Raw genomic sequence first — 244,703 nt, forward strand, 5'->3', positions numbered from 1 at the left:
ATGTTCCAGCAAAATGAACCTAGAAAATGATCCCAGGGTGCTCCTTGGGGGAGCACAAGATTCATGAGCTTTCTCCGTGGCTTATACATTGGTTTCAGGTTGAGTGCTACCGCTCCTCCCTGTTAATTCTTCCAATGGGACGTGCCTTTGTGATGGCACAGGGGATCTTGAGGGACAGAAGAAAGTTTCCAATGAGGCTAGGAGATTAGCGACAGATTCAAAAGGTGGTCATGTTTACGGCTGCAGCCCTACTGCATCTGGCAGCCTGAACTGGGCAGCAGTTCCTGCAAATGAGAAGCCACTGCTTTTGTTAGGTAGGTCATTGTCCCGTAAGCCCCGCTTGGAGCACTGTCATAAAAGAAGTGGCAAATTCCTGTGGCTTGGTCTTTCTCCAGAGTGTCTGTGGCTCCAATTGACACCTGTAGTAGGAAAAGAAAGAGAGAAGGCTCAAAGGCTACCTTAGACGAATAAGAGAGTCCATCTCCTAGCTGTCCCACAGGATTCTGCATGATGGAGGCGGTCCACATGGGCTGGGGCTGGTTGCCAGAGGTCCAAGGCCAGGTACCACAGCAGAAAATCAGTGCTGCTTGGGGTGAGGGACAGCTGCTCCTGCCCTGGCCACTATGCTGTGTTCTCACCCCAGTATGCAGCTTCTCTGCCTAACTTGATTTTAGATATAAGTGGGTCACCCACAGCCACGTCCATAGTAAGTGGTGGTGCCTGGACTAAAAGTGCCACCAACACAGTCCTGTCCAAAGGTCTTTAGATTTCCCAAGTGGAGATTGTGCCATTTCCTAACCAAATGGCTGACATTTTTTTGCCATCTATGATGACATTTTCTTTGTTTCAGTATACGCCTTCCTATTGGACATAGAATCTCTAGCCTCAACAGAGATAAATGCCAGCCAACCTAGTTACTCTGCCTTGGATATGGGCTGAGTAGGTGGCCTGGGCACACCCACCTGGTCCTGCACGAACAGCTGATTGGCCATCTGCACGATCTGGTCCACGTGGATGATGCCCCCGATACTGTCCATCTCTGTGTCTGAGAGCAGCGTCAGCACCATTATGGCTTCCACCAGCAGCTGCCGGTACTCAGGCTGGGGCACGCGGTTTAGCACTGACTCCACGTGGACAGCAAACTTGATCTCATATGGGGTCATCTGCCGAATGGGTTGCAGGTGGCCAGTGGTGAGACCGGAGAGACACCGCCCTGTAGCCAACGCTTCCCATAGCATAGTCAGAACTCGGCTCAAATGCTACCTCAGTTCTGGCTGCGGTCCTGATCCTGCAGCAGGGACCCTCTGGAGTGGGAGGCTGAGTGCTCTGCCCTGGGAATGGCCTCCTCTTAGCCTTGTCTACCTATTGGCCTTGACTTCCTGGGGATAGAATCCATCTCTTTCTTTTTTCTTTTGTTTATGGTACTGGGGATCAAACCCAGGCACATTCTAACTCTAAGCTCTACCCCCAGTCCTTTTTATGTTCTTTATTGAAATAGGGTCTCAATAAATTACCATGGGATGATCTCAAACCCATAATCTTCTTGTTTTAGCCTCCCTAGTACTGGGACTATAGGTGTGTCCCACCACACCTGGCTCAGGGACCATTTTTTTCCTCTTTCTTCTCATCATTCTCTGTAGTCTAAAATATGGTGCCTTGGGCAGGGTAAAAAGTGAAAAGATTTATTTCTAAGAGAATGTAGGGAAGATGATTTATTGCAGCAGGAAAAAAGGGGTCTGGGGAGGCTCTGTATAGGTCTAATGAGTATGGGATGGAGCTTGGCTGGGGTTTTAAGGGATCGTGGGAAAAATCTAAACAGTTCAATAGTCCAGAAGTGGCATTTCTTAGGAAATAAAGAAATGGTGACAGGGGAGAAATGCTGCACAATTTTGGGGCAAAGTGACTGAAAAGACATGATCTACAAATGGCTCATCTATACAATAGAACATGCTTGAGAAGTGTGGAATTCCGAGACCAGGAAATGATTCCTGGGATGGGCTGGTGTTGGACTTTTCTCATCATACCTCTCGGGTTGTTGAGGATGGGAGGACATAACCATCGATGGAGAGACCGTGGCACTGGAGGAAGAACAGACGCTTCAGTCAGATTCCAGAACGTGATACCAGTGCACGAGTACTCGCACACTCGTTCACACGCACTTGCGAGCATAGCTCTCCCGGCCCTGGAAATCTGCACGAGGGCTGGAACACGCCAGACTGTCAGTTATTTTTAGAGCGCTGTTCTCACTGCCCACAGGCTGTGTTTTCGATGGAACAATTCTAGGGAAACCAGCAGGCATCTTTCAGATCGCGCAGGAACAATGCCCTTGGGAGCCGTGGCGTCCTCCTCCCTGGTGGCTCCGAGTTTCACTTGGCAACCAGGCCCTGGCGCCTGCCAGGCCCCCTTTGGTGCCATAATGAAGGGAGATTTTTTCATGGCTCCTACTGGCAAAGTGATGCTTCTGTGCCTTTGCAGGCATCTATTTTCGAGATTTCTATAATAAGCGCCAATCACAAAAGACTTGAGCACATGCACAGACACGCACACGCACGACATGTATATAAATATCAAGCAGGCTCCATACAAAATGCTGCTCTTTCATAATAAAAGCATCTTGGTTTAGTGCCAGCAGAGGTTGGGAGAGAAGCATGTGATACCCCAGGAAGAGCAGGGAGATTTTCTAGGAATAGTTTGTCCTAGTCTTATTGGTCACCTTCTAACTCTCAGTGCCCTGATCAGCAGCAGTAGCAGCTGCCCTGCCTTCACCAGAGCCCAAGGGTTCCTGAAAAGAGGCCGGGAACCATGGCCAGGGCCTCTATGGGCTCCACTGGCTCTGTTCCATTGGGGTTCGGGTACCAACATGCAGCTACTTGCAGGAGGCCTCCCACTCGGCTTTGCAGCTGTCCTAAGGAAGATATCGGACCTCTAAAGTGCAGAGGCCAAAGCTCTGTGACTGGCCTGGGGCACCTGCTGCAGAAGGAACACAGACCAAATGGTGCTGTGGCTTTGCAAAGTGGGCTGGAGTGTGTTCTTACTTGGGATCACTACATTTTTCGTTCCTCTCCTGCTGTGAACTGAGCTAGAAAAAAAGCGTTTAGAGGAAAAAAATCTGGCTTGGTTTGCACAGATGCTTTTAACTGAAGCATACTGTCCCTCTGTGGCGAGGCAGGACAAGCTCTGCCGGGCCCTGGAAGCTGCTGCATGAATGTCCTGAGGCTGAAATGGGAGGAGATAAAAGTGGGGTGTAGAGAACAAAGGGGCCGTCTGCCCACACTGCCCCCTCCTTGGTGACAGGCATTCGGACAGGCTTTCCTATGTCCAGCTGCGGGCACTGCAGCCTGGCTGTGTCACCTCTCCTTGGCTTCCAACCACAGTCTCTGGAGAGATTTTAACAGATGGGAAACACAAGCCTTTCTGACAGCCAGAGGGGCAGTGCGCAGCTAGGCTAAGGGGAAGAAATTTCAGGGTCTTTGTCTCCAGGCATGGAAGCAGGGGTGGAAGTGGGGGTAGAACTATGCCTCTGGGACACACAGGATTTGGGGCCACACTGGATGCTCCTTTCTGAACACCCTTAGGACCTTACAGGGTGGTCTGCAGCCAGCCGGGCTTCTTTCCGTCACTGAAGGATGCGGACACTGTGCCTGCCTAAATGTACCGTCCACTGGGCGCTGCCCCAAGCAGACCCCTCCTGAGTGCTCATCCTGGGCCCAGGGCTGTCCAGTGGCTAAGGGTCACCTGGATTACGTTTCTGTCCACAGCCTCCGGCCCCTCTACTTCTTGTCTATCTTCTGACTTTGCCATGTTCCTAAAATACGTCCAAGTTGCTCCCACACAACTGGGCTGCTGCTTTGTCCCACTCACTGTGATTCCAACCAGTAGTTCTCATCCAGAGGAAATTTGCCTCACGTGACATTTGGTAATGTCTGGAAATACTTTTAGTGCCATTCCTGAGGAGTGATGGGGAAGGAGATGCTACTGGTGACATACAGCTATCTGCCAGAGCCGGTGCTAACACCTCATGGTACCGGGACCAGTCTCCTTCAGCAGGGGATTACTCAGTCCCAAGTGGCAAAGTGCCAAGGCAAAGGCCCCTGCTCTAGGCTCTGAGCTACCTGAGACCGGGGCGGGGGTTGGCTGGTTTCTTAGCCATCCACCCTGACACCTGGTGGTGCCACCACACTTTGCAAAGGCACAGGGGCGCTGGCGTGTTTCCCCAAGCTCACCTTCTGAAGTATCTTCCACACCTTCTGGTAGAATCCCACGGGGACCCTGTTGATGGCCCCATCCAGCCTTCTCCTGCGTAGCCACTGGCCCTGCTGCTCCCCCCAGCCAAGGTGATATCCTCCTGAGTCTGACGATGACGTGCCTGTGGGTGAGGAAGGGGTGCTGGAAATCTGCAAGACAGAAAGCATGTGGCCTTCAGAAGCCTGGAGGGCCACCCAGCAGACACTCCAGGGGAAAGCCTGCCTCCACGAAAGCTGGCTTGCTGACTAAATCAAAGTCACCAGATGCCATTCACCCATGGAGGCACATAGCTTCTTGGTGCTACTTTGTCTGCTCTTTGATACTAAATTGATCTTTTATTATGTGGTCTGGATTTTTAACTCCTCCCAGCCCTTAGGAGACAGGGCAACACCCAGAGGACCCAAACTCACAGGGCAGAAGCTTGGCGGGTCTAAGTGTGGCTTCCGCGATCAGGCTGCTGCCACAGTGCCAACAAGAGCTGAGGCAGCCACCCAACTGAGGCGGCCTGGGCCCTGGGCTAGCACTGGCTGCTGCCCCTGGTCACATCCGCACAAAGGGAACACAGCTGGCCTCCCGCAGGAGCCATCTGAGTATTTGCTAAGTGAAGAATGTGAGTGGCTCCTGCTGAAAGCTCCTGAGGGTGGCTGTCTGTACAAAGCTGCTCCCCCGAGGCTGCAAGAGACTTTGAGGAGGACCCTGGCCTTTGGGGCAGGTGAATCTCTCAGCTCCTACAGCCTGCCTGGGGAGGGGACAAATGCCAAATTGCTTACTTCCATAGCGCTATGGAGATGTGACAATCACCTCTCCTTGGGGTGAGTACCACAGAGAATGTCATACTTACTACAGGGGGAAGGACTTGGAGGCAAAGACAGAAAGTCAAGGATAGAAATCTCCACTTGTGGCGGGATCTCAGAGATTTCAGTATTTCCATGTATGCTTTTCTTTCTTTTTTTTTCTTCTTCTTTTTTATTTTTTTTTTCAGGTCTGGGGATGAAACCCAGGGGCATTTGACCTCCAAGTTACACCCCCTGCCCTGTTTTTTATTTTTTATTTTGAAACAGGGTCTCACTAAGTTGTGGAGGGTCACTAAGTAGCTGAGGCTGGCTTTGAACCATGATCCTATGGTCTGAGCCTCCCAAATGCTGGGATTACAAGCGTGTGCCACCACGCCCGGCTTTCCATGTATGCATGCTTTTCAGTCCTGCTTGTTGCTTCCCTGTTCTTAGCCCTGAGATTCGTCCATGGCAGATCTGAGCTATTTGGGGTAGGAGGGCATCACCACCTTCTTATGTCATCAGCTGAGACTGTACTCCCTCTGACCTCCACGAAGGAAGTGTTGCTACAGGGCTGCCATGACCTAGTGGCCTGGACACCAGTCCTGGACGTGGGGCTTGTCCAGCATGAGAAAAACTCAGCTTCCTGTCTTACCCCAGTGGATTCTATCCACTTGGCCTCCAAGTCTGGCATCTTCACCCGAGCCTTTTTTCTGGACAATATGGCATTTTAATTTCTCATTGCGCAATACTGAATTTAAAGCTTTAAATATCAAATCCAGATATTAAACCCGCTAGCAAAATAGGAGGCGGGGTTCTTCTTTGTGTGCTCCTTTTGACTTCAACGGATCTTATTTTGAAAAAGATGGTTAGGCTGGGTTATTCCATTGGGCTCATTACTGCCATTTAAATAAGGCAACAATTAGCTACAAATAAAAGTAATTACAGCCTCACTTATCAGTGACTCAGCTGATTTTTTCCTTCTGGTTTTGGGCAGCATATTCAGACTCGCCTCTGTGATTAGAACATTTCTTAGGCCTCCACTTGAGCTGGGGACCCACCCGGATCTGGGCCATGGTGAATTTAAAGTGCTGGTCAGCATGTGCTTCTCTGCTAAGGCTCAACACTCAGTAAAATGGTGTAGAACCAGCCAGGCGCAGTGGTGCAGGCCTGTAATCCCAGTACTTGGGAGGCTGAGAAAGGAGGATTGTAAGATAAAGGCCAGTCTTAGCAACTCAGTGAGACTCTCTGAAACTTAGTGAATATCTGTTTAAAAATAAAAAAAAAATAAAACTGCTGGGCATGGTGGCACAGGCTTTTAATCCCTGCGCTTGGGAGGCGGAGACAGGAGGATCGCGCAGGTTCGAATCCAGCCTCGCTAGCTTAAGAGACCCTGTTTCCAAATAAAAAAATATAAAATAGATCTGGGAGTGTAGCCTGGAGGTAGAAGGGCTTCCAGGAACCCCAGTACCACCAATAAATAAATAAATAAATAAATAAATAAATAAATAAATAAAATAAAAAATAAAACTAGGGCTGGGGGTGTAGTTCAGAGGTAAAATACTCCTCGGTCCATTACACACACACACACACACACACACACACACACACACCCCTAGTGCCTGGAAGATTCCAGAAGCTCCTGAGAACTGGTGAGCATGTTCCTCAACCACACTGTGCCAAGGAACATGAACAGTGAAGTGAGAGCGCAAGATGGAAAATGAAGCCCACTTCAAGAACTTCTTGGCCTTTCTAGAAACTCCCCAAGTTACAGCTGGAGTGGATAGCCAACATTAGCTGAAAACACTAGAACCTGGCTCAAGTCTTCAGAAGGCAGGGTGCAGTCTGGGGCTGTAGCTTAGTGCCCAGTGTGCATGAGGCCCTGTGTACCACTGTCAGCACCACATACACAAAAACCAAAACAGAAGTCAGTGATGAGGCAGGAGCATGAGTGAGGACATAGAAGGAAGCAGATAGTAGGAACATGGGGGAGGTAGGGATGGGTATGATGCCGACGCAGGTTTACCGCAGACTTGGAGAAATGCATGCTGCTGGATGTGGTCTGGCCCACAGAGAAGAACTACAAGACAAAAAGGATCAACTCAGTCATGTGCAATGATACCAAGAGACACTAGCAGTGAGCAGGCGGAGAGAACAGCAAGAAAAGTGCCCCTAAGCAAGGCATGGAGTGGGCAGGCTACAGCCGTTCTCGCTTGGTGACATGGGTGACCTCGTCTCAGTCTCAGGGTGCACCTGTGGCACATCGCTGGGCCCTGGCTCCAGGGGATATTCTACAGGGTTTTAAGTACTGAATGTTATCTGGTCTGGTTATATGTGCAGGGGGCCTAATCAAGTTAGGATACATTTTTTTTTTCAAACCCACAGCCATGAAATGTTAATGTTTTATGCTGCATTGTGAAAATCTACAGGGATCAACAAAATACCCATAACCACTACTATCATCTGGCACCTAACAGGCACCCATAGATAATTTGGCCACACAAGTATTTCCTCATCTAAAATGTAGTATAACCTTAATTGGCATGGGTATGGTCTGTATACTTAGTTTTCTTGCAAAAGTAGAATAGAAATTTAAAATGTTATAGCATTTATTAAATTTTGACTAGAGAATAATATATTTCCTTGATATAAACCTGGACACTCTCTATTGGGGGGGGGCGGGAAGCGGAGGGGGAAGGGCATGAAGCACAATGTAAATGTACACCACTCTCAATATGTTCCACTTATAAAAAATAAAAATTAAATTAAAAAAAACTTGTACTGGCTAGTTGAATACAAACCCATCCAAGAAAAAAGGGGTATCATTTCATCCCTGTAACACGCAAGGATAGCATTAATGGAGTGGAAGGAACCATCCATATTCACCTATGCTCAGGCAGGCAGGATATGGGTAACCAGAGGGACGGTGCCACCGAGTGGCAGATGAAGGAAGATGTTTAAAAAGTCCATTCCTTACTTGGAAGGAGCATAAATTAGAATGAGAGCTTGAGTATATTTTACCCTTTGAAGACATGTGTAAGCAGTATTCACATATCAATATATGTTTTCTTCTATGCTCACCTCAGCATAGAGACATCACATCACTAGAAATGTGACTCCTAAAGTCAGGTTTAGTGGCACATGCCCATAGTCCCAGCTGCTTCGGAGACTGAGGCAAAAGGATCACTTGAATCCAGAAGTCCCAGCCAGCCTAGGCAATATAGTAAGACTCCATTCTTAAAAGTAATTCCAATTTTCTAGTGGAAGGAGGATGTCACAAAGTAATATACAACATTTTCATTTTTTCCCTTGTGTGGAATAGCTCTATCCTTTCTATTGAGATTTTGCAATACCTCTATTTAGTACCCTCTTTTTGAGTAGAAATCTCACTGAGGCAGAGCCCAAGCCATTTCTCTTTACCAAGACTCCTACAAAGCCCAATTTTATAAGTTGAAATTTAAAAATTTTTTATTAAGCATTTATTGAGCATAGCCAGGCTTTGTGCCCAACACTAGAGATACAGAGATGAACTATTGTCAGAACTTCTGATACAAATCGTGATTCAAAAGCTATGGGCATTTAGAGTTTTTGTGCATCTCTGCATGTATTTTTATTTTTTAGACAGATAAATACCGATATATACATAGCTGGATAGATGCAGATATGAACATGTACATACATATGCAAAATAGTAACAATATTGTTCAAAATACAAGTCATTTACCAAAATATATATTCAACAAAGAATATAATTAAGATGAATTATGAATATTTAAACATCTAACATTAACCAAGCAAAAATTGGTATTAAAGGGTTCATTAAAATTATTAATATTTTGAAATTGTGATGTTATAGAATGTTACAGAAACATCATTTAAGCAAATTTTTGTTGAATGCTTTATGTTGCATAAATTGAATTAATTTTGTTTATTTTTTTATTTTTTATTTTTTGGTGGTACTGGGGTTCCTGGAAGCCCTTCTACCTCCGGGATACACTCCCACGGGCTACACTCCCAGACCTATTTTTTTTTTTTTTGGTGGTACTGGGGTTCCTGGAAGCCCTTCTACCCCCGGGCTACACTCCCAGACCTATTTTTACATTTTTTTTTAAAATTGGAAACAGGGTCTCCTAAGCCAGCGCGCGCGGCTAGCTTCGAACCTGCGCGATCCTCCTGTCTCCGCCTCCCAAGCGCGGGGATTACAAGCGTGCACCACCACGCCCGGCCCAGACCTATTTTTTAACATTTTTATGTGGAAACAGAGTCTTAAGCCAGTGAGGCTGGCTTCGAACCAGCGCGATCCTCCTGTCTCCGCCTCCCAAGCACGGGGATTACAAGTGTGTGCCACCACGCCCGGCCTTAATTTTGTTTATTTTGATGCTAGGTTTTCAACAAATTTATTTTTAAGGCATGGGGTAAGGTCCTTTTTCTCCTGCCTTTACATCCTGCTCTCTTGTGTCCCTGAAGGTCGCCTGCCTGAGCCACTGTGATGGGCAGAATGGCTCCTCCATGCATTCATACTGTGTATTTACAGCCTCACTTTCCACATTCAGCCAGAAAGAACATGAAGCACACACTGTAAAGGACAAAATAAGGCAAAGGTATTTCACCTGTTCATCAGCACTAAATCGTCTAGTCATCTGAAAGTAAAAACATCAGGAAATAAAAACCAGCTTTGAGTCAGAGATATCCAGCTGCTTCCCTCCCCTCTGCAAATACAGGCCAGGGATGCTCATGCCTCTGATAGTGGTCCAGCTAGTGGTCATGACCAGCATTTGAGATAAAGTAGGAAATTCGAGTGTATTTCTCACTGCAGGTCACAGTCAGAAGAAAATGCTATTTCATACTGTGGATCATGGTCAAGTCCTAGCATAGTACCTGGCATACCAGGACTGAAAAGACGTTGAGTTGCAGTTCTGTGGGGCTCAATTTGAGGTGCTTTTTACTGTGAATACAATAAAGATGAAAGGAGACCATATGGAAGGTTGGAAATAAAGGTCATCCCAGTCTTTTTCCAGATCCTTTTCACTATTTCAATGGAAGCATATTTGATAGAAAAACGACTGCTCCTTTTGGATGACTATGCTTGTTAAATGGCACAGACATGGCAAACGTGGACAAGGTGTGTTTTGGAATATACAAATAACATCACATCAACGTTATGGGTGGGCAGGCAGGGTGCATTGTGAACAGCTCTAGAGTGTCCCTCTGGGTGTGGGGCTCAGATCACAGAACAGAGGGATCTCTCGTCCTCTATAAGTGGGCCCAAGCCTCAGGCCCTGGGTTTCTATGGCTTTCTGAGGTGAGCCAAGGTAGGGAAACCACTTGACTCCCCACTTCCTGCAGCTGCCACAACCACTGTGTTCTTACCTGTTTCATCTCACTCCTCAGTCTGGTAATGCCGCTCCTCTCAGTTTTGGTGACTCCAGTGTGTCCCACCTCATGGATGGAGATGGCAGGGCTGGATGTGGAGGACTGGATAGGGCGCACTGGAGGGGAAACACACACACGTGATCCTTAGGGACTACACAGCATCACTCTGAAGGAGGAGATGTGGAGATGTGTTTATCTGTGTTTGTGCCTACCCCTCACCCTACATGATCAACTCATCAAGAACCTTGCTTCCACCCCGGCCTGTGCTGGGCTTCCAGGTAGTACAGGGTTCTTGCAGGAGCTTGAAGGGCTACATCAAAGTGCCAGCACTGTTTAATTGGTGTGCAAAAAAGGGAGGCAGGAAGCCCTTTGCTGACTGAATATGTTTTTTTGTGGTATTGGGGGTTGAAGTCAGGGGTGCTCTACCTCTGAGCTGTACCCCCGGCCCTTTCTGTTTTGAAACAACATCTGGCTAAATTGCTGAGGCTGACCTTGAACCTTCAATCTTTCTGTCTCCGCCTCCCAACTGCTGGGATTATAAGCATGTTCCACCACACTCAGCTGGAATATATTTTTCAAAATAACTTTTATCCAAAAGCATGCCTTCCTTATGGAAAACTAAGGCCATCTAACTAATCAAGCCTTATCTAACATCTGTGGACATTTTAGTCATTATCCTGCCAGTTCCTCCCCACCCCACACGATTGTGCATACCTTTTTAATCTCATAAAACAGAATCATCACTTCTGTATATATATGTACACATCAGACATATTGTATGTATGTGATATGTATGTACATTTCTGTGATCTTTTTGCAGTTAATAGATCATGAATGGCTTTCCATGGCATTAAATGTTCTATCATTGTTCACAATTGTATGACATTTGATTTCATGAGTGGGTAAGAGGTCATTAACATACCTAATCTCTAGGATCCATACTGAACTTGCCAGACTTTATCCCCAAGTCATGTGACCCTCAGAATGCCAACTGTCACTGGAAAATAAAAACCTGCTTTCTATTTACTGAGGAGCTTGTGACTTGAGTCTCTGTGGTCACAAGATGGTCATAGGGAATGCCCCCATGCCACGCCCTGCGTGGGCACTAGATGCAAGTGTGATTTCATGGCCTCCCTAGGTGACAGAGCTCAGGGGGAGAATTTAATGCTACATGGCTAAAAGTAGGATAACCTACACCAGGCCTTGGGGCAAGCAGATGGCAGAGGGGGACTGAGCCTGCTAGAGGGCCTTAAGCTGGGGAGGGAAGTGGAAGAGCCAGGTGCATTGTGGTGCTGTGGTCCCAGGGGTCAGGGAGGTTCTCTTCATTGTGCCAGCCCCCCCCCCACACACATTTCCAACCTACTGTAGTAGCCTCAGGACTCACACCTGCCCCCAATCCTACACTCATGGGTCTGGCCTCTGGGCTATTGTCACAAAGGATTCTTCTAAAATGAAAATATAATCAGGTCACCAGCCATTCAAAATCCCTCCAGGAGAAATTCTTTTTCCTGGATCTGTCCTCAGGAGAAAGTTCAAACAATCCTCTTGGTGCCACTAGAGGCCCTACCAACCGGAGCCTCCATGTCCCCAATTCCTGGTCCAGATGCACTGCCCCAGGCATTTGCATACAGTACTTCCATCTTGCTGCTCCTCTCTGTAGGCCCAGCTCAAAGGTCACTTCCCACCCGATCACACTGAATTCAGGGAAGTGGAGGGTAGTAGAGAGGGAAGAATTAACCAAAGAGACACAATGATCAGCCTAAGGGAGGTAGGTCATCAGGGAATGGACAAAGAAGCCAAAATGGGCATGGGAAGCCCCAGGAGGGCCTGTAGGGTGATGTTCACTGGAAATAGTTATCTCAGATACTCAGGATGTAATCTGACTTCTAATTCTATTTGAGCTTCCTAATTTATAAAAGTCAAATAATTATAAAGGACAATTAAGAACTGATGCTACACATTTGAAAAAGACAGCTTGTCTTCTGTCCTTACTTGCAATTAGACATATTTGTTGCGTTCAAATGACATTACTCAGTTCCTAGTTTCCTAAGCATCTATAGCTCTGTATCTAATGACAATTATTTGTGTCAAATCATGTACAAGAACACATTAAATATTTATCTTGTGCATTTAGATTTCAAGGACTGTGCATTGGAAAGAATTGGAAATTACTTTTAGACAAGGGTCTTGAGTACTCCTCCCTCAGGAAAAGGAGAAAAGTCACCAATATGCATCTGATTGCTCCCATGCAGTCTTTGTGGCTGGCACACACTCAGGAAAAACACAAAGTACCCAATGTCCCTCTTATTAAATAAAAGGAATGACATCCCACAGTGTATTTCTTTGGCTTGATGAAATAAATTCACCAATGTTTCTGCAAATCATTTGGCTTTTTTATGAGAAAGAGAAATTATAATTGCTTCAATTATAATTAGGGAGCATTTGAGAACAAGAAATCACACCAGGACTTGGGTGATTATATTTCCTAGCACTGCAGCAGAATTCTGCATAAACTGAGCAAGTAAGACTGGGACAAAGCAAACAAACTGGCTACAGATCTAGGTCACAGAGAGGTCTTCTCCCAGTCATATGAAGGGTGACTTGGGGCCTGGCTAAGAACACTTTTACCCAAACCAAAGGCCAGGCCACTCAGATGATTTGAAAGGACAGCTTTTTCATGCTGACAGTTGACATCACCCCCACAATACTTGTGTACAACTGATGGTACCCAGTGTTATGGCCACAGGAGATGTAGGTTGCAGAGGCACCTGCCCAAGCCTATGTGCTTTGGAAGAAATGTTACCCCTAGCAAACACCTGATGGTGTTCCAAAGCTCTGAAAGCAGGCATCATGAGCCTAGGCCTCTGCCCATTGGTTAAAACAGGCTGAGTACAGTCATATTCCTCTTTTCTGCATCTTTAGTACTGAAGATCTGTACTTCAATGAGATGGGTTCCCCCAGAGGGGCTGCAGCACTAACTCACCGCTTCTTTCCACACCAAATTCTTTTCCACTTAGAATATGATGTAGGAGATTCTTCATATCAAAAGGGCTAAGGTTCATCAAACTCTCAGAAGCTTCTTCCCCTACAAAAAAATCATGTAAGTGTTCTAGACACAAGGCTGCTGATGAGTAAAGGCACAGTGGGGTGAACCTGGGTGGAAGAGAATGACAGAGGACGCAGTGGCAAGTCTCTCTGCTCAGGACGACCACACCTGTTGATGCAGTGCTGAAAGGCACTGGTCCCTGGAAATTCTAAATGCTGTTGTTTATTTTTGTAGTACTGGGTATTGAACCCAGAAGCAAGCACTTTACCAGTAAGCTACACCCCTAACCCTTTTTATTTTCTGATTTTTGAAACAGGGTCTCATTTATTTGCAGAGACTGGCCTCGAAACTGTGATCCTCCTATCTACCAAATACTGGGATTGCAGTTGTGCACTGATGTGCTCAGCTTTAAATGCTGCTATTTAAATCAGTATATTATTTGCTTAACTCCTAGACACACAGTTTTCTACATTGTACTGATCCCTGATGTTGGGATGCATCATGCAATTGCTATATATATTTCAATTGGTAGGACTCCTCCCAGTGAAGTGTTACTAAATGGGGGATGACATCTCACAAGGACATCAGTAAGGAGCTTAGCTGTCAGATGCAGAACAGGTGTCATAGTAAACGTTGCTAGGCTTCATTTTCCCTGACTTAGAAGCTTCAGCAGCCTGTGCTGTGTGGCCTGATAGGCCTGGAGATTGGAAGTTGGCTCAGGAATACTTGAGCAGGGCTTCCACTTACAGCAGAATCTCTAGACCAGGTGCCGGGGCTGGGTGGGCAGGAACTGTGGAAGATGCAGCTTCTCACCTGAGCAGTTCAGGCTTCTTGCCAGCTCTGTGGCCATCACTTGAATGATCAGTCCAATCCGGAGTCTGAGCATCTCCACAAAGAGGCGGGGCTGGGCCCTGACATACATGGCAAGGTAAACCACAATCTCCTGATGCAGACACACACAGGGACAGGGCCTCAGTGACCAGGTTGGCAGTGAGAGGCCCCCTACCACTCTGAGGGCCCTTGTCTCTCCCATGCCAACCCCTGACCTGTGTGAGGACTGCAATGCTGATGTCCTGCCCACTGGCCTCATAGATGAGTTCTGTGAGCTCCTCCGGGGGAAGAGGCCTAGCAAGGAGCAGGTCAAAAATATAATGAGATACCTGGGAACAGGGTTCCTTACCCGTCTTGGAAGTTCCCTATTTTCAATGTTGGAAGTGCCCATTTGAGTAGCTTTAAAAAGCCCCTACTCCTGAACAGCACAGAGCACTGATGCTTCTCCATTCTTCCACCAAAACCAGAGTCCCTTAACCAAGGACTTACGCAGAGATGGTCTTCTCCCGGGGCTCAGGTGGCAGGCCCACTGTGAGCTGCTTCTGATGGGACAGGAGGTCCGCACATGCCTACATATTTGGGAAATTTGCCTTTACAAACTATGATTCACACTGCCCTTTATCTGAAAAATCCATATTCAGGCCCCAGGTTGTGCAACCTAGGCAGGGCTGGGTCCCCATGATCTTTGTGTCTTCCAGGTATGGCTCCAGGCCTGGATCTGTATGGTCCCTTAGTAGCCACTATAGCAAACACCTTGGACTCCTCAATATTCACGAAGGTGGGGATGAGTCCTCAGGGAGCCATGTTAACACCCACATATATTCTTTCTTTCATTTTTTGGTACTGGGGGTTGAACCCAGTTACATTATATCTCTGAGCTACTACTCAGCCCTTTACATTTTTTTTAAATTGAAGCAGAGTCTCAATAAGTTGCTGAGGCTGTCCTTGAACCTGTAATCCCCCTGTCTCAGCCTCCCAAGTACTGGGATTATATGTGTGTACCACCACATCCAGCAAATGTGTTATATTTTTAACTTCCTCATTACCCATATATAATAAACACCATCACCTTATCAGAACACCTAACTTTAATGTTGTAGAAAGTGGTTTTGGATTTTGCAGGGCCTTGGAGTTATAAATATTAATGATCAATGTACTGTGGGTGGGTGTGCAGAAACAAGAGAGCTCTGCTTTCAAAGATGCCAGGTCCCAGAGCATTTTCATTTGATTTTCTGGCAAGCCTTTTTTCTGTGGCTAACAATGAACCACACTAATCAACTTGAATTTCCTTTCTTCTGCTTGCCTTCCCAGAGCAATGGGAGGTCAGGACAGGAAAATCTGCCCTGGCACTGTCCCCACTTTCCTTCACAGATAAAAGGCATTTTCCTTGAGTTTCCATATCTCTGAGATTGGAAAAGGAAGAGGCATGGGGTTAGACAGGGTGAGCAGGCAAGTCCACAGGTATGGTTACTCTGACCTCAGCAAGGACCTCCACCTTCTTCCTGAGCAAGCCTGAGATGTAGCGGATCAAACTCCACTCCTGGTTCAGGCCGGCTTTCCCATAGAGCTCACTGAGAAGATTGTGAACGGTGACCCCATGCTGTCCTGAGAGATTGGTATCCCAGTTGGGACCCCTGTCAAGAAAGAGAAAAACCGGAGATATGTCCCAGGATGTTAAGGCTGGGAGAACAATGAAGGAATGCAAATCTGCCAAGTGCTTGGGCATTCTCAATGCCTCTAAGCCTGGCAAAGAGAGTTCCATCCTACCAAGGCATTCCATCCCTTTGTCATTTGAAATACGAGGTTAACATCAGAACATGTAGGATTCTGGCCTCGTCTGGCCTTCTTGTTTGGGGAGGTATCAGTAGGCAGAGAAGATGAAAGTCTCATTCATGGTGATCCTGGTAATATGGATCATGATCCACGGCTGGGTATGGTGGTGCACATCTGTAAACTCAGTACTTGGGAAGCTGAGACAGGAGGATTGCAGGTTCAAGGCCAGACTCAGCAACTTGATGAGACCCTGTTTCCAAATAAATAAAATAGGACTGGGAGTATAGCTCAGAGGTAGAATGACTCTGGGTTCAATCCCCAGCATCATAAAACCACTCAATCAATCAATCAATCATGCCTTGGGCTGCTGAAAGGCCAAAGGAACAGAAAATGAATAAGGGAGAACTAAGAAAGCTCAACTTAGTTGAGATCTTTAACTTACTGCTATAGCCTGAGTGCTTGTGTCTCCCAAATTCCTATGCTAAAACCCTAACCCCTGGGGTGATGATATTAGGAGACAGGGCCTTTGGGAGATCCCCAGGACATGGGGGATGAGTCCTTGTAACTGAGATTAGTGCCCTTCTATAAGAGGTCCCAGAGAGATAGCTCATTCCTTCTACCATGTGAGGAGACAGAGAGAAGGTGGCATCCATGAGAAAGTTGATCCTCACCAGAAACTAGATCTGCTAGCAGCACTGTAATGAATCCATTTCAGTCGTTTATGATACAAGTATACAGTATATTGTTATGGCAGCCCAAATGGACTAAGACACTTACTTTATTACATAAAGAATGTACAGAATGTCTGCTTGGTCCTGTAGGTTGGAACAGTCTTTCAGCTGTTCAACCAGCTTCTCACAGTCCATGTCACCGTGGTCATCTCTGGGCCACTGAAAGTCATCTTCAGGAGCCTGAATACAGGAGAAGCCAGGATGTTAAGGCTGAGAGAACAATGAAGGAATGCAAATAATAATACAGAAGCCATAAAACAGGAGAGGGTGGGGCTGAGTATGGGAACTTTCAGATGGTCAAGAAGTGAAACACCAACTTCTTGGAACTCTGGCACTGTGCTAGACTCTAAGTTTTCAGTGAATATATTATACTTGTTTATTTATAGGTTCTTAATATTTTGGTCAGTGAATCGCAGTGTTAGTCAACATTTTCAAGAGACCGGAACAGGTTAAATATGTGTCAGTTTTATTTTTTCAAAGTTCAGAAACAGGCAAAACTAATCTCAGCTGTTAGCATTCATGATTACAATTATCTTTGGATAACATGGGGAGGAAGTGACTGGGAGAAAGCACAGAGGTAGCCACTTACATGCGTATATAGGCTCAGTGACAATTCAGAGTAGTCTATACTTGAACTTTATCTTCAGGAAAATAGACTTTTGAGCCTAGTGCAGTGGTACATGCTTGTAATTCTAGTACTTGGGAGACTGAGACAGGAGGATTGCAGGTTCAAGGCCAGCCCCAGAAATTTAGTGAGAGATTGTTTCAAAATAAAAATAAAAAGGTTTAGGGGTATAGCTTGTGGGTAGAAATGTCCTTGGGTTCAATCAATAGTACAAAGAAAGGGATTTTGAAAGCAAAATACAAAATGTATGCTTTAAATAATGTAAAATTGAAATTAGGTTGAAATATTCCCAATAGGAACTGGATATTTTACTCATGAGAGATAAAAGCAGGACAGAATTCAGAATTATGGGATCCAATGAAACACCCTGGTATTTTAAACTCCTAAGGAATATCTTAACAGTTAATTACACTAAGGATGTGTGTAGGACTTGGGAGACTGAGACAAGAAGATCGCAGGTTTGAGGCTAACCTCAGCAACTTAGCAAGACCTTGTTTTAAAAATAAAAAGGGACTGAAGTGAAGCTTGAAGGTAGAGTGGCCCTGAATTCAATCTCAATATACTCCTCACAACAAAAGGGATAAGAGTAGGGGTGAGGGTACAGCTTCATGATAGAGCATTTGCATTGCATCTAAGAGGGCTTGAGTTTGATCCCAACACCACTAAAACAAAACAAAACAAAACAAAACAAAAAAACAGCCCCTTAGCCTGTTCTGCACATCACCCACCTTGACTGGCTGACTCAGATAGGATGGGGTAAGGCAGGTGGCTAGTTTATTTCTTGCAGTGCTACCTGAGTTATGATGATGCAAATCAAATTCCATACAATGAAGTGACTAGATTCACAACAAAATGCAAAACTTCTAAAACGGAAAAGTCCTAGATATCAAAAAGTATGTTTTTTCTTTTGAGTTCTTGCATTTAAAAGAATCTTTGGTAATAACTCAGCATTATACATTTTTTGAACTGTTCCAAATGCTTTACCTTTTTTAGGAGTGGCTGAGGAGAATCAACAAGATTGAGTGATTTACGGTGAGTACTTAGAACTTTTGTTGGCAAAGTCATGGAAACGACTGGAAAACAAAACAATAAAAAGATCCGAGGAAGAACAGTGAATTGTTTCTTTTGAAAGGTGCAGTGGCTACTCTCCATTATGATAATGCAAACCAACTGGAGAAATAATTACTTATTTAATTCAACTGGTTTCAATGAGAATTTATCATGTAGCCACATCATGTGCTACAAAATGGGAGTGAGAAATAAATGCTTGAGAAGATGTAGAGAAGTGGGAACAATAATACATTGTTGGTGGGATTGAAAACTAGTGCAACCACTTTGGAAAATAGTATAGAGAATCTTGAAAAGAATGAGAATTAAAGTACCATATGATCCAGCACTACCTCTTCTGGGTATCTACCCCCCAAAAAGGAAAACAAACTACCAAACTAATGCATGTGTATCTATGTTCATAGCTGCACAATTCACCATTGCCAAACTATGGAACCAGCCAAGATGTGGGATGGGATATGTACACAATGGAATTTTACTCAGCCATAAAGAAAAACACAATTATGCTATTTACAGGGAAATGGATGGAACTGGAGGACATTATGCTAAGTGAGATTAGTCAGTCACAAAAAATAAGAAATCAGATGCTCTCCCTAATGTGTGGAAGCTAGGGAGAAATGGGTCATAGGAGGAACTCTAGATGAAGAAGGAGATTCTGCAGATGAGCAAATAAGGCGACCTATCTGAGGGGATGGGAAGGGGAAGAGGAAAATTCTCTAATGCACATGATGTACTTTAACAAACACATCAAACAATCACTAAGCCAAACATGAGAAGGAAGGAGGGAGAGGGAATGGGGTGGAAACTGGGTAAGGGCTAATTGAGTGATGTGTGCATGTATGTCTCCACCATCTTGTATCCCATTAAGATGTATGACTACAATGCACCAATAAAAAAATTAAAAAAAAAGAAATAAGCAGAACATGGATTTTTGAGATCATTTCACTCTTCCCTTCTAGAGTTCAGGAGAAATTAGTATCTTAGGACTAGAAAGAGAATAGACTGAGCCAAACTTCTTTTTTGCCTTCCAGTTAAATAAACAGACCCACAGAGGATAGATGACTTATTTTTCCAAGGTCATAAAGGTTTCATAATCTAGGTCTCTGAACTTCCCATCCAGTATCTGTTTTACCTGCTAGTGCCAGGGGTGGTTATTTTATAACCATCTTTGGATGTTATTACTTATATTCATTCATTAGGCTATCTCTGTCTTCCAGATGACATCACATTGTCTCAGGAGAGTAGAATGTTTCAAGGTAAAGTTGATGCACATTTAAATGTTATTTATAAATCTCCAGGTTACATTAGTGAATGGAATATACACTGTAATTGCATGTTGTTCCCCAAACTACTAACACTAAAGAAACAAGTTTCTTTTAAAAATACACACCCTCTAGCCAGGTGTGCTGGTGCACACTTGTAATCATAGCATTTGGGAGGCAGAGACTGGAGGATCGCAGTTTGCGGACAGCTTTAGCTACTTAGAGAAGCACTTCACAAATCACTGAGACCCTATTTCAAAAATAAAAGGACTAAAAATTAGGGTTGGGGGTGTAGCTCAGAGGTAAAATGCTCCTGTGGTTCCATCCCTAGGACTGCAAAAAAAAAAAATACACACCCTGAAGAATAAGGGGGGAAAAGGAGATAATAACAAGATTTCAGAAGAGATAAAGGCAATGGATTAAAGATAACTTATCTAGAAGACACAACGCAACCAAACCTTGTTTTATATAAAGTTGAAAAATCTAAGAACCAGGCATATTTATAATCAGAGGATCCTGAGAAAGCTCATGAACTAGCTGTACTGTATGTCTTTGGAACTGGGGTCTAAAGGGGGTAAACAAAATAAGGAAGACTGGGGAGAAGCAGTGAGCTCCCTGGATGTCCTCAAGTATGCAAAGCATGGCACTGTGACAGAAGCCTAGAGGGCCTCTTTGAAGAGGGAAAAAAAGAGGGAGGGTCTGTAGGCAAGGGCTCACCAGCACAACTGAAGGCCTGAGTGCATTCCTTAGCGAGATCATGTCACTATGAAAATCCAGGCAAGCAGGCCCCTACTATTCAAGTAGGAGAGAGAATTAGGTAACTGTGGAATATCTCTGAGGAATTTTTTTTTGGTGGTACTGGGGTTCCTGGAAGCCCTTCAAATTCCAGGCTACACTCCCAGACCTATTTTATATAATTTTTTAATTTGGAAACAGGGTCTCCTAAGCCAGCGTAACTGGCTTCGAACCTGCGTGATCCTCCTGTCTCTGCCTCCCAAGCGCGGGGATTACAAGCGTGCACCACCATGCCCGGCCTCTCTGAGGAATTTGACCAAACTATAACCTGGAACCTCGAGGCCACATGTGCTTAGAGATTCTCCTGCATGAGTGGATAACCACAGGGCACCAGGAACAGGAGAGAAAGATCTAATGTGGCACACAGAAAGTCAAACAAGGGGCTGGGATGTAGCTCAGTGTCAAAGCACCTGCTTTGCAGGTGTGGCGCTCTGGGTTCGATTCCCGGTTCCAAAAAGACAAAAAAAAAAAAAATCCCTTAAAAAAAAGAAATCCAAACAAGGAGGAAAAAGCAACTTGGGAGAATGGAAACCATTCAGGGAGAAGAAAATATAATCCCAAACAAACAAAACTCCAAATCCATACCATTAATATTCTCAAAATAATAAGTAATTTTACTTTACACTTGAAACAAGAACAGATTGAAAGGTAGAAAATTTGGGGACAAAGATTTCAAACATGACAGCAAGAGTGAAAGAACTCAATTGAGGGGGTAGAATGAAAAGTTGAGGCAAGTGCACTCAAAACAGACAGAAATATGAAAAACAGAAGAACACGAATAAAGGCTTCTCCAGGAAGTCGACACTGAAATCACAGAAATGATAGAGAGGAGAGCAGAGAGAGAGGAGAGAGGAGAGAGAGAGAGAACACAAGGAAAATCAGGAAGCAAATGAGTCATGAAAGTTTTCAGAATGAGAGAGAGAGGGAGGGAGGGGAGAGAGGGGGAGAAAGAGAAAGAGAAAAAAGAGAAAGAACAAGAACAAGGAAAATGTCCACTTCCGGGAAGATGGCGACCGAGAAAAGCGGGGCTTAAGAGCCCCGCTAACAACAAATCTCCATTACCACAAAATCGGCGCCTTTCATAGCCAGAAAACACCATCACCAGAGAAACAAAAAAATCACCAGGCTCCAGAGAGAAAGCGGACTGAGAACAGAGCTCAGAGCCACAGAGGAGATACACCAGCCTCACCCCCGAGGACGCTGCAGCAGCGCCATACTGCCGGCGGCAGTGGCGATTTCACCGGACGGCTACAGCAGAGCTGAGGTGAGCCGCTGCGGAACAGCCAGGCGGGATTTCTCGGCGAAGGAACATCTAAAGCTCCCAGTGGCTAGGCTAAGCACACGCTGCAGGGATTCAGAGTGAAAATCAAAACCAAGAAGAAATACGCCAGCCTCACGGCCGAGGGCGTAGCAGCAGCGCCATATTGCCACCGGCGGCAGCAGCAGAGAATTCACCAAGTTCAGTACGGCTACATCTGCGTACTCAAGAACAATGAGTCAAATTGCGGGCCACAGAGGAGAAATCCCAGTACTGTACTCCCTGGGACTTGACCCAGTGGGGGAGTGGCGGTGGCAGAGATATCACACCATAAGAGAATGTGCAACCTGGCACCCCCCCACAGTCTAAAGCAGCCTCTATCGACTCTCTGGGTCGGAGACTCTGTGATACAACCCAGTAAAGGAGTAGTGGGGTCTGAGATACTACTGACTCGAGATCCAGAACACCTTAAGTGAAGTCATAGTGACCCAAGGGAAGAACCCAGAGAAGGTACAAACTTCCGAAATCATGGGAAAGAGGAATAATAATAGAGCAATGAATGCCCACAACCCCACCACATCAGAACCCGATAAAACAGAAAACCAGAGATTTCTAGAAGATCAAATCAGGAAAATAACTGTAGAAATAATAGAGGTGCTTCGAAAAGAAATCAGAGAGAGTAAAAAAGAGATAAAGGATGCAATTAATGAAGTAAAGGCCTCAATTCAAAGCACAAACAACCGATTAGAACACATGGAGAACAGAATCTCGCTCTTAGAAGATAATCGATCCAAAAATGAACGCATAGTTTCTAATCTAGGAAAAAATATCCGACAGCAGGAATCTGATATTGAAGAAATATGGGCCCATTTTAAGAGAGCTAACCTAAGAATAATTGGAATAGAGGAGGGAAAAGAAAGTGAAACCAAAGGGATCAACAATCTCTTCAAGGAAGTAATAGCAGAAAATTTTCCAAACATAGAGCAAGAGGTTGATACACAGGTCCAGGAAACTTATAGAACTCCCTTTAGACAGGATAGGAGAAGAGGATCCCCACGCCACATAATTGTCAAAATGACCAATGTGAAAGCCAAGCAGAGAATCTTAAAGGCAACAAAAAACAAAGGGCCAAGTGACATTCAGAGGCAAACCAATTAGAATCACTCCAGACTTCCCAAACCAAGTCATGAGAGCCAGAAGGGCTTGGAGTAACATATTCCAACCTCTGAAAGAAAACAACTTCCAGCCAAAAATTTCCTACCCAGCAAAACTTTCTATCAAATTAGATGGAGAAATAAGAAGCTTCCATGACAAACAAAAACTGAAGGAATTTATGTCTTCAAAACCAGCACTAGAGAAAATACTCAAAGAGATTAACTACAAAGAAGAAATAGGTAACACACACCAGAACCAGAGAAATAAGATTTTCCATCCAACAGTCAACTAAGATTGGTTATCTGTGGAGATTCATTACTTATGTTAGTCTTTTACCTATCTCTAAATGGTATTGTTTGCCTTTATTGTTAATTTTTAGGATTTCTAGTTGGAATATTAATATACCTTCAGATAAAGCATTTGGAAATATTTTATCCCATTCTATTAGTAATTTTTAACTCTGTTTACATTGTCTTTGGATATACAATATATTTTTTTTTATTTTTTAGGGAGTTTGTATACTCTTCTGTTGCCTGTGCCATTGAAATCATATCCAAGAAATCACTGCCAATTTCAATGTTGTGAGGTTTTATGACCCAGATTTTCTCCTAAAAGTTTATAGTCTTAAGATTTATATTTAGGTCTTTTATCTATTTTGAGTTAATATTTGTATATGGGATTAGGTAAGGGTCCAACTTTATTCTTTTCCATGTAATTATTATGTTTCAACAATATTTAGTTAAAAGATTATTATTTCCACCACCAAATGTTCGTGGAAACCTTGTCAAAAATAACTTGACAATATAGGGAAGAGTTTAGCTCTAGGCTTGTATTTAACTCCAATGGTTTATATATCTGCCTTTAGAACAGTACTACACTGTTTCAATTATTGTAGCTTTATATGGTTTGAAATCAAAATATATATCTTCTAGCTTTGTTCTTTTTCAAGATCGTTGTGGGTATCTAGAGTCCATATTCCATATTAGGATAGATTTTTTTTCTGAAAAATAAATATATAAATATATGATAGTTTCACCTAAAAAATAGAAAAAAATATTCTCTGGTAAGAAAGAAAGTAAAAAGAAATATTGAAATGTTATCTTTAAGTCATCAAAAGCTTGGTATCAGACAAATGAAACTGTTATGTGAGATTATCATTTTTAATTTTGGATAAATTGCTATAATACTAGATGTCAACCACTAAGCCAAGCATGGGAGGGAGGGATGGGGAGAGAATGGGGTGGGGATCGGGTGGGGGCTGACTGGGCGATGTGTGCATGTATGTCTACAAAAGTTTGTATCCCACTATGATGTATGAATACAGTGCACCAATAAAAAATAAAAAAAAGAAATGTTCCCTGTGACCACAGACACATAACTTGGCTTCTTTGGTCTACAGCCCTTCCTTTTGGGTGTGTTGCACACTGTAGCATTTTCAGAGGCAGACTTCTCGGAGAGGGGCTTTGGGTAGTTTTTTGGGTATGTTTTACGCTGGGGAAGGCACCTTGCGGATTCCTTGTTGGGTTTCAGGGCCTCATGTTAGCATTATGATGTGGTGATTAAAGGCAGGGCATGAGATCATACAATCCTGTGTTCAAATCTGAGCCTTCCCTCTTAGCACCTTTGTGTGGGCAAAATTGCTAAGCCTCACAAAGCCTCTGTGTCCTTGCTTATAGGATATGGAAAAGAACAGCTACCTCATATATATTACAGGGAGATTAATTGTTAATAGTGCATTGCAAAAGAGATTAAGCAGAGAACTGGAATTCAGCAAATGTTTAGAAAACACAGCAAGAGGTCAAGATAATCTGAAGAGATTGGATCATTTCTTCCCCGTGGCCATTCCTTCAGTACAACTTTCTGACTTCATGTAATGAGTTTAGTGAGTTTAATAAAAATAGACCTGATTAACAAGAAAAAAAAAAGAACAAGGAAAATGTCAGGAAGAAAATGAGTCAAAAAGTATTCAGAACATTAGAGGACTAAAATCCATAAGTTTCCAGATTGTAAAGCCCACCAAGTACCCAACACAACACATAAAAACAAATTGAGGCACATAACTAAAATTTCAGAACTGGGAAGCAGAAAAGATACTAAATTATTTCAAAGAGCAGAGCATTTTGTACCAGAAGGGTTAAACATCAGAAAGGTTTTAGATTTCTCAACAGCAACACTGGTTTGAAAAATAATTGACGATACATGCATGTATTCTTCTACCATCTTATATTCCATTAATATGTATGACTATAATGCACCAATAAAAAACTTAAAAATTCTGAAGTAAAATGTATTTTCAACCTACAATTCCATATCCGACCAAACTCTCAACTGGGTACAGAATATTTGTAGATATTTTCAGACATGTAGGGTCTCAACAGTGTTAGCCACCATGTGCTATTTCTTAGGTGCCCTCGATATCCTCCACCAGAATAAGGGAGTGAACTAGGAAAGAGGAAGAGCTGTGATACGGAAAACTGGCAAGCGAATATAGGAGACAAGTCAAGAAAGATCTCAGAATGTAGATCCCAAACATAGAGTGCTATAATTAGCATGCCCTCTTCCATTGCACTATTCCTCAAATGTATTGAAGCTATTCTAGAATATGCTCCACAAAAAATGGAATAAATCAAGAAAGAGGAACACAGTAGATTCAGGAAACAGGGAATACAATTAAAAAGATGAGCCACGGAAAGCTCCAGGATGACAGGTAGGTAACGAGCTTAGAGTGCAGTCTGTCCCCAAAGGAGCTCATGAATTGTAATAAAAGTAGTGGAATCAAGAGATTCACTGATATGATTGATCCTGTAGAAATGTATATATATTATGAGGCCATTGGAAGACATGGAAAGAAATCAAAGCAAATAAAGACTTTAGAAAACCAAAAAGCAAAGATGGTAATACTCATAATGCTCAGTTGGGAATAATATTTGCATATATACAATATAAATTATTAATATTGATGTAACTAATTTTCAATACAACTCCTTTGATAGGTTAAGGGAAGTGAACTAGAGGAGGAGCAATTTAAGATAGCTAAATCTTTACCCACATAACAGAAAGCCATTAGGCACCAAATCAAAATGACACATCAAAGGACAGTAGTATACATATATTATTTTAGAAATATGGATATAAATAAATGCAAGAAACAGCTAAAAGAGCTAAAAATGGTCACTTCTAAGTAAATGGATAAGGGAGGTTCATTTTGTTGTCTTTTAAGATTCTTTTGTTTTTAAATTATGTACATAAATTACTTTGATAAAAGAAGGTATTTTAACAGGCAGAAAAGAGTTTAAAAACATACATGGAATTTCAAAACCCTTTGCTTTTGCCATCACGGAAAGTATGTCCCGAGTGGAGTGGATGGCACTGAAAACATGGAGGTCTTCTTCTGTCTTTTTAGAAAGAGGGGGCAGATAGCACCTCATGGATGTACTTTGCAGAAGGTGGTTCATATACTGGTCAAGTTCATCTTGGCTTTCTATAATTAGACAAGCAAGAAAAAGAATTAGTGAAAAGAAGCTGTAGAAATATCCTAAATGCATAACAACAATGGTGTATAGGAGACAGCCCTGAGCAGATTCAGTGAAAGGCAGTATTTATTTATTCATTCATTCATTCATTTATTTATTTTACTGGGGCTTGAACCCAGGGGAATTCTACCTCTGAAATATGTATCCCAGCCCTATTTTGTTTTTAATTTTGAAACAGGGTCTCACTAAGTGTAGTAGGGCCTCGCTATAAGTTACTGAGGCTGGCAATGAACCTGTGATCCTCCTTTCTCAGCTTTCCAAGTACTCGGATATAAGTGTATGCCACCATACCTGGTAATAATGCAAAACAAAAAATTTAGATGTAGACCCTGAAGGATATAGATATCATGTTAGAGTGTATAAATTTACTGTTTGGAAAAACTTCTTCCCAGGAAAAGAAGACACGGGTCAAAATAATGTTTATGTAACACCATCCCAAGATGAGCTTTATAATATGTAAGACAACCAGAGGGACAGCAGCTAAGGTCTGGTTTTATTTTTAATTTTTCAATTCAAAAGCAAGTTAAGCCTTATGGAACTCTCAGCCCCTATTCCAATTATCATTTTAAAGTAAAAACAGGTCACTTTGACCCAAATCCTTTTCCAAATTGAGAAATGTTATATACATGGGGTTTCATCACTCAGTTCTAATCAAACCTAGATCCTCTACCATTCCTTTGAAAATTCAAACAATGTGTTTCTGTCTTCAGGATATATTCTGTGAGGGCCAGGGGTGTAGCTCAGTGGTAGAGTCCTTGTCTACCATGCTTAAAGGCCTAGGTTCTTCCCAGATTGTATTTTAGTTGAAATTGGTATGATAAATTATTCAAGGAGGAAATTAGAGCTGGCAATGCAAATGAATTCACAGGTGCCTTAGGTTCAATGGGCAAATGGTATGTATATGGGAGGGGTAGTGTGTGTATATTCCTCATGCCTGGATCCCTCTGGGTTTAAGAAAGCTCCACCTTTATCTGGAAACAGTGATGAATATCTGTAATCCCAGTATTTACAAGGCTGAAAAGGGAGGATCTTAGGCTCAAGGCCAGCCTCAGAAACTTTGCAAAACTCTCAGAAACTTAGTGAGACTCTTCTTCAAAATAAAATAAAAGGGCTGGGGGTATAGCTTAGAGGTAGAAAGCCTCAGGGTTCAATCTCTGGACACACACATACACATACACACACACACAGCACCCCACCTTTAGAGGTATCATTTGTAGTTTAGATTTCTAAGCTGGTATTTCATTCACTTTATGATATGAGCATTTAGAAGTCTTTTTGTTGTTGTTTCCTTTTGCCTTAATTACCAACTATTTTCTCTATTTGAGATTAAAGGCAATTTTTCATGGTGCCAAGGCTTAAATTATTTCAATGAACTACATTCCACTTCGTACCTTGATTACAGGAGTCTTCCATATATCCTCCCAGGTCTGAGTCACTGTCAGGACTGAAGCTCCCTTCGCTGGCATTATCGAACAGCTTCTCATCACAGTCTGGATCCAGGAAGGTCAGATACGTGTAGAATGACGTGGTAAGAAATTCTGACAGGTTCCCTAATTTTACTCTGCCAAGAAGATACTATGTTAGAGATATGGGTGGTGTGAGGACAAACTTCCACTGTGAATCATCTTGGGACTTTCCAACAACCAGGTGATGCTTCTGTCAGAAGCAATACATTTATTACTCAGCAGATCACCCCATATAATTAGTAAGCCAAGAAATTAAAACATTAATAGAAAGTAGAAAGTGAAAGCAGCTAGCATATTAAAAGCCAAAATAGGTCAATTTTTTACTCTAAACTCAACACAAATACAAATGTATTTTTTTTATTGAACCAACCAAACATTTTACAAAGTAAATTGAGCAAATCACTTTTAATCAGAATCAACCTGTGGTTGTCCCCCTAAAACAAATGGACCAGAAGCAATGATTCTCCTGGTCATACAGGCTAGGGAGTAGCAATGAAAAAGGAACAGCTCAGAGCTAAACTTCTCTCTCAAAGGAATCTGATGTCCCCCTCATCCCCAGACTAGAGTAGGTGGCCTGAGTGGCCCTATTCCATTAGGCTGGGAAAATTTCCACTGAAAACCAAGAGCTGGGTTTGACTACAAAGGCAGCAGCCCCCAAGTTCTGTGGGCCAGTCCCCAGATGCTGGGGGTATAGGGAATTTCTACTCTACTGGAGCATTTTTACAATGTCACACCCAGAAGCAGAGAATGTGAGCCCACCCTCCAAGTCACCCGCATCAAATTAGGACTCAAATAATTGTCAGAAAGTGAGAACCCATGTAAAGAGTTTTTGTAAATTTGAATTAAACTTCCTTCATGAAATTTAGTACTAATATTGCTATTGGGTACACATATGTATGTAAATGTATTGAAATTACATACACATATGTATGTAAATGAAATGAATTGGATGGAGGGCTACAGACCAAACTTGAATAGTAGCCTGTAAAGAGTGGAGAAGGAAAGGGAATTAGTATGGGAGATGAGGTGAAGAGGGAAGGACTTCAGCTTTTTATATGGACATCTACTTCTCTATCCACTTCTTGTAAAGACTATAAATACATATATAAAGATATTGGATAATGCTGGATTGTGGCATACTAATATCTTATTTTTTGCACTTTTCTGTATTTTTAAATTTTCTCAAAATTAACAAGAGCCTGAATAAAGAGGGGAACTCTGTACCTGTAGAAATCAGTATAAATGAATAAATTCCCAATCAAATACTTAAACCTTTTTATAGAAAATCTTTCTAAAATTTTATAGAGTAGACGAATTTGCTTTCTACATAATATGAAATGATCTAACTTATTAAAAATTAAAATGGCAGTATAGGAAAGGAGTAAATAGGAGTAGGGAATAGAACTGGATTAACAGGTACTTGAGTATTCCTGGGTAAATGGGCTACAGATAGCCTCGAAATGAAAGGCCTGCCCTTGACTGAAAAAAAAACCTTTTCCTTGGAGGGCCAAGGGGTCAGCTCTATGGAATATTTTGTTTTCCCAGGGCTTGGGGAAGGGTAGGAGGTAGTCTAGAGCAAAGAGTAGAGTGGCAAGTTTTTCTCTGAGGAAGATTAAGAGTCAGATTTACTAGGATAAAGAGAGCTTAAAGGTGAAAAGGCAGTCACTTTAAAAGCTGTTGGGCTTGGATGAGGTAGAATATGTCTATAATCCCAGTACTTAGGAGGCTGAGACAGAACTGCAGGTTCAAAAACAGCCTCCATAATTTAGCAAGACTCTCAGAAACCTAGTGAGACCCTATTTCAAAACAATAAATAAAAAGGGCTGGACATATAGCTCTGAGATAGAATGCGTGTGTGTGTGTGTGTGTGTGTGTGTGTGTGTGTGTGTGTGTCTGGATTGAACCCAGGAGCATTCTACATTGATCTATAACCCAGACCTTTTTTATTTGAAACAGGCTTTTTTTGCTAGGTTGCTGAGAGTCTTGCTACGTTGTTAATCCTGGCCTTGAACCTGCTATCCTACTGTCTCAGCCTCCCATGTACATATTATTTTCACTAGAGACATGAAACTATTAGAATTCTACTTCAAGGAAGTTCTAAGAATAAATTGGAAACAGTTTATGTGGATTGGTTTCACTGACCCAGTCAGCTGTGTAGGTTCAAGGCTATTCTCAGTGATTTCATAAGACCCTCAGAAATTGAGCAAGACCCTGTTTCAAAGTAAAAACTAAAAGTTCTGTGAGTATAGCTCAAAGGTAGACTGCCCCTAGGTTCAATCTCTAGTACAAAAAAAATGTTGTTGGTAGCAAGTGACCCCAGGTAGTACAGGATTTGGAGTCCAGCTGAAAGGTGAGTTTACCTTTTAAAAATCCTCAGACCTAGAGGGAAAGCTAGAATGGGATTCAATTATCATGAGTTGATAAGGGGGCTGGGGATATAGCTCAGTACATGCATTGAATTCTAGCATGCAGTGGACGCTGATTCTAGCCCTAGCAGTACAAAACAAAACTTAGTAGGAAAGGTAACTGAGGGGGCTAGGCATTCTAGTTTCTTCTACAGTTCTCTTCACAGAGCTCTATGAACAGGAGACTGGCCCAGGGCTGAGAGCCTTGTTCAGTATTCACAGGGCTGCTACACCTATTCGTCTTGTGCCTGGGGTCTCTCAGTTCTTTGTCCACCAAATGAGAATCGGCCCACACCATAAAGATTAAATGAAACAACACAGAGAACACACTGCATGTGCTCAATTAACTTCAAACAATATTCTTTGTAAAACGATCAGATTTCAATAAAATAATTTACGTAGCCAAACGGTTCATTATAGGCCTATGTTTTTTCCTCTTGGCCATCGTGACACATACCAGGTGGAAACTTATCCAAAGTGGAGGCGAAATGTTCAGAACTGGGTGCAGATTGTAGTTGTGGCAGTAGCCCTGGAAATGTAAACAAGCAAAACACCAGGAGCAATTTTACTGACACTCCTGAGAGGGGCCAGAAGAAGCCTGCATGGAAAGCCACTTCCCATCTACAGCAAGACTCACAGCAAGCTCTGTGGGCACAGATGCCAACCTCAGGTGCTGCTGCAATGCCTGAGGCCAGCATTAGAAGTATAGCAATTGACCTTGAGGGCATCTTTCTAGATAAAAAGAGTCAGTCATATATAAAATACTGCACTATTCCACTCACATGATCTACCTACTTAAACTCAGAGGTACGCAAAATAGAAGCGTGGTTGCCAAGGGCCAGGGAGAGAAGAAATTGGCAGAGAGTTTCATTTTTGCAAGGTAAAAATGGTTCTGGGACTCTTACTACAATCTGAATGTACTTCATGCTACTGAACTGTACATGTAGAAATGTTTAGAATGGGAGTACTTTATATATTTTACCACAATTTTAAGAATGCAGCACAATTCACATAGCTAAATTATGGAATCAATGTAGTGTCAGTTAGCAGTTGAATGGATACGGATAATGTGGCACAAACACACAATGGAATTTTACTGTCATAAAGAAAAGAAAAACAAAATTATGTAATTTGCAGGAAAATGGATGAACTAGAGGATATTATGCAAAGTGAGATCAGGCATTCTCAGGAAGTCAAGGGTCATATGTTTCCTCTCATATGTGAAAGCTGAAGAGAAAATAGGAAACAAAAGGGACTTCAGATAAATAAAGAGACCAGTAGAAGGGGCTTGGGGGAGGGAGGTGGGGAGGGAAAAAGAGGATTTAAAAAAGGCAATAGTTCAAATAATGTTATGTTTTTATATGAAGGTATCACAATCTCACTAATATATATGGGGAGGGTGGAGTAGGGAGCAGGGTAGAATGCAGTGGGAAAACATACAATATTGTGTACATGTATGTTTATATCACTTTGAACCTCACTATGATAACTAGTTACTAAAGTATAAAGAAAATAACTGTGACTTTCCTGTGGTAACAGGAAACCTCTGGTTGGAAGATGCCAGAGAAGGGGCAATTTCAACTCCCAAATGCTCTGAGCAACTAAAATTCCATCAAGGACCCAGTGGAAATTCACCTACCCCCAAGCTGGGGAAAGCCTGCACAGTGACAATCTCGTGGGGGCTTTCTGGTCTTTCTCCAGGGATTTAGGGAGATGAGGGCATAGACACTAGAAAGAAACACTTTGCCTTGTTACCTCAGAGGTACAAAACAGGTAGGGGCTTCTATGGAGTGCCAGCTCCCTGTCAGTCAAGATGCTTGAGTGTAACACCTGGCTGGGTGTGGTGGCACACACCTATACTCTCCATATTTAGGAGGCTGAGACAGGAGGATCAAAAGTTCCAGTTCAGTGCTGTTAATTTAGCAAGATTTTTTCTAAATAAAAAAATTAAAAAATAGGAATGGAGGTATAGAGCAAAGGTCGAATGCCCCTCAGTTCAAGCCCCAGTACTACAAAAAATGAGTGACACCTGAAGTGTCATATTCCAGGCTTGCACACCCAAACAGTTCTCAGCCACTGAACCTAGGGTGGGAAGGCAGTGACCTACGCAGACCCAATCAGGTGCTCTGCTCCAGGGTCCCCAAGGAATTTGTCAAGTTCTATGAATTCCTGTTTTTGTTGTTGTTTTGTGGTACTGGGGATTGAACACAAGAGTGCCTGTTGTTTTATTTTGCAACTGGGTCTCACTAAGTTGCCCAAGCTGACCCTCAACTTGCAATCCTCCTTCCTCAGGCTCCTGAGTTGCTGGAATTACAGGGATTACAGGGGTGTACGACTGCAGCAGGCTCTGTGAATTATTCTTAAGGTGACAGCACGCTCCATTCAAGCATCCATTCAGCACCTGCTGAGCCTAGGCACTGGGTGTTTTCTTCCATGTCTTTTATTTATTTATTTATTTATTTATTTATTTATTTATTTATTTAATGGTGGTACAGGAGTTCCTGGAAACTCTTCTACCTCTGGGCTACACTTCCAGACCTATTTTTTATACTTTTTTATTTGGAAACAGGGTCTCTTAAGCCACTGCGGCTGGCTTCGAACTTGCACGATCCTCCTGTCTCCGCCTCCCAAGCGCGGGGATTACAAGCGCGCGCCACCACGCCCAGCTTCCATGTCTTTTAATACACATACACATAGAATGCCTTCAGAGAGATTGACATGTCCACCTCTCTATGTCTAAAGTTGCCTGGTGCATTGAAAAAGCTTAACAGACACCGACTAAATGCTGTTTAGTACTGATTCAAGTTTCACATGGAAGATGGGATTAGTAAATTTTAATTTTCTTCTTACTTTAAAGTGCCATGCTTCTGGGTTCAACAGTTGGTAAGACTGTATCAGAGCAGTAAAGACTCTAAGGAAGGCCAATGTTTCTCATATTAAAAATAATAAATTACCTAGCTCCTCCGAAATATCCATCCTCTAGTTTTCTAATTGTAGAAAGAACTGCAGAATGAATGTCTGAACCATCATTTGCTAAGGGAAAAAAAGTGATGAATGAGTTTATTTAATCTGGGAATATTTTTTTTAGCTATGCACTGAAATGTTTTCATCAGTACAATCTAATTAAAATCCTTATGGCACAGAAGACTCCCAAGATAAGAAAACATACTGCTATGAACCCCTTCAGGACTCAGCTCTGTCCTTGGGAGCTGTTCTAAACATTTGGAAAAGGGCCCAAACCACCCTGGGATATAACCCAGCCAGATGGCACTCAGGAAGTTACTGAGCATGGTGTGTGTGACGGGGAAGGTGAGCGTGGGTCTGCCCGTCATCCGCCAGCAGGTGCACAAGTAGGCCAGCTCGATTCTCAGCATCTCCACCATCATCTCGTTGTCCAGGGCCAGGTAGAAATGATGCTGGTCAGTGAACTGAAAGTCAGGACAGCCAGGTAAAGAGCCACCCTTCATTTGTCATCACAAACTACTAGTTGTCACCTGGGACAGCACTAATCCTAGAGTTTTGTTGCCAGGGAAGATGCTCAGTGCTTGTATTAATTGCCTGATCATGGGGTCATTCTCCTTGAGATAGGAGCCATGACTACATCATTGGAAAGGCAAACGTGTGCTGCTGGGTGTATGTTTTCAGCTTCTCAAATATGGTTTTTAAGTGCCTTGCCCAACACCACTGTGTCTGAGACAAATTGAGAGCCCCTTAATTCCTATTCCTTCAGAGATAACTAGCTTCGGAGATATTTTCCAAGTGAAGGCCCTGAGAGTAACTGAGAAGTGTATGTCAGGTTAGTGTCAACTAAAGGCACTGTAGCCTGGTGTCACTGAAAATCAAATTGTTCTTCTGGCCTCTGGACTAGTGCATACTCAGCTCTGGACTTCCATTTAGTATTAATGGAAAAACTCTACCAGACTGCAGTGAACAGTATGGACTAGGATAAAAAAGAACAGTGTGGGGCTACTGACTTAAGACCTCACAGCCAAGTCATGTACCCAGGTAGGCGGTGGCCATGCTATGACCCACACTGACAAAATGACACCACTGGTCTTTCTAGTAGTACAAAAGTTGAAAAAACTTTTTTCAGTGCTTGTATTAATTGCCTGATCATGGGGTCATTCTCCTTGAGATAGGAGCCATGACTACATCATTGGAAAGGCAAACGTGTGCTGCTGGATGTATGTTTTCAGCTTCTCAAATATGGTTGAAAAAAGTTGAAAAAAGTCTGGTAAGTGTTTACATGGGCTAGCTTTTTATTTTTGTTGTTGATATTTGTGAAGGGTACTGGGGCTTGATCCCAGGGATACTCTACCTCTTAGTTATACCCCCATCCCTTTTAATACTTATTTTGAAACAGGGTCTCACTAAGTTACTCAGGCTAGTTTCAAACCTAAAATCCTCCTTTCTCAGCTTCCCAAGTATTAGGATTATAAATGTGAGCCAAAATGTCTGGCTTGAGTTAGTTTCCTTTGGAAACAAAAGCACTGAAGATAAGTTCCAAAATCAGTACATTCAGTGGCCAAAAAAGAAGTTGATACCCATAAGTCAGACTGGCTGTGTATCACACAGAGGGTCTGAAGACAACTTCCACAAGGGTTAGGGACTATTAAGATGAGGAGCACAAAGGCTGAGAGTGAGCTGATTGGTCACTAACAAATTTGTAAAGCAGTGTGAATTTCACTAATATTCTTGATGGAAAATTATAGCACACTATGTCTGATTTAACCCACATGTATTGAGTTCCTACTATGCACAAGGAGTTGTACAATACTTTATGTCATTTCCTTTGTCTCCATATGAACTTATGCATGCAGAACTCTTCCGTATTCAAAGTACACAAGCTTATCAGACAGAAAAGAAAATTTAGTAAAATGATACTGCTTGGTTTGCCACTGGCCTGCTCTTCTCACCTGAGGTGTAAAAGTAAAGATTTGGTTTCTAATCACATAAAGTTTGGAGGTTCCAAGGACACCAATGTGACGATATGGTCGCCCACTCAACTTCATATTCTTATTCCGTCCTATTTGAAAAAAATGACACTAGAGTTAGAGGACACACAGTAAACAACTAATTCCAGTGATTTAAGGTAAGGTTGAGCTGATTTTTATGTTAGATAACCCACTGTGTGTATGTGTGTGCATGCACATGTGCGTGCACACAATGCTGGGGATCAAACCCAGGACCTCACACAAACTGGGCAAACACTCTACCACTGAGCTACATGTGCAATCTTAGGAGTTTTTTTTCCTGATACTACTGTCTCTCTTTAAAATTGAATGTATAAACAAATCCCACTCCCCTTTATGTATGTATGTATGTATGTATGTATGTATGTATATATACACACAGCACTGGTTTGATGAGGATGGACTAAAAGTATTAAAAGGACTATATTTGCTGTTTCTTTTCTTCTCATCTTCACTTTCCTCCCCTTCAACTATTCTAGTGATCTTCTATTCATATGTGAAGGTCTTGGTACCTATTTTACTAACATGTATGAGGAAGAATGAAGGGGGTAATGGGGAGGGATATAGAGGGAAACACACTGAGTGATATGTGCATACATTAATCTATCACTTTGAATCTCATTGTGATGTATAATTACAATGTACCAACAAAATTATAAAAATAAAATGTTATTAATGTTGACTTTATTTAGTATTCAGCCATAAAAGTAAAGTCAGATTCTAGAAATGTAAAGAGAACCTCATTTCATTTGAGTCAGTAAATGAGCATTTTCTGATACCACAGATAAAATTAAGACATTAATGTCCCTTAACTGACTTTTCAAAAGGGGCTGCTTATTTTATGACAGATCTGCCAAATGGTCCTATGGTGGTACTGGCCAACTGGGCTGAGGAGAACCTGCTTGTTTGTCCATTCTTCTTCATATTGAAGCAGTGGCACTACCTGCTCAGTGCTTTGCCCAGTTCTTCAGAATTCACATATATCATAGCTTCCCTCAGACCCTCAACCTAGAAGTGAGAATCTCCCTCACCAATGTGCCATATCTCCCCCAACGTACCAAGTTTGGCATACACATGACTAAGAATTCGGCCTGGCTGGACTCGAATTGGATGGATGTCAGCAATGCTCTGGACGTTTATCCCATGTTTCCTCAACAGTTCCTTAATGTAACTGTTTTCTGCCAGAACAGTGACTGTGAACAAGAACACAGAATGGCCATCAGGTTGTGCCTTGGGTCTCTGCACACTGCCGTGTAGTTAGTTTATTGCCCTCGCCTCTTCTGCCCCATGATAAGTACATTACCAAAGCTTTCCACAGCCCAATTGGTTTGAGAAATGGTGGTGCTGGTTCTGCTGCCCTTCCTGATTCTCTCTGTCCTTACCATCCCTCTACACCCATTATACATATTTATCAAGTGCCCTTAATGTGCTAGAGTCAAAGAGACTTCTAAAAAATGTCTTCTATAGGTCCCATACCAAATTACCCTTTTAAAAATGTCTTGCATCTCCTGGGTCTACATTTATTCTAAACCTGTCTTGTATCCTTTCCATATTGGATCAGGAGTGGAAACAGCTTCATTAGGAGATGCCAGGATAAACTTGTGCCCCGGATCCCAAAGGGCAGAGAAAATAAGAGCAACACGGCAGAGTCTGCCCACAGGATACACTAAGAGGGAGAGAGGAAAGAGGGAGGGGACACCTTTCCCTCCAGGAAAAGGAAAGTGGGCCTGCTAATTAGGATGCTAGTAGAAGTAGGGCATTCTGGCTCACCTAGAACTACAGGATAGAACACCAAGTATGGGAAAGAGCCCTTCAGAGCTAGTAGGTGGGTAAGGCTGGGCACCAGGCTCTTCTGTATTTAGGGAGCTCCAAGTACCTGGGACCTCAGGGCTATGGGTAAACAGACCTTCACTTGGGGCCACACCAGGGATCAGCTGTACTACACTTGCTGTATTACTAGGACTGCTGGCCTGTATGAAAAGCAGCAGTGCTTTGACAAAGGGAAGGAGTCTGGGGAAAGGACTGAAAAAAGGCATTACAGACATAGAGAGGGTGGCTGATGCTCTGTCCAGCTGCAGCAGAGCTTTCTGGGAACTGAGTGGGTGCTCAGGCAGAAAAAGAACAGCTTGGCTAATATTAAAGTGCCCTCCGAGTCTGACCATTGTATCTGTGGGTTGGAGGGGGCTGTATAGTCAGTCTGTCTGTGTGTCTATCTATGTATCTATGTCTGAAAATTGAATGGCACCTCCTCACATTTACATAGTCCTTGATACTTTTTAAAGTATTTTTTGTAGTATTTGGGGATTGAACCCAGGGGTGTTCTATCTCTGGTCTATACTCCCAGACCCTTATTATTTTTTTATTTAAAAATAGCATCTAAGTATCTTAAAAGTATAAAAATACTTTCAAAAGTATTTTAATATCCACAATTCATCTGATCTCCACAATAGGCCACTGAGAGAAGCTTGGCATGATTATGTGGCCAGTTATAGCTGAATTCTAATCCCTCAGGTCCCAGCAAATGGGGATATTAGCCATGCAGGGCTAACTAGGGGCTTCTCTAACATCCATCCCTTCTAAGGCTTCCGATAACATGTAGAAAATTTAACAGTGCACTTGCAGGGGTCCAGCTTGCAACTGGCACTAGTAATAACTCATAAATTATTAGTTACCATTCTTTTTACTCATACAAGATGGGATATAAGCCAGGTATCCACATTTTTCAAAGACACACAGAGGCCACTCTGCAGGAGTGACTCCTTCAAAAGCAGTGGCTTCTGACTGAGACCTGCAAGCCTCATGATCTCATACCGCCGAATGTGGGTAAGTTTCTGAAACTGCATTTTTCTTAATCCATGCCAGAGCCTCTGATAATTTTCTACTCTGTTCTGTTCTATTACATTTTAAAAATGCTGGTCAGTACCCATCAACCTGTCCCAGCCTGCAGTTGGGAAAGTAGTCTTGCAGATTTAAGGGACTAATCAGCAGGACAAGCTCTGGGTAAGCACAGGGACCATGCTGAGCAGCTGGGTCAGTCCACCTGGAAGTCACACCTCCAGCTTCAGTTGCAGGCCCTTGTTAACTCCTAAGCCTCAACTTTAAGATGGGGATAACACTGCACTACCGGCCTCTTTGCCCAGGGGCATCTCTGTGGTTCTGAAAACTACCTGGAGAGGGTGCAGGAGTCCTAACAAACTAGAGAATCAGCAGTGGATTAGGTAGAATCCCAGGGTGGCCTCCCACCTTTCTGGATAATGAGTGGGCTAGAGAGGAGGGATGGAATAGTGGGAGCAGGTAGAAGGGGGAAAGAAGTCAGAACTCCAAGGGAGGAACAAATGATCCTCACTTAGGTTCTGTGTTTTCACAAGAGGCTCTCCTTTTCAAAGTTACAGTTATGAAAAATTATCCTCAATGAAATCACATGTGCCTCAGTTGCAATCAAGGTTTATATCCAAGAAAACCATTGTTTGGTAGAAAGTAAATTTGTGGTTGGGAAGAATACTGTCACCTTTAGGAAGGACTGAGTTACTTAAGCTATCTCATAGAACTGCTATACTCTAAAGCATGTACATACACACACACCCTTTTTAAATTAAACCAGGGAATAATTTGAATAAAAAACAACATTTGTTTTACAAGTAGAGATGAATAGTAAACATACTCACAAACCTTGTACTACAACATCAGGTTTGACTGAAGTGGAAAATCTTCTATTTAAGGGATCAATTTCACCAGTGGCAAGGAATCCCTATGAAGAGAAGAGCAGTAACACTATGAAATATTTATTAACTAAAGTTTCACTTGACATGTAGGTTTCAAAGTGACATATTCTAGGATTTAAAACACTCACTGTTTTTTCTTTATGTTTTTTCAGGTCAATCACACTTCCTCTGAAACAGTATGCTGTTCAAACTGCCACCAACAAATATACTGCAAGTGTGCTATCTGGCTCTATAGGGCTAGTCAAATATATCCCTCCTTTGTTTTTTCCAGTACTGGGAATTCGACCCAGGGGTGCTATACCACCGAGCTATACCCTACCTCTTTTTGAGACAGGTCTCACTAAGTTACCCAAAACCCTACCTCTTTTTGAGACAGGTCTCACTAAGTTACCCAAACTAGCCTTGAACCTGTAATCCTTCTGGATCTGCCTCCCAATTTTCTGGAATTAAAGAAACATGCCAGTGTGACTGGATTATACCCCCATCTTGTTTTTGTGTGCAGCACTGGAAATTGAACCCAGTGGAATTCTAATTTGAAAAGGCATTCTCTGAGCTACAGCTTCAGCCCTTTTATTTTTATTTTGAAACAGGGTCTCACTAGGTTTCTGAGAGTTTCTCTAAATTGCTGAGACTAGTTTCGAACCTGTGATCCTCCTGTCTCAGTCTCCCGAGTACTGGGATTACAGGTGTATGACAAGATAGCTGGCTTATATCCCATCTTGTATGAGTAAAAAGAATGGTAACTAATAATTTATGAGTTATTACTAGTGCCAGTTGCAAGCTGGAGCCCTGCAAGTGCACTGTTAAATTTAGGTCTCCTAACAGGTAGGCTCTACCTTCATCACCATTTTATAAGTAGGGAAACTGCGGTAAAGGTGCCTGAGGGAAGTGACAGAGAGGCCTTGGCCCAGAGCTCACTATTTTGAACCTCAAAGGTTCTCCTAATCTCACCAAGAATGCTTGTAAAATATGCATTGCATCAAACTTTCTAGAATGAATCAGAGCTCCAAAAGAGGTCATCAAGGTGTGTTGGGAGCTCTGTAGAGGAAGCTGACCTAATGCTGGGCCTAAAGGAAGGCCGTTTACAGTGGAGAGATGAAAGCAGGAAGAAGAGTCAGTTATTTTCCATCTCACTGATAAATTAATTAGAACCAGAAGGTACAGATGAGGAAACTGAGGCCCAAGAGGTTAAGATGCCAGCCATAAACTACAGAGCTAGTCAGAGACAGGGCTGGCTTTCCCATAAAGATATACACATTTTTCCTACCAATGAAGATGGAAATGTACAACACAGGCCCTATTTTCAAGGACATGGCCATGAAACTGGGGAGACTAGACATATCCATGCTCCACCTCTGGCAACTAAAGCTCCCGAGGGTTTTTGCCACTGTGCTCTCTCTTTTAGTCTTTCACATACCAGGAAGCCAGTGACAATCTGAATCACTGCTGCCTCCCCCATTTCTAAAGCTGGTAGAACATGTGGCCGGGTCAGCCTCAGAGGCTCCCAGCCCCTCATCTTCCCCTGGCCCAAAGGCCCAGAACACTCAGCTAAAGTCACACTTAGGACTGGGGGATTCATTTTGAAGCTTTCAAAAGCATTTGCATTTTATAATAGAAACCTAGGAACAGATAAATATTTAATAACCTTTAGTAGCCTTTCTGCAGAGGTGGGGGATACTGGGGGTTGTCTGAGGGACCACCTGGGCCTGCTACCTCTGCCAGCAGAGAAATCAGAAGAGCGCTTCTGTTTCCTGTGCCTGGGCAGCTTCAACCATTTAGTAGTTTCCCAAATCCTCTATCTTCCAGGATTGATGTACTAATCCAGACTGAGAAGCCACCTGCTCCTACTGACCATCAAGTCAACCATAAGATCTACTAGCTACACCACTCCTAGGATCTTTCCAAAAGATTTAAACTTAGAATACTTTAGTGACACACACAAACCCATATTTTTCACAGCACAATTTATAATAGGCAAATTACGGAAGCCACTTAGGTGTCCATCAGCAGATGAATAGATGAAGAAAATGTGGCATATAAACACAAAGGAAGTTTTACTGAGCCATAAAGAACAAAATTATGTCATTTGCAGGAAAATGGATATAATTACATAATACTATGCTAAGTGAAATCAGCCAGACTCAAAAGGCCAAGGTTCATATGTTTTCTCTCATGTGTGGAAGCTAGAGAGAAAATAGACAACAAAAGGGACTTCAGATAAATGAGGAGAGAGACCAATAGAATTGTGGAAGGGGACTGGGAGAGGGTGGTGGAGAGGAGTAAATGAAGCTTGAGAAAGAAAACATTTCAAATAATGTTATATGTTTATATAAGGTTTCACTACCAATCTCACTAATATGCATGGGAAGAAATAAGCAGGGAGCAGGGTAGGAATAAGGAACAAAATATACCGAGTGCTGTATGCATGTATGAATGTATCACTTTGAATAGATACACACACACATGTGCGCTCACGCACGCGCGCGCGCACACACACACACACACACAGGTTCTAGTCATAGATGAGGAATGGTGTTTGCATGTGGCTGACTTGAATTGGCTTAATGTAAATATAGACACACAAGGCCAGAACTCAAGCCTGAGAACCAACACAGTGCAGCTGACCTTAAAGGCATGGTGCTGCATGAGACATTGACAGTCACTCTGTACAGGGATCCTTGTACCTCTACTCATATGGGTCTTCAGCCTGTGAAGCCACCAAATCCCCTTACCTCTGCCAACAGTGAGCTGAGGATGTACAAGGACTGACCCCAGAGATGGGGCAACTTCCCCAGAGGAACTCGATCCACCGTATGAGGGTTTTTGTACTCTTCATCTACCTGACAGACAGAGCAAAACCCAAAGTCAGAACAGCAGAAGATAAAAAGGCCAGTGACACCTTACACTGGAGAGGGTGTTAAAGACTTGAGAAATGGTCTTCATCCTCAAGAACAATTCTGTACAAATACCAAGATGCACAGAAAGGAAGGTGAAAAGACCCTCTCTCAGGGCTGCATGGTCATTACCAGCAGAGAGGGACCTGAATCTAGGCCAGGTCTCAGGCCACTGCTCGTCCTACAAGCACACTTGGGGGCTAGGTGCTGGAAGCCTGACCCGTCTTCTTCACACACAACTCTGGGTATAAAGAAATCCCACAATTCATGCTTATGTTTGGCTGAATTATGGGCAAGAGTGTGGAAACCAGCAGCATATAGCTGCAGCAGTACATGGCCAGATATCCAATCTAGTAGGGTTTCTTCTCTCTTGCCATTCCCACAGGTTTTTAAACTATGCCTATGTAAGAAAATTACCAGAAGGTGGCACTATTTATTGTTAGAAAGACAATTGTGCGGCTAGACTATGAACCCTCTATCAGAGCCTCAGAAAGTGGACTCCATTGGGAGCTTCTGTCTTCTCAAAATAAGTTCCGGTGCTCTTTTATATGAATGGTTCTGGCTACACATTATCAGTTAGTGTTTTTCTCTTTAAAACTCCACACTGCCCTTTGAGATCTTAGTTATTGCAACATTGGTTGTGTCTTTTTTCTCCAACAAGCATAGGTCAAAGGAAGTAGGAAACATTTCTCTTCGAAGGGAAAATCATGAAGGGAGTTATTCTCTGTGTGCGGATTAATCAATGATATTAATATGTCCAGTACAATTTAAAATATTTTCAGTGATAAAACAATTTGAAAAGTCTTAAGATTGAATACAATTAATATGTATCCTCAGCATTCTAAGTAGCTGAGATTACAGGTGCATGCCACCACACCCAGCTTACATGTTATTGATGTGATTGAGGAATCTTTGTCCTTGTCATCTGCAACTAATCAAATAGTGTAGAAAGAGATTCTCCAAAATGTCATAGTAGTTATTTCTGGTATATACATTAAGACTATCTGAAATATAAGCAATATTAAGAAAGACCACAACGATTTAGAATGAGAAATATCCAATGCGAAGAATAGAAAGCAAAGTATCTGGATCAAAAGAAAAGCTCCCTCTGCCTACTCATGGCCAGCTCCTGCCTCCACACGGTGTTCCTCTTCTCCTCTCCATTCTGGCCATTCTGAACTGTTTGCAGGACCATAAACACTTCACACCTTTGCTGCCACCACACCCGCACAGTCTCCATCTCAGGGCCTCGTTTTCCTGGTACCCACTAGCCTGCACTATTTTTGAGCCCGAGTCTCCAACCTTGTACCTAGCATGAACAGCTGCTCTCTACATATTTTTTGGAGATACTTTCATTAGTTCCCAGGTGTTCCAGGAGGGTCCCATGGCTAGTGGTGTCCTGTACAACCACAATACCTGAGGAAGTAAGTGAGGCTGATATCCAAGTTGCATGCCACCTTAGTAAGGGGCTTTTTCTAATTTGCACAAAGGTGCCATATGGGCGGGCCTGTGGTGAGCCTGTCTTCAGAAATCCTTCCCAGTGGTCTCTACAGGTAATTGATGTGGTATTAGAGATTGAACAAAGGGGTGCTCTACCACTGAGCTACAGCCCCAGCCCTTCTTGTGTTTTTTTGTTGTTGTTGTTTGTTTTTTTTATGCCAATTTTATATTTTATTTTATTTTTTAATTTTTATTGGTGCATTATATTCATACATCATATTGGGGTAAAAAACTTGTGTGTACAGACATGCACACATCACTGATTTAACCCCTACCCAATTCCCACCCCATTCCCTCTGCTTCCCTCCCTCCCTTGCTCGGCTTAGTGGTTGACTTTGATATGTTTAAGTACATTGTGTGTTTTAGATATTTTCCTTCCCCCCCCTCCTTTCTCCTCCTTTAGGTTGTCTTGTTTGCTCCTCCATAGGATTTTCTTTTTCATCTAGAGTTCCTCCTATGACCCAACTCTCCCTAACCCTCACATATTAGGGAAAGCATCTGATTTCTTATTTTGAGAAAGGTTCTCACTAAGTTGCTCAGACTGGCCTGGAACTTCCAATCCTCCTGCCTCAGCCTCCTGAGTAGCTAGAATTATAGGTATACATGCACCACCACAACTAGCTTACATATTATTGATGTAATTGAGAAACCTTTCCGACTGTCATCTGCAAGCAGCCCACACAAAATGCAGTCAAGGTAAAACAGTGTCCAAGATGGGGCCTAGCACACATACATAATTATGCTGAGTAAAGGAGGATGCTGTGATGACCAGTAAAAGTCAAAGGTCATTGGATATGAGAAGAGAGAGCTGCAGAGTAACCTTTTACAATGTGCAATAACCACTGTCCATTAGAAAGCAAAGTGTTGCTAGACAGGCTCAGTGGTGCACACCTGTTATCCAAGTACTTGGGAGACTCGGACAGGAGGAGGCTCACAGGTTTGAGGCCAGGCTCAGCAACTTAGCAAGATTCTCAGCAACTTGGTGAAATTCTATTTCAAAATAAAAAAAATAGAAAGGGCTGGGGGTAAAGTTCAGAGGCAAAATGCCTCTGTGTTTAAAACCTAGTACCACAAAGAAAAAGAAAGCAAAGTGTAGCCTAGATTCACTATGGCCACTACAATGTGCCTTTTGGTAGAACAGGGATGGTTATTCTCTACCATAAAATGGGTAATATATACCTGAGGAAGTTTATTTTACCTTTCTATGCTTCTAGACTCCAAATTATCTCCCATTACTAATTTGGTTTTTGCCAAATGCTTAGTACCTGAAAAGGAGCAACCTAAGCAGAGGATATAAACATGTCACTGCTAAAAATTGATCCAGTCTCCACCAGCCCTGCTCTCAACTACATCCAAAGCACAAATGTAAAATTAATATATTTACAGGAAATCTAGGTTTATATACTTAAGAGACAAATAGCCCCGGCAGGCTCCATAGCCTGACCTGTATAATGAGGGAAGACCAGTTCTTGTCTAAATTCTTGTTCATAACACTGGAACAAAATCAGTACTGAGAGAGCTTGGATGATGTGAGCTAGTCTGTTCATGCTGGGAAGGGGAGAACATCAAGATTCCAGAGCTCAGGGCCAAGGGTTGATGCTGATGAGGCTGAGTGAGACCATTGGAAGAACAAGCCACCTCAAAGGATCACCTAGTGAATGCAGTACGGGCCTAGCTATCTGGATGAGCTGTTAACAACATATAAAAATTTAAATGCACTTAGCAGTGAATATTCAACTTCTCACAGAAACTCAACTCCTTTCTGTGATTTTCTTCTTGGTTTAATTGGTTCAATTTTGTAGCATATAATAGTTGCTTTCAGATTAAATAAGGCCAACCAACAGCTGTGTGGATGCATGTTTGTATCCCATTGAGCCTCACTATGATGTATAATTGCAATGCACTAATAAAAGTATAAAAAAGAAAAAAGTTTAAAAATAAGGCTAAAACTCATACATGATGGTGCTTTTTTGCATTAAGGATTAAATCTTAGATTCCTTTAAAATGTATTTTCTATGTAAAAGTAAATGGAAGTCTACTATGCCATTGTTTTGGGAAGCCCAGTGAGGACATCCACTATGTAGGTATTTCTATTAGCAAAATATCTCAGCTATTAAAAGGCAGTATGGGCTTATGGGGAGTCCTAGACATGGAGTCTGTTCCCAGGGTGGAGTCCAGTGTTGTCTGAGCTCTGACAGGTTTTACAGCTTCTTTAAAAGCAAAATCCTTTAAATTCTTTACAGCAAATTCTTTAAAAGGCTGCTACCATGGCCATGGAATGTCAGTGGGGGAGCTGATTCAACCATATAACACCTAAACCCAAGTTTCTGCATGGAAGGCTTCTGTTGGTTGTAATCTCCTCAGGGTCATGTGGGGGAGATGTGGTTCCCTGAAGGCCTTTTATCCTGAAAACACAATTAATGAAGATTTGAAGGAACAGAAGAATCTGGGGGACAAATTGCCTTGAATGGAGAGTTTTTTCTTATAAACACAAGATTTTTACAGAAAACTCCTCCCGCTAAGATATACAGAGGTCCAACATGATCCAATATAGGAAGATGGATAGAAAAAACATCTTTGGACATCTGCTTTGAACTGGACAGTTTCTCCTGATGTAAAAATGACTTTTAACTAATGATTACTCAAATTTTAGCATGGGAGCCACTTGAAACAAAAGAGGAAATCCAAGCCGGGCGTGGTGGCGCACACTTGTAATTGCAGCCCTTGGGAGGCTGAGACAGGAGGATCACACAGGCTTGAAGCCAGCCTCAACTGCTTAGTGAGACTCTCAGCAACTTAGTAAGACCCTGTTTCCAAACAAGATATAAAAAATAGGTCTGGGAGTACAGCCCAGAGGTAGAAAGCCCCTGAGTTCCACCCCCAAGACCACACACGCACACACAAAAAGAGGAAATCCTAACTGGGTGTGGTGGCACATACTTGTAATAACAGCATTCGGGAGACTGAGACTGGAGGTTCCTGGTTCATGAACAGTCTCAGCTACTTAGTGAGGCCCTCCACAACATAGTGAGAAGCCTTTTTCAAAATAAAGAATAAATAAAAAATAGGGCTGGGGGTGTAACTCAGAGGTAGAATGCCCCTGGGTTCCATCCTCAGTACTGCCAGTAAAAAAAGAATAAAGAATAAAAAAATAGGGCAGGGGGTATAGCTTGGAGATAGAATGCCCCTGGGTTCCATCCCCAGACCAACATATATTAGTTTCTTCTACAGCAATATATAAGAACGTGGCACACAACAAACAGTTCTGTAGCATTTCTTCTTCTTGGGTTTGGGGAAGGGTAGGTATGCTCTAAAGGTCCTTAACTGCCACCTAGGAACACTTGTGGTCAAGTATGTTCCACATGTTTTCCCAAAGCCATAACTCCTTTTGATGGATGGGAATACTACTGACGGCTTTAGAAACCACATCTCCTGAAGAATGTGATTATCAGACCTAGAAGGGAGATGAAGGACACCCAAAGGCCAAGGACCAACTCACTCAGTTTTAGATGAGACGTGCAAAGGGCTTTGTGCCATCTAGTTACCTTGTCAGGCGGAACGGCATAGAGTTCAGGCATCAAACGGATTCCATTCTTGCCTCGGATTAATATTCCCTCCAGGGCTTCTCGGTACTCTTGGACCTGGAAAAGAGCCCCATCACCCTCAGTATAAAAGAGGTCTAGTGGTTAATGCTGTGTCAGCAGTGCAACTTAGAAAAACAGCTCACTTGGCAACAGAAAGATTAAAGTCAGACACAGGGCAAAGAAATGCAAAGATATGTTGGGCTGGAGGAGCACAGGAGGGACTCCTGCTGACAGTAAATATTCAGAGTCCCCAAACAACATTGCTTGTCTTCCCTTGACTGTCTCAGCTCAGCCACACTTGTCAAGTTTCTGGGGAAAGAGACAGAGCCACTTAACGCACAGTAGCTGTTTTTTCCTCAGAATTCCCATGGTACTCACATCATATACAAGACATCTTTCCCAGGCTGCCTTGACTCATTTAAATATTTGACTCTTCTCACATATTTAAATTTTGTCCCATCCACAAGATTATAAACTTCTTGGGGTGAAAGCCAAATCTCAGGCAATGCATTTCACTTCTGCCTAAAGGTAGTTTTCCACTTAAAACATTTATCATTAAAGAAATATTTACTACACAAATCTTATGTGAGAAAAAGAGAATATATATTTACTATAGTCCATAGGTACCAATTCTTAGGATGCACTGCTAAATAAAATAAAAGCTGGTGAAGCCAACATTTGCACTAATTTAAAAAGGCAGTGATAAAACCAATGCATTAAAAAATAAAAGGATCAAGCCATCTAATTATTTGTGTGTGTGTGGTACTGGGGTTGGAACCCAGGGGCTTTTGTACCTCCGGGCTATACTCTCAGACCTATTTTATACTTTATTTGGAAACAGGGTCTCACTAAGTTGTTGAGAGCCTCACTAAGTAGCTGAGGCTGGCTTTGAACCTGTGTGATCCTCCTGTCTCAGCCTCCCAAGTGCTGGGATTACAACTGTGCGTCACCACGTCCAGCTGCCACCTGATTATTGAACACATTTATTCTTTGAAAAGCTCAAATACCTTCCATGTCTCTTTTTTCTTTTAATTATAACTTTATAGATGGCAAAACAAAAATCACAATTGTGTCATTTTAAAATGTCAACAAGTAGAAGAGACAGTATGTTTCTTCCAACAAGTGAAATAGACATTTTAAAAAACAAGTAGAAGATTGAGTAAATTCTGTGAGGCTAACAAAACCAGATACCAAGTATAGTCTTTTTTGTCTCGTTAGCTTCTATTGTTTCCCTTGATAGTTATTAAGTCTATTCATAATTGAAATTCAAAGTCAATACTTTTGAGATCACTCAATACTAGGATAAAATGACAGAGGGCATAAAACCCAAGATAATCACTAGAGCTAAGAATAAGAATTAACAATGAGGGAACATTAACATTTCAAATTTACTGCCTTGAATTCCTGAGCTTTCAAAAGCTAAAATGCATCTGAGATTGCTCACCTTCCCACCCTCCAAACTCAACATGAAAAGAAAGTGTCTGAGTGGGCAGTCCTTCAGATAAGGGTCACAAGCACATATCTGTTCAGCTCAACACAGTGCCCAGTATCAAGCAGAAGCGAAGGAAATATGTCTTGAATAAATGAGTATTGCATTAACCAATACTTACTGAGCACTTACTATATACCAGGTATAGGGAATATATCAGTGAACTGAATTAAGACCACCCTGCCAGGCTCTTTTGACAAGAAAGTAAGAGATTACATCCAGTGCAACCCATACTGCTGGGGTGCTATAGGGTGTGTAAAAGGGACCCTTGACATTTCCTTTAGAGTCAGAGCAGGATTTTTGAAAGATGATAATGAGGCAAGTAAGGGAGAAAATCATTAGGGGGTAGAAAGAATGTCCTAGACATTTGAGAGGGGAAGTGAGAGCAAAGCCTGCTCCAAGGAGAGGGAGGTTTTCACTGTGTTGGTCACAGAATTCAAGGAAGGTAGTAAGCAACAAGAAGTCAGACAACAGTGGTGGAAACAGGGTCAAAGTGTATGGGATCTTACAGAACATATGAAGACCTTGCACTGCATTTTAAAACAGAGAACCACCTGAAGCTTTTATGCAAGGCAGTAACATATTCTAATTTGTGTTTTTTGTGTGTGTTCGTGTGTGGTACTGGGGTTCCTGGAAGCCCTTCTATCTCCGGGCTACCCTCTCAGACCCATTTTATATTTTTATTTGGAAACAGGGTCTCTTAAGCCAGCGCGGCTTCGAACCTGTGCGATCCTCCTGTCTCTGCCTCCCAAGCACGGGGATTACAAGTGATCGCCACCACACCCGGCCTAATTTGTTTTAATGAGATCACTCTGGCTTGAGTGTAAAGAATGGAAACAATGTGCACGCTTGTAATCCTAGCATTTGGGAGGCTGACACCTGAGGATTGCAGTTTGAGGACAGCCTCAGCTACTTAGCAAGGCCCTTTGCTACTCAGTGAGACCCTGTTTCAAGAAATAAAAAAGACTAAAAAATAGGGCTGGGGGTGTAGCTCAGAGGTAGAATGCCCCTGGGTTCCATCCCCAGTACCACACACACTCACACAAAAGAATGGAAACAATGGGGAAGAAGGGTGGAGGTTGAGAGACCAGTTAGGAGGCTGGTACATTAAGTAAATTGTTATTTGAGAGCACCTCTAAAGTAGATCCAACAATAGCAAAAACACTGGCTGATTTGGAAAGAAAAACAAAACCAGTATGGGACAGAGTGTAACCATGTCTCCTAGTTCCTATGGCCTTGTCTATGTCTACGCCCCTCACCTTGAATATGGGATGGCTCTTTAACCAACAGAAAGTGACACTTGGCCAGTTCTGGATCTAAGGCTTAAGAAAACTTGGCAGCCTATACTTTTACATTCTGGGAGGAAGACAATCATTAGTAAAAAGCCTACTGGCCCAGAGACTCCAGTGCTGTGAGAAGCCCAAGCTAGCCATTTTGAGAAAAACCAAGGCCTCCACCAACCTACCAGATGAGCTCAGAATATCAGTTGATGGCCAGCATCAACTCACCAGGCATGTGAGTGAGGCCATCTTGGAAGTGGATTCTTCAGCCCCAAAGAACCATTCTAGCTGATACCAGGAGAAGCAGAGCCAATCTGTCCCTCGTGGACCCTGCCCAAGTTGCAGAATCATGAGGAAATAATTAAGAGTTGCTGCTCAATTAAGTAAGTTTGGGGAAAGTTTGTTAAGATAACTGATAATCGAAACAATGACCTAAATTCTTGCATAACCCTAATTCCTACTAATGATCAGCATTCCAGGGGGATGAAAGGGATTATCATCAGAGCAACACCTGGCATTCTCTCACCTGAACAGCATCACCAGTGAAGATCCCATCTATGATAAAATAAGTCCAGAACACAGGCCACTCACATTCAATGTTTTCAAAAAGCTTAAGTTCAGCAGGGTCATAATGCAATCGGCTTGGATCCTAGAATCAAATATGTAAAACATCTTACAGATGATGCCAGATTACATACACAATACCATTGTGCCTTACTGGTTGCCTAGCTTGCCTGATTCAGTGACGTTTTCAAGGTGATATGATTAGGAATCTACTATAATGAGGAGATGCTATTTTGGATAGTTTTCCATGGTAAAATTTTAGAAAGTAAATTAGAAACACATAGGACTACTCTTTGATGGTTTGTTAAACTAAAGCATTCTATCTCTCTAACAAATAAATAGCAATGTGCCTATCACAATGGTTGGCAGACAATGTTTTGTTTATATCATATTACCCACGGTGGCAAAGAAACCCAAGTCGAAGGCCTTGGATGACCATTAAAATAAACTATGCAAGCCACAGAACTTTCGTCCTTGTCTACAAGCTGGCTTGAAACTACTTTGCTGTCCTCCTGATGATTTTACTATTCTACCATCTAACTCCAGCCTTGCTGACTCCAAAATTAATACTTTCCTTTCCTATATTCCAACATATAATTATAATCAATAGAGAGAGAAAAGCACACTGGCAACTTAGATATGAAGCAGTTAAGGAACCATAAGAAACAATATTTAAATACAACCTCTCTCGGGGTTTTGTAACCATCTCGAAGGAAGCGACAGCATCCGTAACGCCCCTAGTAAGGCAAAGAAATAAGGCACATTTGATGAAATCAGAATAATCTCTTTGCTTTTTTATTTCATTTCAAGTCAGACCTTCATCCTCTCACCCACAAATCTTTTCATAATGAAACCTGAACCAAGTACTCTTCGGTATTAAGTGTGTGTGTTGGGGGGTGTCAGGAATGAACCCAGGTGAATTCTACAACTAAGTTGCACACCCAGCCCTTTTTATTTTTTTTATTTTGAAGCAGGGTCTCACTAAATTGCTAAGGGTCTTACTAAATTGCTGAGGCTGGCCTTGAGCTTGCAATCCTCCTGTCTCAGCCTACCAAGTGGAATCATAGGCGTGCTCCACTGCGCCTGGCTTAAAAGTTATTTTCTAAATAATAAGGTAAATTTGGGCTTGCTCAGTACTTAAAAAGGAATGCCAAAACATTCCATTGGTGCATCTGGGCTGTGATAGTAACTATGAATTCAGTTAATGACCACTCTTTCATTGTGATTTACTGTATTACACAAAGAGGCAAAGGGACTCTCCCTACTTTGGAGACCCCATCAAGACAGATCCTGAGACTTGCTGGCTTTCTGCTTGAAAGACTAGAAAGCTAAGAGGACATTCCCCCAACTCCTTGCAGTCAGGCTTTGCATGCAGAGGATGCTCTACCATCAAGGAAGGGAGGGAGAAGCCTGCTGCACTCAGAACCAGCTGCTGATTCTCCTGTTGCAGTCTCCAACGTTCCTCTCCAGCTTTCTGTGTGCCAAGAAAGGAGGGCAGGTACAACACACTTCCTATGACTCCCTAATCTCTAGATGACATATCTAGGTGCCCATTCTCTTTTCTTCAGTGTGGGGCCGTCATGGCAGACCTACTCTAACATTAGCTTTGCAGTTCTGGGAGTCATCCCACCAGGCTCAGTCTAGAACCCACCTCTCCTTGTAAGCACTTCATTCCTTTACTCAACCCCCTAAAAGAGATTTCTTTCCTCCACTAAACCTGCCACTACAGTTGCCATCTTCTAGGAATTTGACTGGAGACTTTAATTCTTTTATTTTATTTTATTTTATTTTATTTTGCAGGTCTGCGGATGAAACCCAGGAACATTCAACCTCCGAGCTACACCCCTGCCCTGGTTTTTATTCTTTATTTTGAAACAGGGTTTCACTAAGTTACAGGGTGCCTCACTATGTAGCTGAGGTTGTCTATGAACTGCAATCCTCTGGTCTCGGCTTCCCAAATGCTGGGATTACAAGTGTGCGCCACCAAGCCCGGCTTAACTATTTTTATAACAATTTTTTATTGAACATAAATAGTATACATTTAAACTATATTTGGTGCCCTCTCCCCCCCGCCCCCGTTTTCCCTTCCCCCCTCCCACCAATGGTTGTCCAGGTTAAACATGTCTTATTCATAATTTTACACATGTTCAGGTGTAGACAATCATTAATCAAGATCGGCCTTCCTCCTCTCCTATCTTACCATTCAAACTTAGCTAGTATTTCCCCTCCAATACCTGGAGTCCCACTGGTATCCTTTGTGTTTCCTAGTTTGGGGATATTAGAGGAAACATATGTATCTTCTCCTTCTGTGCTTGGCTGATCTCACTTAACATAATGTTCTCCAGGGCTTTCCAACTATTTTTTTAATAAAGGACTAAAGCATCTTCTTTCATTGACCTTAAGGACATCAATCAACATGTGGATCTCAGCTTAGGAAATTTATATTCTTTGCTAATTTTAGTTATAATTTTAGTTGGTTGGAATAATATTTAACAGCAATCACAGTCTAGTACAATGTGTAACAGTTATTGCATTTCTCTGCATAACAGGAATTTTTAACCTTAATTTAACTTTGGGTTTGCAAAGTCCCTGAAATTGTGTAAAATTGGGAAATGTACATTTTTTTCTGGCAGGGACTCTAGGGCTTTCAAAAGATTTTCAAAGGAGCCTGTCTGTGATCTCTGAAGGGTTAAGTAGCCCTACCTTTGTAGTAAGGTAGTAGTAGAAACTAGGGTTCAAAGCTGCCTGCTTAAGAACAAGTCCTACTGCTTAGAAGAAAACCAAGTTCCTTAATTATTCTGAGGGTTTTTTTTCTTTTTGGGGGTCTGGGATGGAACCCAGAGGCATTTGATCTCCGAGCTACAACCTCTGCCAAATTTTTTATTCTTTTATTTTGAAACCAGGTCTCACTGAGTTGCAAAGGGCCTCACTATGTAGATGAGGCTATCCATCAACCGTGATCCTCTGGTCTCAGCCTCCCAAATGCTGGGATTACAAGCATGCGCCACCACGGCCGGCTCTGAGGCATTGTTTTCTTACCTGTAGACTCAGCTTTGGGTACTTCATGAGTCCACTTAGATAACCCAAGCAATTAACCTCGCCAGTGAGCCATTCCACGTCAATGTGTGCCATTTAACACAGGGCAAAAGGGCACACAATGTGACTATGACCAGTGCTTACCTGTAGTTTAGAAATAATTTCACTTTTGGTCACATTCACAAGGTTCACATCTTCCACTGCAAAAGCCGGGAAAGAAATAATGGAAAGAAGGCCAGCGTCAATCTCTTTAGAAGTTGATGCTCTTGGCAGCATGGAGAACAGAATAGACTGAATGAAAAACAAAATGGTGGTTTAACCTGGAAAATCACTGAGTTAGATGCAGTATCTAGAGACTATGACCTTATCCCCAAGGGAACATTCAAATGAGTCTGCCAATTTGGAGTAGAGCTCTGACCTACTAACATGGCACCCGCTTAACAAACTTGTATACCCAGAAAACACTTCCTTTCCCCTGGAGAACAAGTAGGGGTTAAGGAAAACAAGTAGGGGTTAGGGAGAACATGGTATAGCCTGGAGTCTGTGCTGAGAACTGCCAGACTTCCTTTCTTCCAGGTCCTTGGTTGACTTGGTTGGACTTTTAGGACATGCTATGTCAGCCCTGGTTATAAAGATAAGAGACCAGAAAAGAATGCACATGCGGGACCAGCAAAGAGAAGTGACTTGCTTCTGTGAAATGGAACCAGTTGGATTGGATGATCCAGAAAGTGCTTAAAGGAAGCATCAAACACAGAAAGTCTCACAAATGCTCAGGCAAATGGTAAACAACAAAATCACTTTGGTCGTAGAATCTTCCCAGGATTACTTAGAACATTATAATATTACTCAACTTTAGGATGGCTAGATGAAGCACTGTAAACGTGTAAGGCAGTTGAAATGATAAGGAACCATTTGGGCAGGAAAAGGAGTTAATGCTGACATCTAACATTTACAGTCACAAGGCTACAGCTCGACAAATATAAGCTTATCAAATCTTCCATATGAGAAAGGAACTAAGGTGTTATGTCCAATTCATATTTGAGGAATCTGAGAATCTGAGACATAGAGACTCATGTCCAAAAGAATTCAGCCAGCAAATGACTGAACTAGGAATCTAAACCAAGCTCCTCTGGCTGCAAAGCTCATGCCTTCCCACTAGAATCCTCATCTATTAAAACATATACCAGTGGACCTACATTAAATTATATACGCAAGAAATACCTGAGTCCCCATTAAGGACTACTTAAATGGGGAAAATGAGTGAACTACAATGTGAGGTAAAGATGGGAGAGACCCTTCAGCTGCAGAAATAAAGCTTTATATTCACTTTTTCTCAGTGCTAGGAGTTGAACCTAGGGTCTCATATGTGCTAGGCAAGTGTTCTACTATTGAGCTATACCCCCCAGCCCCAAAGCTTTATTTTTATAGCAAATTAACCTCTGGATATAGTTATTTAATTATAGTCATGAGCTGCTTAATGAGAGATATATTCTGAGAAATACAACATTAAGTGATTCTGTCATTATTTGAATATCATAGACTATACATACACAAACCTGCTATACACATAGGCTGTAAGGTGTAGCCACTGTAGTACCCTTTCATCTTTTGTTGACTAAAATGTCATTATGCTGTGCATGACTGTAGTCAATTCTCCCTAGGCTTTCTTTGCCCCAAGTACAAATTCCCACCAGAGGTTCTTCATTTATAAATCCTTATGTATCTGATTCACTTTAATCCTAGCACACAGTGGGCCCTCATGAAGAGCTGGCTGACTGACTCAGCAACTGATGACTTACTATCTGCTTAATGGAGTCTCCCATCTATATTAATCACTCCTTTCTTTGATCTACATTTCACATAAGTTCTATTATTTTCCATGTCTCTTACCTCATTTGTTTTCCACTACCCATTCTGTCTTCTCCAAGTGAAACAGTCCTTGCTAGTCACTGGATTTGGGGGTGTTGTGAAATAAATCTGAGAGAAAACTACTAATGTGCTTCCAAAACAGATTTGCCTCCAGCAAAATAAGGCTGCTTTGATTGCTGACTCCATGTACGCAGCATCATCTCGTCTTTTTTTTTTTTTAATATTGGGGATTGAACCCAGGGGCCCCTTATCTTTAAGCTACACTCCCAGCTCTATTTTAAATAGGGTTGTATTAAGTTGCTGAGGGTCTTGTTAAATTTCTGAGAATGGGTTTGAACCTAAGATCTTCCTGTTTTAGCCTCTCAAGTACTAGGATTACAGGCATATTCCACTACACTGAGCTTCATCTTGTATTATGATGTCTACATAGGACTGTCTGCCTATAAAGTGCCCAGACAAACAAAGTAGATTTACTCTGATCCTTATAATTATCGTGTGAGGTAGGAGGGGAACGTGCTAAAAAGCCCCTTTTCTGTATAAGTAAACTAAAGCCCCAAAAAGCAAAGTACCGGAAAACTTGCAAGGTGAGGAGTTGGAACAGAGACTCAGACCTTCACGTCTATAATTTTCTTTCCCCACTCTCTGAAATGAAGGAGCCTGAGCTGTTACCTGGCAGTGCTGGACCTCATCAGGTAGAACGTGGATCACTGATCTGCGTCCTCCATGTGCTCCAAAAAGGTCCAGTTCATCAATTGCCTCAAGTGCTGCCTATAAACAGGTATAAATTACTCTATGAGTTGCTATGAATCATTTTCCCAAAGTGAAATTAGTATTCAACCCAAAACTAAAATATTAACAAGTTAAAAATATTCTGTGCGTTTGTGTGTCCCTGTAAATTCATGATTGGTTTTTCTTTCACTTATTTTAGCAGCTGACTTATACTATTGGTGCATCTAGTACTTCAGAATGTTAATTTTCACAATAAGTAAGTTTTCTTATCAGTTTACTCTAACAGAACATATTTATTGTTGCTTTTAAAATTCTGACTATGTCAGAGAGGTGATCTAAGGGAAGGGGAGGGGAAAGACTGAGGTTCATTCATGGAAATATTACTATCGACTATGTGTACATATGTGAATATACCAATGGCAACCTCAGTATTCTGTACTAGGAAGGGGGGAAATGGGAAGGTGGGAGGGGGCACCAAGTGCTGTGTGCATGTATGTCATTGTCATCATGATTTACATTATGTTGTGGAACTATAATGTACTAATAAAAGCATATTTAAAAAGTAGGTACATGTCACCAGGCATGGTGGTGCACGCTTGTAATTCCCACACTTGGGAGGCGGAGACAGGAAGATTGCGCAGGTTTAAAGCGAGCCTCGCTGGCTTAAGAAACCCTGTTTCCAAATAAAATATAAAATAGGTCTGGGAATGTAGCCCGGAGGTAGAAAGGTTCCATCCCCAATATCAAAAAAAAAAAAAGTGGGTACATGTACATTTGAGTATTAAAAATAAATAAAAAATAAAATTCTGGCTCTGGTGTCTTCACTCTGTCCCAAAACTCTACTTTGATCTTGAAAAGAAGGGAGAGGAGGAGGTACACTAATGTCTACAGGAAGAAATGAAAACTGATAGCTAGTAGACTGAATCTGCCCCACTGGTGGGATTTATCTGGCTTCAAGAATATTTTCTAAATGACTTTAAATGTCTATGGCTTTACCACCCTAAACCACCCAATTTCCTCTAATTGATTTTAAATTATAATACAGTTAGGAAATGTCCCTGAGATCCCCAATACTCCTTCGCCTCCCAATAACTTTCTATATGAATAGTTTTACTAACATTGTTATTGTTACTTGACTGAACTTTGTAAGCTCAAACTCGTGAACTCAACCTAGAAAGTGCTCATATTCAACCTTCTTTATGACCCAGAAAGGAGAACTAGGTGGACATCCTGCTTGGAGCTTTTTAAACAACAGCAAGAGCTTTGACCCAAGGGTGATCACAACAGATAATAGGGACAGAACACACTTATTTTTGGCCACATACAGATTTCCGCAGAGGAAACCTACTTTCTTGACCTCTAATTTCAATTGGCTGGGGATACATATGACTCTTGAATTTCACATACTTGATGTTGATTTTTGAAAAATGTGCTACTCAGATTAAGTCCAAACTCCTAATGAAGAACCCTAGCAAAGCAGTAAAAACGCAGAGAAGGAAGAGCAAACAAGATGACTGTTACCTTGGCCATTCCCACAGAACTTGCATTTAATTCTGGAATACCCTGATTAGTCTTATCTCCACGCTCCCACATCCCATAATCCTGGGGGAGAAAAATGGGGTTGTCAGAGGGTAGAGAGAGAGGTCTACAAGAAGTGCTATGGAAAATGTCTCTCTTACGTTACTACAGGAATAATGAAAAAATGAGTATATTTTCTAAAAAGCTCCCAACTTCATATTTTTTATAGACTCACATTCCAGTCCTCCTGAGTTTTCAGTTCATGTCACCTCTGTGCAGAATTTTAGAAGAAAATACTCAAGTGGAACAAAAGTGCATGCAAAGACACTCTCAAATCTCTTATTTCTAAAAGATATTAACTTGTAAGGGACTACTGATTTGTAAAGAAAAAATACTGTATTTATCTTAATATCAAATAAAGTGCAGCCCCTCTATTTAGCCAATGCCTTTGAACTTATATTAAATTGTAAGCTGGAATAAGAAAACCTTAAAATATGGGCTATGACTAGTTGAAAGCCAACAAATTCATTTAAAATAATATAAAACTTATTTTAGTATTACCTCTTGGGCACAAAAATGCTAAGCAACTGTATCCAAAGTCAAGTGAGGCACAGAACAGTGAACATACATGGCATTTAAAGACCAATTAATAGCTGGGCCTGGAGCCACACACATATAATATGAGTACTTGGGAGGCTATAACAAGAAGATCACAAGTGGTAAATTAGTGAGGCCATGTTTCAAAACAAAAAATAAAATAAAAAATAAAAAAGGGCAGAAGATATGGCTCAGAAGTAGAATACCCTGGGTTCAATCCCAGTACCACACAAAAAAGTAATATGAATGTATAAGAATACTCTTGTCACGTATAGGATTCAATACATGTGTACCTAACTTTGGTGATTCAGATTCATATTTCATTTAAAAACCCAAGTACTGGATGCTATTTTGAAATATTGCCCACACTATTGAAAGATCCTGCAAGAACAGGATCAATGTTAATCTTTATTTTTTAATTTCCAGAGAGGAACATTGCAAAATGTGAACACTGAAATGTAGACAAAGTAGAGCAACTTTCAACCCTGTCCAGACAGCAGGCCTTCTAGCTGGGTCTGTACATCCTTCCTTCACTACTCTTCATGTCATCTGCTCCAACCCATCTCTACTCCACCCACACAACCATGAGAGTCATCCCCTAAAACTGTTTTAATCAGTTCACCCCCTATTTCAAAGTCTAAAAGGACCAACGTAGTGAGTCACATCCACCTCCCCCTCCTCTCTCCATGGACATTTCCTGGCCTCTACTTCCTGCATGTTCATAAGTTGACCTCATGTTTTACTCTTTTCCAATGCCAATTTTCACCCTAAATCTGTTCCTTCACTCTGCACCCTCTTCTCCAATCACTCACTGCCCCACATTCTCTCCCCAATCACCCACCCATCCCCAACCACTCAGAGCCTGTTCCTACCTCTTTGGCTGCTAACTGCTTTTGCTATTCCCATACCCAAACATACTTTCTCTTTGTTTCTGCTCATCTAAACCCTATTCATTCCCTAAGGTCTAATTACAGTTCTACCCTTTCCACAAAGGCTTCTCAAGATTTTTTTTAATACCAGGTTTGTCAACTTTGTTATTACTAATATTTTTGCAGGACTAGGGATTGAACCCAGTGGCATTCTATAACTGAGCTACACCCCAGCCTTATTTTATTTTTTATTTTACAACAGGGTCTTGTTAAATTGTTGAGGGTCTATCTGCCATTCTCATATCTCAACTTACTAAGTACTGGGATTACAGTCATTCACTACTATACTTGGTGCCAGTACTAATATTTTGAGCAAATTAATACTGTGTTGTGTAGGGGGGGGCGATCACCCTGCACATTGTAGAATATTTAGCAGTATTTCTGGCCTTCTCTGTTACATGCCAGTTGCACCCCCTATCCTAGTTTTGACTATCACAATTGTCTCCAGGCACTGCCAAATGTCCCCTGGAAGAGAAAGCTTGACACTTGATTCAAGTGGCTGCTTTCAACCTAAGATCAGTGAACTATGGCCCTTGGACCAAATCCTGCTACCTATTTGTGTAAAGTTTATTTGGAACACAGCCACGCTCATTTGTGTACCTATGTCTATGATGATTTCATGCTATGAATGCAGTTGAGTAGCCACAACAGAGGCCAGAGGGCCAGCAAGGCTGAAAATATTCTCAGGCCCTCTGTGGAAAGGGTGTGCTGACCTTTCCTTAGGCTATAAAGGCTTAAAAACAAAAAACAAAAAACCTCTGCCCTTTTCATATTGCCCTGATAGTCAATTCTGCATAGTTCAGTTGATATCTAGAGGTACATCAGGCTCCACCTTCAAAACCATACAGAAGTGAGCTTTATGCCTGTTTATTCCCATGGCTCAGGCCCTTTTCCCTATGACTGGTTAGTGTGAACCCTAGGGGACTCCATTTTCCACCAAGGCCCCAATCCTGCCACCTCTTCAGCTTGACTCAGGCTGACATGTACACAACCAAAGGGTCATTTTAGGGCCTTATTTAAGATAAGAATAATGTATTTAGAGAATATGGAGCATTCGAAAAACATAAAGACTACCATTGTTTCTCAGGACACATGCAGGTAGAGGAAACACAATCTTTATAATTCTAGTCTCAACTTTCTGCTTAGCCCCAAATAGCCTAGGTATCAAAAATGATAGAATTTTTTTTATTCTTTTTGACATCTGACACACCTGAAAAAGACTACCAGAATTGATACTTACAGCAACTTTATATGCAGCTTCAATGTAGAAAACAAGATTCTGTATGAAGGCCACTTCATCGAGGGTGAAAATAATACGTAAGCCTAGTAAAGAAAAGCAATGATGTCATAAGGTTATGCTGTGAAGAGAGCGGCCAATTACAAATGTCACACTAGGAAATAAATAATTTTCCCTTTATATTCATTTCTTATACTAGGGCACCAAAAATTTAGTCTGATCCAGGCCTGTTAGCACATGCCTATACTCCCAGTACTTGGGAAGCTCCAAGGCCATCTTTAGCAACTTAGTGAGACCCTGTTTCAAATCCCAGTGCCAAAAAACCCTCTGGAATAAGTCATAGAGTTAATGTATAATCCCAGAAAGAGGAAGGGAAGGAGGAAGGAAGGAAGGAAGGAAGGAAATAAGGGAGGGAGGGAGGAAGGGATGTGTGTGTGTGTTGAGCAGAAAGTGTTGGAAGAGAAGATATGGGTCTCTGGTATGTTGGAATAGTTCAGTGAAGGCCGCAACAAAGCAAGGATCGTAGCCCAGACCAATAAAAATTGCCTATGTTAGAGTGAGTCAAAGAGAGGGTGGTACTTTTCCCCACTGGCTGATGGAGAAAGCAAAAGACCTTCCCCCTTAGGAAGAAGCCTTTCCTGCTCTAGGAAGTCCATGTCTTGGGACCTGCCATGAGGTTGTGTCAGCCACTGAAAAAAAGCAGTAATCTTTGAGCATTTTTTTTGTTTTTTTGCTCAGCCCTTGAAAATGCAGTCAGTTATAGTAAATACACATATTTTTGAAGTGTGAATTCTTGAAGTGGCTATGGATCCTATAAGGTATTCACTCTTTAATGAGGGATATTTAACTAGCAAAGCTAGATTAGAAGTTTAACTGGAATCAACTTTAGTGACTGAACATGATATAGTAATGCATATGCATAGTTTTTCAATAACATCAATAGAGATGGTATCAAAGTTGGTATTACAACATTAGTTATACTAGTAGAAATAGTAGTAGTTAATTTGGGTACAGGGGTGCATGCCTATAACCCCTGTATTCAGGAGACTGATAGAGAGGGATTGCAAGTTTGAGGCCAGCTTTGGCAACTTAGTAGGTCTCTGTTTCAAAGTAACAAATAAAAAGGGCTGGGAGTATAGCTCAGTTGTAGATTATCTCTGGGTTCAATACCTAGCATTGCACACACACAAAAAAAGAGAAACAGTTAAATTAATTATGGTATATCCATTGATAAACTTACTAAAATGTTTATAAAGTACTTGTAAGATTATGGAGAAATTCTTTATAAAGTTATATTGTTACAAACGGGGCATCAAACTATATGTCTTTTTATAGACTAAAAAGACTATGTTTATGCTGGGCATGGTGGCGCACGCTTGTAATCCCCATGCTTGGGAGACAGAGACAGGAGGATTGCGCAGGTTCGAAGCCTGCCGCACTGGCTTAAGAGACCCTGTTTCCAAATAAAAAGTATAAAATAGGTCTGGGAGTGTAGCCCGGAGGTAGAAGGGCTTCCAGGAACCCCAGTATCACAAAAAAAGACTATGTTTATGTATACAATATCACCATTAATATGTAAAAATGGACAGAAAAAAAGACATGGAGACATATCCAAATGAAAATTGGCAGTATAATTTTTATTTATATTTTGCTATATTTTCCAAAACACAGTAAGCTTGTATTGTTTCATAACCAAGAAGTATTGCTTTATAAACAGGTACCTTATTCAGAAAGGCATAATGATGTTGCTTGCTATTTCTAGGATTTTTCAAGTTTTACACTTGCTGTCTGAAATAAATGGGAGCCTCAGGTTGTATCTGTCTACTGGACTGATGATGAGAGCTCTGAGACACAGCAGCTGAGTGCTCCAACCTGGAAGGCATCCTTAGCAGATATCCCTGTGACAGAAAGACCATGTGGAATGAGCAGACTGGCTGCAGCCTGGAGCTTAGAAGCTTGGTATCCTACTGTCATAGAACCAGCAGCTCCAGCTGCCCTAGGAATGATGCCCACTGTCCACAAGTTGCGAGCCTCCTTAGCATGTTGCTATGAGATAATCAGCCCAATCTGGGCATACCACAGAGTGACAGGAATGCTATCTGAATATAACTTGGATACACAAGGGTGTGTCTAGAAGAGGGTGAGCAAACTGGTGAGAGGGAGAACTGAGGGGACATGGAGCTTATCATGGAAGAAAAAAAGGCTAAGTGCAGGTGTGAAACTGGAGATATCTGGACTATCCTGGTCTGTTCCAGGAATGAGGTGAGAGGACAAGATGGAAACTGAGGGCTCCACATCAAGAAACTAGCAGAGCTGACTCTATAGCCCTCATCCTGCATGTGTTCAGGTGGAGGCTGACTGTCATGTGTGTATTTCCCAAATAGGGTCCCTGTGTTTCCTGCTCAATTACAGACAGAACTGCATGTCATGTAGAGAAGTGTACCTTTCCTTTTCATGAACAGCTTTTTTATTTTCGGTACTGGGGATGGAACTCAGGGGCATTCTGAGCAAGCTACATCCCCAGCCCTATTTTGTATTCTTTATTTTGAAACTGGATTTCACTGAGTTACAAAGGGCCTCACTAAGTAGCTGAGGCTGGCCTTGAACAGCAATCCTCAAGTCTCAGCCTCCCAAATGCTGGGATTAAAGCGTGTGCCACCACACCCGGCTTGAACTGCTTGTTTTAATATGTCCCCTCCAAAATTCAGTGTTCCAAATATGTTGGTATGCAAAGGTGGGGCCTATATCAGGCCTCAAGGACTCCTCATGAATAGGATTAGACCCTTATAAAAGAAGCTTCATGAATGAAATTATGTCATTTGCAAGAAAATGGATGGAACTAGAGAACATCAGGCCAAATGAAATAAGCCAGACTCCGAAAGTTGAGGGTCATGTTTTCTCTAATGTGGAAACTAGAGAAAAAAAAAATAGAAAGAAGGATCTCATGAATACAGAAAAGAGACCAGTAGAGTAGAGTAGAATAGACCAGAGGGAGGGAGAAGGAGAAAAAGGGGGAGGTACTGGGAATTAAGTAGATCAAATTATGCTATGTGCAAGTATGAATATATCACAATGGCACTATTATGTAAATTATAATGCACCAATAATTTTTTAAATAAAAATAAATGAAAAGAAGCTTCACACAAAGTTCAACTTTCTTGTCCTCCTTCCTTCTGTAGTGTGAAGACATGGCATTCCTTCCCTTCAAAGGATATAGCCCTCACCAGACAACTGACCCTGTTGGAGGCTTGATCTCAGATTAATTTCTGTTCTCTTAAAATTTCCCAGTCTCAGGTCTTTTAATCATAGCACAAACAGTCTAAGACATTATCCCCATCCCCATTCCCTTTCTCAGTTGTCACTCCCTGTATATTGGGCTCCAATGGTCCCGACTCACCAGAGGCAGTCATCTGGGCCAGAAATAGGATGAAGAGGGAGGTAGCATCCACCTGGAGGTGGCCCCACTGGTCGTCACCCACCACGGTGCTACAGTTGGCTGTATTATACTTGGCGTGCAGGCTATCTTTGGTACTCTGAGTGTGCTTGAACTTCTCCACTTTGTCCACCTGGAGAGAAAGCAAGATGGTTGCACACAGCTAAACAGGTTCATGACTGGCAGAGGTCACATCCGGGGCAATCACCTGGATCTAGAATCTGTTATCTCTGGAAACCAAAGGGATGGGAGGCAGCTGCTAGTGAGCACTACACATAGGTGGTGTGCTGGGGATTCCTTCTACCCAGTTATTGGCAATGTCTCAGTCCAGGTGCGTTTTAACAAGTTCTAAAGGGGTGAGGGTTCTGCCAGAGGTTGTCCTTGTCTACAGATCCCTGGCCATGGCACATGGTAAGTGCTCAAAGAGGCAGGGAAGGAAGGAAGAGACCTGTTCAAATTTCAATTTCTCATTTCATAATGCTGAAAAAAAGAGTAACTGCAGTTTTGAACATATTGACTAAGAATGGCACTGTATTGCATTTGTTGAAATTTGTGCAGATTCTAGTATAATGTTTTCTATATAGTATATGCTCAATGAATTGTTTTATTTACCCATCTCTAAAAATACCATAGATGGTAATGTAAACTTTGAAGAATTCAAATAAAAATATTACCTCTTATAAACTTATCAGAATAAACAATAGCACATGGCTTTCTAAGAGGGGCTATTTATTATTATTATTATTATTATTATTATTATTATTACTTTTATTTTTTACAGTACTGGGGATGGAACCCAGGAGCACTGTACCTCTGACCTACACCCCCAGCACTATATTTTAGTCTTTTTTTTTCAATTAATTTTATTTTTATTTTTTTTTATTGGTGCACTGTATTCATACATCATAGTGGGATACAAACTTTTGTAGACATACATGCACACATCGCCCAGTCAGCCCCCACCCGATTCCCACCCCATTCTCTCCCCATCCCTCCCTCCCATGCTTGGCTTAGTGGTTGACATCTAGTATTATAGCAATTTATCCAAAATTAAAAATGATAATCTCACATAACAGTTTCATTTTTCTGATACCAAGCTTTTGATGACTTAAAGATAACATTTCAATATTTCTTTTTAACTTTCTTTCTTACCAGAGAATATTTTTTTCTATTTTTTTAGGTGAAACTATCATATATTTATATATTTATTTTTCAGAAAAAAAATCTATCCTAATATGGAATATGGACTCTAGATACCCAAAACGATCTTGAAATAGAACAAAGCTAGAAGATATATATTTTCTGATTTCAAACCATATAAAGCTACAATAATTGAAACAGTGTAGTACTATTCTAAAGGCAGATATATAAACCATTGGAGGTAAGTAAAAGCCTAGAGCTAAATTCTTCCCTATATTGTCAAGTTATTTTTGACAAGGTTTCCACGAACATTTGGTGGTAGAAATAATAATATTTTAACTAAATATTGTTGAAACATAATAATTACATGGAAAAGAATAAAGTTGGACCCTTACCTAATCCCATATACAAATATTAACTCAAAATAGATAAAAGACCTAAATATAAATCTTAAGACTATAAACTTTTAGGAGAAAATCTGGGTCATAAAACCTCACAACACTGAAATTGGCAGTGATTTCTTGGATATGATTTCAATGGCACAGGCAACAGAAGAGTATACAAACTCCCTAAAAAATAAAAAAATATATTGTATATCCAAAGACAATGTAAACAGAGTTAACAGTTACTAATAGAATGGGATAAAATATTTCCAAATGCTATATCAGAAGGTATATTAATATTCCAACTAGAAATCCTAAAAATTAACAACAATAAAGGCAAACAATACAATTTAGAGATAGGTAAAAGACTAACATAAGTAATGAATCTCCACAGATAACCAATCTTAGTTGACTGTTGGATGGAAAATCTTGTTTCTCTGGTTCTGGTGTGCGTTACCTATTTCTTCTTTGTATTTAATCTCTTTGAGTATTTTCTCTAGTGCTGGTTTTGAAGACATAAATTCCTTCAGTTTCTGTTTGTCATGGAAGCTTCTTATTTCTCCATCTAATTTGATAGAAAGTTTTGCTGGGTAGGAAATTTTTGGCTGGAAGTTGTTTTCTTTCAGAGTTTGGAATATGTTACTCCAAGCCCTTCCGGCTCTCATGACTTGGTTTGGGAAGTCTGGAGTGATTCTAATTGGTTTGCCTCTGAATGTCACTTGGCCCTTTGTTTTTGTTGCCTTTAAGATTCTCTGCTTGGCTTCCACATTGGTCATTTTGACAATTATGTGGCGTGAGGATCCTCTTCTCCGATCCTGTCTAAAGGGAGTTCTATAAGTTTCCTGGACCTGTGTATCAACCTCTTGCTCTATGTTTGGAAAAATTTCTGCTATTACTTCCTTGAAGAGATTGTTGATCCCTTTGGTTTCACTTTCTTTTCCCTCCTCTATTCCAATTATTCTTAGGTTAGCTCTCTTAAAATGGGCCCATATTTCTTCAATATCAGATTCCTGCTGTTGGATATTTTTTCCTAGATTAGAAACTATGCCTTCATTTTTGGAATGATCATATTCTAAGAGCGAGATTCTGTTCTCCATGTGGTCTAATCGGTTGTTTGTGCTTTGAATTGAGGCCTTTACTTCATTAATTGCATCCTTTATCTCTTTTTGGCTCTCTCTGATTTCTTTTTGAAGCACCTCTATTATTTCTACAGTTATTTTCCTGATTTGATCTTCTAGAAATCTCTGATTTTCTGTTTTATCGGGTTCTGATGTTGTGGGGTTGTGGGCATTCATTGCTCCAGTATTATTCCTCTTTCTCATGATTTCGGAAGTTTGTGCCTTCTCTGGGTTCTTCCCTTGGGTCACTATGACTTCACTTAAGGTGTCCTGGATCTCGAGTCAGTAGTATCTCAGACCCCACTACTCCTTTACTGGGTTGTATCACAGAGTCTCCGACCCAGAGAGTCGATAGAGGCTGCTTTAGACTGTGGGGGGTGCCAGGTTGCACGTTCTCCTATGGTGTGATATCTCTGCCACCGCCCCTTCCCCACTTGGTCAAGTCCCAGGGAGTACAGTACTGGGATTTCTCCTCTGTGGCCCGCAATTTGACTCACTGTTCTTGAGTACGCAGATGTAGCTGTACTGGATTCGGTGAATTCTCTGCTGCTGCCGCCGGTGGCAATATGGCGCCTCTGCTACGCCCTCGGCCGTGAGGCTGGCGTATTTCTTCTTGGTTTTGATTTCCACTCTGAATCCCTGCGGCGTGTGCTGAGCTCAGCCACTGGGAGCTTTAGATTTTACCTGCGGCGAGAAATCCCGCCTGGCTGTTCCGCAGCGGCTCACCTCGGCTTGCTGCAGCCGTCCGGTGAATTTGCCGCTGCCGCCGGCAGTGTGGCACTGCTGCTGCGTCCTCGGGCGTGAGGCCGGTTATCTCCTCTGTGGCTCTGAGCTCTGTTCTCAGTCTGCTTTCTCTCTGGAGCCTGGTGATTTTTTTGTTTCTCTGGTGATGGTGTTTTCTGGCTATGAAAGGCGCCAATTTTGTGGTAATGGAGATTGGTTGTTAGCGGGGCTCTTAAGCCCCACTTTTCTCGGTCGCCATCTTCCCAGAAGTCCCTCCTGTTTTAGTATTTTTATCTATTTATTTATTGTGGTACTGAGGATAATACCCAGGGGCATTCTACCTCTGAGCTGCATACACAGCCCTATTTGTTTTATTCTTTATTTTTGAAACAGGGTTTCACTAAGTTGCAGAGGGCCTCACTAAGTAGCTGAGGCTGTCCACAAACTGCGATCCTCTGGTCTCAGCCTCCCAAATGCTGGGATTACAAGCGTGCGCTACCACGCCTGGCGTCTTTTTATTTTTGAAACAGGGTCTCACTGAGTTGCAAAGGGCTTCGCTAAGTAGCTGAGGCTGTCTTCAAACTGTGATCCTCAGTCTCTGCCTCCTGAATGCTGGGATTACAAGTGTGTGCTACCACCCCCAACCTAGGAGGAACTTTTAAAAAATATATTTTCTTAATTTTTTTACAGATATGATTTTATTTCATATGTATAACTGCAAAAAGAGTCTCAGAAACAATGTTATTTGAGACCATGGTTGTATACTAATAACATAATAACATTATGGAAGATAACTTTAAAAACAGAAAGAAAATAAAAAATATTTTCAATTGTTCTTCCTCTTGAGAAGTTCAAAATGCATTGAGCATGTTAACAGTCACAATTAAAGACAGAATACTATAGATATACATGCATACCCATGTTTATCGTAGTATAATTTGTAATAGCCAAATTGTGGAACCAACCTAAATGTCCATCAAAAGATGAATAGCTGAAGAAAATGTGGTATATATACACAACAGAAGTTTACTTAGCCATAAAGAAAAAAATTATGTCATTTTCAGTAAAACATATAGAACTACAGCGTATTATGCTAAATGTTATCAGTCAGTCTCAAAGTTGAGGGTTGCAAGTTTTCTTTTATATGTGGAAACTAGAGGGAAAATAGAAAACAAAGGGACTAATGGTATGTGGTAGTGATGGCATACATCTGTTATCCTAGTATTTGGGAGGTTGTGAAAGAAGGATCAGAGGGTTTAGAACAGTCTCAGCAACTTGGTGACACACTGTTTCAAAAACAGAAAAGGGTGGGGGTATGGCTCAGAGGTAGAACACCCCTGAGTTTAATTCCCAGTAACACAAAAAAGGGGACTAAGATAAATTAGAGCGACCCATACAATAGTTGAAGGGGATTGGGGGAGGGAAACAGGAAGGGGAAAAAGAAGTACTGAGGAAAAAATTCAAATAATATTAGGCCCATATATGAAGATATCACTACCAATCTCACTAACATGTCCTAGGAGGGAGGAGAGGGGAGTGGGGTGGGGTGGGATATGGAGAGAAAAGTGCCAAGTGATGTGTGTGTGGGGGGGAGTTCACATCACTTTGAATCTCACTATGATATATATAGTTACATTACACAAGTAAAAGTATAAACATAAATTAAATGACACTAAATGTCAACTCAGATGCCCTGTAAGTACATGTCTGTCTTTCACTTTCCTCCTACCTGTCTCATCATGCATTGGAGAAGACCTTGCATTAGCTTCACCACATTCTGCGGAAACAAAAGTGGCATTAGCAATAAGGCCTGAGTTCCTTGCTCCCAGAAAATACCTCCTATTCCCACATAGCTGGTGAGCTAGTGCTGCCCAGTGTTTTCCCTGGAAAGGCAGATCCCAAGCACCCACGAGTATTCCAACCAGTCATATTACTGCCACTTCTCAATCACAGAGAAAGAAAAATCTCGACAAAATGACTATGTCTAATAAAAGGGTTGGATCAGATGGCATATTTTGGCTCTGTAACTCAGTTACTCCCCACGATATTTTAGCAACATGATTTTTATAAGCCTAGTGCTCTGGAGTTTTATGTCACATGTCTTTAATAATTTATTTTTGTTATACTAAGGAAGGATTAAGTCCACCACGCCTGCCCAAAAGTAATGATGTTTTGCCAAAAGAGCCATTTGTGACACCATTACTAGATTATTGAGTAAACTTCTTACAAAATGTAAGTGGCATCCAAGGTTTCTTAATAATGTGATGTATTGCAAGCGATTGCTATTATTATTATTATCATCATTACAAATAATAACAATAAAGTCACTTTAATCAATTAGCACTACATCCAAGAATTGTGTGAAATGCGTTACTTGCATTATCTTAAATTCTTCTACCAGCCTTATTGAGGGAGGTAGTTAGCATTGTTACTCCACTCTGTGAATGAGAGACCTGGGGCTGAAAGAAAGAGGTGAAGTAACATTGCTCAAGTCTCCCAGCTGGTCAGGGGTGGAGTGCAGACAGAAGACCAGGCAGTCAGACGCCAGAATTTGAGCTCTTATGTTGCCGCCCATTTCCTCTACAATTCAGGCCCATTTAAAGATTAGTTTATGCAATCCCTAGAACTAGGGAGAAAAAGACTGCTTTGAATATGGCCTGTTAAAACCATTACACTGCTACTTCCCAAGGGGCTAGGCACTGGGATATTTTTTTGTACTGAGATTGAACCCAGGGCCTTCTATATCCAAGCTATACCTCCAGCCATTTTTGTTTTTATTTTTGAAACAGGGTCCTGTTAAGTTGCTGAGAGTCTCACTTAGCTGCCACAAGCTAGCCTCAAACCTTCGATCTTCCTATCTCAGCCTCCTAAGTATTGGAAATATAGGCATGTACCACCACGGCCAGCTGGGAGTGGAATATTTTGTACGTCAAAGTGGCCTGGTGGAAAGATGTTTCCACCCAGGGGCATAAGTATATTCTCTCTCACAGAATGTACATGGTTTTCAGGGTACATAGAAAGGTCCCCAAAGTTAATTGCCAGTAAAAAGTCCAGAATGGATTGTTTTTCTGGACTTTCCACCTCTATAACCCTAGCTTTCTCCACTTTAATCTTACTTTGTCATAAACTCTGTTGGGGCAGACAATGTTACCTCATAATTATGAAGTAAAACTAGCATTGTTATAATTAACATTTCCTATAGTGCATACAACATAAACATTTGTCAAGTGACTTCTCAAAGAAAAATTATTTTCCATTAGGAAGAAGTATAGTGGTTCTCAATTGGGGGTGATACTACCATCCTCTAGGGGAGAGACATGTATTGAAATGTGGGGTGGGGGCATTTTATTCATTACAGTGATAGAGGTGGGGGTGCTGGCATACTTAGTGAGTAGGGACCATAGACCCTAAATATCCTTCCATGCATGAGACAGTTTCACACAATGAAGGAGTATAGCACTTGAGTTTAAAATGCAGTAGTGTCATTGTTGAGCATCACTGGAAGATCCCTATGTTATTTCCCTTGGTAAAGGAAAATGTCTCCTTTAGTTTATTAACCATACTCATCAAATAGTAAAAGGCACTGAATACAAAACAATGTGGCCTTTTTGTGTCACTATTGGTAATCAAGGAGCAAGTCCAGTCAACCTTAACACAATCCAAAGAGGTGTGTGTATGTGTGTGTACAGATGGGTACTACTTCACTCTGATTTTTGTCTCAAATGGTGATGAGATATTCATAAAACACTGACATCAAATTATAATACTAATGAATAGTCTGCTTTTGTGAAACTCATCCATCTTCATGGAGCAGCATTTGATGTATGGTATACATAAATTTTAAAACTTGCCTTCCCTCCATGACTGATAGATTTCATCACTTTATACTCAGAAGATCTCCTCAGATCTAAACCTTGCTCCCGTAGATAGGCTTCTCTTCTTAGCCTTCTTTGGGCAGTCAAAGCTTCCATCATTCTGCCCATCACTATTTCTACTCTAGATGCTATAAACAAACACTGATTGTGCTAGAAGAACTCTTTCTGGACCTGGTGATCTACTGGCTGTGTGGATCATACAGGAATGTATAAATTAAGATAAATCTCAGAACTGGCAGTATAGCTCAATGGTAAAGTATATGCTTAGCACGCATGAGGCCCTGAGTTCACTCTTCAGCACATACATGCATATGCACACCAAAGTACTTTTATAAAGATAAATCCCAAAAGCTATCATGCCAAATAAATTATACTTTTATATTTTAATGCTTCCTATTTCAGTGTTGCCACCAAAACATTTGGAAAATAACTCCTGTACTCAAGGGCAGAATATTTTTTTCCAAACTAAAAAAAAAAAAAAAAATGGCAAATCTCTTTTTTGGTAGGTATTTTGATTTCTGATGTGAAAAAAGCAATAAAAATACTTCATTATGCTGTATGGGAAATGACATAGGCATATAAATTATATAACACCACTTTGGTTGAAAACTGAAGGGTGATCGTGAATTAATTAGACTGCTTTCTTGGAATGACTCAGAGGAAAATATTTTTTGTGTGCGTGGTTGGTATTGGGGGTGGAACCCAGGGGCTTTTCTACCTTCAGGCTATATTCCCAGACCTATTTTATATTTTATTTGGAAGCAGGGTCTCACTAAGTTGCTAAGAGCCTTACTAAGTAGCTGAGGCTGGCTTTGAACCTGTGCGATCCTCCTGTCTCAGCCTCCCAAGCGCGGGGATTACAAGCGTGCACCACCAAGCCTGGCAGAGGCAAGTATTTTTAAGGGAGGTTTCAGAAATGTTTTAAACAATGTCAACAGGGTTTGGATAAATATTCTTTTGATATGACTACCCTGTAGAATACACACTTTGAAATGTGTAGCTCTGATGTGCTGACTTGTATGAGAGAAATGTAGCCAGTTAGGCAAAATGACATCTTGGGTTAGACATTTGCATGCTTTCATTTCCCATTTGATGTGATTTTCAAAGTTCTCAATGTTTCATGGAGAGGTAAAAACATTTAAAAGAGACAGACAAATGTGAAGCTGAGACCATCTAAATGCCTCCCCAACATATTCTATAGCAGAAATGGAGGAGAGGCCAGCACCCCAAATGTTTTGCACACACAGCTGTTTCCTTGTGGGTTTTCCAATTCAAGGAAAAAGTGCCGAAAAGCCAAGGCACAGGTGTCAATCACCATTACCTGTTCCAACTCGTAGGCCTTGGCCTTATCCTCATCACGGTCAGCATTCTTGCGGTAGGCCATGCCGAGGCCCCACACGGCCAGGATGCTATAGATGTTATCTCGCACCCAGGCATCCTTCTGCTCATGGCTAGCTGATAACAGCCCTGTGACAGGGTTCTATTTGAGAAAACACAAAAAGTCATCAGCCTTTGAACAATTTCCTGGGCAAGAAATGGTCACTCAAGTGGACAGACAAGGACCTGGGACTAAGAGACCAAAGTCCCAGTCCTTGCTCTGCCAATAACATTGTGATTTTGAGTAAGAAGTTCCATCACTACTCTGCGTCTCGGTTTTCTCCCCTGTATAACTAGAAGATGAGACTAGAAAATGTCAAAGAAACCTCCTATTATGTCCTTTCATTTTCAAATCATACTACACTGTTATAACAAAACATAAGAAACAGCAAACAGAAAAAATCTTCAAACCTTAACAAATCTATGCATTATAGACCTTCAGTCTTCTCTGGCCTCCATGTTTCCACATCAGTGGGTAGAGCACCAAACTAGGGAGCAAGGGACATGGAAGCATGGCCACAATCCACTTCTTAGTGCTGCATGACCAGGGAAGCCACCTTCCCTACCTAGACCTCAACCGTCTTGTGTGTTGGAGTGCATTAGTTCATCCCTATCCAAGATTAGACTACCCATCCTCCTTGGCCAACTACAGAGGAGTAGTCTGGGTGTTTTAGGGGATCCCCAAAGTCAAAAGATGCATAAATAAACCATGTTAAAATAGGGTGCTATTACACTCAGTAAAAGGAATACTCATTTATGACTTGCTTCTTTTTTAAAAATTCATAAAAATGATAAATTGTGTTAGAGGGAGATGTGGGTGGTTCTATTTTGATGTGATTCATAAAATCTGAAATGACCACAGACTGGAAGATACTGTCACTCCCAGTCTGCTGTCCTTTCCAATAAAGATGACCTAGGGTGTTTTGTCTTTGAATTCTTCCTCCTACTTGGAGATGGATTGTGCTGCATCATCTAAACTCTCACTGATTCTTGTGAACCACCCAAACAGGTCCATCTCTGGGGTCTTTGGTTTACATTATTATGTAACAAGCAGGCAGAGAAAAGGCTGCACACACGCAAATACAGACCAGAAGAAGAAGGCAGGCAGGCTTATCCAGGCCAAGACTATGGTTTCAGATACAATCATATTATAATACATTGCTTTCAGCCAGGCATGGTGGGCACACACCTGTAATCCCAGTACTTGGGAGGATGAGACAGGAGGATCACAGAGTCAAGGACAGCCTCAGCAAGTAGTGAGACTCTCAGCAACCCACGAAGACCCTCTTTCGAAATAAAAATAAAACAGAGCTGGGGGTGTATCTTGGAGGAATAATGTCCCTGAGTTTAGGCCTGTAGCTCTAGTACTTGGGAGGCTGAGACAGGAGGATTGCAGGTTTGAGGACAGCCTCAGCAAATAGTGAGACACTCATCAGCCTAGCGAGGACCTGTTTCAAAATAAAAATAAATTAGGGCTGGGGGTGTAGCTCAAAGGTAGAATGCCCCTGGGTTCAGTCCACAGTACCACAAAATGAATAAATAAAGAATAATATATTGCATTCTAATCATTATAAAATATTTAGTTATACCTATACCCATGTATAACATTGTAAGATAACTATAACCATATATATTTCTTTTTCAGTTGTCTTTTTTTCCTTTTTCCTGCTCTTTTCTACTTGTTCCCTTTTCCCTTCACATTGATAACTCCATAAACACATCCCATGTAAAATCCAAAATGGAATTTCTGGGTTGACAGGCTATATGCTTATATACTTTCAATTATAATAAAAATCAGCTATCCTTGTAAGTTATCAATGTTTTTTCAAAATCTTTTTTCAAAATATTCTTCATAAGTTTGATAGGTTATCAGCACTTTTATTTTGAAGATTTTTCCCTGACTACTCATGAATTTAATAATTTATTTGTTTATTATTATTATTATTATTATTATTATTATTATTATTATTTGAGGTACTGAGGATAGAGCCCAGGGGTATTCTACCTCCGGGCTTCACCCCTAGCCCTATTTTGTATTCTTTATTTTTGAAACAGGGTCTCACTAAGTTGCAGAGGGCCTCACTAAGTAGGTGAGGCTGTCCACAAACTGCAATCCTCTAGTCTCAGCCTCCCGAATGTTGGGATTACAAGCGTGCGCCACCACCCTGGCATAAACATTTATTTATTTTTTTATTGGGAAAGGAGGCACTGAACTTGTTGCTCTGTGAGCTAATTTTTAGGTTTTATTTTTAACCAAATACTCTTTCAGAATTGCTGCCTACAAAGAAAGATAACCTGCTGGGTATGGTGGTACATGCCTATAATCTCAGTACTAGGGAGGCTGGGACAGGAAGATTACAGGTTGCAGAGCAACCTCAGGAATTTAGTGAGCTCTTCAAAAACTTATCAAGGCCATTTTTCAAAATTTTTTTAAAAATGAAAAGGCTGGGTGTTCAGCAAGGTGGCACATGCATGTAATCCCAGTACTTGGAAGGCTGAGACAGGAGAATCTCAAATTTGCAGCCAGCCTCAGCTACTTAGTGAGGCCCTCCACAACTTAGTGAAATCCTGTTTCAAAATAAAGAATAAAGGGCCGGGCGTGGTGGTGCATGCTTGTAATCTCCGTGCTTGGGAGGTGGAGACAGGAGGATCACACAGGTTCAAAGCCAGCTGCGCTGGCTTAAGAGACCCTGTTTCCAAATAAAATATAAGATGGGTCTGGGAGTGTAGCCTGGAGGTAGAAGGGTTTCCAGGAACCCCAGTACCACGAAAATAAAGAAAACAAAAAAATAGGCCTGGGGGTATAGCTCTGAACTAGAATGTCCCTGGCTTCAACACTTAGTTCTGCAAAAATAAATAAATAAATAAATAAATAAAATAAATACTAAATAAATAAATGAAAGGCTGGGGTGTCCTCAGTACTCCTTCCCCAACACAAAGAACCTAGTAGGTAATACAACACAGTCTTATGGAGATAGCACATCTCTGAGCTGGGACTCAGGCCCCAGTTGCAGGCTGGCCTGCCAGTGGTAGTCTAAAACTCAAGAAGAGGCCTGGGACAGATGAGTCTCATATAAATTATGTTTCATTGAGGACAAAAAGTCAACAACTAGGCAGACTATCCTGTAAGTTTAGTCATTTATTTGCCTTTCTCATCTTTTCCACCATTTCTCGGTTTCTAATCTAGGGAAAGTATTCTCTTTAGTTCCTGTTTGTTTAAAGAACAGGGCCTGAACTTCTGGAATGAACTGAGCTCAGGGTTTGTACTCTATGCTTTGATAACAAATAACACTAAAATTTTAGTAGCTTCTTACAACAAATGTTGATTTCTCCTTCATACCTAATCAGTTGTAGTTTGGTTCCAATGCTATCTTTCCTCTAAGAACCAGGCTATGGGGAAAACCAGCCTTTATCTAAAATATTACCCATCATGGCAGAAGGAAAAAAGACAGATAGCCATGAAAGTCAGTTCACCAGGAAGACAGAAGAGTCCTAAATATGTATGAATCTAACAAGAGGCAAAGTTTACATAAGTGGATGGATTAGAATTGAGGCCAGAAATAGACCTATGCAAATATGATAATCTGATACTTGAAAAAGGTCCAAAGACAATCAAAGGGAGAAATAAAAGCTATTTTTTTAACAAATAGTATTGTAGTCAGGCACATACCTATAATCTTAGTACTTGGAGGCTGAGACAGTAGGATCACAGGTTCAAGACCAGTGTGCAGAAATATAGTGAAGCCCTGTTTGAAAAATAGAAAAATAAAAAGGGGTTGGGGAATATAGCTCAGAGGTAGACCCCCTGTGATCAATCCTCAGTACCTTAAAAATAGTGTTGGGTAAGGTGTGGTAGCACACGCTTGTAATCCCAGTACTTGGGAGACCAAGGCAGGAGGATCGTGCAGGTTCAAAGCCAGCCTCAGCTACTTAGTGAGGCTCTCAGCAACTTAGTGAGACCCTGTCTCCAAATAAAACATAAAACGGGTCTGGGAGTGTAGCCTGGAGGTAAAAGCCCCTGGGTTCCATCCCCAGTACCACAAAAAAAAATAGTGTTGAGATAACTGGACATAAATACACAAGTAAATGAACCTCTATCTAAATCCCATGCCTGTAGATTAGTGTGCAGGGAGGGAGGATACTGCCATCTCAACCATACTGAATCTTCTGATCAATGACCATGAGCTATCTTTCTGGCCCAACCCTAATCATTATTCCCCTGCTATAAACTTCCTTCAATCTTTTCTTTGTTTGCCACGCTAACCCCAAGTCCTGGCCTAGATGGGTAATGAATAAGTAAATATATGATAAAGGTTATATTATTATTTTTGTGGTACTGGGGATGGAACCCAGGGACATTCTACCTCTGAGCTACACCCCCACCCTATTTTTTATTCTTTATCTTGAAATAAGGTCTCACTGAGTTGCAAAGGGCCTCACTAAATAGCTGAGGCTGTCTGCAAACCACGATCCTCCTGTCTCAGCCTCCCAAATGCTGGGATTCCAAGTGTGCACCACCATGCCTGGCTCTAAAGGCTCTATCATTACTGATTTATAGAATGAAATACCTTTACAAAGATATTTAAAATGGTGTGTACTTTCTATCTTATATATCAGTATTATTCATAGCTCACAGAAGTAATCTGCTATTTAAAAGAGTTTGTTTTATTATTTTGCATATTTTTCCATTTAATCTTTCTCCGGGAAACCCTGTAGCAACAAATCAGGCATATGCAGCCAGAACCCTGGGGATTATTCAAGCAGAAGCTAAAGTCTTATTTTTTATTTAAAAGTAGAAAAATAGGCAAAACAGGAGACTTTATTCAAGCATAGGAAATGGTGTATTGCTCAACTCAGATACAAATGGGTGAAATAGAGAACAGTAACCTCACAGGAAAGTGGTGAAGGTTAAGGAGGCAGAAGTTAGGGCACTAAATTGAATTGGGAGCAGGAGGACCATGGAGGGTAAACAGAAAAGACAGGATACATGACTCTCTAGGGTGGTGTATGTATACTTCTAAAAAACATATTTAGGGTTATAAGTTTCTGCTTGTAAAATGAAAACAAAAAACTAAAGTAATCATATAAGCTTGAGAAATAATGCTTGCACAATTTTCTTGGCTGGTGGCAATACAAATATGACTGTTAAAGTCAGCAGTCGATGGGGAAGTGTTTTAACAGAAGGGGGCATATATACTGAAATGATGCCCTGCCAGTAAAGGGAGGGGTGGTAAGAGCTACGATGTGGATACTGAGCCCACCCAAGAATAGCAGAACAATTATGGACTTGGACAACAGAAAACTATAAGGAATTCAACAAGGATTTATTTATGGGGCTCACGTGTTTAATAAATGTTTGTTGAACTGATTTTATGAGCCATTACTCCCACACTTAAGTTGACTCAGCTCCCTTTATGCATACACCCTGTCCCTGAGACCCCATCCAATATTTACACAGATCCTCTACTTTCTTTTCCAACCCCCATTCCACTGAAGCTGCCCTGTCACCCAGATGCAGTCTTGCCTGACTCAGGTATGAGAAAATTAAGTTGTACAACACTGACCAAAAGTATTAACAGCAACCTACCACCAACAGCGTGAGTATCACGTCACAGAGCAAAGGCAATATTAACAGAAGTAGAGGAATTGGAGGTGTACCTCAGTGAGAGAGCACTTGCCTAGCACGTGTGAATCCCTAGTTTGATTCCTAGCACCACAAAAAAATAAAAGTAGGGTTTTCAAAGAGAATGAAAAGAGCCCCATTTAACTACCAGCCTAGCAGATCATACTTGGTGTATTTTGCCAAAGCCAAACACCATGTTTAAAAAGGACATTCACTACCTAGAGCATAAATTCTCAAAGTCAGTGTTATCATCCCTGGAGGGATGCTGCATTGGTTGAGGGTGGAGAGACAGTAGTAACCTCAGTGTGATTGGTGGGCACTGAATAAAAATAAGGGGGTGAAAGGAGACAACAGAAGTGCTCAGGGAAGGGGGATGAGTAATTTTTTTCTGAAAAGTGGGCAATATACCAATAAGTCTGGGAATCTAGGATAGGAGGGAATACCCATAAGAGAATGATGAAGGAAATGAATAGACTCAAAGCCAGGTCTCCTGGAAACAGGAAGAAAATGAATGGGTCTTTGGAGAAATTTGAGAGAGGGTGAGTTAGGTGCTTCAAGAAGCTGAAAGGTTGTCCTCTAAAAGAAGGATATGAGTTTTTCTGTTACTGATCTCAACTCAATATGAGACAGAAGGATCGCAGGTTCACAGCTAGCCTCAGCACTTTGAGGCCCTCCATAACTTATTAAGACCCTGTTTCAAAATCAAAAAATAAAAAAATCAGGCTGGTAGTATAACTTAGAGATAGAATGTCCCTGAATTCAATCCCCAGTACACTTCCTAAAACTGTCCCAAATAGAGCAGATAGGGTTGTAGGTAATGTGGGCTCTGTCTCTGGTATTCTTTGGGTAGAGAGACTCAGAGGTTCATCCCACACAGGAGGCACAGTAAATAATAGTTAAACACATACACTCAGCTCTATGTAAGGCATCCCTGGGTTCAAATCTCTGCCCTGTCACTTGCTAGCTATGCAATAATGGGCAAATTATTTAACATCTCTGGGCCTTGATTTCCCTTTCTTTATATAAAAAGGAGAGTTCAAAGCAGATTGGAGACCATATAATCCCTTAGATTACAGATTGCCAAAATCTTTAATAACAGCCCTGGAGAGGGGTTGGAATGATCTATAGGGGGTGGTAATAGTATCAAGTGGAATTGCAGGGGCACCGAGAACTGAGAAAACAAGGGCATGGTAGAAGTGCCCAGGGGAGTACTGAGTTATTTTTTTCTGAAAAGGGGATAATAAGCTGATAAATTTAGGAATCTTCTTCCATGGAAATGTTACCTCTGCCTATCCTGTGCCTGTTCACTCATTTTCTGGTAATCACCTATAATTCTCCCTTCTCTGACTCAGTGTGGTTCTGATGGGGCTGAGCTCATCACTGACTGTGCCCTGGCCCTGGCCCCCGCTCCAGGGAAGATATATGACTTAAGCTTGGCTAACCTGGGCACAGTTTGGGGATGGGCACCCACACAAGTTGAGCTAACTGAGAGCCATTCTCAGTCAGGCCTTTTGCTGGAGCCACGATGGAATAAAACTTCCTTTCTGCAGAAGCCAGCACTCTGGAAGACTACAACTTGGACCTGCTAAGGGACCACCTCTGCTGCCACAATGAATGAGCCTGCTAGAGAATAAAAGCCACTCTGAGTCACAGACACAGTTGGGCTCCAGAATCCAACCTTTTTTGAATCTAAAACAATCTCCTAGACTTTTCAGTTATTTGAAAAATAAATTCTTTTTTGTGCTTAGAGGCCATTTGAAGTAAGTTTCTGCCATTTGCAACTGGACGAATCCTGTCAAATATAACGTGAATGTTTTTAAGGCTATGGTGAACTAGATACCATAAAGCATTTATTTGATGTTATTAATGTTAAGGCGAGATTACCTCAACAGTGCAAGGCAATGCAATTGTTCAATGTTAATGAACAATTGAGGTAATGCTAAGGCAAAATATGTATTTTAATAGTAGCACCAAATAGTCTTTAATTTAATAGCTGGGGATCCCAGAGATGAATGTTATCATATAATCACCAGAAATGACACAGAAAGTACAAATTCTTTCTCTTCTCTACCTCCATCCCATGAGAAAATTAAAATTTCTTACTGTTCACCCTGTCTCTACTACTGGTTCCTTCTATTCTATCTTCCACAAAGTGTGGACAAAGAAAGATCTAGAATCTTTAAGACTCAGTCGCCCTTCTTAGAATTTTCCAATGCCTACCAGATGAACTCTAAATTTCTTAGATTGCCATCTGAGGATCATGTGCTGGCTCTTCCTGTCACATCCAGGGTAAATGCCCAACACTGTCTCCTTAGCTCCCCCAAAAACCCAACCTAGTGTTTCTTACACTTCAGGGCCTATGCACATGCTCACGCTTCTCCTCCATGAAACCTCCTGAGATCCCCAGACCATCAATTCCCTTTCCTATTCTCCATAGCAACAGAGTTCAGAGTTCTGAGACCAACCCTAATCATTGGTGTTTTTTTCTTTGGATTAAAAACATTAAGTGTGTGTCACTACCTTGCTTAGTTCCAAGGGAGGAAAGTACAGTTCAATTATTCAATAAAATACTCAAATGAGACTAGGATAAATGTTGAAAATACATGATTACTCACTATCACCACCCATGTTGATAAAACAAAAAACAGAAAGTAAAAAATCTCATTACAAAAACTCCAAAAACTACTTAAATTTATTTGTTGTACTGCAATTGTGCTTTAGTAATCACTTTTTTAAATATTAAAGGGAAGTTCAGAAGGACAATACTTTGGATTTAACATGCCTTTTAAAGCAGGAATTTTAATATCATTTATTTTAAGATGATTACATCTATACTTGACACTAACAGTTCTATAACTCTTTATATATTAGTTTAAAATGTAGATTTTATAAAGTTTGATAGGTCATTTCAGATGGTTCTGAAAAATCATTACGAGAATGTGAGCTTTAAGAAAGATACCAAGGAGTGTTAGAGCTGGGTATATGTTGATTGCATTCCTTGTCTTATAAGGTGTGTATGTATGTTTATATCACTTTGAACCTCATTATGATGTATAATTATAATGCACCAGTAAAAACTATGTGTGTGCTGGACGTGATGGTACACTCCTATAATCCCAGTACTTGGGAGGATGAGACAGGAGTATCACAGGTTCAAGGACCACTTCATTAACTTTGTGAGGCTCTCTGTTTCAAATAACGAAATAAAATAGGGCTAGGGGTATAGTCCAGAATTTGAATACCCATGGGTTCCATTCCCAGTACCACAAAAGGTATGGTATATATGCATTTTAAAAAAATGAAATTAAAAAAAAAAAACATTTAGGAAGCCGGGCATGGTGGCGCACACTTGTAATCCCAGCATTTGGGAGGCTGAGACTGGAGGATCGTGGTTCACGGACAGCCTCAGCTCCTTAGTGAGGCCCTCCACAACTCAGTGAGACCCTGCTTCAAAATAAATAATAAAAAATTGGGCAGGGGATATAGCTCAGAGGTCAAATGCCTCTGGGTTCCATCCCCAGACCCACAAAAAATAAATAATAAAAAAATAAAAACCATTTAGTTTTAAAAAAGGAAAAAAACATGAGCTCTAGCATACAACAGCCTCATGGTTTACCTAACAGGATCTCAGGTCTGTGATTCTCACCTTCTAATGATGTCTTTATCTTGTTGTTTGTTAGCATTTCCCCCTTTAGGTATACAAATACTGCAAACACTGAAAGCTATCCTGGGCCCAGGCATCTGCACCATCTGATATGACTGCATGATGGCTTACAATGGAATCAACTAGGCCCAGAACCAAGCTTTGCAAGCATTTTACTCATTTCCGCCTTGTTCTAGATTCCAGCGCTCATCTTAGATCTTTCCGAACTCACAGAAGCTGCGCTGGGATCCTTAGCTACAATCATGACTTTATCACACTCTCAGGTGATGACTAATTCTTTGCCTCTCTTGTCAATTCCTAGAGTAAAGAGAAAGGATCACTGAGGTGCCAGTCCTTAGCTGTAGTAGAAACTTATAGAACACATTCAAACACTGAGGAACTGTCAACTCCCTTCCGGCCAGCACCTCAAATTTTATATATCAGTGCATTACTGAATGCCATGTTAGTAAGCTTTCACATTAACAAGAGAACTGTAGACCACTTGATATTGTCATTTATATGACTGACATTTATTCTGTAAGTTTCAGGTTTGGGTTCAGGGCATAGAGATACCACATGCCATTCTACATCTGGGCTCTTTTTTTTTTTTTTTTTTTTTTTTTTTTTTTTTTTTTTGGTGGTACTGGGGTTCCTGGAAACCTTTCTACCAGGTTTTTTCTACCACTTCCAGACCTATTTTTATATTTTTTATTTGGAAACAGGGTCTCCTAAGCCAGTGAGGCTGGCTTTGAACCTGCACAATCCTCCTGTCTCAGCCTCCCAATTGCGGGGATTACAAGTGTGTGCCACCACTCCCGTCTCCATCTGGGATCTTGACCTTGGGTTTCCAGAGGGTCTGCTAAGAATGGGCTTTGGTGGGGCAGAAAGGTGAAGGACAATGAGACTCTAGAAATTTCTGTGTTAGCATATTTTTTCTAAGAAAAGGGAAGGATATTCAACATTCACCAAATACTTAAATGGGCCAATTACCCATTTGATTAAGAATTACTTCTCTAAGCTTGTTACAGTAATACATGCCTGTATTTCTAATATTTGGGAGGCTGACACAGGAGGATTGCAGGTTTGAAACCAGACTAAGTAACTTAGCAGGACCCTGTTTGAAAATAAAACAGAAAATAGGGATGGGATTTTAACTCAGAGGTAGAATGCCCCTGGGTTCGATCCCTAGAACTCCCCCCAACACATGCAAAGAATCATTTCTCTAGACATTTTATGAACATTAAGTTCTCCTTACGTTTTGTGAGAAATATGTGGCATTTACTTTACTAATAAATATAGTCATATCTAAATATAAATGACAAACCGGGCACAGTACCAGGCACATGTAATCCCTACTTGGGAGACTAAGGTACAAGGATCACTTGAGCCTGGGAGTTTGGGGACAGCCTGGACAACACAGCAAGAACCCCTCTTAAATATAAGTAAATAAAACTTATTTGTGCAATATAAGTATACATTTTGTGAGATTCAAAGTCAAAGATTCATATATGCATACAACATCTCTTGGCGTGGTTCCCTCCTATCCAATCCTGCTACCCCCACTCCAGTATGAAGAAATGTTCAATATCATTGCCAATTATGGAAATGCAAATCAAAATTACACTGAATCTAGGATTTTTATAGTCATTCCATTTCTTTAATTGATACAGGTCTACCCAGATTTTTTTAGTTAACATTGGTAAGGTTTTTCTGAAAACTGTCCATCTGTGTTTTTAAATTTACTACCAAATTATTGACAGTACTTTTTATTTTTCATTCTTAATTTTGCTTATATGTTCCTCCTCCTCTCATCCCCCTCATCAACCCTGCCAAAAGTTTGCCTATTTATTAGTCTTATTAAAAAAAATCCCAGCTTTCGGTTTTGCTGATTTTTTTCATACTAGGGACTGAACTGAGGACCACTCTACTACTGATCTACTTCCTCAGGTATTTTTGTTTTATTATATTTAGTAGTATTCGGGATTGAACCCAGGGGTACTCTACCACTGAGCTACACCCCCAACTTTTATTATTTTTTTTATTTTGAAACAGAGTCTTGCTGAGTTTCCCAGCTGGCCTTAAACGTGTGATCCTCCCACTTCAGCCTCCAAAGTAGCTGGGAATACAGGCATGCAGCACCATATGTGGAATACTTCTGCCATTATTCCATACTATCTCATTATTTCTCTTATAATTTCTTTACAAGTGGGCTTGCTAAGTTTCCAAATCTGGGGAGGTTTTAGCAGCCATTTGTTCTTATTCTCTAATTTAAAAAAATATTTTGGCTGAAAAATGTGGTATGTACAAAGCAGATTCTTCAACTTTGAGATTTTTCTTATAATAAAATTTGTCATTTTTGAAAAATAACTTGTAGGGTTGAAACATAAGAACCTTGTATTGGTTGGATGTAGAGTTCTAGGTATGTGTATTATTTCTAGTATTTGTGTCTTTTTTATCTTTTATTTCATTTTATATTTTTATTGGTACATTATAGTCTTACATCATAATGTAGTTCATAATGATAGTGACATACATGCACACAGCAGTTGATGAGGTTTTCCTCCAGCTCCCTCCCTTCTCTCCCTCTTCCCCATACAAGATATTGAAACAGGCATTGGTGTCCTCACATATGTACTTAATATCAGTTGAAGTGTTTCCTTTATTAATTCTTCCCCTGACACCCCCACAACCTACCTCCCTCACTCCAATGAGGTTTCTCCTTCAATATCTAAAGTACCTCTTGTATTCTGATTACTCCCTAGCTTCCGCATATAAGAGAAATCATGTGGCCCTTCACTTTCTGTGACTAACTAGTCTCACTCAACATAATGTTCTCTAGTTCCAGCCATTTTCCTTACATACAAGTGACATTATTTTGTCCTTTACTGCTGAGTAGAATACACTGTGTGTATATCCCATAATTTTGTCACAAGAGTCAACTTCAGATGGTTCAAAGGCTTGAAAATCAGACCAGACACTGAAATTAGAAGGCATTGGTCCAACACTCCAACAGGTAGAAACTTCTTCAATATATCCCCAAACCTCAGAAAATTAAAACAAGAGTGATTAAGCCGGATGTGGTGACACACTCTGTAATCCCAGGATTTGGGAGGCTGATACTGGGGGATCACGGTTCGCGGACAGCCTCAGCTACTTAGTGAGGCCCTTTGCAACTCAGTGAGAGCTGATTTCAGGATAAAGAATAAAAAATAGGGCTGGGGGTATAGCTTGGAGGTAGAATGCCCCTGGGTTCCATCCCCAGTACCACACACACACACACACACACACACACACACACACACACACACACAAGAATTATTAAATGGGATGTCATTAAACTAAAAAGTTTCTGATCACCAAAGAAAACTAGCCAGAGTCTAAAGAGAAAGCCTATAGAATGGGAGAATATCTTTGCCAGCCATTTATCTGATAAAGAACTAATATCTAGAATGTACAAAATTACTTAAAAGACTTAACACTAAAAACAACCCAATCAAGAAATAGGCAACTGAATTAAATAGTAAGTTCTCAAATGAAAAAATACAACCAACCAATGTATACATGAAAAAATGTTCAACATCATTAAGCAATCAGGGAGATGCAAATTAAAACTACACTGAGATTCCATCTAGCCAGAATAGAATGAAAATCATCAAGAAGTCAACAATAAATTCTGTTGAGGTTGTGGGGAAATAGGAACTCTTCTATATTGTTGGTGGGATTGTAAATTAGAGCAGGCACTATGGAGATCAGTGTGAAGACTCCTCAGAAAACTGGGAATGGATCCATATATATACCACTCCTGAGTATCACTCCAAAGAGATTGAAATCAGAATATTATAATAATACATAAACATTTATATCCATAATAGCACAATTCATAGTAGCCAAATTAGTGTACTATGATGAGTGAGTGGTAGTAGCCACTCATCTCTTGATGGACAACCCAGGTGTCCATCAAGAGATGAGTGGATCATATATCTTTTTATTAACCCTACCCCAAATTAGTCTTTATTACTGTTACTATTTATCAAATGTTTTATTCATTCTATTTTTCTAATTTTAAATTTCATTGATATTAAAATAAGCAATATTTAGTTACTGCCTAATCTCCTTAATTTTCTACTTTATTATACCCAGTAATCTGCAGTTACAGTGAACACCACTTTCATCAATATTTTTCTTTACAATCCATATTGCCTTTTCTCCCCCTTTCTCTCCTCTCTCCTCTCCTCTCCTCTCCTCTCTCTCCTCTCTCTCCTCTCTTTCCTCTCTCCTCTCTCCCCTCTCCTCTCCTCTCTCTCTCTCTCTCTCTCTCTCGCTCTCTCGCTCTCTCGCTCTCTCGCTCTCTCGCTCTCTCACTCTCTTATCCTGGGGATTAATCATGGGCATTGTATCATGGAGCTATACTCCTGTCTCTTTTGATTTTGAAACAGGTTCTAACTAAGTTGCTGAGGGTAGCCTCAAATCTCTTATCCTCGTCTCAGCCTTTCAAATACTGTGATTCAGGTGTATGCCTAGCTCTGATCCATATTCTCTTATTACGACTTCAGAGTTAACACTTTTATTGAGGAACTTTCAAACAGTTGTTACTGAAGAAATGTACACAATATTTTTAAAATCTGAGTCAAAAAATTTAGGGATTTAATTTTAAGTCAGCTTTTCTTTTGAAGTATTAGAGATTGAACCCAGGGTCTTGCTCAGGTTAAACAAACAGTCTACCACTGAGATACATCCCCAGCCCTGATGATTACTAAGCTACATTTCCAGCACATTTATTGTTTGTTATGGTACTGGAGGTTGAACCCAGAAGCAGTCTACCTCTGAGCTACATCCCCAGGCCTATTTTATTTTTTATTTTTAAACAACAGGGTTTTGCTAAGTGGTTGAGGGTCTCACCAAGTTGTTAAGGCTGGCCTGAAACCCATCATTCTCCTGTCTCAGCCCTGAAATACTGGAATTACAGGTGTGCATGACCACACCTAGCCTTTTAGTTTTATTTTTTGAGATAAAACCTCACTAAAAAAATCCAGGCTTGCCATTCTCTTGCCTCTGACTCCCAAATAGCTTTGATTACAAGTGAATGCCACTATGCCTAGGTTAAAGTCAACAAAGTTTTGAAAATACTCCCTAGAATATATATTTGTAAAAGCAAGCCTACTAACTGACATAGCTCTTTCATTCTTTGCCTCAAAGTTTCAAATAATATTTAGCAGTAGATATATTTTGCAAATATGAACAAATTATCGACTTTAAGGGAAGAATAATGATCAGCTTGATATGTCTATCATGAAAGAATTTTTATCAAGCATTTTTCATTTTATAAAAAATGTCAGATAAATACCAGCACATTATCTAAAAAAATGGAGAAATGTAGCACAGACTTTAGAGATCTACTTCATTCATTTTTTATTGTGATAAAATATATATAACAGAGGTGGCCTGCCTAAATTCACTCAGGGAAGATGACAAGAGCCTAAATGGGTCAAGGTTATACAGGGTTTAAAGACTGCTTATTTGAGTGGATGGATGCAGAGTGGGGTTAGATGGGAAGGTGTGCAATTTTGCACTTGTATATTCATTGGATGTTCCAGCATAATTGTGTTCAGAGTAGTCTGATTATCCAGAAGAGTTTGATAATACAGCCTGGAAGGTGAAAAGTGGGCAAATATGAGGGCCTCTTACCAACTACCACCAAAATAAACACAACTAAAGGCTCAGATAACTTTTCTTTAATCATTAAAATGTTGGGGAGGAAAGTTCAACCTTGCATATTTACTTTAGTGAGAAGACAGATTTTTTTTTGCTCTTAGGGGAGGCAAACCTGGATCAAAAGCTGGGTCATTAGGATGGCTCATAACCTGTAAGAAGTATTTTAAACCATCCTAGGTGTCCTTCAGTGGATGAATGGATTACAAAATTATGGTATATGCACACTATGTATGTGTAGAGGAAGTCTACTGAGCCATAAAGAAAAACAAAATTATGTCATTTGCAGAAAATGGATGGAAATGGAGAATATTATGCTAAATGAGATTAGTCAGTTACAAAAAGTGAAAGGTTAGATGTTTTTTTTCTCATTTGTGTAAGCTAGGGAGAAACTGAAACACAGGAAGAACTCCAAAGGAGTAGAAACCTTAGTGGAGTGAGGGAGGGGATAAAACTGAGGGAGGCAGGAAGGGGAAGCAAGACTGGAAGAGGGAAAGACTTCAAATGGGCATGATGTCCATACACAAATTTATCAGTGCCAATCACAGTGTCATGCATGGGAAGATGGGGCAGGGGGAGTGGTATAGGAAATGGGGAAGGGCCCAAAAAGTACTGTGCTGTGTCCTTTTATACCTCTTATCACCCTGAATTTCATCACAATATGTGATTGCAATGTGCCAATAAAAAAGTATTTTAGAAGGATTGAAAGATACCTTTCATACACCTGGGATGCTTCTTGGTCAAATAAAACTGATTATATCTCTCTATTTAGAGTTTCATTCCATCAGTGGGAAGACATAATTATGTTCAAGGACCAGAAAGCAATCAACAGTTGCATCAGGCCCTTCAGGAAAGGGAGCATCATGGACCACATCAGTTATGTGAGGACCACAGACTACAAATGTTTAGTCTATATCAAAGTCATTAAGGGGGGACCCACAATTACTGGATATCCACCAGGTGCCAGGCAAGTTACTAGGCAAAAATTTTTTCTTTAAAATAATTAAATGGAAGTAGGTATTAATATGTATATTTTATAGATAAGGGCATGGACTCAGGATGAGTAAAGGTTACACATGTTATTAAAGTACATGATGTACATTCACAAATATATCAAAATCAATCACTAAACCAAACATGAGAAGGAGGGAGGGGGGAATGGAGTGGGAATTGGGGAAGGGCTAAATGAGTGATATGTGCATGTATGCCTCTACCATCTTGTACCCCATTAAGATGTATGACTACAATGCATCAAAAAAATTTTTTAAAGGCAGAGTTAGGGATTCAAACCCATGCCTGACATGAGAACTAAGTTTCATCAGTTCTCTTTGTAGCCCTTTCCATCACAGACTGGAGGGGAAAGCCTTTCAACTAGGTTTTTAAACTACTTTGTAGATGTAATTATAACACATTCCGAGAAGAGCTAATAGTTACCTCCTTTCCTTAGCTCTCAACTTGAATATCATATCTTGCTGGACCTTTCCCCTGTCCCCAACCAAAATGGGCTAAGGATACTTCCAAAAAGTTCCCCAAATAAAGACCACATTCCTTAATATACAATCTCAAAAGCCAATAAGCTATGAAAATTTCAAGTGCTTTTGTAAGTTTGCAGCAGGTTCATTTGGAAGAAAAAAAGATGACCTGAACTAATGCAAAACTCTTTTCAGTCTTCATGAATTTGGCTCAGTGTAAATATTCACATCCTGATGTAGAAATAATAGTGTATGCTGCCGGGCGTGGTGGCACACGCTTGTAATCCCCATGCTTGGGAGGCAGAGACAGGAGGATTGCTAAGGTTTGAAGCCATCCTTGTTGGCTTAAGAGACCCTGTTTCCAAATAAAATATAAAATAGGTCTGGGAGTGTAGCCCAGAGGTAAAAGGATTCCATCTCCAGTACCACCAAAAAAAAAAGAAGAAAAAAGAAAAATAAATAATAGTGTATGCAATTAAGGGATGTTGCCCAGATTCCACTACAGTTATTATAGACTACTCCCTTTTTAAAATCCAAACATTTCTGACTTGCAAACTACATCTGATTTGAAGAGTTTCAGATAAGGGATTCAACCTATGTCCTACACATAAATGTCACTACACTGCAATCACTTATTTATTTTTGGCAAGCCCAGCACTCCATACAGTGCCTTGAATAAAACAGGTATAAAAGAAATAAGTCCTGAATGAGGAACTAAGGCTGGGAAATTAGCTAGGAAGAAAAAATGGTCAGTGGCTTCAGAGTAACCATGGCTCTCAACTTTCAGGCTAGGCCTCTAACTACTGAATACCACTTCCTTCTTTGACTCTGAAGGCCCTAAAAATAGTTACTGTTGATTGAGGGCAAGCAATATAGCTACTGTCTTCGCTAGGAATAAAAATAGTTCAATGCTCTTGTATTAAGAACCTACACATAACTTTAGTCTAGTTATACAAAGCACAGCAGGCATATTCATACCTGAAAATATGGGCGGCTTCACAGGACCCCTTGAATTTTGGAGTCCTGCCTTTGGATCTGCTCCTGCTACATGCAGTAACATTCCTGGCCCAGTGGTTTTCTTATCTGAAAAGTAGCAAATAGAGTAGGCCCTCTGGCCCTCCCTGGAGGGTCTCTAGCAATGTAACTCTCGGGAGAAATAATAACAGTCACTCATATCCCAAAGTCACCTGAAAACCAACCTCAGGAGCTTCTTCACTCTTGTCTAAGGTCCCCACAGCCCAGAGTTCACATTCAGAGCCCTCTGTCTAACACACACCTCCTCTCTCATCCAAAAGAAACCGTTAATCCAAAAAAGTGGATTTTATACCCAAAGCACTGAAGGGCTTATTGTGTCTTTGATCCTAAACAATGGGCAGAAATTTTCGTAGAGTAGCCACAGCAGCTGTTTGGTCCCATGACTCTTAGAGAGATTGGGGGTGGGAATGGGGAGGTAATCACTGGCTAGCAAGGGCTGGATTCAAATAGGAAACCTCAACTAAGGCGCTCTCAGGTCATAAAGGGGACTGAGGCTTGGGGAGGAGAGTAAGCGATAAGAAACGTCACTTCAAAGAGTTCCCTCGAGGTGGTTCCCCCTTACCTGGTAACACAGGATAGTTTGCTGCACCAGCCTCGCATATCCATCCAGACGGACCCCGGAATTGCTTCTGCTCCGCATCTCCCTGACTCTCGCCAGCCGCGCCGCTGGGGCCGCCGCAGCCAAATGGGCCTAGTTCTCCAACAGGGCTTCAGTCAGTTCTGGAGATGGGATTGGGCGGGAGGAGGTCGGGACTTTTCAAAATGATAGAGACAAAGTATGATTGGAAAGCAAGCCAACCAGAGTTTCTCGCGGCTGGGCGGCGCGGGGGCGGAGACGGGGGCTGGCTTGATGGCGGCCCCGCCTCGGCCAGGCCTGCGTCGCTCCGACTGCTGCGCCAGAGAAACCAGGAATCCGGTACCCGGCCTGAGGAGAAGACGCTCCTGCGGACCTTAATCTGTCTTCGGGGGTCAAGAGGGGGGCCCCAGAAGGAAGAAACAAGCCCGCTGGCCCTGGTTGCCAGGGCGCCCACCCGGGCCCTGGTCAGCCTCCACCGCACCCCCAGCCGCGAAGCGGAGCCCTTCAAGTCCGGGCCCGAAGGGGAGGGAAAAGGGGCCGGCCCGGGGCGGGAGCCCGGCTCTGGGCGGGAACTAAGTTTCTTCCCTGGACCACTTCGTTCCCCAGCCAGCCGACAGCTCCAGTCTAGGCAGGAGAAACGGGCCCTCGAGCGCTCGTGACCCGCTCCCTGGACCAGATTCCAAAGCAGAGCCTGTCCTGAGGGAGATCAGTAAGGGAATCACACTCGCACGGCCCCGCCCCTGGCCCCGCCCCCTCGTGGAACTGCTGGGGCCTGAGGGGTGAGAGTAAGAAGGGCTGCCTGAGGGAGCGGTAGAAAAGCTGGCAGTAGGCAGGGGAGAGCCACCTTCTAGAAGCTGTAGTGAGGAAGACCCCTGGCCTGCCGCCAACCCCATCCTAAGCCAAAGAGAGGCTCTCCCACCGCGACAAGCAGTGGGAGCTTGCCTGGCACAGAGGCCGTAGCCCCGCCCTGGCCACGCCCCCGCCCCCGGGCACAATCCTAGTTGTGGGACCCAGCTTCGAAAGGAAAGGGATGCTGGGACTGGATTCCCCAGTCAACCCCTGAAGGAGGAGACCACTGCCTTAGCTAACTGGGCTTCTTTCCCTGGGCCAGGGTTAGGGTTTATCTAGAAAATTAGGACTTGAAACTTGTCAACAATAGTTAGTTTCTCCTTGCAAATGATGACCTACAGTCCACAATCTTTGGCTTTATATTCAATGTCCACAGAAATCTGGCTCACACGAATTTCACAGGACCACTAGGCTTATGAGACCATTGTTTCTGCGAGGTCTTTGCTAGTCTCCATGCATTTGGACTCTTGATCAATATGTTCCTTGTTCCTTAAATTTCTGAAGCCTTTCTGAAGTATTTGCCTCTTAAAGGCTCACTCAGCCTCTCTCTCTGATTAGCCCTCCCATTCCCTGAATTATTACAGCAATTTCTTTAGTAAGAACTTGGAACTTGGAGTTCGTTCAAATTGCAGTTCTGCTATCTATGAGTTATAACCTCTGGCGAGCTGTTTAGCTGTTTGAACTTCAATGTATTTTTCTGCAAGATGGAGATAATACTATTTACTTCTCAGGGTGACTGAAAATCAAGTGAACTTAGCACATGCCTGGCTCAGAAAAACATTTAAATCGTAGCTACTTTCACCATCATTTGGCAACAACATATTGCCAAGTATTGTTATTTGTTTTCAAGTGTGGATGAGACATGTTTTTCTAACTGGGTTATAAATTACTCATTGAAACAGTCTGATATTTCCTACCATGTAGTGTTAAACATGTGGTTGAGATTCAATTAATGTTGATTGAATTAGTGAGTGAAAATCAGTCCTGCTCAGTTGGGTCTATGTTTAGTCCTTATCCAAGTATATATCAGATATCCTAGAACATAAATCTATGGCTTTACTCATCACCCAATCAAAGCCCCTAACCACTTATTAAGTTCTAATGTTTTTTAAAATATGTATATTTGCTGTGATCTGGGGGGGGTAAATAAAACAAGATCACTTTTGGAATCTTAATATGTACACCCTAACTAGAATTTCATATATTCTTCAATATCAAAAGATGAGATAGAGCCGGGCGTGGTGGCGCAGGCTTGTAATCCCCACGCTTGGGAGGCGGAGACAGGAGGATCGCAAAGTTTCGAAGTCACCGCGCTTGAGGCTGGTTTAAGAGACCCTGTTTCCAAATAAAAATATAAAGTAGGTTTGGGAGTGTAGCCCGGAGGTAGGAGGACTTGCAGGAACCCCAGTGCCACCAAAACAATTTAAAAAAAGATGAGATAGAGCCGGGCGTGGTGGCGCACACTTGTAATCCCCGCTTGGGAGGCTGAGACAGGAGGATCACGGAGGTTCGAAGCCAGCCTCGCTGGCTTAAGAGACCCTGTTTCCAAATTTAAAAATATAAAAATAGGTCTGGGAGTGTAGCCTGGAGGTATAAGGGTTCCATTCCCAGTACCACCACCATAAATAAATAAATAAATAAATAAATAAATAAATAAATATGATGAGATAGAAGCCGGGTGTGGTGGCACATGCTTGTAATCTCAGTACTTGGGAGGCTGAGACAAGAGGATTCAGACTGGCAGCCAGGCTCAGAAATTTAGCGAGACTCTCCACAACTTAGTGAGACTTTATTTCAAAATAAGGAATAAAAATAGGGCTGGGGTTATAGCCTAGAGGCAGAATGCTCCTGGGTTCAATCCCCAGCCCCCCCCCCCCCCACGCACGTAGCTGAGATGGAGCCAGGCCTTGTTAGGCAGCACATGCCTGTGATCCCAGTTTTTAGGCTCAGATAGGAAGTTTGAGGCCAACACGTGATAACTTAGCAAGATCCTGATTCATGATATAAAAGGGATAGGGGTGTAGCTCAGTGAGAGAATGTTCACTCATGGGTTCCATTTCTATTACTACACACACACACACACACACACACACACACACACACCTGGTATTGTTCTTTTATTAAGGCTTTTTGTTTATATTAGATACTGCTTAGGAATCCATATTATAGGTCAGAGTCCAAGGTAGAAACGAACAAATGTTTCCCTTGGTAGTTTCAGGTCTTTTGACTTTATAAAGAAAAATACTCCACCTGTGACCCAAAGAAGAGGGTCAATTGTGAATCAGTTTGCTGAAAATAACCAACTCATCACATTTAGTTATTTCTATGACAGTTTCATTTTAGTGGACTGGGGATCATTTTATTTGTTATTACATTTTAACTTTTGTGTGTGTGTATGTGGTACTGAGCATGGAACCTACAGAGTTTCTACTTCTGGGCTATACTCCCAGACCTATTTTTTATATTTTATTTGGAAACAGGCTCTCATTAAGTTGATGAGAGCCTCAGTAAGTAGCTGAGGCTGGCTTTGAACCTGTGCGATCCTCCTGTCTCAGCCTCCCAAGCGCAGGGGTTACAAGTGTGTTCCACCACGCCCGGCTTTTTTTTTTTAAACTTATTATTGGTGTATTGTAGTCATACATCTTAGTGGAGTACAAGATGATGGAAGCATCCATGCACACTTCACCCAATTAGCCATTACCCAATTCCCATGCCTTTTCCTCCCCCTCCCCCTTCTCATATTTGTCTTAGTGATTGATATGTTTGTTAATGTACAGCATGAACATTAGAGAATTTCCACTCCCATCCCCTCAGGTCACCTTATTTGCTCATCTATAGTATCCCCTTCTTCATCTAGAGTTCCTCCTATGACCCATTTTCTCCCTAGCTTTCACATATTAGGGAGAGCATCTGATTTCTCATTTTTTGGTGACTAATCTCACTTAGCATAATGTTCTCCAGTTCCATCCATTCCCTGCAAATGATGTAATTGTGTTTTCCTTTATGCCTGAGTAAAATTCCATTGTGTACATATCCCATAGTTTTGTAATCCATTCATCTGATGGTGATGGGTCATTACAATATTTTCAAGAATGTTGAATTTGCCTCTGCTCCAACTTCATGTACCCAGTTTAAGACCGAGGTAAGGAGAGGAAACACCAGGGAGCCTAAGATCTCTTCACAGTGAGGAAGATATTAAATATATTTAAAATAGTATATTCTGGACCTAGGAATGTAGACCAGTGTATAACACTTGCCTAGCATGCAAGCTGTACTGGGTTTGATCTCCAGCACTATAAAAATAATAAGAATAAAGAACACATTCTGGAAGAAAACATATTCAATATTTATCTGGTCTGATTCCTTTTTTTGGTACTAGGGATTGAACCCAGGTCATTCTACTACTGAGATATACTCCTATCCCTATTTTATTTATTTTGAAACAGGGTCTCAAAAAGTTGACTCAAACTGGCAATCCTCCTGTCTTAGCCTCCCAAGTACTGAGACTATAGGTATACACGACCACACCCAGCTTTGCCCTGTTTTCTTGATACAAAATGCAGTTCTTCCTTTTTAATATTATTTTCTCATCCTCACTCATGTTTTCCTTTTTCCTGTCCTTTAGACTTCAGCTGCAGCAGAGAGGAAATGAGACAAACATAAACGGAAAAATCTGTGCCATGATGGAGACAAAATGACACCAAACGAGTCCACTTGGTGAACTGGTCATTCAGTAAATTAAATTTTCTTGAAATAATCTTTAACAAACTAACTTGTCCCATAGGTGAGCTTTTTAGACACAACCCAAATCACCAAGTATTAGTTTTATCTCTACTTTCCTCTGGCACTGGAGAGTGAACCCAGGGGCATTCTACCTTTGAGTTAAACCTCCAGCCCTATTTTTTTTCTTTATTTTGAAACAAGGTCTCACTAAGTTGCAAAGCAACCCACTAAGTAGCTGAGGTTGGCTGTGAACCTGCAATCCTCCTATTTTAGCCTACCAAGTACTGGGATTACAAGTGTGCACCACTATGCCTGGCTTCAGTTTACCTTTTTTTTTTGTGTGTGTGTGTGTGTGTGTGTGTTTTGTGGTACTGGGGTTCCTGGAAGCCCTTCTACCTCCAGGCTACACTCCCAGACCTATTTTTATATTTCTATTTGGAAACAGGGTCTCTTAAGCCAGCCTCAAGCACGGGGATTACAAGTGTGCGACACCACGCCCGGCGCCTAGTTTTACCACTTTTGATGAAAAAAAAAAACATGATATAGCTCATTGAAGTCAACAGAGTTCCTGTATAGGATTAAAGATTATAGTGCATTTTTTGGGGAAAATTTCTCCAATGTCCTGAGGAAATACTTCTTCAAATACTGGCTATTGTTCAGATGCTCCCTGCCTCCTAATACTGGCCCGACCTCTCTTTTTACAATAGGGTATCAGATTGTGGGATCAGTTTTGAACCCAAAGGAGGAATCTTCTCAGGAACGTTCTATGTCTTCCTGTTTCTCTCTGAACTAAAAAGAAAACGATAAGAAAATTTGGCTTAAGTACCACAGTCTAAACATAACAGGAAAACAAAGTGGAGAAAGTCGGTGGGTATGAACAAAAAAGACACTGGTCATTGTGTCTCCATGTTTATTTGTTTCCTATTTGGTACTAGTGATTGAGCTCAGAACCATTACATCTTGGTGCTACACTCTGGCCCTTTTAATGTTTCATTTTGAAACAAGGTCTCACTAAGTTGCTGAGGCTGTCCTTGAACCTGTCATCCTCACTCCCTTCAAATCTAGTGTCTCATCCTCTTCCTAACCAGTTTAGTACTTGGCCTCTTTGTGAGAGTTGAGGACTTTGGAAGGAGAGATTGCTCAGGAAGCTTTTGTCTGGGTGAAGCCAGCACCACGTGCCCATTTGTGGCTCCCACATGCTAATCATCAACCTAGAGCTTCCCAAATCCTGTCCTCATCTTTCTGAAATCTTACTGTTTGATGCTGAGGAAACAGACAGATGGAATCTGAATTGGGTCTCAAGTGTACTGTCTACTTGTGAATAGCAACTTATGATAAAGAGAAACCCTTTAAAGAGTAATAGAAAAATAAAAGAGACTTCAGAAGCTGATCTCATGAGGCAGGGAAACCTTTGCTCTGATTTACTGTCCCAGGGTGCTTGCTGTTTCTCTAAAGATATACCTTTCACCAGGCATATCTTACCATTTCCATGCCATGCCGCCGAAGAAAGAAATTGCAAATAGTTTTTGTTTGTGAAAATTACCAAACTTAGTAATTAACTGCAAATTTATTTAGTTGATTTTAACATTTTTGTTGATTTTAACACATAAATACAATTAAATAAATCAGAGATGAAATATTGCAAAGAAATCAGCACTCACAGAAATGTCTCATATCATTACTATGATTAGTCTGGGATACAACATTCACTTGAAATATATGCAAGGGAGCCTTTAGTGAAAGACCTAAGTAAAGAGTTTTGAAATGTTCCTTGAGACAGTGCTCAAGTGGGTATAGGTTGGAAGTAGGACAGACCCTATATAACTAGGAGCAATCAGGGTTTGATACATGTAGAAACAACAGCATCACAGGATAGTTCACTGTTCCCATTAGCTGTTCCCCCTTGTCACTATACACTCTTCAAGACTTGACACATTAAAAAAAATAATTAAAAATCTGGCTGGCCAGAATGTACCAGTCATAACAATCAATGTACCATGCACTTGCCTTTTAAATAACAGCAATATATAATCTTTTATAAAGTAATCCTATTCTATCCCCCCTCTTCTAAAAGGCTCTGCAGACTTGAGAAGTGGCAGTATATGCATCTCCTCTATATTTGCAATCTTCCTGATATGATCTAGATTAGAGTTTCACTCTCTCTGAAACCAAGGTATTAGGCTAAACATCTTGATGCAGATCCCATAATATAATCATTAAGGAAGAGGTTTGGGAATGGGTATTGACAGTGGATGTCACATAGGTTGCATAGATCATACCTTATATAAGCATGTACCCAAGAGGGTGACTGGGGCTAAAAATTTGGCCCCCACTCTGCTTGCATGAGTCCATGGCTCTATCTGCCCACTGAGGACATCTTTTTTCTAAATTGCTCAAAGGCACTGTATGAGCTAATTGTGGCACTGTCTGCTTACAAGTTTTTCCCAGTCCGGGTGTATCATTTTGTCTTGATTTTGGTGAAGGTTCTGTATTTCACATCCCATATAATCTCCAAAAGGAGCTTTTAGAATTCACTGAACCAGTAAAGATTTTCTGCATTATCACATTAGACAAAAAGACAAAATCATGATTCTACAAAAGAATAAATTTACACAGTAGAAAATAAATACAAGAAAAGGTAGAAGTAAGATTTTTGACATGTGGGGCCACTAGAATTTAGCTTATATACAATAAAGGCACATACAACTAAACTCACCAACAGGCTAAAGTCAACAGTTGCTTTCTGGGATGTGATCAAAGATAAGTTAGCTTCTTTAAAATGTAGTTGGAAATTAACTACTTTTTTTACACAAGTCTTATTCTTACTGTGTTGTTTAAAAACAATCTTCTTTTAAAATGAAGGATAAGAAACCAAATCAGAAATGTCTAACAACTACAATAATGTCTCAGTTTCCTCTTCCAATAACAATCATGGCCCTTTATTAGCTTATGTTTCTCCAGAGGTTGCTGAGTATAAAATCAGTTGATTTCTGTATGTCTCACATTGTGTAAAAGGTAAAATTGGACATTTCACACCATCAAGCATCATGCTTTGATTTGATAGAAATTGAATCACATTTGCTCAATAAAGTGTAAGCTTCCCCGTTTTGAAGTCCTTCTGAGAGCCATGCGGCTTTTACCATTGCAGGACTCTTCTTTCTCATTAAAAACATGCTGTTTCCCAGCAAGATCATGAAGGCACACATCTCCATTCTGAACACTGAAAGAAACCCCATTCCTCTCCGTAGAAGCATTCCCTATATAAGGAAAAACAAAGGCAGTATCATGAATTATCTCCAGAAAACACTAAAAAAGTAAATGTAATTTCAATTTTAAATATGCATATATAAAACTTCTTTTAAAATATTTGATATATATATTCACATTTATTTTTCATTCCTTCTCTAAAGCCACTCAAAGTCAGCACAAAAAATTGGAGAATGATCTGATACAAGTTTCTTTTTTTTATTGGTGTACTGTATTCATACATCATAGTGGGATACAAACTTTTGTAGACATACATGCACACATCGCCCAGTGAGCCCCCACCCGATCCCCACCCCATTCTCTCCCCATCCCTCCCTCCCATGCTTGGCTTAGTGGTTGACATCTAGTATTTTAGCAATTTATCCAAAATTAAATATGGTAATCTCACATAACAGTCTCATTTGTCTGATACCAAGCTTTTGATGACTTAAAGATAACATTTCAATATTTCTTTTTACTTTCTTTCTTACCAGAGAATTTTATTTTCTATTTTTTTAGGTGAAACTATCATATATTTATATATTTATTTTTCAGAAAAAAAATCTATCCTAATATGGAATATGGACTCTAGATACCCACAACGATCTTGAAAAAGAACAAAGCTAGAAGATATATATTTTCTGATTTCAAACCATATAAAGCTACAATAATTGAAACAGTGTAGTACTATTCTAAAGGCAGATATATAAACCATTGGAGTTAAATACAAGCCTAGAGCTAAATTCTTCCCTATATTGTCAAGTTATTTTTGACAAGGTTTCCATGAACATTTGGTGGTGGAAATAATAATCTTTTAACTAAATATTGTTGAAACATAATAATTACATGGAAAAGAATAAAGTTGGACCCTTACCTAATCCCATATACAAATATTAACTCAAAATAGATAAAAGACCTAAATATAAATCTTAAGACTATAAACTTTTAGGAGAAAATCTGGGTCATAAAACCTCACAACACTGAAATTGGCAGTGATTTCTTGGATATGATTTCAATGGCACAGGCAACAGAAGAGTATACAAACTCCCTAAAAATAAAAAAAATATATTGTATATCCAAAGACAATGTAAACAGAGTTAACAGTTACTAATAGAATGGGATAAAATATTTCCAAATGCTATATCTGAAGGTATATTAATATTCCAACTAGAAATCCTAAAAATTAACAACAATAAAGGCAAACAATACCATTTAGAGATAGGTAAAAGACTAACATAAGTAATGAATCTCCACAGATAACCAATCTTAGTTGACTGTTGGATGGAAACTCTTGTTTCTCTGGTTCTGGTGTGTGTTACCTATTTCTTCTTTGTAGTTAATCTCTTTGAGTATTTTCTCTAGTGCTGGTTTTGAAGACAAAAATGCCTTCAGTTTCTGTTTGTCATGGAAGCTTCTTATTTCTCCATCTAATTTGATAGAAAGTTTTGCTGGGTAGGAAATTTTTGGCTGGAAGTTGTTTTCTTTCAGAGTTTGGAATATGTTACTCCAAGCCCTTCTGGCTCTCATGACTTGGTTTGGGAAGTCTGGAGTGATTCTAATTGGTTTGCCTCTGAATGTCACTCGGCCCTTTGCTTTTGTTGCCTTTAAGATTCTCTGCTTGGCTTCCACATTGGTCATTTTGACAATTATGTGGTGTGAGGATCCTCTTCTCCGATCCTGTCTAAAGGGAGTTCTATAAGTTTCCTGGACCTGTGTATCAACCTCTTGCTCTATGTTTGGAAAAAATTTCTGCTATTACTTCCTTGAAGAGATTGTTGATCCCTTTGGTTTCACCTTCTTTTCCCTCCTCTATTCCAATTATTCTTAGGTTAGCTCTCTTAAAATGGGCCCATATTTCTTCAATATCAGATTCCTGCTGTCGGATATTTTTTCCTAGATTAGAAACTATGCAATCATTTTTGGAATGATCATATTCTAAGAGCGAGATTCTGTTCTCCATGTGGTCTAATCGGTTGTCTGTGCTTTGAATTGAGGCCTTTACTTCATTAATTGCATCCTTTATCTCTTTTTGGCTCTCTCTGAGTTCTTTTCGAAGCACCTCTATTATTTCTACAGTTATTTTCCTGATTTGATCTTCTAGAAATCTCTGATTTTCTGTTTTATCGGGTTCTGATGTTGTGGGGTTGTGGGCATTAATTGCTCCAGTATTATTCCTCTTTCCCATGATTTCGGAAGTTTGTGCCTTCTCTGGGTTCTTCCCTTGGGTCACTATGACTTCACTTAAGGTGTCCTGGATCTCGAGTCAGTAGTATCTCAGACCCCACTACTCCTTTACTGGGTTGTATCACAGAGTCTCCGACCCAGAGAGTCGATAGAGGCTGCTTTAGACTGTGGGGGGTGCCAGGTTGCACGTTCCCCTATGGTGTGATATCTCTGCCACCACCCCTCCCCCACTGGGTCGAGTCCCAGGGAGTACAGTACTGGGATTTCTCCTCTGTGGCCCGCAATTTGACTCACTGTTCTTGAGTACGCAGATGTAGCTGTACTGGATTCGGTGAATTCTCTGCTGCTGCCGCCGGTGGCAATATGGCGCCTCTGCTACGCCCTCGGCCGTGAGGCTGACGTATTACTTCTTGGTTTTGATTTTCACTCTGAATCCCTGCGGCGTGTGCTGAGCTCAGCCACTGAGAGCTTTAGATTTTACCAGTGGCGAGAAATCCCGCCTGGCTGTTCCGCAGCGGCTCACCTCGGCTTGCTGTAGCCGTCCAGTGAATTTGCCGCTGTCACCGGCAGTATGGTGCTGCTGCCGCGTCCTTGGATCTCCTCTGTGGCTCTGAGCTCTGTTCTCAGTCCGCTTTCTCTCTGGAGCCTGGTGATTTTTTTGTTTCTCTGGTGATGGTGTTTTCTGGCTATGAAAGGCGCTGATTTTGTGGTAATGGAGATTGGTTGTTAGCGGGGCTCTTAAGCCCCGCTTTTCTCGGTCGCCATCTTCCCGGAAGTTCTGATACAAGTTTCTTATGGCAGTTTTTATAAAAAAATGAGATGGTCAAAATATGAAGCAAAGCAAGATATTATTTTATTTTAAAAGGCCCATTTCCTAACTCTGAACATTATGGCTTTGAATACGTATAAGATAACCTAAGGCAATATTCTCCCCAAAAGAATAACAAAGATCCCTATATATACCCACAAAGGTTCTTGATTTCATAAGAGTCTTATAAAATGAAACTTTATACTAGCAGAGAAAGCCAAAACAACCACCTACAACAGTCATGGCAAGAAGAAATCATCTCTAATCATCTTTAAGCTAGCCCCTCAGACTAAATTAATATAGGACTGATTACTAAGAGGCAACTATGGATTCCAACCTAAGAGTCCAGGCAGGGAGCAGCTAGGTATTAGATAGCAACTGTGGTTTGGTCTATGCCATCTCCCCACCTCAAGAAGGCCCTGAATTATGCAGGAACACAGCTACTTAAATTTAGTTACTTGACATCATTTTTCTGACCATTTACCGTGTGAAAATCATGTAGAAAGCTGAATAGTAAGCCAATTTGTTAGTGAGTGACATAATTATAATGTCAGCACTGAATACTTTATACATATTCTCTCATTTACAACTCTATGAGATAAGTACTATTAGTATCCATTTCACAGATGATGAAACAAAGTTTGCAGAAATTAACTTCCCTGCCCCAGGTTCCATGGCACAGAAGTGATGAAGTCAGCTCATGAATGTGTTGCTGCCAAACTGTGAGTTTGTGGCCCTGTAATGTGGCTTATCTAAGGCAGCTCAGAACTAAAATATGTCACATTCATGCAAACAAGGTGGTGGATGTGGTTAATGCAGCTCCATCTGTGCCACAACTCAAATAGGGCATGTGACTGCCAGAAGCAGCTGTTCTGACTTAGGCATTTTGGTCTGAGGACAATTTGGTGCAGGAACAATTTGTCCTAGTATAATAAACAAACCATTCAGCTGCTAGCTGCTTTTTTGAAATTGCCAGTTCCATTCCTTATCCATCCCAGGTCCTGGTGTGAAGATCGAAAAGTCAGGGATGTTCTCCTGACAGGCATATTATGCAGTCTAAAACAGCCAATCTTGTGCCCTTAAAATGCACCCCTTCCCTCACTGTCAGGCAACAGAAATAGCTGTGTCAAGCAGCTGTGGCAAATGTGTTGCTTCTGTCAAATCTGATTCCCCGAAGAATGAAAACATATTGAGAGGGCTAAGCAGGTGACACTTCATCTTTGAGTTCTTTCCAAAATATAGAAAAGTCTAGTTATGAATGAAGAGCCCCAAACACATATAATTCTAAGATTTCTGGATAACCAAGTTCACTCCTTTGATTGATCTCCTTTCAATTTGTTCTCGCACTAACTTATTAACTGACCTCGATTCTCACCACCTCTATTCCATCAACCTACATTGAATCTTTCTTTTGATAAATACTTTTGGCTCATTGTAATTATATATATTATGATCAGATTCAAAGTGATAATTCATACATATGCATATTACTTGCAAGGAAAATACATTCAATCTTTCCTGTATAACTATTTGGCATAGAGCCTAGAGCTTTCTTTCTGGTGTTGACAGTAAAGATCTAAGGCCATACGGCAATAGTTTCTCATCTTTTGCAAAAGTGGTCCCCAACCAGAGGCAATTTTACACCCCAGGAGATATCTGGCAGTGTCTGGGGACATTTTTGGTTATCATAACTGAGGGGGGGATAATACTGGCCAGGGATCCTAAAATTCTACAAAACATAATTTTCCAGCCCAAAATGTTGACTGTGCCTGAGGTTGAGAAAATTTGATTTCAAGGCATCCTAGTGTACTTTAAAAGTCTAGACAAACCAATAGGACTCTCTATCTTTAGGAAACTGGAAAACTACTTGGTAGATATATGAATCTTCACACAAATGTATTGAAACTGATCATGAAAAGAACTAATACACTAAAACAATGAATAAAGGCAAATTCTCCATGGAAGGAGAAAGTATACCAGCAGAATAACAGGCTTTGTAAAATGCAAAAGATATATTAAGAAGCAAAATATATGCAAAAGATATATTAAGAAGCAAAAATTGATAATATAAGCTTTTATGAGTGATGAATAGCCCAGTCATATGAAAGGAAGAAAATGTAATGAAGTTTAGCTGGAAAAATCAGAATTAATGAGTGTAGGAGGCACAGCAGCAATAATCTGGTCACATATTGGTGATATATATGATCACCAATACTGGTCATGATTCATCTTCTAGTATTTGATATATTCATGGGGATTTGGGTGCCGTCACAAGGCAGCCACATTGTGAGGAAGAATTAACAAACGTGAAAAAAAAAAAACACAAAAAAACAGGAAGGTTTAGCGGGGCGTGGTGGCGCACCCTTGTAATCCCCACGCTTGGGAGGCGGAGACAGGAGGATCACGCTGGTTTGGAGCCAGCCTCGCTGGCTTAAGAGACCCTGTTTCCACATTAAAAAAAGTTAAAAAATAGGTCTGGGAGTGTAGCCCACGGTAGTATATCCCGGAGGTAGAAGGGCTTCCAGGAACCCCAGTACCACCAAAACAAAACAAAACAAAACAAAACAAAACAAAAAAACAGGGAGGTTTAAAAGTGTTTAAGATGTGCATGATTATAGATATGATAAAAAAAATGGTATAGTCTTATGGACTATTTTATTTACTGCTCTCATCAAGACCAGTACTAAAGTCTTGGGATAATATTCAAATTAGGATTTGAAACATCAAAACTCTTGGTCATCATCAATTCCCACTATGAAATAAACTAAATCTTTTTTAAAAAGTGTACCTATATTTTCTCTAAAATCAATAAATTTGGATGACTAACCTTTCTCTTTTATAAAGGAAATTCATTTTGATCCACTGGTCATATATGTAATTATTCAGGTTGCTTCACCAAAATACCACTAATGGATAAAACTAGTTTAAAAAATAAACACTAGCTTGAGAAATACTATATCGAGACATACATACCATTCCCGCTTGCGTGTACTGAGCAATCATTATTCACTAGCAGTGTGGTGGAGTTAGTGGAGTTACTGCTTGACTGTAAGGAATTTGAAGAGCTGGATACTCCTTGGTTTACAGTCTGCTTCCTTAAACCGTTAGTAGCAGTTTTACTCCAGTCTACAGCAGAATAAGCATTACAGAAAAACAGGGCAGTATGTTGAAGCTTAAATGCAAGAGACAGATCACAGTGTAATAAGTTCTAGCAACTGATTTCTCACTTCAGGATCTTACAGAGAAGTCACATGTTTCACAAGTTGGTGTGATAAAAGGTATTTTCATTTAGACTATGCACATTTGTCTCTCAAATGACTGCTTGGTTAAAAGTAACCTATATTCTCCTGGAACTCAAAGCTGAGCTAATTTGACTGTCTCTATAAATAGTCACTGAAATAGGTAGTAATTGAGAGCCTCCACACTGTCTTAATAAGAACACAAATCAACTGTGTTTGTGATGACTAGTTGTTCTTGAATACAGACTGGCCTATGTGAACTAACATTTTCTTAGTACAGACCCTGGTGTCCCCAGGTATTACAAGGTGGTATTCATGGGTGGTACTCATACAAAATGCATATAGCTTTTCCAAGCAGTACTCCATTTTTCTCATTTTAAAAAAACAACAGCTATTTGTTCCCCAATAGGGCATATCTGAAAATAAATAAAAAAATAACTAAACATGTGCAAAAGACTATATACAAAGTCTGGCCTGCTAACAAATAAAGCAACTGACAGCCAAGACCTGTGGAGAGAGTTGAGTCAAGCCTTTAAAAGTTATGAAGGAAAATATTAAAAATTACTCTGGAAAATGAAAGACATGAGCTCAGTAGGAAATAAATTCTAAAAATTTCACTGTTGCTACATTCAAGAAGCAACCAGCTCACTAGTTCTATTGCTCATAACATTTCCAGATATGAATAATTATTTTTAATTCATTCTGGGTTTCCCCCTAATGTTCATAATTGATATTTTTGTTGCATGGGTTCTGCTCACTGATTTCCAGTTCTGATGGTACCTTGGCAATAATTGCTATAGATCTTAATGCAAACATATTTTCCTTGAGATTTAAGAGGGGAGAAAAAGTAAGGTTAATCTTTACCAGAATTTTCAGCCAGCCGTAACTTTCCACAACAGAGATACCTCCTCCATTGCTTCCTGACATTCTCCTTTGCTACACAGTAAAAGATGAATATGAAAAATCCTAAAGAGAGAAAAAGAAAAACAAACTATAGCATAATTAATTCCAAATAATACCTGAGTGTTGAGCTTACTTTGCTAAAAAGATAAAATATTTGGCAGCTGTAGGCAATGTAAACTTTTGCAAATTGAATAAAAAGTCCAAAGCTTGATATGGAGAGGCATCTAGGGAATGCCATTTTTAAAATCTTTGTAAGAAAAAGAACACTTTAAAAAGTGATGATAAACAATAATTCTGAGCAATAAGAACCATGCTGAAAGCATCAGATACCTGATTTCAAATTATACTATAGAGCTACAGTAACAAAAACAGTATGATATTGGCACAAAATAGAAACAAAGGCCAATGAAATAGAATAGAAGATACAGAGACAAGTTCTGATACTTAGCAAGTTGATTTTCGGCAAAGGAATCAAAAACATGCACTGGAAAAAAGACAGCCTTTTCAACAAACGGTGCTGGGGAAAGTGGATATCCATATGCAGAAGAATGGAATTGGATTCCTAACTCTCACCTTGCACAATAGTCAACTCAAGATGTATTAAAGACCTAGAAACTAGACCAAAATTTTTGATATTACTAGAAGGAAATATAGTAACTCTCTAACATAGGCACTTCTCAATAAGACTTTCAAAGCTCAGGAAATAAAACTGAAAATTAAGAAATAGGATGGCATCAAACTAAAAACTTTCTGAGCAGCAAAAGAAACAATAGTTTGATGAGAGGGGCCTAAAGAATGGAATAAAATTTTTCCAGCTACTCCATAGATAGAATACTAATATCTAGACTACATAAAAAAAACTTAAAAAAAACACTAAGAAAACAAATAATCCAATAAAAATTTGCAACTCAACTGGATACCTCCCAAAAGAAGAAATATAACTGGCCAATAAATGTATGAAAAATGTTCAACATCAGTAGTAATTAGGAAAATGCAAATCAAAACTACAGTGAGAGCCGGGCGTGGTGGCGCACGCTTGTAATCCCCGCGCTTGGGAGGCAGAGACAGGAGGATCGCGCAGGTTCAAAGCCAGCCATGCGCTGGCTTAGGAGACCCTGTTTCCAAATAAAAATGTAAAAGTAGGTCTGGGAGTGTAGCCCGGAGGTAGAAGGGCTTCCAGGAACCCCAGTACCACCAAAAAAAAAAAAAAAAAAAAAAAAAAACTACAGTGAGATTCCATCTAACTTCAGTTAGAATGACAATCACAAAGAATACAAACAATAATAAATGCTGGCAAGGATGTAAGGAAGTAGGACCACTGTTGGTGGGAATGCAAATTAGTACAACTACTATTGAGATCATTATGGAGGTTGCTCAAAAGACTCAGAAAAGAACCACAATTTATGACCCAGCTATACTGCTACTTGGTATTTTCCAAAAGAGTTAAAATTAGTACACTACAGAGATACATGGATACTCATGTTTATAGGGGCACAATTCACAGTAGCCAAATTATGGACCCAACCCAGGTGTTCATCAACAAATGAGTGGATAGAGAAATGTAATATATACTCACAGTGGAATACTACTCACTCATAAATAAGAAAAAATTATGTCATTTTCAGGAAATGGATAGAACTAGAGAATATTATGCTAAGTGAGATAAGGCAGTCTCAGAAAGTCGAGGATCATGTTTTCTCTGATATTTGGAGGCTGGAGAGAAAGTAGGTAACATGAGGGATTTGGATTAAATGAGGAAACAAGTAGAAAGTGGAAGGGGATTAGAGAAGGGACATAGCAGGGGAAACAGCAGGATTGATCAAGGAAACAATTCAAGTAATGCTTTGGTAATATACAAAGTTTTTCCTACTGATTTTACTAACATGTATGGGGCACAAGGGGGGAGCAGGGTAGGAAGCAGAGGGAAGACCGCCAAGAGCTCTATGCATGTATGTTTGTATCACATTGAACTCACTATGATGTATAATTGCAATGTGCTAATGAAATATTTTTCCAAGCAATGAATAGCTTCACATTTTCAAAGTCAAATTCACTTGCTCCCCTCCCACATCCTGTCCTTGGCTTGTCCTGTCTTGGTATTACAAGAAGTGCACCCAGGATCCTGGCTGGGACTTCTGCTCTTCCCTATCCTTCCCTCTGAATTCATGATCCATTTCCAAGTTTTGTCACATGTCATCTCTTCCACATTACCACATCCCTCTCTCTTGTTCTCTTGCCCACTGCTAAGTCCCTTGGTTGGGCCTTCTCTTTCTGCAAACAAGCCTAGTGGTGAGGTAGGATAGAAGAAATAAAAGAAATAGATAGAAATGAGATATAAAGAAAAAACAATAAATATATAACCTTAATATGAAAGCCTGTGCTAAAGTTCCTCACTCCCCAAGCCAGGCCTGTCACTTTCAAGTTTCTGGGAAATGTGTGTGTCTTTACTTATTCATTTGCGATAAGTACCTTGAGAACTATTAATTATCTCACCTAGGAATAGTTAAGCAGAAGAGATATTTGTTGATCAGACAATAGAGGCCACATAGAAGACCTGAAAAGATGACCAGACCACCAAAATAAGAAATTCACTCACTTAAGATAATTACTTGGAGCACTGCTAGCCATCCCACCTGTGACTAATTTAAGCAAAAGAGATAACTATTAGACAATGAAGGCCCCTCAGGACCCAGAAGATGACAAAACCACTCTAAATTGTCTTGTGATGACCAGACTGACGTCATCCTCACACACCTTCCATGTCCACCCCTCAATAAGCTTCCCTTAAAAGAAGAGCCATGATAATCCCAGTACTTGAAATGCTGAGACAGGAATGTCACAGGTTCAAGGCCAGACTCATCAACTTTGTGAGACTAAATAAAAACTAAAAAGGAATAGGGGTATAGCTAGGAAGTAGAATGCCCCTGGGCTCAAGCCCCAGTACCAAAATTGTGGAAGAACTATGGACACCCCCCCAATGTGATTTTCATTCTGGAGGTGGCCTGCATTATCCCTTGAATGCGTACATTTTACTTTCCTAAATAAACCTTTGTCTTTGTCTCTGACTGGTTCATGCTCAATTCTTTTCCATCATTTATGCCAAGCATCCTGCTGGCCCAGAGTTTGTATTGCCCTCTCTCCCCAACTGGGAACTCCTTGGACCTTTCACCGAATTATCTCTTCTGTAACAATGGGACCTGGAGTGATGTGCTCATGGACCACCTTCCTGCTTCCCACTGACCTACACAAGGTCTTCAGACTCTGCCTCCTTCTCACCTCGGTTTCTAGTTAAGCAGGCCAGGGTTCTCCCACACAGCCCCATTTCTGCCACTCCCCATGCTGCGTGGATGGATGAATAGTGATCACATTTGCTCCCTAACCCCTGATTTATGTACTTTGAAATCTTTATTTTCAAATAACAGATTTGCGCCGGGCATGGTGGCGCACGCTAGTAATCCCCGTGCTTGGGAGGCGGAGACAGGAGGATCGCGCGGGTACGAAGCCAGCCTTACTGGCATGAGACCCTGTTTCCAAATAAAAATATAAAGAATAGGTCTGGGAATGTAGCTCGGAAGTAGAAGGGTTTCCAGGAACCCCAGTACCACCAAAACTCCCCACAAATAACAGATTTGCTTTTGATAGGTTATACACTCCTATCCTCAATACTGATGTCCTAACCTTTACTCAACCTTATCACCCTAGGAGCTAATCCTTGGTTGTATTAAGGGAGAAAAGGTATGAGGACACACAGCCCAAATCAGAACCTATACCTCCTCTCTAATCAACTCAAAAGCACTGTGAATTAGGCATTAGTTCCCTTTTGTAGAAAAAGCAGTTAATTTTCTCTATTCATTCATATTTTAATTAGAAGATATTTGGGGAAATGAAGAAAAAAGGCAGGTTCATTTTTTAGCATTAAATATGTAAGGGTGTGTACCTAGCTTTCATGTTCATGATTAATGTGATTTGAGCATCTGTACTTTTTTCTCTCGAAGTGTCTACTACTTTAGTATGTCATTGTTAACAAACAAAACTTTCCTCAAAGCCCTTAGAAATAATTTGTTCTTTTCTTATTTATGTATTTAATTGTATGTAGTGCAACAACTGGATATACCAAATCAGGAACTGGGGTATTATAGGTAAAAATTAACAACTGAATATAACTAACAAGCATGTTTACAGGCTTTCTCCAAATTAAATAAGAATTGATGGTCAAATTAGGTATCTGAACTTCCCCTCGAGGTGGGATTTCTTTGAAAGCCAGCAAAATGATGGATTTACAGGAGGGTACTATGGAAGCTAAACACAATAGGAAAGCAAACAGAAGAGAGAATGCATAAAACAGTATCCCAAGTGAGGATTTGGAATAAAAGGAAGCCAAAGGACAGTGGATTATTATTACCATAATGTAAACTTATTAGCCTGCTGTGCTTTTAATGCCAAAGCACTTCCATTAAAAATGAATAGCTGACAAGTCTTTTATAACACTGCTCCAAAGAATTAGCTTTTCTCAAGAATACAAACTATGAGGGTTCTGAAATGAGGTAGCTGGGTCTCATTAAGAAATGGCAAGCTTGGAAGTAAAAGGGGACACATGGAGCTTGTCCCTTTCCTGCTGGGGGCCAGCTCAGCAACTTCTAAGGATTAGCCCCTGGGCAAGATTGCTGCCACTTGACTCTGTGTGTATTGCCTTCTCAGTCATTGTTTGATGTCTCAAAATCAAACACCAGTCTAGGTTGGAGCACGGAGCCCTCATAGGGACATTTTTGTAGATTCAACTTCAATAAATTAGTTTTATTGAAAACTGGAAGGAAGCAAGTGAAGGAAGAGTAATTGGCTCTCTCAGGAAGAGTTCCTGGAAGGTTTCCTGCAATATGATCTCCCTGCAATATAATGATGGATTAAAGATAGAGAGAAAAGCACCAATTCTTGAATTTAGTGAATGGTCTTTCTCCCAGGGGTCTCAAAACTCCTGTTTTCAGTGATAAACTGTTGCAAAGAATATATCTCAAGCCACGAAATAAGCCGCTTTGTAGATCCTCTTTTAGTAGTGATATTTTTCTATTCAATTGGGATAATTCAGCTCAAATTTAATTCTGTGGGGCTTACCTTGCAAGGTGTTAAAGATAGAAAAGAGATACATAAAGGCGAGGTTAACTGGTCCCCAGGCAAAGAAGGCAAAGCCCCAAGTAATTCCCAGTAAAAATGTGAGGCCAGCAATACTCCTGAGGTCTTGAATACTGGTTTTTCGCTGAGCTCCCAGTTGCTTCTTCTTTTTAATTCGACAGAGCTGAACCAGGACGACAATGAACATGCTGATGTTCAGCAAAAATATCACACAGAAATATCCCACAACTGTAATATAGAATACCGCATTGCTGTTGATCCAGCAACTGGAATTTGGGGGGAAGAAAAAAGGGGAAGACATATTACAATGATGAAATAATGTCTTAAATGATACCCTGAATCTATAACATTTTACTAAAACATTTTCTATAAGAACAAGAGAAAAAGTGACAAAAACCACTGTTCTCCACACTGTTCATAGTTCTAGTGAAAAGAATCTAAGTTTATCTTATGACATTTGGTGAATAAATACTAAATATTTGTGTGTGTGTGTGTGTGTGTGTGTGTGTGTGTGTGTGTGTGTTACTAGGAATTGAACCCAATGGCATTCTCCCTCTGAGATAGACCCCCCAACTCTATTTTACCTTCCTATTTTGAAACAGGATCTTGCTAAGCTACCATGAACTGGCCTCAAACCTACAATTCTCCTATCTCAGTCTCCCAAGTACTGAGATTACAGTGTGAGCAGATACACCAGCTTAAAACATATTTTTAAACACTGAGGATGTCACCCTTGTAAATCTTAGCAATTTTATTCATTGTATCTTTATTAATATGATATTATTGGTGTTTACTTTTTATTAGAAAATAAAATATTTTCAATAGTGTTCCTTCTAATTTGTATATTTTCTTGTAATAGTTCTTCCTAATTCATCACCTAAATAGTTGCATGGAATCTCCAACTAGCTTATCTCTTGCATATGACAGTGAGGGCCATTGTAAATAACCAGATCTTATAAATATGAGATCTGAGTCAATATGCTGATTAGATTCTCCATTTTCTTGAGAAATTTTATTTTCCAATTCTTTTAACATTCCCTCAAGAGGCTTTGTACTCACAAATCGTTGGGTGAGCCATTGGGGAATTTCCCATAGGATCCAAGCCCATAGTTATCTGGGGATATAATCAGGACAATGGCCACAACCACAGCTGGTACCCCTGAAAGATGGGAAACATTGGTCACACATAGTTTTACAACTGAAGATAGTGAACAAAAAGGTGAGTGATCCTTCTATTTACTTCTTGTGGCAAAAAGACAAGCTAGCCATTCACCGAACCACTTTTCTTTTTTGATAAATGGCTGGACTCTCTTGGGCTTTCTGGAATTCAGGTGTGTATTGCCACATTGAAGAAGCTTTGGCCAATGAGATACAGGCAGAAGTGATTTGATTCATTCTGGGCCATATCATAGAAACCTCCTGAGATCCTTTATTTTCTCTTTTCCCCAAAACTCAGAAGAACTTTGTAAAACCCATCATGAAAAACAAAGAAACCCCATCTTTTCTTTTTATGTGTGTGGTACTGGGGATGGAAGCCAGAGGTCTTGCACCTCTGGGCTACACTCCCAGCCTGATTTTACTCTTTTTTATTATTATTATTATTTGTTTGTGGTACTGGGGGGTGTAAACCCAGAGACTTTCTACCTCCAGGCTATATTCCCAGACCTATTTTATATTTTATTTGGAAACAGGGTCTCACTAAGTTGCTGGGAGCCTCACTCAGTAGCTGAGGCTGGCTTTGAATGTGTGCGATCCTCCTGTCTCAGCCTCCCAAGTGCGGGGATTACAAGCCTGCGCCAGTATGCCCAGCTCTTTTTCATTACTTTGAAACAGCATCTCACTAAGTTGCAAAAGGCCTCACTAAGTAGCTGAGGCTGGTCATGAACCTATGATCCTCTTGTCTCAGTCTACCAAGTACTGGAATTACGAGCATACACCACCATGCCTGGCTAAGAAACTTCATCTTGAGGTAATCTTCATTGACTTGGATCCCTGAATAATGTCAAGTTCAGATTCCTACACTTCCTCTAACTGGAATGCACTTAAGTGTAAAATGATATTCTACTGAGATTTTAAGGCTTATCTGGCATAGAAGCTAATGCTTCCCTGGATTGAAGACTATACAAATCCTGGTAGACTGTTTATTATGAAACCAAAAATTCTCAATTGATTATCGGGACCCCAATGATAGATGGCCAGTCTGGGGGTGGAGACTGCCATTATGCTTGTTCTCTCAAGGGCCCACAGGGACTTCCACTGAAAGAAAGCACAATGAGAGGGTTTTTGCCAGTTTAAAATGGCTTTTGGCTGGGAAGAAGTGCTTCTCACCCCTCCACACCATCATCCAGCTGGCCCACACTACCACCTTCACTGTGTGCGCAGACCAACTCTGCTGAATAAAAGCCAGTTTCACAGACTTGCTGGAGTATCTGGTATAATCTAATGCAATGTTTCATTTAATTCCTTTGTATTTGTATTTTCTGATGATACTGATATATGCTAATTTCCTAAATGAGATTTTTGTGTGTGTGCTTGTGGTACTAGGGATTGAACCCAGGGATACTCTTATCACTGAGCTACATCCCCAGCCCATTTTTCTAAAAATTTCAAACAGGGTGTGGCTAGGTTTCCCAGGTTAGATTTGAACTTGTGATACTCCCATCTAAGCCTTCCAAGTACTGGGATTACAGATATGTACCATTTCTCAGTTAGTGAGTTGTTTTTTCTAAAAATAAAATACTGGAGGGTTGGGAATATAGCTCAGAGTTGGAGTACTTGCCTATATTCCGCAAGGCTCTGGGTCTAATCCCCAGCACTGCAAAATACAATACAATGCAGTGCAATGCAATACAGGGTGTAGGCAAGTTTGATCTTGACAAGGGCCTTTTTTTTAGTTCCTCAATTTTTTTTAATTGGTGCACTGTATTCATACATCATAATGGTATAAAGATAATACTTTTGTAGACATAGACAAGGGCCTCTTTTTGGTGGTACTGGGGTTTCTGGAAGCCCTTCTACCTCCGGGCTACACTCCCAGACATATATATATATATATATATTTTTTTTTAAACAGGGTCTCTTAAGCCAGCGCAGCTGGCTTTGAACCTGCGTGATCCTCCTGTCTCCACCTCCCAAGCACTGGATTACAAGCATGTGCCACCACACCCGGCTTGATAAGGGCCTTTGACTTGCAGTTTTCTCTAAAGAAGACAGTATCTTGTAATCAGTATGTGGAGCAGTGCCTTATTTTCTGGGACAGGCTAAGAGAAAAGTGTTATTCTTTGTTCATCACAAAGATAGAATAACACTCCAGGTGTGGTGGCACATGTCTGTAATCCCAGTACTTGGGAGGCTGAGATAGGAGGATTGCACGTTCACAGCCAGCCTCTGTTTCTTAGGTGAGACCCTCCACCACTTAGTGAGGGTGTTTCAAAATAAAAGAATAAAAATAGGGCTGGGGGTGTAGCTCAGAGGTAGAATGCCCCTGGGTTCAATCCCCAGTAGCAGAGTGACTGGTGGTACAGGGACTATTTAGCCTCAAGAAGAGGAGGGGACCTGGAGATGTAGTGGCTGGAATACAGTAGAAGAAGCACACATATGGGATCAGAAAGCCAGGCTATGCTGTTTTTTGAGACTTATGAATTGGGCATAAGTCACATCATCACTTTGAGCCAATTTATTCACCTGCAGTTGGTGAAAACTCCTTTCTAATAACCTCTTTGGCTTGACTTTAATAAGGGGACTTGTGAAAATACACTTAAAAAGTAGGCATTATACTACTTGTGGCTTATCTAAAGGATTTCCAGGTGGAAAAGGTATCAGCTTATTACTTTTTGCCCGAGAGAATAAAACCACTAGTGACACTAGGGAGATGAATGAACTTAAGGGAAAAACAGAAATATAGAGCTTTGGAAAATGGTCACTGGCTGCCATCTAAGGTAATGAGCACCCCAATAGTGGAAGTATTCATGCATCAGATGGATTATCTTTCTTCAGTAAAAGGTAATCAGGTGGAGTTGAGGAGGCAACTAAATTGGATGGAGAACTGAAAGAAGAAACTGAAAGAAGAACTGAAAGAAGAAGATCTTTCGGAAGTCTAGGGCTTTGTGACCCACCAACAAGTTAAATAATCTGAGATATGGTGCTAGTGTAATAATGAAGTTACATTGATTCACATGCACACTATGTCCTCTGAATGTACCATCATCATACATATGTGTGGTATCTGGAATCTACAAAACAGAATGAAAGCCAAGAGTGGTGGTGTACACTTGTAATCCCAGCACATGAGACAGAAGGATCACACAGGTTCGAAGCCAGCCTGAGCTACTTAGTGAGACTCTCAGCAAGTTAGTGAGACCCTGTTTCTAAATAAAGCATAAAATAGGTTTGGGAGTATAGCCCAGATGTCCTCTGGGTTCCACCCCCAGGACCACCAAAAAAAAAAAAACAGAATGAAATGTATACATGTATGTCTATACCACTTTGCATCTCACAATGATGTACAACTGCATTGCACCAAAAAAAGTATAAAAATAAAAAGCAAAAAACTCCCACAACAACAACAGAATAAGGCTAGACAGGTCAGTGACAGAGAGTGTGGTTTCAGCACCATACTAAATTAATTTTTTTCAACTTATTGAGCACCTTCTATGACCTTTAGCACCTTCCCTGCCAGCCTAGTTGCTAGAGATACAAAGAGGATTAATGGCCTAACCTCAAAGAGTTTTATATTCATACTAAACTCAGATGAAATATAATGTTCTAGCAAACTTATACATACCCCAGCCAACAACGCAGAATTTAAGGATGTATTTTCGGATGTAAGTATTAAATACTTTGACGAGAGCCAGGTACATATGGAATGCTTCTAAGCCCATCCATGTGAATGAAACCAAGAGAAAATAATGAAGAAATACAGCTGCTGAGATGCAGAGGCCTTGTGTGTTATACAGAGCAATCCATGAGTCCAGAAGGAAGACCAGGTTGAGCAGGAGCAGGGCAGCACACAGCTGGATAAGGATTTTGGAAGGGTAATCCCTCCGGATCTTTCTAAAAGTAATGAGCAAGAAAAGATGAGCTTTACATTTTGCCAACACTTATAACAAGCATATACATCAGACACTCTCTGAGTGCTAAGAATTTATTTTTATTCTTTGGTAAATATCTTTATGCATAAATTTACTCTTTTTGAGTGTGTGTGTGTATGGGGAAGCATTAAATGAATCACAAAGAAAAATCTAAACAGAATCATGGATGGTAACCATGTGGAAAACTTGTGTCTATATTTCTGTGGGAACTTTTACATGCTGACTGCCTACAGTTTTAAATAGTTTATAGTATACTCTACTAAGTACTCACCCCAATTCTCCCAGACTCCTAGAAGCATTGCTGCTGCTTCTTATGTAATAGGCTATAATATTGTGATCTCTTCAAATATGGTCAGATTCCAAGATTATGTTATGTTATCAATTAAATAAGATCATGGAAATGAGAGTTTAAACTATAGCTAACTGTAATGGCATAGGAAAATATAGGTAATTAATTACATGTACATGTTTATGTGTGCAAAATTAGAACTGGTGAACTCATTCTCAGTAATGGATGGCCTTATGGTAATTTATTATCACTAAGAACTTTCCAAAGGTTCACTAGAAGATCTGTAAGTCACAGCTGGACCCTGAAATTGTCAATGAAAATAAATCTGTACATTTCCTGGTCAGTACCAAAAATTAAAATCCCTGAACATCCAAATTGCTTCATTTAATTAATACAATGAGAATGCCTAGTTCCTTCTTTTCCAGCAGGATTTGTTAGAATTCCCCCTAAAAGTGGCCAGAGGAACCCTTCTGGTGAACCAGTAAGGCAATGCTGTTATTTGGAATGCCATTCTTGCTTTGACTTACAAAGTCACACTCTACAAAGCCACACTCACCAAGTATCTAAGTTTTTCAGTTAACATATGTACTATTTTGTGTTTGCTCAGTATAATGTAGAAACTTCATTTATTCATATTCTTTGGTTATACATGGTTTTGTTAATTTCAGACTATAAGCTCTTGGATTTCAGTGTCCGTATCTTCTTTCCTGTCATACTAAATGTTGAGTAGGTACCAGGCATCACTCTGGGGTACAGTGAGTGAGTTCACAGACTGGTGGAAGAAGGCAAGCATATAATTCAAAAAGCCTCATAAAGTTTCACAACTAGTTGTTACACTAGGTTGGTGTATAGCATAGGGCAAGCCGAGGAAATGGCATAATTAATTACTTGTTGGTAACAGGTGAGCACTAGGTCCTATAATCCAAATTTCCAGTTGTGGATACTCACTCAAAGGCGATGTAGGTTACAAGAGTAACTGACAGAAAAATTGATGAAAGCCCACAACCAATGTATGTGATAAAAGTCAGAGCCATCATTTGACCAGGTGGTAAAGAGGTCCGAGATAAATCCTGGAAAATAAAATAAAGCTTTCAATGATCAAATATTTTTAAATAAGTGAGTTATGATTTACATTTACTGAGTATGCTGGGCACTCATTCATAGTCGATTGAACCAACCGAGGTAGACCCAATTATTATTTTCAGGTAAAGATAAGGAAAATGACATCCAGAGAGTTTAAGTAACTTGCCCAAGGACACATAGCTAGGAAGTGAAGGAGTCATATTCAGATGTAGGTCTGTCTAAGTCCAAATCCTATGTACTTTAGCAGTGCATCATAGCACAATGGAAAAGCACGAGACTAGAAACCTGAAGACTGGCATTTGGCTCCTGGATTTTACATTTCTTAGTTCTATGTGGATAATTAGTTCTACTTAGTTCTACTGTGGATAATTACTATGAGTTTTAATTATAATTCAATAAGACAACAATGATAATGCCCCATTTTATCTATCTTGCAGGACTGCTCAAAAGATTAAATAAGATAATTTATGTTCAAGTGTTTTCTGAACATTTTCAATTTTCAAACTATTATTATCACCCATTCTATCTGAATTCCTTAGTCCTCTTAGTTATTTAAAGGAGAAAAAATTAGCTAGGTGTAGTGGCACATGTCTGTAATGCTAGGACTTGAAAGCTGAGACTGGACGATTGTAGGTTTGAGGCCAGTCTCCACAACTTAGCAAGATCTTGTTTCAAAATCAAAATAAAAGGGGCTAAGGGTATAGCTCAGTGGTGGTACGTCCGTGGGTTCAGTTCCTAGTCCCAAATGAATAAAATTTTAAAATAAAAAATAAATTAAATGAGAAATAATAAATGCAAAAACAGAATGTGAGCCAGGGAATATAATGTTAGTCCAGCTGCTTAGGAGACTCAGGCAGGGGGGTTGCAAGTTCAAGGCCAGCTTGGGCAACTTAGGGAGATTTTTTTTTCTCAAAACAAAATTTTTAAAAAGGCTGGAAGTATAGCTCAGTGGTTGAATTCTTGTCACAGGATGTATGTGATTCCCTGGGCTCACTCCCCAGACAAACAAAAAGAGTGAAAAAATACTTTATATTACATATTCCAATATTTTCCTTTTGGTGCATTTGCTTATTAGCAGAGTAATTTTATTATTGTATAAATTTGTCATAATATCATGCTATCTATTCATGTTTCAAAATGATAATCAGATATTCAAATCTGATGTCTAGCTACCCCTCAGACCCAGAATTCAAGGCCACAGAGCATGGGCATGTTACCAATAGGACGCCAAAGCTCGTAAGATGGCTGCAGGTACAGATGGTTTCATTCAGCCTCCTGTCTTTGACAGAACAGCCATCTGATGACCAGCCTCCTCGACCACCTGTTAGCAAAAGAAAGAACATCTATCCTATCAGCCAGAACACAACACCAATGACTCCCCGCACCTCTCTCCCCAGTTGCCCACTCAAGATCTTGCTTGACAAGTGTTTGACTGGAACCTACCATTTTTGCCCAAGTCCCAAAATACGCATCTCACTGTTAAATCATCCTGCAAGAGACATCATAACGAATTAACTTCTGTACTGAATAAAAAAAACTGAAAAATCAATTGGAAAAATTATGATATTTTAAATTTCAAAATCTTATGCTTGGGATATGCTTTATGTGGGCCCTAGAAACAAGTGAGCCCCACATGTATCAGCACTCCTTAAACATACCAATCACATATAGGAATCACTTTGGAGCCTTGTTAAAGCACATTCTGACTCATTAGGTCCAGGGTGGAGCCTGAGCTTCTGCATTTCTAGCAAACTCGCAAGTGATGCCGATGCTACAAGTCTATAGACTATACTGTGGGGGTAGCAAAGTCACGGGTGAGGTTCAATGCAAACTGAGCTCAAAGATGATCTCTCATTGGAGGTGAGACTCAGACCTGCAGCTACAGGTCTACATGCATTGAAATGCAGCAGTTTAGAAGACACTTGCTTTGCATCCATCCTTCTTGCATACTGGATGGTTATTATTAGGCATATTAAAACCCTGTGGAGTGACTACACGATTCTAATCTTACACACTTCTCCAATGAGTTCAAGGTTCTTTCTTCAGGACCTGCCTTTCTTGATCCATCACTTATAGTTACACGCAATGCATTCCTGGTCAATGAACAAACCAGACTGGCCTCTCCTCACCTGGTTCTGGTTGATGTGCTTCAGTGTGACTGTCACATTTCTTTTCAAGTCCTTAACAGTCAGGTTTGCAACACTTGATGATATGACATAGCTTATCAGAGAGAAGTTATCCAGAGAAGGGTCCTAGAACATCAAAGAATCATCAAGATCACAGGGGAAATTAAAATATGATCAGAGTTTTAAAGTTAGAAGGGGCACTAGGGACTATGTAGTACACATTGATTATTTTACAACATAAGAGAGAAATTGAGGGTCATGGAGTAAAGTGACTTTCTCAAGGGATCACAAGTAGAAGCAGAGCTTATTCCACTATAGTGCCCTTGATAAATTGCACAGATTGATACAACAGGATCTCATGAATCTAAAATGAGAACATCACATTATGCCATTTAAGCTGTGTGTCCCTGAGCAAGTTACTGGATCTCTCTGTGCTTCCATTGCCTCATCTGTAAAATTAGGTAATAAAATTTCCTCCCTCATGGGGTGGTTGAGAGGATTAGAGTCAACTTTATAAGTGTTTAGTCTAGTGCTTAGAAAATACCATGTGACTGTCAGTTACTATTAGTTATTACCAGCATCATTAATTTATGAATAAAAGTTACTGCAGAGTTTTGGCAACGCATTTTACTTGTGACAGGCTTTATTTATTTATTTATTTATTTGTTTATTTATGGTATTGGGGATGTAACCCAGAGGTATTCTACCTCTGAGTTATACCCTCATCCCTATTTTATTCTTTTATTTTGAAACAGGATCTCACTAAGTTGCAGAGGGCCTCACTAAATTGCTGAGGCTGGCCACGAACCTGTGATTGTCCTGTCTCAGCCTCCCAAGTGCTGGATTACAAGTGTGTATCATCATGCCCAGCTGGCAGGATTTAGAATATGTGTGGATTAAAGGAATAAAATTCCTCTACCTCCAATAAAAGACCAAACCTGAAGCAGTGAATGGTGACTTTACCTGAAACAGGGCAGGTGTTTCAAAGAAGTTGAACTGAACCCTGGAAGCTAGCCCCATATCATTAGCTGGCAAATTACTCATCAGTGATGAAGGCAGTGTAATAATGCCAATACTGTTGTCAGGAGCTTGAGTTTCCAGAGAAACCTGAAAATCAAGTGAGAGATAATAAAAATGTCTTGAGCTGGCATATTGAAAAGTTGGAAAACACAATTCAGTAAGACAGAGGGGCCTGTAAGGGCTTGCTGTTCACTATCCCTATACCAAATGGCCTCTGCTTCTGTCTCTTTAGTTGCTACTTAGACCACAGGGAGACCACAGAAGCAGACACACCATTAGTAAGCAATAATCATGGTAAGGTCTTCACAGAACTCCATGTACTACACTTGTAATGGCAAGACTGTGAAAATCCCTTTAATAGATGGAAAGAAAATACTAGAAGCAGGACTGATTTTCAGCACTGCTATGTACAGCAATGTGGTTAACTTATTAAAATATTAAAAAGGGCTGATAAGCAGCTGATTTCCCTGGCTAGCATCTTCCCTTGCAAATCCCCTCCCTTTCACAAAAAAACTTGCACAATCCAGCTGCTAAAGGGTTAGCATAGACAGCAGCAGGAATCCTGATATCCAGCTCCAGCCAAGATGCCTTTGTATGTATGTACAGTGTTGGCAGATTGAACCCAGGGCTTTGAACATGTTAGCCAGGTGCTCTACAACTGAGCTACAGCTCTAACCCTCCCTCTTTTATTTGGTACTAGGGATTAGACTCATGGGCATTATACCTCTGAGATACACTTCCAGCCCTATTTTATTATTTTATTTTGAAACAGGGTCTCACTAAGTTGTGGAAGGCCTCACTAAGTTGCTGAGGCTGGCCGTGAACCTGCAATTCTTTGGTCTCAGCCTCCCAAATACAGGGAATACAGGCATATGCCACCACATCTGGTTACCCTCAGCCCCCTTCTAAATTTTATTTTTAACTTTTAGCCAATTTATTATTATTTCCAGTACTAGGGATAAAACCCAGGATCTCTTGTGTGCAAAGTATATTCTCTACCACTGAGCTACATCTTGGCTCCTAAGCCAAATGTCATTTTTTTTCTGTGTTGCCTCGCTGTTACAGATGTTAACTATTTTGAGATGGGCCAGAAATGTAGTTCAGTGGTAGAGAGATTTCCTAGCATGAGTGAGGCCCTATGATCCTCAGTGCTACAAAAAAAGTCTTCAAATATTCTGAGTATCACCCAATGAACAAAGGTAATTACCTTAATCAGAAAATGCAAGAGGAGATATAATCATACATGAGGAAAGTGTTATTTCCATAAGTTAGATAGTACCTGAAGATTTTCAGGGTCCTGGGCTGCAAAGGTAGTTGTGTCAAAATTACTGACATTTACTCTGATCACGGCCAGAGCTAAAGAAGGAGAGGTTAGACTTATAGTCTTGTTTGAAAAATTCAGCTGTAAGCCAATGTCATCTACTATTTTCAGCAACCTGTAAAGATAGGTAGGTGTTAGTTAACATTTAGCACTCTCACTTTTTCTTCCCTAATTCTAATTGGAATATAGAGTTACATTTTGAGAAGTTATATGTAACTAGCTAGTCCTTGGAGGGGGGAATACTTGGCTATAACTAATCATGTAAGCAGCATTTTTTTGTACTAGGGATTGAACCCAGGGACGTTATATCTCTAAGCTATATCCCCGTCCATTTTCTAGTTTTTATTTTGATACAGGGTCTCACTAAGTTTCTGAGGCTGGCCTCAAAGTCTGTGATCCTCCTGTTTCAGCCTTCCAAGTGCTGGGATTACATGTGTGCACCACCAAGCCCAGCTATAAGCAACACATCTAGCATTAGAGGGTCCCCTTTTGGCACCCCTCTTTAATATTCTAAGTCATACCTTTGAGCCAGAGGGGCCAGTAAGGTGGGTGGAGAGTGAAGGAGTTTGCTGACTTGGATTATCATTTCACCTGCGAGGTTAGGCTCCAAGCTGCCTAAGGACAGAACCTTCTCCATTTCAGATACTTGGTTCTCAAGATCAAAAATACTGCTGGTGTTGATGACTTCTGTATCAAAGAGCCAAATAATTTTATGAACACATGACCAAAAATCACTAGTAAAAATAGATCCTGTGACCTGGCTAACTCCTAGGTTATTTTCCCCAGAGAAAAAGAAAATATATATATATATATATATATATATATATATATATATATATATATATATATATTTTAAGAGCTATAGATATAGATATAGAATATATAGATATATCTTAAGAAGGCATAGAAATTATGAACTCAACAGCTGGAATATCAGCTTTAAGTCTGACTTTTATAGTGTTTTTGTACTGGGGATTGATCCCAGGGACGTTTTGCATCTGAGCTACACTTCCAGCGCTATCTTATAATTTTGTTTTGAAACAGGGTCTTGCTAGGTTTCTGGAAATCTTGCTAAGTTGCTGACACTGGTCTTAAACCTAAGATCTTCCTGTTTCAGCCACCCAAGTACTGAGATTACAAGAATGTGCCACCATGCTGGGCTTAATTTTTATAGTGTTTAATTGGGAATATAAACCTATATTTAATTACAAGATTTTCTTTTCATAAAACATACAGACTCAGGAGGAGCCAAACTTTGTGTCCTAGTTCATGCTGACTATGTGGACCCAAGCCTAAGCCTTCTGAATGCTTCTTCCCTTTCAGAATAAAGGCTATTTGAGGTCTTATCACACATGTCTTGATTTGCAAGATGGCAGCTGCTGTATTTCAGATGGCCCCAATCCCGACTTCCCTAGGAGCAGCTCAGCTCCTTATACTTACCTGTGTTACCAGGAGTTGTGCCCACAGTGACCACATTTGCAGGGGCAGACAGAGAAGATGTGGTGGGGGAGGGAAGTGAGGACTTCCCAGATGGCAGGGTGGAGGAAAGACTGGTTTGGGGCAGAAGGGAAGAAAGAGTTCCAGATTTGGCTGGCATATCAATGGCAGGGCTAGAAGCTATGGGAGCAGAAGGCTTGGGAGAAGGAAGGTGACTCTCCCATGTCAGAGGGGGAGTGTTCTGTGTCACAGGGGGAAGATTGATGGGCCCAACTAAAGAGAAGGCACTGGAGACTCTAGAAAGACTGGTAGCCTGAGGAGCAACTGGTTTGCTGGAAGAAGAAAATGGACCATGTGGCTGATCGACAAAACAGACAATGGGATCCTGAAGATCACTAAAGGGGAAAATCAGAGAGATACATGTTAGAGATAAATAAGGTACTGAGAGTGAATCCTCCCCTTCTGGCAGCTATGTGACACCACCAATTTGACAGGCTTAAATCAGGGACCTGTCACTTCACACCCTCTGTGCCCCTGCCTCTGGGCCCAGCTCGCTTCTACTGCCTATTTCTAGGTAGAGGAGTCTATATTCTTTTGAAGCTTTCCTGAAGATTCTAGTGTGCAGCCAGGGTTTTGAGAACCACTGTACTGCTCCATGGCCTAGATCTTCAGTCCTCAAAGAGAGGCCATGGGATTAGCAGCACTGGTTCATCCAAGAGCTTGCTAGCATATAGAATCTAAAGCCCCACATTAGACCTACTGCAACACAATCTGCATTTTAACAGATCTGCAGTGAGTGATATGCACAGGAATATTTGAGAGTGTTGATTTAACTCACTAATTTTACAGAGATTAATTAATTTCCTTATCTCCCTGAGACTTTGAGGGTGATTCTAATTTGCAACCAAGATCATGAACCACTAGTTTAAGACAATGGTCCAAATGAAAAAAAAATTTTTTTGGTGGTACTGGGAGTGGAACCCAGGGGCTTTCTTTCTATCTCTGGGCTAAAGTCCTAGACCTATTTTCTATTTTATTTGGAAACAGGGTCTCACTAAGTTGCTGAGAGGCTCACTAAGTAGCTGAGTCTGGCTTCGAACCTGTGTGATCCTCCTGTCTTAGCCTCCCAAGCTTGGGGATTATAAGCGTGCTCCACCATGCCTGGCTTCCCTAAAATTTAAGAACTTTCTTCATTCTTAAAATTCCAACAATCCTTAGTCAGCATGGTGATTACATATTATACACACATACACACACATTTTTGGAAAAGGGATAGCAACACACACACACACACACACACACACACACACACACACACACATTTTTGAAGAGAGACAGCAAGTTTTCCACATACCACTGCAGCTTTTCTAACTCTTCAGGCAAGGAAGGGCAGGGCATCTTGACAGAACAGCAGCACTGTTCTGAGGGAGTCAAAAGAAGAAGAAGAAAATGCATGGTTAAAAATAAAGTAAGGTGGAAGCTCAGACCCATCAAGTATATGGTTCTTACACTGTGTTTTTAAAGAACTGTCTAACTGGTGATACAGTGAATTGAAAGCCTTTAAATTGACAAATATACATGCTTCATAGTAGGTGCTCAAAAATACTTATTGAATGAATAAGTTTGTTATATCTATGCAATATATGCCACTTTTCAGCAACTCTAAGGAGGAATTAAGAAGTAAACAGATCCTGAGAACATTGTGTTAAGTGAAATATGCCAAGCACAGAAAGACAAATACCACATGATCTCACTCATATGCGGAATCTAAAAACGTTTAACTTTTTAAAGAATTAAATGGTGGTTACCAGAAGATGCAGAGTGAGGAGACTAGAGAGATGTTGGTTAAATGACACAAAATTTCAGTTAGACAGAGAAGTTCAAGAGATAAAAGACATGATGACTACTGTGAATAACAATATATTGCATATTTGAAAATTGCTGAGAGAGATTTTAAATGTTCTCACCACAAAAGTGCTAAGTATATGAGATAATGCATATGTTAAATATTTTGATTTAGCCATTCCATAATATATATCAAAACATCACATTGTATACCATGACTTCTATTTCTCAAAAAGGGCGTACACCCTTCTTACAGCTATGTGCAACTTTTGTCAATTAAAAATAAGTAAATATATCCTAGTTGCAATCCATTGAAACATTCCAAACATAATTCTTCCTCTCCATAGGGCTCCTTTGTCATGCTTTCAGATGAGCATGTTGAAATTTTATATCAAAGAAGGAAAAATAACTTTCTTGGGCTTTCTAAAAACTGCTCAAGGTCAAAGGAGGCATAAAGAAAGCTAAAACATGTGTCAACTGATTAATTATATTTTCAATTACTATATGACATATAAAAATCATGAAAAAAGGAACATAGCAAATAGACAACTTACCCATTGGTCGAATCTCTACTCTTTTCAAAGCCATCATTACAGAACATACATTCATTGTCTTATTCAGTTTTATTGTAAATGTACAATTTAATGTGCTGGAAAGATACATACATTTAATGATTTAATGTCATTAAATTGGAATGTTATTAAATTGGAAACCTATCCATACTTTTGTAATTACTTTTGCAAACTTAAGAGAAAGGAAAGGGGACACTGACAGTGTTAACTTTTAAAGCTTACCAACCACGATCTGAACTTTGCCCCAAAGACTGTAAGAGATATTTACAGAAACTCACATTCACAGATGTTGCAGATCAGACACACTCTGACCACATGCATCTGCTGGTCTGTACAGAGGCTGGTTTGTTTTTAACAGGCAGAGGTGAAACTTGGCTGCAAAGCTGAGCACCTTGCCATCTTTAGTCTCACCACTCCCCCGCTGGCTACCTGCCTGTTGTCTGTGGGCATTTGAGTTTCCAGCATAGGGGCCCTTTCATGAACCAGCCTAGATGAGCATCAAGGTCTCTTAAATCCAAAACCTCTCTGGGCAATTCAATCTAGATTATTAGACAAATACAAATTTAAGATATTCTCTCTGTTTCTTTCTACTTTAGTCTTGGTGTAGGTAAAAAATGAATGTTGTAAATAATGAAAAGAGGAAAGGGAAATAAATATCCCATATAGAGGATAGGGATTCAACCTACAATTTCATGATAGGTTTGCCATATGTACCAATGAACAGTTTGATGGGCAGAAACTGTCATTTACTAGGACCTGTACTCTCATAGAGTACTTAGATTCTGGTAGTGAAAATATTGCTCTATAAGCCAGCGGCCACCATGACCACTGGTAGATATGATATAAAATATTTATCTACGTAACCCCAAATAATTACTGGACAGTTTTTGATTGATTCTTATACATATTTTAATTTCTTCTTTTTTACTTTCTTTTCAATCTTTTCCTTCTCTCAAGCTTCATATTATGTTTCTTTTTTTTTTCTCTCTGGCCTATACTCTGCCTGGACCACTGTGAGCCATTTCTTGATTATTTTGGTGGCCCTCAGAGCTAAGGACACTGACGATCCTTAGCCTCAGAGAACCAGAGGCACATGGACCATATCATGCACCCCTCCCTTTGTGCTTCATAAGGAAATGAGAAGATGGATGTGACAAAGTGATCAGTGTTTGGAAAAATAAAAGTATATATCCCAAATATCACTTGTACATACTGATGTTAGAGCAAAGCCTGTGAATCTGTAATGTAACTCCTTAATAGTTTCTCACAAACAAAAATTATTTATAAAAAAATTTAAAACAAATGGATAAATAATATTTATAAAAGAATTAAGATGACTGACCTTTGAGTTTCTGCAGTAGCACATACTATAAAATAAGTCTGAAACAAACAAACAAACAAACAAAATACATGTTATTTGACAGCTGGAAATGTCAGAAGAGATAAGCCAGAGTGAATCAGAATTTTAGAACCACAAGAACCCCTAGAGATCATCCACTTCACCCTCCTACTAAATTCCTGACATATCATAAAAGCTAATCAGTGCATACTGAGTTCTGCTTGGGTACCTCCAGTGTCAGAGCTCACTACTATACATGGAAGTGTGTTGTCAAGGACTTTTCATTTAAGAAACGTTTGGTCTTCCACGAAGGAGGATCTACTTCCTTGTAATATCTGCCCATTGCTCCTAGTTCTGACTTTTGGAATAATGGAACAAATCCATTCACTCTTTTACATGACAAATTTAGGAGAATTTGAATACACATCTCCCCAGGAACTCAGAATTCCATGTCCCCCCATAATAACAATAATTATAAATAAGGTACAGGGTATGCTATGATTACCTCACTTAGGGTTTGTAGAGTTTTGTTGAGCTCTGATCGTCTATGAATAAAATGAGAAAATTTGACATTAAGGTGACCATAAGTGATATGAAATTCAAAACAAGTTAGATTTTTAGCAATTAAATCCAGTCCATGGTATTTATTGCTTACAGGGTTCACTTTGAAGAAACACAGATTATAATGAGAAATTGCCATGTGGGGAAAATAAATTATGTATACATCAAGGAAAAGTATCCAGATGGGAGCTATATCGGTTCTAGCTAGAAGCAAGATATAAATTATGGTTGAACAATCTTGTTATTTGTTAGGCTACTGCAATTCCTCCAGGGCAGCTTCTTTTGGCAGAGGGCCAGAGGAAGAACTGGCCCCAGGCAAATAGTTCTGAGAGGGGTAAGCCATTCACCCTGTATTTCTGATTAATTTCTCATTTCCTCTCTGATGAAGCCTCCACTATCTAGCAACTATCTATCTCCAACTCTGCCTCCCTGCCTCACAAGTCCCCTGAAGGATTTTTCTCATTCCTCTCCTCTATTACCAGCCCAAAAATATTTTCATATCCTCAACATGGCAGAGCTTCCCTGAAATCAAGATGAAGGAAATCTAATTAAAAATTTCACTCTAGCTAGGTATGGTAGTAGACAGCTATAATCTTAGTACTTAAGAAGCTGAAACAGAATTGCAGGTTCAAGGCCAGCCTCAGCAACTCAGCAAGACCCTCAGCAATTTAGTGAGACCTTATTCTTATTTTTAAAATATATTTTATTGGTGCAGTGATAGGGGCATATAAGATCATGCTTCAAAATGAAAAATAAAAAGCGCTGGAGGTGTAGCTCGGAGGTAGAATTTCCCTGGGGTCAGTACCCAGTACAGAGAGATAGAAAGCTAGAGAGAGAGACAAAGAGAAGAGAGGAGAGGAGAGGAGAGGAGAGGAGAGGAGAGGAGAGGAGAGAAGAGGAGAGGAGGAGAGGCGAGAGGAGAGGGAGGAAGAATGAATGAGAATTTGAATGAATGAGAATGAGAATGAATTCATTCTAGGCCAGTGTTTCTCAAGAGGAGGTGACTCTCCCCCTTAGGAGGAATTTGGCAATGTCTAGAGACAGTTTGGGTTGTTACACTAGGGAAGTGCTACTGGTATCAAGTGGGTTGAGACTAGGGATGTTATTGAATATCTTACAATGCCCAGAACAGACCCCCACAACAAAGAATATTCAGGTCCAAAATGTCAGTAGTGCTGAGGTTGAGAAACCCTTCTCCAAAGAATGGGCAATAGCTCTAGGTGGCTCCGGGCAAAATCTAGAAGGAAGAATAGAGGGGCCATGGCAGTTGTCTACTCAAGTAGCTGCTCAAGCTAGCAGGAGCCATTCTTCCAAATTGTTCTTTCTGAGGTTTTCCATGGCTTCTCCAATCAGGCTTAACTGCTCCTTCAGCTCTATAATGAGATCTTAAAATGTTCTTTGGCACCCTTTACGTGCCCTTTTCATGAAGCTGTTCCTTCCTGTGACCGTCATAGTAAGATTGTTTCTGTTCTAAGCCATCCTGATGGCTAACATTTTCCCCTTTGGTCTAACTGGGGGCATTTATTTTTAATGCATGTCTCATTGTATGTGTTTTGTCCTTGTAAGCTAATGTCACTTAATAAAGAGCTCTCTCTGACTTTTGAATCACTGGTGTTTTTATGAAAGGATCAACAAATGGTATAAATGAAACTTGAACTCTTCATTCAATCATGTTGGATAGCAAATTGCATTAAACTCAAATACCAATTCAAATTAGGCCCTTATGTGATTTCACAGCATTAGAAAGAACAACCTTCTGGGGATATTAGTTCATGACAGTTAACTATGGTTAGTTTGCAAAGTAGGCAAGAACCAATTAGCTCTGTATTCTTATGGTCTATCTCTTTCCCATTCTTGCATTCCAGAAACAAAGATGGCTCAACAAATATCTTTCTGCAGTTGATATCTTAAGTTTGAAATCAAATAGCAGATTACTCACTTCAGTTCATTTAGAGACAAGACTCCAGGGAAGGTGCCATTTGTAATGTCTTGGCTCTGTTGGAAGCAAAACATCATTAAAATTCAGTGTACAACATTTGTTAATTGTTTTTGTTTGTTTTACACACTCTACTAAGAAGTTATTCTTCACTTCTGTTGGTTACCCAAAGACCTACACCTCAGAGGCTGCATCCTAACTCCATGAAATATTGCCTATTAGATGATCATGTTACAAATACATAGATAAGGGGAAAAGGGGTGTTCAAAAGTCAATCCATATTGGTTGAGCCAGGTTTTTCATTTATATTTTCTTTAAAAGATCCTAGCTAGGTACAGTGGCGCACCCTTGTAATCCCAGCATTTGAGAGGCTGAGAAAGGAGGATCATGGTTCACAGAAAGCCTCGGCTACTTAGTGAGGCCCTTTGCAACTCAGTGAGACCCTGTTTCAAAATAAGAATAAAAAAAATAGGGCTGGGAGTATAGCTTGGCGATCAAATGCCCCTGGATTTTATCCCTCCTACCACATCAAAAAATAAAGAATCCTAATCTGGCAGCTCTGATGTGCTTATTTCAGTCTTTCTTTAGTTCAAGGATTTATAAAAAAACACTCTTAAAGCTCTCTTTGTGACAGGTCCTAGAGTTAAGTAACAAACCCCAGTGTATAAAGGAAATTTGAGGGTGGCCATCACTGTATTTCTTACACCCAGCTCAAGGCCTGGCATATAATAGGAATCTAAGAATATTCACTAAATAAACAAGGATGTTTGGCAGGCATCTCTGAACCAATCAAGCTTATGGGAAGTCTGCTATCACTAGATATGAATACCCCAATGTGGGGAGCATTATAAGATTTGAAAGATTATCCATAGGCTTCACAAATACACACACACACACACACACACACACACACACACACACACACACACACGGGATTGAATTTAGGGGCATTCTATCTCCAAGCAACACCCCCAGATCTTTTTCTTTTGAAACAGGGTCTTGCCATATTTCTGAGAGTCTTGCTACTTTGCTGAGGCTGTTCTTGAACCTGTGATTACTGGCATTCACCACTAGATTAGGTTACTAGGTTACACATATATTTATTGTTCCTAGAAGTGTCTAAGATAATTTTACATGTTAACCAGTAATAACATTGCATGTATTAACATTCTTATTTATCAGTAAACCCAATGAAAACTAAAATGTAATTATTGACAACCATGATTATCATGGATTCAAAGCCCTTGCCACAAAGCTAGAGATCCAATAATAAATATTTTCTTTAAATTTGGTCAGAAAAGTAAATATGCCCCAAATTAGAAATAATCTGAACCTTCAACAAATCTTTAAATACATGTAAATTTGCCTTTTAAGAATGCAGTAAGAAAAATCTTTAAAACCTACCTGGGTAACGTTGTGTTCTTCATCATACTGAAACATTATCTCACCTCTAAAAAATGCTAAAAATAAATTTTCAAAAAAAATTGAGACTTGTATCCTTACAATTTGAGGATTAATTTAACAGATAAAGATTAACAAATTACTTTATAGAGTTGCATTAACTTATTTGTTTTTATTCCCATGTATTATTTCCTATCAATAAAGTACTAAATGATTATTAACACAATTTTTAAAAATGATGAACCATAAATTTTTAATTATTTTTCAGTAACAATGATTGAACCTGATATTGTTCTACCACTGAGCTACATCCCCAACCAATTTTATGTCTTATTTTGAGACAGGGTCTTGCTAAATTACCCAGGTTGTCCTTGAACTTGTGATCCTCCTGCCTCAGTCTTCCAAGTCGCTGAAATGACAGGTATGTGCCACTGTGACAATTCCTTGTCAAGGAATTTTATCTCTACATGCTTTCTTTTGACATTTTGTTTCCTTTAAAGACAACTGGCAAGGAGAGGGGGCTGAACACAATGGTGCATATCTGTAATCACGGCAACTCCAGAGGCTGAGGCAGAATGACTGCAGGTTCAAGGTTGGCTTAGGCAACTCAATGGAGACCCTAACCCAAAATAAAAGCAAAAGGACAAGGTAAAAGCTCCGTGGTAGGGCACTTGTCTGGTATTCAATCCCCAGTATTACTTCAATCACCAGTATTGTGAGGAGGAGGAGGAGGAGGAGGAGGAGGAGGAGGAGGAGGAGGAGGAGGAGGAGGAGGAGGAGGAGGAAACTGGAAGAACTGTAGCTTTAATGTTAATTAAAATGTTTAAATTATAGTTGCAGTTACATAAATAAGGGAGGTAGGGGAAAAGAGTTTCTCAGTAGCTAAGTAGCCTTATAGAAATCTATGTATTCTTTGTCAGTTTTTAAGTTTTGTTTTAAAATATATAGTGTAAAATGTTGGATTTTTCCTAGGAACATAGTTGAGATTTTGCTTTTAATGCTCAATAGTTTGCAGGGCAACTCTTTTATTAAATCGAACAACCCAATATTGCTTTCACTCAAGATTTGCGAGAAAACCTTGTTCTTAAAATGCTCACTTTGGGAAATATTAAATTTAATTTCAGTCAACCTTTTTCCTGCAGGGTACTCCTAGGGGCCTCTATCTGGAAACAAATAAAATAGAGACACCTAAAGAGAAGTATGTGGTGCACACCTCATATAGGGGCCCAAACCTGGCCTCTTGAGCAATTGGGCAAGGATATTATATAAACTACAGCAGGCTTCGCATAGTTCTTTTGTTGATAGACCAATTCATAAATACTTGATATTATGGACCATATAGTCTCTTGCAACTCTGCCTCTGTAGCATGAAGATAGTCATAGAAAATACATGAGTATATGGGCATGTCTATGTACCCCAAAACTTAATTTACAGAAACAAGTGGCCAGCCATATCAGGACTATGGGTGGTAGTTTGCCAACCCTTGAGTTAGAGGGTTGGAGGTCTCTTCAACAATTCTCTTTTATCACACCCTAAAATACAACAACTAATTCCCATGGCCATGTATCCTAGGGTCAACTTCCATTTAACAATGCTGAAAAGTCTACTTGACCAGTGATTAGCATGATCTACTTTAGAAACTTTTCTACTGAGAGCCTCAATTGACTTTTGCATATTGATATTGAAATTTCACTTAATCCAAAATATAATTAAAAGTAAAGATACTCAATATCTGCATAAAATTACTTATTCATTTAAAAATCTATCTTGTAAAGGCTTAATTAGATCCAGTCATGGTAGTACATGCCTGTAATTCCAGTACTTGGAAGACTGAAACAAGAGAATCATGGGTTCAAGGCTAGCCTTGACAATTTAGTGAGACCCTTTTTGAAAACAAAATAAGGCTGAGAGTTAGCTCAGAAGTAGAATGTTCCTATATTCAATCACTAGCAACACACACTCACATACACACACACACAGCTTATTTAGATGCTGTGCATGTGCACACACCTACAATTCACAATTTATCTCCCTCACATTCTTAGTGAGTGTATGGTGTTCCATAAATTTGCTGAGAGTACAGAGCAACCTAGAAGCCACCACCTTTTGACTCTCAGCCTAACTCTTTCTATTCAGTTCCCAGCTTCTTCACCAGTCTCCACTTCCTTTAATGACCTATATTGAAAACCTGTAAGAAGTGAAGGTTTCTAGTTTCTGGCACTGTATCATGGGATTTCTGGATCCAAAAGAGTTGGTTCCTGATGAGGTTGTTTTCACCAGACACTAAAACAAATGGTCAATTCAGTCACTTAATTGGGGAAAACATTACACCAACCAGCTTTCTGGCAAGTGTTATTCAAGATGACCAGGTTTTTCTTTTTTGACTACATGTTCAATTTTCAAAGTTATCAAAAAACATGTAGACACAACACGAAACTAGACATTAGTCACCAGCCCCAAACATAGATGAAGCACAAATATAATGACATTATAGGGAATTTAGTGAAGAGAAGGATAAGAAAAATAGGGAGGGATGGAGGAGGAAAAGGGAAGAGAAAGTTATACAATATATGAAAATGAAGTGGATTGAATAAGTCTAATTAAAACCAGCTAATATTTCCCTTCCATAGTCTACATGGAGTATAATATCAGCAGAAAACTCAGATGAGAAAATATCACATTCACATACAGAAAGTGTTTGTGGAACATTCTTTTAATAGGAAGTTTTCTTATATTTTTTTGTGTGTGCATGTGTGTGTATGGTATTAGGGACTGAACCCAGGGGCATTCTATCTCTGTGATATACCTTCAGACCTATTTTATTTTGAAACAGGGTCCCACCTGCAGAGGCTGGTCTAGAACTTGTAATCTTCCTGTCTCAGCCTTCTGAGTACTGGGATTACAAGTATGTGTCACTGTATCTGGCTGGAAGATTTTTCATTTTCTAATCTATGCAACCTTAATTTGTTTTACTTGAAAATAATTTATTCGATTACTTATGTTAGTTTACTTTATAAAAATATTAAAATATAGCAAAAGTAAAAAAAATCATATGTTTCTTTATTACTGGAGTCTTCTAAAGGCTTTATAAAATATCTTGCTACCTTCCTCTTCTCTCTTCCCATGATCTTCTATACAGTTCTGACCTTCTACACCATATTTTTATGTTTTTCACATTTGCTTCCACTGGTTTTAATAAGGAAGGGATCCTAGAGAGCCAAATCAATGTAAGAAAAGTGGTTGTTTCATTCCTCTGGCCCATGGCAGAAGGGGAAAATATTCCTATTTCAAAAATAGCATGTTCTAAAGGTATTTTCATTTTAATTTTTAAGAAGAGTGGTCAATCTTAATTAGAGATGGTAAAACACACTATGGACACTATTGGAATTAGCATTTAATTAAACTATGTATGCATGAAATTTCAATATTCTAGCAGTCTGGTTTGTTCTATTTATAGAAAAGGGCAGCATCCTGCATTTAAGCTTAATTAAGGTCCTATAGAAAACCTTGAGGGGTTTATATACAAAAAGTTAATTTCAATAATTAATAAAATTAATAATAACTTCTTTATACTTACTCACTAATTAGCTATAAGATATTAGTTATGAATTGAATGTTATAGTGAAGAATGCTTGTTTTAGTGCTTCATGTCTAATATTAAGGAAGTTAATTCATTTTCTCACTAGACAATGAAAAGATTATTGAGGCCAGATCTAAAATTTGCTTTTCTTTTTATTAGGGAGTCTTAGTAATCAAGTGGAATGAAAAAGTGACAAGTTAGAGAGACACACACATACACATCAGGAGAAACCAAACCATTTCTCTATTTATATCAAAGCTATCTGGTAATGTATAATATACAGGAGAACCAACCTGAGTCATTGCAAATAGATGACAAATTGCAGATATTCCTCTGGGATTTTACTCCTGTGGGAAAAAAGAACAAACCAGATGGTTAAGCATGTCAACAACTGCACTTATATATTACATTGCCAAGAAAATTCACTTATGTAGGCATTGAATATGGATTAAAATATTAAGAAGCTGGATATAATTGGCTGGATGGATTCCACAAAAACTAAGGAATGAGAAAGTGTTCATTTGGTTGGTCAGCTATGAAACTTTACTATTCTTTTTTATGTCATTATCTGACCCCCAACTCCTCCTTAATATTTCTTTGTCCTATTTTCTATTAACCCCTCTCCTGTCCAATATAAATAGAGCACCATGTAACAAATCAAGTATAGAGACTTTTAATGGAATATCTCTCAATCATAGGGGTTTTTTACTTCCTGGGTAGGAGAGTCCTGGAACACTGTAATGTTGGTACTAGCTCCTTATACAAATGTACGTATGAAATGACACTTGTGTCATGATACTGTTTAATGAGCAAAATCTACAAAATTCAAAACATACTTGCTGAGTACCTTTCTTAGTCTACAGGCCTGCCCTCAAGGAGCTTACAGTATAGTAGGTGATTCTGGCCAGTAAATAAAAAGTTTTAATGATGGCCAGGAATTTAGACCACACAAGCATACAAAAGAGAAAGAGAAGAATGGGAGATTAAATGAACCACGCTAGAACAGAAAACTTTATACAGATCGAGAAATACTTTCTCCTTTTACCAAAAGGATTTGATTTGAAAAGAGCTCAGAGTTGACTTCTCTGTAAATCTTCCCTTCATTGATTGCATCATTTTGGAAAAGCAAAAGAAATCTACAGTAAACAGGAGGGTACATGTTCCAAGTGTGCTAAGCACACCATCAAGAAAAAGACTGTTATACTGAGGAATCTTTTGGTCTCCTTGTTAGGTCCTGGTCAGAATTATGTATGCAATGCCCAATTTCTAGTTTGTTTCTATTGCACATTATGATTTGTTTGTTCCTATGAGAAAACTAGTTTAGATACAAATTTAAATTATCACTTGATTTGTCTCAAGTTATATGATTTCTACCAGAATGATTTATTGGTATATGGGCATCCTGCAAAGAGTTTTGACTAACTGTGAACAAACTAAGTTACCTGGCATGCAGGTTTCTACATTATTCCACAGCCACATTATCCACATCAAATGAGAATTTCACTTTAAATACACATTTTATAGATATAACTCATTATAACATACACACTATACAGATATTATGGACTATATCGGTGTTGAGTAAAGTTTCCAAAACAGTGTGATATTTTTGGCACTGGGTATTTAACTCAGGGAGGAACTCTTTCTGAGCTTCACCTCCAGCCCTTTTAATTTGTTTTATTTTGAAACAGGATCCCATTAATTTTCTGAGCTTGTCATTGAACCTGTGATTCTTCTGTCTCAGTCTCCCCAGTACTGGGATCACAGATGTGTACCACTACATTCAGCTCAAATTCCTTTAATCCACTGGTCCACTACTCCCTAAATTTCCCTTTCTACCATTTTACCTGCACCTCCATTTCCAGTGATGTGGGTCTTTTTACTGCTCTATAATACTAAGAATTTTCTTTCCTATTTTGGACCATTATCTATAATCTCTCCAAGGACCTGACCACAGGTCATTCCTTAAACCCTGAGTGAGAACATTGAAAGGGTCATATGGTAAATATTTTAGGCTTTGTGGATAATATGGTCTCTGTTGCAACTAAACTTTACTATTCTACATAGCCAAAAAGTAGCCATAGAAAATATGTAAACAAATGGTCATGACAGCATTCTAATAAAACTTTATTTACTAAAAATGCATAGATTTGGAAAATGGCAACGGAGAGATGCAGCATATCTCTCTAGATGAAGCAAATTAAGTTCAACTACTGAGAATGCAGCGTCTTAATAAAGAAAATTAAATTCAGCATACAACCCAAAACAGACTCGGGGACTATGGCGGAAGAAATCCAATAACTCTGAACTGCAAGATTCACCACAGCACACAAAGAAAGCAGAAAGTGAGCTGAAGATACAGGCGGCTGCGGGGCTGCAGATGCAGGCGGCTGCTGGGCTGCTGGCACAAACAGAGCTTTTGGGACCCTGGCAATCCGAGATTGGCCCTAGAGTCTGAAAGTGGCCATAGAGCTCCAACATCTTAAGTTGTGAGCTCCCTCAAGCTCCTGAGAAGCACCATTTGCCCACCAGAGGCAGCTCCTGCAGAGGTGTCAGGAGACCTTCAGGGACCCAGAAGTAGACCTGCTAACCGTACTAGCAGAGAATCAGTGTAATATGGAAGAGATGCCAGAACTTCAGAGCCCCAGACTGGGCTGCCAGGTAACAGCGTGAGCTCAGATGAGCCATGGGACCCAGCAAACACACAGTGAGTGTCACCAGACACAGCAGTAACTGTGGGTGCCAGTGTGCACGGAGGGGGCAGCTTCAACCCCAGTGTCACAGAAGTGCGCTTATGGCATGATACCTGCACAGGACCACAAGGGGTCACTTCAAGCAAATACAAGACATTGGCATATACACCATATATATATATATATATTCATAATGTAGTAGGACTGTTAATTTTTTCCTTATTTTTTGTTTTTTATATTTTATTTTTCATTTTTGCTGTTTTATATTGTTTGTTTTATTTTTTGGTCTTTGGGTTTGTTTTGGTTTTTGGTTTGCTGGAGGGATAATCTTTTGTTTCTTCTTTTTTTTTTTTTAACCTATACTTGGGTTTCTTTGTTGGGTGCTTTCACTTTATACCACATGGTGGTTAGTTTGTTTTGTTTTATTTTATTTTTATCCTGTTTATTCTCTTAACCCTTTTTGTTTTCTCTTGGCAGTCTATTTTTGTTTTTGTCGATGTTGTTGTTCATATATGATGCATAATAGCCTTTGTACCTTATATTGTTTCTTTATCTGTTTGTCTTTGCTCCTTTCCTCCACTCCTTCTACAAAGTCCTCAATTTAGACTATATACTATCTTCCCTCAAAACTTTCTCTTTGTCCCCTAACTGTATCTTTTTAATACACAAAGCTTCTCACATCTCCATACTTAAACATTCTAATAAATACAAGAGTCTTACTATCTAAACTCCTCCCATTCTCAACCTGATATAACCTTATTATACTTAAATTCTTCCACAACCTAATTATATTCTCTACCTTACCTGACTCCTGCACCCATCACCCTAGCTACTCTACCATCACCCAACCCTCACCACTTGAAAAAGTACTGCTTCTTGGTTGACTTTTCTAAATTCCTGCTACTAAGATTGGACCAAATAGAATACCCACAAGCAGAGAAGACATCAGAAAAACAGGCCTGAGAACTTTGAAAATATGAGAACCAGGAATAGTGGAGAAATGACAGAAGTCACGAATACTGACCTACAAGAAATGCAAGAAGGGGAGTTCCGAATCTTAATCTACAATATGATGAAAGGATTTAAAACAAGTCTAGAGGCGATGAAAGACGAACTAGAAATACTAAGAAAGAATCAGAAAGAGGTCTGGAATGAAATGAAAGAGTCAATAAATGAAATGAAGTCAGCAATAGAAAGAAATTCTGGAAGATTAGATGAAATGGAAAGTAGAATATCACTGTTAGAAGACAGTACATCCAAAACCAAAAACACAGTCAACAGTATACAGATGTTATTACAGCAACAAAACCTAAACATACAACAAATTTGGGACAACATGAAATGTCCTAGCTTATGGATAAAAGGCACTGAAGAAGGGATAGAGGTACAGACCAGGGGCCTTTGTAATCTCTTCACAGAAATAATTTCAGAGAATTTCCAAAACATGGAAAGAGACATAGATCTTCATGTTCAGGAGACATGCAGAACACCATTAAGACAAGATCAAAGAAGGACCTCCCCATGCAACATAATATTCAAAATGACTAACTTAGAAGCCAAGGAAATGATCTTAAAAACAGTGAGAACAAAAGGTCGGGTGACATACAGAGGCAAAACAATAAGAATCGCCCCAGACTATACAACCCATGTCATGAATGCTAGGAGAGACTGGTACGATGTGATTCAGACCCTGGAAGAAAATAACTTCCAACCAAAAGTACTATATCCAGCAAAACTACATTCAAACTTGATGGAGAAACAAAAGTGTTTCAAGATAAACAAAATCTCAAAAAATTTATGCCTTCAAAGCCAACACTAGAGAAAATACATAAAGAAATAAACCATAAAGAAGAAAAAAGAAGCAGACTTCAGAACCAGAGAATAGAGGAAAGTGATCAGAGGGGCTTCTAAGTAAAGAAGAAAGAAAAAGCTACCAAACAGATGACAGAACACAAAATGACAGAAAACAAAAATCATATTCAATAATAACTCTTAACGTCAAAAGACTTAACTCACCAATCAAAAGACATAGACTGGCAATGTGGATCAAAAAACATAAACCAAATATATGCTGTTTGCAAGAAATTCACCTAACAGTCAAACACATTCACAGAATGAAAGTGAAAGGATGGAAAAAGATATACCATGCAACTGGAGAATAAAAAAGGGCAGGGGTAGCAATCCTGATATCCAACAAAACAGTCTTTAAACTAAAACACATCAGAAGAGACAAATCAGGGCACTTCCTTTTATTAAAAGGAACAATACACCAAGACGATATCATGACAGTAAATGTTTATGCCCCAAATAGGAGTGCAACCACATTTGTAAAATAAATCCTTCTGGACATCAGTTCTCAAATAGACCCAAATACAATTATTCTGGAAGACTTTAATACGCCTTTCACAGCACTGGATCGATCTTCAAGGCAAAATATGGATAAAGACTCGTTAGAACTAAAGAAAACTATAAACCAAATGGACCTAAGAGACATATACAGAATACTTCATCCAGGAACTACAGAATGCACATTCTTCTCATCAGCCCATGAAACCTTCTCCAAAATAGATCACATACTGGGACACAAAGAAAGCACCAGCATCAAAAGATGTAATATAATTCCTTGCATCTTTTCAGACCATAATGGAATGAAAGTAGAAATCAACAACAGAAAACTTAAAAGAAACTATGCAAATACATGGAGATTAAATGATACACTAGTGAATGATGAATGGGTAAGACCGGAAATTAGGAAAGAAATAAAGAAATTTATGGAAATAAATGAAAACACAGACACAACTTGCCAAAATCTATGGGACACTATGACGGAGGTATTAAGAGATACGTTTATAGCATTGAGTGCCCACATAATAAGGACAGAGAATCACCAAGTACAGATCCTATTGACACAACTCAAGGACCTAGAAAGACAGCAACAATCTAATCCCAAAGCCAGCAGAAGACAGGAAATTATTAAAATTCAAGCAGAAAAAATGAAATAAAGAACATAAAAAAGAATTCAAAGAATCAACAAAAGAAAAATCTGGTTCTGTGAAAAGATTAATAGAATTGATAAACCCCTGGCCAACCTAACCAAAAGAAAAAGAGAATCAATTCAAATGATTAAAATCAGAAATGAAAAAGGACATATGACCACAGATAGTGGAGAAATTCAAAGTATTATCAGAAACTATTTTAAAAATTTATACTCCAATAGACAAGAAAACACGGAAGAAATTGATAGATTCCTAAGCGCAGTTAACCTACCTAAACTGAACCAAGAGGACCATAGCAAGCCTAAACAACCAATAGCAAACAAAGAAATAGAAATGGTGATAAAAATCCTTCCATCAAAGAAAAACCCAGGCCTAGATGCGTTTCCAGCTGAATTCTTCAAAACCTTAAGTAAAGAACTAATACCAATACTTCATAACTTGTTCCAGGAAATTGAAAGAGATGGAACTCTCCCAAATTCCTTCTATGAGTCAAGTATCACATTAATACCCAAACCAAATAAAGATACCTCAAGAAAAGAAAACTACAGACCAATATCCTTAATGAACATAGATGCAAAAATTCTAAACCAAATAATAGCCATATGTATTCAAAATCATATCAAGAGAATAATACACCACAAACAAGTTGGTTTCATCCCAGAAAAACAAGGCTGGTTGAACATATGCAAATCAATACATGTTATTCACCACATAAATAGAATCAAGAACAAAAACCACATCATCATAGCAATAGATGCTGAAAAAGTATTTGACAAAATCCAACACCAGTTTATGTTAAAAATACTGCAAAAAATTGGAATAGAAGGAACATACCTCAACATCATTAAGGCAATATACAACAAACCCAAAGCCAACATTATACTGAATGGGGGAAAACAGCAAGAATTTCCCCTAAAAAGTAAAAAAAAAAAAAAAAAAAAAAAGATTTCCCCTAAAATCAGGAACAAGACAAGGATGACATCACTGCTCCTTTTCAATACAGTCCTTGAGACTCTTGCTGCAGCAATAAGACAAGAGAAGGACATCAAAGGAATTCAAATAGGAAGAGAGGAATTAAAATTATCCTTATTTGCAGATGACATGATCCTTTATCTAGAAGACCTAAGAACTCAACCAAAAGACATCTGGAGCTGATTAACAAATTCACCAAAGTTGCAGGATACAAAATCAACCTAAAGAAATCAGTGGCTTTTCTTTACACCAACAATGAATCCACAATGAAAGATATAAAGCAATCAATTCCATTCACTATCACCTCAAAACCAATAAAATACCTAGGAATAAATCTAACCAAAGATGCAAAAGATCTCTACAACAAAAACTATAAAATATTGAAGAAATTGAAAAAGACATTGGAAGATGGAAAGACCTCCCATGCTCATGAATAGGCAGAATAAATATCATCAAAATGGCCATTCTGCTAAAATTGATTTATAGCCGGGCGTGGTGGCGCACGCTTGTAATCCCCACACTTGGGAGGCGGAGACAGGAGGATTGCGCAGGTTCAGAGCCAGCCTTGCTGGCTTAAGAGACCCTGTTTCCACATAAAGTTCAAAAATAGGTCTGGGAGTGTAGCCCGTGGGAGTGTAGCCCGGAGGTAGAAGGGCTTCCAGGAACCCCAGTACCACCAAAAAAAAAAAATAATAATAATAATAAAATAAAATTGATTTATAGACTCAAAGAAATTCCCATTAAAATACCAATGACATTCTTCACAGACCTAGAAAAATCAATCATGAACTTTATATGGAAAAAGAAAAGACCCAGAATAGCCAAAGCAATTCTCAACAATAAGAATCATGCAGGATGCATTACAATCTCAGACTTCAAATTATACTATAGAGCAAAAGTAGTAAAAACAGCATGGCACTGGCACAATAACAGGTATACTGACCAGTGGAATAGAATAGAAGATACAGACACAAATCCACACACCTATAGTCAATTAATCTTTGGCAAAGTGATCAAACTCATACGCTGGAGAAAAGACAGCCTTTTCAACAAATGGTGCTGCGAAAACTGGTTATCCATTTGTAGAAAAAGGGAATTAAATCCTTACCTCTCACCATGCACAGGAATCAACTTGAGATGGATTAAAGACTTATAAATTAGACCAGAAACTGTAAAGTTATTAGAGGATGGCATAGGCTCAACACTACAACATATAGGTACAGGCAGTAACTTTCTCAACAAAACATCCAAAGCTCAGGAAATTAAAGCAAGAATTAACAAGTGGGATGGCATCAAACTGAAAAGTTTCTTCTCATCAAAGGAAACCATCAGGAACCTAAAGAGGAAGCCTACAGAATGGGAGAAGATCTTTACCAGTCACCACTCCAATAGGGGGCTGATATCCAGAATATACAAAGAGCTCAAAAGACTCTACACAGCAAAACAAACAAACCAATCAAGAAATGGGTTTGAATATAATTGAATAGATACTTTACAAAAGAAGAGATACAAATGGCCAATAGATTCATGAAAAGATGTTCATCATTAGCCATCAAGAAGATGCAAATTAAAACTACGCTGAGATTCCATCTAACCCCAGTCAGATTGCCAAGCATAAAGAAATCAAATAACAACTAATGCTGGCGAGGATGTGGGGAAAGAGGAACTCTTTTACATTGTTGGTGGTAGTGCAAACTAGTTCAGCCACTATGGAGATCTGTGTGGAGATTCCTTAGAAAACTGGGAATAGATCCACCATATGATCCAGCTTTACCACTCCTGGGTATTTTTCCAAAGGGGTTGAAATCAGAAAATTACAGCAACATATGCATACCTATGTTCATAGCAGCACAATTTTAATAGCCAAAATATGGAAACAACCTAGGTCCCCATCAACAAATGAATGGTTTGCAAAATTATGGGAAATACACATGATGGAATTCTATTCAGCTATAAAGAAAAACAAAATCATGTCATTTGTAATAAGATGGAAAGTCCTGGAGAGCATTATGTTAAGTGAGATCAGCCAAACAGAAATAGAAGGGACATATGTCCCCTCTAATATGCCCAAACTAGGGAGCATTGGGGATACCAGAGGGACTCCAGATAATGGAAGGGAAATCTCAGCAAAGTTTGAATGGAAAGCTAGGAGAGGAAGAAGGCCGAACTTGATTAATGAGTGGCTACTTGCAAATATACGTAAAAGTATAAATATATAGCATGGTTACCCTGGGTATTCATTGTTGGGAGGGGGGAAGAAAAATGGGGGTAGGAAGAGGGCACCAAATACATTTTAAATGTATACCATTTACTTTCAATAAAAAATAAAAAATAAAAAATGCATATATTTGGCCCATTGGTGATAGTTTACCAACTCCAGCTTGAAATAAATTAAAAGGCTTTGTTAATCTGGGCACAGCAATACTTGCCTGTAATCTCAGCTACTCGGGAGGCTGAGACAGGATGATGGCAAATTTGAGGCCAGCCTGGGCAACTTATCAAGACCCCATCTCAAAAAAGACAAAGAAAGTAATACCTGTGGAATAATTTCCTTTATCTGCATGCATGTTCATGTTAATTTTTTGTTTTATTGCCTTATCTACCTACCCCTTAGACTAGAAGATTTCTGAGTGTGGGCACTAAGTCAGATCGTTATCATATAACCCCAAATGCCTAGTACAACTTCAGGTACCCAGTACACATACATCTACTCATTGAAGACGGATTTTATTTTTCAAAGGTAGGAAAAAAGAAGAAAATTAGAAACACCAGCCATTTGTTTATAACTTTAGTTATAAAAAAGTTTTGATATTAATAACAAGTCATACCTGATGCATTGAAGGTTTTTACTATAGTGATTTTAGTTTTTTCTGCAAAGAAGCAATTTAAATATTAGAGCAGAATTGTTGCTTGTTTTTAAAAAACAATTTGCCATGAGTATCATTTTTAGTGAAGTGCTAAGAAAATCACAGTGTTGACATCTTTAAGACAGTACAGTTCATCTCAGCAGTGGAATGAATGGGACTCACATACCCGGAACATGTAACTTTGGCAAAGGGTGGATTTGGGTATTGAATTCCCATGTTTACCCAGTGAGATCACACCCAGACACACCCCACTGCTGTGTGATTTTACTTCAGTTTCCTGGCACTGCTTCTAGACCAACAAATGCAAATTACATTTCAGATATGCAGAATTAAGTCCTTATCTGGACCACCAGGTGAGGTTGTAAAAAGAAATTGATTCAAAATAAAAATTTATGTGAGTGAATACACACAGGATGAAAACTATTGCTACTGTAGTCTGCAATCAAGCATCCTGCTGTTTTCTTTAGGAGTTATTACCAATGTACTGACAGATAAATCTCATCTCAGAGAGCTCAAGACCATCTAACTATAGAATTCAACAAGCCCACAGCAGAATCAGGACTATTCAAATTTAGGGACTCAGTGGCAAATATTAACATGCTCTGAAGAAGCAAACCTTAGAAATATTATTCCAACACAGTTTGGAGACAGAGCTCATAGTTTATGCACCAGTTACAGGAGAACCTTGCTATAAAGGTGGCCAACTAAAAGAGACTGTGTTCAGGGCACTGATTTACAAAGAAGCTCTGTCTCCTAGGGCAGATGCGAAAATTCTGAAGTAAAAATTAATATCAGAGTTTGGACATACACTTAAGAATGATGATGTCATACTGGCAATTTTAGGAGTGTGTGTATGTGTGTTTGTGTATGCACATGCATGCACACAGTAGAGCACAATCATGCATATTTGTGCATGCACTATTGATAAGTTCATTTTTTTTTTTTTTTGGTGGTACTAGGGTTCCTGGAAGCCCTTCTACCTCTGGGATACACTCCCACAGGCTACACTCCCAGACCTATTTTAAACGTTTTTTTAAGTGGAAACAGGGTCTCTTAAGCCAGTGAGGCTGGCTCTGAACCAGCGCGATCCTCCTGTCTCCGCCTCCCAAGTGCGGGGATTACAAGCGTGCGCCACCACGCCCGGCTGATAAGTTCATTTTAATGTGTAATCCATGTGCATTGGTTGATGGTCATTTTACAGGCTGATAGCATTTTTCATTAACAATCCTTTAAATATGTTATTTTGTCTGCTTTTTAGAGCAAACAAAACACAACTGTGAAATGAACTTTTGGTTTTATTGACTAAACTGATTTGGAGTAAAATAATCAAACTCAGTAATAATCAAGAATGAAAAATAAAATCTAAGAAATTGAGATAAATACTTAATATATAATATAGTTTCAGCAGCAGAGGCACAGTGATATAGACATTCTTATCTGTTGCTGGCTGGAATGTTGCTGGCTATAATATTTCTAGAACATAATTGGACAGTGGGTATCAAAGGCCTTAACATCTTTCATACTACTGATCCCTTATGTACAATCCTTGGGATGTATTTTACAGAAATCAAGGATGAATACAAACATGTTTGCAGCAGAACATTTATTGCAATAAATTCTATTAAAATACAAGCAACTTTAATGTTGAACATGTGGTACACAATGGAATATTTATAAGTCATTAATAGCAAGAGCCACAAGTATACTTATAACTTAACATTAAGTGAAAAAAGCAAGGTATAAAAATCAATGTAAACTATGACTATTATAAATATTATGCATAAAGTAAGTGTATATAAATACATGTAGGTGATATTGAATGAAAATGTACACCAAATTATTAACAGTAATAGTCTGTTAATAACAATAACATGATTTTTCTTTTATTTTCTTTTTTTGTGTGTGGTACTGGGCATTGAACCCAGGGGCATTCTACCTCCAAGCTACACTCCCAGCCCTATTTTTTATTCTTTATTTTGAAATAGGATATCACTAAGTTGTGGAGGGCCTCAGTAAGTAGCTGAGGCTGGCCAAGAACCTGCGATCCTACTGTCACAGCCTCCCAAGCACTGGGATTACAAGCATATGCCATCACGCCCAACTTCTATTTTCTTATTTGTATTTCCCTATATTCTTCATTTTAATGAGCTAATATGCATCATTATGATAATCAAAAGCTTTAAATGCTTTTTAATGAAGTGCTATCTCCACAAGAGTTTGGGAGTTTGAGGGTGTTATGAAAAAAGAATTATAGTTCAGTGTCAAAGAATGATAAATTAATAGTCAAAGGTACAGGAAAGTTAGAAAAGAGATAAAGGAAAACTCTTTACTATCCCAATAGACTACACAAGTAAGAAACTCAAGAAGTCACTTAAGATAAGCTATTACATTTGGAATTAACTTGACATTACCTGTTTTGTTTAAGGTAGACAATACACTTGAAGCAGCATCTGAAATAAAATAATAAAAATTAACTTAACTACTGCTATGTTTATCAAACACAAGTCTTCCTAGGTTCTTTAATCATTTCACTTTTCCTCAAATCTGGGAGAAGTTAGTTTTGCAAAAGCCAAGCAGCATTACTAAATGCATTTTCTCTCTGTCCCCATACCATTATCTATTCTCGAATGCCCAGAGACAATTGCTGAGCAAAAGTTCATTCTTTCAAAATGTATTTTCTCAATGCCAGTTATATGTCTAACATATAGTAGCAATCCTATAATTATTAGAATTAAATGAACACATTTGTGTGGTTTAATTTTTATCCCCTTTTTCCTCTATGATAAAGTCCCTAAGGCATAAGGAATTTCCAACATTAATAGCCACATTAATAGATAGCCTTGGGGAGGCTTAATACATATTTACTAGTGGTACATTCTTCTAAAGTAATTTTAAATAATTCTATTTTACTTCTGAAATTCTTAAACATTACATTCAACTAACTTTTAGGAAAATCTCATATTTATCATGTATGATATTAAACCTAAATTAAAATCTATTTTATTGGTATTTTTTAAAAGGAAAACATTCAAGAACTTATTATTCTGGATGAAATTTTAGGAAAAATAAAAGGCAAGTATTCTATTATCACACTTACACACACACACACACACACACACACACACACACACACATACACACTGGTATTCGAAAACTGCTGCCAAAGCTAAATTGAAGACATTCTTTTCATTGTTAAAAGTAAAATTACATATAAAAATGGTAACCTTTGGTCCTTCTAATTGGGCCAAATGTGAATGTATGAGTTTTGACCCATATGAGCTGCAACTATGGTTATTTAGCTCTTTAACCACCAACCACATGGTGAGATTTTATTTTAACTGAGGGATTCTGAAAAGTGTTGGGGTTTGACCGCAGTAAGATGGAAGGCTGTCTACCCACAAAGAGAGGGAACAGAATGTGCTGCCCTGCACACTTCCCCCCAATATAGCACAGTTCTTTGTCCTCTTCTCTAGCACGATGAGAAAGTCAGTTTTTCCCCATTTTGTACCATTTAAAATTGATAAAAATCATCTGCAAAAAGGCTGTCTTTGAACACTCTGTGCCTCCAAATCCATTCTGAATCATATTGAAGTTACTGGATGTGCTTTTCACATTTAAACAATCTGTCACATAAAACTCCCTGGCATTGTGTTGGAGAGCAAGTGAAATGGAGTAGTCAAAATGTGATCAATAATTTCTTTTTTTAGTACAGGGAGAGTGGGGGAGGCATGATCATAAGGATTGTATCATTTAACCAGCAAGTTTAGGTTTTCCTCAAAGGTTGACAGGTTTTGTTTGGGAGTTTTGGCTTTATGTTATTTGAAATTACTCAATGTATTTAGAAATAATTTAGATGGAAATCTTCAACATCATTCATTATATGTATATTCATATTAAGGATTATCAGTTTTCACTTGATTCAGAAAAAATCTTACCATTGAGGATTGTAGTTTCAACCTCTTTTTGTTCCAAGGAGAAAAAACAATACAAAGGTATAGTTAAAATAAAAATTTTAACAAATTGGGCTAAATCTAGATTTAAATTTGTTTCAATATCTTGCCTGGAGTACCATTGGAGTAAGGGACAAAACTGACAAGAGATGATTCAACTGCAGGAGAGAAAAAAATTTAAATAAGCACTTTGAAACAATTACTTATTAAATTTTAAGGAGTCAGAACTTTTGAGATATAATTATAAAAAGAAATAGAAAACGTACTATGAAACCCATGGTCACGAGCTTTCTATTCCCTATGCAATTTTATGGAAATAAGTTTAGTAACCACACCAAAATAAAAGAAAGACTACTTAAAGAAATTTTTAGCCAAGAGAGTTCTAGAAAACATTTTAAATAATGTGCTGAACTACAATCACAAAATATATTGGCATGTTAGCTCCATTCTGTCATAATGGTGCCTGGCAACTTTTACCACAGTGAATTTAGAATTACAAAAAAATTGCTACCACTCAATATTGTACTATCTAATACAATTTCCCAGTAAGCTATTTTAAAATACGGCTATTAAGACAATCAATCGAGTTATAAATTTCCTGTGGAATGACTCCACTTAGGCTAAGAGGTCAATCTACTATGCACATTTTGTATGTTTAAATATTAAAAAGATCCAATGGCTTGACCTCCATCTAAACATGGGGAAAAGAAACACAAACATTTTACAACTAAAATAAGTTTTGCGGTAGGGAGACTGATTTTCAGCTGGTATGGACAAAATTTGGGTGTGTCAAGTGCTTGGCTGGCCAGTCTGTTTTAGACTGTTCGTGCGTTGGCTGAAAAACACACACCCTGTCTGCCTGTCTACATTATTGCTTCCATATTTTGTCATTTGCTACATTTATTTTTAATCACCAAGGATATTTCTAGAGGAGTAGGACAGTTTCTGAGTAATACAATTCAAAGCATAGATATGGACTCTTTGATCTTGTAGCAGAATGGACATAATCAGCCAGAGGTGCTTTTTAATTAATGAGTTAATTCCTTCAAATGTTGGTGAATGGTAACACCATACAAAGAGGTCTGCGGGCACGGCTGCTTTTGTCCCTTGGTGCTATACTGGCTCTTCCCCAGTACACTCTAAACCCAAGCTGTGACTAGAACCAGTAAGCACCTCCAAAACTCCATTCCCCGTTCCATGCAGACAACCATTTACAAATATCACCAGGATTATGTTTGCTGAAAGCTGTTATATTGGTAGGAAGAGACAATGACTTGATTTACCCTTGAAGCCTAATGCCTACGGGGCAAACTGGTATGGTAAAACAGTTTGAGCCTTGATGACTTACAGTCCAAGTTTGAATATTTTCCCCACAACTTATAACTTAGTAACTTACATAATAATTAATTATTATATATTGAGGGCTTACTCTATGACAGACATATGCTATTTCATTTTCACAAATGCTCTATGAAAAAATTACTGTTATTCTCCCCAATTAACATAGCAGGAAACTAAGGCACAGAAAGATCAAGCAACTTGCTCAAAGTCAAAGCTTAGCAAATGATAAGACGGGAGGGTGGTGGTCAAATTCAAACCCCAACAGTCTGGCACCAGAGAACATGTGAATGTGAGCACATTTCCCCATCTGAGCCTGGTTTCATTATCCATAACATTAACATGATTCCTATGTTGCAAGATCGAGAGAAGTGCAAAGTCTAAAGACTTCCAGGTGTGTAGTATGTGCATGAAAAGTAAGTGCCATTAATATTAATTGAATTTAAATAAATGAATGAATAACAGCAGAAGCTCATGCTCACACAACCAAGGACTGAGCATAAGTTTTCTCATTATTTACCACAGAACTTATTCTAGGCTGTATGGCGTAACAGAAAAAATACAGAAGCAGGAATCAGAGAAGCCATGTGTTGGCTCTGTGTGATGAGGGGCAAGAATCTGTGAGATCTCAGACGAATTAGGAGCTTCAGGCTCCACTATAATCAACTAAAATTTGGAGCTAAACTTTATCCGTAAGGCCCATTTTAAACCAGCAGTCTAGAATTAGGGTATTGTTCCTAGTTGTTGCCAATAAGGGTTCTAGTTATAAATTTCTCTGTGATTTATTTGCCTTTCTATTCTAGTGAGTGCTGAGATTTTTGAAAAATATTCTCAGCGAGGGTACTGAGGAAGTATGCTGAAGAGAACACTTCATCTCAGAAACATAAAAACACTGGCATGTTTAAGTTTTTGATATTATTCAGGAGACTTGTAAACTAGAATACCAAAACTAACTGAAGAACTTAAGCAGCTACCATAATGAAAACCCACAATTCATTCCCCAGTGACTTATTCCCGGGCTCTGCCTGGCAATATGGAAGAATCGATATGCCTGTCTTCTTATCCATGCTTGCCCTTGAGTTTCCAGGTGTAGGTTTAATGATATAATTTAATTAAGCTACTTGGCGGAAAACAATTTTGCTCTATTTGACCATATGCTATGCTACATGGAGAATGTTTAGAATACTATTTTTCCTGAAATTCCCCCAAAGTCATAAAATAACAGTCTTACCAGATGGTGATGATAAACTGGAATTATCAGCACTTTCTGTTGAGAAAAAAAAGTAATTTTAAAATTAGTCTGTCTTATGTCCAAATTTGTAGGAGATGGATATCTTTGATGACAATAAATACAAATTGAGTTACAAATAGCTACCAAAAGAGGGCAGTATGTTAACTTACTATTATTTTTGACACCATGATCAGAATTTTTCAATTCTCTACAAAAACTTTGCTCTGGTGAAGAAATTCTTCCCCTTTTTTGTGGTACTATGGATTGAACTCAGGAGCATTCTACCTCCTGAACTATACCCCAAGCCTACTTTATTTTTATTTTGAAGCAGTGTCTTGCTAGGTTGATGAGAGTCTCACTATTTGCTGAGGCTGTTCTCAAACCTGTGGTCCTCCTGTCTCAGCCTACCAAGTCCTGGGATTACAGGCGTGTACCACCAGGCCAGGCTAATCCTTCCAATTTTTAGCTATTGATGGAGCTCCACGTATTGTGCTGTATAATGATTTGCTGCATTTCAAACTAAACATGATCGCTAAGAACCTCAGTCTTTGACTAATGTTCCTTAAAATGTGAAGTAAATGTGTATGTCTGTATAGATTAAGTTTCTACTAAATTTACTCCTTTTTAGTAGAGACGTTAGGCACATTATGCCATCTCTTCTTTATGTGTTCAACTAGATCAGACAATTTTAGATATATAAATGACATGCGCTGATGAGTCATTTATTTTAGAGAAATGCTCATGTCCCTTAAGAGAAAAGTAGTTTATTTTTCCTTTATGAAAAATAATGAAAAAACACGAGGAAAAAACATTTTTCTCTATGAAAAAATATACTTATTGAGGAAACTAAAGAAATGACAAAAAGAAGAAAACAGAAGCAACCTATAATTTCACCATTCAAAGATAAATGACATTAACATTTTAACACATATTCTTTTTCCATGTGTATATCTACATATAGATAAATGTATATATGTAGACATGTATGTACATATATATGATAAAGATCATATCACTCAAAACTATTATTTGATTTTTCTTATATTAGTATATCCTGAAAATTGATTTATATTCTTAAACAAATTTTCATAAAATTTGTGATGGCTGTAGAGCATTTCAATGATTGGTCATATCATTTATCTATATAACAAATTTCCTTTTAATGGGGATTTTGGTGTGGACAATTTTTATGATTACAAATGGTTCTGGATTCTTTCAGAAATTCCATGAATTTTGATTGTCAAAATTCTCTACAAAAAATTTTAATTTATAGTTCTCTTGACTATACACAAGAATTCAACTTCTCCAAACCATCACCCACATACAGTATATCTTATAAATGTAAATTTCTTAAATTACAATTATTTTAAATTATAATTAATTTTATATTTAATTATTTTCTTAGTGGTATTTTGACATACAATTAACAGGAAAGAATAAGTGTGTTTGGAAACTAAGGTTGTACTATGAACCATACCTAGTATTCTCTAGGAGCATATTTTCATGAAATGATGGTAGGGTACTGATTATCTGGAATGATTAAAATCATAGTTCTGCTTGCAGGCAGGACTGAATAATATTTAATTCCATTATATTTCTGCAGCCAGCAAGGAAATGGAGTGGTTAGTTGCCTTGGTGTTATAATTAATTTATTTTTATTTATTTATTATTATTATTATTTTGGTGGTATTGGGGTTCCTGGAAGCCCTTCTACCTCTGGGCTACACTCCCAGACCTATTTTTACATTTTTATTTGGAAACAGGGTCTCCTAAGCCAGCGCACGTGGCTGGCTTCAAACCTGCGCAATCCTCCTGTCTCTGCCTCCCAAGCGTGGGGATTACAAGCGTGTGCCACCACGCCCGGCTTGGTGTCCTAATTTAATTGGAATGACTTCTTCCATGGTCTCTGTTCTTCAATATATTCCTCATGCTACTTTGTTTATTTTTTTTTTTTGAGGTACAGGGACTGGAACCCAAGGCCATTCTACCCCTGAGCAACACCTCCAGCCCTAGTTTTTATTTTTTATTTGGAAACAGGTTGCGAGGGGCCTCACTAAGTAGCTAAAGATGTCCACAAACTGTGATCCTCCTGTTTCAGCCTCCAGAATGCTGGGATTACAAGCGTGCGCCACCGCGCCCCGCTTCCTCATGCTACTTTAATATTTCACCAATCAGAATCTGTTAAGTTAAAATTTTAAAGGGTTAATTTAGGGGGGGTTGCTGAGGATTGTACCTACAGGTATTGTACCTCTCAGTTACACACCATAAGTATTTGTTTCTCAGTTTAAGTTTTTATAGGTGTTCCACATCTGGGATAATAGCACAAAACAGGTTAAATTGTTATTGTCTACTTTTTCTTTTGGTATTTTTTTTCTTTTTGGGACCTATTTGCTCAGTGATTAACATTTATTCACTTTGTCTCTCATGATGTTCTTTATTACTCCTCCTGGTACAACACAGATTATCCCCACAGGCCCTCCACTTCCCTGCCTATCTGCTTATGTTTCTCTTGGGCTTTCTCCCAATTCTCTTCCCATTTGTTACAATAAAGAGGTGGTCGTCATTTCCAGTGAATCATATATTTAAACTCCATGCCACTCTTAGGTGACAAAACATTTCCATTGTTAAAAATAATTCATAAACAAAGAAAGAAACAGCATTCAAAATTTTCAGATTTTCCTTTGGAAACCTACAAAGAGCACATTTTAAAGAATTATTCATTTACTGAAATCTTGATTTAAGTCAAAAAATAAAATTGTGACCTATAAAATTTACTCAGTATGACTCCCTGGTGACTTTTTTTTTAACGAAGGCCATATATTTCAATTATGATGAACAGGAGTTTGGCGAGCATAAGCTTACAACAGAGGACAAACATTGCCAGAGGGAGTAGAATCCCAGGAAACTGGCTTCCTCCATGAAATCTCTTTCCCTATCTCAACTCTAATAAATTTTTTTTGTAGTACTGAGAATTCAACCGAGGGGCATTCTGCTCTGAACTACACACACACACACAGACCTAGTTTATTTTTTATTTTTGAAACAGGGTATCACTAAGTTACAGAGGGCCTTGATAAATTGCTGAGGCTGTCTATGGACTTGAGATCCTACTGTCTCAGCCTCCCAAGTACTAGGATTACAGGTGTGCACCACCAGAGCTGGCTTCCCCATCATTTTTTCAAAGTTATTGCTACCACTTCCCATATTCTAGTCACACATGGCTAAGTGAATGCCCCACTATTATTGTATCTCCAACTCAATATATCTAAGAACTCAACCCTCATCACTCCACATCATTTCTATACTTGATCTATTATTGAATTTAATAGTATTGCTGGTAACACCAGCCAAGTAATACAAGTTGAAAACTTCAGTGTATTAGTCTCCTGTTGCTGCTATAATAAATTGCCATGTAATTGATGGCTTAAAACACAAATTTGATATCTTACAGTTCTTCAGGTCAGAAGTCCAGTGAACATCTCACCAGACTAAAATCAAGGTGATGATAGACCACATTCCTTTCTGAAGTTCTAGGGGAGAATTTGCTTCCTGCTTATTAGGGATATTGGCAGAATTTGATTCCTTTTGGTTGCAGGACTGATGACCTCATTTTCTTGCTGAAGATAAATTGAGGACAGGACTGTTTTCAGAGTCAAGAAACCACCAATGTTTCTTGGCTTATGCTTCATTCCTCCATCTTCAAAACCAGTAACAATGGGATAGGGTGGTAGAGTCCTTGTCATGGGCCATCCCTCTGACTCACTTCCTCTTACATTTATAAAGACTCCCATGCCAGGCATGGGAGCGCATACTTGTAATCCTAGAACTTAGGAGTCTGGGACAGGAGAATCACAGGTTCATGGTCAACCTCAGATACAGTGAGGTACTCTATGACTTAGTGAGACCCTGTTTCAAAAAGAAACAATAAAAAACGTGAACAGGGTATAGCCAGGAGGTAGAACAGCCCTGAGTTCAACCCCCAGTTCTGCAAAATAAAAAAAGTGAAGACTCCCATAATTTACCTGGGCCTACCCAGGCAATACACAATAATCTCTCTATATCATAATTCTTAACTTTAATTATAACCACAGTCCCTTTTTCCATGTAAGTTTTCACCCTGTCTTATAAAAAGTGAAAGTTTTAGAAGATGATCTCTTTATGTCAACTCTATAGCCCTTTAAAGCATGCTCTGGCTAAAGATTCAGAAGATGGATATGGCTCTCTTCTCTTAATATATTACTTTGCATTTTCATACATGTTACTTAACACTGTATCTTAGTCTATTTTCTGTGTCTATAATAAATAATACAGGCTGGATAAGTTATAAACAAGAAAAGATTATATGGTTCAATATTCTGGGGATTGGGAATTCCAAAACTGAGGCGCTACATCTGGTGAGGGTCTTCCTGCTGTACCATAGCATGGAAGAAAGGCAAGTAAATACATGAGACAGAGAAAAAAACTAATGAGAACATCATTAATCTATTTATGAGCACAGAGTCATAGGTCCTACCTATCAACACTATCACAGTAACAATTAAATTTTAACATGAGCTTTACAGGGGGCATTTAAACCATAGCACACTATATGTTCTATTTTCCCAACTAGATGCTAGTCAGCTTGGCAACTTATTTAATATCCTCCAGGAATTAAGTCTAATGCCTTGTATCTGGTAGCTGCTCAAAAACATTTTTTAATTAACTGATGTAATCATTAAGAAATTTACGATAAAGTGCTTGCCTTATACATACAAAGACCTTGAGCTTATTCTCCAGCACTGCAAAACTAAAAGTTAAAAAAGAGACTCCTATCAGTCATGGATCAAGTCAGAAATCCACGGCAGGTCATTCAAGAGCAGGAATTGAACTCAGAGAAATAGTGCAAAAGTGAAGGGCTGCTGCTACTTCCACTTCTAGGGCTGGAGGAAGGAGGGACTCTGAAAAACAAAGCCAGTGCAAGATCTGACCCCACAGAGGGGACCATACAGTGAGACTAGAATCATAGAGGAGACACAACCACCTATAAGCAATCAGAGAGGGTGAGAAATCTATTTCCTTTCCTCCCACAAGCCAATCTCCTATCACTCCCTCCCACTGGCCACACCTAGCTGGAAGCCAGTTGTCAAGGGGACATGGAAAATATGGCAAGTGGTCAGGTCTCTGTGATACAAAGCAGAGCAGGGGAAGGATGGGAAATGGACCTGAGGAAAATGGGGCCAAATGAGTTAGGCCAAATTTATAAAGACTTGAGAATATTTCTTAGATGACAATTACTCAGAATTTGAAGTGTGCCATAGTTTTTATGGCCAATCACAGCAGAGAGACTTATGGATCTTACAAATGTATGCTAAAATGTCTATTCAAATATATATATATATATATATATATATATATATATATATATATATATATAGTAACATTAGAAATTCAGCCATTGTGGGACCCTACTGCCTATAGTGTTAGCTTCAATAATATACCTATTATGAACTTTTCTTCTTTTTTCCTTGCTTCCTGCTCCTGACTTCTGGGATCTCCTAAATAAACCACCTGCACTCAAGTCAGGCAGGATCATATCTGGGTGTTTCTGAAGTTTTCATTTTTCTCTCGACTCTTTGACCCTGTGGTAGATGTTAAAACTTCAAATGTGAGTTGTTTGCCTTAAAGCTGTGACTGTAGTCTTTACTTCCAACACACTGGCCCTCAAGTTGGATGTGAAAAATGAAGGTTTAATCTTCTAGTAGTGGATCTAAAAAGGATAGAACGAGGCCCCCTTGCCTGAATATTTTAGACCCAAGTGAAACTTTTAATCCAGTGGCAGTTCTCCTCTGGATTGAATTACTATTCCATAGAGAGATGATTAAAAACAACTCACCACGCCTAGGCACTCTTATATGGGAATCCCAAAAAAAACAATTTTATTTTGGTTGTTATTAGCTCTTCAGGGATTGGGACAACAGACAGTCTTCCAGAAACTGCATTTTCAGATTTTACTACACAACCCCCCAAAATGGATGAAAACATTTTTAATTTGGCACATCCAAAACATGTTTATTTGAGCTGTGTTCATCTCACATCACACTGCTCAATAAGTACTCTTACATAATATATTTATTAAAAGATTAATAATGACATCACTAAAGAAAAACTTCAGCTCTTAGCTGATGGAATGTCCCAAAGAGCAAATTTCCAGCAATTCTAGGTGGGCTTTGGCCCAAATAGGAAGATGAACTGTGTTCTTGATCCCCTAGGCCCAGACTCTTATTCTTCCATCTTCACAAAAACTGATCTTGGCTCCCTCAAGGGTTTATGAACCTCTCTTCCCTCTGGGATCAACAAGATATATTTTAGAATGTTCATAAATTTCCTGAAATAAAATTCAAATTTATGTATGTATTCATAGGCATTTTTTCTGGGAAGAGTAGACTTCCCAGAGGGAGTCCTTATTTTGTGGTACTAGGGACTAAACCCAGGGACATTTGACTTCTGAGCTACACTCCAAGCCCTCTTTATTTTTATTTTGAAAAAGGTGGAGGAGGGTACTAAGTGGTGGAGTCTGGGACAGGAGAATCACAGGTTCATGGCCAACCTCAGATACAGTGAGGTACTCACTAAGTGGTGGAGGGCAGCACTAAGTTGCTGAGACTGTCCTCGAACCTACGATCCTTCTGTCTCAGTCTCCTAAGTACTTGGATTACAAGCATGTGCCACCACACATAGCTAAGTCTATTTTAAATTAACAAACATTTACGGAGCATCATTGTGACCAGGCACTGCATAGATACTCACTTACTTAGTCCTTTAAAGACCATATGATGTAAATTATCCCCATTGTATTGTCAGGGCCTTTGACAACTTAATCCATCGGCACTTCAGTTTCCCATCTGGAAGTAAGGATGAAGTTAATCCTACTAGGATGTAATTCATAGGTACAACTGTTAAAGTATTGAGAAGAATGCATGGCAAATACTGCTCGTGTCAATCAGTAACTAAAACAATGATGCACTCTATTCTTCAATCTACCAATGTGACTCATCTAAAAATCATTTCTCCTTTCTTCACTCAGTTTATCTCCTCTTTTTTATTATGTGTGTGCTTCTGATTTTCAACATGCCTCTGGGGTCGCTTCAGAAACATAGGCAAAGGAAGCAGAAGGACTTCAGGAGAACTGATAGCCATAAATTATATTTTGTAGATTCTGTAAAAAGTTAAGACCAGGTGAAGTTTCAAGGACCAAAGTAGAAGGCAGAGCTAATCATGATGCTATTAGGTTTGACTCAAGTGGGATGTGCAGGCTCCCTAGGGATATGGCTTCTAAAACATAGCTTTAATTATTTGTTCTAATTATAACTGCATTATGGATTTAGGGGCAGAATATTCTAAATCATATAAAAATATAACGAAAAACTAAAAATGTTTTCATCTCAACACTCAAAGTTAATGATAGCTGTCTTTAAAATATCTTTGGGCCATTGTAGAACTGAAACAACTAAATATAACCTGGGGAGATGTTAGTACCATCTTTTATTTAGAATTATTAACAAATACAAAATCAAGCTCATTGGTTTTCTAGTATGTGTGGTGGCTTTATAACGTTTCAGTCTGGCTAGGCTAACTAGATTTCCCTTTCCTGTATGTTTCTAGTGAATGAGGGAAACAAGCGAGCATGTGTGTTAGTATGTGTATGTGTTACCAGAGATTGAGCCCAGGGGTATTCTACCTCCAAGCTACAACCACAATCCTTTATAATTTTTTATTTTGAAACAGGGTCTTGCTAAATTGCCAGTGTTGGCCTCAAATTGTTAATCCTCCTGTCTCAGCCTCCCAAGTACTGGGACTGCAGGCATGTGCCACTTCAGTGTACTGTTTCTTAAACATTAGGATTCCAAGCATTCCTAGGGCAATGACCTCCAGCAAGTTAACAGAGAAAAAGAGGGAGGGGATGAAGATGGACTTCACATAGCCACTTTTAACTACAAGGGAGGTTAGAAAATGTTGTCTAGCTGTGTGCTGAGAACAAAAAACTAAAAGCTTCGGTACTATGCCAGCCTCTGTCTGCCACATCAGATATAATAAGTGTCATTAAGCAACTATTTCCCATTAAACTAATAAAGGGACAAGATTAATACTAAAATCATTCTCTGTGGCCACCACTTTCTCTCTTATTCTTTGTCATGACATTGACAAGATTAAAGTCATGGAATTAGTATGAACCAGAGAAGGAATCCTTTCCATGTTGAAGTTGAATATGAATCCCCTTTCTTTGTGACTCATGATTTAAGCAAACATCCAGATTATGGTTCTTCTAGGCCCCTTAAGAGTGGGACTCCCATGTGACGAGTCAATTCTGTAAACAAATATGTACTGGTAAAAAAACAAAAAACACCAAGAGAGGTTGAAAGTATGGATATTATTGCTACATTCAAATCCTACTCACTTGGAAAAGCTGCATTTTTTGAGTTGTCTCTGTTTTGAAACCACATCAACCCTTTGCTATACTTCTGGGTAGACTCTCTGCAGGCCCCTAGGTCTTTGTATGTCAGTTAATTCCATTTTAGTGGCTTTTACCTATATTGTCATTGGTTTGTCAAGAGTTTTGACAGTCTGATCTGGAATTCCTGACTTTTAACAATATGCCCTCTGACTTGATAATCTTCTCCATGTGAATAAAATGCCTATGTCCATTTATTTCCAATGGATGAATGAACATGCCTGCTAACCAAACCTTAAAAACATGGTTAAGAGACTGGGTACTCCAGGAAGAATGACTCAGGTTCAGATCCTTGCCCTGCCTGAGTAAGATTCTAACATTTCTCTGCTTGTATCTAATTTGTAAAATAGGGGTTGTTTACTTTGAATGAAATTATATTACATTTGTAAAGTATTTTATCATAGAACCAACAATAAGTCTTAATTATTATCCCTCTGGACTATATATTCTGTGTCCTTGGATGACGTTTACCTTTATATAATAAAATGAATTAGTATCTCTTTGTGAAAAAAATGTGGTACTGGCAACTTTTAGAAGACATTTTTTAAAAAATCATAAAGAATCTGGGTGTGTGCCTATAATCTCAATACTTGGGAGGCTGAGACAAGAGGATCGCAGTTTAAAGCCAGTGCGTGATAATTTAGAGAGACCCTGTTTAAAAATACACAAATAAACAAACAAAGAAATAAATAAATAGGGCTGGGGTATAATTCAGAAGTAGAAACTCCCTGGGTTCCGTGCCTAGTAAAGCAACAAAAACAAAAAAAATCACAACGACTGTATGTATATGATTTCCATTCTAACTATGAAACATTTTTATCTTGTGCTTGATTACGGAGAATGTTAGAACAATGCATTTATCTAATTCAAGGGTCAATAGTTAAGGAGCATATAAAGGTACTCCTAGAAAAATCATGAGTTTCAGCTCTTTGCATTTCCCATTGGAAACTGAAATTCATGGAAATCTTGTTCAAAGGCAAAGAAGACTCAAAGATGATTTAGTACAATGCCAATTGTTGCAAAGGTAGTCACGTAGATGGTATTTTCATAATTTGAAAAGTTGCTTATTTACCCACAGTAGGTGCATGAGAAAATGGAATGTAGTATTTGCTTTGTTAGGATTATATCAATACTGGTTTTCTACTGCCTATCACAAATACTGGATATAGCCAGACATATCTTTTTCCAACAAAAAATGGAAAAAAATTATATAAATAAGTTACCTAAAAGATAGCATCTTTTAGAATTTGGAGTTCACTGGAAGAAAAGAACTGAAAAATAGGTCATCCCTGGAGAAAAAAACAGATAACAAAATAGTCCCACCACCTCTATGATTGAGGAAAAGTAGACTCATAAACATGAAATGATTTTGCCAAACTACAGTTATATATTCTAGTTTCTGAAGGCCTACTGTGTGCTACTGGTATTATAGTGGCTAATTTTGTAAATCCTCTTGCTTCAAATAGTGTTTACATCTAAGTGATAATGTACAACTCAACTGATAAGTCCTCAGCAATTCAAAGTCATCTCTTCCTACAGCAAAACCTAGAATTTTCTGGACATTATGGTGAATACAAATCTGTCTAATGACAAATCATATTTTTATTGGAAGCAAGAAAAAATGCCTATGTGTTGAAAGACAACACAGCCATGAATTAAGTTCTTGTTCATTCAATTGATCAGATCATCACACATAATTTTAATTTAGTTGTTAAAGCAAGATTAATGCCTATTTAATATTTTCATTTTTCTCTTATTTTAAATTTCAAAAAGTTATGCTGTACTAAATAATATAGTGACATCTTTTTTTTTTTTTACTTTATAGTCTGTCCACCTCTAAAAAAAAAGCAGAGAAAATGGAGTATATCAAATAGGACAGAAATGTTAAACACTAACACACTTGCCACAAACATCTTTGCAAAAGCATCTGTAATTTTTCTTGATTTTTAAAATTTTTATGTGGATCATATTGAAAATGGCATACATTCGGACATCTTGATTTTTTATAGCACTGTGATTTTATAAACATGAGATCTCTTATAATTTCTTGAAATAAGGATATACCCACTCTCAAGGTATAGTGTATTCTCTTATATAACAACTTAATCCCTAATAGGTTAAATCAATGGAATGGTTGCTTCCATTCCTCAGATTTCTCTTAATGTTTACCCAGCGCTTTAGGGTACAGATCCATTCCAGAACAAATGAATCATGGCAAAGTCATATAAAAACCATTTTCAACTGCTTCACTGACTAAACACCATGGAAGTTAAGAGTGTAAGTTCTAAAATCCCATCTTCTCCACTTTCCAAAGCTGTGTGAACTGAGAAGTGATAAACTGTCCAAGTTCAAAATAAATACTATGTGCAAGCTGGTACAGAGGAGAGAGTTCTGAAGAGCTGCTTTCTATATCTTAGTACTGTTTCTTTCTGGATAAGCTACAAGTTACTCCATTGCTTTGAGTGGCAGTTTTCCCAAGAGCAAAGTGAAGATATATGAATTTCTTTGTCTACCTCCAGGTGACACAGAAAGATGACACATGCCAAGTGCATTGTAAACCACAGAAATGTATAGTTGTGTTGCTGCTGCTGTTGTTGCTGCTGCTGCTGCTGCTAATAACAGTATAATGAGCTGTGGCAATAGACATGGAGACTTTCCAACAAAGAGTCTAGTAAGAATAGCACTGGCAACTTGGGGATAGCAAGAGCCACTTCGGAGATTTTATCAATTTTGAAATCGAGATATTTATTGGCTTCATTCTAACCTTAAAAGCCTTTGAAAGTGTCTCATGTTAGAAATCTAATTTGAAAAAATATGAGTTTTAAATTCTTTCCAATTTCACATTAGGAACATTGAATAGGAGAAGAGCTGTAAATTGAGATTGCAGAGATGAGTGGTTCTCAGTCTGGCTAGAATCACTTGGGTCACTTTGAAAAACCCATTATCCAGGATGCAGCTTCAGAGCAATGACACCAGGAGGTGGACTCTGGAGGTGGAATTAAGGTGTCAGGTGTTCTTAAAGTTCCAAGGTGATTCCAATGGATAGTCAAGTTTGAGAACATGACATAGATAATCAACAGCTCAGTTATCACATGAGGATATTCAGAATAACATGCAGAAGGCAGGCCCCAGGGATCCTTGGTATAACAGGACAATGAATTATGACTATGAATAGGGTGGCTGAACTCACAGAATGAGTTCAAGTCTTTGAAACCTTTTCTCTGCCCCTGGTTCTCAACACAGCTACCCAATAGGAATATGAGGGTCATATGAAATCCCTACCCTTACATGTGAGAGCTGAAAATGAAGGAATCTTTTTTTGTGTGTGTGTGGTACTGGGGTTCCTGGAAGCCCTTCTACCTCCGGGCTACACTCCCAGACTTATTTTATTTTTGGAAACAGGGTCTCTTACACCAGCACAGCTGGCTTCGAACCTGCGCGGACCTCCTGTCTCCACCTCCCAAGCGCGGGGATTACAAGCGTGTGCCACCACGCCTGGCAAAATGAAGGAATCTTAACAGGCAATCAGTTAAGCCTATGGAGGAGGAGAAATATCCTTCCAAAGGAACTCAAGGTACAGCTATCTCACTGAAGTCTATGAAAAAGTTTGGAGTGCAGTATATATTGTATCAGAATTTATCGAGTTCAGATGAGGATAAAACTGATGATATAAGCTAAGGGGAGTGCACATTTTAGAATATTTCTAAGTTTTAGATGAGGGTCACAAATCAAAACCAATGAACCATCAGAGTTTACTGAGTGCTTACTATGCTCTCAACACCATGGAGGATGCAGAGAGAGTAATGATTTCATCCTGACACTCAAGGACCTGAATACCTCCATGTGCCTGAAAAAATAAAAAAGATAAACCCAGGAGAAGAAGCAGAATGCAGGATAAGATGGTGGCCTTTGACAATTTCTAGCAGAGTACCCTGACACTTCATAAGTGTCCACTATGTTTTAGTTTTAGAGCAAGTTTAAAGTTTGTAGACACAACTGAGATGTAGGAATAATAGCAAAAACAAACAGAAACCTCTGCACTTCTTTTGATGTCTAAGATGGCTCCATCCTGTTTGAGAGCCTCTACTCCAGAGGTATAGGAATGGGGTTAAGTCTGATGACTGAAGGTAGCTTTGTCTCTTTGCTCTAAAATGGTCTCTAGTTAACTTGATTGACTTTTGAATAATCCCATGGTCTTCGTTTTCCCTCCTCTTTGTTCAGGTACTCAAGATGGAATCTAGACTGGGAATGGCGTGTTAGTATCTTTCCAGCAGCAGGGAGAAGTGGCCTATATCTGTGAGCTCATCTAGTGCTGAGCCCAGGATTCTCAAGACATCTCCAGTGATCTCCCTGGTCTTGCAGGGTTGCTAAGTGCCCACTTGGCATCTGGTGCTAAAAGCCAAATCCGGTGGGTCTCATAGTCTATTCTCTCAGAATCCTACCCAAGTAAGGGAATCCCTTGCCTGCTTGAAAGCTCCCTTCAGCTCTCAACATTGAATGCCCATCATATCCTTCATCTGGCCCCTCATCTAGGTTGCCCATGCCATGGTCTTTGAAACCTTTTCCATACCCCTGGTTCTCAACACAACTACCCAAGGGAATATGAGGGCCATTTAAAATTCCCACCTTGCCATGTAAGAGTTAAGAGAGGATTGAAAGGGACTGCCTTTGGCCTTCTCTGTGCCTAAACACACTGTTTCACCATTCTTCATTTCTACAATTATCCTCTGTTGATGTACAGGCTCTGAGTGGAGTCCTTACCAGTAGTTGCAAGCAGGGAAAGAATGTTCTCTGATTTCAATTTCCCCTACAATCTATCTAGAATCTCTGTTGCTCCTTGTCATCATTTCTACCTGCCAGGGAAAGAGTCAGGGCCCAACCAAAGTGACCTAATGCCTGAGTGTGGGAACTAGGATTGGGGAGGCTGTGAGATTGCCTGAGCATCAGATTAAAACAATGATAAGTATTTATAATCTCATTTTTACCAATAGGAGATTGAGACAGAGGATGGAGACTAGCCCTGGTTTTGATATTAGGGAAGAAAGTCAAACAAGACAGGTTTTCTGCCTTTTAGGAGCATACAGTCTGCCTCTTGTGGTGTTAACATCTTCCACAGAAGGAAGAATAGAGTGCAGTAGACAAAGCAGGAGAGGGTAAGAGGAAAGAGGACAGTGAGGCCTTGTAGAAGGGGAAATGGAGAGGGACTTATCGCTGGAAGTGCCTACAGCACAGAAAGAGCTAGACCCAGCCGAGAGAGAGAGAGAGAGAGAGAGAGAGAGAGAGAGAGAGAGAGAGAGAGAGAGTGTGTGTGTGTGTGTGTGTGTGTGTGTGTGTGTGTGTGTGTGTGTGTTGGGGATTATAGCTTATGAGATCACCAAACTGGCTCAAATGTGTAATTGTTTCCAAATGGGGAAGACAATTCTGCAAGAATGAAATTATAACCATCTTCCACTATTATGTCATCTTATCCTCTGGAAAATAGAATAGTTTTACCTAACAGAAGGACCTCCTTCAAAGACCAAAGAGAACAAAAAGGGCATTGGCATAGCATGGGAGAGCTAGCAGTTAGAGGTAAGCACCATCTGCCACAGCCATTTGGGGCTTCTGGTAGATCTAGAATGACTCCATCAAGTGTCACTGAGTTAGATGATCGAAAATGTTAATTAAGGTCTAAAGATTCTCTCTGTTGGCCAGTGGCCTAATGAGAGCATCAGGCCCATCTCTCCCTGCTTACTAGATCAACTGAGTCATATCTCAGGCTTCCAGGGTGAAGCTACTGTGTTCGTAGCTCAGATCCCAGAGCCCGGGGAGTGACTGCTTTCCAACGGCTTGCCTCAGGCTCCCTCTGCACCCTTCCCCCTGCCTCACTGACAGATTGATCTAGTCCTCAGACACTTACTGAAGGCCCCGTGGGCAGTCCAGTGGAGTACTGGCTATATATATGTGGTACTGGGATTCCTGGAAACCCTTCTACCCCCAGGCTACACTCCCAGACCTATTTTATACTTTTTTTAATATGGAAACAGGGTCTCTTAAGCCAGCGTGGCTGGCTTTGAACCTGCCCGATCTTCCTGTCTTTACCTCCCAAGTGCAGTGATTACAAGCATGTGCCACCACGCCTGACACAGCTACATATTATAATGGCAGCTCTTCCTAGCTCTGTCACTTCATTTCTTTGACATACAATTTTTCCATCTGTACAATGCAATGAAAATTATGCACTGTGATAAGTGTGGGGGAGATTAAGTGAGATAATGTTCACACAGCATGAGGAGGTCAGGTTCTGAGTACTCACTGGTTTTCTTCAATTTAGTTTACCCCTACCTTACCAGTCTTGCATTCTCCCTTCTCACCTCGTGCTGATGGTGCACTGAAAGGACTCATGGTGCCAAGGAAGTCTATGATGAGCATGACCCAAGGAGGTATGGGTAGGAATAAAGAGAAAAGAGAGCTCTAGGGAGAGAGGTTTAATTCTTCTCAGGAAGTCAGTGTAGGAGTTTTGTTTTGTTTTGTTTGTGGTACTGGAAATTGAACACTATTTTTATTTTAAAACAGGGTGTTTCCGGGCATGGTGGCACATGCTTGTAATCCCTGCACTTGGGAGGCTGAGACAGGAAGATCACACAGGTTCAAAGCCAGCCTTAGGTGGCATAAGAGATCCTGTTTCCAAAGTAAAATATAAAATAGGTCTAGGAGTGTAGCCTAGAGGTAGAAGGCCCCTGGGTTCCATCCTCAGTACCACCAAAAATAAAAATAAAAAATAAAATAGGGTGTTACTAGGTTTCTGAGGACCTTGTTAAGTTGCTGAGAACAGCCTCAAACCTGTGATACTCCTGTCTCAGCCATTCAAGTACTGAGATTACAGGCATGTGCCACCACACTAAACCAGGGAAGGTTTTATAGAGGCTGTACCTCAGAAGGTAAGTGTGCTTACAAATGGAGATGACCCCAGGGAGCAAAGGGAGGGAGTTTTAACTGACATAGGGAAGCCAGTAATGGACCTTAAGGAGCAGGTTACTACTACTAAGGGCACATATCCAATGGGGGATCTTGTGAAGATAATATAGAACACTTATTGTCATTGTCCCATCAAGGGACACGGAATATGGCCCATTTAAACATGAACTCCCATCCCTCATTGTTTTTGGGTGTTAACTGCCTGGCACTTTTGGTTTGTTTCATGCACAGTCCACATTCTCATGAGAACAAGTCATTGTCAGTTGGAGACATGAATCCATCAGCTTCCATAGTAACTATGTGCACATGACCTCTGGGCTAGGCCAAGATGCCATTGGGCAGGGCACAAATAGCATCTGCCATAGGTAGCTTAGCATTTTACTATGCAAATCCACAGATTTGTCCAAATATTAGAGCCCTTTTAGAAGTTATTTACACTTTAGGATGCAGTTATATTTGTACTGTCCTCTCATTCTCTGTAACTGATGTGTTAATTCCCTGAAGTTCTCTCAACAGCCAGGACAGCTGGGCACAGAACAGACACTCACTACTGCATAAGTGATAACCCAATAGTGAAGTAGCAAGTTAGTGCCCTTGACCTTCATCAAAGACCAGACCCAAGCCATTCTGACCTGAAAAAAAACTGCTTGGTCCAAAGCTGTTGAGGGAGATGGTAGTCCTAAGCCATTTCAGTGATCCAGACCCACAATCAGTGATTCTCAAAATTCTGGCTTCTGCATTTATTTTTACTCTACAGATACACAGCCATTATTCTTAATGGCTGGGGGGCTGGGCATGGTGGCACACACTTGTAATCCTAGCATTTGAGAGGCAGAGACTGGAGAATCGTGGTTTGCAGATGGCCTCAGCTACTTAGTGAGGCCCTTTGAAATTCAGTGAGACCCTGTTTCAAAAATAAAAAAGACTACGCCGGGCGTGGTGGCGCACTCTTGTAATCCCCGCACTTGGGAGGCAGAGACAGGAGGATCGCGCAGGTTCGAAGCCAGCCGCGCTGGCGTAAGAGACCCTGTTTCAAAAATATAAAATAGGTTTGGGAGTGTAGCCCGGAGGTAGAAGGGCTTCCAGGAACCCCAGTACCACAAAAAAATAAAATAAAATAAAAAAATAAAATAAAAAAGACTAAGCCAGGCATGGTGGCACACGCTTGTAATCCCAGCATTTGGGAGGCAGAGACAGGAGGATCTGGGTTCTCAGAAAGCCTCAGCTACTTACTGAGGCCCTCTGCAACTCAATGAGACCCTGTTTCCAAATAAAAAATAGGGCTGGGAGTGTAGCTCAGAGGTAGAATGCCCCTGGGTTCCATCCCTAGTACCACAAAAAATAAATAAAAGAAAATAAAAATTTAAAAAGGCAAATAAAATAAGGCTGGAAGTGTAGCTCAGAGGTAGGATGCCCTTGTGCTCCATCCCCAGTACCGCAAGAAGAATAAAAAATAAAAATAAAATAAAGATAGAAACTGGGCCTAGAACAGCAGAGTATTTAAGAATGTCAAAAGGCAGTTTACTATAGAGGTTAGACAAATGAATTCTGGAGCCTCAGGCCTATGTTTGAATCACAATTCTACTACCTCTTTTAACTGTTTGCTTTTGGGGAAATTGCTTCCATGCTTATTTCAAGGGGTTATTGGCCAAGCTTTAAATGAGTTAGCTTTTTATAAGGGCTTAGAACACTGGCTGGCATGTGGTGAGTATTATCAAGGTAATCATTATATAACCAATACATAGCCCTCTTTACAGAGGATTGAACCCAGAGGCATTCTAACTCTGAGCTATACCCCCAGATCATTTTATTTTTTATTTTAAGACAGGGGCTCATTGAGTTGTTCGGGCTCATTGAGTTGTTCAGGGTCTCACTAAGTGAGGCTGGCCTCAAACCTGTAATCCTGTCTCAGCCTCAAGTATTTGGATTATAGGCATGCACCACCATGCCTGGTGAATGAATATCCTTATTGGGAGTTATGAGAAACAATAAGAATTCCCATTTAGTCCTTTTTAGTCCTTTTGAGATTCCAAAATAATTCAGGAAAATATTTGCCTTCATGAATTTCATTAACATGTCTATCTGTCTCTCTGTCTCTCTCTCTGTCTCTCTCTCTGTCTATCTCTCTCTCTCTCTCTCTCTCTCTCTCTCTCTCTCTCTCACACACACACACACACACACACACACACACACACACACACACACACACAGTCTTAGCCCCAATAATGGGAAAGTAAGGAAACAGAGGCTCATATCGTTTAAGTGGCAAATCATGATCATACAATAGCAGGCAGAAGGCATGGAGGAGCGGGCTCTGACCTCGGATCTCATGGGTTTCCTGCTCTAGCACACTGCCAGGAGTAATGTGTAAAACAATTCTTTTTCTTTTCCTTTTTCGGGTACTAGAGATTAAACCCAGGGATATTCTACACTTCCAGTACAAAATATTTTTATTTTGAGACAGGGTCTCACTAAGTTGCTAAGGCTGTTTATGAACCTGTGATCCTCTTGTCTCAGCTTCCCAAATACTGGGATTACAGGTGTGCACCACCACACCCAGCTTTAGACCTGTGGTTGCACGCTTGAGCATGCACCAGCATCATTTGGAACACTAGTTGCACCACAGATGGCTGCTCCCCCTATAATTTTTTTTGGTGGTACTGGGGTTCCTGAAAGCCTTTCTACCTCTGGGCTTCACTCCCAGACCTATTTTTTATATTTTCTTTATTTGGAAACAGGGTCTCTTAAGCCAGCGTGGCTGGCTCTGAACCAGCGCGATCCTCCTGTCTCCGCCTCCCAAGCGCGGGGATTACAAGCGTGCGCCACCATGCCCAGCCCCCCCATAGTTTATGATTCAGCAGGTCTAGGGTGGGACCCAGCATCTACACTTCTAACAAACTCCAAGGTGATGCTGATACTACTTATCTAGAAGCCACACTTTAAGAACTACTGCTTTAAGAAACCATGAGTGCTGTAGTTTGGATCTGGAATATTCTCCAAAGGCCTATGTTAAAGGTATGGTCCCCAACCTGGTGCTACTGAAAGGTATTGAAAAACTTCTAAGAGGTGGGCTTGGTGGGAAACCCTAGGTCATTGGGGGTGTGGCTTTAAAGGGCGGGACACCCACCTCTTCCTCTTTCTTTTCTCTTTGTGTTCTGCCATGAGGTAAATTGGGCTTCATCCATCATGTGCTACCTGCCATCAAGTACTGCCTCACTACAGTCCCCAAATCAATGAGATAAATGGACCATGAACTGAGACTTCCAAACCTGTGAGCCAAAATCTTTCATATTTTAAAGTTAATTATCTCAGGTAGTTTGTTTTAGTAATGGAAAGTCAACTAACAAAAGCAGAAAGCCAAAGCAAAAGTAAATTCAGTTGTCTTAAGCTTTTCTCTACTTAGGTTAGCTTCAGAGCTATGGCCTTTCCTATTTACCTTTCTGATTTATTTTAAAATATAATTTTTCAAAACTTATATTTCTAACAAGCAACTTTCATTCTGATGAATTATTTCCATTATGTTTCACTTCCCTGCTTCATCTACCCCTGTGGTCGAAAAAAAGCACCGAAACAAGAGACTAAAGATTTGGCATTTTGCCTGGGTCCTGCTACTTCCTAACCAATAATGTCCTTGGGGCATTTACTCATCAGTAAAATGTAGACACTTGTTTTTTCCCCTGCCAGTCCCATAGCAATGTTTCAATGCTCCAAGAAAATGATGTGTGTGAGCATAGTTTAAATGAATGTCACATGGCCACAACGGAATTAATATACCATGATACATGCCAGAAAGATTTTCTCTCCTTGTTCCTGTCTTCTACAAGTTGTGATATGAGCAGTTCTCCAAGTGTGGTCCCTAAATCACATCAGAATCATAAAGTTTGTTAGAGATATTAGTTCTTGGGTTTCACTCCAGATCTATTAAATCACAAACTCTGGGACAAGGGCCCAGTAGTCTGTTTTGATGAGTCTTCCAGGTAATTCTGATGCATGCAGATGTTTGAGAACCCTGATTATTTGGTTACAAGCACAAAGTCTAGAGCCAAATCTAGGCTTAAATCTAGGCTCAAATCCCACTCTGCCACTTTCCAAGGCCTAACAACCTTGGGCAAGTTACTTATCTCTCTAAGCCTCAACTTCCTGTTCTGGAAAATGGGGATAAGACTAGGATCTCTCCTTTACAGATCTGGTTGAGAAGATTAAAAAGGAAACAAGTGTAAAGCACATAGGGACCTGACATATTATAAATCTCGGTATCTATTGAGCTTTTATCATTTCTTTTTTATATAATTTTATTGGTGCATTGTAATTATACAATATAGTGAGATTCAAAGTTATTCATTTATATATGTACACACTGTGTATTTCCAAAAGAATTAGAGTACTATTGCTATATTTGTATACCCATGTTTATTGCAGCATAGTTCACAAGAGCCAAAATATGGAACCAGCCTAGGTGTCTGTTGACAGATGACTGGATAAAGAAAATGTGGTATATGGGCACAATAAAATTTTAATCCACCAGAAGGAAAAATAAAATTGTCATTTTCAGAAAAATGGATGGAACTCGAGAATATGATGCTAAGTGAGATCAGCCAGTCTCAGAGAGTCAAGGGTCACATGTTTTTGCTCATATATGGAATCTAGAGAGAAAATAGAAAAGAAAAAAGGACTTCAGATAAAAGAAGAGAGACCAGTAGAATGGTGGAAGAGGATGGTGGGAATAAGGAGGCTTTAGGAAGGAATCAGACCCCAAAAACGTTATCATTTCTTCTTTTTTAAAGCATGATTGCTTCTTGACAACATGCCCCTGTGCCTACTATTTGAAGGGTTGCCAGTTATGCTTTAGCTTTTTGAAAAGTGTCTCATTTAGTTTGTATGCAAGTAGATAGATGATAGATAGATAGATAGATAGATAGATAGAATGTGTGTTTTGTATGCTTCTTTATGTTGCTCTTGTTTTCTGCAGAAAGATCTTTGTTTTATCCAACAATGATTCCTTAGTCCTGCCACCTTCTTCTGAATAAGAAAGGCATGTCTTTATGTCTTTCAAAATAACAATTATTTCATAGTCTCATTCCTAGTGAGTATTTTTTATACTTGCATAGGTCAGTGTTTTGTTTTGTTTTTGACAGTTCTATCCAAAGAAATTGCAGCCCTAGTATCACTGGCTTTCCTCAGGTACTTTTTCTCCTTGTTTCATAAGCTTCTAATGATCCACTTTTCTGGAAATATTATGCTACTTCATTTAGCTGATTTTCACTGCCTTTAAATTTCCATATAGAAATGCCTTCAAGTAAATGTCAGACATAAATCTTCATTTATTTGGTCAATTGATTTTGGACTAAGGTGCCAAGACCATTTAAAGGGGAAAGGGAAGTCTTTTCAACAAATGGTGCTGGGAAAATGAGATATTCACAGGCACAATAATAAATTTGGACTCTTACACCACATTAAAAAATTAATTCTAAATGGATCAAAGGACCTAAAGTGAGAGCTGAGGCTATGAGATTCTTAAAAGAAAACAGAGGAAAATCTTCCTGACATTGGATTTGGAAGTGATTTTTTTTTAACTGGGGATGGAACCCAGGGGCATTCCACTTCTAAGCTATACCCTCAGCCCATTTTTTAAAATTTTGAAACAAGGTTTCTCTAAGTTGCCGAGAGACTCATTAAGCTGTGGACCTGAGATCCTCCTGTCTCAGCCTCTCAAGTACTGGGATTACAAGGATGCACCACCCTGCCTGGCTGGCAATTTCTTGAATATGACACCAAAGCATAGACAACAGAAGAAAAATAAACATAATGCACTTCATCAAAATTACAAACTTATTTTGCATGAAAGGTCACAATTCAAAGAATGCAAAAGTATATCACAGGATGAGAGAAAATATATGACAGGAATATATCTGATAAAGGATTAATATCCAGTGTATATAAAGAACTCCTAAAAGGCAACAACAAAAATATTCCAATTAAAAATGGGCAAAAGTCTTGAATAGACATTTCTATAAAGATATACAAATGGCCAACAAGCACATGAAACGATACTGACATCACTAATTACTATGAAAATGCAAATCAAAACCACAGTGAGATTCCATTTCATACCTGTCATCAAAACAAAAGAAAATAACAAGTGTTGTCAAGGATGTGGAGAAACTGGAATCCCTGTGCCTTGCTTGTTAGAATGTAAAATCGAACAGCTACTGTGGAAAATGGTTCGTCAGTTCCTCAAAAAGTTAAACATAGAATTATCATATGACCCAGAAATTTTACTCCTAGGAAGAAATATACCCCAAGAACTGAAATCAAGGACTTCAGTTATTTCTATACTCATCTTTATACAGCATTATTCACACTAGCCAAAAGGTGGAAACAACCCAAATGTCCATCAATGGATGAATGGATGAACCAAATGTGGTATATAAATGCAATGGAATATTATTCAGCCTTAAAAAGGAATTCAATTTTGATACATAAGCTACAACATAGATGAATCTTGAAAACATTATATTTTACAATAGTAAAAAATTCAAAATGAAGCATGTGCAGACAACACAAACATATATGTTGGAAAAAATGAAGGAAACATATACTTTACCTTCCAGGGATGTAACCAGAACAACATGAAGACAAATGATGACAAGAAATATCTTGAATGTCGGTAAAACTTCTTCAGGTCTGCCAACATGTCCACACTGCCCACCAGAGGAAAACATTCTGGAATGAAATATAGGGATGACAGATCATTACAGCGACCATAATCACAACAACTCAATATCAAAAAGGTCATTCCTCAGCCAAGGCAACTTGCCATGCTGCTTCCTTTAAATTACTACTATAGGTCTGGATAATCAGCAATGAAAGACAGGCACCAGCTATAAAAAGCAAAATTCGTGTTTATTAAGGGACATTATATTTAAAAATGATTAGCAATACAACCAAAATATCAAGAGAAGAAATTAAAAAGCAAAGTGTTGTGTATATGATTACCATTATGTAAAGGCTGATTAAAGACTAGAAAAAAGAATCAGAAGTGCTCACAGACTCTTTTAAATAATCTACCCTATTTATGTCTTAGTGTATAAAAGGACAGGAACATTGAATTTCCTCTTTATTCCATTTTATGTTATTATCATTGCTTGTATTTGTAGTAGCCAATGATTCAACATTGTTTAAAAAGCAAAGTGTATATCAGAATTGAATTTAAAAGCCTCATTTACCATTCACTTATTTATTCATTCAACGAGTCTTTAATGAGGGTCAATATGTACCAGATGAGATGTGAGGGCTGAATAGGAATTACCTAGAAGAAGTACAAATAGTGGAGATGGAGTAAAGCCTGAGCGGAGCTCAGCACACAGAGAGAATGGACTCTGTTCTCTACTACAAGTGTACTGTTCAGGTAGAGGAGTTAGCCAACATAACCTCACCATGGGCAGTCAGCACCTGTCATGCCACAGAGGCTGGTATGGGGTGCTGAGGAAGAAACCAGCCAGCAAACTGCAACCCACTGGCCAGCTCAGGCACAAGCAGGGTGGGAGGGAAAGGCCATCACGCACACTCCTACACAGTTAGAGGGAAAGTGGCTACAAAACGCCAGGCTGCGTGTTCTCAGGTAGGAGAGCTCCTGAACAAAGATGCCCATGAATCCAGACACCACTGCAGCCTCTGCACGCTGAGACAGCGTGCATACACAGTGGTGAAGATCAAACAGTATGAGTTCAGAAGTCTCAGGCTCTGCCAAGTAATGTGAGTGACTTTGGACAAGTAATTTCCAATGGTCAAATCTCCCCATTTAGCAAAATTGTGATAATGGCACCAACCTGACAGTACTGCAGTGCTGAGTAAACAAAAGATCTTTGTACAGGGGGTGGGATTGTGAATGTACTAAAATATTAACAGCACCCTTCATTCATTCATTCATTTGGCAAATCTTTATTTTGCACTTGGTATATGCGGGGTCAGGGAGGCCGTGATTAAGGAGATGAGGACAGGGAATGAGGAGAATAAGTAAAACAAATTCCAGCCTCAAGATAAAGCCAGTACTCTTTAAGAATCCTATCATTTAGTAGTCATAACCAGTACTAGGGGAGTGATTCCTTACTTGAAATGGCATGATGTTTTATAAAAGGAAGTGAATTCTTCTCCTTTAAAAGAAGGCCTACTTTTTTATATACTGGGGATTAAACCCAGGGGCATTCTACCTCTGAGATATAACCCCAGTTCTTTATATTTTTATTTTGAAACAGGGTATAAGCTCCTGAGAAGGCTGGTTTTGAACCTTTGATTCTCTTGTGTCGGCCTTCCAAGTACCAGTGTGCACCACTATGCCCAGTTGAGGACTTATATTTTAAAAATTAATAAATTGCATTATATATTAATATGATGTGTGAATTATAAAATGCCTCTGATTTGTCCCTCCTCTGAGCACTTTTATCTTCTGTTTATAATGGTCTGTTATTGATTGTCCCAAATGAGTCACTCAAATGAGAATGTTATATAGTTGCACAAAGATCTATCAATCTCTCTGAAGAAAATATGTGTCAGCTACAGCTACGCACAACAATATCGATGGATCTCAGAAGTATAATGTTAGTCAAGGAAACCTCATATAAAAGACCTGGTATTGTATGTGACTCCATTCATATGGGAAACAAAAGCAAGCAAAACTAATCGATAGAGTGAGAAGTGAGGAGAGCAATTACTCTTTGAAGGGACAGGGTTGTGATAATCATAGAAGTGGATACACAGAGGGGGTCCTCTGAGATACAGTCAATCTTCTATGTTCTGGTTACACAGATGCATTCAGTTTGTGATCTTTAATGAGCTGTACATTTATATGCATGTCAATAAAATTTTAATAAAAAGTTTAAAAATAAAATTTTAAAGCTTCTGAACTATTTCACATTCAAAAGCACTTCCCTTCTTTAAAAAAAAAAGCCATCATATAGCTGAATGTGGTGGTACATGCCTGTAAACTCAGTACTTGGGAAACTGAGACAGGAGGACTGAAGGTTCAAGGCCAGTATGCAGAAGTAGAGTGAAACCCTGTTATAAAAGTAAAACAACAAAATAAATTAAAACTAAGGATATAGGTCAGAGATAGAACCCTCCTTGTTTCAATCCTAAGCACCAACATGAGCCATTAATTAGTGAACTAAACACCCTACAAAATCCCATGTCAATGCCTCAGGCTCTACTCTCTCTGAAATCAGTAGATATGACTTAGAAAAGCTAATGCACAAGTATCCAAATGTAGGTCTGTGGAGAATATCAGGGAAGCTTATATCTGGAAAGGAACTCAGAAACCACCTACCCTCAAACTATCATCCTAAAGATGAATAAAGAGTACCAGCATGCTCTAGAGGACAAATCAAGGTCATTTGGTGAATCCCTCCTCTTTTGAGCCACCACCCCCGGCTATTTTTTTTAAGTAGGGTCTTGCTAGGTTGCTGAGAGTCTTGCTAAGTTGCTGAGGCTGGCCTGGAACCTGTGATTCTCCTGTCTCAGCCTCCCAAGTGCTGATATTACAGGCATGCACCACCAGGCCCAACTCTTATTTTTTTATTTTTAAACAGGGTCTTGCTAAACTACTGAGCATTAGCCTCAAACCTGCAATCCTCTTGTCTCAGCCTCCCTAGCACTGGGATTGATTATAGGTATGCACCATCCCACCTGGCTACTATCATGGTTTTTTTTTCTTCATGTTTTTCATCAGTGCAAGCTTTAATGACAGTAAGTGATAAATGCACATTTATCTATATATAGGATGGTTAATAAGATTGAAAAGGAGGCAATAGATGGATACTACTGTAGAGCAGGTCACTGTTAGGGTTAATATCTGTTATCTCTGGTTAAATGGTATTAATTTGATTATACCATAGTTGCTATGGTATATGCAATAATCAGTATTTCGACCTGAGTAATAAGAGGTATTATTGTTCCCCAAGTCTTCTAGAAAACTTTATGGCTTTGAGATATTTACAGTGAGTCATTAGTGTTGGCCAACAAGATTAATACAAGAGGAAATTAAAAAGGGAGGTACTGAAGAGATTCTCAGAGTGGACAAAGAAGGAACAAAAAGTGAAAAAGCATTGATTTAGACTCTTCATTTGTCAAAGAAGTCAGAGGGGGGGAAAACCAGGAAGCTGTGAGTAAAAGCATAATTAAATTTCTTTTTGAATTCTGTGAAAAGACTGTGATAAAGCAAATATCTCAGGGAAAAAACACAAAAATACCTTTGTTGTTCTAAGAATATATTGGGTTAGGTTATTATTTTGTATGCCATTATTTTTATCCGGAGATTGAACCAGGGGCATTCTAACTCTATGCCATACTCCCTACCCATATTTTATTTCTTTATTTTGAAACAGGGTCTTATAAGTAGCAGAGGCTAGCCTTGAACCTGTAATCATCCGGTCTCAGACTCTTTAAGTATCGGGATTATAGGCATGTGCCACTACATCTGGCTGGCTTAGGTTATTTAGATGAAACCTTCCAAAGACAATTCAACATCATAAATAAAATATTAGAAGCATTTATTTTACATGGCAAAGAACTCACAAGATAAAAAAAAATTGTCAGGCCAAAGTTGAATGTAAAGTAGGAAGTCAGGGAGTTAGCATAAGCTGTGAAACAACTTATATTTAAAGGCAGGGGGCCAATGAGGAAAACTTGAGTTTCAGATATGAAATGTAAGAGAAAAGTTCAGAGGCAGCCAGATGGAGTGGCACACGCCTATAATTCCCATACTTCAGAGGTTGAGACAGGAGGATTGCAGGTTTAAGGCCAGCCTCAGAAACTTACCAAGACTGTTTCAAAAAAAATAATAAATAAAAGCCAGGCATAGTGGTGCACATTTATAATCCCAGCATTTGTGAAGCTGAGACAGGAGGATCACTGTTTGTGGACAGTCTCAACTACTTAGTGAGGTACCTTGCAACTCAGTGAGACCCTGTTTCAAAATAAAGAATAAAAAATAAGGCTTGGGGTATAGCTTGGAGGTAGAATGCCCCCTGGGTTCCATCCCTAGTACTACAAACAATAAGAAATTAAAGATAAAATAATAAAATAGTGCTGAAGTGGGGGTATGGCTTGGAGGTAAAAAGCCTCTGGGTTCAATCACAGTACCACAAAAAGAAAAAAGTTCAGAGGCAGGGAGGAAAAAATACACAATCTAACACATACTAAAAAAAAATCAAGAAAGGGGATAGGGCAGAGTCAATGTTTGAAATGATAATGACTAAATGACCCCAAACTGGTGAAAAATGCCAATTCACAGATTCAAGAAGCCCAAAGAATCTCAATTACAGTAGTTGACAGGAGATCTCTACCTAGACACATCATAGTGAAATTGAAGAAAACAAAAATAAAGAAAATTTTGAAAGTAGTCAGAGAAAATTAGACAGTTAACCTTCAAAGGAGCAGCTGTTAGACTGACAGCTATCTTCTCTGGAGCCAAAAGGCAGTGGAATATTATGTGCAATAGGCTAAGAGAGAAAATAACTGCTGACCTAGAATTTCATTCTCAGTAAAAAAAATATATCTTTCAAGAATCAGGACAAAGTGAAGATATTTTCAATTGGGAGGTAGAAACAGGAGGATCACAGTTTTGAGACCAGCCTCAGCAACTTACTCAGACCCTATTCCAAAACAAAAAATAAAAATAGCTAGTGTTTAGCTTGGAGGTAGGATGTCCCTAGGTTCAATACCTAGTACTAGTAAAAAATTATATTTTCACCCAAACAAAAACTGTGATGTTGCTTTCCACCTGTAAATTCTCACTGAAATCAATTCTAAAAGAGGTTTTTCAGGCAGAAAACGTAACATCTGAGTTACAAGGTGGAATGAAGAACAAAGAAAATGGTTAGTATAGTGGTTAGTATAGGGCTAGTTCTAACCCTACCATTTGTAAAATAAAGGGCAAGAGTTTAAAAGGAGGCATAATTTTCCCTTACTTCTCCACTGAGGTTCCATCTCAAATTTCAAGGGTCTCTGTGCATGTGCCTCTGATCATCACAGCCCACATATCCATGCCCTCTCTCCTGTAAGCTTGACTCTGCCTCATCCCTTGGCACCTAGAGTTACCTATACTTGCACCATGGCTTTTGCTGGGGAAGAGGCCTGCTCGTGTCCTCGAAATAGGCTGAGAATATTTCGATAGGGAATTCCAAGGCCCTGGATTCCTAGAACATGACCTAGAAGCAATAGCGGAGGGAGAAGGGAGGAAGGTTCCAGGTAGGCATGTCTTCTTGGGGCCAAAGATGTTTTACACTTTGGAGAGAAGTACAACTAGAGATGGGCCAGAGAAGGTATCTGTAAAGCATGAGATGCAATCTAGAGTTCCCAGTTTCCCAAATTTAAGGGTAGTAGTATATATTGGCAAATCCAGATGAATTTTGAGTACATAATAAGCAGTAATAATAGTATCTTGCAAGGCTCAGTAAAACATAATATAATACAAACACATAGCAGCTATATATGTACATATACATGTTTATATATGAAATATAGGAGATATATATAAACTGATGAAAATATAAAATTTTGACAGGTATATTAGTGCCCACATGTAACCTCAGTACTTAGGAGGCTGAGACAGAAGGATCGCAGTTTCTAGAGCAGTCCCAGCAACTCAGCAAGACTCTTAGCAATTTAGGAAGGCCCCTCTCAAAATAAAAAATAAAATAGGACTTGGGGGTGTAACTTGGCAATAGAATGCCCTTGGGTTCAGCCTCCAGTACAAAAAAAAGTATATATTATCCTAGAAGAAACTAAAGATATTGAAAGCTTGAGTAGTGTGTGTGTGTGTGTGTGTGTGTGTGTGTGTGTGTGTGTGTGTGTGTTTTGAGAGGAGATCTCACTATGTTTCCCAGGCTGGCCACAACATCCTGGGCTCAGGCAATCCTCTCACCTATGGAATAACTGGGACTTGAGGCATGTGCCATTATACCAAGCTGTCAACATGTAATTTCTGTAGTAACTACTAAAGAAGAGAAATGGGGAAGAACTAGGGAGAACAGAACTTTCTAAATAGTAGAGAGAGAAAAATGATCTTAAAAATATTACACCAATCTGAAAGAAGGCAAGAAGAGGGAGAAAAAGAAATAAAGAATGGTTAGGATAAATAGAAGATGGCAGATTTAAAAACATAAACACAGCCGGGCGTGGTGGCGCACGCTTGTAATCCCCACACTTGGGAGGCAGAGACAGGAGGATCGTGCAGGTTCGAAGTCAACCACACTGGCTTAAGAGCCCCTCTTTTCAAATTTTAAAAAAGTATAGAATAGGTCTGGGAGTGTAGCCCAGAGGTGGAAGGGCTTCCAGGAACCCCAGTACCACCAAAAAATTAAAAAATAAATAAAAACATAAAAATAGCTGGGTGTGGTGGTACATGTCTGTATTCCCAGTACTTGGGAAATAGAGATAGGAGGATCACAGGTTTGAGGCCAGCCTCAGAAATTTAGCAAGACTCTGTTTCAAAATAAAAATAAAATGGGGCTGAGGGTGTACCTTGGAGGTAAAATGCTCCCTGAGTACCACAAATAATCAAACAAATGAAACATTTGATAGATTAATTAGTGAGTCTATCAAATATTTAAGGAATGAAAATTTCAATTTCAGCCAGGCATAGTGGTGCACACTTGTAATCCCAGTACTTGGGAGGCTGAGACAGGAGTAACGAGGTTCACAGAGAGCTTCAGCTACTTAGTGAGGACCTCCACAACTTAGTGAAATCCTGTTTCAAAGTAAAGGATAATAAATAGGACTGGGGTATAGCTCAGAGGTAGAATTCCTCTGGGTTCAATCCCCAGTACCAAAAAAAGAAAATTTCAATCTCACATAAACTCCCAAAAAGAGAAACAGAAAGCAAATCTCAACTCATTTTCACAAGGCTAGTAAAACACCAATGCCTTGAACATTTATCTATTTGTTTATTTATACTGGAGATTGAACCCAGGGGCATTATATTTCTGATCTATATTCCAAGTTATATATTTTATTTTTTATTTTGAAACAGAGTCTCTCAAAGTTGTTGAGGACCTCACTAAGTTACTGAGGCTGGTCGTGAACCCGTGATCATCCTCTCTCAGTCCTCTAAGTACTAATTTACAGGACTGGGCCACCACCCAGATCAATGCCAAAAACCTCACAAGAAAAAGCCCTCACATTTTCTCCCATTTTGTATACATATATAAAGTGTGTGTGTGTGTGTGTGTGTGTGTGTGTCTTTGTCTGTGTGTGCATGTGCATCATGAGACTATTTTCAGAATTCTCTGAAATGCTCACAGAAACATCTAACAGCCATTTCAAATCTTGTAAACTGAGGTAATGTGTGTAGTAGATATAGAACAAAGGAACCATTCTGAATTTTAGCAACAAAATTTTTTGGAGATCAGATCATTAAGAACTGAAGCCAACATTGCCGTAGTATGAGAAACAACATCCCATATGCCAAAAAAAACCATGTCCTGCAGTTAACAGAAACTGGGTTAACTGGGAAGTGCTGAATATGAACTCTAAAATGACAGCTTTATGTATTATTTGTCATAGTAAAAATTCCAGTCAATGCTGAACTATTCGGCATGAGTGCAATATGAAACTTTCACATTTTTAGAAGCAAATGGAAGGGAAATGATTGGTTTGGACTTTATAGTGCAAAATGATTTTTATATTAAGCTTTGGGCACTTTCTAGTGCAAAAAAGAAGCTGTATTCAATAAAACAAGATAATCAATATCATACATGCAAGATTAGAAATAAATGGTGCACCTAAAGTAAATGTGTAAACCTTGTGAGAGATAATCTGCTTTTACTTCTCACACATATCTCCAAATTCCCCCACTTTCCTACCTGCAACCGATAATGCTGTTCATTGCCCATGTAAGAATTACCCCAGGCAAGGTGAAAGCCTAATTCATCTTTCTCCCCTCAGCCTTAGGGTCTACCCACAATGCTCACAGGCAGTATGTTAAACACATGCAAATGAGCAGAAAAACACAGAGTTTAAAGTGCTTGTATGATGGAGTCATCTGCCTGCCTTTGAATCCAAGCTATCCCACTTAAAGGGTAACCCTGGCTGCTCTTTAACCAAAATGGACCTTAAATTCTTCATCTGAAAAATGGTGATAATGATAGGACTTATTTCATAAGCATCTGTAGGGATTAAATGAGGTAACATAGTGAATATCTCAGTATAGTCAGCAAGTATTAGCTGTGATTACAAATACAATTAGAAAACAGTATACATCAGTGCTAAATGTGAATTGATTTTGGAATCATTTCCTGAATTCATTCATCTGCTGTACAAATATTTACTTAGGTTCTATTACATGCAAGATATGTGTTTCACTCAATATTGTCTACTGCTGTAACCCAAAATACCTGACGACCACAACTTAGAGGAAGATTTACTTGCCTATAGTTCTGAAGATTGTATATTCCATTTTATGCTGGCGTCCAAGCAGGAGCTGGGGCTAGAGGTCTTTAGGGCATGATGTGATGACAGGAAGCAGAGAGAGCAAGGGGAGGAGGAATGGGACATATAAAGTCCCCAAGGCCACACCTCTATGGACCCACCTTTAAGCATGGCTGGCCTCCAAAGGCACGAGGTCTGAAGGACATTTTATTCTCAAACCATAACAGTAGTATGCTAGAAACTCAAAATACTGCAATAAGATGGATATCTTTCCTACCCTTGTAAGCTTATAGCCATTATTTGGATTTATAGGCCATTGGTATTGCCAGAGAAATAGTGATTTAAATAAAATGAAACAAATTTTTAAAATTCTCTTCATGGTCAATGAGGTTCAACTTTGCCCTCAAACAAGACACTGGAATACAATATCTTCTGTATAAGCTTGGTCTTTACTTCCCTGGCCTCCTATCGCATACACTCAAAATAATTTTTAATTGATTTGGTCCAGAATCAGTTGCTGAAAAATAATTCTATGAATATGGAGAGAAGAGGAATAGGAGATGAGACTGTTGTTACAAGTATCCACAGAGTGTTTATTTTCTCTGCAGCTGGGGAAAGTTTGGGGGCAGAAGTGCTTGGTTTGGACTCTTTCGGAGTTCATACAGATGAAGAAGACAAGTACTTGGGAAAGTAAACTCCACTCCCCACTACGTCCACCAATATTGTGTGCCCTTCCTTGATCTTGTCATCACACCATGCCAATACCTGCTTCAAGCCCCATCTTGGTTATTAACTAGATATGTGACCTTGTTCAGGTATTTTAACCTTACTTATAGTATTAAATTACCAATACCTATTATAACAACTGTATGTTTTGTACCCTATAAATTACAGGACAGTTCTAATTATGATAAAATTTATGTTGCTTATAAGATTTTGATAATGTGTATCAATGAAATCCCAAAAATAACCACCAGTAATCAGTCCCCCCAAAATGACGAAGCAATAGGGCTTGGGGGTGTAGCTCAGTAGTAGAGTGCTTGCTCAGCACACACAAGGCCCTGAGTTCCATTCTCAGAACTTTTAAGAGGAAGTATGAAACTCAATAATAACTTGAGAATTTCTATTCAAAAGGAATTTGAGACTAGAAATATGGTTGGGAGGCACCTTTGAAAGGTGAATATGCACAACACCTTAGGCAAGAAAAACAACATGTCAATAGTCCATTTTGAAACATGACAAGAGCTGTTGGAACTAGGGGAAGCAAGTACAGGGAGAAGGAAAGGGGAAAGCAGTGAGAGAAAATGCCAAAGAATCTTACATAAATAATCATTCTCCATCTTCAACATTTTTTTACTGTACCGTGTAATTTCAAATTCTGCATTTGCTCCTTAAAGTCTATCAAAAATTTGGTTAGGCATATTGGCACACACCTGTAATATCAATACTTGGGAGGCTGAGACGGGAGGATTGCAGGTTCAAGGAAAGCCTCAGAAACTTAATGAAACATTGTTTCAGAAATAAAAATTAAAAAGGACTGAGGAGATAGCTCGGAGGTAGAATTCCCCTGGATTCAATCTCCACCCCCAGATACCTACCAAATGGGAGTGAGGAGTTGAAAACTAAACAAACCAATAGAAAAGAATAAAATTGGTTGGGCTGGTGGCACGTGTTTGTAATTGTAGCACTTGGGAGGTTAAGACAGGAGGATCCTAAGTTTAAAGCCAGCCTCAGCAAATTAGTGAGTCTCTCGTCAACTTACCAAGACCCTATTTCCAAATAAAATAGGGCTAGGGTGTACCCTGGAGGTAGAAGGCCCCTGGGTTCAACCTCCAGCTACACACACACACACACACACACACACACACACACACACACACACACACTAAAATCATTAGGGGAAAGATAAATGCAAAAGAAAAAATCTGAACCTAACACATTCATCATTTTTACAATATTATAACAGAAATAGCCTCACTCACCTGATTAATAGAAAGTTCAGGAAAAAAAGGTGGAGAAACTCAGCACACATCTGAAAATGAAAACAAGAAAAAAAAAACATAAAATTAGACTAATGGAAAGTAGGCCTTTTGGGCACTAAAAGACTTCAGTACTGCAGTGAGCCCAAGAGCTGAGACTCTATGGACCTCTTGCTGTACACAGAGGCTTGAACTTGGCAGGTAAGTTACCAAAAAAAAAAAAAAAACAACAAAAACAAACAACAACAAAAAAGGACAATGTAACACCTGCTGCTAAGGATCTTATTATGAGCTGGAAGAAAAAAACCCAAATCCAGTTTGGGGACTGAGCTTGTTAATGTTTTCATAGCATGCTTTACTGTTCAGTGTAAGGCTTAATCAACAGCATACAGGGCCATGTGACAACAAAGTGAGCAGAGCTGATTAGAGGTGGGGTGGTCTCTCATAGAAACCAAGATCACTTAGGTACCTCTTCATGTGTTTGTGTCTTCATTTCTCTAAAACCTAAATTCCACCACATAAGGATTGGGTTGTTTATGTCTCACATGTCCCCAAATCCACAGGCAGAATTTTTTCTACACAGAAGCTGAATAAATGACTGATGATTATTAAGTTTAGCTCAGAGCTGAAAAGGGGAGGCGGGAGTACTGGCAAAGGCATGAATGAGGGAGAGACCAGATGCATGCTGGGAAAAGGAAATAGGGTGTTCACCCAAGGTAGATGGCACTGCTGACAACCTGATATGTGTCTTTTAGAATATTCCGTCATGTTTTAATTCAAAACCAAAATATTGGTATAGCTATTAGCTCAAAGATGACATCACTCCACATAATGGTATCCTTTCATATGAAAGAAAGACATGATGACTTTAACATCGAGATTTGTAAGAAGAAATAACCTAGAGGCTCATCTTGGAACCAAATGACCTACTTCCAGCTTGTATCAATGGACTGTTATGACAGAAGTTCACTGTTCAGGGACTAATCCAGGATATGAATTCTAAGAAGAAATAAGGAGTCAAAAAGAGTTTCTATTCATCACAATATGTTCTTTAAGAGGAAAAAGAGCATGGTTACCTAATAAATTTAAAGCTCACTATGCAAGAAAATCTTCATTAAGTGGTGTTTAAAGAAGACAAAAAATGAAAGCCAATCATTTTGTCCTGTCCTAGGATGAACAAATTACAAACACATGTCCCAGTACTCAGCATGGAATAGCCGTAGGATTACAAACCAAATTTAAAAAATTACAATAATCAAACAAATAAACAAATTGATTGTGGCTTGACTATAGAAATAGTTTCATTGAATATTTGTGAAAATAAAGATCTTTCTGCATAGGGATTTCTGATAATACTTTTGATGAAATTTCACAACTGAAACACATTGCTTCTTCCAAAACCTTTCTGGGGACCACAATAAAGCACACTTAATGGTTCCTAGTAATCCTGCTTATTAATGAACAACAGGAGGCTCTTTGCTCCTTTGGAACACTTTCAGGTAGAAAAGTAGGGCAAGCAACAAGGACATTTGTTTTCCCAGTGGATGAAAAAATTAAAAACCTTAATAATATCCAAAGCTGGTGAACATGTATGGAAATAAAACACTTGTATTCACCATTGGGGAAAATGTAAACATAGAGATTTTGAAATTTTAAATGTGCATAATTTTGTTTTATTAAATATTTTAAAATATTATTTATATGTGCAGAAATTCTGATTCAAATACTACTATACATATTCAGAAATTCTTATCCAGAGCCAGGCGTGGTGGTGTATGCTTGTAATCCCAGTACTTGTGAGGCTGAGACAGGAGGATCTGGGTTTGTGGACAGCCTCAGCTATTTAGTGAGGCCCTTTGCAACTCAGTGAGACCCTGTTTCAAAATAAAGACTAAAAAATAGGGCTGGGGCATACCTTGAAGGTAGAATGCCCCTGGGATCCAACCCCAGTACTGCCAAAAATAATAAATTATAATCCAGAGAGTGTCCCTACAGAAATATTGACACATGTACACAAAAATAAAAACCCAATACTGTTACTGCAGCTTTGTGCGAAGTGAGGAGAAAGTCTAAATATCTATTAGTAGAAAAATAGATAAATGATGGTATAGCCACACTATATAGTATTATAGAGTGCCTAAAAAGTGAAGTTGATTTAGATATAGTGACACAGAGGGATGGTCAGTACATATAGTCAAGCAAAAAAGCCAGTTTCTTAATATACTCATTTAACATATCCTGGTATATGTGTGTGTGTATAGATATAGGTGTATGCACACATACATACTAGGATAGATATAGGTGTATGCACACATACACACTAGGACATGATAAAAAACAGTCAAAGCTATGTATGTGTGTGTGTGTATATATATATATACATATACATACATAGATATGTATATAGTGTGTGTGTGTGTGTGTGTTTTATGTATATGTGTGTATGGTACTGGAGGTTTAACTCAAGATCTAGGATCTATAAGCAATCTGCCACTGAGCTATACCCCCAGCCTATAAGATCATTGACACAGTGAATGCATACAAAGCCTGGGAGACAACCCACTAAGCCTCCACAGACAGGGTGATAGTGGAAAGGAGGAAACATAAATCAAGCTCAGAGTTTGGATAAATGGAAGAGAGCACTGTGACTTTCTCAGCTCAGTGTTCACCTCCCCTCTCCCTGCTCTAACACTAGTATCGAGGACCAACTGGAGGTGCAAACACTGGTCTCAGAACCAACAAACTGGCTTCTCGGGAATTAAGCGAGTTATGGAAAAGCATGTCAGAAGCAATGAGGTGAAGTTACCTGATGGACACAGAGGCCTGACCTTAACTAAAGAGCCACCCATCCTTCTGCCTGAGGACCCTTCCTCACCCCAGTCTCCACCACATCCTCACCAGGCTTCATCTCCAAGAGAATCTAAACAGGAAGCAGGATTCGATCAGCACCAGCACTTCAGTAACAAAACAGAGTGGCCGCCAATATTTGGGGTTCTTACATCATTGAAAGGAAAGGGCAAGTCACAAAAAGAAACCTATCAACTTATGTAAGACATGGCACAGAAGAGAGAAGTTTTTCAGCGAAGAACAGCAAACTCACCAATTGCTAGGATTAACTGAAACCTCCTGCAGTTGCAGAGTGCCCCAAACCATGACATCAGGGAAGCTGGGAATGCACCCAACTTCCTTTATTTATCAAGCTGGCTTAATCCCAGGGTCATACCAGTATGACCAAAAAAAAAAAAAAAAAAAAAGGGCAAGTGGACTTTACAAGTGCTTTGAGTGGGAAGAAAAGTCTCTCTGGGCGTATTCAGAGCCCTGCTCCAGCATGGAGGACTCTTACAGGGAGACTGCATCCAGGAATTAGAATGCCTGCCCTACGTGGGCCACAGGACCTCACATCCTGAGGGACACAGCAACCCAATGCACAAAGTTCATGGGTAACAGCAGTCCTGGGTAGATGTCCCACTGCCCTCTGGGGTAAATGTGACACTGGTGCAGGCTCAGTACTTCGTTTAGCACTCAATGATTCATTAGTAACCCAGACTGAGTGGCAGAGACTGGCTAACAATTCCTGGTGATGACAGCAACACCGTGGAAGAAAGGACCAGAAGACAAAGAGGCCCCGATGAAGTAGGAGTGGGGCCAGAAATAACCAAAGGAAAGTCTCGCCACACTAGCAGGAGTAGAGATGATAGTGAAGGTTGGCCTTGTGCGTACATCCAGGAGAAGGTCATGGATGTGCAGGTTGGCTTTAGGGGGTTGGTACTGCCACTGAGGAACAAACAAGAGTGTTTCTAGAACATCTTGGTTTCCCCTTGACTAGCCAGATTGGTGTAATAGGATCCTTACCAGTACAAACTGGTTTGTTACATTCTGAATATTATCATTTGAAAGGGGTTATATTGTAGCTGGGCACAGTGGTGCACACTTGTGATCCCGGTAGTTGGGAGGCTAAGACAGGAGGAGGATCACAAGTTCAAGACCAGACTCAGAAAATTAGCAATCCCCCCTTTTTTAAGCCAAGTGTGGTGTCAAACACCTATAACTGTAGTACTTGGGAGGCTAACACAGGAGGGTTGCAGATTCAAGGCCATCCTCAGCAAGTTAGTCATATATTCAACTGCATTCAGAGAAAATGAACTGCAAGTGAACTTTCTTCCTTGTTCTTTAAAAACATTTCACCAGGAAAACTGAACATAGCTAATTATCACACCCCTAAATCAACCTGAATAGGTGGGTCAGCTATATAAATTTGACTTTCTTTTCCCACAGAACAGCAACAAACACTGCTAATTTCACCCTGTTTAAACTATATTGTGATACTGTATTCTCAATAAGGAGAGGAAATATAGCCAGAAGAGACACAGATAAGGACAATACAGAAAATTATACATGTAGGATAGGTCCCACCAGGTAAACCATGAGCAAACTACATGTGTAACTTTTTCCTTTTGTTTAGTAACTCTGTTGTACATTTGACATGGGTTAGAAATTAATCCCAGTGTGTTGTTTTTTTTTTTGGTTTCTAAATATATTTGCCACTTGAGAAGTACTAAATACTTAACTGCTCCTTAGTTCAATTCCAGGGGGTAAAAGACAAGGAAATTCTTATTCATAAAGTTTGTACTGTTCTCACTGGACATGAATAACAAGTTACATTATCATCTGGCTCTATTTGACAGATAAATTGTGGAAGGTGTAAACTTGATTAATATTTTTAAAACTCAATGTAAATGCCTCAAATTCAACCTCAATATTGCTGTGTCTTTGCTTACTTGACTAGCAAAAGAATTCTAGCCCTTCCCATCTATCATAAATTGCAAAACTGGCCATCAATTCTTCTCATACGAGCCCACCTACCTGTCTACTTGCAGCTCCTATCAAAAGATGAAGTCTGACAGGTGTGCATTGTGGTGCATGCCTGTAAATCCCAGTCCTTGGGAGATTAAAACATGAGGATTGAAGGTTTAAGGACAGCTTCAGCAACTTAGACCCTGTTTCAAATTAAAAAAAAAAAATGGCTGGGAGTATAGCTCAGAGATAGAATGCCTCTGAGTTCAATCCCAGTAACCCCCCCCAAAAAAAAAGATGGAGTCTGTTGGGGCACAGTCGCACATCCCAGATACTTAGGAGGCTGAGGCAGTAGGATTGCAAGATAGAGGCCAGTCTGGGCAGCATAGTGAGACTTTCTCTCAAAGTATTTTCTTTGTGTGTATGTGTATGGTGCTGGGGATGGAACCCAGAGGCATTCTATCTCCAAGCTATAACCCCTGCCATTTTTTTTATTCTTTATTTTGAAACAGGGTCTCACTAAGTTGTGGATGGCCTCACTAAGTAGCTGGCACTCTCCACGAACCCAGATCCTCCTGTCTCAGCCTCCCAAGTACTGATAATATCAGTGTGCGCCATCATACCTGGCAAAATATTTTCTTTGAAAAAAGGCTGAGGACACCACTCTGATAGGGGACTAATATCCAGAATATACAAAGAGCTCAAAAGACTCTACACTAGCAAAACAAACAACCCAATCAAGAAATGAGCAAATGAACTAAATAGACACTTCACAAAAGAATAGATACAAAGGGCCAATAGATACATGAAAAGATGTTCTTCATCACTGACCATCAGGGAGATACAACTCAAAACTACACTGAGATTCCATCTAACCCCAGTCAGAGTGGCTAGCATAAAGAAATCAAATAACAACAAATGCTGGTGAGGATGTGGGGAAAGAGGAACTCTTTTACACTGTTGGTGGGAGTGCAAACTAGTTCAGCCACTATGGAGATCTGTGTGGAGATTCCTAAGAAAGCTAGGAATAGGTCCACCATACGATCCAGCTCTACCACTCCTGGGTATTTTTCCAAAAGGGTTGAATTCAGAGAACTATAGCAACATATGCATACCTATGTTCATAGCAGCACAATTCGTAATAGCCAAAATATGGAACCAACCCAGGTCCCCATCAACAGATGAATGGATTGCAAAACTCTGGGAAATACACACAATGGAATTCTACTCAGCCATAAAGAAGAACAAAATCATACCATTTGCAAGAAGATGGAAAGTCCTGGAGAGCATTATGTTAAGTGAGACCAGCCAAGCACAGAAGGAAAAGGTACATATGTTTCCTCTAATATGCCCAAACTAGGGAACCTAGAGGATACCAGTGGTACTCCAGATAATGGAGGGGAAATACCAGGAAAGCTAGAATGGAAAGATAGAGGAGGAGGAAGGCTGAACTTGATTAACGAGGGTCCACATCCGAATGTGTGTAAAATTATGAATATGGCATGGTTACCTGGACAATCATTGTTGGGAGGGGGAAAGGGAAAACAGGGGCGGGAGGGGGGAGAGGGCATCAAGTATAGTTTAAATGTATAACATTTATGTTCAATAAAAATTAAAACAAAACAAAACAAAAAATGAAAAGTGCTAAGGGATAGCTCAGAGATTAAAAAAAAGAAAAAAGGCTGAGGATATGTAGCTCAGTGGTAGAGTACTTGCCTAGCATGCAAGACTCCCTGTGTTCAGTCCCCAATAAAGAAGAGGGTGTGTGTGTGTGTGTGTGTGTGTGTGTGTGTGAGAGAGAGAGAGAGAGAGAGAGAGAGAGAGAGATTTTCTCCACCCATTAAATGTGGGCTGGCTATGTCACTTGCTTTGCCTGATGGCACTTACTTTACAAAGGTGATGCAAGCATGAATTTTCTGCCTTACTGCTTCTGGAGCCTCATGCCACCGCATAAGCACAGAAATGAGCCTGAGCTAACCTGTCAGATGATGAAAGCCACAAGGCCACTCATGCCCATTGCCCTAAGGGACAGCCAATCAACCCCCAGAAACAATCATACAGCTGACTAGCAGCAGATTGCATATGCATGGTTAGCTCTACTGTGACTAGCAGAAGGACCAGCCCAGATCACAAACCCCAAACAGTAAACTAAGTAAATATTATTACTTTCAGCTGATAAGTTTCAGAGTGCTTTGTTACACAGAAAAAACTAAGTAAGCCACCTTATTTCTTCTTCTCCTCCCTCCCCACTTTCCCTTTCTCTCTGGTAATCCTTCCTTTATTCTATTATTTGCCTCCACTCTTCTTACTTTCTTCTTTTTCTTCTATATGTACTACAATTAAGAGTTCACTGTGTTTAAGATGCTGGTCTGCACTGTCTATCGTTCAAATCCTGATTCATTTTCTTCCAAACCATACCTCCTGTACTGTGGGGTTTTTTATTGTTTATGTGTCTCCCTCTCGGAGGGTTCATGTGCTAGAAGCTTGGTGCCCAGCATAGTGATGTTAAGGTTAAGACCTAATGGGTTGTCCGTAAGTCACTGGAGACACTGCCTCAGAAGAGATCAAGGTAGTTTTGTGGGACCTGAGTTCATTCCAAAGAGAAATCTGTTATAAAAGAGCAGGCACAGTCTCTTTGTTTTCCTGTATGATGATGTGATCTACCCTTACATGCACCCCTATAATTATGAAGCTATTCAGAATGAGGTAATGCAGTCAGGGAGGCCTTCACTACAGCCAGCACTGCACTGTTTGGATTGTTATTGTCCAAAACTGTGAGCTAAATGAACCTCTTGTATTTATAAATACATAGCCCTTGGCATTTCATTATAGTAACAGAAAGTGGACTAATAAACTCTAGATCCCATATAAGCAAACTCTGTAAACCTTGCATGGTGTGTAGGCCCCACGCATAGGGTGACAAAGTAAAATGTCTCTGAGACAAGCCAGCTATAGTGTGATGCTTGGCAGAGTTGGTAGACCATCTCAGGGCACGTTCTGGTGAAAATCTCCCTGAGAAAATCATTTGTTACTGTGACAAGTTGAACATGTTCTAGCTCTCCCTTCTACCTATTACTCCCAGCCATTGGAAGGGAAGTGTAATAAAAATAGGTCTATCAACCAGATACCCAAGGCTCCCTTCCTCATATGGCTACCCAGTCTAAGCAAGCAGAACATATATTTATAACTACAGGAAACAATGCACTATGAGTGGTAAAGTGCTTAGACTTCAATTTGTTTACTACACGAATAAAAGAAAATCAATAGGATCATTTTGCTAATGACATCAAACCACTCAGCACAACTTAGAAGCCAGAAGAAGGTCATTTCTTAAAATGCTTTTCTTTCCTCTCCCACATTTACAATCTGTACTTCGTTCCTACTCTGACTTATTTTCTCCTGAAAGATGTTCTCTCAGACTTTCTGAACGCTTACTTTTCCCTGGTGTCTTGGAGCCCACCACTTGTTTCTTGCTATGATGTTAATGTTTAAAAAGGTCAAATTAGATGTTGGGGTAGATAAATGGCCATTTTCTTCTTATGATCCTTTAAATGGGACCCCTTTCTCCCTTAGGATACCCCAGATAAGTTCTCTTCTCCAGATGCATGTATTTCAAAATTGACCATCAAAATGTCAGGTGCACAGATGTTCTTGGCCTACATCAACTAGTATAAAAGCAAAGTATCCCTCAGGAACACACTTACAGGATTCTCCTTGATTTCTTCATGTATTCTTCTGGAAGAACAGAGGAAGACTTCACTGTTTTGACATCTTCCAATATCTCCCTTCCTATGTCTGTAGAATCAACCTGTCTATGGAACAATGGGTACCCATTGAAAGAGAATTACTTTTTCTCTTTCTCATGTGTTCTCTTTATTTTTTATTTTTTATTTTTTATTCGTGCATCTGTAGTCATACATCTTTTTTTTGTGGTACTGGGGTTCCTGGAAGCCCTTCTACCCCCGGGCTACACTCCCAGACCTATTTTTACATTTTATATTTGGAAACAGGGTCTCCTAAGCCAGCGCGCGCAGCTGGCTTCGAACCTGCGCGATCCTCCTGTCTCTGCCTCCCAAGGGCGGGGATTACAAGCGTGCGCCACCACGCCCGGCATGTAGTCATACATCTTAATGGGATATAAGATGGTGGAGACATACATGCACACATCACCCAATTAGCCCTTACCCAATTCCCGCCCCATTCCCTCCTTCTCCCTCCTCATGTTTGGCTTAGTAATTGACATTGATATATTTGTTAAGGTACATCATATTAGTACATTATAATTATATATCATAGTAAGATTCAAAGTGACACAAACATACATGTGCAGAATACTTGTGTTCCCCTCTGCATCACACCCCACTCCACCTCACTTTCTGTACATGTTAATGAGGTTGGTAGTAATATCTTCATATACAGATATGTGTTATTAATAATAATAATCTCTTCCAGTTGTACAGTGAATCTCTTCCAGTTGTACAGTGATTTATGACATTTAGGAAAAATGTTTTTGTTTACAGAGTAGCTGCAGGGGAGGATTATAGCACTGTGCTAGATACTAGAGATACACTGGAGAACAAGGTAAGTCTCTGTCTCAAGAAGTTTATTGTCTAGTGGGGAAAACAAAAATTAACACTAAGAAATCCAATACTGTGATGGTGCTAAGTGCCACAAAGAAAAACATCTGGAACACTCAGTAAAAGCAGTGGTATTTGACCTAAGGGGCCATGGGAAGCTTCCCTGTGGAGCTGAAACCTGAAGGGTAAGTGAAAGGAGTTAGCTCTGGACATAGGAAGGGAAGAGCACACCAAAGAGAGGCAGCCATATGTGTAAAGGGACTGTGATGAGGAGAGAGCGCGGCCCATGTAAAGAACTAAAAAAAGGGCCAGAATGGGCAGAAAACAAAGGAACATGGAAGAGGTGTGAGAGATGAGGCTGGAGAGGCAGGAAAGGCCCAGCTCCTGCAGGAGGGCTTGTTGGCTAAGGTATGAATTTGTGCCCTTGTTTTGAGAACAATGGAAAGTCACTGCTGAAGGGTGTGTGTATGTGTGTATGATACTGGATATTAAACCCACAGACATTCTACCTTTGAGCTACATTTCTGGCCCTATTTTATTTCTTACTTAGAAAGAGGGTCTCATTAGGTTGATGAGAGTCTATTTGCTGACGCTGTCCTCAATCCTGTGATCTTCCTGTCTCAGGCTCCCAGGTACTAGGATTACAGGTATGTGCCACCACGATCGACTCACTAAAGGATTTTATATTATTTATATTATTTTTTTATTTTTTTGCAGTGCTATGGCTTTAACTTGGGGCCTCACACATGCAAAGCATGTACTCTACCACTGAGCTATACCACCAACCCGTCACTCAAGAATTTTAAACAGCGAGTGATATGTTCAGATTCACATTTTGACAAAGTTGTTCTAGCTATTGCACTGAAAATGGATTGGAGGGGGACAAAACTGAAGTGAGGGTACAGCTTGTGATTTCTGCATGCCAATCTCAAAAAATGCTCTAATGGTGTGAGCAATTCAATAAAACAAAAACCTAAAATAAAATATATAATCAAATAAATGGAGACTCCAGATTTGTATATGTGATATACACATGAAATATACTAAAATATCATGGGAATCAATGTTCAGAAAAGGGGGAAATTTCAAAATAATTATACAAATAAATATACCCTCTGTATCAGGATTCACCATAACTTTTCTGTAAAGGGTCAGATAGTATTTCCAGTTTTGTGAGCCGTAGAATTTCTGCAGCAGTTACTCAACTCTGCCACTGTGGTACAAAAACTGTCACAGATGATGCACAAATGAAGCGGTGTGGCTATGTGCCAATAAAACTTTATTTACAAAATCAAGTTGCTGACAGGATTTGCCTGTGGGTAGCAGTTTTTTGTGCTTTGTACCAAAAAGGACATGATTACAGTATTTAAAGTGAGAAACAATCTTATAGCTTGGATGAAGATGGTTGTGGTGATGATGAGCTATGGGACACTCTTAGAGATATTCAAGAGGGAGAATGGATGGGACTTAGGGTCCAGGTTGGATGTTAAGAGTGAAAGGGTGGCAGTCACTGCCTAGAGTTCAGCTGAAGCAAGTGAGACTCAGAGGAAGTGAGTGGCCAGGTCTGCCCTTGAACTCAGTCAAGAGAACTTGCCCCCTGGCCCAAAAGACCTTCCCATCACAAGCCCTGTTCCTCTGCAAGCCCAACCCATAGCCCCTATCCCAGCCCCAGTGTCCTAGCATTCTACTCTTTCAAAGTTATAAGTATCCAGGATAGATACTTCCTCAAAAGGCACTTGGCCTTCATAATTGCACACAATTTTTATACAGTTAACATTACTTCCAGACTTTTCCCCTCAAACAAATTTAAAAATAAGGCAGGTATCAACAATAAAAAATAAGCAGAATATGTAGTTATTGCCTAAATGCATATGTGTACGCAGTGCTGAACCCAGGGCTATTCTACCTCTGAGCTACGCTCCCAGCCCCTCTAATTTTTAGTTTGAAGCAGGGTCTAAGTTGTTGAGGGCTTTGCTAAGCTGCTGAAGCTATCTTTAAACCTGCACTCATCCTGTTTCAGTCTCCCACATACTATTACAGGTGAGCACTACAATGCCTAGCACGATGCCTAACTTGATGGGCACAGAATGCCATGCAAGCTGGGGAGGAAGAGTCAGTGTCATTGCACCGACCTACATGCAGGACAATCTCTCAGCGGCTGCCTGGCCTTTGTTTTCCTCTTTCATTGGGATGTTCTTTCCTAAAGCATCAACACTCTGCTCCTTTTGCTTACAATGCCTTCAGAGGATTCCATTTGGCTCCGCTAGCAGTGAGATTATTTTTAAAGACTGGATGGTAAAAGGTAGGGCGGGGAAAGCCAGCACGGGAAGCCTGCAATGGTGGGAACTCCTCTATCGATAGGGAACTTGGCTGCAACACAGAGCCCTGACCTCACACCAGAGAGGGGCCATCCATTTTCTTCTTCTTTTTTTAGTAGTATCCTCTTTGACCCACCCAGTGCTGAGATTTCTCAGTGTGTTTTTCCAGGAGACCTGGCAAACAACAACTTGACAGGTTCAATGGTTTTCATTGACATCCTGAAAGGAGCCCTCTGAAAACACAGACTAAAAATCCTACCTCTCACAAGTGTCTGGATGCTGCCTTTTCCTAAATGGGCCTCCTATGCTGATACAGCATGGATGGCTTTGCAACAAGTTTTGAAATGATTTTTTCCAAAATTGGGGTGTTCCAAGAGGCAAAAGAGTATTATTTTCTCCCCATAATAAAAGACCGATTCTCTAGATATTTTTGAGAAAGCAAATCAGATTACATGAATGCAGTTACTCTGAAAGCAAATCACTTGCCACCAAATTCTGAAGTGTCCGTGAACTGTGAGGTGCATGGGGCCTGTCTGTTACAGGGTCTGTAACTCACTTTAATATATGCAGTGGCAGTAGTGTCAGATTTGTGTGCATCCATTTTTTTGAGAGCCTAAACTTTATGAGCACTCGGCAAGAAAGGCCACCATCTGGAGGCAGCTCCCAACAGTCCTTCTGCCACCCTGGCCTTGATCATCAAGCCACACTTTGCGAGTTACCACATAGGGTGTCCAAAGTCTTTTATTGTTAAAACTAGTGACTTGTCCACTTGAATGATGAATACAATGCCGTGGAGAAAATAAACATTATTTCTCAAAAATTCACACAATTTAGTCTCAGGGACAAATAAAATATTTTACAGCAAAAAAGTGTAGGGTAAGCCAGGTACAGTGGTGCATGCCTATAACCCCAGTACTTTGGAAGCTAAGGCAGGAAGATCACAGGTTCATGGGCAATCTCCACAACTTAGCAAGGCCCTCAGCACCTTAAAGAGACCCTATTTCAAAATTAAAATATAAGGCTGAGGGTGTAGCTCAGAGGTAGAGCACCCTTAAAGCTCAAGGGTAAATATGACAGAATATTTCAACCAAACTCCCAAGTTCTTATTGGAAAAGCTGGGCATTGAAACAAATGAACCAAAATGGGAAAGTCACGTGATAGTGGGGTTCTCAGGAAGGAATATTCAGTGACTTCTATAATAATAATAATAATAATAATAGTTATTATTATTATTATTATTATTATTATTATTATTGGTGGTGGTGGTAGCAGCAGTAGCAGCAGCAACACTGGGGATTAATCCAGAGGTATTCTACCTCTGAGCCACATCACCATTAATTTTTATCTTTTATTTTGAAACAGTCTCACTAAGTTCTGAGGCTAGCCTTGAACATGTGATCCTTAGTAACTTCTTAACTCCTTGTGAATGTCACTAATAAGCATAGGAAAGAAAGGCTGCTGTGTCCAATCACAGATGGACAGATAGAAGAGTGTTTAAAGAGGCATACATCCCTGTGTTTGAAATCAGGCTCTGCCACTTGCCCATAAAATCTGGAACAAGTAGCTCAATTTCTCTGTGTGCCTCAGTTTCTTCATCTGAAAAGAGATAATACGAATGGCAATTACCTCCTGGTTTTGGGGATACACAGATGCTTCAATTCATGTAAAACACACAAAATAATCTCTGGCACATAGCAAGTATACAATAAATAATAATTATAATTATATCTATGTAGACATAATAAATACGTATTGAACAATACCATTTGATATGAAAATGATTCTGCCTGACTAAAAATGTAATGTGCTCATAAAAGTAAAAATAACTGTATAAGAGTCAGGCCTGGTGGCAAACACCTATAATTCTAGTACTTGGGAAGCTGAGACAGAAAGATCACAGGTTCAAGGCCAGCACATACTAACTTATTGAGACTTTTCAAAATAAGGAATAAAATAGGACTGAGGTCATAGCTCAGAGGTAGAACATTTGGGTTCAATCCAAAGTACAACAAAAATTCTAAGTGTACAATATCTCAAAATATTTTGTATACAGGCATGGTGGGGCTAGCTAGCCTGTAATTCCAGCATTTGGGAGGCTGAGACAGAAGGATCACATATTCAAGGCCAGCCTCAGCAATTTAGCAAGGCCCTGTTTCAAAATAAAAAGAGCTGGATATAGTTCAGAGGTAGAATGCCCCAGTTCAATCACCAGCATCAAAAAATATAATTTAAACTTTACCCACGAGCATCATAAGCTGCCTTTAGTTATTATATAAAAATAAAGTTCAATTATTATTACTGTTATTATTACTTTGTAGTGCTAGGGATTGAACCTAAGACCCCACACATTGCACAGCACATGTTCTAACAATAAGCTACATAGTTAGCCCAATAATAGACAGGTATTGACAAAACTGTCAAAGCTTTTTCACATAGAAGACTGCAGGAAAAAGGAAGGTGGAGGGAGGCAGTGAGATACTTTTACTGAGTCATGAGAAAAGCAGCCAATATTTAATTTTAGCCTATCACAATTTTCAAGATAAATTAATCCCTGATATTTACTGCTTACCTCTGTGCTTCAGATCCTTTTACCCATGAAATGAGAATCATCACCATATTTATGTGCTAAACTATTTTGGTAAGAAGAAAAGTGCCTGATGCAGAGTTTGGTTCTAGCACTAGCACATAGCTACTAGTGTGGTCACCACTGTTGCCTGCTTAGGGGGGCCAGGTGCTCTGCCAGATGCTCCACATCTGTCTATGGGCTGTGAATGAATGGAGCATGTTCTTCTAGAACAAGCAGTCTGTCACAGGCCTGTGTGTGGCCCCTTTCACACTCATTCCTCCTTGCTGAGCACATCTGGCCCAGTCTCTCTTGCCCTTCCGCTCCTGGTGCCCTCTTTTACTCTCACCTTATCACAACCACCCCAGGAATACCTGAGCTGTGAATGAGGCCCTAAAGAGCTTCCTATCTTAAAGGGCCTTTACCCTTTAAACCAACTCAGGTGGTTTGCCATTTCTTAAAGGAATTGGGGGCCTTGGGGAAGAAAGTATGGGTTACTTTTGAGGGATCTTCATCACCTTTGAAGGACTCATTTGCTGATGGTGGGTCATCCCTACCATGACTGTGGCAGAAGGATACCCCCATTTCACAGAAGGCGCGTGTGCCCTGTCATGCTGGGGCACCTTCCCATTCAACAAATATTTACTAAGTAAATGCTATGTGCCAAGCGCTATGTGAGGTGCTAGAAGCATGCTGGTGACCAAGACAGATATAGCTCTGCCCCTCTGGACCATCCAAATAAAAATGTTAAGGGGCAAATCTATGAAACAATGACAAGCTTTTAAGTGAGTTGCAAAGCAAACAAACAAGAAGATGCAATACATATATTCTTTTTTTTTCCCTGAAGTACTAGGGATTGAACCCAGGGGCATTCTACCTACAAGCTACACTCCCAGCTCTTTTCATTTTTTGTTTTGGAACAGGGTATCGCTAGGTTGCTGATAGTCTTGTTATATTGCTGAGGCTATTCACAAACCTACAATCCTTCTGTCTCAGCCTCCCAAGTAGTGGGATTACAGGCGTGTGCCATCACATCCAATAGAGGAGACAATGAACGGAAAACAACTTGCTCAATATTACAAAGAAAGCAAACAGAAAGTGTGACACACATAATAATTTTCTGTTAAGACACTCAATTTGGCAGGAGTCAGGCTAACACTTTGCCAACATGCCAGAAAACCTTAGCTCCAAGCAGGAGAACATTCCATTTCACTCAAGTTGCTCTGCTCTACTTTATTTTATTTATTTCTAGAGATGAGACTAGTATAGACCACTGTGTTTATAGTTTCTCTAACATTAAGTTTTGGGTACAAATATGGAAGAAAACATTTATTTTAAAAGAATTGAGACTTCCGAGAAAATGGCGACGGAGGAAAGCGGCACTTACAAGTCCTGCTAACAATCGAACTCTATTACCACAAAACCAGCACGTTTCAGAGCCAGAAAACACCACCAGCAAAGAAATAAAAACTGTAAATACAAGGGACAGAGAAAAAGAGTGCTGGAAAAACAAGACACCAGAAAGAAACCAGCCCAAAGTGCCACGCACGCCACGATGCGGAGAAGCCGGAACCGCAGCACGAAGGGGCCAGAGCGGCCAGAGCCGCGGCGCGGAGCAGCGCGGCCTACATCTTCCCTAGCAGCACGAGACTCCAGAGAGGAGGGAAACTCAGAACGGAGCTCAAATCCAGAGAGGAGGTACGCCGGCCTCGCGGCCTAGGACATAGTAGCAGCACCTTACTGCTGGCGGCAGTGGCGAGTTCACCTGACAGCTCTAGACCAACACACTCAACCAGAAACCAGGTGACAGAGAGGAGGGGTGGACAGCGAGCCGAGGTGAACAGGTGCTGAACAGACAGGCGGCAGTCAGCAGTTTTGTCGGTGCAGGGAACATCTAAAACTCCCAAGGGCCGGGCACAGCACACCTGGCAGGAACTCAGAGCGGAGTACAAAACCAGAGAAGAAATACGCTGCATCATGGCCGAGGGCGTGGCAGTGGTGCCATATTGCCAGTGGCGGCAGCAGCGAATCCACGAAGTTCACTACAGCTCCATCAGCGCACTCAACAACCGTGAGTCAAATTGCAACCCCAGGGAAGAAATCCCAGTACTGCACTCCCAGAGACTTGCACAGATAGTCTCCCTGGGTCAGAGATTTTAGCAGTGCAACCCAGTGGGGGAGTGGCGGTGGCAGAGATATCACACCATAGTCACAACTCCCTGCTGGGGAACGCCCAACTTGGCACCCCCCATTGTCTAAGCAGTCTCAATTGACTCCCTGGGTCTGAGACTTTGTGATACAACCCAGTAAAGGAGTAGTGGTGACTGAGATACCACAGACTCGAGATCCAGAGCATCTTAAAGTGAACTCGTAGTGACCCAGGGAAGAACCCAGAGAAGGCACAAACTTCTGAAATCATGGGAAAGAGGAATAACAATGGAGCAATGAATGCCCACAACCCCACAACATCAGAACCTGATAAAACAGAAATTCAGAGATTTATAGAAGATCAAATCAGGAAAATAACTGTAGAAATAATAGAGGTGTTTCGAAAAGAATTCAGAGAGAGCCAAAGAGAGATAAAGGATGCAATTAATGAAGTAAAGGCCTCAATTCAAAGTACAAACAACCGATTAGACCACATGGTGAATAGAATCTCGCTCCTAGAAGATGATCATTCGCCGGGCGTGGTGGCGCACGCTTGTAATCCCCGCGCTTGGGAGGCGGAGACAGGAGGATCGCGCAGGTTCGAAGCCAGCCGTGCTGGCATAAGAGACCCTGTTTCAAAAATATAAAATAGGTCTGGGAGTGTAGCCCGGAGGAAGGAGGGCTTCCAGGAACCCCAGTACCACCAAAAAAAAAAAAATGATCATTCAAAAAATGAACGCATACTTTCTAATTTAGAAAAAAAAAAAACCCGACAGCAGGAATCTGACATTGAAGAAATATGGGCCCATTTTAAGAGAGCTAACCTAAGAATATTTGGAATAGAGGAGGGAAAAGAAGGTGAAACCAAAGGGATCAATAATCTCTTCAAGGAAGTAATAGCAGAAAATTTTCCAAACATAGAGCAAGAGGTAGATACACAGGTCCAGGAAACTTATAGAACTCCCTTTAGACTGGATCGGAGAAGAGGATCCCAATGCCACATAATTGTCAAAATGACCAATGTGAAAGCCAAACACAGAATCTTAAAGGCAACAAAAACAAAGGGCCAAGTGACATTCAGAGGCAAACCAATTAGAATCACTCCAGACTTCCCAAACCAAGTTATGAAAGCCAGAAGGGCATGGAGTAACATTCCAAACTCTGAAAGAAAACAACTTCCAGCCATAAATTTCATACCCAGCAAAACTATCCATCAAATTAGATGGGGAAATAAGAAGCTTCCATGACAAACAGCAACTGAAGGAATTTATGTCTTCAAAACCAGCACTAGAGAAAATACTCAAGGAGATTAACTGCAAAGAGGAAATGGGTAACACACAACAGAACCAAAGAAACAAGAATTCTCATCCAGCAGACAACTAAGCAAAGAAGAATAAACAGAATCTCAAACAGAAATAAAATCATAACATGTTGGGAATTAAAAATTATCTCTCTGTAATCACACTGAATGTAAACGGCCTCGACTCCCCAATAAAAAGACATGAAGTAGCAAACTGGACGAAAAGCCAGAATCCATTCATCTGCTACTTACAAGAAACACACCTTACAAGTAAAGATAGGAACAAACTCAAGGTAAAGGGCTGGAGCATGGTAATCCATGCCAGCAGAAGACGGGAAATTTTTAAAATTAGAGCAGTAATTAATGAAATAGAGAATAAAAAAACAATACAGAAAATCAACAAAATCAAAAGCTGGTTTCTTGAAAAAATAACAAGATTGATAAACCACCAGCCAACCTAACTAAAAAAATGAGAGACTCAACCCAAATTATGAAGATAAGGGATGAAAAAGAGATTTTCAATCAAAGAGATTGAAACAGCATTAAAGAGCTTACCATCCAAGAAAAGCCCAGGACCAGATTGTTTCCCAAGTGAATTCTATAAAACCTTTATAGAAGAGCTAACCCCAATACTACTCAAACTATTTCGGGAAATAGAAAAAACGGGGACTTTCCCAAATACATTCTATGAAGCCAACATCACACTAATACCCAAACCGAATAAAGACAGTTCAAGGAAGGAAAACTACAGACCTATATCTCTGATGAACTTGGATGCAAACTATTAAACAAAATACTAGCAACACGCATTCAAAACCACATCAAGAAAATCATTCACCATGACCAGGTAGGGTTCATCCCAGGGATTCAAGGCTGGTTCAATATACGAAAATCAATCCATGTAATTCATCATATAAACAGAATCAAAGACAAAAATCACATGATCATCTCAATAGACACTGAAAAAGCATTTGATAAAATTCAACATCCATTTATGATAAAAACACTGTAGAGAATTGGAATAGAAGGAACATATCTCAACATTATTAAGGCAATCTACAATAAGCCCACTGCCAACATCATATTAAATGGGGAAAAACTTCAAGAATTCTCCTTAAACCTGGAACGAGACAAGGATGTCCACTATCACCACTTCTCTTCAATAAAGTACTAGAGACTCTAGCCAGAGCAATAAGACAAGAAAAGGAAATCAAAGGAGTACAAATAGGAAAAGAAGAACTCAAACTTTCACTATTTGCAGATGACATGATACTATATTTAGAAAAGCCAACAAACTCAACCAAAAGGCTTATAGAACTGATCAACAAATTCAGCAAAGTATCTGGATACAAAATCAATCTTAAAAAATCAGAAGCTTTCCTGTACACCAACCATAAATCCACTGAAATAGAAATTCAGAAAACACTTCCACTCCAGATCTCCCACAAGAAAATAAAATACCTAGGAATAAACTTGACCAAGGAGGTAAAAGATCTCTACAAAGAAAATTATAAAACACTGAAAAAAGAAATCGAAGAAGATCTTAGAAGATGGAAAGACCTTCCATGTTCATGGATTGGCAGAATAAATATCATTAAAATGGCCATCCTCCCAAAAGTGATCTACAGATTTAACGCAATGCCCATTAAACTACCAAGATCATTCCTCACAGACATAGAAAAATCAGTCCTTAAATTTATCTGGAATAACAAAAAGCCCAGAATAGCCAAGGTAGTTCTCAGTAACACAAACCACGCAGGAGGAATCACAATACCTGACTTTAAACTATACTACAAAGCCATTGTAATAAAAACAGCATGGTACTGGCAAAAGAACAGATATATAGACCAATGGAGCAGAATAGAAGACCCAGAAACAAGTCCACACACTTTCAGCCAATTGATTTTTGATAAAGGGGCCAAAAACATACACTGGAAAAAATATAGCCTCTTCAACAAATGGTGTTGGCAAAACTGGTTAACCATATGCAGAAAATTGGATATTAATCCCACTTTTTCACCCTGTACAAAAGTCAGTTCAAGATGCATCAAAGACTTGGAAATTAAACCAGAGACCTTGAAGCTCCTTGAAGAGGGCATAGGTCCAACACTACAACACATAGGTACAGAAAAACATTTCCTCAACAAGACCCCAAAGGCACAACAAATTAAAAGGAGAATCAATACATGGGATTGCATGAAACTGAAGAGCTTCTGTTCAGCAAAGGAAACTGTCAAGAACCTCAATCGAGAGCCAACAGAATGGGAGAAGATTTTTGCCACCTACACCACTGATAGAGGACTAATATCTAGAATATACAGAGAACTCAAGAAACTCAACACCAAGACAACAAAGCATCCAATAACTAAATGGGCAAATGAACTAAATAGACACTTCACAAAAGAAGAAATTCAAATGGCCAAAAATGCATGAAAAAATGCTCAACATCACTGGCATTCAGAGAGATGCAAATCAAAACTACCCTGAGATTTCACCTAACTCCAACTAGAATGGCAATCATTCAAGACACAAACAACAACAGATGCTGGCGAGGATGTGGAGAGGTGTGAACTCTAAGACATTGTTGGTGGGATTGCAAATTAGTGCAACCACTTTGGAAAACAGTATGGAGAATCCTCAGAAGAATGGGAACAAATCTACCATTTGATCCAGCAATACCACTTTTGGGTATCTACCCAAAAGAAAAGGAACCAAACTACCAAACTAATGCATGTGTATCTATATTCATAGCTGCACAATTCACCATAGCCAAACTATGGAACCAGCCACGATGTCCATCACCAGATGAATGGGTTACAAAACTGTGGGATATGTACACAATGGAATTTTACTCAGCCATCAAAAAAACTCAATTTCATCATTTTCAGGGAAATGGATGGAACTGGAGGACATTATGCTAAGTGAGATTAGTCAGTCACAAAAAATAAGAAATCAGATGCTTTCCCTAATATGTGAGAGTTAGGGAGAAATGGGTCATAGGAGGAACTCTTGAAAGAGGAAATCCTATAGAGGAGCAAACAAGACAACTTAAAGGAGGAGAAAGGAGGGGGTAAGATGAAATCTCTAAAACACACAATGTACTTAAACATATTGAAGTCAATCACTAAGCCAAGCAAAGGAGGGAGGGACAGGGAGGGAATTGGGTGGAAATTGGGTAGGGGTTAAATCAGCAATGGGTACATGTTTGTACACACAAGTTTTTTACCCCAATATGTTGTATGAATATAATACACCGATAAAAATTTAAAATAAAACAAATAAAACAAAATAAAAGAATTGAAATTGTAATATATATTGAATATCTTTTAATAGGAATACTTGAGAACAGAAGTGTTTCAGATTTCAGAATTATTTCAATTTTGGAATATTTGCATAGGCTTTATCAACTGAGCATCTCTAATCCAAAAGTCTGTGATCCAAAATGTTTGGAGCACCATATTGACATTCAAAATATTTTGGATTATGGAGCATTTTGGGCATCAGATTTTTGGATTACAGATGTTTAACCTGTATAAAACTTAGGCAATAGTCATTTACATGTAAGTTGTTTAGCCAAAGTTATATAATTAGACTAGAAATTACACTCTCTCTAAAGCTGGGAGAAACCTGTTTTTGTCTTGGTGCACATCAAAACACCAACTCTGGTAGAGAAAGAAGATGGAAGACCATAGGTGCATTGTATTTGATTGTTTCTCTGTGATTTTCTGTAATTTTCAAAATTTTAATGATAAAAATATTATTTCTGAAAACAGAAAATACTTCCTACATGTATAATGTATCCAAGTATCAACAAATAAAGCAACTCTAAAAACATTATGGGGTCTAGGGCTATAGCTCAGTGGTAGAACACTTTCTTAGCATGTTCAAGGCCTTGGGTTCAATCCCCAGCACTGCAAAACTCTCTCTCTCTCACACACACACATACACACACACATAGACACATACACACACACACACACACACACACACACACACACACACACACCATTATTAGGAGCTCAGGGGAACTGGATAAAGACATCTTGCTGCAGGTCAGGTGCACCAGGAAGTCCCTGGGGACCAACATTGCATGCAGAGGCACTGTGAACTGGAAGAAGAATCCTGAAATCCTCAATCACCTATTAACACAGAGAAGCAAAATTACTTCAGATGGCAATCAGTTTGGACTGAATGGAATCCAGCAACTGATCAGAAAAAAAATTAAGTGATGGACTGGCATGGCATTGATAAGAAATGACAGCCAAAGAGCTGGGCATGGTGGCACATGTCTGTAATCTCAATACTTGGGAGGCTAAGACAGGAGAGTCATGGGTTTGAGGCCAGCCTTAGTAGTTTAGTAAGACACTCAGCAACTTAGTGAGACCCTATTTCAAAATAAAAATAAAATAGGGGCTGTGGGGATAGCTTGAAGGTAGAATGCTCCACATCAGTCCCCAGTACCCCCCCACACACACACACAACATGACAATCAAGGCCTAATCCATGCTTACTCCACATTTGGGCATGATTTTAACTGCTTTATTTGCACTTCAATGACCCTAGCTGAGTAAGCATATAACTTAATGTCCAAACTGGGCTACCCAAGAATAAAGTACTATTATTGTGGAGGAAACCAGCACAAATCAGAGCTGCCTTGGGAAAATTCTGATGTATCACCATCTGACCTAGGAAGAATACTGTTAAGAAAACTTTATAGACAAAGGAATTGAAATGGGGCCCAGAGAGGTTAATTAATTTGCCTGATACCACAGAGGGAAGTTGCAGAATGAGCATTTGACCCTGAGCAGCCAAGCTTCAGAGTCTACGGTCTTCATGCCTATACAGTATTGCTTTTCCCTATTCCATGTGATAGGACATTCTGCAAGCTAAACCCTGGGTTGTATTTATCACTGGGGAGTAGGTGATTGGACTAGAAAAAGCACCAGCTTCTAGAGCTACACAGCACCATTTTACCAGGCCAGCAAACATGTTAACCTCGCTGAGCCTCAGCTCAGTCATCTGTAAAACACAGCTACTCAGACTTGCTTCACATCACAACAGCATTCGCATGAGACGATGTTTATGACAGTCACTGGCAAATGAAAGAAAAAACATACCACGGATAATAATTCCCAAAGTTATCATATGTAAAAGCTGGCATCTCCTCTGCAGAGTCAAATGGTCAATATTTTCCATAAAAAGCCAAATAGCAAATGTGTTTGGCTTCGTAGTCCTTATAGTCTCTGTTATGAACAATGAACTCTACTGATACAGCCAGAGAAGACATGGACAATCTGAAAATGAATGTGCCTGGCTGGGTGCCAATGAAACTCTGTTTACAGAAACAGGTGGAGTTCCATGGCCGTAGTGTGACAACCCCTGGCCTAGAGAAAGGCAATCTGAAAAGGCGACACTTCAATGCTCCCTGTGCCTCTTTCCAGGTCTGTGTTTCTCCACAGGCAGCATGACTCACCATCCAACACCCTGTATGTTTTACTTGTTCATGATGTGCTTTGCCCACTAGAATACAAGCTTTGCTGAGGCACAGGCTCTGACTGCTTGGCTTACTGTTGCCTCCCCAGTGTCTGAAAAGGTGCCCAGCACAGAGTAGGAACTTCATAAACATGTGCTAAAAGATGGCATGAATAAATGGAGAGATTGTGAAGTACTTGGTCGGGAGAGAAGTGCATACTTAGGCCCAGAAAAAAAAAAGAAAAAAGAAAAATGAAAGAAAGAAAAAGACAACAGTAGATCTGAGAACCTAAGGGGAAGATAAACTACTGCAAATGAACTCAAACTCAACTTTGCTGTTCCTTGTAGACAAAGGGAATTATTTCCAAAACTAAGTTTGTGGGTTGTGAATATGTGGGAGAAGCAAAGCCTTAGAAAAGAGTTTCCAGAGTAGCTAGTTAAAAGCTAAATGAGTTATTGGCTTGATTTGGGTTTAAGAGAATAGCTTGAGGTTTGTTCCAGATCTACTAATTATAAGTGTGTGTGTGTGTGTGTGTGTGTGTGTGTGTGTGTGTGTGTGTGTAATCCCTGCTCTCCCCCTATTCTGGCCAATGTGGTTTGGTGGTTCACTGGGAATAGTTCTGGGTAAAGCAAAGGAAAAGAAATGAGGGGCAGCTACATCTAGCAATGAAGCTGAATCTGACAAAATAATCTTGAATATAATGAAGTTGCATAGGAATATTATGGTAAAAAAGATACCAAGCATATAAAGTTTAAAAGCATGGGGGCTGGCCGGGCGTGGTGGCGCACGCTTGTCATCCCCGCGCTTGGGAGGCGGAGACAGGAGGATCGCGCAGGTTCGAAGCCAGTCGCACTGGTGTAAGAGACCCTGTTTCAAAAATATAAAATAGGTCTGGGAGTGGAGCCCAGAGGTAGAAGGGCTTCCAGGAACCCCAGTACCACCAAAAATAAATAAATAAATAAAAGCATGGGGGTGGCATTCTCCTCCTCTTTCATTTATTTTTTGTTTGTTCATTTATTTGTTCATTTGTTTTTTTATTCATTCACTTACTTTCTGGTGCCGGGGACTGAACGCAGGGGCATTCTACCTCTGAGGTATATTCTGAGCCCTTTTTTATTTTTATTTGGAAAAAGGGTTACTCTAAGTTGCTGACACTGTCTATGAACCTGAGATCCTCCTGTCTCAGCCTCACCAGTAAGGGGATTACAGGCATATGCCATCATGCCAGGCTGGCATTCTCTCTTGAATAGAAACATAGTCATATGCAAGAAAACTAAATAAGTATACAACCTTTGACTTTCTGAGAGCTATACTCCCAGACCTATTTTATACTTTATTTGGAAACAGGGTCTCACTAAGTTGCTGAGAGCCTCACTCAGTAGCTGAGGCTGACTTTGAACCTTGTGATCCTCCTGTCTCAGCTTCCCAAGTGTGCTGATTACAGGCATGTGCCACCACGCTTGGCTTAATAAAAGTATTTTTAAAAGTATACAAGAAAGCTAAACACCAAATTCAAGATAGTGCTTACCTTTACACACTTTCTGAAAGCTGATGCAGGGCCAGGATTGCTGAAACAGCCTCAAAGGGGATGGAATCCCATATGTACCTTCTCTAGTAGTACTGACCCAGCATTGACTCAATCTCAACAGGTCCCCCTGAGAACAAAGGCACACAGGTGATGGAGCCATGTGCCTAAAGGATACACTGTCTATTTGTAGCTGATCCTAGCAATAAGAAGCCAGAAGAAGTGGTTCCCTTTACTTCAGATACCATTTTGATGCTAGCCGGGGAGGAAGATGAGGTATAGAAGTGAAAATATTCTGGTTGATAAGAGTACCACTGATAACAAATAGCAATCAAAGTTTTCTCAAAGTAATAATGAATATGAAATAATCTCATACATAATTAATATTTGACATTTCAAAAAGTACTTTAGGCTTCAGCAACACATAGAATTATTACCACAAACATCTGGTATCTTGACACCTAAATAGCTGGCTATTTAGAGAGTTCATGTTGATAGAACACTGAGTCAATCAATGAGAAGCTGAACTTCTAACCTTCCCTTTGCAAAGCATCAATGACTCCCTTTTTTAAATATGTCTCTCAAATTATTCACACATCCAAGAAAACGAAGTTAAGTACTCAATTATTTTACTGTGAGGACTATTTTGCAGGAACTGATAAGAAAGTAATTCTGAAGACTAGGACAGACCTTGCCAGAGTGAACAAGCAGACAATGGAGAACACCAACTCCCTCTTTAGTACGCTTACCGCCCTCTAGATGGGGCCCATTCCCAACTTGGAGGTACCCAATGAGTCACCTACTCTTAAAAAAAGGGCTCATAGAGGCAGTTAATCAGGTTCTATGAGTATTTACATTTTAACAACACATTAAAACAAGGAAATGAACCCCTAATTGTGGAATGTCAGGCTTCAGTCAGATAAACAGGCTAAATGCTGGGGGGAAGGGCAGTAATTGGTATGGACTGAAGTCTTTCATTTCATATGTTGAACCCTTAACTCCCAATGTGATTGTGTCTAGAGAGAATTAAGGTTAAATGAGGTCACATGGGTGAGGACCTAATCTAACAGAACAGTGGCCTTATAAGAAGTGGAAAAGATGTTGGGTGTGGTGGTGCACGCTTGGAATCTCAGCATTTGGGAGGCTGAGACAGGAGGATCATGGTTCATGGGCAGCCTCAGCTACTTTATGAGGCCCTTTGCAACTCAGTGAGACCCTGTTTCAAAATAAAGAATAAAAAAATAGGACTGGGGGTGTAGCTCAGAGGTAGAATGTCCCTTGGTTCCATCCCCAGTACTGCAAGAAAAAGAAGCAAAAAAGAGCACTCGCTCTCATTCTCCCTCCCTCCATTCTTCCCCATACCACCACCCCAAGTAAAGACAGTGAGAAAGCTGCTGCCTGCAAGCCAGGAAGAGGGCCAATCTTTAGAACTATGAGAAATAAATTTGATCTTTAAGCCGTCCAGTCTATGGCATTTTATTCTGGTAGTTGACTACTAGACACAAATGAAAAGAAAGATATATTTGTTGGTTCCCTGAATCACAGAGAAGCAGGCAACTAGCCATCATGAATGGTTTTATTTGGTTTTATTTTGAGTACTTGGATTAAACCCAGAGACTTTCTACCTCCAAGCTACACTCCCAATCCTTTCTCCTTTTTTATCTTGAAACAGAGTCTCTCTAAGTTGTCGAGGATCTCACCAAGTTGCTGAGACTGGCCTCTAACCTGTGATCCTCCTGTCTCAGCTTCCCAAGTACTAGGATTACAGTCAGGTGCAATACACTAACGGTTGTTTACATTAAAGCTAGCCCTGCCAATATAGCATGTCTCAGGGGTCTCTAATTAGGACCCCCAAGGAACCCAGAGAGATGACACATCACAGCCTGGCTAAAGTAGGGCAAAATTGTGAGAATTTTAGTCTATGGTGCCAAATCAGGCCAACATCCCTGCCTGGTGTTGGTACTGAACATGAAAGGAATCACAGGAAGGAATATTTCAATACAAGTTCCTGTTAGAGAAAAGTTGGTTCTTATCACACTTCTGAAGGTATAGAAGGACTATTAACACCAACTGCGTCCCAGACATTCTAAAATCCCCTAAAACTCACCAAGGGCCTTCAACTATGGCCAGGTTCTGATCGACTTCCAGTCTGGGGAAAAAGGCAGGAGAAGGGAAACATTAAGAGCATGGCTAAGAGGAGCAGCGTCCATGTATACAAAATTTGGACAAATCTGTATTCCTTGAAACTTAATGTCATAGGCCTTTGCTCAATAAAGTGAATAGCCTTTATCACATTGGGCTAGGCAGAGAGCCCACCAGGAAGAAAGCCAGTGAGGGAGGCCTTGGAAGGAGCATGGACATAGGGTATAGCCAGGACATGGTCAAAGCTCTGAGGCAACATTCAGAGATACACCCTTCTGGGTAGGTGACAGAAAGACCAGAAGTAGCTGGAATGGGGAGTCCAGAAAACTAACTCTGCCGACATGATCCCCAAATAGCCCAGTGACATGGAAGCATTCTCTCCATTATCAGCACTATTTCCAGCCATCTCAGTGTTTGGTGTCATGCCAACAAAATATCTAAATCTCTGTGACAACTCCCTTTTCCCCTGACCTTACAGCAAACCTCATAGGGTTTCCATCTTTTTTTTCCCTTATAATGAAACTTTAAAAAAAATGAGGTAAAGAACTTCCTGACTGTGGGCCTTCAAGAAGCCTGCCTTAGTTTGGATTCCTCTAGAAGGTAACTCTGAAGCACAGATGGGAGGCAAGTGGTTTATCTAGGGTGTTATCCTTGGAAACACTGAAAGGAGAATGCGGAAGTGATGTGAGATGGGGAGGCCACTCATACAGGCCATTATCAAGCCATTTACCATGGGGATGACTGGAGCTTAGTCCTGGGGAATTCTGGGAATTATCGCACTTGAAGGCAAAGCAGCTGTGGCATACATACCTACCCGCTGCCCTGGGTTAATGGTTGAGGTCTGCTTAGGGGAGTGTTCACTCCCTAGCACTTTCCAGCCTGCTATATAGTGGGACAAAGCTCTCTAGTGGGCTGGTACATGCCAAAGTGGTCAGGGCCAGGGAGGGTGAAATGGACACTTAAGCTTTTTGGAATGAGCAAAGAAATGTTGAAGCCAGAAGAGAAGAGAGTGGCACCCTGCCTGTCCCATCCCACTCCTTTCTTCATGCCAGTGCCTGGGATTGAGTGCATGTGTGAGCTGCACTTTGGTGTGCGGTGGAGGAATCGAGTGGTTTCTCCTCATGTGTCTGCTACATTCAAGGAGAAAGCAGGTGAGGGGACTTTGAAAGAAGTTGCTCCTTGAGGTTAAAAGAGACTCAAAATGATATCTGGTCCCTCCCAAGTGAGTGATATCTGTATTATCTAGGTACTGAAATGTAGAAAAATCTCTGGCTGCAGCTCAGGGCTGCCTAACTTTTTTTTTTAGTGGTACTGGGGTGGAACCCAGAGGCTTTCTAACTCCGAGCTATACTCCCAGACCTTTTTTATATTTTACTTGGAAACAGGGCCTCACTAAGTTGCTGAGAATCCCACTAAGTAGTTGAGGCTGGCTTCAAACCTGCGTGATCCTTCTGTCTCAGCCTCCCAAGCGCGGGGATTGCAAGCGTGCGCCACCATGTCCGGTTAGGGCTGCCTAACTTTAACTGGCATCTGCATTTTAGCATGCCTCCCAGGTGATGACTGAGCACACTGGTATCTGAAAGGTGCTGCTGTAGAGGACACTACTTGCTAATTTTTCACTCTGCATTTAAAAAGTATGTGCAGGGAATGTCTTCCCACCAAAAACAAGGAGAATGGCTGGGCTGGGTGGCGCATGCTTGTAATTCCGGTACTCAGGAGGCCAAGACAAGAGGATACCAGGTTTGAGGCCAACCTCAGAAACTTAGAGAGACTCTTTTTCAAAATAAAAAATAAAAACAGGGCTAGAGTGTAGTTTGAAAGCAGAATGCCCCTGAATTCAATCCCCAGTACCCCCCAAAAAGTGGAATGTATCTGTTGTGTTATAGTGTATATGAAAAGCCTCATTTGCAGAATAGAGAAAAAGGAAAAGAATGTCAAGCTAATGACCTGGATGTAATCATGAAAAAACATATTTAGCTTTTCCAAACCTCCTTTACATACATATCTCTTTCTTCTCTTATTTTCCATTTTGTTCTTTTTCCTTGGCAAAATGAGGAATCAGTGCCCACTTAGTCTGTACCTCTCTAAGCCCATTCAAATGGTGAACCTCTGCCTAAGTAACTGCAGAACACATTCAAAAGCTGCAGGAATGCTTTTTCATTTCAAAATAAATAAAAGAGAGAGTTTGTAGGAAAAGAAAAATCAAGCCAAAAGTCTTAAAACATTTAACAATGATGTTTTGATATACACAGTTGATAAAGGAATAAACAAACATCGAAACAGTTTGTCAGAAAAATAAAACTTAAAAAAACCTGATGGTATAATTTAATTTTTTTTGTGTGGTCTTACGGGTAGAACCCAGGGGTTTTTCTACATCTGGGCTATAGTCCCAGCCCTATTTTATACTTTATTTGGAAACAGAGTCTCACTGAGTTGCTGAGAGCCTCTCTAAGTAGCTGAGGCTGGCTTTGAACCTGTGCGATCCTCCTGTCTCGGCCTCCCAAGTGCTGGTATTACAAGCATGCGCCACCAAGCCCGGCTCAAGTTATGTTTTTAAAAAGTCTAAACACTATAGATGAATACAGATGTATGAGCTATGACCAAAGGTGGCTGCTAACCCTAATTGTACCCAGAGGAGAAAATAATTAACAACTGTGAAAACAATTGTAAATATATTTAAAGCATTATTCTAGGTATTTACCTGTTTGTAATATGCACAAGGTATTTACCAAAAGATAGGCAAGAGTGTTCCCATAGTATTATATTTAAACGCCAAAATCTGGAAACAAACCAAAGGCCCATTAAAAGTAGAAAGAATAAACCCAGCATGGTGGTGCACACTTGTAATCCCAGCATTGGGAGGCTGAGACAGGAGAATCACAGTTCAAGGCCAGACTTAGCTACTTAGTGAGGTCCTTTGCAACTCAGTGAGACCATTTCAAAATAAAGAATAAAATATAGGTCTTAGAGTATAGATCGGAGGTAGAATGCCCCTGGATTCCATCCCCAGTACCAAAAAAAGAGTAAAAAGAATAAAATATGTGAGGAATCATGTGATGTAGTACTATAATTAAGAGAGGAGGATCCACTGACAACTACATGCAACAACACAAAATAATCTCTGAAATTTTGCCTAGAGAAAGAAATGAAGCCATTCTGCCTGGTCCCATATATATGAACTTTTAAGAACAAACAGAACTGCTAGCTATGGTAGCACATGCCTATAATCCCAGTACTTGGGATGCTATTACAGGAGGACTGCAGTTCAGGGCTAGCCTGGAAAAATTAGCAAGACCCTCTCTCAAAATAAAAAAAATAAAAAGGGCTCAGTAGAAGAGCACTCCTGGGTTCAATCCCCAATAAACACACACACACACACACACACACACACACACACACACACACACCACATACACACTAAAAAAGAACAAACAAAATTAATCCATGGCACTCAAGTTAGGACAGTAGTAACTGGGAGGGACATAAGAAGGACTTGGGGGAATATTTGTTTTCTCATTCTTGAAATGGGGGCTGACAATCGGGGTGTGCCTAATTTATGACAATTCATTTATAATGTATATAATTTATACATCAATATCATTGTAATTTACAAATATATGTATGTACACTAGATCTACTTTAACAGATGCATCAAAACGAATAAATCTCTAAATACATCTATGGAATGCTACATGACACATCTGCCTACTTCGTGAGGATGAGTAGTAGGAAGAAAATGACTAGTGGTGATGCATAGATGATAAATATCACACGAGTGAATAGTGCTGCACAGCTCTTGACTCTGGCATGAGCTGTGAATACAATAAGCATTTGGCCCACATTAGAAAATCAGATCCCACTAGGTCAAGGGTACTGCTTCCTTCAAATACCTCAAATCATATGGTACATTCTGTCAAAAAGTTCATCTAGACAACAAAATCACTAGTTGAACTCATCAGTACTGAGTTTTCCTGGAAGCTTTAGTATCATATGGAGTCCTCTATAAAAATTTTCTTCTAAGCACAGGGGGTAGGTATAGTTCAGTGATAGAGTGTTTGCCTAGAATGCAGGAGACCCTGGGTTCAATCCCCCAGTACCAGGAAAAAAAATTATCTTGAAATAGTGCCTAAAAGAGAAATCTGTATCTAACCTCCCAATCTTCTTCCCTGTCTCCCCCAATAATAAATTTATGAATTTCAGACCAGAATGAATTACTAGGAGACATTTTTGTGCCCTTTCCCCAGATTCCAATAACATACCAGCTTATCACTTGTGTTATTCCAGAGCTACCATAAAAATGGACATAGTCGAACTATGAACAGAGGCAGAGGAAAATATTAGGCCCTTCGTCATCCCCTTCTTCCGACTCAAAATTCCATATCCTAGCCTCGAAAATGGAGCATGTAGAAAATGTACATGTCTGAATTCAAAGATAAATATGCCAAGTTTCTTAAATATGAGAACCAGTCTTACATTTAAGAGAACCAGGAAAGTCCCCCAATGAAAAAATGTGACACTGGTGATCTCTGGAATTCTACCAGTTTTTCCTTGGAAAAATGTAATTCTCCTTTGTCTAGAAACCATAATAATTAGGATCCTAACGCACAAATATGAATCTTTTTAAACGGATCACTCTCCTCAGCAGAAGTTTCTAGATTAGCCTCAGACACATGGGTGTATTATTGGAGAAAGAGAACATTTACTGAGTGTTGTTCCTCTGCTGAAGATCATGCTAGGCAGTTTAAATGTATCATTCTTTCACCAAATATTTATTTACTACTTATGATATATCAAATATTATCCTAGGCACTAAGGGTAAACATACTAGCCTCACTCAAGTTCTAGCATTGGGAAGGGAAAGCAGGAAAGGGAAGCCGTAAAAATGCAAGCAAACAAGGAAACTAACAGAAAATAAGTGCAGTGTTGAGAATTAAAACACGGTGAGAATGATACAAAGGGTGACTTAGTTGTCATATTTATTTATTTACTTACTTACTTACTTTAATTTTGTATGGGGCTGGGGATTAAGCTTGGGGCAGTCTACCTCTGAGCTACACCCTCAGCCCTTTTATAAAAATTATGTCTTGAAACAGGGTCTCGCTAGGTTGCTGAGAGTCTTGTTAAATTGCTGTGTCTGGCCTCAGGCCTGCAATCCTCCTGTTTCAGCTCTCCCAGTATTGGGCTTACAGGCACGAACCACTGCACCCAGCTAGTGGTCATTTCAGATCTGCTCATCAAATAGGTGATATTTAAACTCAGATCTGCACCATGAAAAATCAGCCATAGAAAAATGGAGGGAGAAAAAACATTCCAAGGAGAAAAATGGTTAGTACAAAAGGCTAGAGGGAGCTTGATGTGCTGGCAGAATCAAAAGGAGGAGGAGTGCAGTGAGCCAAAGAGTGAGAAATCGGAAGCAGGGACCAGGACCCAGGACGTGGCAAAACACCGTAATCCAGTAGGAGAATGACATGATACAATTAGTGTATCTAAATAGATGCTCTAAACCAGGCATGGTAGCCTAGGCCTGTAATCCAAGTACTTGGGAAGCTGAGACAGGAGGATCCCAGTTTTGAGGCCAGTGTTTGTTAACTTGGCAAAGCCCTGTTTCAAAAAATAAGTCATAAAAAAGAGCTGGGGTGTAGCTCAGAGGTAGAACACCTCTGGGTTCAATCTCTAGCATCACACACACACACACACACACACACACACACACACACACACACACAATACAGGTTTTATGATTAAGTACATTTGGGGAACATTGCATACACTATCTTGCATACACTATCTTCTCCATCCTCCTAATGTATACTAAAGGCTTTAAGAATGCCTTAAGAGAAAAAAATAACTTTGTTTAACCCAATTATCCTCAAAAATGCTAATCACCAGATGTGGTGGTGCACACCTATAATCCCAGTACTTGGGAAGCTGAGATAGAAGGATCACAGGTTTGAGACTACCCTCAGAAAATTATCAAGATCCTCTTTCAAAAAAAATAAGAAGAGGCATGTACTGTAACACCCTCAGAGGCAGAAAGTCTCTGGGTTCAATTTCCAGTACCACAAAAAAGTGTTCTAGCTGCCACATGGGTATTGGATTATAGGAAGCCACTGCAATCATCCGAGAGAGAGATGGTGGTGAGATGAAGTATGATTGAGGAGTGTGGGTAGACAGAAATAAGGACATCTGTGATATACTCTGGAAGGTAAATTGCTAAGATTTGTTGATGAGTTGAATGTGGGGCATGAACCTAGTAGGTTTGAGGCTTGAAGATCTAAGTAGATGGTGTCAGGGAAAAAACAGCTGAATTTGGCACTGTAGAGTTCATTGACTGTCAAGAGCCTCAGGACAGAGCCCTGACTAGACTGGACGAGGGAAGAATGTGGAGAAATAAACCATGAGCATCCTTTGAAGGGGTTCCTCTGTGGAGGAGTAATGAGAAATGGGAAGTAGGGTAATGGAGGGGGATATATGTATATAGTACATACTGGAGCATGATTGTAAGCTGATGGGAATGATCCAGAAAAGAGAGAAGAGTTCATTAAAGCAAGCAAGAAAGAAACAGAATAAAGTCCTTCACAATTGGGCAACCAAAGTAAGTATGGCAATAAATCATGAACCACTGCAAAAACATAGGAATCTATCAGTTGATATCAATAATAAATAAATGAGTATATAAATAAATGGGGGAGAATGAATGGCTTTGCCTGAGAGCCAACTAGTAAATGTGGAAGAAATACTAGAGTTGGAAAATCATTAATTATATCATTATTCATTTTTAGTTTTTGGGGTATTAGGAATTGAAGCCCAGGGGTGCTTTGGCTCCAAGATACATACACCCCAGCCCTTTTTATTAAAAAAAATCTCACTGAGTTGCTGAGGGTTTGGCTAAATTGCTGAGTCTGGCCTCAGATACATGATCTACCTGTCTCAGCTTCCCAAGGACTGGGATTACAGGCATGTGCCACCACATTCAGTATGAAAAAATCATTACTCTCAACCATCATATTAAAGATTGGATCAGACAGCTGAGCACGGTGGCAAATGCCTGCGATCCTAGTAATTGGGAATCTGGGATGGAAGAATTGTAGGTCTGAGGGCAGCCTTCACAACTTAGTGAGAACTTGTTTCAAAATAAAAATAAAAAGGGATGGGGATATAGGTCAGAGGTACAATATCTGTGGGGTCAATCTCCAGTGTGCCTATAAAAGAAAAGTTTGGATCAAACAAAAATCTCACTGGATGCTAAATCTAGTGATGAAAAATAAGAAGGGCAAAGATAATTGTGTCTTCCTAAAATGCTGATTTGGAAGAAAAAAAGAATAACTATACAATGAAGAAATTAGACAACATTTTGACCAGCTAATTAAAATTAAAATCATCAAAAAGGAAGAGATGGGGGCTGGGCGTGATGGTGTACACTTGTGATCCCAACATTTGGGAGGCTGAGATAGGAGGATCCTGGTTTGCGAACAGCCTCAGTTACTTAGTGAGGCCCTTTGCAACTCAGTGAGATCCTGTTTCAAAATAAAGAATAAAATATAGGGCTGGGGTGTATCTAGGAGGTAGAATGTCCCTGGGTTCCATACCTAGTACCAAAATAAAAGAAGGAAGAGATGAACATCATGGGCTTCCAAGATGAGATGCACTGAGACAGACACACCATCATCTATCCATCCTCTATGCAGTGTTCTCACCAAAACTGTATAACCTAAGTATAAACACACAAAATATCAGACAAACTAAAAATCTTGAATGTTCTATTTTAAAAAGAAGAGATGGTTTGTATTCACTGCAAATGTTAATGTCCTAAAGAAAAAGAAAAGCCTTGGAAATATTCCCAACTAAAAGTGGCTGAGAGGCATGGCAACTCAATGCAATAAGCCACCCTAAACCGGATTCTGTAGTAGAAGGAAAGTGTGTTAAAAAAAGGATGTTATCAGGTTTATTGTCAAAACTGCAATAGAAATGAAAGATTAGATAACAGAATCTTATCACCATTAAATTTACTGAACTGATAACAGTACTGTGGTAATGTAAGAGAATTTCCTCTTGTCAGAAAACTCATACTGAAATATTTAGGAGTAAAGGGCTATGAAGTATATAACTTTTTTTGTGGAACTAGAGAATGAAGCCAGGAGCATTCTATCTCTGAGCTACCTGCCCCCAGTCCTATTTTTATTCTTTATTTTGAAACAGGGTCTCACAATTTGTAGAAAGCCTCACTAAGTAGGTGAGGCTGGCTATTAACCTGAAATCCTCCTGTCTCAGCCTCCCAAGAATTGGGATTACGAGCATACATCACCAAGCCCATTTTCTATATAACTTATTCTCCAATAGTTCAGAAAAAAATCATGTGCATAAGCAAGAGTACAAATGATCAAGCAAACGGGGTAAAATGTTAACAGATGCATCTGTATAAAGGGTATAAAGGTATCCTTTGTGCTGTCCTCACAATTTATCTGTAAAGTTTACTATTATTCCAAATAAAAAGTAAAAAGTGACAAAAAAAATGAATACGTCATTGAGAAGACCAAGAGGATGGGAGGTCCTGAATCTAGAAAAAAAGTCGCTCTTTGACACATAAGTGGCATCTCACTCACAGTTTCACAGGATCAGTGGGAAGTCCTGTGAGTCTCTGTACAATGTGGGCATGATGGGGGTTTGGCTGGTGGGAATATAAGGAGGTTTCTGTCTAATGAACTGGAATCAGTAGCAGATGTGAGAAAGGCAGATGATTTTTTAAAAATATAAAACAGCTTGCCAGGCGTGGTGGCGCACGCTTGTAATCCCCGCACTTGGGAGGCGGAGACAGGAGGATCGCGCAGGTTCGAAGCCAGCCGCGCTGGCGTAAGAGACCCTGTTTCAAAAATATAAAATAGGTCTGGGAGTGTAGCCCGGAGGTAGGGGGGCTTCCAGGAACCCCAGTACCACCAAAAATTAATAATAATAATAAAAAATATAAAACAGCTCTTCTGGAGAATGGAGAAGCAAATCCACTAAGCAGGCCTAGAAAGATTGCTGGGCAATGTTGAAGACCCATTGAGATTTATTAAGGTCAAGAACTGGACCTAGACATAGGTATTTATTTTTGTAACTTTTCAAGGGATTCTAAGATACAGCCAGCTTTCAGGACCAATGAGCTAAGGTGAGCTTTCTCCACCTCAGTCTTCCTCCTCCTCCTCCTCCTCCCTCCTCCTCCTCCTTCTCCTCTTCCTCCTCCTCCTCTCTTTTTTGTGGTACTGGGGATTGAACCCAGGGGTATTCGACCTCTAAGCTATACCCCCAGCCCTATTTTTTTTATTCTTTATTTTTGAAATAGGGTCTCACTGAGTTGCAAAGGGCCTCACTAATTAACTAAGGCTGTCTACAAGCTGCAATCCTGTCTCAGCCTCCCAAATACTGGGATTACAAGTGTGCGCCACCATGTCCAGCTTCTACCTCAGTTCTTCTGACACTTTGGGCTGGTTCATTCTTTGCTATGGGGCTGTCCTGTGCCTTGTAGGATACTTAACAATATCCTTGGTCTCTACGCATCAGATGGCCATAACACCTCCGACCCTGGTAGTTTATGACAACCAAAAATGCCTCCAGTCATTGTCAAGCCTCTCTTGTGTACACACACACGTATACACATACACTCACACACTGAGAACCACTATGCCAAGAGAACAAAAGCCATAAATATTGCATACTGATGAAGGTCAGCAATTGTACATACTCCTTGCTACAGTTAGAAGCACTGTGGTTAAGAACATAAGCTCTGAAATCAGACCGTCTATATTCAAAATATGGATGTACTACTTGCCTTGGTCTAGGACTTTTCTGTGTCTCAGCTTTCTCTTTGGCAAAGTGATAATAATACCAAATGAGAACATTATGAAAATTACTCAAAGCTAGTTTCTTCATAATCTATCTAAATACAACCATTGGCTTAATACTACACTAACTTTTCCAATATGATTAAAATATGAACTCCAAAGCCAGGAAGACTGAGTGGTCACAAGCCTATACAACATGAGATTTTTCAGTTAAAGTTTAGACTTTCAGTAAGCTAAAAGTGGAAAGAAACCCCCTGAAGATAATTAGAGTAGCTACCAGAACCCTAGAGCAAGCATAACACTTAATGACAAAATGTTAAAAGTGTTCGGACCCAAATCAGAAACTACTACCTAACATTATCCTAGAGGGAAACTTGGCTACTAAGACAAGAAAATAAAAATAAGGTAAAAATACAGCAGTGGCAAGAGGAAAGGGGGAGAATCCATATACATTGCCATTCACAGACATTTTAATTGTCTGCTTTGAAAATGCACAAAAATCAACTGAAAAACTGTGAAAATGAATATAAGTTCAGTATGATGGCTTGAATATAAGATAGACCTACCAAAAATTTTAATAGCCTTCCTATTCAATTGCACCATAATTACCAAAAGAAATGGGGGAAAGTATTTAATTTCTAAAAGCAAAAATTACACACAAGAAAACAATCTTGGAATTCACATTAAAAATGTGTAAGACCTACAGTGTAGTATTGGGATAGGATAAATACATAGAGCAGTAGGACACAATAGAAAATCAAAAATAGACTCACACACACACACACACACACACACACACTGTTAATTTTTGACAAAGGGGTCAAGGGGATATGATAGGGGGGAAGTAGAGTCATTTCAACATGTGGTATTGGAACAACTGAGTGTCTATACAGAAAATGTTAATCTTGATCCTTATTTCAAATAAAAATAGCCTGAAAAGAAATTAATAGCCCATAAAACAATAATATATCTAGAAGAAAGTGCAGGAGAATATCTTGGTGAACTCGAAATAGACAAATATTTATTAGATAGGGTACTGAAATGCTATCCATAGAAGAAAAACAATTTGTTTAATTCAACTTTATTAAAACTTCTCCCCTTCAAAGAAACATCATTAGGAAAATGAAAAGGCAAACCACAGCCTAAAATATTCATAAGACATATATCTAACAGAGAACTTATATCCAGATAAATAAAGAACTCATGATTCAATAGTCAAACATACTGGGGGAAAACTGCAAACACTGCACAATAAAGTTATACAAATGACCAAAAAGCATGTGAAAATATGTTCAACATTATTAGTTATCAGGGAAGAGCAAACTAAAACCACAAAGAGATAGCATCACAAAAACATGGGAATGACTAAAATAAAACAAACAGTACCAAGTGCTAGTTAGGATGCCAAACAACAGGACTTCCCATACTTAGCTTGTGGAGATGCAAATGAGTACAATGACAGCATCCATGCTTAATAAGGTGGAAGCCCTGGGTGCAATACCTAGCACTGCAAAATGACAAAACCATTAAAAACAATGATACATTCACTTTGGAAAAGTTGGGCGGGTTTTTACAAAGTCAAACTCACCAAACAACACAACAATTCTACTTCTAGGTATTGATTCGAGTGAAATGAAAAATTTATATTCACACTGAAAGCCATATTCAAATGTTTATATTGGCTTTATTCATAATCATCCAGAGTTGGAAAATGGATAATCAAGCTGTGGAATATTACTCGGCAATAAAAGAAATGAATTATTGATTAACACCACAACATAAATGGATCTCAAATGTATTATGCTAAGTAAAAGAGGCCAGGCTAGGAAAGTTACATAGTATATGAATTCATTTATGGGACATTCTGGAAATGACAAAGTTATCAGGAAAGAAAACAAATCAGTGGTGTCTAAGGACTGAGAGTGGTGAGAGGGGTTGACTACAAAGAGCCAATAGAGATTTTTTAAATATCTTGGTATCGAAGTAATTTACATGACTATATATATTTCTAGAACTGTATACTAAAAAGGACAATTTGCTATAAATAAATTATACCTCAGTGTTACAAACAAAGTAGTCTCAAGAATTAAATAGATTTGTAAGAGGGGTACTCACCAGAATTTTTGACTTTGTTTTATGATGATTTTCCCCAAATGTTTCAACTACCCTCCACCTCTCATCATGCTCTCAATAAGATCCACAGAGATTAAAAACCTACACATTTTTTAAAACCATAAACATAGCTGGGCATGATGGCACACGCTTGTAATCCCCGCACTTGGAAGGCTGAGACAGGAGGATCACACAGGTTTGAAGCTAGCCTCAGCTACTTAGTGAGGCTCTCAGCAACTTAGTGAGACCCTGTTTCCAAATAAAGTATAAAGTAGGTCTGGAAGTATAGCCTGGAGGTAGAAAGCCTCTGGGTTCCACCCCCCAGTACTACCAAAAAAATATAAATAAACATTTTAAAAGACCTTTTTCCCCCTATTTTGCTATCTTGCAGCAGAGAAGGCCTTTCTTAGTAAGGCATAAAAACCAACTCCCAGGATTTTACTATAGAGTCAGAACTGTTAACATTACAGAAACACATGCCCCTCTCCCCATTTAAAAAGCGTAATGGTGATCTTTCCAAACTGTATTATGTATTTGAAAGTGACCTGGCACTCTCTGAAATGGAAAAAATGTATTTGTCAGTTGCGTCTGAGTAGTGAGAGCACCAGGAACATGCGCTGTGATGTACCCCCTCTAAGTCCTCAGAATGACCACATCGGATATGGAAAATCAGCTTCTTCTCTGGCTCTCCCTAACACCTGAGCAAACTCACTTTGCCATTTCTGGATGGCAGTTCATGGTACCAAAAACATAGTGGCTTTCCTTTCCCCGCCAAACCCGCCAATGAAATTCCATTTCTCAGACTTCTCCCTCTTGCTGAATAAAATCATATCCATAATTAGAGTCCCCTTTTCCCTTTTCTGTCTTTCCTACATTTTCCCCAGAAAAGTACACACACCTGGCATCTGTTTTTTTGGCAAGAATTATTCACAGACAAAACAAGGATGCTGGTCCTGCATTTCTTCAGTGTTTTTCAGTAGCTAAATTTGCTTTATCCCTCTTTTAATGAAAGTCACCTTGCAGGGATGTGGGAATGATAAAAGCAGAAGGGAATCCAATCCAGTCTGGCAGGGCGCTGAGGCTCTGTAAAACAATACCCCTGAATAGCTACAAAATTTGGCCACTTTGTGTTTTCCAGCTTTGCATTTGAACTACAAGCAGCCAAACCAAGCAATGTCTAGCTCATTTTAGATTTTACTTAAGCAAACTTTTAAGAAACGAAAGACTCCCCAAATCCTTTAGAAATAATACACACCTTGTCAAAACACAAATTATTTTGACACCAACCTCAACTGTATTGTCTACTAATAATTAACATCTTAATTCATTCTTAATTATTAATAAGAAGAAAGTCATAATTTTTGTTATGCCATGCAGGACTGGGGTTATACTTATAGCCTTTTTCAGGTACTGGGGATTGAACCCAGGGGCACAATACCACTGAGTTACACCCCAGCCCTTTTTATCTTTTTATTTCATAGGTTTACTTTTGAAAATATTCAAAAAGAAACTGAGAAATATTAGAGAGCTTGCGATATTTCCCTTAATAAATTTTTACTCAACATCACCCACCAGCTGAAACCCTAATCGAAGAAATGGTCCTTCTGCCAGCTATGATGCCCAACATACTTTATGAGGCCCAGTGCAAAATGAAAATATTTGCAAGTCCCCTTGTTCAAAAATCGTTTCAAATTTCAGCATTAACTCAAGTGCAGGGTGCTTGTTCCTAAAGTCAGCTCTGCTTTCATATAATGTATTTGGCCAGAAAGTGGGTAAGAAAAAGAAAGCATTTTACTATTAAATGAGCAGCAATTCTTGCATCTCTCTTAATTGTGTGTTTGAGATAGAAGTCGGTTGTAACATCTTGGGACCTCGTCTGCTGATTTCCCACTTTTTCTAAGATTTCCAACCTGTTGGACACAACGTAGCTTTGTGCCATAGAAAGTGTACTCGCTGGGGCAGCAACAGCAGCAGCATCTTGGAGCTTGTTAGAAATGCAGACTCTCGGGCCCCACCCGACCTACTGAATCAGAACCTCCTTCCAACCGGATCCCCAGGGACTCGTGTGCACAGTACTGGCTAAAAGTGTCACTGTCGAAGCAGCCACGGAAAACCTCTGTCTCAGGCTTCATCCGGCTTTCGGGAAGCCGGTCTGCTTTCTCCCAGGCACTTTGTACACAGTTCTGGAGTCTCCTAACCCAAGTTCCTGCCTAAGCGCGCTCCCTGAGCCTTTTCCCCGACGCTCACTCCCTGGCTCTAGGCTGCTGCTCCACCCCACCGCGCCCGGGACTACCTGTTCTTTCTGGGCCCCACCAGGTGCAGTGCATCCTTGGCCCCGGGCGCGCTTGTGCTCCGCGGGCACCGCCGCTTCCACTGGCCCGCGCACCCACTGCCCGGCGCGGTAAACCGACTCCCCAGGAATCGCGAGTCGCGGACTGCCTGCTCGAGGAAGCCCCATGTGGCTCCGTTTCTCAGTGGGGTGGAGACGATTTGAGTCCGTTTAAAGATCTGGGACCACACTTCCCCCATCAGAAAACAAGTCGCCGGAGCCCCCTTTCCCAAGGCGCACAGTTTCCCACAGTGGTGGCGCCAGCCCTGGGCTCCACGCTGGCTCTGCCTCTGCCTTTCGGGACCGCCGGCCCCGGTTCAGAGCCGCAGCCGCTGCCGGGTGGAGGGAGCGTTCGCCCCGCCGTCCCGTGGCCCTCGGGTCCGCGCTGGCGCTGAACCCCCGCGGGCGACGCCAGCAGTCGGGGCTGGGTGTCAGAGTCCGAGGGCGCAGCCGGTTTCGGCGCGCACGCTTACCTGCAAGTCCCAGAGACTGGCCGGCCGCTGGCGCCCTGGGGCCTCCTTTTCCCTTTTCCCGGGCCGAGTCCCTCCTCCTCCCTCCCGCCGCCTGGGCGCCGCCCCCGCCGCTCCCGGACCGCTTGCCCGCCCGCCCGCGGGCTCTCCAGCTGCCCAGCGCGGCGTGGCGCGTCCGGCGCTCGGCGGCGGCGAGGCTGAACGCGGAGGTGGGGAGCGGGCGGGGCCCGGCCGAGAGAAGAGGGTGTGTGCGAGCCGCGTAGTCCGTCGAAGCCCCGCGGGGCGCTTTGGGCTGGGGAGAAGTGGGGACCGCGAGCCCCGCTGCCCACCCCGTCCCTGCCAGAGCCCCCACAACGTTTCGGGGCTCTCTGGATTGCTACATCCTCGGGTGCTGGTGCGCACTCCCTCGGGGACCCCAACTTCCATATCCAGAGGCTCACCTTTAGGAGTCGCCCTGGTATCCAAAGGCTAGTCCCACTACTTTAGGTGCTGTGCACTGTGATTGATAGATGGTAGTGCCCGATTTCACTCTAGCCAGAATATTCCAGAATGCTCAAACCAGACCGCTTGAGAGAGGGTTTAAAGCGACTGGAAAGAAGAGAAGCATTGTGAGAAAGGCCCTGACCCGCTGTTTTCTGGGGAAGGATATAATTCACCTTCACCGAATACCTAGAAACTAAGATTCTAGGCGCTCTGCTGGTGGGGGGAGCCAGGAGTGGTGGAGAGGTATAATGACATAAAGTAAATTGTCCCAGGCCCTCTCTACCTTTTTGCACTGTCATCATCTCCACCCTCTGCACTTTTAAAGTATTAAAAACTAGATCTGGATAGCACTTAGAGATCACCTAAAAAACTTGTGAAAGTACCCCACTTTACAGATGGGAATCCAGGGGCTTAGTTCTACAAAACAAATTTGTTGTAGAGACCAGGAAAATAATAAGCACTCTCTGGCTCCTTCTAGCCAACTATTACATAGATAGATAGATAGATAGATAGATAGATAGATAGATAGATAGATAGTAGATAGATATATATATAGATATTTTTTGTGTGTGGTACTGGAGTGGAACTCAGGGGCTTTTCTACCTCCAGGCTATACTCCCAGCCCTATTTTATACTTTATTTGGAAACAGGGTCCCACTAAGTTGCTGCGAGCCTCACTAAGTAGCTGAGGCTGCCCTCAAACCTGTGCAATTCTCCTGTCTCAGCCTCCCAAGTGCTGGGAATACAAGCATGTGCCACCACACCCGGCATAGCCAACTATTATATTTTCAAAATGGTTATCACTTTAAAAGTACTGTTCTCTTCAGTTAGAACCTGCAGGAAACCACACCACTTTTCTTTACTATCATATCTGAATTCTGAATTGCATTCAGGATCCTGGAGGCTGGATGTTTATAAAGGGCAGATCTGCATAGCTCGTCTTGGCCGACTCTGCCATATTAGTCACATCAGGGTCTAGGTATATACACTGCTTTGCAGGAGGGGTTGAATTTGTTTTGCAAACACCGAATTTATTAACACTTACAACATTCTAGCTGGATAAATGAATGGACAGTGTTTTCAGAGAGCCTTTTGACTGATTGGATTAACAGGGAGTGGAGGACAGAAAGCTCCTCCAGTTTACGTAACAAATTAGAAGTTATGATGAAGGGAAAATCCATACTTAATAAACAGACTCGATCTCACTCCAAAGGACCAAATTGGTTCTGTTTTAAATAACTTACCTACGTTTTACTTATAATAAAATACATTTCATATTGTGTAGAGACCAGGCATTTTATACACTGCTAGTGGGAATGCAAATTTTCATCTAACACTTTGGAACTCTTTGACAGAATGTATTAAAGCTAAGAGTACAATGTTCCTCTGGTGAGCAATTTCCCCTTTAGGTTGAATGAGTGTGTCTGCTTACCAAAAAATATGAACTGGAATATCACATCAGTATATCCATACCAGCTCCAGACTGGAAACTGCCGAGATGCCCATCATCTGTAAAATGGATGGGACTGTTGTGCGGTATAGCCAAAAACTGAATACTAGATAGTATTGAGAATGCATGGACCACTGCTGTACTGAATATAGATGAAGTTCATCAACAACACGGAGTATGTCCATCCTGGTGGCGGACACCTGTAATCCAAGGACTTGGAAGGCTGAGACAGGAGACGCACAGGATCAAGGCCAGCCTCAGCAATTCAGGGAGACTCAGCAACTTGGTGAGACCCTGTTTCAAAATAAGAAACAAAAAGGGCTGGGGTTATAGCTCAGAGAGAGAATGCCTCTGGGTTTAATCCCCAGTACAAACAAAACAAAGCAAAAAAAGTACCATGTGGCTCTATTTCTAAAGGACAAAATGGGCACCACTAATCTATGCTGTTAGAAGTTAGGATAGTGGTCACTGGTGAAACAGAAGGGAGTTACAAGGGAGAATAAGAAGGGCTTATGCAAATAACAATCTTGATTCAATTTTGATTTGGATGCTGGGTACATTAATCTATTATATTTGTAAAACTTCATTGTGCTGCTCACCTATGATATGCCCACTTTTCAGATGCATGTTTATTATCAATTAAAAAGTTCAAATATGTGTATCTCATATGCAAAGTCACTTGAATTTCAATAATTAAGATATGAGAATAAGTATGCTTTTCCTTTAAGCAACTTTACTGTTTAAAAAAAAAAAACACTTTAAGGAAATAAAAACCAAAAGTGAGTCAGCCCTTCCCCTAAAATTAAAAATTCACATTTTGATACACTTCCAGCCAATCTTACATTTTTCTAGACACATACTCTCAGATTAACATAACTCTGATGTCAGGGCTTACAGAAGAGGAAAGAGGCTGGGGCCAAGAAGAGGACTGAATCCCTCAAGCAGAAGGCCTTCTGCCTTTTCTAAGAGGGAGGCCTAATCACCTGCCTCCTACACAGGCCTTGTGCGGTAACATGAAAGAAGGCTGCGGGGGCTCAGAATATGCAGTTAAGTCTTTATCCAGAGCCTGTCAACTGATGTCCCAGCAACTGGTGAGTGGGTGACTTTGGCCCTTAACCCACAGGGTCTTTGAGCTGGTAACAGAGTTTGATCAATAGAGCAGTTAGCAAACATGGGAGAGATTTCATGGAAAGGGCAGAAATCTGTCTTCCTCCACTGGCCCCTGTAGTGTGAGCTCTTGACAAAGGGAAGTGGCATAGGAGGACAGGTCACCAGTTTCCAGTTCTCCCTGGAACATAGAAACCTTAAATAAGCAAAAAAGGAGGAGGGACATTTTCCCCAAATATCATGTGTGTGTGTGTGTGTGTGTGTGTGTGTGTGTGTGTGTGTGTGTTACTGGGGATTGAACCCAGGAGGGGTTTACAACTGAGCTCCACCACCAGCCTTTATTATTTTTTATTTTGAAATAAAATAAAGTCTTACTAAGTTTCTGGGCTGGCCTTAAACCTGAGATCTTCCTGTCTCCACCTTCCTAATACTGAGATTACTCAAAATAAAAGTTTTTAAAGCTGGGGATATAGTTCAGTGGTAGAATATGCCTGGGTTAATCCCCAGAACCCCCAAAAGAACAACGAATAAAACAAGAAAAATGAATCTCCACAATTAATGCCACAAAGGTTTATTTCTTATGTCACATGTTTAATGGGGTTAGAAGAGGGGGTTGGTTCCGTATATTGCAAGCACTCAGAATTAGAGGGAAAATGTTCCAGACTAGAAATGATGTGCAACATTTCTGCTCCGAACTCATCAGCTGGAACTGTTCAGGTAATAGACTATCCCCAGTGAGGGCCTAGGAAGTGAAGAGTTGGAAATACTTGTCAAACAGCACTGGTGACTACCACATCTGCTATGTGCCAGACCCAAGGCAGAGGAGGATGGGCAAATGGTGAACACATCCCTTGGGCACTCACTCCCAATCAGACCAGAGCAGCCTCCAGTGATGTAATTCATCCTTGTGGTGTAGGCTTTGGTGGCTCTAGGTAAGAAACCAGGCACTGCCAACTTGAGTGAGGTCACCATGTGATACAGCAACATTTTCCTCCAGAACACTGTGTTTGTTGTAATGGTGGTGAACCAATTGCACAATAGAGGAGATAAATCAATCACACACTCTCCTGGGAGGTAAGGAGGTCCACTCTTGTGAAAATACTGAATGAAGACAGTTGGGCATGTTGTCATCCTGTTCAATGAAAGTTACAAATGGCAATTTAATGTAAAATGAAACTAGACATTGGCTTCAGTCAACATGAAGATGGTGGGACCAATCCTTTCTGAGAATGTGTCCCAGTTTGGGAAGAGCTGACTGTGGCTCTGGGCCAACATAAATAACCCTAAAATCCAGAGGAACTGAAGGCAACCCAAATGTACATGCTGAGATTAGCTTGTGAAACTTACCACCACCCAGCCTGGCAGTGAGCAATCCAGGAGCATTGGAGTTTGGGGTAGAGAGTTGAAGGTGAGCCTTTGAGGTTCTTCAGTAGAGATAGCTCTTGAGGCCAGACCACACCCAGTTCAGTGCTAATTGGAGAGCTCTGAATGGCAATGGCCATTTTTCTTTGCAGGAGTAATCCATGAAATCCTAGCCATGTCATCTTTTCTTCCTTCCTTCCTTCCTTCCTTCCTTCCTTCATTCCTCCCTCCCTCCCTCCCTCCCTCCCTCCCTCCCTCCCTCTCTCCCTCCCTCCCTCTCTTTCTTTCTTACCTTCTTTTCTCTCTTCTGGTGGGATTGAACCCAAGGGTATTCTACCTCCAAGTTATACCAGCCCTTTTTACTTTATTTTTTTATTTTTATTTTTTTTTGTTTTGAAACGGTCTCATTGGGTTGCTAAGGCTGGCCTCAGACCTTTGATCCTTCTGTCTTAGTCTCCCAAGTACCAAGCCATGCAATTTTAAACACACCTCTTGCTTTTTCCTGTCTCTGATACAATAGGGCACATTTCAGAGGGAAAATCTGGACAGATGCACCCCTATAATACCCTAGTTTCCCCTATATATCCATTTTTTCTCCCAGAGGAATATATTGAGACTATGCAGATCTTTAGCATCTATTGGTTGGTCCCTCTGCAACAAATATTACTGTGTTGTTGCTATTTCCCTCACTGCTTCTTCATTAATTCATTGGACTTCTTCTAGAGGAAAAAGCTATACCTTCTCCCCATTTTTTTTTACTTATTTCATTACTATTCAACTCAATGTAGACTCACATAGTTATCTTAGTCTTCAGGTTATAAACCAATGCTATTATTATTTATTTTGTTGGCACATTGTCTCAGCTTCAGTTATTGAGAGCCATCCTTTTTGGAGCATTTCTTTAATCTCTGGTACCACAATTTTCTCCAGGCTCATCTTGAAATTAGTCCATTTCATTTTCATTTCAACTAAAAATACGTCTTAGTTCCCCTTCCCCATTAAAAAATATGTGCATTTTAGCTAATTCTCCAGTAAGGGACCCACTGGATAAAGTAGTGCTCCATTTTATTTGTACTATGTTGCTTTTTTCAAATTGTGACAGTTATTCTAGCTGGGTCTAGTGTTTTAGAACTCAGTGAGAAAAAAAACTCTATTAACCTAAATACACCCTTCATTATCCTAAAATATTTTTATATGCCCATTATCTCCAAACTTTGTTGGTTTCATCTGTAATTACAACATTTTTGGGGGGCCATAAGTTACTAAAAATCCCAGATTCTACTGCCTTAAATCCTAATGAAATACACCTTTTGGGGGAACAGGAAGACCAGAAGCACAGTGCAAAGATTGTGGCCCCATTTTGCTATGGTACTTTTCAACTCTGCCCTAAGCCTGGTTTCCTTCATTGTTGTGTTGGCCAACAGGAGCAAAGAAGACAACATACTAGCTTGCTTTTGTTAGAAAGAGGAGAGAGAGAGAGAGAGAGAGAGAGAGAGAGAGAGAGAGAGAGAGAGAGAGAGAGAGAGAATATGAACAGAAAGAGCAAGAAAAGGAAAAGGCCTCTTTTGGAACTGAAGAGTAAATAGCCTTCCTTTCAGTTCACTGATCACATGGCTACCTCTGGACCAATTACAGCTGCCAGGAAATGCTAGACACTGATTGGCTTAAGCCTGGGTTGGGTAACCAATGCCTATTAAGGTGAATTTGAGTACCCTGATTGATGGGGACCAGTGGTTCTCAAGAGTAAGCCTGAATCATAATTGCCAGGAAATGTTTTTAAAATACAGATTGCTTGGCCCCAGCGATCTTACTCAATTATGAAGCTTCTGACTCAGCAATCATACATTGGGTCTGAGCATTTATATTTCTGATTGTGCATTCGAAACAGTTCCCAAATAATGTAAATGTTGTTAGCCTGGGAACCACATTGAGAGAACTCATGGTGTTGATACATCAGACTAACTCTGCAGTTGGATATAGAATCAGTGTACCCCGATTCACATGGGCTGTACTGAGGAAGGATGAATGGTAGGGGGAAAAAACTGAGGTAAGGGAATAATTTTGTTGCAAGATTTTCCCAGCTTCAGTCATTGGGAGCTTTTCAGCTTGGCTCCTGTGTCTCCATCCATTTTAAGGCACTTCCTTAATCTCTGACACCACAATGTGCTCCAGGCGTGTGTGTGTGTGTGTGTGTGTGTGTGTGTGTGTGTGTGTTACTGGAGATTGAACCCAGGAGCATTCTCTCTGAGCCACACCCCCAGCCGTATTTTACTTTTTATTTTGAAACAGGGTCTCACTATGTTGCTGAGTTGTCACTACTACCTCAAGCGTGAGGTCCTCCTGTCTCAGCCTTCCATGTACTAGGATTACATGCATGTACCACCATGCCCCATCTTCCATGCTCATCTTGAACATGAATATGACTCCTTATTTTCATTTCACCTAAGAATATGTCTTATATTAAGTCTCCCTCCCCACTTAAAATCATTTGTCAATTTTTAATTAATCAATTCCCCAATTAGGATAGATCATTGCTATGCCTGAATGTTTGTGTCCTCTCAAAATTCATATGTTGAAATGTAATCTTCCATGTGATGGTATGAAGAGGTATAGCCTTTCTCAGGTGATTAGTTCATGAGGCCAGAACTTTCACGAATGGAACTAGTGCCCTTATATAAGGAACCCAGAGTTTCCCCACTCCTTCCACCATGTGGAGACACAGTCAAAGAGTAGCTATTTGCAAATCAAAAAGCTGGCCCTTACTGGACCCTAAATCTTCTGGAGCCTTGATCTTGGACTTCTCAGCTATTAAAACTGTAAGAAATAAATTTTTATTGCTTATAAGTACTCAGGTATTTTATTATAGCAACTTCAATGGACTAACAAAATCATTTTACTGGTATTCACTGAACTGGATCTCCTCAAACATTAATGTGTATATTAATTACTTAGGAGTCTTGTTAAATGCAGACTATTTCAGTCAACATGAGAAGGGGCCCGAGATTCTCTGTTTCTACTAAGCAATGCTGATGCTTCTGGTCCATGTACCCAATTCAGAAGGAGAATGTGCTGCACTGCCCTTCCCCTGGTTCAGGCCTTCCCTTCCCCATAGCTACTTGTTGGAATAACTTTCTATCACATTCCCCTGTCTCTCAATTGTGAATGGTCTCACTGACCTCCTAGATCACCCCACAGTATTTGCTCACATGTACAGTTCCAATCCAGACTCCCTGGCTTGGCATTCAAAACCCTTTAGGTATCTGGTCCCAGTCTAGTCTCTTAAATGAATCTTTAACTCCAGTCTAAATTCCTACATATTCTGCCTAGATTGTGCCAGGATATACCTAGACTATGTCCAGTACTTTCTTTGAATTTCCTCTACTCTTTACCTAAAATGTCCCTCTATATCTTCTGCTTCTTTGATTCCTACAATTTTCTCGAGGGCAATCTCAAATCCTCCTCTGTCCTCTCCTCTATTCAGTGTACTTGGTGTGCCAACCTCAGGATACCAGATAGCATCATAAGCCAGGATAGGATACCCTCCTCTAACTTTTTTTCAAATTGATACATTGTAATTATACATAAACATGGGATTAATTGTGATATATTCATACACTCACATAACATAATTTAGTTGATTTCACTCCCCAACACCCACCTCTCTCCCTTTCATCTCCTTCCTCTATTTTACTGGTCTCTCTTCTATTTTCATAAGGTCCATTTCTTATTCCTTTATTCTCTCTAGCTTCCAACATAGGAGAGAAAACATATGACCCTTGACTTTCTGAGTCTGGCTTATCTCACTCAAGAGGATGTTCTCCAGGTTCATCCACTTTCCTACAAATTATGTAATTTTGTTTGCCTTTATGAAATGAGTAAAATACCATTGTATATGCATATCATATTTTCTTTATACATTTTTCTGTTAATGAACACCTAGGCTGATTCCACAATTTTGCTATTGTTTATTGTGCTTCTATAAACATGGGCATGCATGTATTACTGGAGTATGTTGACTAGTTTTTTGGGGGTTCTCACAAAGGAGTAGTTAGTATAGCTAGGTCATATTGTGCTTCAATTCCTAGTCTTTTTTTTTTTGTGTGTGTGTGTGTGTGTGTTTGTGTGGTACTGGAGATGGAACCCAGGGGAATTCTACCTCCAAGCCACACCCCCATCCCTATTTTTTAGTCTTTTTTTTTTAACAGGGTCTCACTGGATTGTGAAGGGTCTCACTAAAAGTAGCTGAGGCTGCCTGCAAACTGAGATCCTCTGAGATTACAAGCGTGCGCCACCACACCCAGCTCCATTCCTAGTCTTTTGACCCTCTCCAATCATAAAGGTATGCCATCAGAAACACCTGCTTAGGAGACAGCCAAAACAGGGAAGGTGCTTAGGCTTTTAGATGCCTTGTCCTAGAAGTGACTCATGACACTTCTGCTCACAATCGATTGGCTATATGAGTTCCATAGCTCCAATTTAACAGCAAGAAAGTCTGACAAGTGTAGCAAAGCACATAGAATATTTGAAACCTACTGTACCATAGTAGGTATTGTAGTTTGTCCTTGATTGGTAGTTTGAGTCCCTTTCTCAGGGCCTTTCCCAGCTGCAGTAGATTTTTCTAGAGGGTGGATGACCAGATGATGAAGAGCACACTAGAATCCAATGAGATCTTGCCTTCCCAATGTATTTATACTTTCAAATTCACCACCCTCAGTTATCTGCTCTTTCTCTGCTTTGTTTCTTCATAATGCTTATTTTGTTCATTATCTGTCTCTAGCACAGAAGTTCCATGAGGCTTTAAAAAATATTTTTGTTGTTTCTGTGTTCACAGTGCCTGGATCTGTGTCTGGCACATAGTTGGTCCTTAATAAGTAATGGATCAATGAATAAACCTGTGAATAGTGGATTTATATGAGAGGAGGTCATGCTTTTGTATTATTTTGTTTTTCAGCCAGGTGCCTGCTTAGATGGCATTGGCTTTGCTTGAGGAGATAAATTGTGCCAGGATGTACCTAGACTATGTGTGTTGACTCCTAAAAGCTTGTTCTTTCTAAAATTGATAACTCCAACAACTTCCTTGATCTTTCACTCTGTTCTTTATGATGCCCATCTGTACACACAGTAGAAGGAGAGACTAAAAGAAATCTTCAAAAATATTGGTGCCAAGGTCTCTCCTCTCATAGATTTGCCCAAGGACATGCTGGACAAATCATCAGAAAGCAGACTACTAAATAGAGTTTCAGGACACTGCTGCTTTCTCCCTCTGTCTGAAAAAGAATGCTTGAAAAATCAAGTTATTTGTCAAGTTCCCAGGTTAGGTGTCCAATTTCCCTCTAGGGAACCACTGCCCTGGCAGAAACAACAATAAAAACCCTTTCTTGCAACTGGAGAGGTGAGACTCTTAGGAATAACTTCAGTCCCCGGCTTTTCGTTTCATCCTCCTATTTCTTTACTCTGCAAAGTGAAATTTGATAGTAGCATAATTTCTGTAGCTTTTCTAAGAAATTCCTCTTTACTAGAACATTAAAAAGGACACTCCTGGATTCCTGCCATTGGCCATGGAGCTTTAACACATTGTTGTTGGCTCAGCTGGGGAGCCAAGATGAGTAAAATATTCTCTAAACTCCTGTGGAAACACACAACAAGTGTTTCCAGCCATACTGTATTATTTGACCCAAAATATTCCCTCTTCCTATTCACCAGCCCATGTGTGACTTCCCTTAAAACTCCAAGTGGCCCTTTTTTCCCAAGACCCACATCCCTTAGATTTCTAAGAGGGTCTGGGGCCACCACTAACTAGTTTTGTGACCTTCAGCAAGTTAACTCCTCTGTCTGGGCCTCTGGTTTCACATGTCATAAAAGGTCCTTGAGGAGGGCATAGGCCCAACACTGACACACATAGGCACAGCTAAAAACTTTCTCAATTAGCAATCAGAGATGCAAACTAAAACTAAACTGAAATTTCATCCAACTCCAACAAAAATGGCAATCATTCAAAACACAAACAACAACTAAAGCTGGCGAGGAAGTGGATGAAAATCATGGGGAAGGCTTGTTATAACGGAGGGCTAGGCCCCACCTTCAGACTTTTTGATCACACAGATTTGGGGTGGGACTCCAGGATTTGCATGAAGCTGCTGGTTTGGGGGGCCACCCTGAGAACCATCATATTAGATGAACTCAGAGGTTCTAGTATGTTGTTCATGCAATGAGTCTATGATCAGTCTGAGTCAGGGCTCTTTGGGTACAAGTGACAGAAACCTGACTCAAACCAGCTTAAGTAAGAAAGGGAATTTATCAGCTCATATGTGGGAAGGACAGAGGTGGAGTAAGTTCTTAATACAAGGATTAAAATTATGTTGCTGGATTTCTTTCTCACTCTCTCTTCCTTTCCTCCATGTTTGTCTGCTCGCTCTCTCTCTCTCTCTCTCTCTCTCTCTCTCTCTCTCTCTCCCTCCCTCCCTCCCTCCCTCCCTCCCTCCCTCCTGTCTCTTTTTCTCTCCTTCTGCCCTTCTCTCTATATATTGATCTCCTTTCCCTTCCATGCCTAGTAGCATGAAGCATGGCTGCTGCAGAGGTCTCTAGTTTGTATTGGTCCAGATGGCAATCCCAGAGGAAAGAGAGAGCTCCTGCTCTCTGGTTCAGTGTATATGTGTCCCTAGGACAGACTCTGATCTCTCTGAATTGGACCATTATATGGTGAGAAAAATATAGTTTAATATTGGCTTAATTGAGGTCACATATTTCCTCTAAAAGTCAGGGACTAGAAAATTATGATAGAACCTCTTTATCTGTTTTGTCCATTGCCCTATTTTAAGAACCTAGTATCTAGCACATAGAAGATGCTTAACATCTGAATTAATCTGCTGAATGAATTACTGAATCACTTCATGCACAGTGCAAACTTTTCTTGGTGAGTCCAAGTGTCTTCAGGTAGCATAGGAATTCTGGAAGTAGATATAATTTTTTTAAGATTTTGTGAAATTTGACTGTAACTATTCAAAGCACAGTTTTTGTTCTTTTCTTTTTTCCCTTAACAACAAAGGCTAGAGGCATTATGATAAAATTTAGCACATCTATATACCCTACATTCTTTGGGACTTACAAGGCTCATCTTAATTCTACCTTGTCTCTGGACATTTTTTTCAAGATGTAAAATGGCATATACATTTGTTCTTCAAAATAATATAAATTCGTTTTGAGTTAGATCCTCTTTAGTCTCTTTTATTGTCTATAGGCTTTTGTGATTTGCTAATTTAATAAAGTTTAAATGATAGTTTTATTCCTACAAAGATAAATATCTCTTCACAAATTCAGTCTACATTTTGGGGATATTTACTGAATCAGGAGCCCTAGGTTCTTTATTGTAAACACTAACTTTTGGGGGTCTTTCATTTCCTTATTTGTGAAAGAATAAGCATGGCCTAGAACAATGGCACGTAGACTTGGCTGTCTAGTAGAACCACTTGGGGAGTTCAAAATAAAAACTGATGCTTGAGCCCCATCCTCAGAGAATTTGATTTATATGGTGTGACACTGATATTTTTAAAGCTAATTGAATCTAATATTCAGCCTGAATTAAGAACCACTAACTAGATGATACCTATTTAAATACATATATTTAGAGTCAGAGTACCAGCCTTACTACAGGAACAAATCACTCCATTTCCCTAGTACTGGATTTTTAACTTGTAAAGTGGAGATATTAATAGTATGTAGAGTTATTGTGAGAATTAAATGAGATGACCCACTAGAACTTTGCTATTCAAAGCCCATAACCCAGTGATAACCACATCACCTGGGTCCCTGTTAGAAATACAAAATCTGTATTTAATAAGATCCCTAGATGATTCTTATACAGAGTACAATTTGAACATTTGTGTTAAGGACTTAATAGACTACCCACCACATGGTAAATGTTCAATTCATGCTTGTCATTACTAATATTTGTACTAATAATTTCAAGGCAAATTATTCTATTTCTATCCCTGTCCTCATTTTTTTACAGATTCAGTATTTTATTATTTGGGCTACGCTTTTACTACAGTAAAATTCCCTCCCAAGGTTATTAATTATTAAAGATGTAAACAGAAATGTTTTAATTATAAGGTAAAATGAGCCATAACCAATTTTTGTTTTGTCTTTTTTTTAATTTTAGGAAAATTAAATAGGATTTATTTCTGCATTGCTTATCTTTGATGCCATTGACAACCATACAGTTCTTCCTAGGTTTAGAAAAGGGAAAATGTATTTCACCTAACTAGGATTGTTCTTTTAAAACTATGTTTGGTTTATTCTGTTTAGAAGCAGAATTATTAAGCTAGTATGAATGTCATTGTTAGTTTAAAATATTTTGTTGTTATAAATGAATTTGTGCTCACATTTTGAAGATAACTATATGCAAATTAAATTTGACAACCAAGAGGCCCATTGCCATTATGATACAAAAAAAGAGAACAGATTTGGTGTCTTTCAGACTTAGGGTTCAGCATATTGTGAAATAGATTCAGAAACCAACACAACACCTAATTCCAAGCTTAATGACTGTCGCACCTGAGGTGTCACCAAATTGGTTTCATGTCATGAGCGATAAGGTAGTATCCTGATTCTTTTGATGCTTTATTTTTTTTTGTTTTGGCCTAGAAGAATGTTAAGAATTTTTGTGTTCATTTGATAACCACGAATTTTGAGACACAGATCCATTCCTTTCCCAGTCTTGAGGCTCACCCAACAAGGGATGCAATGGTCTTGATGTTCTATGGGAAGAATAGAAACCCTGTCTTTTCTGTGCTGGCCTAATCTTTCTTATAGTCTAGAACATTCAACCTCTCTTTCAGTCAGCATTTTCATTGCTGTGATATGAACATCTGACATTCAAAATTAGAGGAAGAAAAATTTTAATTGCTCATGGTTCTGGAGATTTTAGTTTATGCTAGACTGGCTTTCAAGCAAAAACAGGGGCTTCAGGTCCTCAAGGTACAATAGTAGGGAACAGAGAGAGGGTGAGAGCTTGTGCCAGCTTATGCCAGCAGAGCACAGAGGAGAAATTGCAACAGCTAGCCTAGAAAACAGTGGCCCCAGCCATCCCAGAGATCCTTCCCAAGCAAGCAAAACCCACCTCTGACCATGACTGCCTGTCTAATGCATAAGGTATAGGGGAAATTTTAAATCCAAACCGTAACACCATCTTTGATTTGTCATGAAGATATAAGAGTGTAGATATTTAGTAATCTGGATCCAGCATAAGAAAGCTGATCTCAGCTGCTGTGTCCATAGCTCTGAGGATCGGTGCCTTGATCAGTATTTCTGAGAATTAATGAGAAAGGTTATCAGCTAAGACCCTGCTCACTTCTTTGTCCTTCTTCATGAGGGCAGAAGTCATTTTGGTATTTGCTCATGAAAGTTAAGGACATGTCTTGTCCTTAGTGAACAGAATTATGATGTCTGGCTTTCTGACTTCTTGTGACTTCAATTGTGGTCCTAGAAGTTGGTTACCATCCCTTGGGAGTTGGTTAGAAATTCAGAATCCTAGGTATCACTCTAGCCCCACTGCATCAGAACCAGTATTTTAATAAAGTCCCCAAGTAGTTGCTATGCACGTTACATTGCAAAACACCTGTAATCCCAGTACTTGGGAGACTGAAATAGGAGGATTGCGGGTTCGAGGTCACCCTTAGCAACTTAGTGAGACTAAGCAGCCTAGCAAGACGCTGTTTCAAAACAAAATATAAAAAGGGCTGAGGGTATAACTCAAAGGTAAAACATGTCTGAGTTCAATCTCCAGTACCACATACACATAAAAATGTCAAGAAATGTGGTTCACAGTATCTTTCTACTCCATACTTTAAAAAACTGACAGAGTATTAACACTTTATCTTAATTTTTTTCTTTCCTCAAAGAAAAATTTAAAACCCCAAACTTTGTTTTCCCTCATTGGGGGGGAATATTCTTCCTTACTCTTGATTTTCTCATTTTTAGTCATATGTTTTATTCATCATTCCAGAAAGTGATTCTGTGAAACAAGAGGACATAAGGCTGCTCCCCAGAGCCCCCTGGGACTATGTGGAAAACCATCGGTTACACCCCTTATGAGGTAACTAACTTCTCATTGTCAATGTGAAGTTCTTTTGTGTCCTCAAGGATGGCTTTACCACAAAGAAAATATTATTCAGAGGCTAATTTTGTTCTTGGAAATCATATCCAACTCAAATTAACAAATTTAAAAGATCTTTCTTCAACTTTTAAGTTCAATTTACAAGTGTTATTGTTTGACTTATAAAAAACAATTGAATTTTATCAAAATTTCACAGGGACCTTTATGATTAAGTTTTTTTAAAAAATAATTCAAGCCAAACCTTTATATTTTACATATTTTATTTTCTAAGTATATCCATTGTTGCTTAACAAATAGCTTCCTCTAGAAAATCACTGACTCTAATGAATCTAATAAGTTAAACTTCAAAATAAATTTTTTCACTGGGCGTGGTGGTGCACACTTGTAATCCCAGTACTTGGGAGGCTGAGACAGAAGGATCACAGGTTCAAAGTCAGCCTTAGAAGCTTAGTGAGGTCCTTCATGACTTAGTGAGACCCTGTTTCCAAATAAAATATTAAAAAATAGGTCTAGGGGTATAGCCTGGATGTAGAAGGCCACTGGGTTCCATCCCCAGCAAATTAATTAACTGATTAATTAATTAATTAAAAAACAAAATAAATTCTTTGAAATGTGCTAATATTGTTCACAAGCATGATGAAACAGTCATCACAAACTAATTCTGTTACATGCAAACTTTCAATTAGAAGTATAAGGCTAAGCTGTTAGATCATTGAATAATCAGAATTATCTTAGACATCCCAAATAAACATATACCTAGAAGTCCCACACATAACACAAAGATATGAATACATTTGGTTTGACATACTTATCTCTATACTCACCTGTAGATATTCTGAGTATGAAAGCAGTGGTTCTCAGCAGATGATTTTGTCTCTCAAGGCACATTTAGCAATATCTGGAGACATTTTTGGTTGTTGCCACTGAGGTGGTAGAGGAGTGGTCCTGGCATGTAGTTGAAGGTCAGGATATTGCTAAACATCCTGCAGTGCAGAAAGGTAGAAGTGAAAGAACATTCCTCCCCACACACACACATACACTCTCTATTTTCTGGAATCAACTTACAAAAAGTAAAGAGGAGCAAAAGCATACAAAAAGACATAAAGTTTAATGTGAAAAAGGGAAAAAATCAGAGAAAAGGGTAATATTACAGAAGAGTGATTACCTATTAGCTTAACAGTATTCAGAAAAGTATATACCCCATTTTCTCTAAGGGATAGTAGACAATTTTAAGGCAATAATGTATGATATTTAGGGAAACTCAATGAGCTTAGAGAACATACAGTGGCTTGGGACAAGGTCTGCTCAGTCTCAAGAATAAAAATGGTTCATAAGTGACTCTCTTTGGACTACTGCATGGGACTAAAGTAGAAGACAAAGATGTGCAACAAGTCTGTCAAGGTGTACTGGTAGACTTTGGTCTCTCTTCCTATAATAGGAATATAGTTACAATTCTAGGAAGGATCTAGAGGTAATTGTTTCTTCCTTAAGGACTTTAACAGGACAAGGAGATATTAGAAGAAAACTTCCTCCAATATTTGATGCTCAGTCCTTTAAAATAATCAGCATACCAGGGTGCCAAGTGATGGGGGGAACAGCTTGTAGAGTCCTTCAGAAGATAATGCTCACAACAGAGAATTAGCCAACACAAATTGTCACCGGTACAAAAGTGGGGAGACCCTGGGATAAAGATCCTATCATTGCAAGCATGACCTTGGCATTATATTCTCTTTTGACTGAGTGAAAATGAAACTTGGGGTTCTACTCTAACTTGTCTGATATTTGGTTAGAATGTGAGATCTAGAGCAACAGACACCCATTTTTCCTCAACCATAACTGCCTTATTTTGTCCCAACTGTGTCCCCATCCCACACATTTTTTTTTCACAGTGGCTATCCCAATGGGCAACTTCAAATTCAGATTCAATAAGCGAGGTGAATTTTGTTCTCAGAGTACCCTGAAAAAGTTTGACTCGTGGCTTACCTACTTTTGTAAGCGTCTATTACCTTTTCATCTGATGAAGGCCAATGAAAATCTAAGACTGCAACCCAGGTCTCTCCCTATTTGATTGGGTTGATCAAACCTATTTATAGCTTTACTCTCTTAGAATCTTACCGTATCTCAGAAGGGGGATACACTTAAATGCCTTCCATTGGATTCTATATATTGGCCAGATTTTCTCTGGCTAGATGGTCAATTTCTTAATTTATTCTAATGCCAATTATGATAAGGAACACAAATATGTAAATGAATTAGTAAACATATACTATAATGAAAATATTTAATATTGTTATATAATGCATAATATGTACTGGATTTATTATAAGTATAGGGATAATTCATATATATATATATAATACTTTACACTTCTATGTGTCAAGCACTGATGTTTTATGTTTAATATTATTCTAAACATAAGAATTGTGGTTTAATTATCTAGTAGGGTCTTGCAAATTTTTTTATGCCCTCTAATTGATCAAGGTGGTCTATCCTCCATACAGGAAGTATTTATGGAGTATTTATTATTTGTCAGATATTGTGGAAGGTGCCCAGAATGATAAATTAGCCAGGATATATGTAATCTCCACCCTCATAAACAGTATATTCAAAGGTTGTTCTTATAATTAAATGAGATAATACACTTCCCAGCCTTTTTTTTTTTTTTTGTAGTACTGGAGATGGAATCCAGGGGTATTTTGAAATAGGTTCTAACTGAGTTGCAAAGGGCCTCACTAAGTAGCTGAGACTGTCCGTGAACCACGATCCTCCTGCCTCAGCCTCGTAAATGTCAGAATTACAAGTGTCCACCACCTTGCCCAGGAGACTCCCATCCCTTTATACGTCATTAATCACCATGGAAATTCTAAAGCCTGACACACAGCAGCTTCGATGGGATCAAGTGAAAAGCCTTTGTATCCCCAGGGTGTAGAGTCATCTCAGGGTTGAATTCTAGAAAGGTTTAAATGGTTCTTTTATGTTTAATAACAAAATCACAAAGCCACTTGGTTACAATAGGATAGACACAGACAGCAAGAAGTGTTCTATCATCTTGAGTTGACAGCTGGCTGAGGTCTGACATACAGCCAGCAGGTGGTAGGGGAAAGGAGAGAGGAAAGTAAATGAATAGTTTTTATGGGCCACACTTGGATGGTGCGCCTCACTTTTATTCATGTTTAATTGTCTGGATTAAAGCTCAGTCATGTGGCCATTAGAGGCCCAGGTGGAAGAAAATCTAGTTTTAATGACTAGGTAGTCACTGTCTAATGTATCTATTCATGGATGATTAATTATGGTAGACAAGGTCATATGAAAATTCTGGGTTTGCATCTTGAAATTTGACAGTTGATTCATTTTGTATTCCAAACCTTAAGATGGACATTTAAGTAGCATGTATGCCTCCACCATCTTGTATCCCATTAAGATGAATGACTATAATCCACCTATTAAAAAATAAAAATAAAAAAGATTAAATATGTAATAGAAACTTCCCATAAGGAAAAGTTTGGATCTAAATGGTTACAGGGTGAATTTTTCAAATGTTTAGAGAAATAGTAATATTAGCTCTTTAAAAGTTCTTTCAAAAATAAAAGAGGATAAATAAATAAATAATTTAATTAATTAAATACTGGCCTCTTAGAATGATTTGTGAAAGCAGTATTATCCCAATAACAAAAACGGATTGTCTCATCAATATTCTTACTTCTTTAATCCAAAACAACTGACCACACAACTTAGAAGAAGGAAGATTTACTTGTCATAGTTTTGGAAGATTTTATGTCCAGTGCATGTGAGGCCAAGTTATGGAACTCAGGGAATGGTGGCAGGAAGTAGAGAGAGGGGAGAGTAAGACTCTGCTCCCATATCAAAGATGCCAGTAGCTAGAGAGCAAGCAAACAAGGGGATTCAAAGACAAAAGTATAGTGCATAAAGCCACACCCCAAGGACCCACCTTCTTTAGCCATGCCCCATGGCCTAGGTTACCACCCAGTAAATATATTACAATAGATTTATCCACTAATGAGATTATAACCCTTGCGACAATTATGTTAACTCTGTACAATAATACCTGAGCTCTTCAGGGGACATTCTATTATCTAACCATAACACAGATCAAGACATCATAAGGAAAGAAAACTATAGACGCTTATCTTTCATAAGTTTAGATGCAGAAAATCCACATATAATTATTATCAAAATGAATCTATCAGTATATAAAAAGGATTGCATACTATGCCAGGAGGGATTGCAATATTCATTTAAAATGGAAAAAATAAAGCCAGGTGTGGTGGCACACACTTGTAATCCCTCTTGGGAGACTGAGACAGGAGAATCACAGTTTGTGAACAGCCTCAGCTACTTAAAGAGGCCTTCTGCACCTCAGTGAAATCCTGTTTCAAAAATAAAGAATAAAAAGTAGGGCTGAGGTATACCTCAAAGGTAGAATTCCCCTGGGTTCAATCCCAGTACCACAAAAAAGGGAAAAATAAGTTACTATAATATACTATATTAATAAAATAAAGGACAAAACACGTGGTCATCTAAATAGATGAAAAAAATTGAAAAAGTGCTTGTGCTTTCATAATAAAAATTACTCAACAGCCATGTGTGGTGACTCATGCCCATAATTTCAGTACTGGGGAGGCTGAGACAAGAAAATCACAGGTTCAATGACAGTCTCAGCAACTTAGCAAAACTCTGAGCAACCTAGCAAGGTCCTGTTTCAAAACAAAAAGAAATTTTAAAAGGGGCTAGTAGAATTCTAGCTCAGAGGTAGAATGCCACTGGATTAAATCCCTAGTGTACACACACACACACACACACACACACACACACACACACACACTCAATAAATTAGGAATAGAAGGGAACAACTCACTCTGATAAAAATTATTTATGAAAAATCCACAGCTAACATCATACTTAATGGTGAAAGAATAATATCTTTATGCTTCATTTAAACATATTAGACATTCTAGACAGGTAAATTAGCCAAGAAAGAAATAAAAGACACCCAGATTAGAAAGAATAAAATAAAACTATCTCTATTCACAAATAATATGATCTTGTATATAGAAAATATGAAGTGCCAAGCATGGTGGTGCAGGCTTGTAATCCCAGTACTTGGGAAGCTGATATAGGAGGATCGTGGGTTCAAAGTCAGCCTCAGCAATGTAGCAAGGCTCTCAAAAATCTAGTGAGACTCTGTTTTCAAATAAAGAAATAAAATTGGGCTGAGGGTGTAGCTTGGGGGTAGAATGACTTTAAGTTCAATCCTCAGTACCAAAAAAAAAAAAAAAAGAAAATATGAAGGAATACATTAAAACTACTGGAACTAAAGAGTAATATGAAATATCAATTGTATTTCTATATGTTTTCAATAAACAATCAAAAGATGAAATTAAGGAAACAATTACATTTATAATAGCATTAAACATAATAAAATATTCACAAATAAAATTCAAGCAAAAAAAAAAACTACAAAGCATTGTTGAAAGAAATTAAAGACCTACATAACTGAGACAACCATGATCACATATGGGGAAAATTACTATTGTTAAGATGGCAATAGTTCTCAAATCATCCTATAGATTCAGATGCAATTCTTATCAAAATCTCTGCTGGTTTTTTATTTTTTTAAGGAACTGAGAAGCTGATCCTAAGATTCATATAGGA

The 244,703-nt window shown here is 39.9% G+C and overlaps 2 protein-coding genes across 11 annotated transcripts; both read right to left on the reverse strand.

The window, feature by feature from the left end:
• Positions 1-248: 248 nt before the first annotated feature.
• Positions 249-90,431, reverse strand: PHKA2 (phosphorylase kinase regulatory subunit alpha 2; the record flags this gene model as incomplete). Of its 2 annotated transcripts, XM_080719605.1 has the most annotated exons (33): positions 249-419; positions 963-1,163; positions 2,025-2,078; positions 4,224-4,394; positions 7,045-7,098; positions 9,629-9,658; positions 10,389-10,507; positions 13,375-13,476; positions 14,251-14,380; positions 14,484-14,562; positions 14,758-14,837; positions 15,746-15,902; positions 16,819-16,952; positions 18,382-18,470; positions 26,240-26,416; positions 27,860-28,029; positions 33,294-33,372; positions 33,623-33,767; positions 35,256-35,365; positions 36,371-36,505; positions 38,982-39,060; positions 41,767-41,874; positions 46,974-47,069; positions 50,308-50,430; positions 51,029-51,082; positions 53,526-53,672; positions 55,920-56,018; positions 57,501-57,581; positions 60,264-60,346; positions 63,658-63,826; positions 68,787-68,834; positions 72,254-72,412; positions 90,354-90,431. In XM_080719605.1, 33 exons carry the CDS (start codon positions 90,429-90,431, stop codon positions 249-251), a joined length of 3,711 nt encoding a protein of 1,236 aa, XP_080575731.1. The 2 variants fall into 2 exon arrangements, with proteins under 2 accessions (XP_080575731.1, XP_080575732.1); XM_080719606.1 differs by lacking the exon at positions 7,045-7,098.
• A 7,581-nt stretch (positions 90,432-98,012) lies between these two features.
• On the reverse strand, positions 98,013-224,641 carry ADGRG2 (adhesion G protein-coupled receptor G2; the record flags this gene model as incomplete). 9 transcript variants are annotated; one of them, XM_080718643.1, is made up of 28 exons in its annotated part: positions 98,013-98,197; positions 104,152-104,304; positions 105,282-105,383; positions 110,430-110,713; positions 111,507-111,606; positions 115,231-115,499; positions 116,775-116,896; positions 118,127-118,230; positions 118,353-118,398; positions 119,039-119,161; positions 119,999-120,142; positions 121,335-121,491; positions 121,898-122,063; positions 122,817-123,208; positions 124,168-124,234; positions 125,213-125,307; positions 126,573-126,610; positions 127,075-127,114; positions 129,070-129,125; positions 130,471-130,526; positions 134,342-134,395; positions 143,538-143,579; positions 145,988-146,026; positions 147,512-147,535; positions 147,637-147,684; positions 150,096-150,131; positions 172,145-172,263; positions 224,518-224,641. In XM_080718643.1, 27 exons carry the CDS (start codon positions 172,260-172,262, stop codon positions 98,013-98,015), a joined length of 3,060 nt encoding a protein of 1,019 aa, XP_080574769.1. The 9 variants fall into 9 exon arrangements, with proteins under 9 accessions (XP_080574769.1, XP_080574762.1, XP_080574764.1 ...); XM_080718636.1 differs by lacking the exon at positions 224,518-224,641 and having other exon boundaries at positions 147,646-147,684; positions 172,145-172,262; XM_080718638.1 differs by lacking the exons at positions 147,512-147,535; positions 224,518-224,641 and having other exon boundaries at positions 121,898-122,060; positions 147,646-147,684; positions 172,145-172,262.
• Positions 224,642-244,703: the final 20,062 nt, after the last annotated feature.

This window comes from Muscardinus avellanarius (assembly GCF_963383645.1).
Source record: "Muscardinus avellanarius genome assembly, chromosome: X".
Taxonomy (NCBI): Eukaryota; Metazoa; Chordata; class Mammalia; order Rodentia; family Gliridae; genus Muscardinus; species Muscardinus avellanarius.